General features: G+C 29.3%; 15 protein-coding genes, 2 long non-coding RNA genes and 4 other non-coding genes across 37 annotated transcripts in view; 9 read left to right on the forward strand and 12 right to left on the reverse strand.

Moving 5' to 3' along the window:
• Nucleotides 1-3,379: 3,379 nt before the first annotated feature.
• On the reverse strand, nucleotides 3,380-6,306 carry LOC103568494 (zinc finger protein 184). 2 transcript variants are annotated; one of them, XM_014441079.2, is made up of 4 exons: nucleotides 6,097-6,306; nucleotides 4,941-5,810; nucleotides 4,745-4,858; nucleotides 3,380-4,244 (listed from the first exon to the last, which is right to left on the reverse strand). In XM_014441079.2, the coding sequence occupies exons 1-4, from the start codon at nucleotides 6,115-6,117 to the stop codon at nucleotides 3,615-3,617; spliced, it is 1,635 nt and encodes a 544-aa protein (XP_014296565.1). In that variant the 5' UTR covers nucleotides 6,118-6,306; the 3' UTR covers nucleotides 3,380-3,614. The 2 variants fall into 2 exon arrangements, with proteins under 2 accessions (XP_014296565.1, XP_008543616.1); XM_008545394.3 differs by having other exon boundaries at nucleotides 4,941-5,813.
• Nucleotides 6,307-8,098: 1,792 nt separating this feature from the next.
• On the forward strand, nucleotides 8,099-10,891 carry LOC103568493 (kelch domain-containing protein 10 homolog). Of its 3 annotated transcripts, XM_008545392.3 has the most exons (4): nucleotides 8,099-8,400; nucleotides 9,414-10,043; nucleotides 10,114-10,497; nucleotides 10,581-10,891. In XM_008545392.3, exons 2-4 carry the CDS (start codon nucleotides 9,468-9,470, stop codon nucleotides 10,746-10,748), a joined length of 1,128 nt encoding a protein of 375 aa, XP_008543614.1. In that variant the 5' UTR covers nucleotides 8,099-8,400; nucleotides 9,414-9,467; the 3' UTR covers nucleotides 10,749-10,891. The 3 variants fall into 3 exon arrangements, with proteins under 3 accessions (XP_008543614.1, XP_008543613.1, XP_008543615.1); XM_008545391.2 differs by lacking the exon at nucleotides 8,099-8,400 and having other exon boundaries at nucleotides 9,035-10,043; XM_008545393.2 differs by lacking the exon at nucleotides 8,099-8,400 and having other exon boundaries at nucleotides 9,039-10,043; nucleotides 10,568-10,891.
• Nucleotides 10,892-13,201: 2,310 nt separating this feature from the next.
• On the reverse strand, nucleotides 13,202-25,978 carry LOC103568491 (uncharacterized). Its single transcript, XM_053737031.1, has 9 exons — nucleotides 25,690-25,978; nucleotides 24,336-25,214; nucleotides 23,808-24,256; nucleotides 21,074-21,218; nucleotides 19,890-20,560; nucleotides 16,030-16,066; nucleotides 15,814-15,915; nucleotides 14,907-15,725; nucleotides 13,202-14,437 (listed from the first exon to the last, which is right to left on the reverse strand). Exons 1-9 carry the CDS (start codon nucleotides 25,778-25,780, stop codon nucleotides 13,497-13,499), a joined length of 4,134 nt encoding a protein of 1,377 aa, XP_053593006.1. The 5' UTR covers nucleotides 25,781-25,978; the 3' UTR covers nucleotides 13,202-13,496.
• On the reverse strand, nucleotides 18,594-21,382 carry LOC128667314 (zinc finger protein 37 homolog). Its single transcript, XM_053736922.1, has 3 exons — nucleotides 21,074-21,382; nucleotides 19,622-20,560; nucleotides 18,594-19,542 (listed from the first exon to the last, which is right to left on the reverse strand). The coding sequence occupies exons 1-3, from the start codon at nucleotides 21,162-21,164 to the stop codon at nucleotides 18,863-18,865; spliced, it is 1,710 nt and encodes a 569-aa protein (XP_053592897.1). The 5' UTR covers nucleotides 21,165-21,382; the 3' UTR covers nucleotides 18,594-18,862.
• A 2,900-nt stretch (nucleotides 25,979-28,878) lies between the features above and the next one.
• LOC103568487 (ABC transporter H family member 2) lies at nucleotides 28,879-31,212 on the reverse strand. The gene is made up of 3 exons (XM_014441081.2): nucleotides 31,122-31,212; nucleotides 29,806-30,381; nucleotides 28,879-29,729 (listed from the first exon to the last, which is right to left on the reverse strand). The coding sequence occupies exons 1-3, from the start codon at nucleotides 31,210-31,212 to the stop codon at nucleotides 29,635-29,637; spliced, it is 762 nt and encodes a 253-aa protein (XP_014296567.1). The 3' UTR covers nucleotides 28,879-29,634.
• A 716-nt stretch (nucleotides 31,213-31,928) lies between these two features.
• On the reverse strand, nucleotides 31,929-41,557 carry LOC103568512 (uncharacterized). Of its 3 annotated transcripts, none has more exons than XM_053736923.1 (4): nucleotides 41,379-41,557; nucleotides 41,041-41,199; nucleotides 39,840-39,912; nucleotides 31,929-39,656 (listed from the first exon to the last, which is right to left on the reverse strand). In XM_053736923.1, the coding sequence occupies exon 4, from the start codon at nucleotides 39,602-39,604 to the stop codon at nucleotides 32,342-32,344; it is 7,263 nt and encodes a 2,420-aa protein (XP_053592898.1). In that variant the 5' UTR covers nucleotides 39,605-39,656; nucleotides 39,840-39,912; nucleotides 41,041-41,199; nucleotides 41,379-41,557; the 3' UTR covers nucleotides 31,929-32,341. The 3 variants fall into 3 exon arrangements, with proteins under 3 accessions (XP_053592898.1, XP_053592899.1, XP_014296564.2); XM_053736924.1 differs by having other exon boundaries at nucleotides 39,746-39,912; XM_014441078.2 differs by having other exon boundaries at nucleotides 39,742-39,912.
• A 94-nt stretch (nucleotides 41,558-41,651) lies between these two features.
• On the forward strand, nucleotides 41,652-45,876 carry LOC103568486 (threonylcarbamoyl-AMP synthase). 3 transcript variants are annotated; one of them, XM_053736925.1, is made up of 4 exons: nucleotides 41,652-41,724; nucleotides 42,227-42,280; nucleotides 42,348-42,510; nucleotides 44,836-45,873. In XM_053736925.1, exons 3-4 carry the CDS (start codon nucleotides 42,469-42,471, stop codon nucleotides 45,601-45,603), a joined length of 810 nt encoding a protein of 269 aa, XP_053592900.1. In that variant the 5' UTR covers nucleotides 41,652-41,724; nucleotides 42,227-42,280; nucleotides 42,348-42,468; the 3' UTR covers nucleotides 45,604-45,873. The 3 variants fall into 3 exon arrangements, with proteins under 3 accessions (XP_053592900.1, XP_008543596.1, XP_053592901.1); XM_008545374.2 differs by lacking the exon at nucleotides 41,652-41,724 and having other exon boundaries at nucleotides 42,081-42,280; XM_053736926.1 differs by lacking the exons at nucleotides 41,652-41,724; nucleotides 42,227-42,280; nucleotides 42,348-42,510 and adding an exon at nucleotides 44,212-44,762 and having other exon boundaries at nucleotides 44,836-45,876.
• Nucleotides 45,877-46,033: 157 nt separating this feature from the next.
• On the reverse strand, nucleotides 46,034-85,011 carry LOC103568485 (serine/threonine-protein kinase S6KL). Of its 4 annotated transcripts, XM_053742783.1 has the most exons (11): nucleotides 82,808-83,160; nucleotides 82,444-82,505; nucleotides 82,264-82,358; nucleotides 80,587-80,854; nucleotides 80,437-80,521; nucleotides 80,250-80,357; nucleotides 80,021-80,179; nucleotides 77,925-78,013; nucleotides 46,552-46,767; nucleotides 46,413-46,482; nucleotides 46,034-46,292 (listed from the first exon to the last, which is right to left on the reverse strand). In XM_053742783.1, the coding sequence occupies exons 2-11, from the start codon at nucleotides 82,498-82,500 to the stop codon at nucleotides 46,276-46,278; spliced, it is 1,164 nt and encodes a 387-aa protein (XP_053598758.1). In that variant the 5' UTR covers nucleotides 82,501-82,505; nucleotides 82,808-83,160; the 3' UTR covers nucleotides 46,034-46,275. The 4 variants fall into 4 exon arrangements, with proteins under 4 accessions (XP_053598758.1, XP_053598757.1, XP_053598755.1 ...); XM_053742782.1 differs by lacking the exon at nucleotides 82,808-83,160 and adding an exon at nucleotides 84,278-85,011 and having other exon boundaries at nucleotides 46,034-46,482; XM_053742780.1 differs by having other exon boundaries at nucleotides 46,034-46,482.
• LOC128667388 (U6 spliceosomal RNA) lies at nucleotides 47,258-47,364 on the reverse strand. Its single transcript, XR_008403360.1, has one exon. It is a non-coding gene; the product is annotated as a U6 spliceosomal RNA (small nuclear RNA).
• On the reverse strand, nucleotides 49,220-62,918 carry LOC103568484 (uncharacterized). 3 transcript variants are annotated; one of them, XR_548866.1, is made up of 4 exons: nucleotides 62,776-62,918; nucleotides 56,517-56,628; nucleotides 49,933-50,240; nucleotides 49,220-49,551 (listed from the first exon to the last, which is right to left on the reverse strand). It is a non-coding gene; the product is annotated as an uncharacterized LOC103568484 (long non-coding RNA). The 3 variants fall into 3 exon arrangements; XR_548865.1 differs by lacking the exon at nucleotides 62,776-62,918 and having other exon boundaries at nucleotides 56,517-57,007; XR_001345140.2 differs by lacking the exons at nucleotides 56,517-56,628; nucleotides 62,776-62,918 and adding an exon at nucleotides 53,069-54,137.
• Nucleotides 54,503-54,609, reverse strand: LOC128667389 (U6 spliceosomal RNA). Its single transcript, XR_008403361.1, has one exon. It is a non-coding gene; the product is annotated as a U6 spliceosomal RNA (small nuclear RNA).
• On the forward strand, nucleotides 70,915-73,903 carry LOC103577194 (uncharacterized abhydrolase domain-containing protein DDB_G0269086). 2 transcript variants are annotated; one of them, XM_053742779.1, is made up of 4 exons: nucleotides 70,915-71,020; nucleotides 71,123-71,189; nucleotides 72,215-72,724; nucleotides 72,814-73,903. In XM_053742779.1, the coding sequence occupies exons 3-4, from the start codon at nucleotides 72,227-72,229 to the stop codon at nucleotides 73,792-73,794; spliced, it is 1,479 nt and encodes a 492-aa protein (XP_053598754.1). In that variant the 5' UTR covers nucleotides 70,915-71,020; nucleotides 71,123-71,189; nucleotides 72,215-72,226; the 3' UTR covers nucleotides 73,795-73,903. The 2 variants fall into 2 exon arrangements, with proteins under 2 accessions (XP_053598754.1, XP_053598753.1); XM_053742778.1 differs by having other exon boundaries at nucleotides 70,950-71,189.
• Nucleotides 75,569-75,642, forward strand: Trnan-guu (transfer RNA asparagine (anticodon GUU)). Its single transcript has one exon. It is a non-coding gene; the product is annotated as a tRNA-Asn (tRNA).
• Trnaw-cca (transfer RNA tryptophan (anticodon CCA)) lies at nucleotides 77,667-77,738 on the reverse strand. Its single transcript has one exon. It is a non-coding gene; the product is annotated as a tRNA-Trp (tRNA).
• Nucleotides 85,012-90,056: 5,045 nt separating the features above from the next.
• On the forward strand, nucleotides 90,057-94,313 carry LOC103568483 (cytochrome c oxidase subunit 6A1, mitochondrial; the record flags this gene model as incomplete). Its single annotated transcript, XM_014441082.2, has 3 exons — nucleotides 90,057-90,267; nucleotides 90,764-90,918; nucleotides 94,071-94,313. Coding segments are annotated over 3 exons (474 nt in total), but the record flags the coding sequence as incomplete, so codon positions are not given.
• Nucleotides 94,309-117,205, reverse strand: LOC103568482 (protein PF3D7_1417600). Of its 2 annotated transcripts, XM_008545367.3 has the most exons (4): nucleotides 116,981-117,205; nucleotides 116,710-116,837; nucleotides 98,477-103,086; nucleotides 94,309-98,412 (listed from the first exon to the last, which is right to left on the reverse strand). In XM_008545367.3, exons 1-4 carry the CDS (start codon nucleotides 117,077-117,079, stop codon nucleotides 94,901-94,903), a joined length of 8,349 nt encoding a protein of 2,782 aa, XP_008543589.1. In that variant the 5' UTR covers nucleotides 117,080-117,205; the 3' UTR covers nucleotides 94,309-94,900. The 2 variants fall into 2 exon arrangements, with proteins under 2 accessions (XP_008543589.1, XP_008543590.2); XM_008545368.3 differs by lacking the exons at nucleotides 116,710-116,837; nucleotides 116,981-117,205 and adding an exon at nucleotides 112,781-113,722.
• Nucleotides 117,206-118,708: 1,503 nt separating this feature from the next.
• Nucleotides 118,709-125,185, forward strand: LOC103568511 (mitochondrial carnitine/acylcarnitine carrier protein). Its single transcript, XM_053737032.1, has 7 exons — nucleotides 118,709-118,796; nucleotides 118,883-119,048; nucleotides 121,108-121,289; nucleotides 121,365-121,627; nucleotides 121,704-121,851; nucleotides 124,642-124,824; nucleotides 124,898-125,185. The coding sequence occupies exons 4-7, from the start codon at nucleotides 121,365-121,367 to the stop codon at nucleotides 125,183-125,185; spliced, it is 882 nt and encodes a 293-aa protein (XP_053593007.1). The 5' UTR covers nucleotides 118,709-118,796; nucleotides 118,883-119,048; nucleotides 121,108-121,289.
• A 92,854-nt stretch (nucleotides 125,186-218,039) lies between these two features.
• On the forward strand, nucleotides 218,040-221,217 carry LOC128669030 (uncharacterized). Of its 2 annotated transcripts, XR_008404590.1 has the most exons (3): nucleotides 218,060-220,509; nucleotides 220,612-220,848; nucleotides 220,912-221,217. It is a non-coding gene; the product is annotated as an uncharacterized LOC128669030 (long non-coding RNA). The 2 variants fall into 2 exon arrangements; XR_008404589.1 differs by having other exon boundaries at nucleotides 218,040-220,848.
• Nucleotides 221,218-260,513: 39,296 nt separating this feature from the next.
• Nucleotides 260,514-265,638, forward strand: LOC103568476 (SREBP regulating gene protein). Its single transcript, XM_008545359.3, has 4 exons — nucleotides 260,514-260,925; nucleotides 260,993-261,217; nucleotides 262,975-263,187; nucleotides 264,568-265,638. The coding sequence occupies exons 1-4, from the start codon at nucleotides 260,815-260,817 to the stop codon at nucleotides 264,898-264,900; spliced, it is 882 nt and encodes a 293-aa protein (XP_008543581.1). The 5' UTR covers nucleotides 260,514-260,814; the 3' UTR covers nucleotides 264,901-265,638.
• LOC103568478 (phytanoyl-CoA dioxygenase, peroxisomal) overlaps nucleotides 262,424-288,358 on the reverse strand; it is a 42,778-nt gene continuing 16,843 nt past the window's right edge. The window contains exons 2-6 of one of the 2 annotated variants that reach the window (XM_014441104.2): nucleotides 272,038-272,524; nucleotides 268,878-269,079; nucleotides 268,023-268,184; nucleotides 266,113-266,179; nucleotides 262,424-262,828 (exon numbers count right to left, since the gene is read on the reverse strand). In XM_014441104.2, coding sequence (XP_014296590.1) covers nucleotides 262,824-262,828; nucleotides 266,113-266,179; nucleotides 268,023-268,184; nucleotides 268,878-269,079; nucleotides 272,038-272,408 — 807 coding nt within the window. In that variant the 5' untranslated portion in view covers nucleotides 272,409-272,524 and the 3' untranslated portion in view covers nucleotides 262,424-262,823. Of the gene's footprint in view, nucleotides 262,829-266,015; nucleotides 266,180-268,022; nucleotides 268,185-268,877; nucleotides 269,080-272,037; nucleotides 272,525-288,358 lie in introns of those variants that run through there. The other variant, XM_014441103.2, reaches the window with a different exon arrangement.
• Nucleotides 273,744-288,358, forward strand: part of LOC103568477 (uncharacterized) — a 24,514-nt gene continuing 9,899 nt past the window's right edge. The window contains exon 1 of the mRNA XM_008545362.2: nucleotides 273,744-273,813. The gene's annotated coding sequence lies outside the window, so the exon portion shown is untranslated. The remainder of the gene's footprint in view (nucleotides 273,814-288,358) is intronic.

A 288,358-nucleotide genomic window follows, 5' to 3' on the forward strand; every position in this document is an offset into this window, starting at 1 on the left:
CTTTATCAATTTATTCGCCATCGCCAACTAATATATATATTTTTTTTAATAAGTGTGAATGTAGCAGACATCAGACAAATTTAAAAATAATAATAAATAGAGTAAATAATTAATAGAATAATATATATTATTCTATTAATTATTTACTTTATTTATCTATATTTTAAATTTGTCTGATGTCTGCATGACAATAAAGTTAGCAGACATTTAAAAATTTTTGGATTTTAGAAAAAAAAAAATAAATATTAAAAGCATATTTTGAAAAATTGAACGTATAGTTTATGAAATTTTCGACAGGTGCATTTTTTTAGAAATATTTTTTTTTTTCATTATTTATCTGTTAAAAAAATTTTTTTTCATTACAAATGTCTGCTAACTTTACTATCATGATATCTGCTACGTAGCAATGTACATTCACACTCATAATAGCGTGAATAATTAAAAAAATAATATTTATAAAAAAAGACCATTCGGCAGCCGAAATGGAAGGTAGATTTCTCACTTAATCTATCGAATAAGTTAATTTCGTACATGAATATCTTGTCATACATGTAGTGTGTAGTCATGGTATGAAATTTCTCGGCGGACTTCAGATAATTCATTTGACAAGACATTGTATAAATAATATACCAATCTAAACTTTTCGCAAATAAAGTATTGCTATATTGATAGTCTACAATGTTTATTTAATTTTTAGATGGTTATTATCACCTAACGGTATTACTATTAACAAAATATTATCTTCCAGTGCCAACAAATTAAAAGATTATATTATTAGTGACAAGAAAAATTTAACGGAAATAGATTTTAATGTGTAGTGCATAAGTTATTAAGATTTAAGACCATAAAAGATGCATGTTTCTATATTAAAAAAAAATTTTCGATGCTGTGAAAGTATCATAAAACAGTAAAAATGTCAATCATAGAGCGTACAGGTACATTTGAAACATCATTAGTGATAAAAGAGATACTTTTAAAATATAAAATAGCTGTGAAATTAAAAGGATATTTTGTTCGCAACAAAATACAACTGACGAAATCTGATTATAATGGGAAATGCTTGTTATGTAGAATAAAATCCATATTTTCAACATTTTTTGATTCCATAATAAAAATTTTCAAAGCCATCAAATTATTGGAAGAAATGGTCAAAACATAAAGTTTAAGGTCATAAATTAAAGCTTATCAGACAAGCTTTCAGATACTTTTTACGGAAGTTGCCTATGAGTATTAGTTTTAAAATTAAATGAACATGAAAGTGGATAAAAACTAATTTTTTCGAAAAATCGTGGAAATTTCAAACAGCCATAACTTCTAAACTAATTGACCGATTTAGCCCATCTTCGAATTTAACCGTGATAATCGCCCACAGAATAAGTGTGAAAAATTTCATCAACGAATGGTATTTTGAACTCCATTCAACTAATTATAATAGGTTATGACAAAATTCCTTGAAAAATCGACCATGAGAACAAATACAATACCTAGATTTTAAAAAAAATCTACCTAAAAATGCATTTATTAATTTTTGAATTTTTCAAACGCGCATTTTTTTAAATTTGATTTTATTAATTATTTACTCTATTTATTTATCATTTAAAATTTTTTTGATGTTTGCTACATTCACATTCATTTTTTTTTTATCTTTCATCTATTTTAATATTTTCTACTATGATCCTGAAATAGATAATCAACAATTTTCAAATTTTTTGCAACAAATCAATCATATTCTTATTAATATATTCTTTTGAAAAAAAATTCCAAAAATTATTAGACGTCGGCTAACTTCAGAATCATTTTTTATTTTATTTTTAAAATCTCATCGAATTAAATTGAATTATTATATCAAATTGTAAGTGTTTATAAAAAGTATTTTGATTTATCAAAATTTTGTTTTTAAGAATTAAGAAGTATTTCGTATTCAAGTAAACATATTAAGTTACTTTTAAAATACTAAATACTATAGTTTTTCATTTATTTAAGACTGCATTTGTTAGGCTTAAAATCTTATCAACTTTAATAACTCAAAATTTTATTACTCAAAGTAAATTCAATAATTGTATCAATTTATTACAAGATTGGTACTCTCTTATTATGATTGAAATTAATTTTTATACATATTTATTATTTTACACATAAAGTATAACATGTTGATATTTTTTTGCGTACTGTGGCATAATTTTTTATCCTTGAGTATGAAGATTCAATTAATAAAAAATTGACAGATAATGAAATCATGTACAAATTCCTACCAAATAAATACTGCTAATACTTCCATTATTAGTCCCTTGACAAATTTGGCCATTTCTTGGTTGATTGTCCAACAACTTGAGATCTAAGGCTGAAATACTTGAAACCTTATCTAAATGCCTTGTATGCCTTTAAACAGGTCAAATTTATTCTGTTAAATATCCAAGGTACGAGACGCATTTGAGGACATAATGAATTACATGTTGGAACCCTTCAAAAGAAGAGAACCTTAATTTTAATAGTTGCAACTATTCTAATAGTTGTAACTATCTTGTTTGTAATTCAAATTTGCTTTTGTGTCATTTTTTTTGACTATAAGGTAAAAGGCCCAGTACCCGATCACTCCATGTATTCGTATATCTATATTTAGTAAATATAGATATAAAAATACGTGAGTGATCGGGTATTAGTTCCCTGGTCAAGTACTGGGTCTCTTACCTTATTGTATAAATGCTCTTATCAACTCATTTCATGATGAAAAATAAAAAAGATTTAATGTATTTGAGTTCCGAAAACTTAGTGTTTCCTTAAATACTCTGTTTTGCACCTCCCGCCCTATACAGGCCTAAATAATGTTATAAAGATAGTAATAAAAATATAAGTGAATATTCAAGTAGAGCAATGGTTTCTCCATTGTAGTCTTAACTAAAAGTACACACTTTCTTACCCAGTTCCCAAAACTCGAGGATTTAAATTACTTGGGTAGAAGACCAGGTATTAATGATAATGAGTGTACACAGACGAAGGATTTTATGTATACAGGAATTTTAAAGAAAATAATTTAATGCAGCAACCATAAACCCAAATTTAATGTTAACTTTTAAATTTATTTTTATTAAATAACTGCAGATCAACAATATTATGAAGCAATAATTTTTATTGGTTATTATTTCTTAAAAAGCATTAAAAAATGATTATCAAAAAAGTTGAATACGTAAAATATTTATATTCATTATATAAAATCGATGTTTTCAATACAAAGTATATTGAAAGTTTGCTTTATAATTTTTATTCATTAATTTTAAGATTAATCTTATTACTTTCATTAAATGTTTATTTTTAATGAATTATTATTATTATTATTATTATTATTATTATTATTATTATTATCAAATCATGTATTGTAACTTTAAATGTAAAGTTTTTTTTTAATTATCTCAATACTATTGAAATATCGATGATTTATATTAAAAATTAATATAAGTGATTCCGAGTTCTTAATCTTAGTGAAATGAATGAATCCACCGGCAATTCGGCATAACTAGTTTAAATCTTTCTTGACCATCAATGATTATTATCTGCTCAATTAAACTATTTATTGCATTTAATTATAACGCAAAGTTTAAAAACCATCAACTATAGTCTTATGACTGATTAATTGAACATAAATCAGTAAAATTTTTTGATAATGGAACACGAGTAGATTTTCTTCTGAATTGTAAATTGTGAAATTGAACCAAGTGCTTTCTCAACGATTTCTTATGTTTCAATGATCTACCGCATTCATTGCAAACATAAACATCACGTTTTTTGTGTATTTTAATGTGGTTTTTAAATGAAACTGACCACTTTGTCGTAAAAAGACAAATCGAACATTTATAAAACTTCCCTATTTTGTGCTCCTTTCTGTGAACTCTCAAGTATTCTCCATCTGGAAAAGTTTTTTGACAAACAGGACACTGGAGTATTTCATCAGATGTTGACAAGCTCTTTTCGTGACGAAGTTTGTGTTCTTTCAGAGTGAAGGCTTGACTGTACTTCATCGGACAAATATCACACTCATATAGTTTCTCATTCGTGTGAGTGCGTATGTGTATCATTAAATTATACTTAGAGTAATTAACTAATGAACAATGAGGGCAACTGAAGCGACGTTCACGCATATGAATTTTGACATGACTTTTAAATATTGATAAATATACAGTTGAATAATTGCATTCTTTGCATACGTAAAGCCCTTTACTTTCGTTGAGAAATTCAAGATATTTTTTTACCTATAAAATTAAAATATTTTTAATTTTTAATTAGTGAACGTCTAGGTGAATTTTAATAATTATTAATTAAATTTAATTTAAAATCATGTCCAAATCAACTTAATCAAATGATAAATTCATAGGGAGGTGGACAGTTGAGTTACACTTTAGAATTTAATTTTGACCATAAATTGGACATCTCGTCCCTTTATTGGGACTTCTTCACCAATTTAATCATACAAACGCTATCGTAATAAATGTTTAAGAGAGATACGTCATAATGTTTAGTAATATAATTATTAACATTTTATATTTTTAATTACAATAAATAAATAACAACTTAATAGAATAAAAACAAACTAAAATTCATGTAACACTCAATACATTATACTCTCAACTGTATAATAATTCAAGAAATTCCAATAGAGGGACGAAACGTCCAATTTATGGTCAAAATTAAATTCTAAAGTTTAACTTTACTGCCCACCTCCCTCGGAATTTATCATTTTATTATTATTTACCTTTCGTGTTTTATTTTTTTTTGACTTCTTTGTCGAGGAAGAATGAGATATAGGAAAATCAGAATATGTTTCAGGAACAGTCTTGTCTTCGACCGGTAATAAATTTTGCTCTGTCTGTAATTACAATAGAATTAGAACGAATTTCAAATTTTGTATAGAATCATTTTTAAGAAATAGTGAGTTTATTTGAACTTACTTGTTTAGTGTCAAGTGTCGGTGTTGTCTTCAGTTTTATTTTCAAGTCTAATGGTTGCATATCTATAGTTAAATCTATCGGTTGCGTATCATAAGTTTCATAATAAGGAGAAATTTCATAAGTAAAATTCTTTTCTGTTTTTGGTTTTATTGTTAAATCTAGTGGCGTATCATCAGAAACAGTTTCAAAAGTAACACTGGTTTTTGTTGCTAGTTCTGGATTAATATCATCATCTTTAGAATTTTTAGCATGAGTCGAATCTATTCCATCAATTTTATTTTTTATTTCTAATAAGTTAACATCATTATTGTTTTCTTTACTCTGTAGAATTCGATCTGAAGTAACAGTTGCATTATTACTGCCATTTAATCCAGTTACGAAACCATAATAAGGAATTAATTTAGAATCATTAGTCAGAAAATAAAGAGTTGGTTTTAAATTAGGAATCATTGGATTGGAAGGCACAATATTTTGTCCAAATGGATTCATAGGTATCACGAAACCTTCAGCTAGTTGATTTTGAAATGGATTGTTATTGTTGAGAGATAAAACTGGGACCTCATTTGGCGGTAAAATATAATTAACTTGTTGCGCTGGATCTACTGTCATGTTTAATAATACCCTGTGTTGATCGTCATTTAATAAATTGTGAATAATCTTACTTTTATCTCTTAAAAAATCATTATTATTATTATTATTATTATTATTATTATTGTTGATTTTATTGTCGCACATCTGGATTGAGTTATTAATATTTGGTTTTTTAATTCCATTGTAATTATATTCAATAATTTTTCCATCAACACTCCTTCCCTTGTAGAAATTATTACTTGTTGAATAAATATTCATTATACATTCACTTATTCCATTCTTCTAGAACCAAATTTCAAAATTAGGTCATTATTAGGATTAAGATACTGAAGTTAGCGGACGTCTAAAAATTTTTGAATTTTTTTAAAAATGATAAATTATAAAAAAAAAAAAACATTTCACAAATTTCATCAGTAGCTTTTTTAATTTTTTACATGCAGATACTTTTATTTTTTAATAATTGATTTGTTGAAAAAAAATCCGACAATTGTTAATTGTCTGCTAACTTGAGGATCCTGTCATGCTTCCATTTTTTTTTTTTTTTTTACGGACATAACCTTCTTACCTGAGCATGTATTTCATTCATTTTAATCAACAGAAATACAGAGTGTCCGTAAATAGAAATTATATAACTCTTTAAACTTTTGAATATTTACCGGGTAATCGGATAAATTATAATTATTAACTTTTATTACATTTTATTATAATAAAACAAGCCTTATTAGAGTGCTAACTTCTATTATATTGTTGTTTTGAATGAACGAAATGGCGGAGAAGACGGCCACCACTAACGCCAATTTTAGTTCATCATTTTGTTTGATTTTTTATTTAAAATTTTTATCGCTTGGTGATGAAACAAAAAACCGAAGAATCGTCAACGAGAATTTGTAAATTTATTACCAATACTAAAATAATAATCTATTAGTATTTGTACTAATTTCATGAGATCAATTGATGTAATTAACATTTTTTTTAAATTTAGATCTGAGGTATTGAAGGCTGGGCCATGACTCGTACTAACCGAACTTTTTAATTTTACTTTTCTTTTAACTTATTAATCAATTGTTATTACAGAAATTTTGATAGCTTCTGAGAAAATTTTCAAACTATTTCGAAAAAATTTCATCATTCGAGTGACTTGATTATTCAGGACATAATTAGAAAAGTATAGAGTTCGAAAATTACTGCCCGACCTTAAAATAAAATAAAATTTGGACCGTAAGAAAAAAGAACTTTTCAAATTACTATAGCGAAATTTAAAAATAATTTTAAATCCAGTGTTCTTAGTATAAATGATCATATATAGTAGAGTAATTAAAACAAATCATTATTAAAAAGATCTAAAAAACGGTGGGCCAGGGTCAAAACTTCCCGGTTTAAGAGCTCAGAAAGCTTGAAAACGTCATCATTGGTAAACTTTTGAGTCGAAAAAGGATTGGACCGAAAAAACATAAATTTCGTTGAAAAAAAAATAAATTCTTGTCCGATGATATTTTTGGAAGAAATCGACCAATTTGCGCGTGATCTGCGGCAATCAAAAAAAATTGTTGAGACTTAGATTTGATCAAACTTAGGAACAAATCGGTTGAGCGATTTACGAGTTATATCACAAAAACTTTTAAAAAATAATTTTTTTATTTTTATTCTTGGTAGAACTTTTAAGCTTCTTGATTGACCAACTCCAATATTCAATCAGTTCTAAGCCTTGGTAAACTCTTTCGATTGACGCAAAGAACGTTCAAAGCGGTTGATTCGTTTCAAAGATATCGTCGGAATAAAAAAGTTTACACACACAAACACGGGTGGATGTCCATCCGAAAATAGTCAGAATAGCTTCATATAGGACTTCAAAACTTTGAGATCACCACCAGACTAGTTGGTGACCTATGGGTGCCCTATTATTCTATGTTTTGACCCTTGGATCTACTTCAATCAACGTACGATGGACGGTGGGACTCAATGGGTATAATTTAATTGAACAGAGCTTTTAGATAGCTCAACTAGAAGAGAATTTTACTTGTAACCAACATGATCTAGGTTCGATTCCCAGTTCGGACTATCCATGATTTTCCCAATTTAATTATAAGCTTTTCATTTAGAAATTTCCTTTCTTATCCTGCCCAATCCCCTCATATTGTAATTCTCCTTCCAACAAACGTGTCGCGATTTGGTGTGTCAATTGACAGACAACATTCCCCTTCCAATGATTGATTTTCGAAATTAAATTTACTAACAAATTGAAGATGGAAAATTGATGCAATGACCCTGATAGTAAGACTTTTCCTTTTCAAGCTGGTGTTAAGTTGTTATCAAGTTGATATATATAAATATGTAAATTATCGTTTTCAATAGTTTATTTTTTTAGCTTATCGGCGGATTTACAGTAAAATCTCTATAAAGTTCCGCTGTGAATAGTTCCGTTCTCCTCAATGTTTTCCCCTTCTTTTTAATATTTCTCCTTCGTTCGCACGGCATTAGGTGGAGCATATTTATATGTGTAAAGCAAATGTGTGAGGTCGATAAGATAGTTATTTTGTAAGCCAGCTTAGTCTTATCATCATAAAAATATAAACATAACCTCTGCTGCATCATTATAAGCTATAATTGAAATGAAGAACGATTATCGCTGAGAATTCAAATTTTCAAATTTTTTAGGTTTAAATTTATTCAATACATATTGCTCAACTTCTAATTGATAACAACTGCAATAAATTTTTTCACCAGATCTGTATCTGAAAGTTTAAATTTCTTTCTCTGTTTGTCGGAAAAATGGCGCATGCGCCAATTTTTATAATTTATGGTATCTTAGAAGAGAAAAGAACGATCATCTTCCCTCCAAACAAAGCAGTAATTTACACTTCCGGTGTTGGTAAAGTAAAAAATGAATTAAAAATTTTAATAATTAATTTTCTAGTGTAACGGCGGATTTATTTTTTGGAGGTCGCTGTGTCGAGATATCCATGTGCGTTTTCGTATTAAAGAGGTTCGACCGAATCTAATGTAAAAAGGATTTTCCAACTTTAAGATTTGAAACTTAGTATACATGTAAAAAAGTACTTTATCTATGTATTCTCTAAATTTGAATATGATCCACCGTCTAGTTTTTTAGAAAAAAAGGTTTAAAAATGACGTTTTTAAAGTTCTTATACCCAGACTCTTATGGCGGACAAGCTCCTGTCATGACTTGTTCGATTATTTTCATTGTTAACCTCCCAAGTTTAAGAAATAAAAAATCACATGCATTAAACTTGAATATTTTTAGAATATGATAAGATTTTAACAATATAGTGTTACCGTTGTAATTATTTAAATAATTCAAGTTGAACTTTATTATTTAATCTCGTTCATCGACAGAGATACATATTATTGAGGGTTTGGCAACGTCGCGGAAGCAGCTGAGAGAAAAAACAAAGATAGAAATACATTAATGAGAGAGACAAGATTAAAAATAAATTTTTCCCGCTTAAATTTGAATATTGATGTGTAAGAAGTTAGAACGCGCTGTTGCCAAATCTTTTTATCAAATCATATGAGTCAAAAATAACCAAGTCATTTCATTATCTTCTTTAATTAAATAAGTAATAAATATTAATTTATGAATTCGTTGTGTTATTATAAATTAAAATAATGAATTTTCATAACTATTAGGAGAATTTAGCAAACAAAAAAATTCAAACACTACTTTGACTCACTAGTGTCGGTCGAACCTTCTTAATACAACAAGTTGACATTTAAAGTATTATACACTAGTAAATAAAATAAATTATTTCGAAAAAGATAATAAGTTATCAACAAAAACTGCGTGAAGATTTTTATTTTATTTATTATTTTGAAAATTAATAAAGAAGTTTTATTATCATGATTAAAATGTACACATTCCAGCCGCATGTTTTTATTAAACATTCTTCGAATAGTATCATAAAACCTGAAGAAACAATGCACTCCAAAAATATAAGTTGTGATGGTAAAAATGTATATATTTACCAACGCGAGTATGTAAGTGATCTCGAATTTAATAATATCTGGGTGTACAATTTAGCTGGAAAACAATGGAAATTAATAAGGAATGCAAGTAATTCTCTGGATAATACTTATCCAATTGGTACTATTTTTGAATCAAATTATTTAATTATTTGCACAATACGAGTACCTTTTAATGACAACCTGTCAAGCCGCAAATGTCGATTGTATATTTATGATTCAAAAATCGGAGGTGGACTTGTCCGAGAGACAAGTGGACAGATTCCAAGTCCATCATTTCCACTTAACTTAATTCGTCATGGAAAATATTTGTATACTGTAGGTGCCACAAATGATCTTGAAGCATTTTCCGATGTATACAGATTAAATATAGAAAATGGTGTATGGGAAATTGTTTATATCTGTAAAGGACATGATGAAAATGAACCGCTTGGTAGATCAGATCATACTTTAGTTTATGATAACAATATGATTTATATATTCGGTGGTGATTGTCATGATCCTGAACAGGATGATGCATTTACATTTGTCGTAAGCACTTTTATTACGCTGATAAATTTTTTTATGAAAATAAATATTTATGTAAAATATTTTGTTTCAGAAAATTTCCGCGTTCGATTTAGAAAAGTACTGCTGGAAAATAGTAGACACTCGTGGTGATGAAAATAATATACCGCAGTATCCAGTTGAAAGAGAAGGACTCAGTGCAACGAGTTACACTGACCCAGATTCTGGTGAAATTAATGTAATAATATCTGGAGGAAGAGTTTATTCTGATGATACCTTCAGTGATGTAATGAATGATGGTTTCTATGAGAACTTAAATGATGTCTGGAGTTTGAATCTCACAAGTTTGAAATGGACGTGTCTCAAGAGATTTGGTACTGTTTTACCTCATTACGTTGAAAATCATTCAATGGCTATTTCTCCTGCTGGAAAACTGTTTACTTTTGGTGGAAATATTTTCAGTACTAACGTGGAAGAAGTATTTATTAATAAATTTATTTACGATTGTTAATTGTTGATGCTATCAATGTTTGAGTAATTAAAACTAGTAATTTATTTTAGCGAATTCGTTTTTCTTCTTTACACTCAGCTTGGCTCAGGATTCCCAAACTCACAGACATTTGTTGGGAAGCTGTTTTCCATTACTATCCAAACTTGAAATCAATGACTGACAAAGAATTATGTTCTCTCGGTATTCCATTGCTTTTACTCAAGTCTCGTATTAATTAATATAATATCTATAAATAAATTTATTGTATTCATTTTTATACATAACACACTAGCACAAAAAATTGTAAATGTCCCAAATTTATTTGAAACTAAATGTATTATTCTCCAGTTGATCAATTGCCGATAAATGTTTTAAGACTGAAGTACAAATTTTTTTACATTCAAAAATTTTTTCTATAAATATTTAAAATAAATGATCTAATAGCTAAATTATTGTTAAAGTTTAATGTTATTTTTTTATAATAAAAAATGTACTGAAAATATTCATTTAATTGTTTTTATTCTTTTATTATTGTTAGTAGGTAGACAGTTGATTTTCAATTTATATAAAAAATTATCTTTTTTTTTCTTTAATTATTATTTTTCTTACAAATACGAAAACGGCCCATTCTACTCCAATAATGAACGTCTGTAGACATCGAGGTAAACGGAGTGTTCATAATAACAATCCTGTCCGCAAACCTGTCTCAATGACAGAAGCCTATGGGTTTCCTAGTACTTATGAATTGAAGATGTAAAATTAAATCATTGGCATTAATGGATAATTTATCGATTTTATGGCCATCTTCAGACAGTGCCGTAACTTTTTAAAAATTTTCAATGACTTTCAATTGTCATAAGCGTATCAAAATTTTCACAATTAATGATAAAAAAATTTTGAAAATCCAAAAGTGCACGACTCATAATGCTCATTTATTATGAAATAATAAAAGAATAATAAAAAAATGGCAGGAAGCACGAATAAATTAAAAATATATAGAATTTTCTTAGAAATTAAAAATTCGAATTTCAATCATTTTTGATATTTTCAAAATTTGTGAGCGACCTTTTGAAAATTTTTTATCGAGCTAATTTTTGGAGAGGCTTCTTAAAACATCGTAAACCAACAAATTTTCATGCGAGATCGAAAAAAAAAAAATAGTCGGTTTTTTTTTGCCACCTTAATGTATATTATTAGAACTTTGAAAGCTACAATAATCGTGAGCAACAGTAAACTTTTGTAACATGAAGTTTGAATCACAATAGTTCAAATAGATTATTGAAATTTAAGTAATAATTTGTATAACTGGAGTAGATAATTAACAGTTACATCCAGATAAATTAACAAAAAGAAATTTTTTTGAAAATTTCAAACATGCGCTACTTCTAAACTTATTGGCCAAATTGGCTCATTTTTGAACTCGTTCAAGGTAATCGCCCAAAAAATTAGCATGCGATTTAATAGCGATCAGTTTAGAACTTAGGCTAACATCTGAGTGACAATATCCCATATGTATATAAGCTTTTGAACGAATGGTATTTTTGGAACCTACTCGACGAATTATGATGGGCTGTAATAAAATTTTTTGAAAAATCCACCATAAGGACCAATATATTTACTTTGTATACAAAAGTTAAATTTCTATGAAATATGAAATCTACTAAAAGAAGGCTCGCTCTTTCAAAATATTAGATTACTCCCGGGAAAAAATGATCAGACATGAACAGGCATGAGTCTTCAGGCTTGATCAGACATGAAAAATGACCATGCCTGGCCAGGCCTGATCAGGCATTTTCAGGTCTGATCAGGTATGTTTATGTCTGTTCGTGCCCATCCGGGAAAAAAAATTATATATAAAAAATGACCCTATATAATTATATATAATTATGTATATCTATATTATATTATATATAATTATTGCTATAAAAATTAAAAACAAATAAAAAATTCGGGCGTGTGCAGGGTTTGAACCGAGGACCTTGCGCTCGAAAGTTCAAAACGCTACCCGCTGACCTAAGCGATTTAGTTGAAAAGTACAATTCGTATGAATTTTAAGTAATAAAAATCTTATATGTGATAGATTCTTGGTCAACAAAATTTTATATCTATGAGCAGACATGAACAGCCATGAACATACATGAACAGCCATGAACAGACATGATCAGGTCTGATCATTTTTTCCCGGGACTACAATAAATTTATGTAGATACAAATTATTTGTAACTTATTTCTTTTTAAAACTGTATCCATTTTTTTGGTAAACTTTGAATTTACAATTATTGTATTATAAACCCACCGTGACAATTTAAAATTTTACTATGGCCATCATAATTTTTGAAATATATCTTTTAAAATTTTCATTATAGGCAATCGACATAGTCTGGCGTCACAATGATACCATAGTAATTCAAATTAGAATAATTTATCGCCATATAGAAAATTCGTCACTCCCTAAAATAGATTACCGACATTTCATTCAGCATAAGATATTAAAACATAAATTTAATAATAATTAAATTTACAATAAAAATAACAGTAAATAAATAAATTCATAATGTTTGGTAGATTTTTATTTTGTGGTATTGCTAATTTTGAATTCCGAAATAGTTATCGGGTCTGTTATCATAACTATAAATAATGATGTGTTTAATTAATCAGTAAAATGTATTCAATAATAATAATAATACTATTATTGTACTTCAAAAAGTTATACTTGTATTTATCAAAAATTAATCCACAAAATTAAGTATAAAATATAATAAAAAATTTTTAAGTTTAAAGATCTAGAAATGAAAAAAACATAAAATCAAAATTCTGTAGTACTCTTCTACAGTATTTACGTCAAGACATAATTGTTGATCTATGAGTTAGTTCTCTGGCTGACGTTTTTAATTGTATATTTCAACTATTGTTGATATATATGTCTATAAATTATTATCACAGATGTACACATTTTTGTATTATCGTTTAAATAAAGTAAATAAATCTTAATTTATTTTTGGTCGTTTTCTTTTTGATGCCTGCTTCTTTTCAATGTGATTCTGAATCATGTGTTGTCTTAAAAACTTTTTCTTTTCAAATGAATGCCCACATTGGTAACAGATACATAATTTGTTATTCGTATGGTCGTTGGCATGTTCTATTAATGCAAGTGAATCTGTTGTTTTGTAACAGCATACGGTGCATTTATAAATTTTTCCTTGTTTGTGAGTTTTAGTATGGTTTCGTAAACTAAATTGGTCGTTGTAACTTTCATGGCAAAATTGACACTTTAATACTTCGCCGGGAGGACAAGGCTTGTGAAGTTCAATGTGTTGGTTTAAAAAATACAAATGAAGGAAATTCCGGTTACAAATTTCACATTTATATTGTTTTTCTGAGTGAACTTTTAAGTGCATATTAAGATAATAAATACGCGTGAATTCCCTTGAACAAATTTTACATTGATGCTTTTCTGTATGCTTTTCTGTATGCGTAACTATGTGCGTTCCCAGATGAGATGTCAGGTCATATGCTCTCTTAAATTTAAAGTGACAAATATTACACTCATACGGTCTTTCGTCAGAATGACAAATCATATGTCGTTTCAAATAAGACAACTTTCTAAACGTTTTTTTACAAATATCGCACGTGATTGGATCTTTTTCAGTATGAATGCGCATACTTTTCTTCAGATGATTTGCTGTTGTGAGCTTGGAATCACGGGGCTTACAAGCAACTATTTGATCTGGATGATATCGACGCATGTGAGGTGTCAGACTAGATTTATAAGAAGTTCTAAATGGACATTCTGGGCACTGTATAGGTTTCTCATCACTATGTTTTCGCATATGAAGATTCAAGTAAGATTTACTGAGGGCTAAGTAACCACATTCCTTACAAGGTAGTTTACCAATACGACGACGCGGTTTATTATTTTTTAATAGCTCTGTAATGCAAAATCACAATTATTGTACGGAATATTTTTAAAACCCTGGCGGATTTGAATTACGGTAATTACCGTAATTTGCGGTATTATGAAGAGTTACAGTATTTTTTGCGGTAAACGTACGGTATTTTACGGCGAAAATTCGGTATTGTTTACCGTAAATTTGTAGAAGAGAACGGTAATTTACTGTGAAATTGCAACAAGCCCCGGTATTTTTTTGCAAAATAAGGTTATTGCACTGTAAAAACTGTAAAAATAAAAAAAACGAACGGTGCTTACGGTAAAAATGCCGGGAAGTACGGTGAGTTGCCAAATTTTATTTAATTCCCTGTAAAATATCGTCTATTACGGTAAATAGCCACAAATTATCGGAAATTACGGTAAAGTTTCCATGGCGATATCTATTCTGCGATAAATTCCCGTAATTCATACCCGCCAGGGAATAATGTAAAAATTAATAAATGCGTACTCTCTGAATCAACTGGTTTATTAGTTTCACTTTCAAATGATACTTCTGTTAATTTTGTTTCATTAGTCTTCGCAACTGATTTTGAAGTTCCAATAACTTTTCCAGGCACTTCAATTCTTTCAAGCAGAACAGAAGGAAGAAAAGACTTTGGAATATTTGATATGTGATGAGAATTATCAAAAGAATTTGTATTATCTTCAGCTTTAATTTGTCTCTGATTACTTATAAGAGTTTCTATTAACGAAATTTGATTATTTTTAAAATTATCATTATTTAAAACTGAAGTTTTATTTGCAAGTGAAGTATTTTTAACTGGCGTCGATGATGCAGCCATGTCAATACATTTTTTAAACTGATTTTGCTCGTCAATGGTTTTATTACTTCCATCAGCTTTGTCATTATAATCAAAATTCTCTTTTTTAATATCGTATATTATATTCTGTTCTTCATCATTATTTTCATCTATAGTTTCTGTCCATAAACCATTTCTTCCACTTAATGATTCAACTTTTGTAATTTTGATGTAACTCAACAAATCATTACTTTTGTCTTGGTGTTCATTTTCATTAGAAATAAAGAAATCATCAGTTAGCAAACTTGCCTGATCAGAATTTACGGAAGACAAAGAATTGTTTCGACTTATCCAAGTTTTATTGCTTGGATTTAAATCACTCTCGTATAAATTAATTACTGAATAATAATTAAAATTATTATCAACTTGTGAGTTTAAATTATTTTCAAAAAATTTCATTGTATCTTTAACAATTGGCTCATTAATTATTGTTTCATCTAAATCTTCCATATTTTCCTTATCAACAACTGAAACAAGTTATATAATAATTAATAAAACTTTATCGACACTACAAACATTTTAATAATTATTCATTCGGTTTTAATAATGACATACCTCTTGTTTCGTGATATTCAGGGTCTAAAATTGTTGAATTTTCATTAAATTCAATTTTGACAGTATCAGTATCATTATTTATATTCATTTTTATACTACAATCTATAATATTTTAAATTATGAAGTAATATATCCAATTATTGATACTTTATTTACTTTAAATAATTACTTAATGTCCTTTAAATATTTAAAAAATCAAATATTTTAATTTCATACTTTTTACGATGTCAATAATTGTGACTTTTACATGACCCTGAAGTTAGCAGACAATTAACAATTTTTCAATTTTCTTTTCACCAAATCATTTACAAAACAAAACAAACAAAAAAAATATATGCACATGTAGAAAATTAAAAAAAAACTATGGGTGCACTTTTTGAGTGTGAATGTAATTGACAAGCGGGAGTTTTTTAAATTTTTTCAATAAATGAATGAAATGTGAGTAGAATAAAAATAATAAAATATGGATTTACCCAAGTGGCACATAAAAAAAATTGTTGAATTAAATAATTGTTAACAATTAGTTACATTATAACCAATCGTTACCTTAGTTAACAAAAATTTTTTTTTTGCCGCTCAGGTAAATCAACGGAAAATCCTTACGCGCTTTTTTTTTAATTTCATTATTTAAACTAATTAAACTTTTTCATTTAAAATTAAAAAATTGTCTCACGTCTGCTACATTCACACTCATTTTCCTTGTTTACATTTTAACATTCATAACCCTGACAAGCCTATACTCAAAAAAAAAAAATCCAGATTATTCTTTCAATAATTTAATAAAAATGTTTATTTATTTAAACTAATGTTTAGTCCCGTCAATATTTGATACTAATTTATTTAATTAAATCAATTATTTATAACTTTTTGAATTTTTAAAAACTCTGTACCGCACACATTGTCTTCTGTCAACACAAAAATGGAGTAATAAAACTTCTTACAGCGCCACTTTTAAATTTATAAAAATAACTAAAATCAATTATAAATAATTATACAGTTAAATAAAAAAAAATGTAAACAATGAAATGAAAGCACAAATATAAGAGTGTTATAAGTTATTGATTAAACATTAAAAATTTTTGATGCTTGATAAAATGATTTAATTGAAGCAATAAAAAAAATTAATAGACTTTACAATAAAGTTGGACTTCGGTTTCCATAAACTAATCAACAACTTAATAAACTATGCAGACATTGGATTTAATAACAATTGCCCAGTTATTTATAAGCAAATGTTACATAGAAAAATAGGGTCCCTTGGTGTAAGAAATATTTTGCATAATAAATTGAAGACAATTCCTTAGCAAAGATTATATTAAAATCAACAGAAACTGAGATTCCTGGTTAAAAATACTGATTGAAATGAATTGAGAAGCGGTCACTCCATGCAAACTGTATCTCTACATATACAAACAAAAAATTTGAAATTATTTAAAGGAATTCGAATTTCATCATTTTTAATTCTTTTCAATCAATATTTTTAAACAGGGGGATTGCTAATAAATATTGTTTATAAATATTCAGACAATATAAACAATATTGGAGACTTCATCAGCTACCAATATATTTACAGAGCTATTGATTATACTACCGTGTAAGAAAAATATTCCATAAAAGTTCGAAATGTGGAACTTCTAAACTTTTGAGATAGATTAGAACTTCAAGTGGAACTTGTAATTTTAATAGTATAAAGAAAATTTATTTAGGATTTTATATGAGTGAAGTTTGACTGAAAAAAAAAAAAAAAACGTGTTTCAAACTTTTTCTTAAAAACACATTTACTACTATTTACCCTGGTTCCCAGGTAGCACACTTGCCTTTGTGGCATCTATAAGATATCAGTTTTTAGGCTACTTTTTGACTTGCCAATAAGGCATCAATATGTTGACAAAACGATCAAAAATTTATGTCACCGAAAAAATACCTACTTAAAAGACTTAAAACAAGTGACGACAAAAAGTAAATTACAAATAGTGGTAAAAAAGTCATCTAAACGACTTTTTAATTGACATGAGACAGTAAAAACAACACAAATTTTTTCTGTTTCCGGAACCAACATTTGGATGTCGTATTCATATCAAAAAAGAAGACTTTGAGACAAAGAAAAATTTGTCTTGTCCTTTTAAAAGACATTTTTAAGATGTCTTAAAGCTGACTCGGTGCTACTTGAGAATTCCGAAACAGTTCAAAAACCTGAAAATTTGGAACATTTTTTGATTCTTATCGGGCTATTGGTTTTCAATAGAAACTTTTTCGGAACGAGTTTTAAATGTAGTTAAAATAAGTTCTGAGAAATATGTTTTAAAAACGTTCTTTGTTGACTCAAAATTCGCTTGCATAAAGCCCTAGATAATTTTTTTTTACTATCAAAATTACAAAAATTAAAAAAAAAGTTCGACTTGAATTTCTAGTCCGACTTAAGCTTAAGAGTTCCATATGAATTTTTTTTTTAATCTTTTTGGAATGAATTTTTTTAGCATGAGCTGTTCCTTTGTTGACTTTCAAATTGTTTAATTAGTAAACTATCAGTAAAAAATAATCTTGTATATTGTCGTATATTTTAAATATATTAATTAATATCTTTTAAACATATAATAAATGGCTTTAGCTTTAAAAAGTACATGTCGGATGTTTGAATAAATTTCTCTATTATGTGGAGGATATTAAAAATAATAAATATATAATAAGTTGATTAATTAGTCATGGTTATTATATTAGACAAAGAAATTGGTAGGTTAGTTGTTATTATATTTTAATTTATAAAATTCACAGATCTTTAAATTATAATACATAAGTGATTACCAAAAATAAACTTTTTTGATGAAAAAATAAAATATCAAATATTTAATTGTAAATAACAAAGCAATAAACTCCAATGATTATTAAACTTTTTCTACTTTCATTTTTTACTTTTAATCATTAACATTAAATTTTTTTCAGTTTTCTTTAGATAGTAACGTTTAGGAGCACAAATATCAAAACTGATAATATTTATAAACTTAAATCAACCAGTAATCTCTATAATAATTTTCAGTTAAATTTTAAGCATCTAAATTTTATCTTGCTCTAGATATTCAATTCCATGGATATTGATAATGTGACGAATAAAATGATCATATCGTACATAAGTAATACGATTATGGCAATGAGTACACTTGTAAACTCTTGATTTTTTAAAAAAATTATGCATTCGATACCAATGTCGTTTAAATTTATTTTTATTTGCAATCGACCTACCGCAATCATCACAAATAATTTTATTGCTTATGTGATTTTTTACATGTGCCTCTAAGTTTTGTGAGGATGTTGCTTTATAACAACAAGTATTACATTTGAATAAACTTCCAATTTTATGGGTTTCAATATGAATCTTCAAACTATATCGATCTGGTAATAATTCTTGACAAACTTTACATTGCCGCGTCCTAACAGATGGAGAAATCGAATGATAATAAATTATGTGGTTTATTAGTAAATTTGCTTTTTCGAATTTCTCATGACAAATGTCACATGATAAATTTTTATCAATATGAGTAAACAAATGTGACTTCAAAGCGTTTTTGTACATAAAAGTAAACGAACAACAAAAACATTGATATGGACCTTCGCTAGTATGCGTTGTTTTGTGACGTATAAAATGCGATTTTTCATTGCTTGCATAATCACATTTTTCACACTTGTAACACTTCCTTCCATTGTGACGATATCGTTTATGATATACAAATTTTTCTGAAACATTAATTCATAAATAATCACTAAAAATAACTTGTTTTTTCTTTAATTAATTTAAAAAGTTATAAATATTTACTTGTTGAAGCAAAAAAGCGGTTACATTCTCTGCAATAATTATCATTTTCTGCGTTACTTGAAGAAATTACAGTGTTTTCTACGTTACTTGAAGAAATTATAACATTTTCTGTGTTACGTAAAGAAATTATATTGCTTTCTTTGTTACTTACAGAAATAATATCGTTTTCTGCGTTGTTTAAAGAAAGTATGTTGTTTTCTACGTTACTTGAAAAAATTGTGTTTTTTGCGTTACTTGAAGAAATTATAATGTTTTCTTCGTTATTTACGAAAATAATATCATTTTCTGCGTTGCTTAAAGAAATTATGTTGTTCTCAGATACTGAGATTCTGTCAAGTTCAACCATTGGAAGACATTTATTAAATTTTTTCAATGAAGATTTAGAAATCTTTTCAGTTTGGTGTTTACTATTTGAAATTTCTTTCAAATCTTTCCGTTTAAATAATGGAAATTCATTATCAATTGGAGTTTCAATCACAGTAGACGATTCTCGATGACAAATATCATTTGTTGTCTCTTCAATATTTTTTAAGTTTAATTGATTCGTATTCCCATTACTCGAATTTTGTCTGTTACTGTCAGGAATTACTTCCTGTACATCGTTATCATCATAACTGTCTATAATATCCGCAGTCAAATTTTCTTGTACATTCAATGATTCGATTTTCACAATCTTTATACGACTGAGGGAATCCATAATATTATTTTCATACCGTGTAGCATACAATTTTAAATATTCATCGTTACCCTGTGAAATGGAATCATTAGTGAAAGATAATAATTGGTTTTGTTCCATGAGACTGTTAATAATCTTCGCATTACTATTTATTAGTTTATTTATCAAATATTGACTGTCAATAATTTCTGGATTATTAGCGTCTTTATATTGTGGCTGAGTCTTTGTTATTCTTCTATCACTGTATTGTTGCACATCAATATCTAAAGCAGATTTAAATATATAAATAAATGTCACGCAATATTATTTACATTATTTCAGTAATTAAATCACCATGATGCTGATAGTAACTGACATCTGACAATTCGAATGTTTTCATGAATAAGTCACTTATCATTAGACTACATTATTACAAAGGTGAAAAAAAAATTACTAAAAATTCTTTGCATGTATCTTTAATAATTTTTTCTTATCAGAAACTAATTTTTTTTTTATTTCAGTGAAAACAAATTTTTAAATGTCTGTTACTTTCAGCACAATTAAATGATCCTCAAGTTATTAGACAGTTAAAAATTTTTGGAGTTTTCTTTAACAAATCAATTTAAAAAAACTAAAAATATGCACATGTAGAAATTAAAAAAAAACTATTGATGCAATTATTTTAAATATTTATTTTTTTATAATTTATCGTTTCGAAAAAAATTGCAAAAACTATTAGACATCGGCTAACTTTAGTATCATTAATAAATCATCAGTTATCAAGTATTATGGCATACCATCAGTTTTTCCAAGTGGCATATTCATTATTGTAGAAGCGCCATCATCATCTTCTCCACTACTTATTTCGATAATTTCTATTACACTCATTGTTTGATTACATGAGATATTATTACATTTATTATGATCAATAATCTCAATATCCTACGAAAACACTAAATTTTATAACAGATATAAAATTTTTTCAAAGAGTAAGTTGACGTTCATTTTTATCCCACACTTCGGAAATTAGTCTAACCTCACGTCGTGACGTCGTTAGATTACAAAAACTCAGAAATTTCCGACTATTTTCGATGGCGAAGGTAAGAGACCCGGTACCCGATCACTCATGTATTTGTATATCTATATTTACTAAATTTTACTAAAGACATGGCACAGACCAAATTTTTTTTTTCTTATTTTTTCTTAATTATATATTTTATAGTTATATATATTTAGTCATATTTAGTGTCAGAATAATTAAAATATTATTGAATTTGAAGAAAATAAATAATGAGTGTGAATGTAGCAGACGTGAGACAATTTATAAATTGTAAATAAACAAATAAATGAATTGTAATAATAAAATTTGAAAAAATGCGCGCACTGATTTTTCAATTACCTAAATACGTATTTTTAAATTTTTATTTTGCATTTTTTTCGTTCATTCACAAATTTCCAATTGTCTGCTACATTTACTCATAAATAAATACGATCGTCTTTTTTTTCTCCGTAATTTAAATGTAATTCGAATGTTATAGATAAGTTGATTTATCTCGAAACGGCAATAAAAAAAGAGTTTAAACCATAAAAAAGGCACGAATTCATCTCGATACCGTTTAAGCAATACCAAGTTTAATTATACATGAACTTATTCTATCATATAGATGTCCGGAACAAAATTTTCCTATGACCCTGAAGTTAGCCGACACTCACCATTTTAAAAATAAAAAATCTTATAACTTGAGAAAAAAAATAATTTTCAAATTTAAAAAAATGCTCGTGTAGATTTTTCAATTTTCTAGACGAGTATTTTTTTCAAAAGATCAAAAAATGAAAACATCGGTATAATTTAAAATTAAATTTTAAGATAACTTAGTTTTTTATTTAAAAATTTTTACTAACATTACTTTTTGATTTTTATATACAATTTTTCGAAATCTAGACAATTTTTTTTTATTTTTACTTTTCGAATTTTTAATCCGAAAATTAATCACTACTCGCTATTTTTAAATGAAATATCTTGTAATTTAAAAAAAAAACAACACAAATTTTAGATTTTGAAAAATACTCTTGTAGATTTTTTAATTTTCTAAATGTTTATTTTTTTTGAAAGATCAAAAATACTCGAATTGTTATTTTAAATAAAAATTTATAAATTTATAATTAATTAAAAGCTAATTCGTTTTTAAAATTTATACTCGGAGGCGATGACAATCATAGTTTTTATTTACTTCAGTTCAAGTATTTACTATTCGCTAACTAATTATTTTTTATAAATGGTACTTCGATGTGTTTTACATTTTAGAATGTTTTCTTCAATAATATTTCGTTTCGTATATTTTTACTGTTACAAACTTGGAGTTTTACCCTTTTAGTTTATTCAACGAGATTTCTTTTTCGATAAGATTGTCTACTCAACAACTTGTCGCATATCGAATATTTTGCATCGAACGAATTTCTTTTGGACAGTGACTTTGTCCCCCACTTGTAGTCATAAATACAAGAGCCTCCGACTATAAATTTTCTAACGAATTAGCTTTTAATTAGTTATAAATTTATAAATGTTTATTTAAAATAACAATTCGAGTAATCTGTCAAAAAAATACACGTTTAGATAATTAAGAAATATATACGAGTATTTTTTCAAAATTAAAAAACTTTTTTTTTTTCGAAAAGTGAAAAATAAAAAAAATACTCGTCTCGATTTCGAAAAATTGTATATAAAAGTCAAAAAGTAATGAGGTTTGTAAAAATTTTTAAATAAAAACTAAGTAATCTTAAAATTTAATTTAAAATTTTACCTTTTAGCACACGTGACATTAATTACAATCATTCAAATACATAATAATAAATGACTTTAGTCTTAAAAAAATACATGTCGGTTGTTTAAATAAGTTTCTCTATTATGTGGAAGGTATTAAAAATAATAAATACATAATAAGTTGATTAATTGGTCATGGGTATTATATTAGACAAAGAAGTTGGTAGTTTAGTTGTAATTATATTTAATTCATAAAATTCACAGATCTTTAAATTATAATATATAAGTAATTAACAAAAATAAACTTTTTTAGTAAAAAATAAAATAGAAAATATTTAATTGTAAATAACAAAGCAATAAACTCCAATGATTATTAAACTTTTCCTTTTTTCATTTTTTACTTTTAAATATCAACATTAAATTTTTTTTTAGTTTTCTTTAGATAGTAACGTTTAGGTGTACAAATATCAAAACTGATAATATTTATAAACTTAAATCAACCAGTAATCTCTATAATAATTTTCAGTTAAATTTTAAGCATCTAAATTTTATCTTGCTCTAGATATTCAATTCCATGGATATTGATAATGTGACGAATAAAATGATCATATCGTACATAAGTAATACGATTATGACAATGAGTACACTTGTAAACTCTTGATTTTTTAAAAAAATTATGCATTCGATACCAATGTCGTTTAAATTTATTTTTATTTGCAATCGACCTACCGCAATCATCACAAATAATTTTATTTTTTGTGTTTTCTTGCATGTACCAATAAGTTTTGTGAGGATTTTGTTGCATAACATGAAATATTACATTTAAAGAAACTTCCATATTTATGGGTTTCAGTGTGAATCTTTAAACTATATCGATCTGGTAATAATTCTTGACAAACTTTACATTGCCGCGCCCTAACAGATGGAGAAAACGAATGATAATAAATTATGTGGTTTATTAGTAAATTTACTTTTTTGAATTTCTCATGACAAATGTCACATGATAAATTTTTATCAATATGAGTTAACAGATGTAATTGGAAACTCCATCTCTGTTTATAAGTAAACGAACAATAAACACACTGATATGGACGTTCTCCAGTATGCCTTCTTTTGTGACATATTAAATGCGATTTATCATTACTTGCATAATCACATTCTCTACAGTTGTAACGCTTGCTTCCATTGTGACGATACCGTTTATGATATACAGATTTTTCTGAAACATTAAATCATAAATAATCAATAAAACTAACTTTTTTTTTCTTTAATTAATTTAAAAAGTTATAAATATTTACTTGCTGAAGCAAAAAAGCAGTTACATTCTTTGCAATAATTATTTTCTACGTTACTTGAAGAAGTTGTATCGTTTTCTGCGTTACTCGTAGGAATTACGTTGTTTTCTGCGTTACGTGAAGAAAATATATTGCTTTCTTCGTTACTTACAGAAATAATATCGTTGCCTGCGTTACTCAAAGGATTTATATTGTTTACTGCGTTACTTGAAGAATTTGTGTTGTTTTTTGCATTGCTTGAAGAAATAATATTGGTTTCAGGTATTGTGATCCTATCAAGTCGAACCAATGGAAGATATTTTTTTAATATATTTAATGTATAATTAGAAATTATTTTAGTTTGGAGTTTACTATTTGAAATTTCTTTCAAATCTTTCCGTTTAAATAATGGAAATTCATTATCAATTGGAGTTTCAATCACAGTAGATGATTCTTGATGACAAATATCATTTGTTGTCTCTTCAATATTTTTTAAGTTTAATTGATTCGTATTCCCATTACTCGAATTTTGTCTGTTACTGTCAGGAATTACTTCCTGTACATCGTTATCATTATAACTGTCTATAATATCCGCAGTCAAATTTTCTTGTACATTCAATGATTCGATTTTCACAATCTTTATACGACTGAGGGAATCCATAATATTATTTTCATACCGTGTAGCATACAATTTTAAATATTCATCGTTACCCTGTGAAATGGAATCATTAGTGAAAGATAATAATTGGTTTTGTTCCATGAGACTGTTAATAATCTTCGCATTACTATTTATTAGTTTATTTATCAAATATTGACTGTCAATAATTTCTGGATTATTAGCGTCTTTATATTGTGGCTGAGTCTTTGTTATTCTTCTATCACTGTATTGTTGCACATCAATATCTAAAGCAGATTTAAATATATAAATAAATGTCACGCAATATTATTTACATTATTTCAGTAATTAAATCACCATAATGCTGATAGTAACTGACATCTGACAATTCGAATGTTTTCATGAATAAGTCACTTATCATTAGACTACATTATTACAAAGGTGAAAAAAAAATTACTAAAAATTCTTTGGATGTATCTTTAATAATTTTTTCTTACCAGTAACTAATTTTTTTTTATTTTAGTGAAAACAAATTTTTAAATGTCTGTTGCTTTCAGCATAATAAAATGATCCTCAACTTAGTAGACAATTAAAAATTTTTAGAGTTTGTATGTAGAAATTTAAAAAAGGTATTGGTGCAATTATTTAAAATGTTTTTTTTTTTTATAATTTATGATTTAGAAAAAAATTCAAAAAATATTAGACGTGGGCTAAATTCAATATCATATAATAAATCATCAGTTATCAAGTGTTATGACATACCATCAGTTTTTTCAAGCGAAACATCAACTAATGTAGAAGCGTCATCATCATCTTGGTCACTACTTATTTCGATGATTTCGATTACACTCATTGTTTTATTGCATCAGAAATTATCAAAATTATTACGATTAATAACTTGAAAATCCCACAAAAATATTAAAGTTGATAAAATATATTAAATTTCTTCAAAGAGATAGTAGTCCAACCCTAACGAGAAAGTTGTCCGAAAATGGACAGTGAGTTATAGCAAAATCATGCTAAGCAAAAGTATTAGTAGTGGGACGGCGCCTTTTTGGTTGGATCGACTATCAGTTGACGTTAATTTTCATCCCCACTCTTTGAAAATCAGTCTAGTCTCACGCCGTTGGATTACAAGCCGAAAGTTTCCTACTATTACCGACGACGACTTACGTAACTCTTTGAGAAGAATTTATTATAAATAAACTTGGGATTTTTGTTTCTACAAAAAAACTTATTTCTTACCTAAGAATAATTTATACATTTTTTTTTGAGATAGTTTAATTGTTTTAACTCTTGCTATGTAATGTTTAATGTGTCAGTAATCAATAGTAATTTAAACAAGTACATTATAAAATAACGATTGTGTTAAAAGAAAAATATAAGTAAATTTCATTTAGTTATTCAGTTACATATTACATTTTTATAAATAAACAGATAAGGTAAGAGATCCCGTATCTGATCAAGAATCTAGTACCTGATTATACTTATATAATTATAAATATATATAGTTATACAAATACATGGAGTACTAGGTATTTTACATTACAGATAAATGATACTGGAATCTTGTGTACTGCATGCGCCGCACGTTTTCTGTTTTAAATTTTACAAGTATTTTCATAGCTATTAAAAATTCACCATCACTAATTTTCCGGACTATCTGGTAAGTTCGGAATCTGTATGGGGTTTTATCTCCTAATGAGGCAGAGAAATTCTTTTATCCTTTTTAGTTCATTTTAAAAGCGTGGTATGTTAAAAAATTTTTTTTATTTCAATATTCTTATTCTCGGCTTCGCCTCGGCCAACAATTAGGCCTCCATGTGATCTGAGACATTTCTTACTTTACTTCCCTAGGTGTGTAATATACTATTTACCTATATTGTTCGTTGATTACTGCACAGAACAGTAACCAGTACTATCTAGTTTTTTCCGTGTGGACTAAAAATGAAAATGTTTTGTTGCTTGATAAAATGGTTTAATTGATACAATAAAAAAAATCGGTCTGTTATTGACCCTGCGGGCCAGCCCCAAAACTTTCCGCTGCTTTCAAGCTCCTTAAGCTCGAAATAATTGTTGTAGATACATTTTCGTGCTCGAAAATACTTTTGTATGCCTTTGTTTTCGAAAAATAACGTTTTTTACCGTTTTTTCTACAACGATATCTCTCGAAAGAATTCACCGATTGAGACGGTTGAGGTGGCAATCGACGCGTTTTATTGAGTTCTAGAGTTGACCAAATTTTAAAATCAGGAGACACGGTAGTATCTCGCGCCAAGTACACGTTCAAATGAAACATATGTACATGTGTAAAGTGTCATGGCGCGAGCCTACCGTGTCTCTATACCGTAACCGAACGGTATTTAGCTCCAATTTAAAAAAAAAAAGAATTCTAGAAAATTCCTTTTTCAGTCGAAAGATAATTGATTGATTTATCAAGACGTTTTTGAGAAATTTTAGAAAAACTGAAAAAATTTTTTTTATTAATGTTTTCGTTAACGGTTTCTCTGGAACGAATGAACCGATTTTGATGGTTGAAGTAGCATTCGACGCGGCTTACAAAGTTTAAAAGCTGTTTAGATTTTGGAATCAATCCCTTTAGCGAATAAAAAGTTATTCAAAAACAACATTTTTGAAAAATTTTATTTTTGAAATATCTCCGAAAGTACCCTACCGATTAAGCTCAAATGTTCAGTGCTTATAGTAAATAACAAGCCACGCCGAGTGACACCTCGACGATCAAAATCGGTTTATCCGTTCAAGAGTTACAGAATATTTACATACGTACGTACGTACGTACATACATACATACATACACTCCGACATCATCTTGAATTTAGTCAGAATAGCTTCCTAGAACCTCAAAACGTCGACATCTGTTGGAATTTCGATTTTCGCAAATCGGGGTGAAAACAATAACTTCCCGAAATTTTTGAAAATCATCGATTTTCTTAGCGGGAAGTTAAAAATTAATAGACTTTATAATAAAGTTTGGCTACTGTTTCCAATAAATTAATTAAAAACTTAATAAACTATTCAGACATTGGATTTAAAAACAATCACTCAGAAATTCCTAAGCAAGGATTACATTAAAATCAACAGAAACTGAAATAACTCATCAATACTGTTCATAAATATTCTGACAATATAAACAATATTGAAGACTTCATCAGCTACTAATATATTTACAAAACTACTGATTGTACTCCAGTGTGAGAAAAATTCGCTCCAAAAATATTCCACAGAAGTTCGAAATGTGGAACTTCTCAACTTGAGACGTCTTTTGTGCGTCTTTTTGAGATTCTTATCAGGCTATTGGTTTTTAATGGGAACTTTTTCGGAACGAGAGTAAATGTAGTTAAAATAAGTTCTGGGAAACATAATGTTTTAAGAACGTTCTTTATTAACTCAAAATTCGTGAATGTAAAGCTCTAGATCATTTTTTTTTACTATCAAAATTACAAAAGTTTGGCTCAAAGTTCCGATCTGTCGCAAGTTTAGAACTTGTACATGTCTAACTTTTTTTAATTCTTTTAGGAACGCATTTTTTTAACACGTGCTGTTCCTTTATCACTTTCGATTTGTTTAATTAGTAAACTATTTATAAAAAATATTCTCATGAATTTCTTTATTTTTTAAATACATTAATTACAATCTTTTAAATATATAATAAATGTCTTTAGTTTTAAAAAAATTCATGTCGCTTGTTGAAACAAATATCTCCATTATGTGAGAAGTATTAAAAAAAAAAAAACATATAGCAAGTTGATTATTTATGTTTATTTCATCAGACAAAAAACTGGTAGTTTAATTATAATTATCATTATATTTGATTTATAAAATTCACATCTTTGATATTACAATATATAAGTAATTACCAAAAATAAACTTTTTTAGTAAAAAATAAAATATAAAATATTTAATTGTAAATAATAAAACAATAAACTCCGATAATTGTTAACTTTTCCTATTGTCATTTTTACTTTTAATTATCAACATTAAATTTTTTTCAGTTTTTTTTTAAATTGCAACTTTTTAAAGTAAAAAAGTTAAAAGTGATGTTATTTATAAACTGAAATCGACCATTCATATCTATAATAATTTTCGGTTTTTGGGCATCTAAATTATATAATGCACTAAATATTCTACACCACGAACATTGATAATGTGGCGAATAAAATGGTTATATCGTACAAAAGTAATATTATTATAGCAATGAGTACATTCATAATATTCTCTTAATTAATTGGTAAAATTATGACGTAAATACCAATGTTTTTTAAAATTATTTTTATTTGCAAACGACCTACCGCAATCATCACAAATAATTTTATTGCTTACGTGTTTGTCTATGTGTGCCCATATACTTTGTGAAAATCTTGTTGCATAACAACAAATATTACATTTGAATAAACTTCCATTTTTATGAGTTTCAATGTGAATCTTTAAACTATATCGATCTGGTAATAATTCCCGACAAACTTTACATTGCCGCGCCCTAACAGATGGAGAAAACGAATGATAATAAATTATGTGGTTTATTAGTAAATTTGCTTTTTTGAATTTCTCATGACAAATGTCACATGATAAATTTTTATCAATATGAGTTAACAGATGTAATTGCAAAGTCTTTCTGTCCTTACAGGTAAACAAACAATAAACTCATTGATATGGACGTTTGCTAGTATGCGTTCTTTTGTGACGTATTCAATGCGATTTATTATTACTTGCATAATCACATTGTTCACACTTGTAACGCTTTCTTCCATTTTGACGATCCTGTTTATGAGATTCAAACTTTTCTGAAACATTAATTTATAAGTAATCAATAGAAATAACTTTTTTTTTTTTAATTAATTTAGAGTTATAAATATTTACTTGCTGAAGCAAAAAAGCAGTTACATTCTTTGCAATGATGATTATTTTTTGCGTTACTTGAAGAAATTATATTATTTCCTGCGTTACTTGAAGGAATTGTGTTGTTTTCTGTGTTACTTGAAGAAATTATATTATTTTCTGTGTTACTTGGAGAAATTATATTATTTGCTGCGTTGCTTGAAAAAATTATGTTGTTTTCAGATACAGAGTTCCTGGCAAGTCTAATCATTGGAGGATATTTTTTTAATTTGTTCAATGAAGATTTAGAAATCATTTCAGTTTGGTGTCTACTTTTTGAAATTTCTGTAAAATCTTCATATTTAAATAATGAAAATTCATTTTTAATTGAATTTTCAATCACATTAGATGAGTCTTGATGACAAATATCATTTCTTGTCTCTTCAATATCTTTAAAGTTTAATTGATTTATGTTCCCATTGCTCAAATTTTGTCTGTTACTGTCAGGAATTATTTCCTGGACATCGTTATCATCATGACTGTCTATAATATCCGCAGTCAAATTTTCTTGTGCATTCAATGATTCAATTTTTACAATCTTTATATGACTGACCGAATCTACAACATTATTTTCATACCGATTAGCATACAAATCTAAATTGTCATCATCAGCCTATAAAATTAAACCATTGGTGGAAGATAAAAATTTGTTTTGTTCAATGAGACTGTTAATAACTTTTGTATTGCTATTTAAAAGTTTATTTATCAAATAAACTGTCAATAATTTCTGTATTATTAACGTCTTTATATAGTGATTGAGTCTTTGTTATTCTTTCATCACTGTATTGTTGTACATCAATATCTAAAACTCATTTAAATATATAAATAAATGCCCCGCAAATTTATTTGCGTGTTATTCCAGTATTTATATCACCATAATGCTGATAGTAGCAGACATTTGACAATTCAATTGTTTCATGAATAAGTCACTTGTTGATAGACTAAATTATTTTAAATGTAAAAAAAAAAAAAAAAAAAAAAAAAATTATTAAAAATTCTTCTGATGCATCTTTAATAATTTTATCTCATCAGTAACTAATTTTCTTTTATTTTAGTGAAAACAAATTTTTTAATGTCTGTTACTTTCAGCAGAATGAAATGATCCTCAACTTAGTAGACAATTAAAAATTTTTAGAGTTTGTATGTAGAAATTTAAAAAAGCTATTGGTGTAATTATTTAAAATGTTTTTTTTTTTTTTTTATAATTTATGATTTAGAAAAAAATTCAATAAATATTAGACGTGGGCTAAATTCAATATCATATAATAAATCATCAGTTATCAAGTGTTATGACATACCATCAGTTTTTTCAAGCGAAACATCAACTAATGTAGAAGCGTCATCATCATCTTGGTCACTACTTATTTCGATGATTTCGATTACACTCATTGTTTCATTGTTTTAGATATTATTAAAATCATTATGATCAATAATTTCAATATCCCACAAAAATATAAAATTTTATAAAAAATATAAAATTTTTCCAGAGTTAGTAGTCCAACCTCGACGAGAAAGTTGTCCGAAAATGGACAGTGAGTTATAGCAAAATCATGCTAAGCAAAAGTATTAGTAGTGGGACGGCGCCTTTTTGGTTGGAACGACTTTAAGTTGACGTTCATTGTATCCCCACTCTTTGAAAATCAGTCTAATCTCACCCCGTTGGATTACAAGCCGAAAGTTTATGATCCTGAAGTTAGCAGACAATTAGTAATTTTCTGACTTTTTTTCTCAACAAATCAATTACAAAAAAACAAAAACCAAAAATATACACACGGAGAATATTTAAAAAACTACAAGTCCAATTTTTTCAAATATTTTTTATTTATAATTTATGGTTTGAGAAAAAATTCGAAAATTATTAGACGTCGGCTAACCAGTATCATGAAAATTTTCGACTATTACCGACGACGACTTATTCTTTGGGAAAACTCCATTATAAGAAATCGTTGAAATGTTTATTTTGATAAAAAAAACCTTCTGATTTGTTTCCTGCGAATAATTTATGCATTTTTGTTTGAGGTAATTTCACTTTTGCAATTTTTAATGTGTCGGTAATCAATAATAATTTAAACAAGTACATTATAAAATAACGGTTGTGTTAAAAGAAAAATATATGTCAATTTTATTTAGTTATACAGTTGCATACATCATTTATATAATAAACAGACAAGGTAAGAGACCCCGTGCCTAATCAGGAAACTAGTACCTGATTACTCATATATTTATAAATATAGTTATACAAATACATGCAGTGATCGAGTACTAGCAATTCTTTTACCTTACAGATAAATGATACCGGAAGTTGCTGACATCTGACAATTTTGAAGTTTATAATTACCAAGTTAATTGTCGTCGTAAAATTTTTTTAAAAATATACACAATAAAATTCTTCATAGGCAGTTTTAAAAATTTTTACTTGGCAGTATTTATTTTGTTTATTGAAAGTGATAAAATTTTTTGATGTCTGCCACTTTCAGCATCGTTGTAGATAATTATAAAACGTACGGTTATATAAAATTTATTTTTTAAGAGTTTCTAATAACTTACGAGCTAACATTTTGTGTTTCTGAGAAAGTGCCACATTTATTAATGTTTCGCTATTAGTATTACGGGCATTGAGAATTGCTGTATATTTTCCAACATCAAGTCTTCGTAATTTAATAACAAGTAAGTCATTTCCATTTTTAGCATCCTTAAAAAAGTCGTTAATTAATTTTAATAATATTCTTGTACTATCATTATTACAAAGATCGTATGGAGTTTTGTTGTCAGTGAAATTTTTTACATCATAAATCGCTCCGTATTTTAATAAAATTATCACAATATCTTCAAAGCCTTTTTGTGCTGCAACATGCATACACGTCATACCACCGTTTTTAGTTTTACTGTTAATAAACTCATGTAATTCACTATTTTTCATTATTTTTTTAGCATGTTCCAGTAACACGCTGACTATATTTTTGTTATTTTTTATCACTGCAAAATGTAATGCAGTATTACCCTTACTAGAAATTGAACGGCAATCTGCGTTATTTTTTAATAAAAATTTGACAATACTTTCATCTTCATTATTTACCGCATAATGCAGTAAAGTTAGACCACTACTATCTTGAGCATTTATATTGAAACCACTCTTCAATAAAGTATCAACAGACTCTTTGCACTTGACGACTTCACTAATTTCTGTATTATTTTTACAATAATTCAAGAAACGAGCATCACCAGATGATTGATAAGTCATTTGAATTCCTTCAATTTTTCCTTTCAATGCTATCAAGTCAGGGTGATTTGATCCTAGAATAGAGGTAATTGGTTCTTGAATGCTTGTATAAGTTTCGAAAGCATTAAAAAATTTGCTTTGATGAAAATAAATGTCACCGATTTTTAATTTAGTCATCAAAGTGTCAATATGATTTGGTCCTAATGCCTTATTTTGCGAAGTCAAAAGTTTTTCAAGAGCTGCTAATGCATCATTATATTTTTCTTGAGCTGTTAGTACTTGAATTTTATTAAACATCGCTCTTAAAGTGTCGGAATGATTTGGTCCTAAAAGTTTTTTTCTTAATTCATAAACATTTTGATACATTTCCAGTGCTTCATCATATTTATTTTGCCGGTTGTAAACCAATGCAATATTATTTTGAATTACGAGAATATTATATACATCGGTATTACGAATTTTTTTAAGTGCATTTTTGTAACAAAGTAATGCTTGATCATATTTTTGTAAATTCATTAGAACTAGACCCATTTGAATTTGAGTTTTAATTAACTCGTCATCATTCGGGCTTAATATATTTTTTTGTTTCTCGTACGTTTCTTCAAATAAAATTAAAGCTTCAGGATTTCTTCCAAGTCTATGCAACGCCATAGCCATCATGCAATTCGTTCTCAAACTATGGCTATCGCCTGGGCCTAAAATTTTTTTCTGTTTCTCGTATATTTCAGTACACATGTCAAGAGCTTTTTGATAATTTTGTTGTTTGTAAATAATTGAAGCGATATTATATTTAATATCTAAAATACCTGGATCGTCAGAACCTAAAATTTTTTTTCTTCTTTCCAAAACACTATTACATAAATTCAGAGCCTCTTGATACTTTTCGTGAACCATCATCTCATTAAATTTACTTACCCAATCGATACTATCACCTAGAGAAATTTCTTTCAAATCATCAGTTCCAATAAATTTTTTATTAATAGCCGTAACTATCAGTGTTTTACCCTCACTATTTTGGGTATTCATAATTGATTTTAATGTATCCAAACTATCAACATTTTTTAATTCATCAATAACTTTAATACTTCCATTTTCAACGCTGATGAATGATCGATTAATTAATTTTAACAACTTAATTATTTCTGGATGTGTCGCTAATTCTAATGGAGTATTACCTTTTTTTGTTTTCACATTATAAATAGCTCCATTTTTTAGTAAAATTTTAACGATTTCCGCGTGTCCAAATTTCGCGGCATAGTGTAATGGCGTACTGCCATTTTTATTGACAATATTAGGATTAGCTTCATTATTTAACAATATTTCAGCTATTTTTGTGTAGCCTTTCCAAGCAGAATAGTGCAAAACAGTTACTCGATCACTATTAATTGTATTAATTACAGCTTTTTGTTTAACACAAAATTTTGTCTCTGCAACATCATTTTGTTTAACTGCTTTGAATAATTTATCAATACAATTAAACAAATTAACTATACTTGTACTTCCAGCTATTTCTGATGGCTTCTTTTTAAATATATCAAGAGAATCGTAACTAGCACCATTTCTTAATAAAATTTCAACAATTTCTTTGGAGCCGTATTGCGATGCAATGTGCAATGGCGTTTGACATCTAAGATCAATGAGATTAACATCGAAATTTTTATCAAATAAATAATTAATAACTTCTTTTCCTTTCCCGAAAGAAGCATAGTGCAATAACGTCCAACCAGCTGCACCACGATCATATAAGTCGATGTTTTTATTTATATAATATTCGACGAGATGTTTATGTCCTTCACGGGCTGCAATGTGAATGGGTTTTGAAAAGTGTTTGTTTTGTAAATTTATATCAGCTCCTTTTTCAATTAAATATTCTGTTATCGGTAAACTACCTTCCTGACCAGCGAGGTGTAGCAACGTCCATTCTTCATTATTGTTACACCTGTAGTTTACATCTATTTTTTTATGTTCAAATAATATTTTAAAACTTTCAATATAATCATGTGAATTTTTCAAAGCCATCTCTATAGCGGTACGGTTTTTATCATCTTTTATACTGGAATCTGCATTGTTATCCAATAATAGTTTTATCATTTCGTACTGACCTTTCGATGCCGCTAGATGTAGTGATGTTCCATCAGGACAGGCAGCATTTACATCAGCTCCTTTTTCTAACAAAAGCTCAGCAATATTTTTATTATCATTAATAACGGCAAGTTGTAACAATGACATATTTCCCTCTAATTTTTCATTTATATTTACATTCCCATGAGTAATCAAAGTGTACACGGCATTTTTATGCCCAGAAAAAACTGCTAAAGCTATAACGTTACTATTACTGATTTTTACTGGAGCCCCAAGTTTTAGCAATAATTTAATGATATCAATTTGATTATTTTTTGCCGCGGTACAAAGCAGAGAATGACCTTGTTCATTTCTAAAATTTATTGATGTATTTTTTTCGATAATCATTTTAGCTATCGCTTGATAATTATAATTTAGAGCGATTTCAAGTGATTCGTAATTTAATTGTTTATAATTAATATCTAATTCGTTATTAATAAAGTATTCAACAATGTCTGTGTGACCTTGTAAAATAGCCAATTTTAAAGGCGAACAACCACGGAAATCTAGCAAATTAATATTTGCGCCAGCTTTGATTAATATTTCAATGATTTGAAGTTCTCCAGCAAACGATGCATCATATAATGCTGTCAGCCCTAGAGAATCTCTTTCATTAATATTTGCACCTCTGGTTATTAATAATTCTGTCGTATCGAGATGTCCTCTCTGTGAACTTAAATGCAGTGCCGTTTTTCCGCAATCTGTTCTAGCGCGAATATCAGCTTTCCAGTTTAGCAATGCTTCAACACACTTCTTATGTCCTTGGAGTGCTGCAATATGTAATGATGTTAAATTTTGAAAATTTCGAATTTCAGTTGAAGCGCCGTTTTTTAATAGAAATTCAACTACATGATCGTGACCTTGAGCTGAAGCAAAGCATAAAGGAGTACTACCATCTTTACTTTGAAAATCAATTGAAATTTTATTCTTTATTAAAATATCAATAATATCTACATGGCCATTGAATGCTGCAATATGTAATAGTGTTCTTCCATCAGAAGTCGATATATTTATTTCTGCATTATATTTAATTAATAATTTCAGCATATTTGAGTACCCCTTTTCAGCGGTATAATTTATGGCTGCGAAATTATCAACTGGGCCACGTGCATTAACATTAGCGCCGCGTTGCAATAAAAGTTCAACTATTTCTTCACGATTCGTTTCAACAGCATTGTGCAACGCTGTCAATTCATTAACAGTAACAGCATAAATATCAGCACCATGAGAAATTAATACTTTAACAACATCCAAATGACCATTAAGCGCTGCTCCATGTAAAGGTGTAGCATTTTGATGCGTTTTTTTATTAACATTTGCATTACACTTAACTAAATATTTAACTATTTCAGTATGTCCTAATTCGGCAGCTACATGCAACATAGTAAAACCCCCAGCAACTTCATTTAAATCTACATGACGTTCTCTCTTCAATAAAATTTCAACGACACTTTTATGATTATTCAAAACCGCACAGTGTAATGGTGATTGGCCGTAACTATTTTGAATACTGGTGCTGGCATTATTTTTTATCAAAATTTTAACTATTTCTTCGTGACCATTTTCAGCGGCTTTGTGCAATGGTGATTGCCTCTCAACGTCCAAAGCATTGACATCACACTTATTTTTTATAAGCAATTCGACAGTCAATTTTCGTCCGAACTCAGCAGCTACATGCAATACGCTTTGATTTAAACCGTTTGTCGTTTGTGGATTTACATTTTTATTAAAAACAAATTTTACAACTTCAATGTTGGGTCCTTTAGCTGCATAGTGTAAAGCATTCCATGAATTACAACTTTTACCATTTATATCAGCTCCTCTTTCCAGTGTCTGTTTTAGTTTCTCTAAATCACCTTGTTCTAATGCTCGAAACATATCTTTTTGATTGTCGATAATACTGATTTCTAGTTCATATTTTTTTCTTAAGTTTTCTAAATTATTCGGCATGACTTTGCCAATTTTCCGCTTGCTCTCTATGATATTACTTGCAATAAATTTTTTAGCATTCACAAAAATAGCTATTGTCGGATCAAACTGCATTATCTTGACAATATCATTACCGTGAGCTAAATGATTGCGTAAATTTTTCCCAATCAATATTGGTGAGTTATTATCTAAAAATAGTCTATTTTCTGTTAAAATATTAATATTCGGTTCATTCAAAATAGACAAAATATCCAATGAAAGCATTTCAACAGTGACTTGTAATTTTTTATTATTTTTGAAACCAGAAAAATTATTTAATTGATTATCATTAAAAACACTTTGCAGTATAGAAATTTTATCAATATAATCTTCATTTAATTTATTAATTTTATTTTGTTTTTTGTTCCCGTAATTAAATTCCTCATTTTTATTATTTAAATTATCATATGTTTTTCCAAGTTTATCACGAAATTCTTCAATCCACTGCATACCCTTTGTATCAGATCCTAATCTATACATAATCTTATTCATTATTCCATACGCTGTAAAAAAATCAGCAGAAGACGATGTCAATTGAATTATTCCAAAAAGCATTAAACACAACGTTTTTATTTTATCTCTACTTTTATTGCTCGTATTTGAAGATATACTTAATAACATTTCTTTCGATCTGAATTTAAATCCTCTCAGAGCATTAGCATCAATATGTTTTCTACTCAACATACTACGTATATTATGTATCAGCGCCATTTTAGCCAAAAAATCAAATTTATTTATTTTACTTGTAAATTCCGTAGAAATTATTATTTTTATATCATCCAATAACTTTTTTCCTACTTTATTATCTTCACGAATAAGACAGTTCAATTCTTCAATCCATTCCATTATTTGCTGACTTTCATCCTCTTTATTATAAGTAAGCCATTTTTCCAAATCAAAATTTAATATTTCAAGTACACGTCGAGCTTCATCAGCATCCTGACAATCGATAATTTTTTTTAATATTGCGGCAATATGTTGGAATCGTGTTTGGTAAAGTACACTAACTACAATGCTATTCATCACTTTAATGTCTTGTTGAAGATTCGTAAAAAAATAATTATCGGCATTTTTTTCCAATTTCAATCGTTGTGATGGTGCTGAAATGCGATGTGATAATGAATTGCGTAAATCATTCATTAACTTGCGGGTATTTGTTGGTAATGATGACAGCAGCATGTCACTGATAATTAGTGACATGTTCGGTGACTCTAGCGTATTTTTTAAATGTTCTCCCATTATTTGAAGAGCCCTGATGATTATCAATTGTCCTTCACGTTCTTTAGGATTTGCTGATAATGCCAAATCTAAGTATTCATTTATCACTTGAAGAGAATGTGTATCTCTAACAAGCTGATACTCATCATACAGCTCTTTAAACTCTGGATGCTTTTCAATAATAAAAGTAACAATATTTTTGCGCTGGACATTTGGAAGAATAGCCAATTCTTTAACGCTTAATTTATCAATATTATTTTTTTCGTTCTCTAGTGCAACTCCAAATTTGTATAAATAATCCAGTAGTTTTTCTTTGGTCAAAAAATAATTATAAATAACTATACTTTGTGTTTCATATTTTTTTTCGTTACTAATAAAAGCAATCATACAAAATTCTATTTCTTCCCAAGGTAATTTATTGTACATTGACTTCAATTGACGTTTTAGAATATGAATATTTTGTGAAATAAATCTTGTAATGTAATAAAATTTTTCATTTATATTTACATCCGAATATTCACGTACTAGTAATTTAATATTGTCAAGGATCAAATCAATTCTTTGCTTAATATCTCCATGAGAAATTTTCACAATTTCACTTTTATTTTTGGAACTATCAAAATAAAAACGATAATCAATTAAGAAACTTTCAACGTAAATTTTTACATCATCGGATAAAGTGATAAATTTTAATTTTAACTCCTCGTATGATTGAGCTAGCAAGTAACAACAGTTTTCTGCTTCTAATGGACAATAGTGGTGAGGCCATTTATTAATAAGTGTTTCGATAAGTTTGCAATTTCCGGAACGGATCGCATAATAAAACGCATTATGACATTCTTCATCAATATCATCGGGTTTTAAAAAATTTTTATCATCATTTTTAAACAAATTAATAACTTTTGGGTTGTCAAACAAATATTCTAAGACACTCACTTGATTATATTTGCAGGCTAAAATAATAAAATTTGAATTTTTCATAGGCTCATATATACTGCTATGAAAATGATCTTGCGCTAAATAATCTCCACTATTTTTTATATACTCAATTAATTTAATTAATTTTTCAAAGTCTTTAAGATTTGCAGTTGAGATTGATCTGACAAGATCTATTGAAATTGCGTAGTAAAGCTTCTCGACGCTGGATTTATCATACTTTTTAAACTCTTCTTTAAATTTTTTTCGGGACGTTGACATCAGTGATAGAAGTTTTGATGCTTCAAAACCAGATGATTCTATTATTTCTGCCATCATGATTTTCAGAACTCGAAATTAATTACTTCTCTTATTTAAACTCATTGGCACACTGAAAATAATTAAAAATAATATAATAATAAAAATGAAAACAATCATACTTTGCACACTTAGAGAGAAAAGTATGACTTTTTTACCCACGAGTTAGATTGCCTACTCGAGCCACAGGAAGACTACCAAAGACACGGGTTAAGATGCCCTATCAGTCTCTCTAAGGATACAAACGATTTCTCACCTTGTTTGTGATGAAAAATTTGAATTTTTGTCGTTAGTTAGAGCCCACAACCCTTGATTGACGATTGCTCCAACTGTATTCCAATTAAAAAATACCAATGGAGTAAAAATAATAATAACAATATTAATAATAATAACGAGCAACCTACAGTCATTGCATGACTGTCTGAGTATAACTGCCAAATTCATAAAATATGATTTAAATTTAACTGTTTATTAACATCTCTACTGTAAAATCAACTCTAGAATCTTTTGTTTATTTCTATTATCATTGAAATTTAATGAGACAAATCTCATCATTAACTCGGAAACTTATTAATTTCGATGATTGTTTAATCATGGGATTCTTGAAAAAAAAAATCTACACACGACCACATTTTTTATATTAGCCGTCTATTATATCTTTTTTCGGTAACATCAAATTAAATTTTTAAAATTTTTATTATCATTGAAGACATTGCATACACGGAAAAAACAATTTAGTAGTGGCAACTCTCTGGGATAGTACTGAGTACTTTCTGTAAAAAAAAAATTTCAGAAAGCACTGTATGCTATTTAAACCGTATTCATTACTCTCTGGAAAGTCCCCTGATTGAGAAGCGATTCGAAACGATCTGAAATATTAAATGTTCATAAGAAGGGCGATTCAAATGTATTCAAAGTGTTCTAAAGCACTAAAAAGTATTTAAAATTTTTTTTTCTAATCGTTTCTTTTAATAAGGGGTACTAAGCACTATCCCGGACATTAGTGGATACAGTTTAGATAGCATACAGTACTTTCTGAAATTTTTATTTTACAGAGAGTACTATCCCAGAGAGTTGTCGCTACTTTAGTATTTATTCCTTGATAGACTAGATTTTTTTTTATTTTCTCTTAATTATATATAATAGTCATATATATTCAGTGACAGAATAATTGAAATATTAATGTATTTGAAGGAAATAAATATGATCGTCTTTTTTCCTCGCGTAATTTAAATGTAATTTGAATTATGTAAACTTGAATTATTTATCTCGAAATTTTACAATAAAAAAAAGAGTTCAAACCATGAAAAGACACAAATTCAAAAGTTAAGACCTTTCTAACAATACCCAATTTAATAATAATATTAACTGATTCTATCATATAGATAAGGAGAACAAAATTTTTCTTATTCTCTTAATAATATAAATAATAATAATAATTAATTTTTGAAACTTACAATGAAATTTTCATCTAAAATGTTTATGCAATCATTCCAAGAATTTTAAAAGCATATTTACACTCAACAATGAATATTAAGTTACCGTTTCAGATATCTCTTGCATTAAAATAAAAGGTTTATAAAATAATATTTTAGTATCAGTATTTTGTATTAAATCTGTAATTTAAAAATATATATTATTTTCTTATACTATAATAATTAAATTTTGCTTATCAATGTGTATCAAATAATTGCGTATTAACATAAGAAGGGACTTCTGGGAATCCCAACAAAGTTTTCATAACAAATGAATATAACTGTACTGATAATAAATTATTTGTCATCACAATTATTACCTGTTGGTTTGAATATTTGTATTGTATTCGGAAAATTTTATATCTTAATTTCGTTACATTTTTTAAATTTTATAAATGTAAAAAAATCTAGAATAGTTATTGCGACGTCTTATCTGTAACTACTCACTGCGTGATAAACGGAATATAAACTGAAAGGACATTTGAACCTGTCGTTTAGATGTGTCAGTTACTTGTGTATATATATTTACGGGAGCATTTTCATGTAAATTCTACATAAAAATATAAAAGTACCTTTATTCATTAAATAATAATGATAAATTTTCAATGAGTGTCAACGTAGTTGACAACCGGCAATTTTTAAAATTTTCGAATAAATAAATAAAATGTGAGTATCATAAAAATTCATAAATGCGTATTTAAATTATTCAAAAATCAGTGCGCGCATTTTAAAATTTAAAAATTGTTTCATGTTTGCTACACTCACACTCATACATTTTCAGCATATAAATATAATATTGAAAATAGTAAACATCTGTCAATTTTTTTATATTTATAAACAAATTATTAATCATTAAAAAAAATTATTTCAAAATTTTTGCGAACAGTTTTTTGTCCTAAGTATCAAGAATATAGAAATTGTTCATTTAAATTTAAAAACCTGTTGTTTTCATTGTCATGAAAACAGTCTTGATATTAAATTCCAGTTTTCATGACTCTAACCTAGACCGAAAAATAAAAAATAACAAGTTTCCAAGTGAAACCACGTGCATGTTGACATTTTCGACATTACTTATTAAACAATTATAAAATTATCATTAATTAATTTTAAACTGTCATTTAAATAATTGTTTTATCAGAAAATACTGTATAATTTTTTATATATTTAGGTCGTAATTGAAGTGAAATAATTTAATGAAAAAAAATAAACAATTATTTATGAGGTAATACTTACTGAATATTGCAATTGCATAGCACAACATAATGATTATTTACTTTTTTTTATTATAGATTTGTACCGACGAATAAACTAAAAATGATTGGACTAAATGATAGTCCCCAGTAATTTATCATTTATGTATATTTAATTAAACAGCAATTAACTTTATTACTTCATCATAAGTTTATCCAAATGTTGCAGTTTGTTATACGCCGTCAATTAATTAACATCAAGGTATAATTTATTTTTATTCTAATAATAATAAAATAAAGTTCTAGTTGAGATAACAACAAATATATCTCAATTTTTTTTTTTTGCAAGACAAGGAATTACTTGATAATTATCAGGATTTATTATTGATGACTTTTAATTTTATAATTTTCTTTAGATTAATTTTATAAATTCAATTATTAAGCTAATGGGAGAATTTTATAATTTTTTTACTAATTTATTTTAATTATTTTTTTTTTATCACAAAAAAAAAAAAAAATATAAATATATATATATATATATATATAAAAAGATTAATTTTATATATATATATATATATATATATATATATATATATATATATATATATATATATATAAAAAGATTAATTTTTTTAAATTCATTGATTTTAAAGTATAATGAAAAAAAAAAATATTGATTGATCTACGAGTTCTACCAATTTAATTAATTAAAATAAGCAATTTACAGTCACTACGTGCCCGAGTATTGCTGGCAAATTTATTAAATATGATTTGAATTTAATTATTTATTAAAATTTCTACTCTTGAATATTTTGTTTATTTTTATTATCAATTCAATTTAATAAGACAAATCTCATTATTAACTCGCAAATTTATTGATTTCGGATCATGGGATTCTCGAAAAAAATCTACACAGTTAAATTCTTTTTATTGGTTTAATATACTTTTTTTTACTGATACCAAATTAAATTTGTTTAATTTTTGTTATCATAGAAAACATGGCATGGACTAAATTTTTCTTATCTATTCTATATTATCAAGAGCATAAGGAAAATTTTGTTCTCGGCATGTCTATATGATAGAATTGGTAAATGTTATTAAATTTGGTATCGTTAGAAAGGTCTTGACTTGAATTTGTACCTTTTCATAGTTTAAATTCTTTCTTATTGCCAAGCGTTGAGATAAATCGATTTATCTGTATCATTAGTATTACATTCAAATTACGCGGTAAAAAAAACGATCGTATTTATTTTCTTTAAAAAAATTAATATTTTAATTATTCTGTTACTAAATATGACTGAATGTCACTGAATATATAGCTATATTATTCATATCGCGTTACTAATTCCAAAACGACATATTTTTATACTCCCTTTTGGTTTTAGGGAGTTTCTTAAGCCAAAAGAGGACACACAGAAAAAAAGGATTCATTGACGCAAAAAATCTTTACTCGCCTAAAGAAAATTTTTGTATTCAATCCATAATGCATAAAATTTCGTCGTGCAAGTTAAATTTTTTTCAACAAAAAATCCTTTTTTTCTGTGTATTCCATAAATTTAGTTGTGATATTTTGGCAGTCATGCAGTGATTACAGTTTGCTCGTTCTCTATTAATTACACAGAAAAAAAGACTTCTTGGTGCAGGAAATATTTTGTATTATAAATTGAAGAAAAAATTTTTTTTCTTGACGCAAAAAATTTTTTCCTGACCCAAGAAAATTTTTATTTTCAATTTATATTGAAAAAAATTTCTTGAGACAAGTAAAAAATTTTTTTGAAGTGAATAAAAATTTCTTTCGATAAAAAATCCTTTTTTTCCGGGTTTATATATAATAGTTATATATATTCAGTCATAATCACCCAAGTATCACACAGACAACTTTAAGATATCTTTTAAAAGGATAAGACAAATTTTCTTTTGTCTCAAAGTCACTTTTTTGATATAAATAAGACATGCGGACGTTAGTCCTAGGAGAGTAGGAAATTTGTGTTGTTTTTCCTGTCTTAAAAAAGGCATGTCAATTAAAAAACCGTTTAACTGACTTATTTTACTAATATTTGTCATTAACTTTTTTTCGTCACTTGTATCAAGTCTTTTAAGTAGATATTTTTTCGATGACATGAATTTCTGATCGTTTTGTCAACATGTTGGTACCTTAACGATATGTCAAAAAACAGCCTAAAAACTGATATCTTATAGATGTCACAAAGCCAAGTGTGCTACTTGGGCAGTGACAGGATAATTAAAATATTAATTCATATAAAGAAAATAAATACGACTGTCCTTTTTCCCGCGTAATTTACATATAATTCGAATGATATAGATAAATCTATTTATCTCGATACTTGTCAATTAAAAAGAGTTTAAACTATGAAAAGGCACAAATTCAACTCAAGACCTTTTCAATGATACCCATTTTAATAATTAATTCTATCATATAGATATGGCTGGAACAAAATTTTCTTAATCTTTTAATAATAATAATTATTTGAGGAGGATTTTAGAATTTTACTAGTAATTTTTCTGATCAATATAAATTTATTTACCATACAAATTAATTACATACTAATAATATTTTTTATTACAGTCTCAGTGGAGTTTCGAAAGTTTAAGGTCAATAGCAGAAGTTAAATATTTACCGCCAATAAAAGTAACAGTTAATCAAGTAACTAATATAATGGAATACTTGTCTCCACGGGCAAAACATTGGTTCATTGGTGGTGATAGAACTCTAGCTGTGGGAATTAAACTACTGAGAGATAAAAAAGTAATAGCTGTACCTACAGACACGATATATGGTCTAGCAGCATTGGCACAAGACACTGAGTGTGTTGAAAAATTATATGAAATAAAAGGACGGGATAAAAGCAAGCCATTTGCTATCGCGCTCAACAGTATCAGTGATATCAAATATTGGGGTGAAATAGAACATATACCAATGAATCTTTTGATGGCATTATTACCAGGACAAGTCACTATTGTTATAAAACGTAAGCCTACATTGAATCCAAAACTTAATCCCGGTATAGATACTATTGGAGTCCGTGTTACGGACAATAAATTTGTACGTAGTCTCGCTAAAATATTGAATGCACCTTTGGCGTTAACGAGCGCTAATCGTAGTAATGAGAAAAGCAGTCTTACTGCTGAAGAATTTTCTGAGTTATGGCCATCAATTGATGGAATTTTTTATACGATACCGAATAAGCGTAAACTTGATGAAAAGTATCGGGCTGGTTCAACAATTGTTGATTTAACTGTCCCGTATAAATATAAAATTATACGTCCTGGTATTGCTCATCAACGGACTCTTAGATTTTTACATCTCTATGGATATACTCCAATGGAATCTTAATTTTTGTTTTTTTATTTATTTATTCAAATCGTGATACTAAATACTAATTTTTTTTGCTAATTGTACTTTTTATCTTGAAGTATAAAAATAAATTTTGAAGTTTTTTTTACGCCCTTATGATTCCAGTGATGGAATTTAAATTTATGTACATAGAACCAGTGTAAATTAACAGTTATTGGATCTTGTTAATTATAATCTAATATTATGAATTAATTAATAACAATAAAAATTAAATTTAAAAAATATTTAAAATAATTTTATTCATCAATTATTAATAATTTAAGTTATTTTTCACTTTATTAAAAAATTTTGTTTTAAATTCCATAAATAATTCTAGGAACTTACAAGTAAACTTATAATTTTACAATAAAATATTGTATATATTTAAAGATAATAAATTTAGCTAAATATTAAATTAATATGTCGACGTACTTAAAATAAGAATGTTCATAAATTAAACAAATATTTATCTTAAGTTACATTTGTATAAATTGAAATAAATATTCGATATTTATTCCTGAGATTCATAAGCACATTTATCATTTGTAATTGACTTTATAATATTATATAGAAAGTTGAAATTACATGTAAGAAATAATTCAATTACATAATATGACTATAATATTAAATAATATTATTGTACTGGTAATTGGCAACATTGATCGTAAGTTATTATTTTAAATTGGCGCCTAAAAAAATTATTAAAAGAACATTAATGACCATTTTAGTTAATTAGTTGGTTTAATTAATTAATTGATTGGTTTTATGATGGACATTGCCATTGGAAGATTGTAAGTCATTTAAAATACCATTGCATTCAGTCTCATGTAATTGTACGCTGTGGCCTATTTTTCTGCCGAGTAATTTAAAAGGTGAAATCTGTAAATATTAATTTATAAATATTAATAATTTAATAATTATTTAAATGGTTAAATGTGAACTACAAACTTTTTTCGACATAAAACTTTGGATATCATGTCCCATAAAAAAAGCAATTCGTTGTAATGCGAATAGCGATCGTAACCGAGCTCTAGGATCTGGTTGAAGTAATTTTTTTAGAAGATCTTCAGCTCCTTTTGAAATTTCTATGCCTTCTGGTAATGCTCCTGGAGTTATTGATCTACCGTTATCTTCTATACTCTTTTCAGTTAATGTGATTGGAAACTGGAAAAAAAGATAAATTCATTATTAAACGTATGAAAAAATTATTGCTGTTGGATGATTGATGTATAATTAAATAATTGACTAAGTTGATGAATAATAAATTAATATTATTTTTTATTAAGCAAGATAATTTAATTATGCGTCATTACTATTATCTGATAAGCAACTGATAAATATTCATTGTCATTATTCAATTTATTAATTTTTGTTAGTAAGACAATTATTAATAATTATTATTTATTATCTTGTGGTAATTATTTTTTTTTCTTTCATAAATAATATTATTTAAATTAAAAAATATTATTCATAACTGTAAGAAAATGTTTTTAATTTTATGATGTTTTAATAAAATTTTATTGATTTAAATTTCTTGATATAATTATTGAAAAAAATAAAATAGAAAATGATGCATAAAAAGTATAAATTAAATAGAAAGTTTATTAAAAATAAATAAAAATAAAAAAATGTTTTTTAAATACTAGAATTTATAAAAAATGTGGAACGCTTCACGATTTTGCGTGTCATCCTTGCGCAGGGGCCATGCTAATCTTCTCTGTATCGTTCCAATTTTAGTATATGTACTGCCGAAGCAAGTACGTTCGACTTACGTTTAAAACTTTTATATATACAAAACATAGTGTATGACGAGTCCTTGCGAGAAAGCATTAAATAGAGTCATCTAGCGGCAAGTGTCAAAGCACTACCCCCACTTCTTGAAAATTCTTATCAATTTCTAAAGACTATTTATAAACATTTATATAATATATAATTGATTATCAACTAATTCAAATAATATCACACCGGGAACTCGGTCGCTCGAGAATTTTTTTTAAACTCCGATCTACTATAGATTGAAATAAAAAATTCACATAATTGAAATATGCTAATAAAATTTCAATAACTCAAATTATTACTAATATTTTACTAACAAATTTTACGGAAATAATTATTTCAATAAATAATGATTTTCTTTGCGCAAATAATAATTATTTTTTGATAATATTAGAATTTGTATTTAATACATTCCACATTGTCATTAATTTTTAAATTATTAATAATCAACAATTATTCATTTTAGCACTAATTCGACGGATTTAGCGTGAAACCAGTTATTTTTAATCCACTAATTTATTATTTTCATTGAAAAACAGAGTGGGTTAAATACTGATATTTTACAGCAAGTCAACTTATTCAAATTTTTTTATTTTTATTATAGTACTTTATGAATAATTTTCAACATGAAAACAAAGCTTAATTATTCTCGAATCTGTAAACAAAATTTTTAACATTCTTGTAGTATATAAATATGTAAAGAATTTTTTAGAAGACAAGTTTTAAGGGGGGCTAGAGACGAACTTGTTTACTTAACACATTAAAATTTACTTTTGACTAAATTTTATTTATTTTTTTCAAATATTTTGTTAAAAATTAATTTATTTCATTTAATTATTTCAATTACAAAGCAAACCTGTCGCAAGACAAGACTTTTTTTTTAAATCAAAATTTTTTATTTACAGCGTTTTTGGTAAGGTGGGGCAAATTTGACCACTCTAGTTAGTTCGACCACTAAAATTGTTTTGCACTCCTCAAATGCAAGACATTTAGGTGGGCTTATACTGTCGAATAGCCATCGTTTCGCAAAATGCTCACATAACTCAAAAAATTAGTTAATTGTGTATTTATCAATGATTTTTGGAAACTTTAAAGTTTAATTAACGCGATGGGCGGTTTTTTTTTTTTAATGTAATTTTTCATAAACAAGAAAAATTCAGTTAAAAAATGTATTATAGTGACGTCCTTTAGGATGTAAGTCTGTGCACGTAGAAAAAAATTAAGTAATTTTTACTAAATTTGAAAAACAAATTACAATCTAAGAACTAATCGCGAAACGTTAAAAAAAATCAAAACTTGTAAAAAACTCAAAGTAAAAATTACAACATAATATTTAGAACAATAATTTCTGTTGATTACAAAAATTACTGCATTCAAAATAAAATTTACTAGCGACAAATAAAAATTATAATGTACCAATAATTTTGACTATTGTACTTAGTAAATATTAGTTAACGCGCTTTGTGAAAGATGTATTCTGGCGAGTAATTTTTACAATCTCAAATAATAATTTTATCTCCAGGAGTAGCAGTTTGTCTTACCGACATTCTAAAAGGTACAGTTCCTACGTAGAATTACATTGGAGATGTAATATTTATCAACTACGAAACAAAAATTGCGACTAATGTACTAACTTTTAATAATTCTAATAACAATTTCTACTATTTGTAAGATTGAATTATTTTTATATGAATAAGTAAATATTGATTTTTTCCAAGAGAAAATTTAACGAAGCTGTAACGAAATTATTATAAGTGAAAATTAAAATCTAGATAGTAATAATTGAAATAAAAAATTAATTTTCTACAAATCATCGTATTTTTTTTTATGGATTGTAATTTTTTATTTGAGATAACTAATTTTTCATTGTGTCTCATATATACAGATTTGCTCGGATATATCCGGATATAAATTTTTTTCGTATGGGCGAACAATGAATCACCTAATTCTTGTTGTAGAAGTTGTCATTCATCCTTGAGATGAACCCTATTGAATATCAACAACCAATTCTTTCCCATTTAAAAGATATCAGTAAATTTCGATGAATTTTTTCTTAAAATTTATGGTCCATGTCCTTCTGTCTTTTCTTTTGAGGTGAGCACTTTTGGACCACCCAAACATTTTCTTTTTATTTCAGATCATTTTGCTCCAGTTTCGTTTCGCATAAATTTCCTGTAATTTAAGTAAATAACTAAAAAAAATATTTTTCTTGTCACTAAAAATATCGGCCGCATTATCCTTGAGGCCAATTTACCCCATTTTCTCTTAGATTGTCAATAAATATTTTTTATTATATTTTTTTTTTTGCCCCGGGTTTTATTGTAAAATATTTAACAATATAAATATAAAATAAATAAATCTTAACAATATTTTTCTGCAATAAAATATATATATTTAATGATATGTTAGTAAGAATAATATCGTAGGTATATCTTTATAAATGAAATATTGAACCGAATTCTCAATTCCGTTCCATCAACGAAAAACATATTAACATAATAAATATACTGAGTATAATTAAATGCAAAACAGGTGTCTAGTCTGGACACTGACCTTGACCGAGACTCGTAACGGTATAAGTAGAAAGGATTAAATATTACGCGATGAAAGATTAAATGTGTTTCATCCCCACTTAACTCAAAGAGATCGCTTCTTATCCGTTGTCAAGCTTCATATTAAAGACTCTCTTTAACTTAAATATCACTTGAAGTAACTCAGTCTCTCTTACTAGCAAAGTAAAGCTAAAGCTAAACCTCTTCTCTCTTACTTCTGCAAAACTTGGATTGGATTGTATCTCTCAAGTCCGCAAACACTCGATAAAAAAATGAAAAACTCAATGATCCATAAACTCAAGCCGTCTCCTTGAAATATTAAAAACACTTAAATAAAATAAAATACTCAAATAAATTTTATTATTTTTAAACCAAATAAAATTGTCAAACGACGCCGTCGTATAAACATTTGTACATTTAAATATAAAAATAAAAGTTATCTCAGTACATGTCTTCTATAATAGTTTAAGCTTCAAAGTTGGTATTGTTAAATAAACACATGAGATTTCTTACACGATAAATGTAAGTACAATCTCTTTGTAAAATTATTAGCAAAGAAGGGTGAAGTTCCCAACAACCTGAGGATCACTCATGAATAAGTTTAAAAAAAGTACAAGGGCAAAGTCATGGTCTCGTGAATATTCCACAAGCGCTTTTAATTATTCTTTAAACAGATAATAATTTTTTCACATGGTTACTCTTGTTTATCAACAAAAAAAATTACACACATACAGTAAAAAATTTTTTGCAAAAATTAACACAAATCATGAATTAAAAAATTTTTTAATTGTGTTATTTAAATATAATCCTTTTATGTTAATAATAGCATAAAATTTTTTTTAATTTAACGATAAATTGTTCCACATTGTAAATGCCAACTGTGACACAAGTGTTAATTTTATTTTTTTGTTATTTTGACACAAAAAAAAATTTTAAATCATGTATATTAAAATCATCATAAATTAATGTTTGAAATTAAGATATAAAGAAGAGGTAAATTAATCTATTAAATTCAAAATAATATAATACATTGAAAAAAAATACTTTTTGTAAAAGCAATTTTTTTTTTGATTTTATAAGTTTAATTTGAGAGAAGAGCTTGGACAAAAATTACTGTAAACCCTCCTTAAACAAAGCATCTAAATGCAAAATTAAGAACGAGACTCAATGCAATATTCTATCTAGCAATTGCTATATTCTCTTGAAAAAAAAAAAATTGTTGAGAAAAGCTTAAAAGAGTGTTGACTATTCTAAACTTCAAAGCGTTAAAAAAAGCCATGAACTTTTTTTTAAACTTTTTCTAAATTTTTGAAAATTAAAAAACAATAATCAATGATTGACTTATTACCACTAAAATATGGTAAAAAAAAAAAAATTTAGAAATAGTTGAAAATTAGCTTTTTCTGCGGCCATATTTATATTGAAAAAAAAAAAAAGTCTAAAAGCTTTAATTTATAGTATTGAGTCAATAGTTTTTTTCTTTGTATTTTCAAAAGTTAAAAACCGTTTAAAAAAAGTTCGTCGTTATGTCACGTTTTTAAAAGTTTTAAACTATAATCAACGCTTTTCCAACTTTTTTTGACGATTTTTTTTACACAGAAATCTACGTTTTCATTTTTAAAAAATTTTCATTTGTTTAAACAAAGAAAAAAACGTGGATAAAGTTTACATTTACTGCGGGTAAGTGCAACAAGAAACCAATAAAAATTATTGCATTTATTAATTTCATATCAAAGTTCGGAAAAAATTTTCTCAACAGAAGGGAATCGAAATTTGTTTGTACTATCCAAAAAAAAAAGATTAGCATATCTCGAGCTAAATTTGTAATTCCTTTTATCGAGTAAAAATTTTATGCTGTTGTTATAGTGTAAAAAATTTGCAGAGTAAACGCGGATTAAATCCGGGGTGAATGCGGAGCTGTCACTGAGTATTTATTCAATCCCCTTGGACTGAAATTCACTCCGAAGAGAAATTTGTTATAACATCAAAACTCTGAATCTGAGTGAATACAAATTTAAGTAAAATCCAGATCACTTCGAAATCACTCCGTTGAAAAAACAAACTCCCCATTTACTCCGTATGCGGAGTGATTTTTTTCTCAAACTCCAGGATTCTGAGTGACAGAGTAATTTCGGATTTAAATAAAATCCGTAATCACTCAGAATTTACTCTCAATTTTTTACAGCGTATCTTTCCAATAAAGTATAAAACTTTAATTATGTTCAAAAATTTTATTTAAATAAAACACAGATTTTTTTCTGTAATGATAACCAGAATTAATGAATACAACCGACATCATTAAAATATTATAAATATATATACATGTACAGTATTGTAGTTATCGCACAAAGAAAGAAAAAAATATTGTTTCTACGTGACAAGTGTTAATTAAACACTTTTCACATATTAACTCTAACGAATTAACATAAGTTTTATGTTGATCTGGAATTAACATTTAGAAAATTTTAATTTTGTATTAAATAAAATTTTTTTGGTTTAAAAAAACAAACTTATTAAAAACAGTTTATTAACTCTGAACTGGAGTTTCAATATCGAAATAAATTCCCCTTCGGACTAAATTTCACTCCAAGGGGATTAAATAAATAAACAGTCATCTACTCCACATTCACTCCGGATTTAATTTGCGTTCACTCTGCAAATTTTTTACAGTGCACATAAGTGTTAAATGTTAAATAAAAAATTTTTAAAACAATCTATCATTAACACAAATGCAAAAATTTTTTTATTGCATAATTTATTGAAATAAAATTTTGTTTAAATAAATTATTGGCAAAATTGAGAAATAGCTAAGATGCGTCAAGCGGATGTCACGGAATAAAGAGGAAGCAGACAAGATAGACGTCGTAAGTTGTCTTGTATGCTATATACAATCTTTATTTCTCTATGCCCTTTGGCTTTATCTCATGAATATTCAACGTATACAATAAATATATATATATTTATGTGTGTATGTGTATGTAATCATCAGTGAAAAATCTTTATGGCTTTGTAATTAATCGTAACATTTGTACGTGGATTAAATAAACCAGCTAATAACAATAATATTAAATGATAAAAATAATATTTAATATAGGTGTTGATGGTATCGTAATATAATCAGACTTGTTCTCGTCTACCTTGCTGTATTGAGTACATTGACATTATGTCGTTGGCTGAGTTGATGTTAACTTGGATTTTCTATTCCTGGCGCCGGTATCAGGTTGTTTATCATGCCCGACTCTTCTTCCTCTGCTAACTTGATCTATCATAAGCTTGTTCATTGATCCTCTGATTTTCTGGTTATATTTTATAGCTGTACAGTGTATTTAAATATATATGTATATACAAAGAGCTTGGTGTGAGAGTCCTTGCTAAGAATCCACAAAACCATCTTGATGCAATCTTTCGTCACCATTTTTTATCACGATTTTTTCCCACTCAAAGAAAGACGATTATCTAAAATTCTGTGATAATAATAACAAAGGCAACTATATCGGTAGCCACTAGTAACTTTTCTTGACATTATCGCCTATTAATTTTATTCTGATATTTAGTAGACGTCCATTAAATAGTAGAACGTTAAATGTTCATAGATGTAGAATGCGGAAATATCAGAGTGGCAGATATATTAAATAGCTAGAAAATTCAGACGCCGAAAGGTAGAAAAATAGTTGGAGACTAAGAAGAAAATAAAGAAGGTAAGGTAGCGATGAAGGTAGCGGTGATGATTATGATGATGGCGATGATGATGATGATGGTGATGGTGGCAGTGGTGGTAAAGAAACGTGGTCGTTTGTGGTGAGTATGTATTAACGAACGTTATATTAGCCAAGTTGGTTATTAGAGAGTAAGAATAATAAGGACTATGGCGAATCCTCCTTCAGGCGCCAGGAATAATCTTACGGTCGAGCATTAGATGCACGTATAATCTTCTCTCACGGCTTCAAGGCTATTTATAAACCAGCAATACGAGATTGCGTGCTGTATAGACTGGTCCGGTTGGTATACTTACAATAAGTCCTATGGATTTTAAAAGAGTTTAAAAAAAACTGATTGCTTCCGTTTCCTTAGAATTTTATTTTTGTCGTTGAAAACTGTTTATGCAGTTTATAAAAATATTTATTTTTAAAAATAAGAGGTGATTGATGTATAATTAAATAATTGATTAAGTTGATGAATAATAAATTAATATTATTTTTTATTAAGCAAGAGAAGTTAATTATGCGTCAATACTATTATCTGATAAGCGACTGATAAATATTCATTGTCATTATTCAATTTATTAATTTTTGTTACTAAGACAATTATTAATAATTATTATTTATTATCTTGTGGTAATCAATTTTTTTTCTTTCATTAATAATATTATTTAAATTAAAAAATATTATTCATAACCGTAAGAAAATGTTTTTAATTTTCCGATTTTTTAATAAAATTTTATTATAAATTTCTTGATATAATTATTGAAAGAAATAAAATAGAAAATAATGTATGAAAAGTATAAATTAAAAAGACATTTTATTAAAAATAAATAAAAATAAAAAAATATTTTTTAAATACTAGAATTTATAAAAAATGTGGAACGCTTCACGATTTTGCGTGTCATCCTTGCGCAGGGGCCATGCTAATCTTCTCTGTATCGTTCCAATTTTAGTATATGTACTGCCGAAGCAAGTACGTTCGACTTACGTTTAAAACTTTTATATATACAAAACATAGTGTATGACGAGTCCTTGCGAGAAAGCATTAAATAGAGTCATCTAGCGGCAAGTGTCAAAGCACTACCCCCACTTCTTGAAAATTCTTATCAATTTCTAAAGACTATTTATAAACATTTATATAATATATAATTGATTATCAACTAATTCAAATAATATCACACCGGGAACTCGGTCGCTCGAGAATTTTTTTTAAACTCCGATCTACTATAGATTGAAATAAAAAATTCACATAATTGAAATATGCTAATAAAATTTCAATAACTCAAATTATTACTAATATTTTACTAACAAATTTTACGGAAATAATTATTTCAATAAATAATGATTTTCTTTGCGCAAATAATAATTATTTTTTGATAATATTAGAATTTGTATTTAATACATTCCACATTGTCATTAATTTTTAAATTATTAATAATCAACAATTATTCATTTTAGCACTAATTCGACGGATTTAGCGTGAAACCAGTTATTTTTAATCCACTAATTTATTATTTTCATTGAAAAACAGAGTGGGTTAAATACTGATATTTTACAGCAAGTCAACTTATTCAAATTTTTTTATTTTTAATATAATACTGTTAAACTTTTTTTTGTTAAATCATAATTCACTGACACTGCAGTTTCTCATGAGAGAAAAATTGAGCAAATATTAATAAAATTTATCAATATTTAGTAAACGGTTTACTTAGATTGTTTCCAAGTAAACCATTATCAAATATTAATAAATGGTTTGTTAAATATTAGTAAATGTGTTTATGAAATATTGATAAACAGTTTATCAAATATTAGTAAATATGCACACTACTATCAAAATTGGAAATAATTTTTATAAATCCCATTTTTTTAGTAATTCTCCTATAGCACGTTATTTTTTATCTCTAACTATTATTTAAACAAGCATGAAAACAATTTATTAACTGTAACACGTCCATCAGGCAGTATGTTAAGTTAGAAGATACTTCGTCTGAATACTGTATACAAATTTCATATATCAATAATCAATCAAATATTAATAAACTTATTCTAAATTATTTGACAATTGTAATGACCATTATTACAGTATATATACATATATATATATAGAATTAATGTAGTATATATATAAATATATATAGAAAAAATATTTTTAATTCCAAGTTAGGTCAAAAGCCATACGTATTAAATTCAACAATATGAATAGAATAAAATATTTGTATTTTTTCGAGAATATTTCGTCTCTTTGAAAGTAGACAAGGGTAGAAGTACCGTTTTTGGCATTGAAAAATACGCAATGATATAATTAGTTTTTGTAATTCATTCAAAGACAACTTTTTTACTATATTAGAATGGAATTTTTTTTTTTATACTTTTTTATTAATTAAAATAAAATATTAAATGTCCGGAAAAAGAGCAGTGGCCACAAATGGTATTTCTACCCTACACCTACTATTCTTATTGAACAGTCACTAACACCTTCAGCAAGTCATTAAATAAGAATAGTAAATGTAAACTATTTTCAAAAAAACGAAATATTCTTGAAAAAATATAAATATGTTATTCTACTTATATTGTTGAATTAAATGCAAATTACTTTTGACCAAACTTATCATTAAATATTTTTTTTCTTATGCTTAATATTGATCAGCGGCCTATCAAATGTTAATATGAATTTAGTAATATTCAGTCGATGTAAAAGATAAATATTTAATTTATGTAGACTAACATTTAATAAATATAGTTGAATATTTAATACATATAATTTATGAAATGTTAGTAAATTTTTTTCTCAGTGGGTTATACGCATGTTGAGTACAACAATGTAAGTTTAAAATAAATGAAAATAATAACGTAAAATAATGAATGTAAAAACAAGGAATCGCACCTGCAGGATTACTCCGAGTTATTCCTCGGTGTTTCGCATCGTTCGTGAGGAAGGCAGGTAGGTAAGTTGGTTGGTTGGTTGGTACTCACACACCGTAGATAATAGCCAGGATCTATAAATAGAAAGACTCGGTGAGCCCCAGGAGAGCTCGCGAATACCGCGAGTAAATAAGAAGAGTGAGAAAGTTGCACACGCGAGCAGCTAAGTATCCATCAACCTTTTTTATATTATTTTATTCAGCTTTAACTGGCTTTTGCTAAGCTTTAGCCTATAGTTTGACGAGTACCTGATCTTTTTACTGTAAAAACGACTTATACAATACAAATAAGAACAACACGGATTAAATAATTCTAGAGAACTTGATGATACTAAGTTTTATTTTACTGTCATGTTTTCACTTATTTGTTATTTCTTTATATTTCTCTGAATTATCGATAAATAAAGTGCGTTCATCAATTGACCTTGTCACTTATATATTATTAAATATATGTTTTTTTTTTTTTTTTTTTTTATACATATAATTATAAAATAATTTATTGTATTTGAAATTATACATGACGTAATAAAAAATAATTTTATACGTCATCGATTTGCTGTCTGCCCTGACCTGGGTCAGAAATAATTCAACATATAAAATATATTCCAAGAAAATACTTATGTACTTTAAGGACTACTTGCTGTGGCGGATGAAAACAAGCCGGCAACTTGTTCATTTAATATTTTCTCATGTTGTAAAGTAAACATTAAAATAGTAATACGCGTGTAAGTAAACTTATACAGGAAATTCTTGCTGGTTTATTTTTAAACTTGAGAGTCCAACGACTCGGTTAAGAGTTAAGTATTATATATATATATATACATCTTTTTCTCTGTCCTGAGTATATCCTTGGGCAAGTTGGTCGTATATATATATTCGAGCTCCTGTAGACTAGGTATAAGGTACAAAGGTAGAGCAATTCAACTCAGCCATCATTACAAAGTTGTCTTCTTACTGCAGCATCCCCCGGTGGGTGATTGGTAGCACAGGTCTATTTATATCTCGAACCAACCATCGACAAGTATAGTAAACTATATGTTACTATATATGTTACTAACTAGGAGTTAAACTGTTTTCCTTCGGCCGGGTCCGAGTTCGCAGCGGAAAATAACAACAAAAAATTAAAATTATTTATTATAAATTTTAACAATAGATCCTTGTCTGAATTAATCGATATAATTTCTTTAGGAATTGTCTTTTTATTTTATTTACTTTTGTTGTTGAAATGAATAATTTTTCGACTTTAAGCATGTGGGCTGTATATCACAACAATCCGTATGAAATATTACAGGTTTTGGTTTCGGATCCATACCCTCAGCTTTTAAGTCCCTGAGGTATTAAAACTCGTTAGTTTCTAGCCTGTAGGAGGTTTTTAAATTGTCATTGGACCGGTATCATTTTTATACATTTTTCTCTACTTTACAATCCAATTAATTATTATGGATTTTTTTTATAAAATTTTATTGTTTGTGATAGACTTTGAAAAAAAAAAAAAAAATAACGTCAGTTTAAGAATGTTTACTTTCTGTACATGAGTCACTTGAAGGCACATATTGAAAAAAATAAAATTTTAGTAACTAAAATATTTATTGACGACGTTTACAAATATTTTATTGTCAATACTTATTTATTTTTCAGAGATTATCTTATCAAAAAAAATAAATATGCATAGGTATATAAACTATTGTAAATAACAGCGTAAAAGATAAATATGTTACACGATGTAATTTCAACGATATTTTTGGTATATTTCTTTGTCCAAGTTACGGTAATCTGTATTTTTTATATGAATTTAAAAAGTTTTATAAATATTAATTTTAATTTTATTAACTCAATCTGATACTTTTCTTTAAACGAAGACCAAAAACAAAATCTCAACTTGTTTTTAGCTTGAAACTAATCGTAAGTCGAGTCATTAAAAAATAATTTTTACGATAGTTTTCGTCTAGATATTCCAGCCGTTAAGTTTTAACACAAGAGCCCTACCATAAATCACAACAGAATTCTCATAAAAATATAGACATATGTTCACTATCCTGCCTTAGTTAGTTATCTAAATGCTGCAGTTAAAAAAATGTGACAGCCGACTAATCCGATGGGTCTAAAAACTTTCTGTTGCATGGAAGCTAAAAATTATTTTCTTTTTAAGGATCTTATAAAAATATATGTTATATATTATTACACTTTTCTTTGACATTTTATAAATTACTGAGTAAACTTGATCGAGATTCAACCTTAATTAGATTATCAAATTAATCGGTATAAAAATTCGTTGAGCTATTTTTGATTCCACTTGAATGCCGCAAGAAAAATGTCAAAAGTAAAAATATTTCAAGTTTTCTGAACTCTTCTCACGCGCCATTCAGAAACATTGTAAAAATAATAAAAGGGGAGTTTTAAACTCGTTGTTTTCGTTAGTAGCTATGGTATACCTTAGACTTAACTTTTCTTTACTCTTCTTAACTTCTTCACCATCCACAATATTAAATACGTACATATATATCTATACTACGTATCTACCGTATAGGGACTCGCGTGTACGATGCGTTCACTCATCGAAGCTCTCGCAAAAAGCTAAACCTGCTTCTCAGCTTGTTCGTTCAATCCCTTTTGCTTGTTTTTATGTTTTTTATTTTTGTTTTTCATAATATAATGTCCTCGTCTTCTTTGATTCTCTCCTTTGGGATTTAGAGATGCTTTACTTGGAGAAATATACACACATACATATCTATATATGTATAATAAGATTAGTACTGACGATGTTCATCCGATGCATAACCGTATAGTACGAGAGAAGTATTCGTCGACTTCAAATATATAGTAAGAATCGAAGGTCGAGGGTGTAAAGATAGAACATTGAGAATCCTTGGGATTTATGAGGGAAGTGACCATGAGTTGCCTATTAATAATCTAATAAATAAAACCACAGGGAGCATTAACTTTCGTTACAATATGACTTACATATATGTACAAAAACTTAGAGGCAATTTGACGGTGTTTCGATTTTGTTTCATTTTTCCTTAAGGGGTTATAAATACTGAATTTAATTTTTCTAAAATAAAAATTTTTAAACTCTTTTGAAAGCATAAGTATGAAAAGAAAGAATAAATATATTATCTTTTCAAAAATTATGATTTTCTGTGAGAAAAATTGGATTTAAATTTTCTTTTATTGTGTGAGTGCAATTCACTGAGAGAACAATTTATTTGAACCAGATAAATAGATTTATTTGATTAAACAAAATAATTTATTACATTCAAATATATATTTGTTTATAGTTAACAAATCTTGGTTGAAAAAAAAATTCAAATAAAAATTTGTTAACTATAAACAAATCAGTATTTCATTCAAATAAATCATATCTTTGTCTCAAATAAATATTAATTGGGTCCATTCAAATATGGGATTTATTTGCCTGAAACAAATTTTATTTGGCTCAAATAAATTGTTCTCTCAGTATAAAAATATTAGGTTACGTTCAGTCTTATTTGAGAAAAATAACAAATAAAAATGTGTACTTTAAAAAAAAAATTGTTTTCAAGAAAACCCCAATTTAATACTCCGATTAACACCGATAGGAAAATTCTAATGGGATGTAAACAGAAATTAATGATTGACTCGATTTCCCGATCAAATCTGATTAAAAATTTTCAATTCGGATTCAATCAGAAAATAATTGAAAAAAAAAATAAATAAATTGTTATTTTGCGATAAAATCTAACTCAAATATTTTTATCGGATTCAATCGAACAATCAATTTATTATTTTCTGGTTGAATTTGATAGAAATTCAATTAAGTTTCAATCGGATGTAATCGGAGTTTTTAATCAGCGAAATTTTGACCACATTGCCCGAGTGATTAACTTGTCTCATATACATTTTACAAATAATGTAAAAATTAAAACAAATCTCTGGATCGTATCTAATACTAAATCATAAACTAATAACTGATAATTATCAATATAATTACGCGTAGTATTTAAAAAAAAAATAATAATTTTACAATAAACTTGTATTTATTAATTAAAATTCAAATTTGTTACGGCGAATTCATTAATGTGGGCGCCATCGTGATTAACGTTATTGCATTGTCAAGGCAAAGAGATATATTGCATGAAATAATTATAAAGATGAAGAGAACGTTTAAGCATATCTTTATGACTGGATGGCAAACCGCGTGATTGCAATACAAATTAATTTTAATGTCTACTAGAAATAGTGTCGTCATTAAATATTATAACAAAATTATATTTTTTTTTCTTTTTCTTGACTCTTTACTGATGGTTATATATTAAATATTGCGTCAGATTTTAGATGCGAGTCATTGTAACCTTTTTTTTTTTAAGTATAATATTATTAACAATATCACGGGTTATTTAAAATGATTGGCTTATTAATGATTTAAATGATAATTGCCATCTAATTCAATCGAATGATTCCATGGTCTTGTTAAAATTATTAATTTAAAATCGGGTTTGTATATTAAGTTTTAAATTATATAAAACGATTAATGTTGAGATATTTTAATGATAATTAAATGACGATAAATGAATTAGTTCGGTTTGAGATAACAGTTGTTTCAAATATAATCCGGGTGTGAATAACAATAATAAGGCGTAAAAACCGCGACACAGCAATAATCACCTCGGATGATATGATGGGTAATGATTGGGCGGCATCAGCCTTTCGCGTCCCCTTTCTGTCCTCAGGTCATTATTCAATTGAATTCAATGCTAAGCCAGTCCACAGCCATTAGGAAATTGCCTTCGAGAACTTTCTTTCGAGACGTGTCATCGTTGTCATGATACTTTACAGACAAGCAATCACACTCTAAGCTATCAAACATAGGAGTAGGACTTCAATATGCAATACATACACAGAAAAAAAGGATTTATTGGCGTAAGAAATATTTTGCATTATAAAATCAAAACAAACATTTTCTTAGGAGTAGAAATTTTTTCTTGCCTCAGAAAAATTTTTGTTTTCAATTCATAATGCAAATAATTTTCTTGGGGAGAGAAATTTCTTTTGCCGAGAAATTTTTTTTTCTGTGTACGTCCATTTGAATATTTAATTTAAATAATAGACTTTATTACTAAATTAGGTTTATTACTGCCTATAGTTAAAAGTAACTTTTATTTTTATTTTCTGGAGTATAATAGTTGATGAATTAGAGGGGACTGAGACACGATGGATAGCTAGGCAAGTAATTAATTGTTTTAAATAAATCCGTCAAAATTTTTAAATAATTTTAACAAAAAATAAAAAAATTCTAGGGCATGACAGAATGATTCAAAAAAAATTTTTTTTTAATAATTTTTTTTACTGGTGGTAATTACTGTACATACTTTCATTTTACTTACATTGAATAAATCTGCAATAATTTATTAATATTTTTACAAAAAAAAAAAAAAAATTTTTATTTTTAGCTGCTTTTTTGTACTCTTGGTACTTCGGATTACTCTGAAAGTTGTATATGTAAATTTTATGAAATTGGAGTAAAAAAAAAAGTTGTGGATCATCATGCCCCAGTTCTCTCTAAATATATAATTTTGATAAATTTTAATAGAGTAATTTATTTATTAAATGTGATTAAAAAAATTTGTAAAATAAAATGCTTAAAAAAAAATAATAAAAATAAGAATATAATTTTTTTTTGACTCAAAATAAATATATAATAAAACATAAAAATATAAGTGTGTAATATTATATAAATTAGAGTGTAAGTTAAAAGTCCTTACGACAATGTAATTCTTTCGAGGTGTCGAGAATTGAATTAGATAACTAAGTATTGAATAATTGCCTGATGGAATTCGGCCGGAAATTAAATATGAATGAATATGAATGCGGGACCAGCATCGTCGTTGAAGTACAACAGTAAAAAAAAATTTAATAATAAAAAATAAAGAATTAGTATATAAATATATAAATAAATAAATAAATAAATAAATAAATAATTAATTAAATTCTGATTATCTACGTTGTGTGAGGTTTCTCACGTTATTCTAGAGTCCATGATACCATTCGAGACGACATTGTTAAGATAGCAAAGAAAAGGTATCGCGTCTGAGTTGACGCCTTGCATAAAATACTGAGACTACTAATCCTGTTTTCTTAGGCGGTGTTAGTTTTTCTATTCCGTCAATCTTTTATTCGGTCCTCGATTATTTACCGCCTTAACATTATTGTAGATTTCATCTTAGTTCTCCTTTTAAATCTTACTTTTATTTGTGCACATGATAGTATGTTTAAAATCCTATGACCTCCTCACATCCCCAGTAACGTCACGATTTATCTCAAACATAATCAGAACCGGAAAAAAAAAAAACAAAATAAAAAAAAACGTGTGACTCAACAAGAGTTACACCAATAATGAATTTAAATCACGTGTTCTTCAACTTCTTGTTACTTTTCCTCATTCGTATACATCGAAACTTATTTTAATGCGTAGTTCAAAGCCTCGTGACTATTGATAATTTTTTTTTTTTTAATTATTTTATTCATAAATAAATAGTGTAATAAATCACATGTAAAGTAATCTATGATATATACATATATATATATATATATATATATATATATATATATATATATATATATATATATATATATATATATATATATATATATATATATTAATTACTTTTACTATGTTTTGTAAGAGTTTAAAGCTATAGAACATCAAAACTGATAGACATATTTTTTTCGTAAATAATGATTAATCAAATATGATTAGCAAGTTGTTATTATTTTGAATCGAATTGAATTTAAATTTAATACCTTGGAAAAATATACGTGATAAACCTTGTTTACTGACCTCGATAGCCAAATTTAGACAATAACACCCGGATATAAAATATACATTTTGTTATAGGACTTGAATAACAATGGAGATAAAAAATTTATAAATAAAATTTTTATAAAATATGTTTTTTGAAATAGTTTAATGTGCGATTTCTATTCTTGCGTCATGCCTGATTGCCTTGACACCTGTATCGCGATATATTTTGTGATAAGTGTAATTATTTATTAATATATGACGCTTATTATAATAATAATGATACAAGTAATGGTAATGTATGTAGTAAATAATACTTGATACTCGGCCGGACGTCAGATGGAAGTGAGAACTATGAATGGAAGATCGTGGATCTCCTTGTCTCGCGCGTGATGTGCATAATTTTTTCTCAAAAGTAATGTTAAATGCGTACATTAAATATGTATGTACGAGACATGGAAACGTTTGACCCTCTTGGCGCCTCTTGATAAATGTCATTCTACTACTGACAAATATAGGTCTTCATTTGTCAAGTTCATCACTTTTCAAGTGTCCACAATTTTTTTTTCTAATGTCCTTGTGGATTAAATTTACTGACGTTACATACAATACATTTTAACTTTGGTATTATTTTTATAATGAATAATTATTTTTAATTTTCATGTTATTGAGAAACATGGAGTTTTGGCAAACAGTATAAAAGTCTACAAGTAGAATTATAAAAATACTTTTTTTCAATCGCTTTATTGGCTTTTTATTTTTGACTCGAGAAAGTTTAAAAAGTATGCATTACTTCTAGACTTTTTAAATACTCTCTTTTCGGTCAGAAAAAATTTTTATAATAAATAATGTCAATTTTTTTATATTTACAAACATCAAAGCTACTTCTGCTAAAATATTTGAGTCAGAACTTAGACAAAATTAAAAAAATTAATTTTTATATTTTAAAACTTAAAATATTGAGAATGTTAAATTCTACTTCAAGAATAATTCTATTATATAAACTTTTTTTTTTTTCATCAATTCATTTCTTGCTTACAATATTACACTATTGATCAAATGTTAAGTACCGATCAGGTATTGACTCTTGTATTATTATCAGAGATAAATGATATTTATGAAATAATATTGAAAGCATCTATGGCAAAGAAAAAATTTTTAACAGAAAAAAGACAAAAAAGATAATACAGACATGTTTTTCTCGAGGTCGCACGTACGTCCGTATAATACTCGTAATACATGTAATACAGATAATACCTGTAATACCTGTGTAACGCATTATACACCTGTACACCTGCACACACTCACCGACAAAATCTTAAAACCTTACTGACAGCTACTTCTCCAACTTATATTCCATATATATACATATATCATGTATATGTATACAAAACTTTCGATCGTACATCGACCGCGCTAGTGCGTCCTTGCCCGCGGAGTTTCTTGTAATTTAACTTCAAAGGAGCATGCATAGCTTCATCGTCCAGTCGTTGCACTCTCTGGTTGTTTGTTTCAATTCATCAAGTTCAAGTTTTAAATTTATTATTTATATATTTTAAAAATTTATATTTTTGTCGATTGTTTGAGTGCTGTATCCAAAATTATATATCATTTGATGTAAGGGAGTGATTTGCTTCACTTTGTTTAAGTCAGTGACTTTAATTTAAGTTGAGAAAAGACAAGTTTCATGACTTTGAAAACCAAATAATAAGAATATGAAGAAGAAGAAGAAGAAGAGTTGCATCCTATCCACGAAGAGATAGTGGTAGAGCGATGGTATATATGGCGTACCATAGTATATAAGAGTAGGGACGGAACGAGCCGGAACGAGTTGCTGTTCAGGTTTTGCTGCAAGGGATCGTTAAGATAATCGTTGCTATCCTCATCCTAACTTAGTCTTAGTAGCCGGACGCTGTTTCTCTTAAAAACCCTTTCCCCGCATACTCTTTATCATCATCTTCGCCGTTGAGTTTAGTGCTGCTGGTAATGTTGGGCGCCTCCAATGATATTCATTCGTTTTTCACATCACTATGGTCATTTGTCAAAATTTATAATTTTCATCATTTTTTATTTAAGATGATAAACACAGCAATATTAATATCCAATGGAATTTATTAAACCCAGTGACAATATTTATTAATTATTTATCTTACAACGTGTCGATGACCTAATAGAATTGAATAATCCATTATAGGAAATAGTGAGGTCTCAATTAGTATGTTTCTGTTGTTATTTTGTTGGCCATTTTTAGCATAACATTTACGGTCTAATCAGAAAGTGAGAAAGATCCGCATCTGCAATGTACTTCGTGCCAGCAATATTATGGCATTTTAACGCAAATGTTCGTCTAACGTTGTCATTATACACCACAAGGAGCCCAAGGTCCTTCTCTTTTATTTTTCCTCTTCTTCTTCACCTCGGAATCTCAATCCTCTACGTATAGGTGCCATATAATTCTCTTTATCCACACCATACCATATTAAAGTCTTTCTATAGGACTAGCGTCCTTCGTAACGAAATTTTTATTTTATTTTAAATAAAATATTTTTACACATTTTTTTTTTTATCAAAATTTAAACTCATTATCAAGTGAAAATATTTTTTTTAAATATACAAACAAATAGTGATATGATTTTTGTTTTTTTTTGTCTAATAATAGATATCATTTTTTTACTTAACGTACAACTTCTCGTATTTCAGTTAGACATGATAAGATCACTTTTTTTTCTTTTCATCTGGAAAATTTATTTTTCAGGGATTTTTTGAAATGGATTTGAAAATCTGTTTTATGTTAAACATAATAGCTACCCATAAATATACATATACTAAAAATAGACTTGGAAAAAAAAACCTGATATAAAAAATATCGTGTGACCGAACTTTGAAGGGTGCGTTCTAACACAAACTCACTGAACGATACAAGGAAAACCGGATTGTGTCTTGAGATTAATTTAAACTTAAGAGGATCATTATATAAATTTAAAATTATTCTTAAAATAGTTTAGATCATTAAAATATATATATAAATATGAATAAAACTAAAAATAAAGTAATGTAATTGCATGAGAGATATAATGTTTATTTTCTACAAATGTAGAAAAATAATAATGCGACGAAGCAAAAAAAAATTTAATAACCACAGAAGGAAATGTTGAATCTACAAACCTAAAGGTTTTATATTATTCAGGTGTAATAATTTTATTTCTCCGTTTAAATATTAATTACATTAACATATACCCATGTATTACATACTAATGTATGTATGTATATGTATATAGACGTATGTAATTGTGTGTGAAAATATTGTATGAGTATTAAAAATACATAAACATAAATATGTACGTTCAATGTACTGCAGAAGAAGCACGAGCCAATGCAAGGGAATGCATTAGAAGAGAGCGCGAGAGCTAAGTGTGACCTTGTATTGGTCACTCGACTGTAAAAGATCATAAGGCTAACAGCCATCTAAGTGTAATCAATTTCAAATATTTTTCTGCAGCATAATGTTTATTTTTAAACAATATTTGTATAGTAGTTATTTTTATGTATATACCTAGAGATGATTTTTTGGTCAAATTTACCCTACATTTTAGGGTAAACCTGGGCCAAAAACAAAAGAAATAAGGAAAAAAATAAAAACTAGTACCCTTTGTTTTATTTTTTACTCTTTTTCAGTTAAAAGTTACTCGAAATTGAGTATTTGTTACTTTATAATTGACCGCTATTTGGAAGAGTAATTATTTATCTTGGCCCCGTTTTACTTACGATTAACGAGTAAAATTTATTAGATAATGTTCGCCGTGCAGGCTTAACTTAATTTTTTTAAATTTAAGGTTATATTCATAAATTCAGTCACATATGTCATTGAGGCATTATTAGAGCTCGTATCTTAAAAAATAAATTGCAGAGAATGTATGTTTAAAAAAATTGATTTACTGAAAGGGGTGGGAAGGATACGATAGCTATGGTTTTGTACATATTTAAGTAAAAAATAATACATTTGAATATTTTTAGGTAGACTATATAGAAGCCAAATATGAATTTCTTCTCATGAAGATTCCAAAAATATCGTTAGTTCAAAAATATTTACATTTAAATAGTCATCTGAATTATGTACTTTGATAAAGACCAAAGACGAACAAAACCAGCAGTTTACTTACAAAATTGGGTATTTAAAATTTAAAAAGTACTGACAAATTTAACTTTCATAGCTTTTTTTTACAGTACACAAAAATAAAGCTCCATTTGTATCCTATTTTCAATCTATAACTAAGTAAAAAATTGAAATTGTTAGATAATTTTATTTTTCTTCACTTGATTATTTGATTTTAATTAAAAAAATTATTGCAAAATCACAATTTTCGTTAAAATAATAAATTTTTGTTATTAATCAATTTGTCGAGTTTATTTGAATCATTTAGCTACTTAAAAAATAAAGTCTCTAATGCCTCAACAAAACTTTTTTCAGGCCAAAAATATACAGAGCTTCATTTTTGCATATTTACCAGTTTTCACGGTTATAATTTTTGAATTTTTTTGTTTTTTGCGAAATTTTTTCTTACATCAATTTCCATAAATTAATAATACCTGGTATTACTTTTTTTTTTTTTTTGCACAAGACAAAGTCTTGCAAACAAAACCCATTATTGTTATTATTATTACCGATATATATTTAAATATAACACTTCTAATAAATTATCCTCAAAAATTTGTTTTCTTATTGTTTAGCACTCGCATTCTTATCTAAATACTTTGAAAAATATATTTCTTATAAGTATATTTAATGGAGTACTTTTAATGAATTATTTAAAATATTTTCCAAAAACATATTATACACACAGAAATTTTTTTAGCGAAAATTACCCAAAAAATTTAATATTTTCAGGACATGTAGTAAATACCTAAATTTTTCCTACGTACATTGTAAAATATAGTACTCGACAGCATGCAGTGGATAGGGTAGGCGGGCAAACCGAGGTATCTCCAAAATTTTACAAAAAAATAATTTTTTTGCTAAAAGTTTTTCAAACATTCCAAAATCATTTTTGTAAACATAATTAAACGTTATTAAAATTTTTTTTTGTTAAACTTTTTCAAAAATCGAGTGTCAGTCGAAAAATAATAATGACTTTCGTTTTATGAAATAAATCGTTAAAATTTTTTTTTTCTTCTTTATATCCAATAATTATGTAAGATATAATTTTTATTTTTTAATGTAAATTAACTATAAAAAAATTTATATTTCATTAAATTTATTTGATATTCCGAAAATTTTTTTTTATCTTTTTAGGGGGTACTCCACTTTGCCCGCAAAAATGAAATTTTTGTTTTTAACAGTAACTGAAAATTTATTCTATTTCCAATTTACTGTTTTTTATTATTAAAAAAAAAGATTTAGCATATTTGAGTCCTCGAACACTTAGTATTTCTTTAAGTATCCTGCCCCCCCCCTTCCCTCGTCCCTTTATGAAGTGCCATTTCTACTAACAAAATAGTAAAAATTTAGTTACTGGCTAGATGTTTTCACAGTACCAAATTTTATGGGTAATTTTTACTAAAAAATTCTCTGCATATAATAAAATATTTGAAAATAGTATTTTACTTATTAATTATTATATTTATAAAAGTATTTGTATTTTTATATAAATACTTTTAAACGATGTTTTTTTACAATGCAGCGACTAACTATATTATCCATTTGTATTATTGTTATTTAGAAAAAATAAAAAGCTGTAACTAATTTATATTAGTATGCTTATTATTTAATAACAGCCTTGATTAACTTTAAAATTTTTTAAATAAAATTAATGCTACGTCTCAAAAATAAAAAGTATTAAGTCTTTTTATCCTTGTCCGCCTCTATATTGCAATCTTACTAACGGGACGTAACGGTTAGCAATCACTGGTTATACGAAACTATTAACTTAGAATAATAAAAAAAAATATAAAAAATAAATAAATAAATCACCTATTAAACAAATATACTCATATTTAAATATTACGGAAGTTATAATATTTTAAAAAGTCTATTAATATAAGTAGCTCTATAAATACATTTAAAAAAATTGTTTTTTTATTTGTTGTTTAAATTTTATTTATCATTGTCTTGTGATATTTAATGACGTATGAAATAAGATGCTAAGTAATCGGAAACCGTTTGTGTTAAATAAAATTAGTGATAATTTATAACGTACCAAGTATCTATAACAAATATATCATTCAATCAATGAAAAAAAATTAACTTTTGTAAAAACAATATTTTTTTATAAGTAGCAAATCAATAAAAATTTTTACATCATTAATTCCATATTTAAGTTGAATAATTTTTTTGAAAGAAGAAAATCAAAATTTCTTTACAGTACTCCAAAAAAAAAAAAAAGATCAGAATATCTCGAGATTTATTCGATTAAGAAAATAATTTTGAATAAAATTTTCAAATTTTCCACTAAAAAAATATTAGATTGAAAATTCCGAATAACATAATTTTTTTAAATAAAAAAATAAAATATTTTTTACAATGTATTCAAGTATTTTAACGTAAAAAAAAAAAAAAAAAAAAAAAAAAACTAGTTAACTTTAATTTTACAAACTGTTAAAATAAATTAATAAATTTAAAGGAAACAACACCTACGTATGTCAATTAAATATAATTATATATAATAATTTTGTTGTTGTTTTTTTTTTTACTAGCGTCTATAATCTATGATCATGAGAACTTTAAGTAGGTCACTATTAGTAAGCATTTTATTATTTACGCGTATTTTTTTTTTTATTTAAAATAATCTTGTAAATAAAATTTATGCCATAAATTAATAGTGAAAAAATTCAAGCAAGCGCCGTTGATTTATCCGACAGCGTCCATTCGTCTAGTATTTTATTCTAAACCGTTAGTAATACGAGAAGACTAGATTTAAAATAAGAATAAAAAAAAGTTTAGCCAACTTTTGTTATTTTTTTCTTATTATCTGTACGATTCAACGGCTACGGAAAAAACTACGACGTAGATGTTTTTTAAAATAAATAATTTTTTCCATTACTTAAACGGTCAATTGGCTGATGTAATATATCTATATGGGGAGTAAAAGAATAAACAAATAATTTTAGGTGATGGAAAGATTTGTATTACCAAGACAAGAGAATCATCTAAAAGCAGAAGCATCAAATAGAGCTTTTACATATAATTAATCAAAGCTGAAGATTTGATGATATTGTTGTTCACTTGGTCCTACAATGACCCAGCATATCTGATGCCGATATAGGCAGCGCGAATTTCATATGGATGAAACGAGGATTGAAGATTGAGGACTAGAGACCAAGAACTAAAGACTCGAGATTAAAAAGAAATGTAAAAAAAATACAAAAAAAGCAAGCAATGAGAGAAAGAAGATGGAATATAGGTAAGAAAGACGTTGTTGAAGAGACGCTATAAAGAGACGAGTAAAAGAGGGAGAAGTTTCTGTTGCTGTTGGTTCTGCTGATGTTCCTGTTGGCTGGTACTGTTGCTGGTCCCCTGAAGTAGATGTAGGAGTAAAGGGAGGAGAAGCGGGAGGAAGCTTCGGGGTCCCTCGGTACGACCCGAAGAGTTGTTGGGTAGCTACAGACTGGGGTATATAAACCGCGGATCGTCGATTCTGACTCGACACACGACCCAATCTTCCTCACGATCGCCTGCTACGGTCCCTCAATCAGGTTCCTATTCAATTATATTGTAAACGCGTACGCGTATATTCATTTTTAAAAATACTATTATTAAACTTGAATTTGTTTTATATATTTTCATCGCTTAATTAGTTTGGAGGAGTTTCTTTCGTGAAAAATCAAGGATCAAGTTTTTTATTTCCTCCAACAGGATTTAAAAGTGAGTATTTATTATTTATTACTAATCAACATTCATTTAAAAAAAAAAAGAAAAATAGAAAAAAAAAATGTTTTTTTTTTTTTTTTATATTAAATTTAAATACTTTGTGTAAATAATTATAATAAATTGCAAGTGAATTTAAGTAACTCCTTATAAAGAGATTAAAAAAGGGTTTCGTAATATGGGTCTTGTGAATTTAGCAATAACTTAACCTGCTACTGCCACTGTACTGTTTCCTATTCTCTTGTCATCATACAATAATGCAACAACTTTTTTAAATAATAATTATTATTATTATAATATCTCGTGAAAATTAATCAGTCGTTTTAAATAAACATTTTTGTCCACTAATTTAATTTTACCGCGATGTTACAAAATACTCACGAAAACTATATTTTTCATTTATAACAAAAAAAATAATAATAACAATAATAATAAGTTAAAATTACAATTACAGTTACAATAGTATGAATAATTTGAATACTAAAGAAAGATATAAGCAAGAGACACGTTGATTTTTTTTTTAACTCTTGTTCGTTCTTATTACAACTTTGATACAGTTGATGAAGTAATAGAGGGATCTCTTAACATAATCAATGTAATTTCCTTTTATAACGTCCTGTGCACGTTATAAAATCACTTATTGCTCCCTTTTTTTTTGTTTAAAAAATAAATACAATTTAAAAATTTTTTATTTTTTAATAAAGAAGAAACGAATTTTAATTTTGATAACGATTTGACCGATACGAAGAGTGTTAAAATGAATGTCGCATCCTGTCATTAACTCGATATAATACTCTCAACATGTTAAAAGCATTCAGTTCAATGTCACTTATCCTCGTCAACGACCTCCCCTTATTTCAGATATTGAATCAAACTCTCTCTAACACATTGTCCCTTGTCTCGTGCCCAACGTCCGTTTAGTAACATCAATCATCTGTTAATATAAATCTTTATATTTTATAACTTTAAATTTCAAGTAGTTGGATTAATAATAGTAATAAATTTTTTTATTCTTTGTTTAGATATAAAACAAAATGAAGGTTATTTTAGCAGCATTTGTATGTGCCCTGGCGGTAAAAACTGTTATGGTGATGCCAGTCGCTGAGCCTGGTTCATCAGACCCACTACCAGTGGTACCATTGGAAAAGAGTTCGGTACAACACGTGTTAAGGCGAGAGACTGTTGAAACAGCACCAGTTGTTACTGAACACAAAGAAAATGAAACTCCTGAAGCACACAAAGCTCATGAGGCTCATGAAGCTCATGATGCTTCTCACCAACACCAGCAAGCGAGACTCGCTGACAAGCCTGAAGCATTGCCGGAAAAATTAGAGAAGAAAGAAGAAAAGAAAGAAGAAGCTAAACCAACTGAAGAGAAAATAATCACTGAAGAGAAGAAAGCAGAATTGCCGGAAAAGAAGGAAGAACAATTGAAAACATTGGCTACAGAGGCTGTTGCTGAAAGCATTGCACCTGTTGAAGCACCAGCTCCAATATCGGCCTCAGTACCAGCAGCTCCAGTTGAAAGCAAGGTAAATTATAATTTTTATTTAAATATTTAGGATGCTTATAAAATTTTAATTTAATAAAATAAATTAATTGAATTATTTTTGTTTTACAGCCAGAGGCAATCGCACCAATTGGTAAAAGTGCACCACAGGAAGAAACTGTTGAACCAAAGACCGAGGAAAAATCAGCAGATATTTCAAAACCAGTTGCTAGTGAAGTTGCATCTGAACTAGCTGTAAAATCAGTAGCTGCTGTTCCAGAAGCATTAGCGCCTGCTCAACCTGAAGCTGTTAAAGAATCAAAAATAGAGCCAGCACTTGTTGAAGAGAAAAAAGAAGAGGAAAAGAAAGAAGAAATTAAGAAAGAAGCTAAAGCTGATGACAAGACTGAACGAGTAACTCGTGGTACTGAAGATGGATCTCCAGCTGCTGCTGCCGCAGCACCAGCTGCAGCACCTGCTCCAGTGCCCGCTGCACCTGCATCCGGTCTTGAAGTTGTTGCTGCCTCTGATGAGCCAGAAAAAAAATTAGAAGACAAAAAAGAAGAACCAGCTCCACTTGCAGCTGAAGCTCAAGTTGAAGCAGTTGAAGCAGCCAAAGAAGAGAAGAAACCTGAAGAAATTAAAGATGAACCCAGTGTCAAGGCATTAGAGCCAGCCGTTCCAGCTGATGCTGCTGCTGCTGCTGCTGCTGCACCCATAACTATTGAGGCTGAGAAAGAAAAAGAAAAATCCAGTGAAATTAAAGCCGTAGAACCAGTCGCTCAAGTTAAAAGTGCACCAATTGCTAGTGAACAAGCTGCCGCAGAACAACCACAAGCATCTGAACCAGTTGCTGTAGCTGAAACGTCACAACCTAAAGCAGTACCTGTTGCTGAAACGATAATTGCTAAATCTGGTGCAGCTGATGCTGTAAAAGAAACAATTGAACCTGTCAAGGCTGAAGACTCTTCAAGTTCTGAAGAGAAATCCAGTGAGGAAGATAAATCTGATGAGAAGAAAGAAAAATTAGTGGAACCCAAGGCTGCTGAAACTAAAAAAATCGATCCAAAACCCGAGGAATTGCCAAAACCTCAAGAATTGAAGGAAAATTGAGGAGTATATCAAGTTTAAAAGTTCGACGATGATCAGACGCATTCTGGTCTACATTCATTGACCCATCTCTTTTAATAAAATACAAAAAAAAAAAAAAAAAAAAAAAAAACGAACAAAATAAAAGAAGAGAGCAAGAGAGAAAACGCGAATGAGCGAAAGAGAAAAAAAGAATGGGCTAGAATAATCGAATTAGTATGCTTGAACGATGTTGAATGTATGTTTAAATGACTGAATGTAATGATGATATAAGAATAATCGAGATAACGCCGGCTGTTGGAATAAGGAGAGAGATGGTGAGGGGCCAAAATACGATGGATTTAAATGTAATAATCGAAGAGTCATCACGTTCCCTAGCGCGCTGCGACCTCGAAGAGTCATAATACATTTTTTTTTTTTTTATTAAATAATTATATTATTATTATTAAAAAAAAAAAAAAAAAAAACATGTTTCTCTTAATTCAAGCTCGAACCACTCGGGACGCCGTGATTTAAATTTCGTCGCGCTGAACAATTATCGATTGCTGTTCATCGCGACGATAAGCTCTCCTTACATTATTTTTATTTTATTTTTTTTTTATCATCTCACCTTTTATCGTTAACTTACTTGTTCACTCACTCACTCACCAATTTATTAATTACATTAATAACTCTCTCCATTTATATTTGACATTACTACACGTTCCTTACCCCCCCCCCTCTCCCTTTTCTTTCATAGTGTCCTTTATCCTTATGAAATTTCGAACCCATGTTTGTATATCCCAATCCTTCATTTTATTTTTCTCAATTCCCACGATGCACTCATGTAGGATTTAATTTTTTCTTACGTTTCTCTAGCTTACGTGTCATTATTTTTATTATTATTATTATTATTTTTATTATTATTATTAATATTATTATTTTTATTATTAATTATTGATATGATGATTTTTATTATTAATACGTTTAGTGACGGTACCAATAATATTATTTAATTTTATAATTATTATTGATTTGTATTATTGCTATCAACATCGTTACTATAATAATAATGATTTCTAATTATTATTTTAAAAAATTAATTTAATATTTTTATTTAACCTTTCCTATTAAAATCCTATCCTGAATTCCGTTATTTTTATAAAACTTTAAAATATTTAATTATATATTTTTAGTTGAAGAAAAAATAAATATATGAAAAAGGATATGATCATTTTTTAAATTATACATGAGTTTTAAGTATAAATATAAAAAAAAAAAAATTAGCTTTATCAAGTAGTTAATAATCAAATACTTCCCGTCGACTTACTATTATATAGTATCACATATATAATCATCATACAATGTAATGTAAGAGAGAACATACAAGGAAAGTAATAAGAGAATGTAATGGACGATACGCACATATTAAAGACATTATTCTTCGTTACATCAATAAATATGGGATGCGTATGTGGAAAAAAAAATAGTTTTTTTTGTTCATTTAAAAGTAAGCACTCAGGTCGTTTGTGGAATAAGTACATGGTATGTTTATACAAAGTAAGTACATACTGCATAAACGTACCGAAAAATTTCTCAACAGTTTCTGAATAATACTTATTGCAAGTTTAATTCATGGGATACTTGCAATCGCTTCGATTAATCAGGTAACAACCAGAAAGGCAACTAGTTTCATGGGGCCAAAGGCGAGTTGGTAAAATGTCACGATTACATTTAGCAATAATATTCGAATACTTTAAATAGCTGTTCTTAATTAACAATAAAATGTTATTGAAAAGAAACCTCTCAGTCGACAGATGCTTCCGTGGCGCAATTGGCTAGCGCGTTCGGCTGTTAACCGAAAGGTTGGTGGTTCGAGCCCACCCGGGAGCGTTTCTTTTTTTTTTTTTTTTTTTATTTGAATTTTTAAACTTTATCCATCTACTCGATCAATTTTAATAATTATTGTTTATAGTCATTATCAGACAGTGCTCCCTACTTTTTTAAAATATTTAATGACTTTCAATTGTAATGACCGTATTAAAATTTCGATAGTTACTTAAAAAAAAAAAAAAAAATTTAAACGTTAATTGAAAAAAGGACAACGCAGTTAAATTTAACCAAAATATAGTTGATAATAATTATTTGTTTATGGGCTCATTTTTTTATTGTTGTATTATCATTTGTTATTTAAAAAATGATAAAAGTTTTGAAATATTAATTAACTTTTGTAAAAAACGATATACAAAATTTCCTAAAGGTTAATGTTAAATTATGATTAATATAAACAAGTTTACGTTAATTAATTTTTTAATTGAAATACATTTAATGAACTTTATTGCAAGATGGTTGATTGAGTTTAATGGGTTATAAAAACGATTTACTAATAATTGACCTGGAGGAGACTCAATAAAGATGACGAAGCAACCCAGTAATAAGTAATTAAGATCTACCTTTTTTAAAGTAAATAAGTTGTGCTCCATACTGGTATAGAAATAAATAATAATGCTCAAAACTGGGCTACTAAAATAATTTTTTGTAAAAAAATACAAAAATTGTAATGATAGCAGATACCTAAATGCTTTTATGTACATAGTTTAAGTGTACTTTTGTAGTAAATTTAAATGATTATTTCTAATTTTTAAGTGAACACTATAAATTTAAATGCTGAATTCAATGTATAATTTTAGAATCTATCTATATATTAGGTACTGAACTAACTGTAATATTTAGTACTTAATACATTATAATTTTAGAATATTATTGTAATTTTATAATTCAGCCTCATCAATAAAATCCAGCTTGGATTCTCACATGGCGTTTTCGGATGGATTCAATATGGTTTCCTACAGGAATCCAGCCTAGATTTCTGTATAGATTTTTACCTGGATATCCATGGGAATCTAAATCATGCAGAAATACATATGGGACTCTACTTTAAATTCCTATGTGGGCATACCTAGTTCATCATGTATATAAAATTTCAGATATTCAGGTTTCTATATGTATTTTTTTTATGGGAATCCAGGTATCCATAATTTCCTACATGGATTCCTATATATATCCGTACTTTTATATGCTGATTCCCATAGATTCTTATACAAATCTACAGTTTCCTGTATGGATTTCTATGGAATTTTTTTTATGGGGAATTTCAGTAAATAACAATACCGATAAATAATTTAAAAAATCATACATTCTAATTTTCGAATGTTTTCTAATGTTACAATTCATGTATTTTCAATGGTATTTACAACCCCAGTCGAAAAATTTGATCTGTTTTGAGTTAGTGTACGAATATTAAGTAATATTAATTAAATAGAATTTGTTATTTATTATAGTTTGTTAATAAAATTTATTCAATATGTGGGTTATTATGTGGCTGACTGTGTTAGACAATGTGTACCTTAATTTATATTCTAATATTTTGTTTAATATAAGGGGCAGCATGCAAAAAAAACTTTTTCTTTTTCTTGCGCTCAAATAATTTAAATTTTGTTAATCTACAACTCGAACATCACTGCTTGTCAAATACTATCGATCACACGTATTGTCTACTTTTTTTCTGCATGTATTAGTATTTTCCCTTTCATACAAAGTACCTAAATTCAGCTATTCATTATAGATCGCTAGCAATATTTATTCGAATTTTATTCGTACTAGTTCCGATTTGTTTTTTGTAGTAATATTTAGACTGTTTTAAGTTACTTTTATGCCAAAACTGACTTTCTCCTCATGAAACAGTAATAATAATAATAACCAAAACATTAATTTCATTTAATGTTTTGAGATAAATGCATGATTAAAATATTTATCAATATCTATTTTTTTCTCTGATTAATAGATATTTAAATTTACTATTTATTGCGAGAAAAGATAATTATTGATAACAAAATAAAAAAAATTAAAAAAATATTTGACCCCGACGTGATTTGAACACGCAACCTTCTGATCTGGAGTCAGACGCGCTACCGTTGCGCCACGGAGTCATATGATTGGTAGGATTTATTTTATTATACTGGTGAGACAGTTGAAGCGTAAATTTACCGCCAAATATTTAAATTTAAAAACTAATAATTAAATATTTATAAATTATCAACTAAACAGATTCAAAAGTTTTATTTCATAACCTGTTATAATTAATAATGAATAATTTTTAATAATAATTTACAAACCTTATTAGTAAGAAGAACACATGTAAGAACTCCTAAAGACCACCAGTCAACTTCATGACCATAATACTCTCTACGGACTATTTCAGGAGCTTTAAATTTAAAAAATAATAAATTTATTTATTTATTAGTTTAATATTGAGCATGTCGCCTTTATATCTTTACCATAAACAGGTCTAACCAAATTACAACCCTACCAAATAAAGTTACTATCCCATCACGGTACTAGGAAATAATATCTTAAACTCTTTTGTGTTACCAAAAAATTATTATTATTCACTATAATTATTAGTGTGAGCCTCTAAAAATTTTTTATTTTTTACTATAATTCCTAATTTAGACAAATAATATTCATTACAATTAATCAGTCATTTTTAAGTATATAATATTTTTTAATGTGTACCATAAATATTTTTCGCAAGTCAACGTCCTGTTTCAAGTTTGATCGACAGCATAATAAAAATTCGTAGATTTCTCAAGCCCGTTTTTCTCTTTGTACCTGTTCGTGACTCTAGAACCTATCCAGTGTTTTATCCTATAATTGCCCGCTCAAACATTTTACAGTCATCTCCCTGATTTAGACTTGTCACAATTAGTAATAATATTTGGCAAAATGATAGCCAGCTATTACCAACTAGTGGCCTAGCCTTCATACTAGTTTTACTCCGTAATGATAATTATGTATAATTGTAATTATTGATCGAAAGATATTCGTTTGATCTCATCAGATTAATTAAAAATAATTAGTTCCCAATTTAATTATGGGTCTATTGTCTGGTCTCTGTATACTGAGTAACATATCAATAGTATTAAAAAGGTTCAACGTAAATTTTGTACATGTTTACGATAATTTATGCAGTTAGAAAATGCAAACAGCGACATTTACCACTAATTAAGATCAGTAGCTAAAAGAGTCGCAGACAAATGGCTGACCTGTCTTTCTTTTTTTTAAAGTGATTAACGGGCTGGTGAATGCGCCTAAAATTCTGGCCGATTTTGGGTTCATTTTGCTCAAGGACTGATCTAAGAATATACTCTAAAATTAACTCTATAATCTCTTGTTTATTTCTATTACCATTGAAATTTAATGAGACAAATCTCATCATTAACTTGTAAATTTATTGATTTCGATGATTTTATAATCATGGGATTATTAAAAAAAAATCTACCCACGGTCAAATTTTTTTTATTGGTCGTCTAATATATATATATTTTTTTTTTACTGATACCAAATTAAATTTTTATTATCATTGAAGACATGGCATAGACTAGTTTTTTTTTATTTTCTCTTAATTATATATATAATAGTCATATATATATTCAGTGACAGAATAATTAAAATCCCAAGTAGCACACTTGCCTTTGTGAAATCTATAAGATATCAGTTTTCAGGCTACTTTTTGACTTGTCAATAAGGTATCAATATGTTGACAAAACGATCAAAAATTTATGTCACCGAAAAAATACCTACTTAAAAGACTTAAAACAAGTGACGACAAAAAGTAAATTACAAATAGTAATAAAAAAGTCATCTAAACGACTTTTTAATTGACATGAGACAGGAAAAACAACACAAACTTTTTCTGTCTCCGGAACCAACATTTCCATGTCGTATTAATGTCAAAAAAGATGACTTTGAGATAAAAAAAAATTTGTCTTGTCCTTTTAAAAGACATCTTTAAGACATCTTAAAGTTGACTCTGTGCTACTTGGGATATTAATTTATTTAAAGATAATAAATACGATCGTTTTTTTTTTGCCGCATAATTTAAATGTAATTCGAATGATGTAGATAAATTTATTTATTTCGATACTTGGCAATAAAAGAGAGTTTAAACTATCAAAAGGCACAAACTCAAGTCAAGATCTTTTTAAAGATACCAAATTTAACAACATTAACTTATTCTATCGTATAGATATGGCTAGAACAACACGTTTCTTATTCTCTTCTTAATAATATGGATTATAAATTACATTACATTATTTGGTAGAGCTGTAATTTGATTATATTAATTGTAATTTAAGTAGACCAATTTATGCTAAAGATATGAATGCGTTTGTTTATATAGTAATGGAATAAAATAAATTTGATTAATTACCCATATATTCTTGTGTACCACAAAATGTATTAGTACGATGTAATGGACGCAACCATTTAGCTAAACCAAAATCAATTAGTACCGCGTGTCCTTCATTATCTAATAATACATTTGTAGATTTTAAATCTCTATGTACAATGCCAGCATTGTGAAGAAAATCTACGTAATTAAATTTTATATTAACTTAAAAGTATTTTATATTAAATTAATACAATATATTAAATATTACCTATAGCTAAAGCCAATTCAGCAACATAAATTCTAACAACTTCTTCTGGTAATTTTTCATACTCGCGAATTAGATAATAAAGTTCACCACAATTCACATATTCTGTTACTGTAATAATAATAATAATAATTAATTATAATTATACATCGGAAATAAACAATTAAACACATAAAATGTAAATAATTACACATATATAAAGTTTTTCTGCCTTGCCAATGATGACAGGAGTGAACAATAAATGGATGATGACTGACTGCTTTTTGAATAGCCACCTGAAATATATGAATAATTTAGAAATATATTAAAAAATATAACAAATTGTTAAAATAATTTTTACTTCTTGTTTGACTTGTTCAACTGCATTTTCTTCAATTATTCTTGATTTGCAAATAACTTTCAAAGCATAAATGTTTCCAGTAACTTTATCTTTGACTTTAAATACACGGCCGTAAGCTCCTTTGGCGATGAATTTAATAAAATTGTAATCATTATTAATTGGACGTTCTCGGACTTTGAATTCTGGTAAAAATATCGCTTCAAATTTTGGTACAGGCCATACTGTTTTTGATGAACTCAATGGATCATTCAATGTTCCTTCAGTCCATCTATTTATAAATAATTTATATGTTAATAAATATTAATACCAAGTTTAATAATTTATAATTATAATCATTATTTAATTATTTGAGGTGCAGCACACAATTAGAGACTTTTTTTTTTGATACTGTGCACAAAAAAATATCAAAATTTTCCAGTTAAATTTAAATTTGCCTAAAATGTGATCGGAACAAGTTTATAGAACTAATTAGTTATATTTTTTAAATAAAATTCTATTAATTTTATTAATGACATTAATTTATTTACTAAGATTTTAAAAAAATTTGATTTTTGCGTCTACAAATATATACTTAGCTAATTTTTCATTGAATTAATTTTTTTTTATGATTCTTAAAATGAGTCTACTAAAGTGGATATTTGAAATTTTTTTTTTTTACAAAAGATAATTATTAATACTAATTAGTTATTAATAGGGCCAGGATTTTTGCTTCGATTTAAAAAAATAATAATTTATAATTGATGGTATCGAATTTTAAATACTGCGGCTGAAATATTGGTCGTATAAAAAAATTTTTTAAATAAAAGTTGCTCAAATTTTAATTTTTTAAAAATAATGTCTTTTGTGAGTTTTCCTTAGGGCTAATAAAAAAGCTGTAGTTTTAAAATTAACATTTTCATAATCAACAAAAATTTGAATCATTCATTATGAACCTTAATTTTGGTATTACAGTGAAAATATTGGCCAGATAAACAAAATTTCTAAACAAAAGTTGTAGGTAATTTAATTAATCTAGAAAAAGTGTCTTGTATGATTTTTTTAAACGACTAATATTTTCCCCGTAATTTCAAAATTAATAAAAATTTGAATCATTCATTATGAATCTCAATTTTGGAATTACGGTGAAAGTATTGGCAGTATAAAAAAATCATAAGAGACTTTTTTTTTTATAAAATTAAATTTCATACAACTTAGTTTTATAAATTTTTTTTCAAGACCAATAATTTCGCTGTAATATTAAACATTTGAACCATTAATTTCGAAATTAAGACAAAAATCTTGTCCCTAGTTATTAATAAAGAAAAATATTGACGACATTTTGGTTTTTAAATTTAAATAACAGTAAATTTCAAACATTTGTTTATAAAAAATAGTTAACGTGATAAAAAATAAAAGAAAAAAAAAAACACTGTTATAAATTTAAAATCCTATGTTAGGATGAAAACAATAAGCTATTTTAATATAAGCTTTAATAATAAAATATAAGAACTGACTATGTAAGCAATGGGATTACAAAATATCGCTACAAAAAAAAATATTAAAGGGATTGGATGTTGCCAGTTAATTTAAAACCAAGAAGAAAAGATACTAATTGAATAAAAATCAACATCAGGAAACCATACTATTAAATTAACTAATTAATTAATTAATTTATTAAATATTTTAAAAAATACAAACGCTCGTCGTGAAATACGTGACAATGGTCTGTATTCTTCATAAATAGATTCTGTCGTTCCCGTACAACCTCCGCTGATAATACTACTGAGACTACACTAAAAAAAAAAAGAAAACAAATATATGAATAACATAATTAACTAAATATATAAAGCAAATGTATGTAAACTTTTTGGATCTTACCTGACTGCTATATTGACGTCGCGAGTATTTATTTATTTTATTGTTAGTGTTTCCCATTCAATCTTTTATAAAAAAAAAGTAATCATTAGCAATCATAAAAAATAATGAGTGTAAATGTAGCAGACATGAGACAATTTATATATTTTTAATAAATTAGAATAATGAAATTGAAAAAATGCGCGTACTGGTTTTTCAATTATCTAAGATCGGATTGTTAAATTTTCATTCTTCTTACATTTTATTTATTTATTCAAAATTTTAAAAAATTCCCAATTGTCGGCCAAATTAACGTTTATAAAAAATAAGCAAATGTAAACATAAATAATAAACAATAACAATCAACAGGTGAGACTACAAAACTAACCTGTTATAATTTCGAACTTAGTAAGTAAACTTGATTTATTATCAATTTTATAATATTTAATACTTTTAATACAGACGTTTATTAATTGATTAATAATTATCATGTTACTTATTGATAAACTTTACTACAAAATAATTTGTTGTTGCATGTTCAGAAGTAAGTATTATGACACAAGACAAATGACAACATTCCATTACAGTTATGACATAACAATTATGACTTGTTATTACTTTTAAATTAAAAAATGATTTTAGTTAATAATAATTAGTTAATAAATAATTAGCGTGTTAAAGGTACAAAGTAAGATTGTAAATAAATACTGTAGGTAAAAATAAAGTAATGTATTAATGTATGTATATGTATATAACATATGAGATGAAATGTACGTAAGAGACGTAAATAAAGTAAATGATAATTTAGTATTTATTGGTTATATAGTTTTTTAGTTTATCGATGGCTCAAATTAAATTTTAAATATATTAATTATAGACTGCAAATACTTTTTTTTTTAATTTATTTAATTTTTTTTAATTAAAAAATTAAAAAGTAGTTTAATCATCAATTGGGTGAATGTAGGGACAACCCTGATTAAAAACAACGATTCGAAACGATTTTCAATGTTAAATGTCCTTGAGAAGGGGGATTCAAAAGTATTCAAAATATTCAAAAGTATTAATAAGTATTTAAAATTTTTTTTTCTAATCGTGTTAAATCGTTTCTTTTAATAAGAAAACTGGTTAATGTTATTACTCAGTCTCCAGTTCAAAATAATATAAATGTCGTTACTTTTGAATTCTTTAAAAATTTTGAAATTACAGCTTTTAAATTCAGCGCTGCACCAAATTGGCCGCAAAAATTGGCTAGTCTATAAGTTGATGATAGTCCATAACTTTCTGAGAAATTAGGTGGCAAAAGTTTGCATTAACTGATGGAAAATTGTCTTCAATTTTTTCAGAAAGTTGGCGTCAGGTTGCAGCAGTAGAAGGGATAGTTGGTAACAACTTGTAGTTAATATACCCTGATTAAGAATTCCGATTGGGATACGATTGAGTTTAATCGGAATAAATCGGTTCCATTCGGAAAATGATATATTTTTCAGAAATTTCCGATTCCCTGGCAAAAGCTGGCATTAACTGACGGAAAATTGCCTTCAATTTTCTCAGAAAGTTGCCCCGATAGCCACCCTAACCATAAGTTAACTGTTACAAACTACTGCCGTATTTTGAAGTTAACTTAAGGCTCGGCCGTACCTAACGAAATCTCAAATTTAAGAATTCTAATTACTTTTTGAATATTTATGGGACTCGGATCATGAAAATCTTCCGAGGAAGTTCGTCTTCTGTTTTTAGTCGGAATCTAAAAAAATTGCTGTTATGATAATTATTTAATAAATAAGTAGAATTCTTAAATTCGGGATTTCGTTAGGTGCGGCCCAACCTTAAAGGAAAGTGTTGGAGAGCAAGCAGATACCTTTAAGTTGACAGTTAATTGTCTGCAACTTTCTATTCAATTTGACTACAAGTACTAACGTCAGACGACGACGTTAAGTTGATTGAAAGTTTCACTTCAAATTGACGGCAAGTTACATTCAAGCTACTGCCGTAATCTGAAGCTAAGATTTGCCAGAAACTTTCTCATTGAGTTATATTAGCCGTAAATGTTTCACTGCAACACTTGTAGAGCAATATCTGGCTATCAGGGTATCTTTTGGCAATTTACTTGTTTACTAGTCTTGGGTAGTTCGCGAACGACCTAGGTCGGAAGAGCGCTCCTTTAGGTGAACTATGCGAACTAGTTCATCGATGATCTCGCTCTTAGTTGTTTTTAAATTATTTTTAGCGTCGGTTTTACTAGACACTGGCACTATGTGACCAACCGAGTTATTTACTTTTTCTGTGCGCGCCTTGATATTTCGAGAGACTATTTATATATTAGATCATTACTCAACGAAACTAGCTGTTGACTAATGATTAATATAAATTATTTAATTTTTTCATTTTTACTTAAGTAAAAGATTTGATGTGCTATAAAAAAATGTCAACTTTAATTGTAATAATTAGCATTTTTTAAATATTGTAATATAATTACGCATTATACTAGAAACGAGACTAGCTGTTGACTAATTATTAATATAAATTCTTTTATTTTCTCACTCTTATTTAAATAAAAAATGTTATGTTCCATAAATGAACAGAACCTGCAATAATCATAAATATATTTTTTTCTCTATTTATTGTTTTTATCAAATTATTTAAAAAAAAGAACTAATGAACTAAAAGAGCGAACTAGTTCGCCATTGGATTATGAACTAAATTGAGCGCTCTCAGTGGTGACTGATTAGGCCCAAGACTATTGTTTACTTGTAGAGAAAAACTAAAACTATATTACCATCCCATAGAAAAGGACAAGTTGAAAACCTGAACCATAGATGGCCAGTGGATATCATTTACGAGGCTAGCCTACAAAGGCACAACCGAAAAAAAAAAAAAGTTACACGGAGAGAAAAATATTGTCATAATGACCATCCAGTGTATCTTCAGACGACGTATCATCAGAATAATGATTTGGTTACCTTTTTAAGAATATTTACATCTTTATTTAATAGTCTATAGTATCATTAAAATAATGATATGTATTTGGTTTAGAACAAGTATTCATTTATTTAATTTAAAAATACGTTAAATAGCCTTGTAAACATATGTAGCTACTAGTTGCATTGATGTACTATAAGTAACTATTTTGCCAGCGTGAGAATCCGTATAGCTATAAATTAGTTATTTAGGTGGTTATTTGTATTATCTGTAGGATAATCGGGTCAGAGATTCATACAACACCTGAAATAAGGATACGATCAACATTTTGATGATCCACTGTGAGAAAACTCTGTATAGCTGAATTAGCTAGACGACATAAGATGAGTATACAGCAAATAGCCAGAATAGCGAAACGTATATACTCTGATAGTCAAACTGGCGACAATCTACTGCTGCTGAAAATTGAAGGCGACTTTACGTCAACTAATGGAATGCCAACTTTTGCTACCGACCTTCCCAGAAAGTTAGCGACCAGTTGCAATCAACTTATGGAAATGCCAATTTTTATGGCCAATTTGGTGACAAGTTGCTGCAGTAGATTGTAGCTAGCTTGCTGCCAGCTTGGCTATCAAGGTGCGCAAGATATATATAACATAAATAGACTAAATCAAACTTAGCTGAAGGCTTTAAATAAAATAATAAATTCTTAATTTTGAGTGAAGAAGTTTATATACTTTTAATCAAGTCTACAACTTGCGCCTTGTCAATTCGATTTACAAGATTCTACTGCCTTAGTATAACTTGAAATTACAGCAAGTTCGCGCGGATAGTTTTGAGTGGGGGATTGGGCCCATCCCAGGGGCTGGCCCACCTGACGTTACTTACTCAACTCCCTCCCAGTTTTATTAGGGTCTCTAATCAGCTCAACTATTTTCTAACTTAGGTACTAGAGTTTCCATAACATTATAACAATTGAAGTATTTATAAATATTTTATAATAGTAAAGTTAGCGGTCATCTGACAATTTTTCAAATTTTGAAACAATAAATTAAAATTCTTATATAATAAAAATATAAAAGACAATTCAAAATTCAGTACATGCATTTTTTTAAATTTTATTATTTTAAATCTCTAATTTTTTTTTACGGAATTAAAAAATTGTTGTATGTCAGCCACATTTATAGTCATAAATATTTTAGGTTTACAAAAACAAGAACTTTCATTTCATACAAATTCTATTAATTAAATAAAAAGACAGACTTAGTGAAAATAAGTATCCCGCGGACTGTGTTTTCCCCGAGACCTTACAATTTTTGCGGCTATGAATAATTTTAAAAAATAGTTTTCCCATGTTATACAAATGGGACTACTTTAAGATCAATGATGGACCTTTTAAAATTGGAATTAAGGGCTGAAATTATAACTGAAGTTTTTTTTTGGGCAGAATAATGAATTTTTCATGTGAGAATTAAAAACAATAAATTATCGACTTTTTTTGGAACATCCTAATATATATATAAAATAATTTTGAAATGATTTGCTTGAAATAACTTTTTTTTTTATTTTAATAAAATTTTTATTATTGATTTAGATTTTATTGATTTAATGTATTTTTTTTTTTTTTTTTTTTTTTTTTTTTTTTTTTAGATACAAAAAGATGAATTGCCGAAACCGAAATCAGTAAATAAAAAAAATTTTGCTTTATTTACTTTAATTAATAGTAATAATACAGCTGATATGCCATACAAAACAAATAATAATAATAATAATAATAATCAAATTCAAGATAATAATACAATTTTATATAGTTATTATTTAAATGATAATTGCAATTTTGATTCGTCTAATATAAAAATAGAACAAATAAATAGTGCAAATCATTTTTTTGTAGAGACAGAATCTCTTAACAAATAATAAAATAATTAATCATAATTTAACGAAACATAATTTTGATAATAATGACACATAAAAGATTAAATATTTTTACAGATACAATGTGTGTACAAGATAAAAATAAGCTGGACCAATTGGTACTGTCTACTGATGCTTTAATGATACCCGTTCGGCATGAATGTCAGAAAGATATCTTTTTGATATCAGGAAGATGACATAATTTTTTAGATAACTTTATGATATACCAATAAGATGTCTTTCCGACACTCAGGCCAAGCGGGTAAGTTCAATCAAATCAAATACTCCACCATTATATTTAGACCAAAAATAATACGTAATTGTATACAAAATACTATTAAACAATGAACAGAAGTATCAGAAACACAGGTTAATGTTTTTAATAGTTTAAAAAAAAAATAATAATAATAATATAATGTGATGATATTGATACTAAAAAATCTTCTCATTTTTTCTTTATGACAATCTTCAAGCCCTTAATTCTCCAACGAGTGAAACCAATTTATCACTTATAATTACTGATAATGGATATCAATCAGAGAAAGTTGAATTAAAAATTGAGTCTAAAAAAGAGATTTCATCGCCTTAGATTCATCTTATGGCATTAGTAGCAGCACTACCGGCATTAGAAACAGAATATTAGAAACAAGTTCATGCATTTCTACTGCTGTTCGTTTACTTTTTGGTTTAATTGGTCCAGAACCATATTCACTTGGATTAAAAAATCAATTAGAGACTGCGATAACTGTTAATTAAAATGATAACTGAATTTACAGTATCGCCAACGATGAATATTGTTAACAAAAATAATTGTATTAGCGCAAATAGTACCAATAAAATAAATATTACTAATAATAATAATATTTGTAATATATATGAGTAATATTAGGTATGTAAATAATTAAACAAAATTTTTATAAAGTTGTTTTCACTCGTTAACTATCAGTCGAATCATTTTTTATTTTTTTGGCAAAATTCAAACCATTCTCAGTTATTTAAATTTCAGTCTCCATTGTATTATTATCTCACTAAAAAAAAAAAAAAAAAATCAGAACAAAAGCAGTCTTTAAAATTTTGTGGAAATGGAACTCAGCAGAAACAAAGAAATTTTATAAATTAATATTTTATCCAAGATCCGTTATTATTTATGACGTCTAATATTCGTTTTTTCATTGAATGAACAATATTTTGACAATAATCTGGTCGCTCTGCTAATTGATCCCGGACTATTGTAGCGCAATCGCGCAAATTATCTTTGTTGTTGAGCTTTTCTGTTGGGTTGCAGTTTTTCTTCACCAATTCTAAAATAATCAGCATCAATAAAAAGATAAATATTTATCATCAGTTAAAAAAATAATAATGTTAATTACAATCTAACATGAAATTTTTGTTTGTTTAAAATTTTTTAAATTTCACCATAACTTCTGATTATATTTACCCCAAACATTTTCAAGAGGATTCAAATCTGGTGAAGACAGTGGATGTAGATAAAGCTCAATATCTGGGTGCTCTTCAAACCATTCATTAACAATTCTAGCTGTTTGTAAGGATTTGAAATTTCCTACGATTCTCACTTTTTTTTTATCTTCACAGAAAAAAAAATTAAGAAATTTTTACTAAATTTGAAAAAACAATTACAATCCGAGAAGTAATCTCAAAACGTTAAAAAAAAAAAATCAAAACTTGTACAAAACTGAAAGTAAAAATTACAACATAATATTTAGAATAATAATTTCTGTTGATTACAAAAATTACTGCATTCAAAATAAAATTTACTAGGGACAAATAAAATTTATAATGTATCGATAATTTTTACTATTGTACTTAGTAAATATTAGTTAACGTGCTTTGTGAAAGATGTATTCTGGCGAGTAATTTTACAATCCAGATAGTCATTTTTACAATTTCAAATAGTAATTCTATCTCCTGGAGTAGGAATTGGTCTTACTGACATTCTAAAGTGTACAGTACCTACGTAGAATTACATTGGAGATGTAATATTTATCAATTACGAAACAAAAATTGCGACTAATGTACTAACTTTTAATAATTCTAATAACAATTTCTACTTTTTGTAAGATTGAACTATTTTTATATGAAGAAGTAAATATTGATTTTTTCCAAGCAAAAATTTAATGAAGCTTTACTGTAATTATTATGATAAGTGAAAATTACAATCTAGATAGCAATAATTGAAATAAAATATTAATTATCTACAGAGCATCGTAATTTTTTTCATGGATTGTAATTTTTTATTTGAGATAGCAAATTTTTCATTGTGATAGTAATTATTATTTAATTTTGACCTGCATTTTTCTCCGTGTTGGATCGATAATAAGATACAATACATATAAAAGTCAAATATTTTAAAAATTATCATAAGTTTGACGAATATTTAACGGAAGTAGAGGTTGCGGGTATATCTATGAGTGTGAATGCAGCAGACATCAGTAAAATTCAAAATTATAAATAAACAGAGTAAATAATTTAAAAAATAATATTTTACAAAAAATGCGCTTATGAATTTCGAAATTTGTTAAATGCGCATTTTTTAAAACTTTTATTTGATTAATTATTTACTCTATTCATTAATAATTTTAAATTTGCCTGATGTCTTCTGCATTCACTCATATATATATATTTAAATAATCTCGCAAAATTATGTCGATCTCATACTCTACGCGGTGTCGCTTTAATCGCTCAAACGAACCGTGATAAGATACAGCTATTACATACAGCGCACTCTGGATTCTGCCTCGTTTTAATATCGACTAATCGATATACTCAGAATATGTATCGAATGATTCGATACATTCTCGCAAATTCCACGCCTACGTTCATTGATTCATTTTACGTATTTTTCCCATTACGATACGCAGTTCAGAGTGTTCCTGGTCTGGAGCTCAGTTGAAAAAATGGCGTCGAAACTTGCATTTGCGGGCCGTGTTATAGCTCGCAATTATGTTACTGATATGTCATTTGTGCCTGGTTATCACCGACCTAAAAATCTCGACAGTAAATAATTTATCTAAATTTTTATACTATATATTTATCACTTTATTTTAATTTTATCTTTTATTTTATTTTTTTAGGACACATTAATACATGGTCCAGTTTTGTTATATTTTTAAAATAAATTTTAACATTTAATTATTAACAAAAATATAAATTTTTTCACAATTTCACTTTCGCATAAATATATTTATATATATATTTCTATATAATTATTATCTTAAAAGCTAACCCAACAATTTTATTTCTAAAACTATTACATAATATCTTGAAATGAAATTGACTGCAGCAAAATCAAAAGTTTTGTAATATTAAAATAAATTGAAAAATAGAAATTACTTTTAAAAAATACATACTTGAGTTAAGAATTTTAATCTGATTCAAAATAATTTGTTTTATTAAGAAGCAGTTAATATTCGTTTGAAAAATTAAAAATTCTGATGGTCACTTGAAAGTTTTTCCAATAATATAATTTAATATATATTTATTTTATTTTCAGAGTCATGGAAATTGTGGAAAAATCTCACATACTTCGTAGCTTTACCATCTGTGGGTTTGGGTATGATTAATTCTTATTTATTAACTAAAGAGGAAGAAGAAACAATACAAAGGCCAGAATATATTCCATATGATTACATGTACATCATGAACAAGGTAAAATAATAAATATACATAAATGTAAACATAATCGAAGTGTTTGTTCAAAGAGATATATTTTTAAATTTAATATTTTATTTCTATGGACTGTCAAGATTAAATAGAATCAGTTTCTGTTTTCAGACTGCACAGTAAAAAAAGGATTCGTCAAAACCTACACATATCGTGTGTAAAATGAATAGTTTACACTTAGTTCTGTGTTATTTTATGATCCTGAAATTAACAGGCAATTAAAAATTTTAGGATTTTTTACTTCCCGCTAAGAAAATTGTAAATTTTCAATAATTCGGGAAGTTATTGTTTTTTAACGAATCAATGATAAAAAAAAAATAATAATATGCACATGTAGTAAATTTCACAATTTACAGGTGAATTTTTTTAAATATTTTTTTTTTTTTTATAATTTATCATTTTGAAAAAAGTCCAAAAACTATAACTTTAGTGTCATGTTATTTTAGCATATGTCGTGAGGGCAAGAAAAAATTACACGTATATATTAAAAGTAAAAATTTTCTAATAATATTTTTGTAATAATCGAGAGTATTTTGAACATATATTTTGTGTTAATTTGAAAGTTACATTTGAGAAGTGTAACTTTCGAATAAAATCAGTTTTTTTTTGTGATACTGAAGTTAGCCTGCATCTAATATTTTTTAGATTTTTTTAAAAACGCTAAATTCTAAAAAAAAAATTGTATCTATATTTTTAAATTTTCTTCATGTGTATACTTTAATTTTTTTTTTGTAATTGATTTGTTGAAAAAAAGGATCATATTTTTTTGTGTTAAAAAATCGATCGATTAAAGGTGCTTAAGCAAAATAATAGCAGAGTGGAATTAACACTCGCTTTTTTATGAACTTTCACGATTCCTATTTACTGTGTGTAGTAGGAATAATCCCTTTTGCACGACTCATGATCCGAAGCATCAGAGTGTGCTTTACGATCGAAAAATTTTATTACCATTACACTATAAATACTTTTTAAATCTATATTTGACCTACACTGAGCGAAAAAAAAATACTTTTAACAAGAAAAATATTGTCGATTAAAGAAGTTATTTGTTTCATAACATTCTGACTAGATGAAAATGTATTTAATTAATTAATTAATTAATTAATTAATTATTGTCCAGATTGTCATCGTTGGAAAGTCGATAAATCTCTTCAATTTCTACTTTCTCGTCGATTTCCACTGTTCAATTTTTATAAATTTTAAATTTTATTTGAAGGGTTTTAAATTGCAATAATACGAAATTAAAATAAACTTAAGAATTTTTCTTCACAAGTGACTAAAAACTAATTATATATCACTAAAAAATGAATTATAATTTTTTTTTTCAATTAGAAATCTGACAGGAACATTACGGTATTTATTCATATTGTGCTCGCCTATTACAGGGCCAACAAAAAAAAAAAAAAGAAAATTAAATACAGTCGACTACCTGTCTTAAGTTTGGTCTAAGGGACGAGGGGAAATTTTTCTCAGGATTTCAGTCTCCCTATTATTGTGCGTTTATTTTTGTTCTAGACTACCCGGCATAGGCTTTCTTCATTTATATAATTTTAAATGTTATATTTACGTTTTGTTACAGAGGCCACTACCTCGGTTTTTTTAGTGCTAAAATAAATCCTTATCTTTTTGTAAACGTTATATTTACGTTTTGTTACAAATGCCACTATCACGATTTTTTTAGTGCTAAAGTAAATACTTATATTTCTACACTAATAATAATAATAACAACATTCTGACCAAATGTTAATTCATATTATTTATTATTTAATTAAATAAGACTTGAATATTTTTCAGGTAGACATCATTGGTAAGTCGATAGACCTCCTGTGATGTCAAAGTTTGACTCTCATAGTATTTAATTTTCTTTGAAGGATTTAAAAATTAAATAATACAAAATTTAAAATGAATTGAAGTATATTTTTAAATAAAACATTAAATTTAAAGTTATTCGGTCATCGGACGGAGGTCCGGGGCCTTAGATGTTCGTCGATTGACTGACTGTTCTGCTTCCGCGGATCCAGTACAAACAAATTACAAAATTATAAATCGTCCAACGTCGCATCTCAGATTACCCTAGAGAACGTCATCGAGGCCCGGGTCTCATGCATCGTCATCTGTTTAGATTATCCGTGAGCTATGGCGATTCTCTTACCGTGAGAGATTTCCGTTACATTGTTGGCATTAAAAAAAAATAATTCCGTCAAAAAAGCAACGAATTATTGGTTTACTTATTTATTAATTTGCCCACCGAGGCGAATAAATAATTCGATACTTGAAAAAAAAAATTCTTAACTTTTTATTTAAATATAATTGAAGTCAGAACTTAACAATTATTATAATGAAAAAAAGCATAATGATAACGGTATTAATTACAGTAACAAAAATAGTAATATTTTTATTGATGAACAATTCACAATCAAACTTTTCAATTGTAGCAGAAACCTCGAGATAGTAAATTTTTATCATTAATTTGCCTATTTTTTGTTTATAATTTTGAATGGTTAAGTAGGGGACGCATTTTGTACTCAATAACTGTCCAGTAAGGGGAAGAGTCCTATGACGGGTAGTCGACTGTAACACACAAAAAAATTAACAAACAATTATTGTTTGAAATTATAATCTGGAACCTAGATATGAATACAAGAGATTTGAAAATTCGAAATAATAAATTTTATAAGTGTCATAAATTTTTTAAATTTAGTTACGATTTTTAAAGTTCAGATATTAATTATTCTTGCATATATAATAAATTTGATACTTATCCCATAATTATTCACGTTTTAATTATAAATAAAAGAATTATGATTTAGAATGATAGTATTTACGAATCACTTTTTCATTATATCGTGTCGTTTCTCAATTTATATAGTTCATGTTTTTCTGTGCAGTAAAAATAAATATTAATTTCCTTTTCGCAATAACTTAAGTTTTTAAAATAAAATATCTAATTAATATAATTGAATCAAGAAAGTACATACTTTTTGTAGTCCTTTTGCTGCTCAGTGTAGTAACAATTTTTCGTTTTTATTTACCTAAAATTTTTTTATATTGGACGTATCTTATTTTGAACAGACATTTCTTAATTATTAATTAAAGTAACAAGTACTAAATAATAAATTTTAATATTAATTAACTAGCGTTTTCCATGGGGCGATGGAAAGCACTCTTTCTTCCACAACCCAGAACGTAATGCAGTCCCTGGAATTGGTTATGAAGCACCACCGCCAAATCATCATAAAAAATAAAATAATTAGTCAACATTAATTCAACTATTCAGTAAATTAATAGAAGGAGTTATTTAATAATCTAATAAAGAACTAATAAAAAGTCATGATCATTAAATGTAAGGTGATTATTAATAAATTAAAAGTTCAATTCGGCCCAATGTTTGATTATTTTATCATATAAAAAAATACATATAGTTTTTTTTATTTAGTACACTCTAACTAAAGTATCAAACTTATAAATTTGAGTAAAAAAATAATAAAAATAATAATTAAAAATAATAAAAATAAAAAAACTAATGTCTTATTATTTAAACTTTGGATTATTACGAGAAAATCAAATCCTCAAGTTAAATATTTAAATAAATGTTAGATTTAATTTAACTACTTAATAATAATAATAAACAAAATAATTTATAATACTTAACTATGTCACAGTCTTTGCTTTAATTAGTTGATAATTTTTTTTTCTTTTAAACATTAAAATAATTTAATAAATAAATATAGAGTAGAGGTATCGTTTTTGGTCACTTTAGGGCCAATTTTAGACACTTGAAAAATTTAAATAAAATTATTTGTAATAAATACAATAACATTAATTTTATAAATATGTTTAAAGATACTCTTATTCCACTATTAAAATGGAAATTTTATTTCACACTTTCATTAATTAAAACAAAGTATGAAGCGTTCAAAAATGGAGCCGTGACCACAAATGGTACCTCTACCCTACTCATGTTTTATCAATCGAGATCAATAGCTATTTGTTGAATATCTTCTTCCATTTTAATAATATCCTCTTCGTTATCCGATAAACAAGCTTTTATTTCCTGATCAGTAACATCAACAATATCCTCCATCATCATTGGTGGCATTGATTTATCAATTGTTTCAAAATCATTTTGAGTAATACTACAAACACCCATTATTAGTGGTGTCTTTGAACGCTCATCGTCTACAGAATCATCATTAGAAATATTAACAACTGATAAAGATTTATTATCAACGACAACATTATTATTATTAACTATTGATGAATTAGTAGCAATTGCAAAACAATCCAATTCTTCATCAATTGACGACTGTGTGTATTTAAACTGTTCTTCTTCAATTTTATCTTGCGTTGAAGGAACACCAAAAGAAAATTCATCAGATTTATTATTATCATCATCGTCTTCATCATTATCTTCTTTTTCTGTTTCAATATCAGCTTCTTTATCAGTCTCCTCATCATCGCTATCAAGTGTTACTAACTCAATCTCCTTTCTCTGATGATTATTCAACTCATCAACAACTTTATCATTAATACTTGTCGAGACATCATTTTCCAATGGTATAAGATCATCAGCTTTTTTACTTGTATTTGAATTTTTATTTCCCTCTGCAGTATCTATTTCAGTGGAACTAGATACTTCATTTTCTAAATTCAGTTGCTCTTCAACACTTATTTTGTTTTCCGATTTATTTAAATTATTTGTGACACTTGAACCATTATCGTCATCATCATCATCTTCATCGATTTCTATTATTTTGTCATTTGTCTGATGATCAGCAACTTTTTCATGAACGTTATCAGAATTATCAATCGTCTCCTCTTGATTCTCCGTATTTTTTTCTTCATTATCCTCAACGTTATCAATTATTTTTTTTTCTCCAGTAATTTCTTCATCCGATTCAGTCAAAAGTACAAGCTCATTTTCTGGAATAATTGTTAATACTTGAGGACGTCTAGTTTCTGCTATTTTTTCTATTGAATTATTTTTATTGTCAGTTTTATCTACTTTTGAAATACTGCTACCGGTATCTTGATTTTCACTTGACGTTTTCAATGATTCTGATAACTCATTTAAAGTAGTAGCGAGATCATTTTTTTCAGCTAATACTGGAGTTGTAGCTTGAATATCACTAATTGGAGTAACGTTACCGGTTTCTAATCGAAGCATTGTTTTTTTAGGTGGTGAACATTGATGTGAAATATAATCGTGACTTAAACGTTTCTTCAATGGCAATCTATCATTAGCTATCTCTCGACTATTTGTTGGTACTCCAGATGATTCATTACTTGAAAGTATTTTCTTTATTGTAATATCTTGAGAATTATTCTGTAAAGTTGATGGTTTAGTAATAGTTGTTAATGATTGTAATTGATTATCATCAATACTCATTTCAATATCTTCACTTGATTTAGATAAGTTTTCAATACTAGAATTCGGCGTTAAAGTTTGAGTTTCAATTGTTGAATTTTGAGCTTGAGCTGGTGGATTTTTATTTTCAACAATTGAACTTTTAACTTGAGCTATTGAATTAATGTTTTGAGCCGTTGAATTTATAACTCCAATACTTCGATTTACAACAGGTCGTGTTTGCACTATATATCCTGGAGGAATGATAAAAAGAATATTTGGAAACAATTGTTCTTTAATACCACCCGGTTTAATATGAGCAACTTCTGTTTCCTTATTTGATATAATTTCATTACTACTATTTTGAACTGAAGACTCATTATCAATAGTAGATTTACTTTTAACCATCAATGCTTGAGTTTCAACAAGAGACTGTGATGTAATGTCAGGTTGACTATCAATCATTGAAACTTGATCTTGATTACCAATAACTGAAGATGGAACATTATTACTAATAACTGGAACATGATTATCATTAATTGGAAATTTATTACTGACAGCAGAAGTATGTGTACTAATAGTTGTTTGATTATCAATCTTCATTCTTTGACTATCAATAACAGCTTGTGATTGAACCACTGAAACTTGGCTACTACCAAATGTTGTTGCTTCAGTTCTGATAACTGTAGCTTGTCTATCAACTTTTGTATTTTTACTAACTGGTATTGAAATTTTATTTTCAATTGTAACATTTTGCACACTAACGACTTTAACTTTATTACCGTTATTTTTAGATAAATTATTAGCATCGCCAACTGGAGTATTACTGATATTATTTTGTGTAAACAGATTAATACTTTCATCATGAGTATTGTTAACTCTTGATGATGTTACTGCTGGTGCTGTTACTGCGTTAGCTTGAGTTACACCAGTTTCCATTGTCGCTGTTATACTCTGACTGACAATAGTAGCAGACGGTTGACTCACTTGATATTGATTAACATTTGAATAGACAGTTTGTGCGTTTTGCGGTAAATCATGTGCACCTGTCATTTGTTGTCGGTATAAACTCATATTTTGTGTATTTAAAATATTGTAATCTTGTGTCTGTTGAATGTAAATGCTATGCTGATCACTAGATAAATATGGATAATTATTTTTTGGGTAAAACTGATTATTTATGTCAGTTTGAGTTTGATTATAATATGAGCTATTGATTGGCTGATGATTAATTGTCTGATTTGATAAAGGTGCTGAAGTTTGAGCTTGAGATGAATTTTGTACTTGGGCGGAATTGGGAGAGTGCATTGGAGCTTGCGCTCGAAGTGAGGCCAAAGATTGAGTTGGAGCTTGCATTTGTAGAGGACCTTGAGCTCGAAATGAAGTTTGATTTTGTACTGGAGCTTGTAGTTGCATTTGTTGTTGAGCTTGTACTTGAACTAGAGCTTGATTTTGTACCGGAGCTTGTAGTTGCATTTGCTGCTGAGTTTGTGCTTGAACTAGAGCTTGATTTTGTACTTGAGCTTGCATTTGTGAGGGAGCATGAACTCGAAATAAAATTTGATTTTGTACTGGAGTTTGCATTTGTAATTGAGCTTGAACTGAAGCTGGAGTTTGAATTAGAGGTCGCACTTGATTAGGAGATTGTACCCGAAGGAAAGCTGCATTTTGAACTGGAGATGAAGCTTGAATTTGAGATAAAGCTTGCCCAGACGCTGGTGATCTTACTGAAACAGGGGATTTAGATGCTGATCTAATTAGATTAACTGGAGAACATCTAGGTCCATTAATTGGCATAGATGGTTGATAGTGAGAGATTGAAGACATTGGTGACGGATATCGTTGAGCATTTATAGATATTAAAGATTGATATGCCGGATGGTTATTTGTCGTAACACCAACAGCTGTATTACCAGACACTGTTCTTGTTTGATTACTCAGTAGATTTATGTCCATTGGGTAATTTATTGAAGTGTTAGTTCCTGAACATTCAAATGTATTTGTTATTGGATATACTGATGTATTTCCAATATTTGCTATTGGATATTCTGATACATTTCCAGTCAATGATGTTGAATATTCCGATGAATTTTCAGCTGTAGGAGAGTAAACTGTAGAGTTATTAAGCGATCCTAAAAAAAAAAAATATAAGAATTAGTCGGTGTTAAAAAACTCGAGGTTAAACAAAATATTCACCTTGTAGAGTTGACTGTCGTCGTCGGTGTTGTTGTTGTTGTTGCGACTGAGTTTGATATTGTTGTGCTTGTTGTTGTTGTTGTTGCGATAGGGTTTGATTTTGTTGCATTTGTTGTTGTGACTGAATTTGGTATTGTTGCGCTTGTTGATGTTGCGACTGGGTTTGACTTTGTTGCGCTTGTTGTGGTTGAGTTTGATGCTGTTGTGACGACAAATTTTTAGATTTTTTAGTTCGTCGTCGCTGTTGTTGTTGTTGTTGTTGCTGTTGTTGAAATGACTGATTTTGATATTGTTGGGCAAATTGTTGTTGAAATGACTGATTCTGATATTGTTGGGCAGATTGTTGTTGAAATGACTGATTTTGATATTGTTGGGTGATTTGATGTTGTGGTTGAAATTGTTGGTGCAATGGCTGATTCACATATTGCCGCATCTGTTGTTGTTGTAACGGCTGATTTACGAATTGTTGTATTTGTTGGTGTGGCTGTTGTGATCGTAAAATGTTATATATATGTGTCGGTTGCTGTTGTATTTGACATTGTTGTTCTTGTTGTTGCAGTTGCGGATTTTGATATTGTTGCGTTTGTTGATTTCTATATTGTTGAAATTGTTGCTGCTGTGGTATTTGATATTGCTGTGTTTGTTGCTGTGGTTGCTGTCTTGGATATTGTTGTGTTTGTATTTGTTTTTGCAACAATCGTGGTTGCTGTTGTTGAAGTATTTGCTGTTGTTGTTTTTGCGATTGATATTTTAGTTGTTGTATCGGATGTATTGGACATTGCTGTACTAACTGCGGCCGTTGTCGTTGATACAATTGCTGTAAATTCGGTAATATTTGATTATTTCTTGTATTTGTTTGCGTAACAGTTGATCTTGGTGCATTAGAGTATTCGACTGATTGGTCATACGAAGGTGGTGGTGGTTGATTTACATTCGGAACAGATGGTAGAACGCAGAATGTATATAAATTGTAGATGAACGCTATTTGTTTAGAGCTTAATCGTTTATTTACTCTTGCACTATACTCAGCAACTACATCAATAATTGAACACTTATCAGATAAATGCATTTCAAAACTCAAGTGATTTAAAAGTTGGACAACTTCCGTAACATGTTTCATCATGTCTCTCTTTACTTGTTGTGCATTTATATTTACTGGTAATGGTTGATTTTTTATCCAATATAAAATTTTATAATTATGTAAAACTAACATAGCATGTTGGATAATCGTATTTAATGTTACCGCTGAATTACTTGATATTTGGATTGTTTGTAATATTGAATTATTTATGGATGTTGATGTTGTTGCTGATACTGTTGTTATTGTTGCTGTCGCTGCTACTACTGAATTTGTTGATGCCGAAGTTGTTGCTGTTGTTTTTGTTGTTATTGCTGCTGTTGATGATGTTGTTGCTAATGTTGATGTTGATGATGATGATGAAGGTAATTGATTTATCTCATTTGAATTGTAAACCGTATTAGGGTATGATAATTCCGAGGAAATAGGAAAATTGTCATTATTAATATTACTGGGTTGGTTACTTTTATTTTTTCTTCTATTGACGCGGGTTTGTCGTGTAAATGGCACTTGAGGTGGAAGATAACTTCCAGCTGGATACTGAGATCGTTGAGATTCTGTCATCGGCAAATTCTGTTGATCTATTGGTATATTTTGTTGAGGTACTGGTATATTTTGTTGAGGTACTGATATATTTTGTTGATTTATAGGTATTACTGATGGCGCTGGAGTAAAACAATCTGATCTAGCACCAAGTTCTGTAGGTCTAAATGCACGGATCCATGGTACTAAAGATGTTGAAGAAGTTTCTGTCAGCTGACCAGCAACTGAGTCGATTAAATTATTTATCAGTTGATTTTGTTCCGTTGGGTTTTCTTCAGCTGCTACTATATTATCTTCTTTTGATGTGTTCTCGACATCTGTACTGGCTACAGCTTCAGGTGATAGTATTTCTTGTTTTATATCAATTGAATCATTATCAAACGCTAAGTCAATTAAATTTGATTCAGTTTCCACGTTAGGTTTACTGTTACTTTTATTATTAAATGACTGCAATTTGAATAATGATTCTGACTGTACCGATGATGCTGATGATTGTACTTGTTCTAATACATCTAGTTGTTTAGATGAACCTGATGATTTTACTGGTTGCATGCTGTTGGTTGTTAATAAATCTTGCTGTTGTTGACTCAATGAATTATAAGATTCAATAGATTCTTTACAGGTCGATTCGAATTCTTCTAAATCAACATCAATTATCTTAAGTATTTCGAGCAGATTGTTTTGATTTTCTACGTTACATTGATTTTCAGATGTTATATTGTCAGACACTTGTGCTGAAGTAGAAGAATTATCACAAGTAGGCAAAGAGTCTTGATTGTCGTTATTAAGATTGGTAATCTCACTCACAATGTTGGTAATAATATTAATTACAGGCAAATTCAGCGTATCATTACCTAGCTTACAAGACTCGTCTGCTTTATTACTTATAATATCAACATTTTTATCTTTATTTCCATCATATGGAAGCGGTGATAAAGACGGTAAACCTGGACTAGATACTACACGAATATTTTCCGGTTGATTTGTTACAGTGACATTTGATTTATGACTTGAGTCAATTTCACACGATTTTCTAGATATTTTAACAGGACTACACTCATCGTTAGACGTAGAGCAAATTGCTGAGCTGCTACTGTCATGCCTTTGGCGTAAACTTTTACGTTTACGCATAGTAATTTGAAGGCTCTTGAAATAATTAGCCTCATCACGAGCTATTACTTCTAATTGTTTGAAAATACGACAAAATTTATTTGCATCAGCATCTGAATTATCACTTACTAAAAGATCATCTTTTGATTTCGATCTTCTGTTTTTAGTGTGTTGTCTAGAACTCGGTCTTCTTTCTTCCGATTGGCTTCTTTGACATCTTGTTCTTTTTTCCTTCGAATAGTCTCTTTTAGACCTCGACCCTCGTTCCTCTGAAAAACTTCTATGAGATCTCAAAATTCTCTCTCTCGAACGCTCTCGATTGGATCTAGTACTTCTATCTCTCGGATGATCTCTATTGAATCTACTATCCCTGTCACTGTAAGCTTGTAAAAATTTTTCTCTTATTTGCTCAGTATTGGTATTTTTAGGTTTTTCATTAATTCCATATTTATTATATTTTCCAATACGTTTCAATAAATCATTTGTTCTTCTTTCCAATTGTCCACTTTTAGATCTCGACGAATGTCGATCACTCGAACTACCCCGTCTCGATCTTGACCTTCTCTCCACAGACTTTTCTCTACGTGACCTCATATCTGTGTTTTCGTCGTCACAGATCGGCAAATCGGCTGGCGATGTATCACGTATTGAAATACCTGAATCAACAGAACGACGTGAATTTCTCACACGTGCTGCTTGCTCTGATTCAGCAATGAGTTTAACGTTTTCTTCTCGCTCATTATCATCAATTGGTTCACCAAAACTAGCCTCAAGTTTACCACTTGCACGCACAAATTTTCTTTTTACCCAGTATGAAACATCAGATAGGTTACTTGTATAATATTCCTTTCGATCATAACTCGTTGGTGTTTCTATTATCAATCTCTTTTCAGTATCTATTATTTTATCATTATTATTGTTATTATTAATAATATTTAGTTGCGACTTTTTAATATATGTAGTTGGTTTATTTTGTTTAAATGTTGCAGAATACTTTTTGTGATTATCAACTTTAACTTTTTTTCTCAATCGTTTAAGTTTATCTTGAATTTCTTTATTTTTATTTTTAACTATTGAATTATTAACTCGTGATATACGTCGCTTACCAATTACTTCTGGACTTGATGAATTTTTCTCAGGTGACATAGTTTTTTCTGACGATTCGGCATTAGTTAAATTGTTGTCGATTTTATCAGTTTGATTCAAATCTGATATATTATTATCACTGTTTTCATCGTTATCATTATTATTATTATTATTATTATTATTATTATTATTATTATTATTATTAATATAATTATTATTATTATTATTATTATTATTATTAATTACAAAATATTGTGACTCATTTGTCGTTTTATCATGTGTTATTTTTACTTTTATTTTAAACTTAGAATTCAATGATTTTTTCAATGATACTGAGTTTTTTTCTCTGTCAGGTACATTTTTTACTGATGAATCATCAACGCTAGATTTTTCATTGTGAGAGCCACCAGATCGTTTAGTTTTTAATTTAAATAGAGACTTTTTAGTTTTACAAGGCACATTTGGTGCTAATCCTACAGCTTCATCTAATAATTCTGGGCAATCAGTAATTGATTTATCATTTACATTTTTCTCTATAGGTTTGGTAACATCTATAGATTCAGTAAGATCTTTGGTAGTTTTAGTTAAAACTTCTGTCGTATCAATTAAATTTTCGGTAGATTCAACTGAATTCTTCGATTCAGTAATATCTTCAGAATTATCAAATACATTACTTGAGCTTTCAGATATGTCTTCATCTAAAGATACTTCCGTTCGTTTAGATTCATCTTCGATATCTTCAGAAGTTTCACTATTTGCCTCACTAATATTTTCATTTTTACTGCTAGTCGATCTGTAAAAATAAAAAAAAACTGCATGTTATTGAATATTTATTAGTATATATTGCTTGAATGATTTATTATTGGACATATAAATATACATTTTTTTCAATAAAATATTTATTGTCATGTACTGCTATTTTTTTCTATCTGTGCATGTGGATAGGGACTATTGTTTCGAAGAATATTTAATGAAAAAGTTTATTTTATTACTATATTCAACGTTTATGAAAAAAAAAAAACTTATTCTGAAAATTAAATTAGTTGTTAACTGTTTAAAAATGCATTAAGTTACTTGATCAATAATCAGCGAACTTATAAGTTAATGCAGTAACTTTTTGCGAAAAAAAAGTTGAATTAATTTTATTTTTGTGTTCTAGGATAAATTAATTTGTTAACTTTTTTTAATTGTTTGTGTACAGGAAATAAAATAGATTAACTAATTAAGAGCTTTAATGGTATAGTTAATCACTTAATAGCACAATAATTTATTACTAATTAGTCTAATTATTGATGGACATAAAATGTACCTGGAGATCGGAACGTTTTTCGCGGAAGGAAAATAGAAAAACAAAATAAAAAGTAAGAAATCTATTGGATCTAGATTTTTGAAATGTTTTGCATTGGTACTAGTATGCCAGTCGAAAATTGCATCCCCAATCATCCCTTAAGTCACCTTTAAACAGTCAAATTATATCATTTTTTTTCATTTTCGTTTCGTGAAAAATTTTCTGATTACCAAGTATATGACATAAATGAGTTGAAGTAAATAGTAAAATGTGTATCATAAATTAGGCACGTCAAAATATTGTCTTATTGATTTTGTAGACAAAATACAAAAAAACGTTTGAATACATTTTCACATAATAAATAAAATTATTATTTCCATGTCAAAATAGTATATTGTGTAACAAGAGATGGAACAAGACTATTTCAAGAGGGTAAGGTTGATTGTTCGAATCATGGTGAGGACCGACATTACACTAATGGTGAAATCATATTTTATCCTACGCCGTGCATTGTACTTTTCATATTACCTGCATTGAAACTTGGAGTAGGAATGCCTGGAGCGAATCCAAACCAGATAATTTATGACCAATAGCAAGTGTATGAATTCAACTTTCAATTTAGTTGGTTAGTTTTGAGGTTTACAATAAACGAATTTGAGTGTCGCAGAGCAAAAATTCAGTCCGGAACAAATTAGGTGGGTAGAAATTTCTATAGACATTTGTTGCCCAAAGAAAGAAATCGACGATTTTTAACCTGCTAAATTGCATTGGTCTGACATTGGCTTGTTTCGACTTTCGACTGTGCCAACAGGCATTGAACTCTTAACTTTAATACAGGTGATATATTAATATATTTAAACAAAAATAATTATTACAATTATCATTGAGAAATCAACTACAGGTATAAACAATAAATAATAGTTTATGTACGAATATCAATATCTCGCATGAAATTACAAGTAGATTAAATCCACTTAGATGTTTGTATGTTTCCGAACTAAAATTTAATGGAGATTCAGTTTTTCTTTTGCTTTTGAAATTTCCCTCATACTGTCATTATAATTTTTTCTCTTTATTAAAATTTCTAATTAACGATTACTTAAATTTTATAAATTTTTTTTATATTTGGAAAACAATTATAATAAATTGAGAATTGAATTAAATTATAGCAAAAGTACTCAATATAATTAATAAATGATATATTTTTTTAACCTTTCGTCTGTCGCGTATCTTTTGTCGAGCATCATTAGTTGAACGGTGAGAGAATCGCCGCAATTTCACGATTTATTTGCATTAACATATATTTACAAAAAAAAAAAATAAAGCAACTAAAATTATACACTGATAGAATGATTTTTTAATATTTAATAAGCCTTATTAACTGTTAATAAATGATTTTTTAACATGAGATGGTTTAATAAATATTTGTTAACAGTTAATAAATATTTATTAATAGTTAACAAATACTTATTAATAGTTGATAAATCATTTATTAAAGACAATTTATTAACTATTAATAAATATTCGTTAATTGTTAATAAATCATTTATTAAGACAGTTGAATAAAAAGTGAGCATGAAAGCTTTACTTTGACTCTTTTTGTAATCTCAGAACTTCAATAAATAATAGCATTTAATTAGATGAGATAGATTTATAGTTTTCTTACAGAAAAAATAAAGAAAATGAAATGAATCATAAAAAAATAGTTGTAATGAATTACGGTTTTTTTTTTTTTTTTTTTTTTTGCGGTGAAAATTATTAGGGTAATATAAATCGAAAGAATTTAAAATGTAAATTAATAATGTTTATAATTAATATTCGTTTTATTAAAATTTTTTTATTTTTTTTTCAACAACAAATATGCAAAAATTATAACATGTATGATGGTAAATTAATATTTATATAAATATATCTTAAATTAAGTCACATGAACTCTGCTTGGTGTAACATGAATTTCATTTCATTTCTACTATTTTCTATGATTCTTTCGGAGTATCTAAATCAGTTATATCATGCTCTACAGAAAAATAAGAAAAACTATTTAACTAAAATGATAATTATTTTTATATTAATAAGTTTAAAGGTTTCCGATATGTATGAAGACTTTAATCTTATTCGTTTGATTGTACTGACTCATCAACATTGGATATAGTTCACCGAGACCCCATGAATTTACCAACACATCCATTTCAATCAATTTTTAAAAAACTTGATGGGCCACTTTAAACTTTTTTTATTTAAACCAACAATAATTTATCAACTGTTAATAAATGTACTTTTATTCCAAAAAAATATTTATTAAATATTAACAAATATTTATTTCTATTTAATAAATGAAATGATTACATCCAAACAAATGAATTTATTAATATTCTATAAATTCTTCTATCAGTGTAGAAATTTTTATATCGATTAGTAAGACATTAATACACGAATTGCTGAATCGGTTTAGGAAATTAATGATTCATTTTTTTAAAATTATCATTGAAAAAAAAAAAGCGGGGATTCCCTCATAGCGCGACGGACGGCAGGTTAATAAGCATAAAGAAAATTGTTTTTTGATGTAACAGCAGATGAAATAGAGCTTAAAATATATACACACATATATATATATATATATATATATATATATATATATATATATATATATATATATATATATATATCTATATACATATAAGCGAAATAGCACTGACTCATCACCAGATCTCCGAAACTATTTGACCGATTCATTTAAAATTTGGCAAAGGTACTCCTTTTTCACTGTAGATGAGAGATAAGAAGGGATTTTGCGCAATTCCTAGCCAAAATGGATTTTTCGATAACCATCACGTATGCTACCCCCTCCCCCCAACGTTGCCATGGTAACCGTTGCCATGGTTACCGTTGCCATGGTTACCGTTGCCATGGTTACTGTTACTATGGTTATCAAGGTGGTTACCATGGTAACCGTTGTTATAATAACTGTCAAAATGAATAAATTGTAATAACAAATTCAGTTGTCAATTAAATTCAGAGGAATCATTAGAATAAAAGTAGAAAGATATTAAATACTAATATTCTATAAATCATCTACAGTATTATTTTATATAATGTTAGGCAAATATATTTTGATTTCAAATTTTCTACTAGGTCGATTCAGTCTAAACTATTGGTTAGTTAATCATTTTTCTTCTGAAAGTTATAGGTCAAAATTAACCCATAATTGTAAGATTCTAAAATGGTTTAAGAAAGTAATATTATAAAAAAAAAAAAATATAAAAACGGTTGGCCTTAAAGGTCATCCCTGGAACTTCCCGTTAATGTTATATTTAAGTGCTCAAAATTGTACTTCGAGCTCAAAAATCTGGTAAAATTTTAATATAACATTATTTCTTAAATTCTAAAACCAAAATACTTTTGAATGAATTAACCGATTTTTACGCGATTGGTGGCATTCGACGCAGTTTTTCAGGCCTCATAAAGAGTCTTTGAGTTTTAATCGATCGAAGTATGAATTTCGATATAATTCAGAAAAAACATTTTTTTCTGTTTTTTTTTTTTCGACAACGATAACTCATAAAAGAATGAATCGATTGTGACCGGGCTAGCGGCGATCGACGTGGTTTCTTGATGTTGAGAGCTGATTAGTTTTTGGAATTGATCAGTAGTCGTTTAAAAGTAATTCTATAAAAACCACATTTAAAAAATTTTTTTTTTTGTAGTATTTTTGAGATTTCTCAAAATATACCGGTTCGAATCGGTATAAATTGTATTTAAAATCTAAGTTTGGTCGAGCCCTTTCGGATGGCACCAACCGAGATCAAATCGGTCGAGCCGTTCAAAAGTTATAAGAGGTTTACTAAAAATTTTAAAAATTCACTTCATTTATCGATAAGAAAATATACATTTTGTATTTAATATAAGAAATAAAGATTAAAATTAATAGTGTGCCCAGCGAAGCAGGCGGGTGGCTGCTAGTATATATATATATAGAAGCCGACCCGGCAGACTTCGTACTGCCTCAATCGATTGTAGAGCAAAATAAAAAAATCAACTCTGATTAAGTTCCCACTATATAAAATTGATGTATTACCGTACGATGGATGGTGTGGCTCAATAAGTTATAGATCAAATTGAATGGAATATAGTATAGTGCCGGATAGCTCAACTGGTAGAGCACTCGGTCCGATACCGACATGGTCTGAGTTCGATTTCCAGTTCGGGCTATCTATATTTTTCTCAATTTATCTATAAATTGTCTTATTGAGAAGGTTTGCATGATTTAGGTTTCCACTATATATTAAATTGGTGTAAGACCGTACGATGGACGGTGTAGCTCAATAAATTATTTTGAACCTCTGATTTTTTTATCTTTCAGCATAGGTTGAAAGAGGCCTTCACGATTTTTTTCAAATTTTTTCCTCCAACCGTTTTCGAAATATCGAATTTTAAAAAATGAAGAGATTTTTCTATCAAATGCCTGTAACTTCGTGAAAAAAGGGTTAAACAAAATTTTTAAAGAGTCAAAAAATGATTGTTTTTAGATTTCTTTTCGATAAAAAATATCAAAAAAAATTTTGAATCACGCTTCTGTTGAAATTTTAATTTTTAAGTATAAATTATCGATTTACAAAAAACACGTACTAATCGATTTCCCTCATAATTTTTTCACAGCAAACTGTCACCTATTCTACAACTTTTCCAGCTATGCTCATAATGGGACAACGATGGGATTTATTTTTTTATAGATTTTTTAAATTTCATATTCCACTTTATTTTTAAGAAAAATGTCTTAAAGTAATAGCATGCTCGGAATTTACTGTTAATAATTATCTGACACACAACTATCATCAAAATTTTCTTCCACAGTAAAATTATTACTAATTAATTAATAAATAATAATTTTATTAATAATTATTTTTTTTGTCGCCTGCCGAAAGTAAAACAAAAGAAATAATATCGCGAAGCCGACCAAGTTGTTATTATTATATTTTGTGACTATTCAATTTGGTCGGGTTCGCGATCACTTTTTTTTAGTTTCGGAACGCGACATTAAATCCTCCAACGACGTATTCTGTGCTCCAACGTACACACGCACACTATTTTGATAGACATGATTGAATTTGAACTTTGTATAGCGGTAAGAAAGTGTAAATTTACTTTTTGACGTTAGGAACACATCTACATTTCTTAGATAACAGTGAGTGCTTGTAATTTAATATGAACTTTATATAATAGCAATAAAGCTCAAATTGATTCTACGTTTTAGTTAGAAAACGTTTGTATGTGAAAAAGAAAAGGGCTGTTTTTAGGGTTTTCCCGACAATTATTCGATTTTTTCTCGCCGTAAGAACCATCCTTGGACTTCAACGAACATTTTAAAAAAAGAATTGGCCAAATTGGTCCAGGCGTTGTTGAGTTATGCGCTTACCAACACATTTTGCGATTCATTTTTATATTATAGATATATATATATATATATATTCTGTTTTACGCTTTCGACCGGTGCTATACTTCGATGGCTTTTTTGAACACCTTTTTTTTATTTTTTTCTATTTAGTGGAATCACCCATATATACAAAAAAAATATCGAGTCCCGGCTTTGCGTTTGAGGCATACAATTTGAGGAGAGCAAAATGAAGCTTGCAAACATAACCATCAGAGGTAGCGCAAGTGAAAAAAAAATACAGTAGGTTATGTAGAAAAATTGACTCTCAGTCAGTAATTTTAATTAATTATAAAGCAAAGAAAAGAAAGATAAGGGTTACGATAGTGAAAATTAAAAGAGATCAACTAGACAAAACTCTGAAAATCATAAAAAAAAAAAAAATAAAACAAGTTCATCCAGTGAATAGTTCGCGAGATATCGTGTTAATATTCAAACATTCCAATAAACAGACCAACTGACGACTAAATAACATTTTTTTTCGATCAACTTTTTTTTTTAATAACATATTCAACAAGACAACTTCAAATTATATTGAAATTGTTTATCGGAATGTTATATAAAATTAATGGAGATAATTTAAGTTGATGACAACCCGGCTTCTAAGTTTGGCGACAAGAACACTACCTCTCGGCTTCGCGTTTAAGGTGTGCAATATTGAATAGGGTTATCTGCCAGAATCTTTGTGGATATCGCTAAGCAGTATGGGCCTGACACTCATACTGACATTGACTTATCCACCACACGGAGAAAAAAATATAACTCTTACAAGTATACTGTATAGTTATAGTAACAATACGCATTACTTATCTACTAGATTGTTATTGCAACGATCTACGGTATCTTTTTAACAATAATACGTTAGATAGCTCTGAAACCTGTACGGTATCGTTCTGAGCCCTATCTGACGTCACGCACATTGCAAATTATATGAGATATTTAAAAACCTTATTATTCATAAATAAATGACAAACAAATAACTTTGAATAAATAAAATAATTTATAAAACTGATTTATTAGTTAGTTATAGTCTAAATAAATTTTAAATTAAATAATAGTTTAGTTCTCATTTTTTTTATTAACTATTTTTTTTTTAATTTACGTATCAAATTTAAATTATGAAACATCGACGACATATAATATTTAGATTTTCGATTATGAATGTATATTTGATTACAAAAAACATAAAAAAAACACTTATCAATAAATGTATGAACATTATTATGGAGATTCTACTCTGATAATTTATTAATTACCCGTGGGTCCATATTTCAACATCACAATTATTTTGTACAATTTTTTTTATTAAACGTTTGCTAGCAACAACTATACAACATTCAACACAGTTGGCGCGAAAATGGATGTTTAGTTCGGTTAGACGGTGCAATGTTAGGCGATGACTACAGAAAGTCGTATGGGGCTCACAGCTATCTAATAGATAGTTACAGGAGCGATATGATATTGTTACTATAAATATACGTATCGTTGTGGTAACGATCTACGAGTTGCTATACTTTAGATCGTTCGAGGAGCTATACTTTTTTTCCGTACATGACTATCGTGAATCTTACCATTTCCGGAATGGTCAAATTATCTATACATACAATTTTTAAATGAATAAAAAAAATCTTTGCTACCATATAGTACGGTCGTAACACCCATACAACATAGTAATATACGTGAAAAATTTCTTTCCGTGTACAATCCTTTCTGATTGGTCAAAAGTGTGATTTAATATATATTAAATTATTATTTCTTATATTAAAATATAAAATGTTTACTCAGTGATCGAAGTTAATTACGAATCTATTATCTACCTCTTTTATGAATTTAGCTATCTTATCAACATAACCAAAATCTCTAGATTGCACATTCGCATCTAATTATTCACTAGAGTAAAATACTGATTCCACCAGATGTATAAAATACTTTCTTTTTTTTTTATCACTTAATTAACTCAGAAAATTGAATAATATAAGAAAGAAGTGCACAAATTCTTAATTTTCAAGTACGTCTTCGATTTGAAAGCTACAATAGCACTTCAATTTTTCTCTATTGGTTCCGTGCGCGACAGCAACGCCAAGTTATAAATGAACTAAAAGAAGATATTGAGGTACATTCGATACATAATTTAATAGGAGTTCGCGTTAAAAATTATAATTTTTAATCTTAAAAGAATTTTATGAATATAAAAAGCTTGCGAAAAGTTCTATAAATTCTTACTATTTATTGTTATCAACTCAGCAAACAAGAAATAAGTATGATCAATAGAAAATGCAAACCCTAGCGAATTCAATCATACCGAAATTTTGAGTATATTTTGAGTGAGTTTTGGACATAGTATACATTTGATAACATTTGGATACGTTTTACAAATAATGCCCTAATCATACCGAAATTAACGTAAATGTTGGGTATGTTTGTGAACTTTTCATACCCAAACTATACTGAAAAAAATCGCTATTTGTGAAATATAGTATAGATGACGTTTATAAATGAAATGACATTTTACTGTTCAGCTTGAATACTGTTGTACCAACTATACATATACAATATTATGTATTTCTCTAAAGACAGCTCATACACTCACATTTTTGAGAGTGGAAAGATTTAATTACATTTAATAAAAACTTTATATTCTAAATTGTTTTACTGGCGCTGTTAGTGTAAGTTATAAATAATTGTGTCAACTAATAAAAAATAATGGAAGTGAATAGGCTCTACAAAGAACAAGATTTTTGAAGCATATGAAGAAACATAACCCTAAACATAACCCTTCTTACTCTAGGTATCTATTTTTTTTTTCTTTAATTTTAGTTCTAAGAAGCAACCGAAAATTTATAAAATTTAGGTTTTAATTAAAAAAAAAAAGAATTTTAATTAATACGCGTATTTAATACACCAAAAGAATTAAATATCCTCCTTAGTTGCCGAAATTATCCATAGCTCACGCTGGCGTCAATATAATTTCCCCTACCATGACTTTGCATAGAGCGAATTCAATTGTCCATTAGTAGCACGAAATCATCAAATTCACCTTATTTATTTACGCATTCGTGTTAATTTTTGAATAATTCAATCCAAATAAGCGATTTAAAAGAAAATTCTTCGAGAAAAATCACGAAAAATTTTTTTACAAAAATAACCTAAATGTCCAAATGATTTGAAATGAAATACTTTTCAAAGTTGATCTTAGAGAAGAAAACGTACTTTTGGTTATTGTAGATTTCTTATTTATATGATAAACCAGTGACATGAGTAGTAAAAGTTTTGTATAGTACAATAATAAAATAATTTTCATTTAATCCTATAAAAAAAACACACATTTTCTATTGATCCATATTCAATTTTTATGTTAATGAAAAATTTCACATAAATAAAAAGATTCAAAATGTTTTAATTTTGAACAGGGTATACTAAGAAAAAAAAAAACTACCGTCCCATCACCGATATATTTATATATTATTGCAATTGTAAATTTTTTAATTCTTTAAGCAAAGAAAAAAAATTTTTTTTTATTATCGGAGACCTCATCATAAAATTTTCATACAATCCTCTCTAAATACCTAAAGATAATATTTTTTTAAGGTAAAACTAAATACATAGGATTATATTGCTCTGTAACCTAGGAAATTTTCATTATTTTCGAAAGTTAAAAAAAATCCCAAATTACCACAGCTTGATAACAAAAATAACCGTATCACTCGAAATTACGAAGACACTTCAAATTCAATTATAATAATAAAATATGAAATTAAAATTACGATCTACCTTTTTGATCTTTCAAGATTTAAAATACTTTTGTCATTAAAATTTTTAAAATTGTCTGCTAAAATTTTTTCTTTCGCTGCAATATTTATTTCAATTATTTTAGTTCTTTTTTCGCTCACAACAATTTTTTCTTTAGCACTTGTTTCAAATAATGTAATTTTAATTTGAGTTCGTGATTTCAAAAACGAATAATAATTATCATAATTAACAGTATCATCATATTTAGGTACTATTTTTAACAATAATTCAAGGCACTCTCTCATACACTGACGTATTTTTCTTGGATCCGATGACCACGGCATGTCTTTAAAACTTGTACATTTAATTGGCAATAATGTTATTTTTTTAAATTTTTTTTTATATTCGATATCACTACGAAATTCAATAACTTTTAACTTAAAATCTTTACTGTCAATTGAGGGTTTTATGTCAATTGTTTCAGTTTTTATTTTTTCATCATCAATTTTTAAAAAATTTTTATTATCATCATCGTCATCATTATCTATTTTATTGTTATTAATTATAATATTGTCACTATTGTTTTTATTTTTACTATCACTATTTTCATTTTTAAAATCATCTAAAATACCAGTATAGAATACTGCGTCATGATTATTTTGATAAAACATTTTTATTAAATAAATTATAATTGCCCACTTAAAATTTTATTTATTACAATTAAATTAAATGAATAACATTAGATATTTTTTTTAATTTTAATTTATTAATAATTAATATTAATGAGTTCACTAGATCACAATTTATTGCAATAGATAATGAATCAACTCATAGTGATATAATACTTTAGGTAGCTGTAGTTAACATCTCCGGCACTAAATGCCAACTGAGTATTTCAAATACTTCGTAGGTTTAAGAATATGAGGAATGTAGGAGAGAGAGGCTTAAATGTCTTGGAGGGGGTTGTAGATTCTTAAACCGTGATCTAGACCCTACGATACTTAGGTATAGACTTTAATGCTTTGTGTATATAATATATATTCGTCCGTCGCTTAGAAACACGTGTTTGTTGTTGAGTGGTGGGGAATTCCAACAAACGAAGCTTTATGTCCACGGAACATAATAATAATTATAAATATAACAACAATAACAATAGTAATAATAATAATAATAAAAATAACATTAATAATCATAATAAATAAGATGAAAACTAAAGACTCGGATACAAAACAAAAGACTTTTGTTTATTCCCCCTCCAAGAGTTACATGCGCAGCACAGAAACCTTTTGGTTGGTCTCTGATACTTCTTTTTTTTTCCCTACACTTTTTTTTACCTGGTTCTGTTGTTTTACTAGGTATTGAAACAACCCCTACTACGACGATCTTAAGAAACCTACGCGTACTAGTATTGTGTATAGTAGGGATTGCTTCCAAGGATTAATATGCCCCTACATTTTTAAATATTATGACATTGAATTCAAAAAATGCCGAAAGGTAAAATTCTAAGAAAATAAATGCGATCCTGTTATTCGATACGAGGTCATAAAATTCTCGGGATAAATTTTATTTATAGACGTATTGGTTAGGTTTTTTTTTTTTCCAAGTTATGAGTTGGCTTTTTTTCTTCCTCTTTTTTCGAGACTTTTTTTTTTTTCTTTTATTTTACTTTTTTTTTTAAGTACTTAATTTACAATCGTAGAGAAAATACTGTGAGGATTTTTTTTTTAATTATATTTATATACTTTATTTTTTGAATTTCATGTCATGAAAATTAAAAAAATTTTGTGATTTCAACCCTGTTTGAAAATATTGATTGAAAAGAATTAAAAATGATGAAATTCGAATTCTTTTCAATAATTTCAATTCTTTTGTTTGTATATATAGATATACAGTTTACATGAAGTGACCACTTCTCAATTCTTTTCAATCAGTATTTTTAACCAAGAAAAGCACTATCTAATGATTCGCATTAAGAGTCATGTAATAAAGCGACATGATCAATTTCAGGTTAATTTTTGACAATCGAATTCGCGATGTAAGAACTGAGCTTTCATAAAAATTTTAAATCGATTGGTTAAAAAAAAAAATAAATTGAAACTTAATTTTAAAAACTCAAAAAATGTCATTAAATGGTAAAAGATTTGCATAAATCGATTAATTCACTTGAGAAGTTTCTTCTTCAAAATTTTAAAAGTAATAATAACAATTCCCCCTCTATAATTTCTATTTTTAAGGTGTAATTACATAATGAACAAAATTACATTACGTCCTTGTCTTGTTAAACATTTTTGTTTACCAGAATGATTATTTCATCCGGTCAATCGGTTTAAAATATATCGTTAACAATAAATTTAACGGACAGTTTTTTTTTTCTTTTAATCACAATCGAGTAACGTGAAGTCGCGCGCATACTGTGATACTTTTTATACATTTAACGCGTAGTATGAAGAAGAGTTACTTGAGGAAGTTCGGGCAGAACTAACAAGTCGAAGTAGTGTGAAATTTTTTTTTAGTTTTTTAATTAATAAAGTGACTATTCAAATTTATAATTTAATTTATAAAAATATAACAAGGTTATAAATTAATAATTAATTTCTATATAATTAGAAAAACTTATGATATCTTGATAAAAAAATGTGGCAGCTATGCAATTTTTGTATTTTACATACAATTCAATTGAATACTTAGTTGGCACGTATTATATTTATCGTAAGTATTTCCGGTCAACCGGTTGAGCTCATTTTGAAGTAAAATAATATACATATATATAAATGTATATATGTACTGTTTTATGTCAAAGTGAGCTCAAGTGATAATTTGGGCTTTATCTTTTTTTTTTTTTTCTTTCTATCGACTGCCTATGCAATATTTCCAGCATTTTCCGTCACGTGTGTCGCACTTTAATTAACGAATTTTTTTATTTTTTATTAAAAAAAACTTTAAACAAGTTTATCTCAAAACTACGGTTTCGCCGGCACCAATCACGATTTCTCCAGAATCAGTGGGCTTATCCTTCTGAAATTTTAACCACATATTCTACACATAAGTCTTTACCAGAGACTTAAATCATATTGAAATTTTGCTTTTGAATAATTTTTTTTTTTATAAATAATTGCGAAAAAAAACTCTTTTTTTCAATTTTTTTTATTTTCGTTAGTTGAAATGGTTCGAAATCAATATCGCTAGTCTATCTCGTAGGCGCTGTCATACTGAATCTATAACACTTCGTTTTTTTTGTTTCAAATAAGCCGTTGCTGAGATATCGGGATTAAGCCGACCAGCCTTTAAATTATGGCGCTCCGATAGAGTACATCTTTTGTATGAACACACTTATAAAAATGAATAAAAAATGTTTTTTTCATAATTCAAGACTTCATTTATCATCCCCAACAGTGTTTGTATATTTACCTTTCATAGCAAGTTCGCAAGAAATTCCCAAAAATAGACTATGTTTTTAGCCCACGAACTAGACTACATCCTTAAATAATTAATATATCTAAGACGATAATTTGCGAAAATGTTAAATGATTTGTCTTAGAGTTTTTTCTTCCCAATTATTTTTTCTTTCAAGTTCTAATTTAGCAACTGCCTGTCTTTAAGTAGATTTTTGCTGGTTTCGAACATTATGAGTTAATTTTAATCAAAGATTTGTTTAATAAGCACAATTCAACATGCTTTCAATTTTTTATACCAAGTAAGCTATGTCTGAATATTAAAATTCAATAATTCGATTGTAATTAGTAATATTTTTATTACTTCAAGAGTTTAGTATTTTTTAATTCTCAAATTACAGTTTCTAAACTAACTTGATATAAAGAAATGTAATGTCATTGTTGTCATGGTTATATACTTAATAAATATAAAAAAATATAACCTGGTTTATTTTCTAAATACGATTTTTTTTTTTCATGGGTTAGTAAGTTATTAAAATTTTTTTATTAGTCATAGAAGAACTTTGAGTGTAAACTAACCGTTGAAAATAGCGAGAACCATGAAATTTTATTTTTTTGGCAACCACAATTGGTTGAGACTCGAGTTGATCCAAACAACGATTTATTCTTCTACGAGATATTCCGATACGCTCAAGTTTTTTTTTTGCCTGAAACATTTAAGGATAAATGAAATGTATGGATTTATTTATTACATAAACATTAATGATCGCATTTTGATGAATGAGTTTGTAGTCAAAAATTAATTTCATTAAATTTAAAAAGATATATACATATAAAAATATAAACCCACTTGACGCATATATCGATCGAGGGATACTTTTTTTTTAATAAAGTCAATAGTACGGTGCCAATAGTTCAATGAGATGTTAGGCATTTTCTTGCGATACATGATTAATTGTTATTTAACGATGACTAATTGCAGATAATGAGTTAATTTAATTTATGGAGATTCTGATTAGTAATTGCGTGACAAGTTGTCTCGGGAGCGGGAGCGATCCATCCTTTACGACTTCATAACGTGTACTGCAGTGTACTGAGTCATCACTCGATTTCTCACGGCGTCTTACAAATCGAAAAAAAAAAAAAAAACATAATAAACAACTGTTAGTAGTGTCACCTATCTACTTATGACATAATTAAATGTTTTCGATTACTTTTTATAGTATTTATTTTTTTGTGCAACGAATCAAATTTTTTAAGACTCAATTAAGCTAAAAATTTTTCTCGTGTTTCAATAAATTTTAATGAACTAAATTTTTATGAAATCAAAAAAATTGTGAAACTGAAGTTAGCCAACGTCTAATAATTTTGAATTTCTTTAAAAATGATAAATTGTAAGGAACAAAATATTTAAAAAATTGCATCTGCCCTACTTACAAAATCCGATAGGTTCTTATAGCTGTATGTATAAGGCCCTATACTTAACTATAGCACTTCTCATAGAACTCATTCATTCTTATAAAATCTCTATAGGAATTTATGAGAATCTATTAGATTCTATGAGATTTTTTAAACAGGGTGTAGCTTTTTTTATTTTCTACATGTGCACATTTTTTTTTTGCAATTGATTTGTTGAGAAAAAAAATTAAAAAATTGTTAATTGTTTGCTATTTTCAGGATCATAAAAAATTGACGAGTGTGAATGTAGCAGACATCAGACAATAAATGTAAAATTATAAATAAACAGAGTAAATACTTCATAAAATAATATTTATAAAAAATACACTTATTAATTTCAAAATTTTTTAAAGGTGCATTTTTTAAAATTTAATTTTGTTAATTATTTACTCTATTAAATAATAATTTCAAATTGGTCTGATGTCTGCTACATTCACACTCATAAAAATTGATGAGATATTTTTAATAATCAGGTAATGTTATTAGAAAAATGTCCCGTAAGCTTGAGATTTATTTTGTTCACAATTTTACTATCACAAATAAAAAAATAAAAAAATAAAGGTTGAAAATTCTAAAAGTGCACACCCGAAACGTCCATGTCATAATTATTGAAAAATAAAAAGTAATTTATTGAAACATAAAAAAAGAATGATACTGAAGTTAGCTTACGTCTATTAAATTTTGAATTTTTTAAAAAACGATAAGTCAACACAAAAAAATATTTTTAAAAATTGCACTTGTAGTTCATTTATTTTTCTACATGCGTAGTTTTTTAGTTTTTTTTTTTTTTTAATTAAATCATTGAAAACAAAATTTGTAAATTTTTAATTGTCTGCTAACTTCAAGATCATAAAAAAAGAACGCAAAAATTTACATTTTTTATTTAATAATTTATCATTCAATAAATCACGTTAAATTATTCAAACAATATGTTAAAAAAAATATTTTTATTTTATTAACGAAACAAATCTACTAAAACTTTTTAAATATATATTATTGATTCACTTTAATACCAACATTAAAATATGTAGATTTCTAATATTTATCGTCAAAGTAAATTTCTTTTTAAATAGACCGGCTTTTGTTATATTCCGCCATATTTTTTCTACTACTGTGACGCCAATACTAGTGCCACTACTTGGTAGAAAGCAACAATTAGCTAATGAAAAAATGGCTGCAGAGTTTATGTGAAGTCATTAAATAAAGTAGTAAGTAATATATTTATTTAATAAAACTTAATGGATTGCACAAGTGATATATACTCAAAAAGCTTCAATCCTTCATGAATTTAAAGCGTATAAAAAAACTCAGGTCAATTGATCAAGACTTTGTGACTGCGGTTTATACACAGACAGATCAACGGGCATCCGAGAAAAATGCTGTTACTGGACTTTTCGTAATAGTCCGTTTAGATCAACTTAAAAAAAAATGAGATGTGTTAATTAGAGAGTCTTTTTGAGGTAAGTCTACTTTTTATAGCATCTGAGTGCGATATATAATTGATGGAGATCATTTAAGATGAGTGTGTCGTATAACCTTAGAATTAGAAGAATGAGAATAGAGTCAATGATCCTTAGATCAGAGAATAAACAATTTCCAACAAAACAATTACAAAAAAAAAAAGTAAGAAAAAAAAAAACTAAGAATATGCACATGTAAAAAATTACAAAAAGTAATGAAATTCAAAAGTGCATACCTCAAACGCTCATGCAATATTTTGAGCAGTCAATTGATGTACTTTTATTAGTTGCTAAACTACGTATTTCTATTTAATCTAAAAAAAAATTTCATCTGTTTAATTAACACAAAATATTTTTTGACTGTATGATACTGGCAATTTTTGTTTACCTACTGAGAAATATTGAGTAACTAATAGCAAAAATAAAAAAAAAAAAAAACAAAAAAAACAAATTTGAATTACCCGCGTTTTTTCCATAAAAATTTCCATGGTAAATATACAGTAAAATAACAGTCAATAAAAAAAAAGTAAGAGAAGCAAAGAAACACATTCCCATTCAAAATGGCTGCCGTGTGTGTTTATTTACATGTAAAAATGTTGATTTTAACAAAAATGATTCGTTATAAAAAAACGAGAATGACTAGAGTAGTGATTTTTGAAAAAAAAAAACCTTCTTTGCATAATTCTGAAGATAGAAAAAAAAAATTAAGTTATTTCCTCGAGTCGTTTTCGAAATATCCGTGCCACAAACTTTTTTTGAATATCATACGCTAACTAAAGTCTATGATAAATTTTTTTTATTGAACTTTTTTTTATAATAATACGTATCGGGCAATTTCATAGAAGTCTAAGGTTTATTCGTTAGTGTTTCCACTTTATATTAATGTGTTTTTTTAAAACTTGTAAGTGTGATATGAAAAAAATATATTCAGTTTAATGTAAGAAAATCGCGTGACCTTGACAAGTCCGTTATAAAGCACAACCTCCGCTTCGCGTTTGAGGCGGCAAAACTATAAGTACAATTTCTTCATATATTTTTTTTTTATAATTTATCGTTTTGAAAAAAATCAAAAAATTATTAGACCTCAGTTAACTTTAGTGTCATAGAGAGCCAACCCAATAAAATAGAATAAGTAGTGTTATATATATGTTATTTAATTCTATGGTGTTTTTTTTTGTATGAATGAATCGTAAACACTTTTTTAAAGATGTAATTTGATCTTTTTCTTATTTCTCACGAAATATGATACTTAAGAGTAAATTTATTTACATTTACAAAAGCAATTAACGAGAAAAATATTAATGTTTATAACTATATGTTAAACTAACTTAAATTATGCGTTTATAGAGCAAAGTTTTTTTATTTTAATATAAAAAACAGAAAACTTTTTAAGAAAATAAAATTATAATTTGAATAAATATGGAGGAATCCAAAGAAAAAAAGACTATTGTATTAGTAACAAAATTGGAAGTTTTATCGTTTTTAGGGAATATTGCAAATATTTAATGTTTGAATTTGAATATGAAATAATTTATTTGTTTAATAGTCAGGTTGACAATATTTTAAATTAATTTTTATGACATTTTTAAAATCATGGAGTATATTCGTAATCTGTATTTTTTAATTTATACTATAATATAGAGATATCAAATACACCTGTCGATAATTAAAATTTAAATAGATAAAAGTATATGTATATTTTAGTACAACTTGAATTTATCCACATTAAGTAATAAAAATCTGAGTATCAAAATAAAATAATATATAGGAAATATTATTTTTGATATTGATTCGTGAAATATAATACGTCTGTGAAAATGATTATTAAGCTTTTTTTTAAATTGCTTATTTTAATACAATGAAGCTCAGACTACTGACGTATCAAAATTCAAGTATAAAGTAATATGACCTAAGGAAAAAGTAATCTAAGTCACTTTTTTTTTTAAATTCCATTCTTATCACTTACTTTTTTTTTTTTTTTTAATTATATTTATTCTGAAATTAATTTTATTCAGTATACTTTGGAGTGAATTAAAAAAGCTATTTACTTCTATTTTAGATTAAAAGGTATACATTTTTAAAAAGCCATATGATAAATTAAAACTAAATGTAAATAAATGAATGCTTAAAATCAACTTACAAGTTTCAAATAAAACATGACGATAAATACAAAAAATTTAACTGTCGAGCAAGAGGGGAAAAAAATATTGCAAGATCGTCCACCTGGAAAATATTTCATCGGTTAGTAGAAAGATAGAACAAGTTTATATTTTATAAATTTTATTACGTCGTTGCATATCGATGAAGTAATTACAGATGAATCATATCCTAGCGGGTGGTTTTGGTGGTTTATGTACGACTTTATTCGGGCATCCGTTGGATACAATAAAAGTTAGAATGCAATCAAAACCAAATGAGTATAGAAATACGTGGGATGCAGTTTTTAAGATAATTAGTCGAGAAGGACCTTCAGGATTATACAAAGTAAATATAATTTTTCGAGTTAACAAACTCATATTTTGGGATAGAGGTAATAGAATAACATTAATCATTAATGAATGCCCTTTTTTTATTGAATAAAATTAATGTATAGGGAATGATGGCACCATTAGTAGGAATTGTCCCAATATTTGGTATTAGTTTTTTCAGTTTTAGTTTAGGAAAACAGTTGGTAGCAAAACCTAACCAACGTAATGAAGATTTGGCAGCAACTCAATTATTTCTGGCGGGAATGTTTAGTGGGTTTACCACTATTCCTTTGAGTGTACCGGGAGAACGTATAAAGTGTTTATTACAAATGCAAGTAAGAACATAAAATTTAAATCTGTTAACATTTTAAATGGTAATAATATGCTAATTTTGAGTTCAATTATGCAACTAATATTTATTAAGTGGTCATAAAAATAATAATACCGTCGGTAAATAGAAAATTTTTGTAATTGTTTTTAAAAGGCTACATGTTTTCTATGATTTAAACCTATATATAAACGATCTCAATATGTTGAGTAAAGATATTACAAATAATAAGGCATTTAAAACTTGTTGAAAATGCATCCCGAGATGTACTTAACTTTGTTTGGCTTAAATGATCAGAGTAACTACACAGTTGACAATTTTGTGTTCTTGTGTATAAAAATTCAATAGTTAAATATTTTGTGTTACTCTATTCAACACTAAACCTGTGGTAGTGTTTGACACACGTATAATGTGTTACATTAACACAAAAAACTGAGTGGCCCGTTTGGGACTTGTGATTTGTGTTAAATCTAACATAAATTTTTCAACTGTGTAAAAACTCGGAAAGTAGAAAATCATCAAGGATTAAACAAGTCGATAATAGCTTGTTCGCAACTTGGATGATTACAAATGGAGGGGACTTTTTTAATGGTATTGAAGTGAGGGATCATCTCGCCATTTTACCCCACAGTAACCTGATCACCCGCACAGGGAACTGGTACCATGAGGAGCCTTTTCAAGCCCACTTCGACCAGAGTCTTTATTTCTTGAGATGGTAGTAGTGTTTGGTTCAACAGAGGTATGGAGTCGTGGTGGCTGTGGGTAAATACCACGCGCGATGAGGATTTTTGATCATATGTAGGGATGTATGCAACGCATGTACACCTGAATAGGTGAGGAAATGGTTTCCTGTAAAAAGGAGGCAGACTTCGATCTCGTTAGATCAGTCAATCGTTGAAAATGCAAAAAGTGGGTTGAGTGATAGCAATAATGTAGGGGAAATCAATCAGATTTTTATGATAAAATTACATAGTAAGTTTATAAATACTGTAACTAAAAAACAAAAGTACAAACAAGTAAAGAATTTCGATAATTTAACATCAAAGGGAATTTGAGCTATACACATAGTAAAAAAACGAAACGTCAAAGTGTAAAAATAAGCGTGTCTTAAAATTCTGAGTTTTGAATTTTTAACACTTTTGGGTGTCAATTTAACACACAGTATTTACCTTGCTTAAACTGTCACAATCGATCGATTTTTTAACACACAAGAATGTCATTTTATACGAAAGTAACACTTTTTATATGTTACTGTCAAATCCACGTACAAAATATGTTAAAAATAATCTTGGTCACCACAAACGAATTCTTAAAAAATTTGTTACTTTTAACATATACTCGTGTCACTTTTTCAACACTTACGACATGTTAAAATAACATAAATAAGTGTAAAACGTTCGTTTTACACCCGATATGCGTTGATTTTGACGAATCCTTTTTTACTGTGCACATACTTTATCGTTTGGTGAATATAATAAATTTAACCAAAAATTATGCAGAAGCAAATTAAATTGAATTTTTTCCATGAATAAAATATGCAAATTAGACTGATCACTTGATTTATATGATAATAATAGAATACACTTCCTAATTAAATGATGGGCTAAACACAACTAAAGATCATTCAAGGACGTATTCTATTAAACGTGCTTACACTGACATGCGCAACATAATTATTACAGGTAATCGTTACAATTTGTAAAAAGTAACTTACATGTTCAAATTAATTCTAATAACTTTGCTTAACTGGAATCTAAAATTTATTAATTTCTTTTTATTCGAATATTAGGATATCTTAATAAATTAAATCCTTTTTTAAAATATTTTCGGATTTTCTGCACTTTTGGATATCTTGTAGATTACGGACAAGCATGGACTGTTTTAAAGTTTAGTTTCAACTTAATACCGCGAAAAAAAATTGTTCGGATTTACATAGATGATCGAAAATCACTGTAGGTCTACATAGATGTCTGTGGGTCCAGGTTTACCAAACTATTTGTATTAAACTTAAGGTCAGTTTTCAATTCAAGATTTAGTTAAGTGTTATTGGTTAACTTCATAATTAGTGATTTCTGATTGGTTGAACATATTTACATTTCCTCCGATCTTTTTTGCCATTCTAAAATTTAGAGAATTGATGTTTTGACCTTTAGGTTTCGTTGTTCCGGCTTAGAAAATTTTGTAAAAGCCGATAAATTCTTATAACGATTTTATGAGTATGAATGAATTCTATGAGAAGTACTATTGCCACTGTGCACTTTATACATACATATAAGAAAATCTATCGATTTTTTAAAAACAGCGCGTGGATGCATATTTTACTTTACTTTACTTTATGAACGGTACTATGAGTGTCACTTCATTAAATTACTATTGTAACTATCTTGTAAATCGTAAATAAATTTCTATTTTTCGTTAAAAGTAGAATATTTTTTTCTATGTACGCGTAATAAAAATCATTTTATGTCTGTTTTTTTTTTTTTTACATTACTTAAGGTAGTTATATCAGGTCATATAAACAAACAAAGGCCTATTATATATGGTTGAATTAATGAACTTCGCTTTTTACCTTATCAATTCTTTCAACAGTACTTGAACGACTGGGAGTGCCCTTCAGTGAACTTGTGAATCATATTTACTTACGATTAATGAAATATTTTTCAGAGGCATCGAATAGTGATTGATAAAAAGTTGTCATAAAAATTTTCCATTTGCATTTAGAAACTAAATTATTATATCAAAAGTACTATTAAAAACAATTTAATGGAAAAAGCTTTTTATTTTATTGGTCTACTAGACTGGAAGAAAGAAAGCTTTCACTGGATTTATAGATTGCGCTATAAAACTTTTTCATGGCGGGGGCATAAAAAATCTTTATGTAGGTACTTGTGCAACAATATTGCGTGATCTACCTGCTAGTGGTGTGTATTTCAGTGTTTATGATATCATAATGAGATTGTTCACTTATCATTTCAAAGAAGTAATTTATATAATTGAATATAAAATATTCATATCATTATGATTATCACAAATCAAGTTAAATTTAATTATAGACTGTCATGTGGCACTCAATATTTGCTGGAGGATTCGCTGGAATGATTAATTGGGTTGTTGCTATGCCTGCAGATGTATTAAAATCCCGCTTACAAATATCATCAATAGATAAATATCCTCGTGGCATGAGATCTTTACTTCCGGAAATTTTACGTGAAGAAGGCCCTTGGGTACTTTATCGAGGAGTAATGCCCATTATGATACGAGCTATTCCTGCTAACGCTACATGTTTTTTTGGTATTGAAATAGCAATGAAAATTCTCGATGCTCATTTTCCTTTACTTTAATCAGAACCATTAAATTTAATAGTCAATAATAACGTTTTTATTTTTTATTATTGATTAAATTTTTTATTTTTTACGATTTAAAACTTAAAAATGTGTTATGTCCAATTAATTTTTTAAAATTTTTTTAGTTTATTTTATTTCATAAATAAGTTTACGAAACTCCTCTTTACAAAAGCACACGAAAACGCAGCATCAGTTTTACAACCATTTATGCGTATCAAAGTAGCGCGACGATTTTTGCAATAACGATTGACGAATAAATAAAAACTTGTCATTTTCTACCAATGACAACAATTTAATTACTTCCATCAAGTATCAATCAAAATTTTTAAGTAGCCTGAGCACTAATCTTTATAAAAATCAACTAATCTTACTGCAGGAATCCGCGTTTGCGTTGAAAAGTCAATAACTAAATCTAAACTATTTATTATAAATTCTCAAACATCGATTAAAAATTCGGTTTGATTTAATAGTGATACAAAATAAAAATAATTTGTAATCTGATCTCGAGCCGATCTAGTTTCGCGCATACAAGCCTTCGAGCCCAACAAAGATACAAATTGTGAAAAGTTATAGTGTGTAAGTGAAGTTTAATTAAAAAATATTGTAATCGAAACGTTTAATAAAAGGACTAGAGATCATAACCTCAACTCTGGGTTTTCAAGTTAATACTTAAATTTTAATAATTTATTTAAACTATCCAGATAGCAAAATGACGTCTTAATGAGTTCTGAATGAGTTCCTATTTATGATTTGGACGTCTCATCAACATCTTAAAGAAGTCTTTAAGAAGTTCTCAAGATGTCGAATGAGCCACCTAGTGAACTCAGTAAGACGTCTTTAAAAAGAGTTCTCAAAGAGTTCTTTTTTCTGACTTCACAAATAAGACTTCAGTATGAATTTACCCTGACGTCTTTAAGGAGCTCCTTATTTTGACGTCATAAAGAAGTTTAAAAAAGAATACATTTAGACGTCACAAATATGAGTCTTATTTATGGAGTCTTCAAAAACTCTTAATTAAGAGTTCGTAAAAATGACACCTTCAAGAAGTCACTTCTTATAGGACTTCTTGAAGACGCCTTCAAAAAGACGTCGCAAAGCAGTTATTACGACTTGAATGCTGTCTGGGTATACTCACGATAATTCCAAATGATAATAAAAAAAAGCTACGCTGAGAATAAAAAAACTTGTAATTCGATGCTATTAAAATTATTAATGTATGTAAAGTTTTTTTGATATTTTATAATTATTATCTTATCATTATTAATTACTTCATGTAAACACTCAATAAATATAAGATTTTATTGATTTAAGGTTAGAGTAAACAAACAGGACTTTTGAATAGCGCGTATAGGCAATATATTTTTAAATATTGTAATATGCAAAAGACAAAGATATCTTAAGGAGCTCATACATCTAATTTCTAAATGAAATCAGAAAAATAAATACCTGAAGATGTTACAAAATTGATATTGCATCCATGAGGTCTTAAGGAGCTTCTAACTTTGATTTAATTAAGAAGTTAGACATATACATTTAGACGTCACAGAACTGACGTTTTATTTATGAAGTTTTCAAGAACTCTTAATTGAGAGTTTTTGAAAATGACATTTTTAAGGAATCATTATAAGACTTCTTGAGGACGCCTTCGAAAAGAAGTCATTCCGACTTAAATGCTGTTTGGTTATTGTGATTTAAACTTCTTGTTATGAATTTTGAATGTTGCTTATAATCATTAGACCTTTTAACGATTCAATAATAAATATAACATGAAAAGTCTCTTTCATTGTGACCAGCGAATGGCCTTGTTTAATATTCATTTTTTTTTTCCGTAATGCAGAGTTTAACGGAAATCATAAAATTATTTACAAATACCGATATTGGTTAGATCATTGTGACTAATTCAAATAAGCGTATACTAACTGTTCACAAAAGAGTGTGTACGTTATTAGTAATATTTATTTTTATCATTTATACTTTTATGAATCATCGAATCAAGTTTTAGAAAGCAAAAAATAATGAACTTTCTTACATTAAAATTCCAAAAGAAAAGATAACATTTCACTAATTACATTATTAGTTCATAATTAATTTTTTTTAATTGTTTGCCCTTGAATTTCGTAAATAACTGTAATAAAGTAGAAAAATTATAGATGTGTAATTGAAATAACTAATATATGACAAAAGAATATGAGAAAGGAGGGGAATTGAAGATAACGCCCCGATAAGAATAGGCATAAAATTTACTGTTGACCGTATATCCCTAGGAAACTTTGTAATAGACGTTTCCTTGTAAGACAAAACTATAGTAATACGCGCATTAACTTGGTAGTAAGTTGTAACAAATTTCAATCAGATAAGGTTATGATCCAAAGTTATTGTTCCAAGCGTAACAATGAAATAATCGGTAAAATTTATGTAAGTATGGACATTATTTTTGATATGTGTTATGATGTTTTCATGATTTGATTATAATATTCCAGTGTGATAAACCAGGAAAAGAATAAACAATACAAAGTGACGGGTTTAATCATTTTAAATAAATTTAGGTGGAAATTTCAAGTGGCTAAAATGAAAATGGACAGAGATATGCATTGTTTTATCTTTTAGTTTATTGTACTTATTCTTTACTACGTGGCACTCTCAGATTTAACATTATTTGATTCAGTTTAGTGCCGCGGCGTAGCACTCACTATGTAAGTTACGAAGGTCATGAAAATTGTGAGTGTTATAAATGGTTAAATCTTCAGAGCTAGTTAATTAAGGTCAATTGTCGCGTACTGTTATTACGACGATTGTTTAAGGGATTATTTAATTCTATATTTTTTAAAATAATCAGTCTAAAAGTATGTATTTTTAATCGTGTCAATCACATAGTACTGAATATTAAGGATCGTTAAAATGAATAACATCCTTATAGGTTTCTGTGAATTATGAGATTGGCTTGACTTTCAAGTTGTTATATACATGAAGACAATAAATTCCTCAAATATTATAATATTTAATATATTTTAGTAAGAAATACTAATGCAAACCAAAAAGCATTGCTTTTTACTATTTATTATTAGTATAGTAAATTAAATGTATATTAAAAATCACAAAATACTAATCATTATTATATGTTTATCTAAAAAATTGCTATATTATTACTTTTATACTAATTTATCCTTATTCTTTTATAGAACAGCAATTTTTATATACTTTTAACTTCTCGCTAAGAAAAATGAAAATTTTAAAAAATTCGGGAAGTTATTGTTTCGGTCCGATTTTCGAAAACCGAATTTCTATCAGATTTTGACGTTTTGAGGTTCTAGAAAGCTATTCTAACTAATTTTACGATGTATGTGTGTATGTACGTTGTTACCGTTCCGTTGCTCAATTAGAACTCACTCTCTATTCCCAATATTCTTGAGTTCTCAAGTCCAGAAAACTATCCAGGTAATTGTACAAGGCCCGTACGAACAACGTCATTATTTTAAAAGCCTCCTTATGCAGAAAACATTGATATCCCTCAATCGTGGTTACGTTGGACGCCCAGATGTGCTCCTTCGACCTAAGTTTACCGTCATAAACGTAAATATGAAAACTTACAAAAATCTTAAGTGGATTAAGTTATAAAATATTTTCACTGTTTTACTGTCTTATAGCAAACTCGATATAGTTGAGACTTTCCCAAGTCCCAGAAAAAACCCAAATATTCTTTTATCTCCGACATATATATATATATATATATATATATATATATATATATGGCGCCGACTACTAAACACACGTGCGGAGTTTGCTCCGAAATCATAAAAGAAAATGTATCGAGTATTTTGTGCAGTGAGTGTAATCGGTGGATCCATTTAAAATGTACCGGAATGGATAATAAAGAATTTAAAAAAGTTGCCATCGAGATAAAGAAAAACGGATCACTTTGGACTTGTGATACTTGTAAAAGTGAGGTTAGCGTGATTGTCTCCGATGATATTCGTGATTGTAATGATGATGATTTAACCGTGGGAAAGATTGAACTCCTCTTTAATAAATACTTTACACCTTTCAAAGCCAACATCGAAAAGAGCCTCAATGGTATTAAATCGGAACTGGCGACGATCGCCCAGCAAAATGCTAAGGTGTCAAAGCACTGCTCTCAACTTGATAAAAGAGTTGGTGAGGTTGAAGCCAAGTTAGCAAATTTTGAGACTGATTTACCTAACAGTGATGGTACAAAAATCGAAGATTTTATTGCGGAAACAACGGAGAGGAAAAAACGTGAAAAAAACGTGATTGCTTACAATGTACCGGAGTCAACAAAACAGGCTGGCACGGACCGTCTACGTGATGATCGGGAGCTGATAGTTAATGTGTTGCCACCTGAATCAGTTGATAATCTATCTAATATTAAGCTACGTAGAATTGGTCGTCAGGTCAATGGAAAAGTTCGCCCGCTGCTAATTAATACGCCGTCAGTTGCTGATGCAAGGAGCCTTCTCAATATCAAAGCTGTGGAAATGGATGATAATAATAAGATCGTATTCAAACCGGACTTAACCAAGGCTCAGCAATTACACCTTAAAAATCTACGTGCAGAGTTGGATACATTAAATAAAAATGGTGGCTGCAACAAAACTATTAAATACGTAAATGGTATACCAAGAATTGTTAATACATTTCGTCACCCCAAGAAGAAGAAGAACAAGGATGAAGCGGGATCTTCTGGTGTACTACCAGAACGCCAGAGGGCTTCGAACTAAGTTAAAAAATTTTTTAGTCTCATCAGCGTGTTGTCACTGTGACGTATTATGTGTTACGGAATCGTGGCTACAATCATCAATTCGAGATGGTGAGGTAGTTAATAACAACTATATTATTTTTAGGAAAGATAGAGATAGTGGTACTAGCATTCATGAGCGTGGAGGTGGCGTATTTATTGCTGTTAAACGTAATATAATGGTCGAATCAGTGGATGTAATAGACGTCGGTTTGGAGCAAGTATTTGTCAAGGTCAAGGGGTTTGGTAATGATATTATTATAGGCTGTATATACATACCACCGCAGTCACGGACTGACACTTATTTTAGACACTTATCTACTATACATAATATTAAAAACAAATATCCAAATATTAAAATGCTGATCTTGGGTGACTACAATATCTATAGTAGCTGGCCGCAGACGGATTGTGAGTCGTTGATAAATGAGGAATTTCTTCTTGCTGGCTGTCTCCAACTTAATGCTGTCTGCAATGACAGTGGTCGAATTCTAGACCTATGTTACAGCGATATGGATGTTATTGTTGAAAGAACGCCGTCAATTGTTGTAGAAGATAAATACCACCCTGCAATATCTATACAGTTTAAATACTGCTCCAATCTTAAGCATAATGATACTCCCTCATATGCATTTGTAAGTGCTGATTATATTGCCTTGAATCAGTTTTTTCTAAGAACTAATTGGGTTGACCTTTATAAGATAGATAATATTGACAATAAGGTTAAATGGTTCTACGACACTATCAATGACGGAATTGCAGAGTTTGTTCCATTGCATAAGAAAAAGAACAGGGATTTCCCTCTTTGGTTTTCCAAGGTTCTTATATCTTTAATCAAGCAAAAAAAAGCAGCGCATAGAAATTTAAAAAAAAAGAAAAATCGGAGTAACTATTTAATTTTCAACAAGCTAAGGTCTGAGTGTAAAAAACTGAGTGAGGAGTGCTATCAAAGTTATGTTGACAAGGTTGAAAACAGTTTGAAGAACGACACGAACAAATTTTGGAGCTACCTGAAGAATAGGCGACGGAATGATGTCGAGATCCCGTCAACTATGGTATGGGATGAAATTTCTGCGAGCAATGGTGATGTCAGTAATCTGTTTGCCTCCTTTTTCAAAAGTATTTACAAAACGCCCATTGACCAACAACCTGTCATTGCAATTGATCCTGTAGAGGCGTGTATACATAATGGTTCTCCGGACGCAAATATCACCCAGTTTGAGGTTCGGTATGATGATGTATATCGACTACTGTCTTCGCTCAATATCAATAAAGGTGCCGGACCGGACAAAGTGCCAAATATTTTCTTAAGAAATTGTGCTGCGGGTCTCTGTGAGCCCATTACACATATCTTTAATAAATCATTAGCAATAGGATATTTTCCCACTGCCTGGAAATTATCCTACATCAGTCCTATCCATAAAACTGGGGATAAATCAAACGTGGCCAATTACAGGCCAATTTGTATCCAGTCTTCGATAGCTAAACTATTTGAAAAAATTGTCCTGCCTCAACTAACCTTCGCTTTCAAGAACATCATAGTAACTAGACAACACGGATTCTTTGGTGGTAGGTCCACTACTACAAACCTATACGGGTATGTCAATTGTATTCTGAAATCACTGGGTAGAGGGAAGGAGGTTCACGCTCTGTACACCGACTTCAGTAAGGCCTTTGACATGGTGGACCACAGTATACTGTTACGAAAACTGAGTCGTTATGGTGTCAGATCTAAGGCGCTGGGATGGCTACGATCTTACCTTACCAATAGGCAATTGCGCGTTCGAGTCAATGTTTTTTTATCAAATGAATTTGATGTTATATCCGGTGTTCCACAAGGATCCCACCTGGGACCTGTTCTCTTTAGTATCTTTATATATGACATTGGTGTTAATCTGAAATCGGATTATCAACTGTACGCAGATGATATGAAGATATATAGGGAGGTTTGCAGTGAGCGAGATCAGTGTGTCATACAACAAGATATTGATGAACTTGGGAGTTGGTGCAAGAGGAATAAACTGTCTCTGAACTTAAAGAAATGTGCTATTATCTGCTTCTCTCGGTCACATAACCAGCTACCCGCAATTTATCTTCTTGATGGACAAGTTATCCAGTTGGTTAAAGCTATCAAGGACCTCGGTGTGATCATTGATGACAAACTAACTTTCTCGGAACACATTAACAGCATTACGCTTCGAGCATACAGAAGTCTTGGTTTCATATGCAGAGCAAGTAAAGAGTTTAAGAAGGTTAGCACACTTATACATCTCTTCTCGGCGTTTGTTAAACCCATATTGGAATATGGGTCTATTGTCTGGTCACCATATACTGAGCAACATATTAATCGTGTTGAAAAAGTTCAACGTAAATTTTGTAAAAATATACGCTATTTTTTGCGACTTGAGAATATGAATAGTATCAGTAACATTTATCGCCAATTCAAGATTTGTAGTCTAAAGAGTCGTAGACAATTAGCTGACCTGTCCTTCTTTTTTAAAGTAATTAATGGGCTGGTAGATGCCCCTGAAATTCTGGCTGATTTTGACTTTATTTGTTCAAGAACAGACTTGAGAACAAGGAGGATACTATCGGCTGATAGGTCTGGCAAAAATTATGTATATCATGGGCCAAGAAACAGAATCGCTAGATTGGTTAACCAACACTCAACTGATATCAATTTTTTTGGTGGATCTTTTTCCTCATTCTCATCGGCGGTGAAAAAGATTTTATGTACTACTGATTCTATTTAGTTTGTCTGTAATATTACTTATACAGTCAAATTGGTGCAATATGTTTATCTTTTTTAAATTAATTTAAAATGATTATATTTTTTATGTATAATGCCGATTGGCGTAAACTAAATAAATAAATAAATAAATAAATAAATAAATATAATTATATTCAAAAAATGGCCTTGTACAATACCATATATAATTATATATAATTATACAGAGCTACATATAATTATATAGAATTAAACACTTTTTGCAACACCTGCTTTGAAAGTTCAATTTCTGAGCGCTGTAAGTTGTGTCGGAAGTGCCAATGATATTCAGCCTTGCTTAACATGCACTTAAACATTTTGCTTAACCGCACTTGTGCGCTAAATAGTCTATAACTTAACAGTTTGAACTTTTACAATGTTAACGTAGTAATAAGATGTCACGAACAGTGACTTTGTTTAATTTTGCTCTTTATAACAATCGAGGTAATTGTACTTGAAGCGAGTGAAACGCCACCACACGTTACGACAATGCATTAGTTTTCGTCGCTCATGTGATATGGATCGTATACAATAAACTACTTGATATCATTGAAAATTTTTATTTAAAATAAAATTATGATTGTTTACTTCACGAAAATTGAACTTTCATAGCAGGGTTTGCTAAAAATAGTGTATCCTACAGGTGGACTAAGGAGCGAATAATTTGACAGTCCTGATCACACCATTCGCTTTAAGGTTATGACCCATTGACATGAGGACTCGTGCGGCTGTCGCTTACTTATTCTCATAATTTACTACTCAACTCAGTGTTCAGACAAACTCAAAATAATTATCTCAATTCATTTTAATTGAATACTCGAGGTCACTGACTCAATTTCTATTCAAATTATCTACGTATTTGCCACGAACAGAGGGTTGTGACGTTAATTATGTTTACTTAAATCAATAACTTTAATTCTTTTATCACACAAAGCTACTAAGATGCCTCTAAAATTCAAAATTCTTGGTAGAGATCAGCAGAGCTTACTTGCTCGAAACAGACTGACAAAAGTTGCCATTTTTCCGGGGCTTATATATTCTTACAAGGTTTGGTTGTCCTTCTTCAATAAGCATTGATGTGTTGATACCTCCTTAGCTTGGTTAACTCATTTTTCCTCGAAAAGTACTTTGAGTGGCTTAATTAGGCTGTCACATCGTCAAGTTTCATTTTAATTTTGTCATAAGAATTTAACTTTTATTATCTGAACTTTAATTAAGTTAATATTATTTAATTCAATCAATTCGAGTCATAATTTATGTGTACCGTTCATTACATATTCATGAGTTCAAACAATTATCAATATTAAATCAACTTTTTTAATTATGTAACCCAGTGATGTTTTGTGATGAATAAAAATATTTTTATATTTTTAAATATGCGCATGTTTCCAACATCCCGATCATAAACCAGTTCTGGCATGTATTTATTAAAGTAATTATTAAACAAAATGTGTCACGATTGAAGATCGTGATGGGCATTGGTACGAATTTCGTATAAAAGTTAAATAAAAGGGTACTTACATTGATCAAGGATCGATCCTATGACCTGGGCTCACGTAACCGAATGCTCGGTTAATACTATTTTATATTTAATTCGCGCCTGATTTAATTTCACAATCAAACGTTGAGCGGTAAACGTAAGATTGTGTACCTCCTACTGTGAACTATCTGTCTGAGCGGCTGAACAGGTAAAAAAATAAAAGATGAAAGGAAGGTGGGTTGCTGAAAAGCCCCGTGAAGTTAGTATTTTATTCCTAAGTAAATTGTTCAAGAAATAATGTTTTCAAGTTTTATGTTTACGAGTAATTATTTATTAAGGAGCAAACATATTTAGAATACAAAAATAGGGTTACAAATAACAATATTCAAAATAGTAAATGTAAAAGAAAATCTTTCAATTCATGTACATGGTTTATAATTAACTTTAAGGTTAATGGAAAATACAAGATAATAGTTTAAAACTGTTTAAAAACTTACCCTTAATAGCTTTAGGTAAGGTGTCAGGTCTTACAGCAGTAACACAGTATACTTATTAACGACGCGTTTTTGTGGTTGAAGTATTTGATATTTTAGTTAATTTATTTATTTAATGATATTTGCTTTAAATCTAGAATGTAAAAGGCTTCATTGCATCAATGTAATTATTTATGTGTTTCAAAATTTTCGCAGTTTGAATAAATTATAATTTGGTCATAACATCTTCGCGTGTTTCGCGGTAAAATAATTTCAAAATATTTAAATTTTGTTTACGACTTACAACGATCAAGGATCGATCCAACGACTTGGGCTTACGTGACCAATTGTTCAATCGGGATATCAATCCTCTAGCCACAAACACTGACTAGTGTTTCGAGTTCAGTATGGTTCAGAGTTTGATGCCCAAAAGAACTGATGAGCTAAAGTCCACGGCCTTTTTATATGGTCTCGATATGAGAAAAAACTTGTGGTGGTGGTACAACTATTCCCATACGAAAAGACGTGGACCAGCCTGAAAGTTCTAGGTCTATGTACACGTTTGTCCATTGGGAAAATAGCTAGGAGTGTTGAAAAGACTGGTGGCCTTGGCGCCACTTTGTCGCCGAGCGGTGCTCGTGCAGGAAGCCATAAATTTAATACTTTACATTAGCTTTGCTCTGAATTCCAGGAAAATGTGCAGGTGTACCTGGGTTGGGTGGTCTATAGTTTTTTTTAAGGTTAAAAATCAAAGAAAAAATCATAGCGCTTATCTCTAGATTTTAAAAGGGACGGATACATAAATTTTCATGTACAGCTATGTGTTTAATTGGTGATAGAAATATTTGTTGAATAGAATGAAACTCGCGAAGCTAACGGCATTATTTAGTTTATTTAAAATTATTTTAGTGTTCGATACTGGACTAATCTTTTGAGATTATTCGGGAAAAAAAAATTTTTTGAATGAGCAGCGGGGACAACTATTACGTTCAAGGATTATTTTTACGTAGCACAATTTATGTTTTATGTTTAAAAATTATTTTTACGTGACGCAAATTACGCTTATGTTTAAAAATGATTTTCACATAGCACAAATTATGCTTACGTTTGAAAGATTATTTCCACATAGCACAATTTATGTTTACGTTTAAAGATTATTCTTATGTAACAAAAATGATGTTTACATTTAGAAGAAATTTTTATGTATTATTAATTTCTGCGGCCTCTCCGTGTAAGCCATAGTACTTAAAATATTTGCCTGGCGACGGAGACCCCGTCTTGTTTTGATGGTCAAAGAGGTTTTTAAATAAATTAACGATTACATACGGTCTATTATTTGATCGTTTCTTTAATTACTGAATAGACTGTTTACTGAGAGGATGACTCAAGCTGACCTTACAGATGTTAGCTAGTGTTTGGAGGTGTTTTTAGTAAATCTTATTTGTTTTATCAATTATGAGTCTTTTATCAGTCCACATTGATAGTCAACACTATACTCGAAATTATCAGTGTCACCGCCGTTTGAGAATCGGTAATTATGGTTCGATTTATTTACTTAGTTCGATTTTGTTTTATCAAGTTCTGTTAGGATCACTCCCGTATAAAAATCGCGAATTATATTTGCAAAGCTCTTTCAAGTTCGGTTTATTAATTTTGGTTCAATTCATTTATCAATATTTTTACTCTGTTCTTTTTTCAATGTCGTTTTTACTCGATGTCGAACTCTCGAAATCGATCAGAACCACTTTTTTAAGAGCTTAAAATTAAAACGAAAATAAGTAGAAAAAAATTCGGAATTTGAAAAAAATTGACTAATAGTAATTTGTTGCGAATAAAATTGTCAATAACAAAGACTTTATAACATTTTGTGATAAATCTGATAGTTTCACCTAGAATTTTCTTTCTTGCGCGAAAATTTTTGTTTTGTGTTGAACTATGATTTTTTCCACATGTACTTACAAAAAAATGTTGTTCCGAAATGACGCATCCTAATGTATATACATGTGTATATATATATATATATATATATGTCGAAGAGAAAAGAATAAAATGGGGTTTTCCAACGGGACGGGAAATGCTCAGTCGAGACTAGTTTTTATAGTAGTCATTAAACAATAAAATTTAAGTTTTAGTTGTTTAAAACTCAAGCAGATTATGTTTATTGCGGAAGGCTTAGGCTCGCTGTGACATCTGTTCACCAATCGTAGCCACGGTCACAGGATGGGTATAGTGAGACACAGAGGACAAGATAGTAAGATAATAGAAGAGGGTTGTCTCTTTTTGAATATTTTTGACCAAAAAGTTTTTAACACAAAGTACAGAGTTTGGTACTTGTTGAGCAGTTAGTTTTGATCGAGCGTTCATTGTGAACGAATAATATTACGGTAACGATTACTATAATGTTATAGTAATGATTACTATTACATGTTTGGGTTTCAAAAAATCTGGTTGTAATGCGTTATGGAACCATTCTCATAATATATTGTAATTTTTACCATAAATTTCTCGCCATGTAATTAATAGAAAAATTCGAGCCCTATTTTTACATCACGAAATAAACGATGCGTAGAGTACATAATTCACTTCGTTTATTTGTTTCATCGACTATTACGTCTTATCAACATGATGTTAGAGAGGAGTTAGCAATATACAAATCAATGAAATAACTACACATGGCGATTGCTTCTGGTCACTTGACATTGGTTGTAATAATATCTCTCGACGTATAATTTTGTTCGCAATTTAATCGTAATTGGTCAAAAACATCCAATTACCCATTAATTGGGTATAACAGTAGCTTTAAAGAATCACAAAAGATTCAACCAGATCTGAAACTTTTTAACGTAGTAGATACTTTTGATAAATGCTTTGCGATTCTTACTTATATTGTTGAATACTTCTACACTATTACAAGCATTTAATAGACAATTGATTGAAAAAATAAGATTCAAAATCTTAGTGATCAGAAAAGCCATCTTAAATTTAGTAACTAATAATGATACTCATTTATTTCAATTTGACTAATAATTCTACATACATGAAAGAAAAACTTTAGTAAAAATGGTACATCGTAAATTTAACTGGGATTTCTTTTCCGCGTACTCAACTAATCGAACTGATATATATTACATTAGGGGGATGATGAGCTAATTGAATCATATCAATCACTCTAATGTAACACAATTTCGTGATCTCTTTTTATGGTCATAATGCTTGGATTTTTTACCAGGGAAACGAAAGCTCACTGTGCTTCGCTGATGATTCTTTTATTAACTATTATGACACCTGTTATGGGATTTATAGGTTATATAATTGATTTGTTGCTTTGCTATGTTGTTATTGGTTTTATGTTTCGTTATAACCTTTCAATTGATTATTTGTGATCATAAGAACTCATATTTTTATTTGTTTATTCTATTTTGAAGCCTCAATTAATAATCATTAAGTCGTAAGTTATGATAATTTAGATGATAAAGTGTTTGAATAACGTTACTGTTAGTAGCATTTCTCTATTGTTTGGACAAGTAAAGTAAAAAAATTCGATTAACTATTCCCTTGCCAATCATATACGACAACGTAAAATGTGTGGCAAAGGCTAAATAATCGAACATTTTTTGCACGCCACACAGCGTTTGAATATTGAACTTTCAAAACAGACGTCACAGCAAAAAATATTGTTAGTCATTTTGATAAAAAGTGAATTTATTAGCAATTCGTAGACAAAAGTAATGCCCCTGACGGTTTTGAATCAGCCTGGAAACACTCTGGGAGTGGAAACACGGTAAAATCATGGTGGATACAGGGTGGTTACAGGGTGGGTTTGTGCCATTTTATCACCGTGTATACACGGTGTTTCCACACTGGTTACACGGTGTACTCACCGTGATTCCACGGTGTATTCACCAAGATTCCAGGGTGTATCCACGGTGATTACGTGGTGTACGTGGAATCACGGTGGGTACACCGTGTAACCACCGTGGAATCATGGTGATAACATGGTAAAAAACCCACCGTGTAACCGCCGCGGATCCACTGTGATTTCACCGTGTTTCCAGGGTGATTCAAAACCGCGTGGGGCGTATATTCATCGTAAATGAAACAGTCATGCTTACCTAAAATGTTATACTGCATAGTTGCCTATAAGTTTTTATTCAAAGAACACAAATCATTTAAACTTCTGGGATAAAATAATTTTTAATAATCCGATAGACTATATGATTTAATGTCATAAAATTCATTGGAAATTGTAACAAACTAAGCTGTTTCCTAATGTTATTCTATAACTGTTCGAAATGTTCTTTGCTCCATTTTGAGTATTACGTAGATAAATTATTCATTCAGATAATATAATTTAATTATCACTAGTCGTTTGGTGAAATATGTACATGAGTTAGTACTAGAAAAGTAAAAATAACAATAATAAATCATACTCACAAGTTTTTGGATATTTATTCGATAAGAGTTGGATTTATTTTGAAGTTTTATGCATGAAATAGATCATTTTATTGTAGTGATTTTCTAGTTTAATCAGAAAATATTAACTTGCACGAAATTTTCTATAAAAAATAAAAAGTAAATTTTGGTTAAAATGAATCCATTTTAATTTATATAATTTTTTTTTTTTTTTTTTTTTTTGATAAAACTATAAATAAAAGTACGCTAAATGTTTCGTGGGATCATATTTTTGGTTTTTACAAACAATAATTAAATAAGAGTAATTGCGGTCAATTGATTAAATTGATCAAGCTATAATGTAGTGAAAAACTAATACAGTTAATCTAATTACAATGAGTTGTTAGGAATAAAGAAAGATTTTGATGAACATAAGCTACTCTTTCCTGAATACCGAGCCTTTTATTCGGCTGGCATCTTGAGACCTGTAGCCTCTGACGTCAGGAGCTACCCCCAGCCCGTGACAAGGTTTACCCCCACTAGAGAAGGGCGAGTTCGACATCGAGACGCACGAAGACGAGGCATTCTAACGGGGCCCTCCGAGAGGACCCAACGTGACGTCATCTAACCATTCTTACCCTTACCCTTATTATATTACTTACTATCAACTGTCCATATTATACGATTAATTGTCGGGTTTAATAATGTTTGATTGTTAAATAAATATTTGGTTTTATCTACTAGCAAGTGAAATATATTGAAGTGTCCTTCTTGCATGAATTATAATTGCTTACCACTGATAAGTTTGATGGTGGGCATTAGTAAATTTAATAGTCTTATAGTATTGTTAAGCAATCATATTAGTTCGAAATATCTAAATATTATTTGATTAATTGAAACTGTAATTGAAACTGTAATTGAAACTCCGATTATATCCGTGACGGAATAGAACGCAGTAGTAAATAAAACGACGTAGTTGTTCCTAAGTTCCGAAGTCAAACTGAACTACGTAGAGAATAAGAGTTTTTATATATGTAGGCGTCATAGGGGACGTAGTGAGGGTAAGATTTTTCTCAAAGAGAAGACTGTATATTTCTATGTTTCATATGACTTGATAAAAAAGTGGCTGAAATTGAGTTTCTTTGGTTACAATACAGAAATCACAAGTCATCAGTCTGTGTAGTTAATCTGATCGTTAGAAACTGCTCTGAAGGAAGAATCGATCCTAGGCGGTAACCTTTACAATGGAAACAATTTTTTTATGCTACAGCCTAATGAAGTAATGATCTTTTGTGTGTTTTTAACAGAAAATGGGTAATTTATGAGACACTCCGCCCTGGTGCTCCAAGAATTCAGGTTTATAATGACCAGCTTAGAGAAATAAAAAAGGTACATTTTTTAAATCACAACTTCTTTAACCATTTATAATCGTTTAAGAAACACTCTCAAAAAATAGGTTCTTTAGGGGGTATGTGTCGATGAGGTGTAAAAAAAATTATTATTAGAGAAAGGTTGCCATGGGTTTTTCTGAGATATTTTGATTTCTGAGCTGCTTTCTTGCTGGAATTCTAGTTTATACATTTTTGTACACGTGTTGAAAGGGTAGTTAATGGCGTAAGTTTGGTGTTTTGCTCTTTCTAGAAAAGGAGTGGGATTGTTTAAACATTTTTTATTGTCTGTATCATTCTTTAAAAATAAGAGAATTTATTCATTCCAATAAATTATTGGTCCTACTGGATCGGCCACGGAAGGGAATAAGCATACTGCTTTCTAATATAAACAGTGTTCGATAAGCTTATGTTAGATCTTTATGATTCTTAAGGTAAAATGGACGTTTCCACTTTGTTTAGAAGTTGCGAATTCCGCTTGTTGATGCCTGTTGAATGCGGTGTAAGTTTTTATGGGGGATTTTATGGTTAAGGTCACAATCAAACATGAGGGGTATTTTTTTTCTTATTCTCGAGCTAAAAATCGTCCCCTCAATCAATTGCATAAATTTCTATGGTCACCCGTGTTTATACGGCTTGCTAAATATGAAACAGATATTATAAATTTTTAGTTATAATATCTGCTGGACGGACCTTCAAAACTCTTATTTTCTATTTTTGGAAAAAATTAAGGATCACGACGCGATTAGTATAAAGTAAATAGTGTAGAGTAGACCTGTAGTTATAGTCGGATTAGTAAAGAGGTCCGTCCTTGATGATGATCAAAGATTAAGAGAGTGAGTCTATTGTCTGTTTAGACCTTTTTGTCTATCACTTTCACCGTATAGCCAAATATCTACAATTTGAGAATCCTCCCCAGTAACAATATAAGTAATTAGAATTGGTATTGATGTTTAGTGATTCAGGAAGGAACTCATGGTTTAGTGCGCCTTCACTTATACGCTTAGATTCTCACTCTCTCTCTCTCTCTTTCCCTCTCTTTTCTGTCTTTTACAGCTATTACGAGTAGGAAAAGCACGAAAAGTATTGCATACTTATAAAAAGATTTGGCTTTAATTACCATTAAAACTAACATAGAATTCAATAAAAATGTGTACCATCAGTAAAATATTCTACCCATACAATTTATTTATAATATTATTAGTGATTCTATACACAATTTTGATGATTATGATGCCATGCTATCTAATTACATTATTTTATTACAAAAAGTATAATGAAGTCTCCGTTTCCAGATGAATAAATTGAGAACTATGATTCAAAACATGTGACCGTATATCTATATATCTTATTGTAAAAATATTGATGAAACTGGACGTAACATTATCTTTATCAAATAAGCTGTCACGCTATTTCTTCCACAGATAGAAAGATAAAATTTCCATTAAAGAAATGACATACAATAACTAAATAATTACAAAAAATGAAATATATTGATTCAAATTCTATGGGAAATAATTCGAAATTGATGTTTTGAAATTGAAAACTTCAAAGGGTGGTGTCTAAGTAATTAATAAACTTTTAGCTACTATTCAACTGCTATCCATTTCTTTTAATGATTAATTGGTAATTAACCAATTTAAGCAAGTAAAATGAGAGTTAATATTATCACCAATAGTCAATTGCAAGGTTATAACACAGCGTAAATATTCCATAAAAGAAACTTATTGGCTGGACTAGTGTTCTACATTAAGTTACAATAGACTCTCGATTTTTTTTCGGTCCTTAAGAGTATTCGGAAAAAAATCGAGAGAAGGTTAAAAGGCGTGGTAATTGATGGTGAGTATCCGTTTGTATGAATGTTACGTGTATTTATGTAAGAATGAAGGGTCTTCAGGAAACATATCGTAATATCTTAATATCTAATATTTAATATTTCATTCATGATATCAATATAAGAAATATAATTATAATTATTACGAAATGATTCGGATTGTTATTAACAGTTTTGAATGAATACATTTACGAGTATTCATTTCATTATAAACAAGTAAACAATGCATCCGTTATAGAATTACTAATATTATTTAAATTATCGTTACAAGCATTAATTGACAAGGTACTTATACTGTTGTTTTTATCTAAAGTTCCATCAAAATTGTTATTAACTATTCTTTCTCTACAAATTCTTAAAAAACTTTCTTTAAGAATGTTAGTAGCTGTTTTATTAGATCTTCAAGTTTACCAAATAAAGTGGAAATAGTAAGAGCACCTAAGAGATATAAATTGACGCTAAGTCGAGAGCGCAAGCGAGATGCTCGATTCGTTTTTGCTACTTTAATTTGTTTTTTTAAATATATCTATTGTTACATTCTGGCTTATCTATTAATTAGACAGAATAATTTTAAATTGACCAGGTTGACGTCGTTAGGGTGTCAATAGACCCCAGGTGCGTCAGCTGTTGACCTTCCTTTATTTTATGCGAAAATGTTTTGATGACTTACCATGGTGGAGATTATGGACCCCATAAGTCGGCCCAAATAATCCCTTTCTTACGTAGTTTCTTCTCCTCCGCCGGTGCGTACTCGTCCTTGCCGGTGGCCTTGAAATAGGCCTCAGAATAATACCCGTAACGAGGGTCGTGGAAAGGGATGCTCCCACTAGGCGGACGGACGGATGGAACGTCCACTAGAATCAACTGCCAACCCTCACTGATACCAGTCCAGAAGACTGTGTTCTCCCTTGATGCTTCCTCTGGACAAGACGAGCCTGGAGGGCCCGGTTCCTCCTTAAGGGCGAGTGACTCCAGCTGCTGAATAATACCACCAGAACCCGACGGGTCACGAACTTCACTCGACGCGATACCAGAACTTGGTAACTTATTAACCGGTTTTGGAATGACCAACGTTACCGGATCGAGGAGGACTTCCTCGGCAACGATCTCTAGGCGGGAACGTTGGTGAATTGAACAACCGAGATCCTCGTGGATCGTTCGAATGATCCGGCGGAACTGGGCCTTTTTGCCTGACCTTCGGCTTCTCGGCATGAATTTTTGGGATGCGGAAGGGAAGTGCTTAGGCTGCCGGTATCAGCGCCCAAAACAGATGAGAGTATTAGGCTGCCGGTAGCAGCGCCCAATATGAGGTATGAGATTATTAGGCTGCCGATGACAGCGCCCAAAGTTTAAAATAAGGAGTGCGTATTTGGTAAAGTACGGATATATATTTTTGCCTTAAAGTTCGAGTGACAGGATCAAGCCAGCAGTTTTATGTAGAGTTCTTAGCTCTACTAGATCTTGTGATCGACTGCCTTGATTCTGTCCCTCCTTGGTATTATACATTATCAAAAGTGTTAACGTTGCATCTCAGGTTTCCTATGAGAGAATCGTCGTGGCCCGGGTCTCATGCGTCGTCATCTGTTTAGACTATCCGCGAGCCACGGCGACTCTCTTATCGCAAGAGATTTCCGTTACATTGTTGGTGATAAATAAAATAATATCGCCAACAAAGTAACGATTTATTAATTTATTATTTAATTATAATTCTAAGAAGTGTCGAACCGTTTATTCGCCCACCGTGGCGAATAAATAATTGGAGACTTCAAAAAAAAAAATTTCCAAAAAAAATTTTATTTAAATTTAATTAGAGCCAGAACGTAACACTATAAATTACTGGAATACGGAAAAATGAGAAATAAAAAAATTGTCCGTTGTAAAATAAGTAACATTTTTAATAGCAAAAATCAGTCTGTTAAAATTATAGTTTGTCAAATATTATTATTTTTATAAAAATTAATTTTTGAGTACATGGTTTACTAAAAAAAAGTCCTGCAGGTGAAGCTATAAACCAGTTAAAGTTAAAAATGACATGAAAAAGGGTCAAGCAGAAGAACATTAAAGCAGATGAAAATCGAGAGTAATAACTTCGGCGGTTGATGTGTGGTCCGCACGTATTCTATTGTAACAAATAGAGTTCGAAATATGCGATATAATTGTTATCATTATTTTCATTATCATCTTTAGTATGAACTATGCTTTGTAACTATTAATTCAATTAGGATTATTTTAATGCTAGAATGGAGGTAGAACGAAGATTATGTGTAGTGAATTATACAAAGGAGCCGAATAGTCTGCGCTTGCGAGTATCACCACAATAATGCTTACATATCGCTAGCATGAATGATGTAGTCTATTAGCTGCGATAGTAAAATAACTAATGAAGAGTGTTTATCTTTAAATAAATAACAAGTACTGAATCCTATAATTATCGTGGCTGAATCCTATAAACAACAACCTGAATCCTGTAATTAATTTCAATGATCCTTATCAAAAGCATGACTCTTCCATTTTTTTAAGGATAGAGTAAATATACTATTGCATAATTTGTTGTTCATTAGACAAAATAACCGTTAGCAATGATGTACTGATCTTTATATCTTTTTATACGGAACAGCAAGCAAAATATCGCGTTACTAATTCCAAAATGACTTATTTTCGTACGCCTTTTTGGTTTTAGAAAACTCTCTTGTTACGTCTGACATATCAGAAGAAAAACAAACCTCATGCACAGTCTCTTATTTTGAGTCAAGACACTTAAGTCCTTTACTTGAGCGACAGAGACCTCGTCGTTGCGTTAACGAGGAGGAAATAATAATCAGTATGAAGGATTATAGAAATAATTCTTAAGAAAACTTGAAAACTTACAGTTGATTGTAATTTCTATTCAGTCCTTGTTGTACAATTGATTTTTTGTTAATTGGAATAGCGTTCAGCTACGGCAAATCGTGTGATGATCAAGGCAGAGTTTCTGTTACGTCCAGGATGACGAACTCAAGTTATTTAGTACCTTAATTTTGAGTCAAAGCACTTAAGCCATTTATTCGGGTAGCGGGGACCTCGCTATTTAGTGTCGAGTATGTCAATATACGAAAATAGGATGTACGACCCGGGAAAAACGAATTATGTATGGCCATATATATAAATGCGACATATATGACCATAGATGGAAATTAGCGATATATTACGATATACAATTTTATACGGCTATATATAGCTTGATATGACCATGTATAACTTGACTTGACTATGTATAGAAATTGACAATATATGGGCATATATAATTTTATATGACTATATATAGCTTGATATGGCCATATAAGATTTGATATGATTTATCTATGTATAGAAATTTGAACTAAAATTAAAAAATTTTTGTTTTTTAATTATTTTGACAATGCAGAGACTATCAGATCTGTGAATAATTGAATTCCTAATCAAATTGGAAATTCTTAATTCAGAGAAAAAACACTAGACTTATTAATGACCACACCCGCTTCAGTAGGATTTGAACCCGGGACCTTCCGTACCAGAGACTGACAGTTACAACGAAGTTTAGTTGTGCTACTTAAGATTGAAAGAGTATAATCACTTTCAGAAAAGCAAAATATAATGATATTGGTTGATTGATTATTGTTATTACAGTAAAAATTGGTTGATTGATTATTGTTATTACAGTAAAAATTAGTTGATTGATATTCGATGTGCATGATATCGAGATGTATGAAATTTTTATGTTCACTTTTATGTATGACTATGTATTATTATATATACCTATGTACAGTTATATATATCCATATATAGAAACGATCGAAAATGATATATTTCCATGCATTGTTATATATGTCCTATATATGGATATATATGATCTATATATGACCATTTATAATTCGTTTTTCCCGGGGAGGTGAATGGATGTGTCTTATTACTAGATAAGTGAACAATTAATTAAACTTACAACTGGTTTATTCAATATAATAAATTGTCAGAACACAAGATTTGGCTGAGCTGGAGACCAGATTGTTGATTGAGTTTCGATTCGTATTAAATTGTTGTTGGTTGAAATTCGTTTCGAAATAAATTGTCAGGTGGCTTGATAGTTGGTTATGGTTCTTGAATGTTGAGAATTCTTGATGTAAATGAGCAAAGGGGTTTACTTATACTGGGTAGTTGACAATCTGTTTCAATGTATACTTTTATAATGACGAAGTTTATTTAAATATGAATAACAGTATTTAAAACAGTAATAATATTCAACAGAAATAATTCAATTAATTAAATTATTTGTAATATAAAATAAAAGAATTAAAAATCGAAATTATTTTGATTTAGAATAATTCAATTTAAATTGTATAAATTCTGAATTGAACCATTAACGATTCGAACAAAGAAATTTAATTTTAATATTTTAAAATAATAAGATTATACGCAATTAAGAGCTTGATAATTAATGGGCGCAGAGGACTAATTTGCGGCGGTTTTTATACACGGAAAAAAATTCAACGAAAAATTCCAATATTACTATCGTAATCCTGGACTATACTTTTATTATCTGTAACTTTCAAATAAATGATACGAAAATTTACAGTTTTTAAAAGATTTTTTACTATTCACTATCGTAATTTCATTGAGAGTTTGTTGTATAAAATTCAATAAGAAATATTACAATCTTACTATCGTAAATAGTAAAAGAATAAAAAATATGAATTAATTATAATATTTATTCTTTTATTCTTCCTCTTAATTAACAGTGCTGCCTCTATGTTTTTACAATACAAGCCACAAAAATTAAAATAGTTGGATTGTAAATTTTCTGAAGTATAGTATATGCCACCTGAAGCGTTTACGTATGAAAGACAAATGTTGTCACAATACCATGATGTGATGCTTGTTACGAGAGTATACATGTATATACAAATCATAACATCTATTTTGTTCGTATTATTTGTGGTTCAACTATACATATTTATAAATCAGTGCATCTTTATCTACACTGTAGTGCAGAAATAGAGGTTATTTTTACAAACCTATTTAAATTAAGTATTTAAATTACTATTACAAACCTACATAAATTAAGTAATATAATAATTTTGTGGTGTAAGTATAATTATTACTATTCAATTTTTATTAAACTAAATATTCTGTGGGTATATCGTTCGTTTTAAAATTATTTATCTGGACATGAAGTTTATTTTCATAAACAAGTAGTATTATTGTCATAGGATGAATGATTCTAAATAAATGATTTTTTTTTTTTTTTTAATAAATTCAATTCTCCCGATTTTGATACAGAGTATTATTCATTTATCGACAATGAATAATTTTATCCGACTTGGCGATGAGGTATACATTTCAATAACCTCGAATTATGGACATTTAATGTTTTTTTTTATTAAGTTAGCCGACGCCTAATAATTTTTGAATTTTTTTAAAAATGCTAAATTATGAAAAAAAAATTTTTCGAAAAATTTGCACCTATGATTTTTTGAATTACCTACATGTGCATATTTTGGATATAAAAGAATGAGTTCCTGGAAAAATGATCAGACCTGATCATGCCTGTTCATGTATGATCAGGCATGATCAGGTCTGTCTATGCCTGTTCATGTCTGAAGCGTTAAATACGCTCAGGCCTGATCATACCTGTTCATGGCTGTTCATCGATATAAAATTTTGTTGACCAAGAATCTATCACATATAAGATTTTTATTACTTAAACTTCATACGAAACTTACTTTTCAACTAAATTTCTTAAGTCAGTGGGTAGCGTGTTAAACTTTCGAGCGCAAGTTCCACGGTTCAAATCCTGCACACGCCCGAATTTTTTATTTTTTTAAAATTTTTATAGCAATAATTATATATAATATAATATAGTTACACATAATTATATATAATTATATAGGGCCATTTTTTATATATAATTTTTTTATGTATAACATACATGATCAGTGTTACGTCTAACATGCAATAATAACAAATATTATATACAGTCTCTTATTTCGAGTCAAGACACTTAAGTCCTTTACTGGGGCGACGGAGACCTCGTCGTTACGGTAATGAGTATGAGGAATAAGATCAATATGGAGAATTATTCTAGAGAAATAATAGTAAAAACGACTGGATAACTTACAATTGTCAATTATAAAATTTATTCAGTTTCCGTTGTACAAATGATGGTTGTTGTTGGTTGGAAGATCGTTGATTTTTTTTGTAAATTGTATAATATACTGGCTAGGACCCCGTATTCAACGTCTGCTTAGTCAGTACCCCTTGGTAGATGTGATTTGATAGTATGCTGAGGGTTGAGAACCGTGCGGAATAATTTCTTTGATGCGCGGTACAACGAATATTACGACGGAGTTTTAGCTTAACTGAGATGCGAAGACTGGACAATTAGACCAAAAAACTGCGGGTTTATATAGTCCGAAATCGAGGGGAACCGAGCCGTGACCCTTGATCTTGTACACCAGAAGAGGATATGCTTGCTGTACCAGCGTCTATTTTTATGTGCTTCTCCTCCTGTGACTTATTCTGCACGTGCGGTACCCGAGGTCAAGTTAAGAGAGAAGAAAAATAATTAAATCATTTCTTTAATTATTTGATGTTTGAATTGAGGGTTTCCTTTTAAATAAATTTTCAATTCGGATGCTGGTTAGAAGATTCTGGAAGCGTAAACGTGGACTTGTTCTTGGTGGCACGCGTCATCCCGGCTTGGCCTCCAAATTGACGAATGGAGGGGTGCCATCTAAGAGGTATCGGCGAACACCAGAGCGGCTACTGAGTGTCTCCTGTTACTGGGTAATAAAAATGAGAGCTCTGGGGGGGGGGGGGCAGTTAGAATCGTCGGTGGACAAGCATAATGTCAGGGCCGAGGTCCTATGTCTCATAAATCACGCGACTGCGGTCTTGATTAAAAATAGAGGGATCCGAGAACTAACGTGAGTGTGTCTTAGTTCTGCTCGTGAAATTAGGGGTCCTCTCTTGCTCTTCCCTTCTCAGCATTAAAAAGAGGCACACTGAATTCGAGAGTGAGAGTACCTAGTATGTGTGTTGAGTATCATAAGTTATTACTCTGTACACATGCAGGCTACGTCAGCTATGTTTTCTGTTTCTATGTTCTCCTAATTCAGATAATCGTGAGGATGTGTTTGAATGTATTAGTACCCTGGTAATAATGAAATCGCTATGTTACTTTAATAATAACATTTTAACTCGGTTACGAGAGGACACACACAGTGCTCACCGCTCTAGTTCCCACTACCACTCGTATTCTCCGCTCCGACTTGGAGAAGAGCTTCTATAGTGAGAATACCTCTTCTTATGTTTAGAGATTTTTGTCTTACTAGGGTACGGTAGGATTTCAATGTACAGATTTTTTTCTTTTAATTTTTGTGTTCTCTACCCTGGTCGTAACAATCAGACCTGAATATGCCTGGTCAGGCATGGTCATTTTTCATGTCTGATCAGGCTTGAAGACTCATGCCTGTTCATGTCTGATCAGGTCTGATCATTTTTTCCCGAGTTATTTTTATTCAAAAAGAAACAAGCATAATACTTTTTGAACCTGATGTGATATTATAACTTATAAGTTAAATTAATGAATAATTAATAAATTTTATATACCAAAAAAATATATTTAAAAAAGTATTGAATAAATGTTTTATTATTATTACTTCAACATGTTTTATTTTTATTTCGACATTGTATTTATCTTCTCAATGTAATTATTAAAAAAAAAAAATACAAAATGATAAATTTTCTTTTTCTTTTATTATAAGTTCTACTTTTTTAAGAAAATAAATTTTACTCGGTTGACTGCTAATTATACTTTTGTATCTAAAAAAATTTTACATTACCGAATTATTCATTTTACGATAGTTGTATTGTAATTTATATTAACACAACTTGTATAATTGACTCTGTAATATCTGATTTTTTCTTTCTTGTAGTAGTATTAATTATAAAACAAAGTTTGTGATAGTCTATTGTAAAAGCTATGATTTAAATTTTATAGTCCAGTGTTACAATACTATATAATAAAAATTACGATAGTTAAATCATAAAAAATTCGGGAATTTTTTTTCCGTGTAGGCGCTATCATAGGCGAGGGGTAACGCCCGTGACCTTGATTTGATTTTGTTACCGAAACCTAATGTTATTAAGAAGAGTTGAATACTTGCGGGGCGTGGTGTGGAAAATGGCGTACGTGACCATCTTGGATAGAAGCTTCGAGAACAATAATTCACACTAAGAGAAAATAGCCGATTCCCATGTAAGTAGATAGAGATTATTTTAGTCTGTTAATTACTTGTTGTTAATTAGATTTATGATGTAAGTGCTTATTGATTATTAATCCTCTGGTTATTATCTTTCGATTGATTATAATTATTTTCTTTTACCGTTATTGGTTCAAATGTTATATTTATTTTTAATTTTTATGGGCTGATTGTTAAATAATCTAAAATTGTTATTGATTCGGTTAAATAAGAGGGACAATAGGATTACAATGGTGTTTTTAATTTATCATTATTTTCATTATTCATCGAGTTATTCAAAATAGAAATTATCGTTATTTTCATATGTGTTAGTGAGATATACGGCAGCACGCGTCAAAAGAAGCGACCGTGAAAACCCAAGCGATAATAATAACAAAAGAGATGGGTCGTGAAGCACGCGTTCGAAGATATTTATAGATCTAGATCAAGGTTATTGGAGAAGTTTTCATTTTAAATAATTAATTATAGATCATCCGTTACGATTAAGAATCGAGTGTTTCACAATTAATAATCCATTTTTTCTACCTATCGATAGGTTATGGTTAATGATTCTTGTTGTTAGTATTTAGAAGTTGTGACCGTTTTTGATTTTAAATATACAATAATTTGCAATTATTATTAATCTCATTAGTAAGGAGGTACTGGTGAAAATCTTGGCTAATCATTATTTTAGTTATTATTTGAGTTATTAAAGGTAAAAATCATTATCGTACGTATGTATTAGAGAGGGGTAGTAGGTAAGCGAAATGGTAGATTTCTTGACCGACCTCTGATGTTTAGTTAGTTAGAATAGGAGTTTTTATCTAATCTCTAATTCTATTTTTCTTTACCCATTGGTTTATTATAATTCTCTCGTGTTGTTATAGATAGGTGGCTATGAATCTAGTTATTATCTGGAGGATGTTAGAAATTTATTATTATGATTGTGTGCTCTGCTGCGATATGTTATTGTTGCCCGATGATACGTAGTTAGTTAATTGTTATCTTATTTATTTCCTCATCCGTACGTTGGAATATTGCGTCTCAGATTATTAAAATTGTGTTTTATTATTACGTTTCTGGGGATATAGTGTTTCCTGCTTACATCAACAACTTTGACAGTTTATTTGACTTTAGATATATTTAATTTTTTAGGTAGATTTTTTTAAAAATCTAACTATTGTCCTCATGGTCGATTTTTCAAGGAATTTCGTCAAAAAACAATTAAGGCTAATCTACAGAAACGTACGTAAAATATTTAGAAGGAATGTTAATAGCGAGTCATTTTTTAATAAATAGAATAAACGAAGTACATAATCTTATATGCTATTACATTTGTAAGTGCACTTTTGTAGATAATATTTCGGTGTCCACGTAAACGTAAAATAGATACCCAAAGAAATGATTTTAATGACACGTCCAGAATATTAAAAAGAATAATGTTAAATGAAATTAATTTTAAATAAAAGACTTTTTAGCGAAAATATTCACATAAATAATACGAAAATAAATTTTACCTAAAGGAAATTCAAATAAATCATTTTTAAATGAAGAAATTTAACTAAGAAGAGTATCTAAATAAATAATATTAAAATAAATAATTTCTATTAATGAAACAAATAAACTAATAATATTACATTAGTAAATTTATAAGAATGAGTACATTAATCGGCGGGACGCCAATCAATGATGAAATTTATTAAATGAATAAGTAATTTTGGCAATAAACAAAATCAGTACAAATAAATTAATTAAATTTAAATAAATAAAATTCATGTGATTAGATATAAAATTTTATATAAATGAAATAAGTAAAATTTATACAACTCAAATAATAATCACGTACTAAAATTAATAATTTTGAAATAGTAAATATTATATTAGTAATTTTTCCATATTATAAATAAATTAAAAATTATTGTTATAAATGAAATATTGTGCATGTGGGTGTATGTGTGGTTGCGCACGCACATAGGCCCGCAATCAGGCGTGTCCTTACCACTTTCCCGAAGAAAATTCATAGAGAAAGGGAAAGGACCCAAAGGAACTGTACTCCGATTGGACACAGTTTTCCCCCAAACAATAGACAAAATAGGACAAAGTAAAACACATAAAAAGGGCCGCAAAATCTAAAATAGTGATTTTTTTTTGAGTAGCAGTTTCTCAGTCACAGAGTTTCAATCTCAGTTCTCAGTCCTGGGTCAGTGAGGATGAGAAAATTTAAGTACAAGTGTTCTCACACTTTACACTAGTTCCGTACTAGTTTTTCATTTACAAGTGTTCTCACACTTCTACATTAGTTCCGTACTGGTTTTTGTTTTTGTATACAAGTGTCTTCACACTTTATATTATCAATCATATTACTAGTGTTTAGTAAATATTGTGTCAGTCAGTTTAAAAATATCAAGTTAACGCCGAAATCAATTGTAATAGCGAATAATACAGTAAACTCAGTGTAAACCAGAAATATACTCAAATCTCCACCACTTCAGATACTGTAATCTTTAAGTTTATGTATGCCAAAATATAGAAACACTTCCAACACACGGAAAGATTATAAAAGAATGTATTGTATTCAAAATTCTGTAGTCCTCTCTAGTATTTAAAATGAATTTCATCGTAACTATTTTATTGTAAATTAGAGTCGGCTGACTAGCCACCTAATATTTTTGATATCAAGTTATTGTATTCACATCATCAAAATTTTTAATTGTATAATATATAGTAGTTAAATTCGTATATTCAACATCTTTCATTTCATAACAAACCTTCCAGATAATTACTCAGTGTGATCCCGGTCTATTGGTCGAAAGACTAAGGCCGAAAATAATAATAATAACTTGTCCAACATCACAGTACAAGCTACTAGTTGGACATAACAATCTCTAATTTATGGCCTTAAGCTTTATGTTTTGACTATTTCTTCCAATAATTTGCTAGCCTTGAAAATTTTAATGGAATCAAAAAATGATGAAAATGTGTAAAAAATATATTTTTAATAGCTAACTTTTAGCCGATTTTTGTACATGTTTTAAATATATTGTTATGTTTTGAGAATAACCCTAAATTGATTAAAAATAAAACTAATTTTTAATTATTAAATTTTAATCCAGGTTTGGCCTCGTTAGAGTGTCTATAGACCCCTGGTGGGCCGTGGTCGTCGATTATTTTATTAATTATTAATTTTAATTGTTTCTCGCGATTTTAAGTATTTTCGATGCCGATTCCAACTCAATATTTTTATATTTATAGTAGCAGTTGAATGGTAGGAAAGTCGGTAGGAAATTTGAGGGAAACCCGAACTGCTATTGAGCGCCAATGGCACCCCACAATAAGGTTGAATTAATTCAGGATTAATTATAATTTATTAATTATGCCTGGAGAGCAGAGGTTTGAGCTTCATGAGCTCTCTCGTAAGACTGATTATTTAGTCGTTATAAAAAATATAATAGAGCCAACAGAGTTGACGCTGCATCTCAGGTCCCCTGTGAGAGAATCGTCGTGGCCCGGGTCTCATGCATCGTCATCTGTTTTGACTACCCGTGAGCCACGGCAATTCTCTTCTCGTAACCAATTTCCGTTACATTGCATAAAATTATTTTATTACAAATAATTAATTTAATTAAATCAATAAATTTTACGAGAACGTATCAATATTAAAAATATATCTTAGAATATATAAGAAATACATGTTTGAAAATATGAAAAAATTATGTTAACAATATACTTCAATTATATAAAAAAAATATAATTATGAAAATATAAAAAATATATTGTTAATTTAACCAACAAAATAAGAAAAACAATACAATAAAATTATACATTTTTTATCCATCTGAAATATATATTTTTTAACTTCCCGCCAAGAAAATTGCAAATTTTCAAAAATTCGGGAAGTTATTGGTTTTAGTCCGATTTTCGAAAATCGCATTTTTTTAGAGATCTTGACATTTTGAGGTTCTAGGAAGCTATTCTGACTAATTTCAAGATAATGTCCGAGTATACGTACTTACGTATGTAAATATCTATAACTTTTAAACGGATGAACCGTTTGTAATCGTCAAGATGTCATTCGACGCGGTTTGTCAATAACTAAAAGCTGAAAAAAGTTGAGCTTGATCGGTAGGCCTCGTTCAGAGATATTTCAAAAATAAAATTTTTTCTAAAATATTTTTTTTTGGATAACTTTTTACGGGATCAATGGATTGATTCCAAAATCGACTGAGATCCGAAGCTTTATAAGCCGCGTCGAATGCCACCTTAACCATCAAAATCGGTTAATTCTTTCAAGAGAAACCATTGTCGAAAGAATTGAAAAAAAATTTTTTTTTTAGTATTTTCGAAATTTCTCAAAAACGACTTGATAAATCAATGTCAAAATCTGATTAGAACCTCAATAAAACAGGTCGATTGCCACCTTAACCGTCTCAATCGGTTTATTCGTTTGAGAGATATCGTTTGAGAAAAAATGGTAAAAAACGTTTTTTTTTCTCGAAAGCAATGGCATACAATAGTATTTTCAAGCTCGAAGAGCTCGAAAATGTATCCACAACAATTTTTCGAGCTCAAGGAGCTCGAAAACGGCGAGAAGTTTTTAGGCTGGCCCGCAGGGTCAACTGACAGACCGACTTTTTTTCATGTTATTATTTCTTTGCGTTCTCTACCTTGGTCATAACACTCTAAAGCCAAAAGGGAGTGAAACTTTTTTCCATTACCTATCTTTTTGCGGACTTATTTTATAGTTAAAAATGGATAATTCAATTTCAAAAGCCAAAAGCCTTTTTTGACTTTCAAAATTTGTTTTCCGATTTTCAACTTTAGAATAATTCTACAATATGATTAGCAATAAAAAAAATACTATACGCCCTTTTGGTTTTAAACTTAGTGACTAAATCCAAAAGAGTGTATAAAAATTTAAGCCTTTTTGGAATTAGTGACGCGATATAGTAAAGAAATTGATAATTAATTCGTAGAATTCAAAGTTTAGAGCTCAGGTATTTAAAAATAAATACTACCATACTAAGAAAAAAATAATACTACTTAAAATATAAAGTAAATAATTAAGTTCATTGTTGATGGACTCTCTATGCAAAATTCAATCTTTAGTCTAATATGTATATTGTTTTATTAAATATTTTTTCACGAAATATTCTGTTCGAAATATTATTCCGAAGAACGGAAAGAATGTGATGTTTTTAAGTTGCAGTATGTATTATATGTAAAGTTCAAAATATACATTTACTAAAAGAAAATTAAACAACGATAGATCAAATTTTATGACATAAGGTACGAAGGTTGACGATGGGTTGAGGCCCGTTCTAAGTGACTGCAAGGTAATCTGCCAAAGAGTCTGAAGGACCGTAGCGTGGCTAGTATTACACTGAGAAAAAAAAGTACTATTTTCGAAACAAGAATTTCTTGGTTCAAGAAATCCGTTCAAAATATTTATTTTATAATTATTAATTATCAATTTTTTGAGAAAATAGCATCAAATTTATTTTTGTTATTATATGAATTTGATATTATATTATAAGTAAACAAAAGAATAGCTTTACTTGAATTGAATAAAAATTATTTCCTTCGATTCTACGAATTCTTGAGACAAAATTATATATTCTTGAAAATTATCAAGAATATATGTTCTTGTATCAAGTAAATGTTCTTAACAAAAGTATTTTTTTTTCTCAGTGTAGAATGTAAAGATATTATTTACTAAAAAGACTATCAGCGAGGTCTATTCGTACCGAGTGGAAGTACAGCAGACCGCCCCGTTCGTTAACCTGCGTAGCTTTAGGACAGGTCCAGGATTTTTAAAGCGAAAAAGGATGTGCGGGTGGTGAATATGGGTCTTCAAGAAGCCCCTGTTCTTTGGCATCTGGTTATATTAATTATAGAAAGAGATTTTAGAAAGAAAAAAAGATGTTTGTACATATTTCTATGTTTAAGTTACAAAGATCTTAGTACAAGTGTACTTCAACTAGCTTAAATACAAATTAACTTGCCATCGGATTTGAAGTGGTTTATAATCGATGATCGCACTCTCTCACAATTTACAAGAATTTGTCGATTGAAATTATTAATTATTTTATAAATGTTTAGTTTTATTCGTCCTGGCCCACTGCACTGCGGCTCGAGATTTGTTATTGATTATGTTAATTCATGAATTAACACGTCATAAAAGAATCGGATTTTGTTTATTGATCTAGAAGCTTAATTGCCTAAGCGCTGTCCGTCACAATAACGAATTTTAGAATGTAAATCAGTCACTCTAACTACATAGAGATTTTAACGCGAGTTAAAACTTGAAGGCTGCGATTGAACCGGCAAGAATTTCTCATTCGAAGATACTGACTTGAACTAGCAAAGACTACTCGTCAGAAAGTTATGACTGAATTTGATTATTTTCCCTGAGTTTATATAAGTTTTTAAGGAAAAGTGGAGCTGAAAATACCAGATGCGTGGGAACAAAAAAAAATGGATTGAGCATGTTGCTACGTCACAGAAAGGATGAAAAGTATTCCACGAGTAGAAGAATATTATTTCCTGTTAAATAAAATTTAGACTCTTCACAAGAAGCTCTCAGTTAGTAAGTCCCGTTTATCTCGCGAGAGCTTACAATAGACGGTTGATAAAAGAATATCTAATTGAGACACACGTGTACAACTGCATGAGCCGATCGTCTGTTTTTCCGAGAATTGTAATAAAAATCAAACTATGACAGTACCTGGAGTCACTCACCTGCGTGTCTTTACCCGCAGTGAGCCAACAAACTGCTAACCCATGTTTGCCGTGGCACACTTGTATCCGGTCCTTGTAAAATTTAAACTCAATGCGTATCCTAATGTTTTTCTAAGAACAAAACGCTTTGTTCTACCTTTAGATAACAGCTACTTCAGGTTGCCATGGCAAGATATGTAAATTGTGATATTGCTTCGAGACCGATTCTCCGAATTAGAGAAGTTGAGTCACTCATCAAGATGAGGTGGTAATGTACGCACAGGACAGTGGTACATTTCGAGGTGATTGGGAATAAGCTTCCCTTTTACATTAGCTCGCGACGTTAACTGTTCTAGATATCTTCTCTCTTTCGTGATGTGATCATAAACTGATGTTTATGATACGCTTCAAACTTGCCATTGCCAGCTACCTACGGTCCCTCTTGCTTTCTCTTATTTTTATTTATCGCTTTATTTTATTTTACAACTAATTCTTTTAGTCATAACAACTAGAAACATTGCAATTTCGATTATTAAAGAAAAGGGGAAAAGAGAGGCTTGCAGGGGACCTCGGAATTCGTTCGCGGCAGATGTGTCAAACTTAAGTCCACTAAGGTCATCGTGTCAGATATCAAGTTTAATCAGACCATAGAAATATTTTTAGGTTCACTTATTTATAATGTTCTAAGTGTAACAAGATGTGTGACCCAATAGATTCCCAGGGAGACTGGTGGGTGTCAGGTTCATGAGCGCTAGATACGAGACCGACAGCAGTGCACCTGTACGTAGGAACCGAAAGAGAGGTGGAAAAATTTCTATTCATCCATTTCTTTTTACCGCTTTCTCACTGTTATCATCCATGCTAGAATACTCTCATTCAGGAGTTCAGGGGAAATCCAACGTAGTTTTCTGCAACTTGTTAGATGTGCTCTTAATTACGCAAGTCGTTACTCTGAATACATAATAAAATTAATTAATCCATTGCTAAGTGATGACTCCTGTATACGATTGTCACACAAGCAACTTCCCCTGTCGCGCTTCTCGTTACGTCTTTGAAGCTTTCCCACTCTTTCGATCGCTCAAATATGTTTTGACTTTCGTTATGGGCATCACTGATATGTTGTTAAAAATAATTTTTAAAAATAGTAAATGTCTGCAAATGCATTTTAGAATTTCAATTGAATAGCATTTGGATGTAATTATCTTTGATTTGTTTAGAATTCATCACTGATTATTTTAATTTTTAACGAAATTTCAGTTGCTGCATATAGCGAGCGACTTGCAACAACTTACATACATAAGGTACACTAATAAAATGCGCGCTGAGAACTAAGATAGAGAGGGAGCTCAAATTTCGGATTATCTCAAAATTATATATTTTGAACATACACATCTATATTTCAGAAAAAAAGGAAAAATTGTTACATTTCACTGATAAAAAAATATTTAAAGAATAAGTTAGTCTACGTCAAATCTCTCTAGAGTAAAGACACATCCTTGAGAGTACATTTCTAATAAAGATAATTTTTAGTTTGTTTTATAAGTTGATTTGTTGTAATTCACGATTACTATGCATGAATTTCCAACAATTATCATAATAAATATTTTTATGTATAATCAGGGCTTGAATGTTGTTTAATGATCTTAATGATTATCAACATCAAATATGAGATAAAATTTAATTATAAAATTATGTAATTGTAGTTGAGTATAATATATAGATTTATACATTGTACTTACATTTTTTATTTTCCAGTTTAATGTAAAAGATAAAGCAGTATTGTTCTTATTTTTTAGATTTTTATATTAGTAATTGAGAGGCGTGGTAAGTGTGTGTGTGTGGTGGGGATCAAATATACGTGATTTATAAAATGATAGAAAGAGAAGGGGATTATAAGGCGGTCCGAATATTTCTTCTCATCAACTATAGGTTACAACAGCAAATACATTTTTACGTCTAAAGTATTTGTATTTGAAAATGAAATAATTTTATCTATTTATAGATTTTATAATAACACTAATTACATTTTGAATGATAATCATATGTAGAAATTTAAGAGGAAAAAAAAATACTCACGGTGAATTTAAGCTCGGCAAAGACTGCTTTCTTATAGAGAATTTATATCTTGAAGTGAACATTTTTGCTCACTAATGTTTGATAGAACAGCGAAAAGTTTTTAATATTTTTCTACTTTACAATTGTTATTTCACGGAGAGAAAAAAATAGCTCTGATTCCTATGCTAGCATAGTAACCATTACTATGTTACATAGAAACGAAGATTTTTGTGGAAATCCTGAATGAATTTGCTGGGAAAAATCTTTAGAATTGTGGCAAAAATATAAATGATAGCTCATTCGATGCGGAATGAAATTTTAAGCAAGATGTGTTTTTTTATTTTTTTTTTGTTTATCAAAATTTCAATTTTTTATTAACAAAAAACATAAATAAAATACAGCATCTTAGCTTTTGGTTAATAACTCAATAACTATAAGCGATATCGGAAATCTAAAAAAAGATCCTTAAAGAGGAGAAAATTTCTGAAAAAAAATCTTGACTCCCTGAATTCTGGCTCCATAAATAATAATTTTTATTTAATGTTGAAAATGGGGATCCGCGCGGCTGCTGTCACATGGCGTGTCGAGGTTAGAGTAAGACAGCAGCCGCGCGGATCCCCATTTTCAACATTAAATAAAAATTATTATTTATGGAGCCAGAATTCAGGGAGTCAAGATTTTTTTTCAGAAACATTCTCCTCTTTAAGGATCTTTTTTTAGATTTCCGATATCGCTTATAGTTATTGAGTTATTAACCAAAAGCTAAGATGCTGTATTTTGTTTATGTTTTTTGTTAATAAAAAATTGAATTTTATAAATAAAAAAAATAAAAAACACATCTTGCTCAAAATTTCATTCCGCATCAAATGAGCTATCATTTATATTTTTGTCACAATTCTAAAGATTTTTCCCAGCATATTCATTCAGGATTTTCACAAAAATCTTCGTTTCTATGTAACATAGTAATGGTCACTATGCTAGCATAGGAATCAGAGCTATTCTTTTCTCTCCGTGTATATTTGAATTTATGAGAAAAACACTTAATTACACTTTTAAATTCTAAAGTAAATTTCTTTTAAACAAAGTCACGTTGGTTTTAAATTTTTTAAAAAATAACTTCAGAGTCTTCACAGTGTATTTAAATATTGTTTGCAACTAAAAGTGTATTAATTAAATTGTAATTACACGAGAGTTTATTGTTTTTTTTCGTATTCTTAAAAGAGCACTATTAACATCTCTTGTTAAAAACGTTATACGTGTAAAAAATAATCATATATTAATAATTAGAAGCTCAGTAATTGACATATCCGGTAAAGGTTCGGACCAATAATACACAATAGAAAATACTAAAACAATCAATTGAAACTATCGTTGTAAATAAGATTTTACCACGAAATATAACATGCACCAGAAAGATTACTTTTACTCTCGGGTGTTATTTTTGAATTATATGTATATCTATATATATATATATATATATATATATATATATATAGAACAATATATCAGAAGTTGTATTTAAATAATAAATTAGCCCAATTTTCGATAATATCAAAGATTTATTTAAAGCCAACTTTGGTCTGTTAAAAAATGAAGCAAAACTTTGCTCGGTATGATAAACTAAAAGTGATGTGGAATCTGCTCGAAGTTTCATACCAGACTATATTAAAAAAAACCCTGCGTCCTTTTTTTATTATTACTCAGAGTAGTGGCATGCGTGCTTGCTGTGACGTGGCTTTTCATGAAGTTCGTGTTTTATGACCGAGTTGCAATTACCAGCAAACACAATTGAGCACCCTTTGTTGACTAATGTGTATAGGAAAGTGCAGTAGCCATCGCGGCTTTAGAAAATAATAATTTTCTTAAAAGTAATAGACAAGGGTTGACAGTTGTTTCAGCAATTGTATTATAAAATATATTTTTTTTATACAAATATTATATAAAGACGGCAATTAACAAAAGGGGAAGAATAATAGGAATTAAATTATCCTCTATCATATCCGGAGGGCAATTATTGTAATTTCGTTTTGTCGTCAAAATATTTATATTTAATCAAAACATTTAGTGGGGACAAAGACAACGTTTTCTTTTGATAACTCTTTATAAAATAACTATTTTATCAACAGGATTATTAGATACGTCCGATCGACAGGTTATTTAGATGTAATTGGTATTGACATGAATTCAGGAATGACGGTCTAGAGATATAATAAAAAAATAAGATCTCAGACCTCGCAGCTGTTAATTATAGTTTTATTTATTCAGATTGATGATATGAATGGCTACTGATAATTGCTGCCGCGATTACTACTGATTGCCAGATAGAATTGAACGGCCAGGTTATTGAGTGGTATCTGTTACTGTTTTAATGTAGGTCTTCACAATTATCAGCGTGGATCGATGTTCAAATTAAATTGATGAAACACGAACTTGACTCACTCTAAAACTAAGTCTATGTAGTCGCAATCAACATACTTATCAAATAACATTGAAACGCTATAAGCAATCTATAAATAGTTGGCTCATCACAAAATATGTTTGAAGTGACTACAAAAAACTATAGTTTTACTCGTGGCCCTTAAACACGGAACACATTGAATGTGAGCAAAAATAATACACTTGTAACACTTGGTTGTAGTGCAATAGGTTAACTATGAAAATGTTTCACGATTTGTGAAATCAAAATGAAATTGCAAAATTGATGAGTTGAATTAACAATCTGTTCAAAGATATTATCGTTTATTTCTTCGTGCAGACTCGGCTGAGGAGCACACTCATGGACTAGATCTTATAGTAGAAGAATTTTCCATTGAATAGTTAGTGGCTAAAAATAACTATTAAGCGTTAAATGGACTCAATTTAACTCTGCGCGGTGTTAAAATTGAACAATACCAGTATAGGCGGCGTAATTTGGCAGTGTTAAACCGGTGTAAAGGCGGAGTAATACCGGTATAATAGCGATGTAAACTGGACCCATCTTATTACAGCTGCAAGATCAGTCCTATTGCAGCCACAGATATAGTGTTGAATTCGTAATTAGTATAATGATGTGAATTATTGGAAAGTCAACGCCGTTAAAAAAATATTTTTTTACTTCACACTCACCCACGCACAGATATACATACGCTTACACACGCGCACACGCGCAAATACATGCACACACACAAGCGTATATGCACTCACTCGAACACGCACACTATTTAACTGTAGTGATCGAGTAAGTAAAAATGTTCACAAAGTAAAATATTTTATCAGCTGGAAATTTTTTTAACACTAGTGAAAAATATTGTTATACCTCACTGCTAAATAATATCTAAAGATTAAGTTAGACCAATCTACATTTTTTAAGAGCGAATACACATCCTAGAGCGCGTATTTTTAATAAAAAAAAAATAGGTTTTCATTTGTCTAATAAATTGATTTGTTTTTCATCCACACGGAGCGAAAATAATGGAAATTTTTTCAATTTTGATTAGAGGAAATTCCTTTGTTGACGTTGTTTTATTATCCCATTAAGTTTTACTATCCCAGCATATGAATTATAATTATGTTACATAGAAAATTTTGCTTTGTTACATACGAATTACTTCTATGTCGACAATGTAGATTTTTCTATATCAACATTGAAAAAATACCCGGGAAAAAATTGGCATGTATGATCATGCATAATTTATATCTGTTCAGTGATCATGCATAATCCATGCCTGCCCATAGATGATTCATGAACGATCATACGATGTACGATTCATATACGATCATACAATGTACGATTCATGTACGATCCTCAATACCAACTTTCATGTGTGCTATTGTCTGATCATGCATGATCATGAATGATTAGTTATGATAATTAGTTATACTCATATATGAGAATTTTCAATCACAAAAATTACTGAAATATGTTTAACCCTGATCACGTATGGTCATATCTTATCATGCTTAATCATACATAGTTACTTATATTCTATGCCTGAACGTTCATGACTGATATAAGAGTATCTGCATTTTTTATACACGGTCATGCATGATCATGAATGGTAATGCATACTTGATCATGTACGGTCTTGCATGGATGTATTTCGCTATTCACATGAGTATTTATTTTATTGACTTCTGTGAAAAATTAATAATTAAATCATATACTAGATATAAGTATTATAATTATGGTGTTATTTTTAACAATAATAATAGAAAAATTTCAAAATAAAAAAAATTAAAGTACAGAACAATAATATCTCTACATTGTACTCAGCGCCATGTCAGATGTTGCTCACTACTATCCTGAATATTACACTCTTACATGTTGCCCAGTTCTATGTATATAGCAGCCAGTCGTATTTCAGATAGTAAAGGTTACTTTAAACATATTACCCATTGCTTTCTGTAGCACCTGCTCCTATGTTTAAATATTGCTGGTTACTGTATACCGTAGTAGAGTGTTCTATGTAAGATAATAATGAATACTATCTGAGATATTTTTTTCCTTAGTGAACAACATCTGACATGTCGCTGAGTACAATATCGAAAGTAGCCAGTACTACGTAGATAGGACCCACTGCTATCTCTATTTTTTTTTTTTTTAAAGATGGCACTGACTACTACCTGACATAGTAGCCAGTTTTATTTATTTTTGTCCGTGTAGGTACTACAAATAGTATGTTACACAAAATTTTTTTGAAAGCTTTGAAACTCTATTTTCGTATACCTTAAAACCTTCACACATCTTTATTGTATCGCTTTAAGGCCTAAATAATAATAATGACAGAAACATTTGGTATTTTTTTGATTTTAGTTTCTTGTGGATTTTTCTGATGTAACATTTTCTACGTTGCATAGCAATTTTTCCTACGTTGACAAAAATTCTTCCTATGTCAACATAGTTTTTTTTATTACGTCAAAGTAGGAACATTTCTTATGTTAACACAGGAATTTTTTCTTTGCCAACCTAGGAAATATTCCCATGTCAATATAGAAGGAATTACTTTGGTAACATCCCTGGTGGAAATTTTTCGAAATTTTCTCTGAAAAAGTCTTTAGACTACATAGGACAAATTTCTGTGCTGACATAGTAAAAATACCCACGTCAATAAAGAAATTTCAGCAATGGTCACAGAGGAATTTTTCTATGCCTACATGGATATTTTTCTAATGGTAATATAGAAGATATCCCCATAATATATAGATGAAATTTCTATAAAATGTCGTTATATTCTCATTTTTTTTTCTAATAAAATTTCCTATGTTGATAGAGAAAAACTTGCTATGTCAGCTAAGGAACTTTCTCTAAGTAAAATTTGAAAAATTCCCATTTTTTTCTTTCCGTGCACACAGTAAAAAATATTGTGTATCTGTGTTAAAAAAGGTCCGTGTTAAATTTTTTGTGTTGATTATTTTGTGTCAAATAAACACAATTTTCTGTGTTATTTTAAAATTTTTAATCGATTTACTATTCAACACTTTAAAAGTGTTACCTTGTATAAAAATCGTTATTATCAGCATTTATTAAGTGTTACTTTACAATCAATACAAAAAAAGAATTGAAGCGACAGTTGAATTGTGTTAAAAAAAAATGTCATCCTTCTATTCACGCGGGAAGCGCCATTAAGCATTAGTTCTGTTTGGTTAGTTATTATTTTCGTGAAATCGATTTTGTTGATTTTTAGTTGGACATAAAAAAATTAAGTTGACAAAATTCATGATTGATATAGCTTAAAAAATATATATTTAAAAAACTGCATCTGTTACTTTTTTACTTTTCTACAAGCGCATATTTTTTTTTTTTTTTATTTTCGTAATTGATTTGTTGACAAAAAAATTCGAAAATTGTTAACTGTCTGCTAACTTTAGGATCATGTTTACTATCACATAATAGTTCAATGTTAAATAATAATTGTTGACACTTTCGATAACCTAAAAATAATTCATGGTACAATAATAAATAATGTACAAGTTATTATTTTTTTGTGTCACCATGAAAATTTAAAAAGTGTTGAAGTTACTTCTCATATTATTTGTCACTATCGGAGAGAGTGAAGGCGACGTGCGAAGGGTTTTTGTTAATTAATTATTTAGTAGAAAATTACCTAAAAATATTTATTCTATAACTCAACCAAGAAGCCTAGTAGGACCGTCACGTGACTAGTGTGAGAATGTCAATTATTCGGTAATATTCTTGGATACTAAACAAGTCTATTTCGTATCAAGCGGAAGCACGATAGACTATCCCGCTTGCTGACCTGCGTGGCTTTAGGATAGGTCCGGGATATTAAAGCGAAAGGAAAGCAGGTAGGTGAATATGGGCTCTCGAGAAGTCCCAGTTCTTGACGTCTGTCTTTCTGTACCTGCTAACTTATGAATGTTAGAGTAAGAGGTATAAATAAGAAAAAGATGTTTTTTAAGAAAAGAAAAGAATTGTATATTCTTATATGAAATAATAATATTGCTTTACAATGGTGTATTATAGTTTTGTGGGGGTCATTCCTTCCACCCACTCCTGGTAGTTTAACATATTTTACTTATTTTTATTATTATGATTGAATCAATGAATTATTGTTAGAATTTACATTCATTTACTTAGCGATTTAAGTAACATTAGGATTAATTATTATAATTGGTAGCATTTATTACTTAAAACTTCTTATTTTTGTACTTTAGCCTAACTGTGAAGCAACACCATAAGTTATACGAGATTATAATTTCAGCGGTGACGCTGAACAACGTGGGAATATTTTTGTCCGCTGCAGAATATTTTGGGAAATTTTAGTTTATTGTAATATTCCGACAATATAATAAAATTCGCATCCGCAGCCGGCAAGAATATCATAAACTTAAGTGTGCAATTGTTATTAGATTAAGATAAAATTTTGTAAGTGTTGTCGGCTAAGACTTATGGGTTTTTCCCAAATCTTCTTTTCACTTCCTCAATATTTATGACCTATTTTTTACTGAGAGCAATTAAAGGATTAGGGCCCGTCGTCGGCTGGCCAGCGACCCGGACCCAGTATCTCAATAAAATTGTTCCTCTCCTTCCTTTTTCTCTATCTCTAACTCTCTTGGTACTCAGCTTGCATCCCTATACCTGCACCTACGTAAGCCCCTACTACTACGACCACTACCTATGTGCAGGCAACTAGATGCACATACTATTTTCTATTTTCTCTATTTTTTGCTACGAAGACTATCCCTCGGTACCCCCCTCTCTAAAAGAGTGAAGGACCCGAGGGATGATATTCGAAAAAGACAGTTCCTCTCGACCTATCGACCCATAAGCCTCGCCGGTCAATTCCTCGTCTATTTTCTTAGTTCACGCGTGTAACTTTAATATTAAATAAATCATTGTTAAACTTGATCAACGTTCATTTACGTACAGTAACCCCCTACTTCCCAAAGTTTTAATAATATATAATTAGACTTACCACTCAGCTTGAAGTGGTTTACAATTTTCGCTGATCACACTCTCTCACAGTTCACCAAATTGAATTTACGATCACGGATTGTTCAATTATAATTTTTAATTTTTAATTACGCTGGGACACGGTACTGTGGCTTCATGATTTTATTTCAGCAGAATTAAATATGCTATTCAGACTCGGAGCTACTAGGGTGTCAAGCGGATGCACTTCCCTATCTATCGAGTACGAACGCGAATATTTTATTTTAAGTTAGGATGTCGATCTAGGAGTCTGGATTCCTAGGCTGTAGACCGTCACGAGACCTATGATCCTGGTTTGGGGTGAGTCAAATCGACCGAGATTTTAGCGAGTTTTAAAATTTAAGTGTTTGACTAAGGAGCCCTATTGCCTAGGCGGTGGCCGTCACGCGGACAACGATAAAAATTTGAGACTCTAATTCGCGGTACTAATCGGGCTTAGCCGGTTGGATCTAATCGTATTTTTAACTAGTAAAATTTTCAGACCGAGAACCAGCAGAGATTACAACAGATTAGCGATTGAATGCCTTCATGAAATTTTCGGCAGTTTATATACCCAAGAATTGGTTAGGGGAATCGTATGGTTCCTATTGATTTCCTGGTTTGGCTCATTGATGTGATGATCTAATAGGGTGTCAAAAACAAATGAGAAATCCACGTTGTAGCAATAGTTTCTGGGTTTAGGGAATCAAAATACGTCTCAAAATGGTCAAAAACAAAAATGATGCGTAAGTGTTCCGGGTTTGGAGGTCATCTTGTGTGAAAAACAAATGAGTAATCTACGCTGTAGGTCTAACATTGATAAAAGGGAGTCGATATTTGTCAAGAATATGATGCGCATATATTCTGAATTCGGAGGTCATTCTATGTGACAAATAAGTAAATAAACATATTGAGCAATCCGTGTTATTAGTAAATATTTCAGAGATTTGGAAATCAAAATATAACTCGAGATATTGAATTTAGGTTATAAGTAAGGTAAATCATTTAGCTCGTAAAATTTTGTTTACCACAGAATCGTTAAAGGCCCAGTGCACGCGTGCACGCGTCCCTGATAACAGACGATGAATTCATCATTCTTTCGGTCATCTATTGGGTACTATGCTCACACACACACACACACACACACACTTGTAAGTATATTGTCACAAGAAATACGCAGGGAGGTGTGGATGCAAGATGAGTATACTCTTAGGTATCATAGTTGGTTTGAGAAAAGATGGCAGAGAGAGAAAGACAGGTATATACAGTACAAGTATATACAATATTGTCCCATCTGTCGATCTCTGCCTGTTCATGGTCATCGTGCATGCACTTATATAGATACCTGAGAAAGGTAAATTTGTCACCGCAAAGTTGGGCGTAGTTGAGTACTTCTTGTTTACAAAAATAAAAACATGTATAATAGAAAGTTTTGATTTGGTTGATTTAATCGCAATTTATATATGTCGATTGTTATATATTCCAATTTTGTGTTGAAATTTTCACACAAATAGTCTGTGTTGAAAAATAACACAAATATTGTGTGTACCGTTGCCAACACACAGATTGTGTTGATTTTAATTCAATATTGTTTACTGTGCACGATTACCATACCTAAATTTCCAACTTTAAATGATCGACTTATGGTATCGCATAAAAAATAACTACTCCATTTATATTCAAATTATTAGACAAAAAAAGCCGCTGTCATTTAATATTCCAATTAAATTCAGGAGAATATACAGCGAAGATGAAAAAAAAAATAAGTGTACATAAGCACTTGTTGTAATATTTTTTGTTGAAATACAGGGTAAAGAATCTAATAATAATTAGGTGATCTATATGTTTCTAGAGCTAAAGATTTGCGGCAAAATAGATAAAAAGCAGGAAGAGGGGGCATTGCTCTGATTTTCATGAAGAGTGTTATAGATGTACACCTTAGAGTGTACGAATTTTCTTAAACCTCTAAGAAAAACGAAGAAATACAATTTATTTGGAACAACGAATTTTCATTGAAATATAAATACTCGTCAGCTTCTGGATACGCAATAAGATAAATATTAGAGCATATATATAAAAAGAGTAAGTGCGCACGACTTGATAGGTAAGCATTAAGCTAGTCCCGATGAATCACGGAAAAAAAAATAATGAAAGCATATATTTGCATAACAACTACATCTATTATTCGATACGTGAGCACGGGCCGTAGTATTTTATGAGCTAAAAATAGAAGTAACGTGGATTACGCGGGGATTTTAATGCCCAGCTAGTGATAACAATAACCCGTATATAAAATGGCTGACAAAGAATAAATATATACAACGATTTGTTGTGAATAAAATAACGCATTCTTTATAAATATGAATAAATTCATATGAAAAAATAAATATCCGTGAATATATATTGGCAAAATAACGCATTCTTTATAAATATGAATAAATTCATATGAAAAAATAAATATCTGTGAATATATATTGGCAAAATAACACACATACAGCCACACTAAACATATAAGCCACATATTTACTATTTTCCCAGATGTATTTTTGGTAGCACGACTTTGTAATCCGCGGATAAAATATCCGAAGACATTTTATCCGATAGACAAAAAATCCGTCACAAAATATCCTGTCGATAAATTTTATGCAGAAAAATATATTTTAAGTGAAAAAATAATTAATGATGTTCGATAAACGGGTATACTGTACCATTCCAAACATATGTGTTGACCTACTTCCAAAATAATACCCACCCCAAAATCCGTGCGAAAAGAGCACAGTACGATTTCAAGCATATGTGTTGATCTATTTTTAATATCACACACTCGAATTTTATGTGCAAGTATATTAAGATATTTTTTCGGGGAGATTTTATTTATCGAGTATTTAGTCCGGGGATATTTTGTCTATCGGATAAAATGTCTTTGGATATTTTGTCGCGGATATTTTTTCTTCGGATAATAAGTGACGGTATCGTATTCTTTCGTACGGAAATGAGTATAACATCCTTAAAATGAACGAATCATCTTGAATTGATTCAAATTTTGAAGTTTTATATCTAATGTTATAACGGTCTATATTACACACGAAAAAAAAAATATTGTTCCTCGAACGATCTAAAACGATCTTTTTATTTATACGTGCACACGTAACTAAAAAATAAACTAAAACAAAGAAACTGTTTTGTAGTGATTAATATATTTTAAAAAATTGATGTTACTAAATTTTTTTTAAGTATAATTGATAAACAAATCAAAAAATTTCAAACTGGATTAAAAAATGGAACATAAGTAACTTATGGATCAAACACATTATGTATTTATGCCTTTGTAAAATTTTATATTTTTTAGTAAAAAAATAATTTTTTTTTTTTTAATTAATTAAAATTCTCTCAACCAAACTTCAAATGCAGTCGTTATAAAAATATCAGTAAATCTGTTGACCTTATGGGCCAGCCCCAAAGCTTTCCGCAGTTTTCGATCTCTTTGAGCTATTGATAGCTAGTAATTTTCAATATTGTTAACCTGGCAATACCTTCGATTACATTGGTGATTTCAAACTTGAAGAACTGTATACGTTTTGCATCGAACTCGAAAATTTTAAGACATCGAAAATACACAATAATCAAGCGTTCTTAAAATTCGTATTCTCGATTATGTCTAAAAATCAATGTAATCAGGTAGAAATCAATGTCAGTAATTGAAATAAGGAACTCAATGACTTTCCACTAATTCGGAGCGGTAATATATCAAATGTCCGAGAAAAATGTTAAAAAAGGGGTTTTGTAATTTCTTTTTAAATTTTGATTATCGGAAATTAGGGTGAAAACAACAATGTCCCGAATTTTTAGAAAATCGTCGATTTTCGTAGCGTGAAGTAAAAAATTGTCTGAGACGTATAATCAAAACGAGAAATCTGGTATACTTGCTTCGCTTGTGCGAGAAAGATGTATGTACTCGCTCTCGTTGAGACTACGTTGTAATTCAAAACTTGTATCGCCAATACAAGTACACCGCAAACCCTCGGTTTAATCCTATGTATCGAAAATTGTTATTTTTCAGTGCAACCATAAACTTTATTTTTTACTTGATTCAATATACTAGTGTCTATTGCCTAAATTTCTAATAGTGGCCCCAATAAGTACAGCTTTTAACCTTGTAAATAAGCAGGTTAGGCGGAGTCTGTATCAATAGAAGAAATCTATCCCATGGTGTTTATGTACCGCTATGCATTGACCTTTTCATAAATCGTAAAAATTTTATGACTTAGAGTAAGCCTGTCTTTTCTTTTAGTCCATTATTATCTATGGATGTATGGAAGAGAAAAGTTTTAATATTCTTCTCCCTTTTGAACCTGTGATCTCGGCAAATGATATATGATACTATCAAATACTTTTTGGTTGAGGTTAAGAATTCAAATAAATAACTACATATTACAAAAATGTTAATAACAAAATATTTTTTATTAAAAACACAGATAATAAAAAGCTATCCTGCCCGTTTTTACTAACGTATATGAGAATACATTGAAGAGTTTAATGGTATTGACGGTAAAATAAACTGTGTGTACAGTAGACTTCAAGGTAAACAGTAAAGTTAATAAATCCATGTATTCATTTACAATAAAAAATATAAACTTTTTGTAGCATGAACAAAAATTATATGAACGCAATAACATTACTCTAAAATAAATATTGTCTATGTTATGCTTATTACTTGAATAATAAGTATTTAAAAATTTTTTTTTTAAAATACACTCTATTTTTTGACCGGCTTTTAAGTTTATTTTTAAATTTTACTCAAAAACTTGTTTATGAACAATTCGAAAATTAGTTATTCCGGTAAGAAGATTTGAATGTAAATTGTCAACTTCTTTAATAAAATTTTTATTTGATTTTCTAAACTCGTCAAAATTAATTTATTTTAATGAGTCGGTAAAAAAAAAAAAAAAAGAGTTGTCTAACCCGGCTTTTTAGAAGTTTTAATCAGCCAATGTTAATAACATTTATGCTTACATAGTAAAATTGTATAACAAACAGAGAAATCTAATTCGTTAATCCTTAAATGTGCCTCTTGCAAGGGAAAAAAATTTGTATTTTATCACGCATATTTTTTTTATTAAAATGCATCTTTTTCTTAGTTTAAGATCAACGACTATCGATATTTGCTCATTTTTTTTTATTTTAACAAAAAGCTTATTTATTTATGATTTGTGCATTACGCACATAATAATTATAATTTCTGTTGAAAACAACAGTAATTAAATTGAATAAAAAATAAATATGTTTTCTAACCTTTATCAAAATAAATTTTTGGTATTTCCAACAATCTTGATTGTAAAAAGACATGAATGTATCAATTATGTATCACTTGTCTGTTGACAAAATTGAGTCTATTGAAAACGATTTTTCTCGAAGAAATGGAGGTAATTAATACGAAAAAAAAAAAATATTTAAATTTTCACTATCAAAATCAAATGCGGGTATCCACTAAAATGAAACTTAAGTAGCAATAAAACGTTCTACTTCACAGGATTACATCTATCAGACTAACCCTCACCAACCAAGAATCCTCTATTTATTTCCACGGCGAGCTTGTGTAGTGAACCTTATTCCCACCCCTACACATGCAATAGCGTATGACGACCCCCTTACTTTATTAAACTTTTAAAGTGAGAGTTTTTTTAGGAGTATAGGCAGTACCGAGTATAATCATACATAAGTGGAAAAAATTTACAAATATAAGCCACGACATAACTTAATAGTTAACGAATTTTTTATGCACGCATTATAAAAAACTTATAATTGTTATTGTAAACTTGTAATTGGATACAAAAGTTTACGGAGAAAAAATTTACAATATATATTATTGTAAATGAAACAAAATTGAAAATCTAATTTGAACAAAAAAATAACATCTGCATTGTTACCAGATATTACGTGAAAGTTTAAAAAAAGTAAAAGTGCTACTTGCTATATCGATTTTGACAGATGTTTTATGACACCATATATTATATTTAACTGTTCGAAAGCTAAAGACTTTTCTTTGCGAATATTTTATTATTTTAATTTGTATCGTAGTGACGCAAACATGCAAACAAAGTACGCATGCGATGTTACATCATTTAATCATTTTGTAACTTTTTTTACAGTCAAAATTGTCTGATTTGATATTCTGTTAAATTAATCGCCCACAATATCAATAAGACGGAATATAAAATAAGTTCAATGGTTTTAATAAAAGTATTAATAAAAATAACATAAATAGAAAGATCTAAGTGGCAATAAATGAAGATGGAATTTTTATCACAAGTTTATAATTTATATCGATAAAAACCTTACAACCAAGTGGAGATAAATTTTTGTTAATTAAAACGCATCACCCTTACCACGTGCATCGAGAAAAGAACGATAATGTTGTGCTGCCAACTAACTCTAGTGAAACTTTTCTGCATTAACTTTTATTGTCAGTGTATACAGAGTCCAGTGGTGTAAATGGTAAAGGATTATTTAAACTTGGTTATTTAGCGTAGGATTTACGCTGAAAACATGTGAGAAAACTATCCTCTGCAGAGTTGGCATATAGCGGAGGATTCAGTAGAATAAACTCAATTTTTACCCTTCATACACACACACACACACACACACACACTTTAATTAGCATTAAATCAACATACAATGTGAAATCGAGTTCCTTAATATTTCAAATTGCAACTAATTATCCAAATCAAATAAAATGCTCATATTATTTCGACCAAAACATTTTAATATTTATAGAGAAGCTCGTATCTTTATTATATAATTGGTCGAATATTTGTACAGTAAATAGATCATACGAGATACAGTTGATAATCACATAAAAACTTTATTGCTTTGTAATACTACACAGAAACCAGTGAAGTAAATAATAATTTTTTTATTTTCACGTTGGATTTTCCCACTTAGGTCCCTCACAGAACCTAATGAGAAAAAATGGCTATTATTTTTCATTTTCACGGTGGGTTTTCCCATTTAATTTCTTTTCGATTAGGATTTTCCAGTTGGGTTTTTATTGGGTCCGCATATCAATTTCCCTATTGGGCATGCCTTATCGGAACCCAATGAGGTCCACATGTATGCTCTGGGCGATCCCACAGTACTTTCTAGTCGGTATGTTAAAATCAAACTTGCAATTGATTAAATTATATATACATAGATATGCATGATCAAAAATTGTAATTGTTGTTTATAACCATCAACATTTTATTTAATTTTTTATTCAAATACTTAACTTCATTTTGGACTGTTAAATCCAATAAGGCTTTAGTCTGATGAGAGAAACGTTATCCCTGTTGTTTATTTCTACTTTTCCGAACTTTTTTACTGACATTTCGAACTAAGCGCGAAAATTGGTACGTTTTTTGTTCGAGTAGATTTATAAACCCGCTTATATTAAAATTGAATTTTTCTCTCTACACTGTTAAAAATTTTTGGTGAAAATAGTCCTCGCAGACTTTATATGGACTGTTCGGTGTAAATAGACGGTATAAAATTTTTTTGGTGTGAAATATCAAGTGGTGTACTTTTAACACGTTATGAGTATTTTTTTTCACACTCGGTGTTATTAGCTCAAATATTACCCGATAATATAATCTGTAGTTAAAAATTATCAAATAATATAAAGGTTACATCACTAGTATATCATTATTGTTATTGATGTTGATTACTTTAAAATAAAAATTAAATAACTAGTGTGAAAGTTATCGAGAGTTTTAAATAAATAACTTGTATATTTACACCATTGGTAGTATGAGCGTTCTAATTCACATGGTTCAAAATTCAACACCGTGCACCGTGTAACTTTTACACCGGCAGTGTTGAAAATTTTAACACCAAATCATTCCCACCACGCCGTGGACTAAAAATTTTTCACAGTGTACAGTACAACCTGGTTATAAGTTACTCGGGTATAAATGACCTCCCCTCTATTCTTTTTCGCTCGTCTTGAGATGATATCCCCACTCCAGTTCCACTAACGAAGTTTTTCGATTGTCGTGAAGAAGATTGTTTCTGCAGTCCTTTTATAAGTTAATAAAGTATGTAATTAATTAATGTAACGGGACCCAATTCCACCTCCGCATCACTGGAAACCGTTACCGCGCCTTTTAGAGCATACACTCGCTGCGGAGTCATCCTCACCATTCGACCCAGACGACACTCTTAGCCGAAAAATATAATCAAATGACGACCAAGGTGGACGTGAACTGGAGGTATAATCAAAAATCCTCGTTGCGCGTGGTATCTAACCATAGCCACCACGAATCCTACCTCTTTTGGGCCAAATACTACTACCACATCAGGAAATAAAGAGACTATGGCCGCAGTGGGCTTGGAAAGTGGCCCTCCGTGGTGCCAGACTCCCAGTGCTAGTCAACATGGTTGCTTATGGAAGTGGTGGGACGCAACTTCTCCCCATACCCTATGTAAAAGGCTTCCTCCACTTGTTCTTTTTCGGGTCCCAACAAGCTATTATCCGTTAGTTCATTCCCTGATAGATTTTCTACTGTCCGAGCTGTTGACGCTCCGATTACTTCAGCCAAATGGAAGATGGAGGACAGCTCGAGGAATAAAGTATGTACGTAGATAAATAAAAAACGTCAACTAACTTATAAAAGAACTGTGGGCACAAACACGACGCACACACATGCATATAACCGAGCGATCCCCAAGTAAAAAGTAGTAGTAGAGGAAAGCCATTTCCAAGAAATTTTTCGCCTGTAGCCTCTAACAGTAACTCATAATTAGATTGTACTGTGTAAGATTCTTAATATCTACTACTATAGAAAAGGGGAAAATGGGAATTTGGGAGGGATTGTGGTACTCATCGATGGCAGATGCTTTTGAACTAAGTGCTCCAGTTATAAAATTTTGTCTAAGCAGAATATGGAGAAATAAGTCTTGATTTTAGGTTGCACAGCCGCAAAGGAGATATTTAAAAGGAAGTTCGCGGTTGACATCCGAAAAATGTAATCGCTGTGGTATCTTTCGTAAGGAACCGGCCATCATGGTACAGATGTGCACGGGAAGAGAGAGAGAGAGACGTACCATTTTCTGTCTGTCTATCTTTATTTCTATTGCACTCCCTATTCTTACCGTATCGTAGTAATTTAATTCATGCCAGCATACCTTTGGATAATTTAGAGTAAGCTGATTACCCTAGTAAGGGTTTTTATGTAAGCACATGGTTAACATTTACTCTCTAAGATAGAATATCGATTACTGTGTTTTGTCTTGGGTATAAACTTTTTATGTACATAAAGTCATTTTTTCAATAACTGTTGCATTACAATTCTAGCCGTAACCACTGTTAACCAGCTATAAGTATATATACCACTGGTTGAATCAGTGGCTTACTTATAATATCTGCTACTTTGCAGTAAGTTTTACTAATTGATTATTAAAGAGTGCTATAAGATACTTTAAATAAATGTCGTTTTTCATCTGGAAATCAATGTACATTAAGCAATCAGTATTATTCATACTCGGAACCTTGAGATTTCCCCAATAAAAAATAACCTAGGCCGAAGATAAAATGGCACATTAAACTGACTATTATAACAACAAGCATGAATAAAAATGAACATTTATAGCTAGTTATAATAAAAAGCAGTTTGTCTTATACCAATGTATGTATAGTTCAATTTCTTAAAACACCTCTTTTAATGAAATCAATAAAATTTTATGGTCAGGTACTAATATATATTTAATAATATTAATCCATATTACATTAATACATAAATAAACTGGCTTCGCGGCTACATTTTTTTGTCGTAATCTGTATCTCCCAAATGTAATATAGCGTCGTAAAAACTTATTCGTCATACGTAGTGAGAAAATCATAAAGTTTCAAAGGTAATTTTTATAGTTATATAATCTTGAAACATAAAAAAAATATATTAGTTTGCTTATTTAGGTCAAATTTGATTAAAAGAGATTACTATTATATTATATGGAAAAAAGAACATGTATATTTTTTTAACTCTCTGCTAAGAAAATTGAATTGTCACTAGATAAATGAACAAATAATTAAACTTACAGTTGATTTATTTAAATATAATAGATGTCAGGATTCAAGATTTTTGGCTGATCAGGAGACCAGGTTGTTGGTTGATAATTTACTTCAAACAAGTTGTGGTCAGGTGGGTTGATTGTTGCCTATGATTCTTAAATTTTGACAATTGTTGATTTTAATGAGCAAGGGATTTTTATTTATATTGGGTAATTGATAATCTGTCTGAATATACTTCTCGAAATTTCTTTTAATATGAGTAATTAAGTTAGAACTTGATTATTTCAAACCGAACTAATTTAGTTGTCAATTTATTGTAATAATAAATGAGAGAACAACCGGAATTACCTTGTTTAAAGAAACTCTATCAACATTGTCTTACTTCTGACGATTCGAATAAAAGATTAAATATTTTTAAAGAACAAGAATGTACCAGTTCAAGAGCTTGGTAACAATGGGCACTGGGGACGAATTTGCACCGATTTTCATATGCTTGCATTATGGAGGGGATACTTGTGTGACCTGAATTGTATCTTTTACTGGGGACTAAAAATTAAGGCAGAAATGCAACTTCTAGCAGCGAGAAAGAATTAGAAGATAGAAACTCCAAGAAGGCTCATACGGGGGGCACTAACGAGGAGCTGCGTAAAGCAAGAAACTCCACTCGTTGATGGTAGAAGCTTCTGGAGTAACGATTAAAGCAAAAAGTCACGTAGCTGCAATTATCATGAGGAACAAAGAGATTTGATTCGATATTTTTATTTAAAATATTAGCTAATTTCTGAATATGATTAATTATTGATTTATTAATTGTTATTATTATTATTATTCCTTTTACCCCTCTATTGATAATTATTGCCATTAATTTTCTTAATAATTTATTGATTCAAGCGTTCTTATTTATTTATTTGATTTATCTATTTTCTCATAAATTTTTAGTAATTTACATTTATTAATTATCTATTTGATAATAGTTAAAACAGGAGTTTCTATAGGTTATTAGCCGATTTATTTACTGGGTACATTACAGTACGTACTGAGTCATAATTCCTTTAGGAGAAAAAGAGAGTAGATAGCCGGAACGTGGTAGAGCAAAGAAGAACAAAAGTTAACTTCTTTAATTAATTGTGAGTTGTTAATTGATCGTAGGATGAAACAATTTACATATTACTAATTAGTTTTTTATTGTCTATTGATAGAGTATGACCGATCCTTGCTGTCATTATTAGTTTGATTTTTATTTTCCTTCATAGTCAGAGTTCTTAACAAAGAGAAAGAAGTAGATAGTGCAAACGTGGTGGTGTAAGAAAGAAAACAATTTGACTTGGTTTATTAATTATGAGTTATGGATTAAGATTAGGGTTATTATTTTTGTATTATTATTTAATTATTATTCCTTGCGACAAATTGATTTTATTATTTCTTGAAAGATTTTTCGAATGATGATGGGTCAGTGTAATATGAGTGAGCATCAGTAGTTATTTTTAGCTGAGTTACTTGTCTTAAAAAGGTTTAGTATGAAATAAAGAGAGAAATAGTGAGTGGAAGAGACTAGTTCAAGCGCACGCCTCTTGCTTATTATGTATATAGCCTTACGTATTTACATATATATATATATATTGGTTGCCTATATTACTTTTCTTATCTTATTCCTAATTAAACATTATGACGATCAGATTCTTTTATGGGTGTTAGAGGTCACATGGGGAGGGGGTCCGTGGTTATAAAAGTGAGAGTAGAAGCACGAGCGATTACAGGGTGGCCACAAACCGGAAATATCAGGAATTATCAGTGAATATAATGCAATCGGGAAATATCATGGAAATGTCAGGGAATTTCGAAAAGTATCCAGGAATTAAATTGCGACAGTTCAAAATTAAAAAGGTTTCAATAATACACTAGTTACAAAAATTGAGGGCTATTAAAAAAATTGCAAATTTTTGAGTGATTTTCAACAAGTAGAAAAATGGTTGACGACAAAAACAAAAAAAGCAAATTGTAGCTTCAAGTGTCTAGTTTTCTGATCTGGTCTTGAGAATTTGTTATCATGTGCGGTTCCGGAGTAATCCTGGGAAAACTATCGAAAAAGAAATTTACCTAATTTTTGCTCAACTTAAAAACGGTTTTCGAGCTTTGATAATTTCTTTCGATAATTATGATTGATTTCTAATTGCTACGGAATGCATAATAAAAAAACTTCAAAACCAGATCAGAAAACTAGATACTTGAAGCTACAATTCGCCTCTTTTGTTTCTGTCGTTCGACCATTTTCCTTCGAATTACGACCTGTTGAAAATTAATAAAAAATTTGTAATTTTTTTTAGTATCGCTCAATTTTTGTAACCAGTGTATTTTGAATTTATTTAAATCATAAAATTTTTTTAAAAATATTTTAACTTACATCGGCTTGCATCGCATACGAGTTTTATGCTTATACATAGAAATTGACAATATATGGTCTTGTATGACTGTACTGATCATATAATTTTGTTTAAAAGGCGGCTGAAGCAGCCGTTCGGCACACGTGTGGCTCGGGCGATCACCAAAGTTAAGTAGTATCGAGCACGATTATTACTTGACTGGGTGACCGCTTAGTCACGCGTAGGGTTCGAACGGAGATCTCTGACCGTTAAGCGTGGAATGAAGATCCAGTGATCGGTAAAATGGGAATTTTTTCGATCATTGGAGCTTCACTCAAATCGAAAACTGTACTGGCTAGGTTTTTTCGGTGGTTTTCCTATGCCATTGTACCTTCATTGCACAAGGGTGGTAGTAGGGTATCACTGTAATGATGTGGTACAGTACAAACACAAGTCGCGCCACAGCCGCACAAAAAAAAACCGGGTACAGGAAAAATTGAGCCGAGTAAATATTTTATACCATGTGACAGGCGACGCCTACATACATGGTGGATTTGCGAATAATGATGATGATGATGATGATAATAATAATAATAATAATAATAATAATAATAATAATAATAATAATAACAATAATATAATTTTGTTTAACTAAATTAAAAAAAAAAACTATTTTTTTATCGTTTAAAATTGTTTTTGCAAAGGACCGATATTGTGGAATTCGAACCCGGGACCCTGCGTATAGTAGACCGACGCTTTAACTACTACGCTATACTACCGATTGTGGCTCCTAAGTTTATTCATGCTATTTAAATATTATTCGGTACCAGCCAGGAATTCCAAAGATATACTTAACTTTGGCAAGTCTTTGGTCATCCTCATTGCATTTTAGTCAGGAATTCTAAAGATACGCTGAACTTACGCCCAATCGAAAACTCCTAATAACAACCAAGTTTGCAAAAGTGATAGTATATCAAGTGTCGATTTTCCTCATAAGCACCGAACAAGGTTCAAATTGGGCTTGCCGTATTTAAGAAGGCCTCATTCGTCCCGAATCGGTATTTCGGCATGCCACACTAGAATTCTAGTCGGAATATATACAGTATAATTACCATTGCTACCTAATAGTCAAGATTTCCAATGTTAGGCCTGAAGTGCGGCCTTGCCACAGACTTTGCCAGTTTCATCTGACTTTGGCATACTTTAAGTTACCATAGCTACCTACTAGTCAGGAATTTCAATAGTCTGCCGTACTTTGGCAATGCCACAGAGTTTTGTGATCACAATCGGATCTGAAATTGCCCGGAATGTCAATGTTCGTTTTTCCTCATAAAGATCTAATAAGATACGAATTAAGCAAGCCTAGTTCGGGCCAAACTGATTTGTAACGGGGTAAATTGAGTTTTATTATCAACTGAAATCGTGATTTTTCACGGTTGATCAATTACCCTACCTGCAACCCCAAAGAAGCATTCAATTGTTTTACGACTTGTCGCCGGTCGCGTTAATTGAAAATGCTAATACGCGAGGCCCAATCATAATTAGGCAGAGGTGAAGTTTTCCAATCATGGCCGAAAATTATCGAGTGAAATTAATAAAAGTGCAAGACGGTAGCGGAGACAGAGTAGAGTCGGCAGGACCGGGTAACCACCCAGACGGACACGGAGACCGAGCCAATAGGACTGGGCAACCATCGAGACCTTACTTGCTACCGAAACAATCGAACCAGATGGACCTAGAAGAGAAGCCAACAACATAGACGCCATTATCAGACGCTGTTAATTATATCCGGTAAATTATTTAATTGGGACTTGGTTTTTATATTGTGGAACCAAGCGGTAAAAGAAAATCCAATTGTTATAAGATACCAGGCAGGTAGCCGGTATCTTTTATTATTGAGAACTGATTGCGTCTGAATAGCAGGTTGGAGGAGAGCTCGAGTAATTTGGAAAACGGGAATTCGGTACGAGGACGAGTAAATTTGGAGGAGGTTACACGAGACACACACGGTCTACAACAACTACCCGAACAAGAGAGAACCTAATACACGGATGTCACGATCGGAGAGAGTGAAGACGACGGGCGAAGGGTTATTATTAATTAATTATTTAGTAAAACTACCCGCAATATTTATTCTATTACTCAACCAAGGAGCCCAATAGGACCGTCACGTGGCTAGTGTGAGAATGTTTAATATTTGGCAAGTTTTAAATCCTAAATAAGTCTATTTCGTACCGAGCGGAAGTACGATAGACAATCCCGATCGTTGACCTGCGTGGCTTTAGGGTAGGTCAGGGATTTCAAAGCGAGAGGAGAGCAGGTAAGTGAGTATGGTCCCTCGAGAAGTCCCTGTTCTTTTACGTTTGCCTCTTTTTGTACCCGTTGACTTGGGAATGTTAGAGTAAGAGGTATAAATAAGAGAAAGATGATTTTAAAAAAGAAAAGAATCTGTATATTCTTATAAAATTATAATGTTGTTTTACATGTGTGTACTAAAATTAAACAAATATAATTAACTTACCACTCAGCTTGAGGTGGTTTACAATCTCGCTGATCACACTCTCTCACGATTCACTACTTTGAATTTATGATCGCGGAATTGTTTTTGTTTGATTCGCTGGGACCCTGCCCGTGGCTTAGGGATTTTACTCAGCAGAATTTGATGCACTTTTCGGACTCGGAGCTACTGGGGTGCCAAGCGGATACACTCCCCTATCTGTCGAGTACGAGTGTGAAGATTTGATTTTATTTAGGATTTCGATCTAGGAGTCTGGATTTCTAGGCTATAGACCGTCACGAGACCGATGATCCTGGTGAGTCGAATCGGCCGCGATTTTTGCAAGATTAAAATCTAGGTATTTGGCCAAGGAGCCCGATTGCTTAGGCGGTGGACCGTCACGTGGACAACGATTAAGATTTTATATCTGATTCGCGGTACTAGTCGGAATTGGGCCGATAGAACTAATCGGAGATTTTGAACTTATAGAACTTCGGAGCGAGAACCGGCAGAGATTACCTGGCGAGTGACTCGAGATCCGACAGAGGTTAGTTCTGATTAGCGATTGACTGCCTTCGTTAGATTTTCGGCAGTTTATATACTCTAATTTTGATGGGAAAGTCATATGTTTTCTTATGCAACCAACCGGTCCATCTCATCATTTCGGACGACAACATGATGAGTAAGTACATGGATCCGGTTTCGGTACCTTTCTAAAAATTAGAAAAGTCCATATATGGAAATTGAATCATATTATTTTTGTGTAAACAACAACGGATGAGTAAGTGCTCTATTGGAAGTACATAGATCCGGGTATGACTTTCGAAATGTCATAGGTGACTCGGAATATGGAAATGAGATGGTCATAGAATCTTTATATATATTTGAATTTTAATTAGAAGTCCGGTGCACACGTGCAGGTGTCCCGCTGAGTCGCAGCTAAACTTGTTTTTGGGTACTACGCCCGTAAACACACACATACACACTCTCTTATAACTGTATTGTAAATAGATGTACGCAGATAAGTGTGGATGCAAGATGAGTATACGGCTAAAAGACGTAGTTGGGTTTGAGCATAGACTCTGTCCCTTTTGATGGAGAGAGAGAGAGAGACAGGTATATTATCATATCTGTCGATCTTCGTCTATTCTTACTCATCGTGCACGCACTTATATAGGTACCTACGAAAGGTGAAATGATCTCAACGAGAAGAGCTGTGGTGTAGTTTGGTAAACCCTTCTTGAAAGAAAAATAAAAATGGTTAAATCGCGATACGTATATATCGATTGTTACACGGACAAGAGAGAACGAGACACGGACGAAGACAGCTAATACAGAACAAGTGACAGAAAAGAATCAACGTAAATCGTATATAGGTATTCTGTAGAATATTCCAGGCGGGGAGCCGGAATATTTGTTAATTAAAACACATAATGTAACGTCGTGTTCGCGAAGTATTGTCGTGTCAATTTAACGTGTAATAAAATAATTGTAAAGCCGGACTCAACAAGTATTAGCTTTGATATTTCCAGGCAGGTTGTTAAATCACTCGCCGGAAAATTCTTCTGGAATTTTCCAGGCAGGTCGTGTAGAGCATTCGCCGGAAAATCAATTGCGTTCTAGTCAAAGTTATCTAGTCATTAATATTAAGATAAAATTAATTATAAGTAAATTAAATTAATAAATCATATAAAATCAATTAATAAAATTATAAACGTTAATTGTGTCGTAAAGTAAAACTTGGAGAATTAAAGTTCGAGTTTTCAGTATTGTGATATCGAGGTCGTGATAAATTGTTAATGTTCACATTAAAATATCTCATAAAACCGGCTTCACAAAATTGACGATAAGAAAAGGCTAACGTTTATAAGAAATTAGTTGTTGGAGAATTATTAGTGATTTTAAAAAGGCAACTTCTCTGGAAAGTAAATTTAATTAAAAAATAGTTTTAATGGAATTTTATATTAGTAAAAGTGTGAGTCAGTGAAAATCGTAATTATGGAAATCGTGATAATTAAATGGTTGTAAATAAATGTCATAAATTAGTGAGTTGTGTAAAAATCACGTAGAGGGTCAAGGTGACTGCGTGAATTGGTTGTAAAGTCGCGTAGAGAGTCCTGGGGACCGTGTGAGTATTACAATTAAGGTTTGAGCAACATAGAAGGTTTAGTCGACCGTGTGAAGTATAGTTTAAGTTAAGTGTGTGTGTAAAATATCCCAAGGGATTCAGTGTAAATATGTGTGTGATATAGCCCAAGGTAGCTGACATTAGATAATAAGGTTTATAAGTTAAAAGGGTTTATAAAGGTTGAATAAGGACATACTGTTTATAAGGTCAAAATGTTATTAAATAAATAAAGGTTGAATTGTTTAAAGTGAAATAAATAAATTAATTATAAATTATCCTTCCTCATCCTTCTCTTACAAATTAATTTTACAACGACCCTGATGATCTAAGATCCGGCTTTGGAAGACCGTTATTACTTCCAGTGGCCCCCTTGAAAAAAGGACGACCAAAGTAGCAGCATAGACCTGTTATAGATTGTTCGGCAAGTCTCACCAAAATTTCTAGTCGAGTAAATGATTCGAAAAAAAGTTCTAAATCAGGGAAAAATGTAAAAAACTTTGCTGGAAAACCGGGAAATATCAGGGGATTTTGAAATCATTTCTTTGTAGCCACCCTAGATTAAGAAATTTAATAATTATCTTTGTGATTGCTGAGATTGTATTTAGGTATTTCTACTATTGTTTTTAACTAATTATTGTCTAGCAGTTATTCCTCTGTTTTCGGTTAGTTTTTAGTTATTATTTATTCTTAATTGTTGGGCTTGAAAAAATTGTCATGACTATAAGTTCATTCAGTCATTCCTTAAAAGACTTATAAAAAGTAATCTCTTATCTTAGCATGGTTCGTATGTCATTTTTAAGTGACCGGAATAGGGGATCGCGGGGAGTATTCATGATTCGTAAAATCTAACATACGGAGGCTATTGCCCGGACCGTCGTAATCCAAGAAGGAGGAACATCGCGCGGCATCATATGGAGGCAGTGCTCTAAGACAACAGAGTGGCTATTACATTCCTCATAGAACATATAAAAGTTGCAGTTCAACATTAGTAGGTTTGTCCAGTAGCTAGCGTTCAGACCTAGCAATCAGAAGGACGGCAGTTCGCGCTCAGAGCCCAGCAGAATTTTTACCGAGTTTTTTTCACGTCATTCACCTCATTTAAATAGTTTAAACGTTAATTACCACAAACTCCATTAGGATAATAATAATAAAATTTCTTTTAAATTGAATTTATTTGTTTTGTCGATACATAGGCCTAGTCTAGCAATCAAGCATGGGCCAGGTCTAGCAAGCAAGTATGGGTCAGGGCTGGCAACCAATCTTGGCACGATGTTATCATTCCAGGCTTCCATCAAGGCTGGAAAAAAGCTGGCTTACAAGTTTGGCCCAGAGTTCTGCATAGTTGAACCACGCCTAGGTCAAGCCTGGGCCCGTCATACTTTCCTGTCTGGGTTAGTAATTTAAGTTATAGTTAAGTAAGAGTAAAACAGAGGAGGAACAAAGCTTTCTCGAGGACCCATATTCACTGACCCAACGTTCCTTTCGCTCAGAAATTCGGGACCTACCCTAACACCACCTAGGTCATTGAATGGGACGATCAATAGTACATGCGTCCGGTACGAATAGACAAATAAATCGGTTATCAGTATAAAATTACAACATTCTTATATCAGCCACGTAAAGTCACACTCCTTGGTTGGATGACATAGTGAAATAATTTTATACCGTAATTTATTTATTGATTATCGGTGGCCAATTTGTCATATGTTCTCACACTAGCCATGTGACGTTCAATCGAACTCCATGGCTGAGTTATAGAACGGGATAATTTGGCATTTCTATAATAAACAATAAATTTCGATAACCCTTTCGCCCTCGCCTTCACTTACTCCGATCGTGACATGAAATTGCTGTGACGGTGCTAGTCCTGAGTAGAATAAATGTTGCAGCAAGAAAAGGAATGCAGAAGCGATTTTCAAAAAAAACCGCAACTTTGCAAATTTTTGAAGATAGTGAAAATAAAATCGGTTGTTTCGTCAAGCTGTTTTCGAAATATCTTATTTATAGACAATTTTTCAACCACAGACTAAAAAACAGTGACGATAAAATTTTTTTATTGAACTTTTATTTACAATAATTCGCATCGTACAACTTAAGGAAAGTAAACCATTTGTTGATTGAAGTTTCCTCTTTATATTGATATGTTTTTCATAATGTGTTAGTCCGTTAAAAAAATAATAAACATAATTTAACGTGAGTGAATCGCGTGACTTCAGCATGTTAATAGTAGAGTCCAACCTCTCCGCTTCGCGATCGAATTGTGCAATAGAGTTAAGGTGAGGTAAAAGGCGCAATGCTCCGTCGTCGAATAAAAATTGAAAATATCAAATAATATTTAATCCAAAATGTGATTTTTCACCCCCATGTAAAAATTTTTATTTTTGTTCATTTCGAAATTATATGATTTCAATATACATATCAAAATCATTACAAATTAATGAGCCAAAAATTTGTTTCTAATAGAAAGAAAATGCTTTTTGTTTAATATTTCCAGAAAAACTTCGATAGCAATATTTTACTAATAGATTATTTTACTTTCATAAGTAGAATCGCGTGTTTTTTTATAGATAAGGTACTAAACTGTGTTACTTGGAGACTAAATTATAATGCATAAAAAAACATCCCTTCAAGAGTTGTCACGTGCAAACTACACTGCAATTTAAGCCACACTGTTTATTTGTAAATTAGGAGTAAAGTCCCTTCAATATAGCTAGTGAAAGTAGATGTCACGCTACTTTTGCCAAACACAGGAAGGGTGCGTGACTCAACACAAGCTTCCTATCAATCTACAATCTTATCCTTGAATATCTACAACATATATTTAACAAAAAACATAGTATTTTTATACGAAAATATCAATAAAGTATTTCAATATTAAGCATCATATATCCGAGAATATTTAGCTACATACAATTGTCACATTTAAAGAAAGGGCTACAATACTAAAATAAAGATTGTATTGCATGGTTTCTATAGGATACGATAATTTTAAATATTAATAACTAGTAGATAGAAAAAATAACAAAATTATAAATAAATTACTATTTTTTTATATGATTTGTCCAATGTACTGGATTATGAATTCAAGCAATAGCATGGGGTAGTTTGTAGTAAAACTATATGCGACTGTTTTGAGGTAGCCTATGCATTGTAAATGTACTGTCTTGGAGGAATTAATATATTAAGAAAAATAAATGCATTATCTGTTGGTAGTTTAAATCATGAAATGGCAGTAAATATTATATTATGACTATTATGACGGTTAATTTGACGAGGCGAATATGAATATGTATGTAAATCTTAAAAAAATAGAAAACTTCATTTCCATACTCTAGATAAAATTTTTATAAAAAAAAAAAAAAAAAATGCAAAAATGCACACTTCAATCGCTCATAATAATTATGAATATTTCATTTTTTTATGATTACTTTAATTATTTTATTATTTTGTTATTTTTTTATTTTCATTGTTCCAGTGTATAGCCACATGTACGGCCTTTATACTGCTTCCTATTTTTCCACCTTCATTGTACGGCTGTGGTCCAAATTGTGCTTATACTGTACTTGTACCATTACGGTGATATCGCACCTTGGCTGTAGGAGTATAGGGGCAAGGGAAACCACAATGACAACCATTGCCAGTACAGTTCGATTTGGATGAGGCTTCAGTGATCGACGAAATTCCCATTTTACTGATCATTAGATCTTCGTCCCACGCCTAACGCTCAGAGACCTCCGATCAGGTCAACGCGTGGCTAAACGGTCATCCAGCCAAGCAGCGATCATGCTCGATGCTGCTTAACTCGGGTGATCACCCGAGCCACACGAGAACTGCTCGGCTGCCTCTGCCGCTTTATTATTTTGTTATTTTAAACCTTTTTTTTAACTTATAGACGTCGACGTATTGAGGTCCTAAAAAGCTATTCTGACTATTTTAAAAATGATGTCCGAGAGTCTGTATATATGTGTGTTCGTGTGTGTTCGTGTGTGTAGATCTCAACGCTCTATAACGTTTACACTAATCAACCGATTTGGATGATTCTTGCTACAATCGAAAGAGATTGTTAGCCACCAACTTTTCTGTGAATTTTAGATCATCCGATCATATATACTCTTCAGTAATTAAGAAATACGAAAAAAAAAAAATTTTTTTTTGGTTTTTTTGAAATTTCTCAAAAACCACTAGATCTATCGATTCTTAAATCTAAGCAGCTCTATAATTCCATAAAACGCATGGACTGCCAAAAGAATCATCTCAATTGGTTTATTCGTTAGAGATATCGTTGAAGAAAGAAATGGAAGAAACCCGTTTTTTTTTTTAAATATCTTCGAAAAAATTGAATTGATCGATTTCAAATTCTAATCAGCTTGAAAACTAAATGAAACGCGTTGAAGGTTGCCTTCACCATCATAATCGGATCATTACTTCAAGATATATCGTTGTCGAAGAATTTCGAAAGTGTTTTTTTTTCTTTTTTTTTTTTTTTTTTTTTTTTTTTTAATAACTTCAAAATTGCTGAACCGATTGATACCAAATATTTTTTAGCATTAAAAACTGAAAAATTGCGTCAAATTTTCTCTCAAATTTCAATATTTGTTGATTAGTTCGTAAGATGTTAGCGAAAAAAAATTAAAAAAATAACAATTTAGTTCATTATCTCCGGATATCGCATTATGTGATTCATCATATGTTCTAAAACTTATACCAGCCTTTTGCCTCCATAGTGTTTGATGATCGCTAGATAAATTATTGCAATCGGTTCGTTAGTTTAAATAATATCATCATCAAAAATTTTTAAAAACCACTGATTCTGACAATCTCCCATATGAATAGTTTATTTGAGATACCCCATAAGTAAGTGTTTTTTCGAAATTAGGTTTTTTGCATTTTTGGATTCTCTGAATGACCCCCCATAGAAATTAATGAAAATATCCATCAAATCAGTGTTTAAATAAACAATTAACGGGGTGACAAAAATTTAATTTTATTGAGAAACCCCATAAGTCAAGACTTATGGGGTTTTTCAAATAAACGTATGCAAGTTTAGTTGGATAGAAATAATTTTTTCTTTATTTAAAATTCGCGCTTTTTTTGGAAAAAAAAATAATATGACTAATTAAAATACTTAAATTAATTTTTTTTTTTTGTAATTTCGGAGTTTCAAAGTTTATATACATATTGTATAATTCATTTTATCAGTCTAATAAATTATTTGAGTGGAATAAATAAAAAAAAACAATGATTTAATAACTTTTCCTTCCGTTTGGTTGAGAAACCCCATAAGTCAACCAACTTTAAGTAATTTTTCTAAGTCGTTTCAATTAAAAAAATTGGATTTTTCTTGTTTGAATATTTGTCAGAGACGCTAACATTATTTTCTTCAGTTATTTATTTATTATTTCAATGGCAAGTTTTTCCAGAAAAATGTTTTTTGTGTATCGTGAAAAATTTTGTTTTCTTGAATTATGGAGTTTCTCAAATAAACGATTCATATATTTGATGTATTAAATTGCTGATTCAATTTGAGGGAGTTCCCCCGTGTGATAGGTTCAAAAAATCGATTTTTATTATTTTGCATAAAATTATTCCTTAACATGTGTAGAATATGTTGGTTAAATGATTATTTAAAATTCAAAGTCGCTATAAAGATTCAGCAGTTAGAAGAAGCAAATTGAAGCAAGAGTATAGTAATTCACTGTCACGATTGGAGATCGTGATGGGCGTAGGTACGATATTCGTATAAAGTATAGTGAATAAAAAAGGTACTTACATTGATCAAGGACCGATCCTATGACCTGGGCTCACGTGACCAAATGCTCAGTTTATTCTATTTTATATTTAATTCGCGCCCACACAATATTGTTGAAGACAATATTGATAAAACCCAAAACGATTTCCAATTTATTATGTGACTGATCTAATTTCACAATCAAACGTCGAGCGGTAAACGTAAGATTGTGTACCCCCTACTGTGAACTATCGGTCTGAGCGGCTAGACAGGTAGTAAAATAAGGGATAAAGGAAGGTGGGTTGCCGAAAAGCCTCGTGAAGCTATTATCTCGTTGTTAAAGTAAAATTGTCTGATAAATAATGTTTTTCAAATGTTTTATGTTAACGAGTATTTATTTATTAAATGACTCAATATTCTCAAAATACAAAAGGGGTTACAAATGGCAATATTAAGAATAGTAAATATAAAAGCAAATGTTTCATGCATATGGGTTACAATTATTTCAGAGTATATAAAAATAAAAATACCAAACAATGGTTACAATATTCAAAAACTTACCCTAAACAGGTTTTGGTGAGGTGTCAAGACTGTCAGCAGTTACATAGGACACTTATTCACGACGCGTTCTCGCGGTCAATTAATGTGATTTTAAATTTATCGAATTATTTATTTATTTAGTCTACCTTGTTGTATAAGCTTCAATGATTATGCGTTTTTAAATCTCTGTAGGTTAAATTAAAATGAAGGTCTTCGCGCTTTTCGCGGTAAAATAATTTCAATGTATTCAAATTCTTCGCGTCTTCGCGGTAATATAAATTTATAAAATCTTCGCGTATTTTTCGCGGAAAAAAAATATTTCTAAATATTATTCAAATTCTTCGCCTTTTCGCGGTAAAATATTCTTTAAAATCTTCGCCATTATCGCGGTAAAATATTCTTTGATTCTCCACGTTTCTCGTGGTATATTTCAATATAAAAATAATAAAATGAATGAAATTAAATGGATTATAATAAGATGAAGATAATCAATGCTCTACCGGTGCTAAACGGTTGATATTAGTTCACGACTTACAACGATCAAGGACCAATCGTACGATCTGGGCTCACGTGATCGGATGCTATACGCTAATATCGCGTTGATTATGCTTCTGAAGCTAGTAGAAAATAATATACCGATTATACGAGTGCTTACGACAATCAAGGACCGATCCAATGATCTGGGCTCACGTGACCGAATACTCAATCGGGATATCAATCCTCTAGCCACGAACACCGTCAAGTGTCCGGAGTTCGGTAAGGTTCAGAGTTTGATTCCCAAAAGAACTGATGAGCTAAAGTCCATGGTCTTTTTATATGATCCTCGCATATGAAAAGTGGTGGTAACCAGTTTCCCATACGAGAGGACTCGGACTCGCCCGAAAGTTCTAGGCCCATGCACACGTGTGATCCCTGGGAAACAGATTTTGACTATTAAAGTAGGCTGATGACCTGGCGCCACTCTGTCGCTGAGCATGCTCGTGTAGGAAACCATAAATTTGGAGATTTCCATTAGCTTTCTCTAATTTCCAAGAATCACATGCAGGTGCGCATGAGTTGGGTGGTTTATAGGTTTAAGATGAAAAATCAAAGAAGACTACCGCTTCTATGCTTAGATTAGTTAAATGGGAACGGATACATAAATTTTAAAAGTACGTTAAGTAAAAATGATGAAATTTCCAGAAAGAGAAATATATAATACGCGTGGTCCATTAGTACAATACGACTTAATTGTAAAGCGTTGACAACGCTCAGGTAGGTATATTTGTCCGGTACGACTTCTGGCGTCAGTAAGTTGGTGTTATACATAAAAAGCTTTACGTACAGGAGGTTTTAGTGTGTACTTATCTTGGAAGAGAGAGGAAAAAAAAAAATTAAAAATTTTTGAATGTAGCAGCCGTGACATCACTTTGAAAAACTTTCAAAAAGAAGAAGAAGGAGTACTCTATTTGCAACTGATTCTAGATCACTTGACGTATTTAGAATTACAGATTAAAACGCGATTTTTTTAAAATTGTTTCAGTAAGCCGATAAGCCGAAATCGTACACGATTTCCTCCATGGAGGAAGTGAGCGTACTATTTTTCGAGGTATCTTCAAAGCGGTACAATTTGTGGTACATTGTAATGAAGATTTTTATTTGAAATTTCCTACACATACTCGTGAAATATTAAAAATTAAATGATAGAAAACGAAGTTCTATATTTTTATTGGTCGTCGAAAATAAATTCCCAAAAAACGCTTGAATACAGAACCTCACACGGGGGATCACCTTGCAGTTCATGCAAGACTCTAACTGGATTATTTTTATCAATTTCTTTCCAAAAAAATTGAATTAATTAAGCGTTATCGTGAGCGAAACTCAAACGAACGAGCATTATGGATAATTTTCGATTTCTCAAATTCTTAGATATTAATACGAAACTTAATTTTTTTCGAGCTCGAAAAGTTCAAAAATACCAATGCATTTAATGGTAATGTCGAGCTCAAAGAACTCAAACATGTAATGACAACAACCTCTTCTATGTAAGTTTCTCATTTTTTTCTAAAGTAAAAATAGTAAAATCTTTATCAGTCAATGGATAATATTTTCAATAGTAACTTATTTGTTGATGGATTTCTTATCTCTATAGTTGAGCAGATTTATGTACGAAATACTGTTAGGTTATTTGTGAATGTACTTATCCTCATACATATTCACCATAAAGCGAGGAAATAACTCGTAATCTTTTAGATAGGTCGGGAATGTGTTGTAAATACATATTTTTTTAATTTTCCATGAATTTATTATTATGCTCAGAAGAAATTTCAACTGATGTCCATGCAATAGGAAAAAAATGCCAAACAAAAGATTGACATTCATTTAAAAGTTGAAAAGCATCAATAATTAAAATTATTCGTTATAAAAAAAAAAAGAAATACTATAATTTTACGGGTACTTAGTTTGCTATTTTAATACTTAACGCCTATAATTGTCTTGATAAAATTTTTTTCTACATGAAATTCGTATTTTCTTACAAATAATGTGTTTCAGATATTATAAATAATCTCTATTTAAATATTTATTGAATAAAACAGTTAAAATCTATGTATTGAAAGAAAAGGAAAGAGTATATGTCAAAGTGTTATAGTATGATAAAGATGTATGATATACTGACTGATAAAATTGGATTATATTATAATTAACTAGATGAAGAGTAAGAGTAATGAGCCAATGAGAAACATTTATGATACTTCAATAGAGAGAGAGAGAGAGAGGAAGGTATGGAAACGACAGATTTTAGTTAATTAAATTCTATAATATATTGCATATACAAGGTGGCAAAGCAAGACAAACCAAAAGTTACTAACTTTGTTACAACAAAATATATGTATGTATATAAAATTACAACGTGCATAAGTTGTTGGAATGTTATAATTAGTGATAGATTTAGACAATATAAAATATTATAATCATTATTTGAAAACATTATATTTTCATGAATAACTCTCGTTAGTTAAGTTTATTGGTGCGATGTATATTATATTCTAGATAGTAATTTGCAGGATAAAGTGTATACACTGTGTAGATTATATAGCCTCTTAAGGTAACAATAGCCCGAGTCGAAATTTAAAAGCTTCATTCATCCCTCTAGCCCAAAATAGAACCGTTTTACAGCACTGTAAGCGGCCTTAGCTCCTACATTGAATCTCAGGATCCAAAGTCGACTCTAATTTTTATTACTTTCAAGCCCGAATTTGGACACCAAAGTGGTAAAAATGAAAATTTGTAACACTTTGGAGTCCAAAGTCAGACCTAATTTAAAATGGAAATAGAATCTACTTTAATCCCTCAAGTCCGAAATAAGAACTACCTTATGAGGCTCAATGTCGGCTTTAAATTTCGACTCGGGAAAATATTACAGCTTCAAAGGCTGATGAAGATCTAAGAAAACTACCTTGGGTGTTCCTGCTTCTTATTTTTCGCCAAGACGATGTTCGTATACTGAACAAGTTTCAAATTCTCCAGAAGGAAAAAATATTAATTTTTTCAGTCTAGATTTCTCTTTGTTCGTAAAATTATCAGGCTTATGATTAGGTTATCGGTGAATCACGTGATACGTGACTTCGACTTATACTTATTTAGTGCTGTGTCGGATAAATTTTATGACTTGAGTATTGTTTTTCTTTCTGTTATCATTGTTGGAAAACGGCATGGTCTCTATCTTTGTCGTTAAGGTTATCATAAACACAAATATTTTTCGTTAAATGACGCTTATATGAGAGGTGGTCACCACACTAAAGGGGATTTTTCTGCATGAGTTCAATTGTTTTGACAATACCGTTTTTAGCACCTTCAGAAAAAATAGTACTCTCTTTTACTCAACCGTACATACTAGCATCTTCTTTTTTATTGTATTTGTCACGTAGCGATTCAAACGTGAATGGCTGCGCGCGCTTTTCCATCTCGCCGTGAATTTGACAACACCTCCTAGCTCAAATCAAGCACATTTATTTATTATAATTTATTATTATTTAAATATTTATATTATTTTGATTTTAGTATGATTTAATTATGAATATATTGATATTATTATTTATTATGTTTATATATGTGTTTTGATAATTATTTTGAATTTATGTACTTAATCGATATTTTCATTTCAGTCAGTAGCACGTGTGTGTGTAGAGCATACATAAAAATATCGACCGAAGGGAGAGTAAGTCGATGTAGTGGGGATGAAAATCAATATTTTTCTCCAGCCACATGGTGCACTGAAATAATTATTATTCTATCGTTTAAAGGGTTAATAACTATTATGTTTATGTTGATAAATAGGAAATATTGTTTAATTTATTATTATAAAATAACTCAGGTCGTTAAATGATTTTAAATATTGTATTTTAATTGAAAATTTCGGGTCCGAGGTCATGAGAGGGGATAGCACGTGAGTGATACCGATTCCTCGGAAAAACCGACGCGGAAATATAGTCAGAGAGGACCGGGATTTTGTAAAGATAGAACGTGTTGTTGTCCGTAGTTATTTTTGAGTAAATTGTTCTGGCCCAGTTGCTGTAATAACATGATTAAATAGTTAGAGTTTATTTAATTTGGATAATAAAAATATAGTTCATGTATTGTTTATTATTGAAAGTTCCAGAAGTAAATTTTTGTCAACGCCGGTAAGTCAAGTGTATTATCATTTGTTGCATCGGCTATCGCTGGACCCTCGTTAAAGTTGATCGCAATAAATAATAAATAATTGAAATTGAGTTTTTTTGTAATAATAAGTTGAATTTGTTCGGCGTACGTCCCATAAGTTTTGTGCATATGTACGTAGACGCGTCGAACAAATTCCTTAGAGGATTAGACAAGGATAGCAAGTGTGGCTCCTTGTCTTACGCTAGTATTTCACGTATTATTTTAATATTATATTTCAGTATTTAAAGTATTATTTCTCTGGGTAAAATTTATTTTATAAATTAATGGTATGCAACCTAGTGTTGCCAAATATATATTGAGTACTCGCGTCTTTCTCTCCCCAGAGTAAATAATATAAAATAAAGAAAAAGATTAGTATTATTTTATTTGTTTACAATCTATATTAATTACATTGGGTAAAACTTTGTAGTTTGTAATTTGGTTTCCCCAGTGGATAATTTAATAATATTATTTAAATTGAATTGATTATTATTATTATTTGGCTTCTATGAGCATATTATTATTTAATAAAATCTTATTATAAAGAATTAATTATATTAATTATTTGGGTATTGTAATCATTTGTTGAGTTTATTTAAATATATTTTGAATCAAATAATTTCGTAAAAGGAACCCAGTGATAGCCAATATTTATTTATTTGTTTCCTGGATATATTTAGTAGCAATTATTCCTTATTATTATTTTAATTCATTATATATTTGTTTGGTTGTCATTCTGCTTGGTGCATACATTCTCGCTCGAGATTTTATTCCGTGATCTCTCTCCTGATTGTTATTGGTTTTGTCCGTTTTGTAAAAACGGGCTGGCGCCCTCGTGCACTAACCCAGCTTGAGGAGCTGGTCCAGGCACATCTTTAATTTATTTATAATTATTTATTATTTTTAGTTCTAATTATTATCGTTATTTATAATTTTTTTAATATACTTGGGTGACCACAGACGACTCCGGGTTTGTTTCTCTGTCGTGAAAATAAAAACGGTTTAAGTTATATATTAACCAAATTAATATAATATCTCTAGTAAAATTGAAAATGATACACTGAGAAAAAAATTTTCTTCTGACAACTAAATTTTAGTTATGACAACAAGATAATTTGATTGTCCATTGCTAATCATACATTTGCTTGTTTCAACTAAATATTTTATAATTCACCAACAGAACAAATTATAAGCGACTACAAAATATTTAGTAAATATAATTAAGCGTTAAATAGCAAGCATAAAATCAAATTGATTACCTGTAGAGCTTATAAAGTAGGCATAATGAAATAAATTAGTGAGCCTTGGAGAATGAGTTATTAATAATAATTAAATATTATTTTAAAATAGTAGAATATTTATTTAACAATTAAATAAATGCATATTTAAAGGCGGCTGAGGCAACCTTTCGGCAAGCGCGTGACTCGGGTGATCACCGAAGTTAAGTAGCATCGAGCATGATCACTACTTGGCTGGGTGACCGTTTAGTTACACGTCGGGTTTGAACGAAGGTCTCTGATCGCTAGACGCGGGATGAAGATCCAGTGACCGGTAAAATAAGAATTTTATCGATCACTGGAGCTTCACCCAAACAGAACTGTACTGGCTAGGTTCTCTTTGTGGTTTCCCTAGTCACTGCGCCTCCATTGCACAAGGGAGGTTGCAGGGCATCACCGTAATGATGCAGTACAGTATAAGCACAAGTCGGGCCACAGCCGCACAATGGAAGGCAGAGGAGGAGAAGTAAAGCAGTTTGCGTTATAAAAGGCAAAAAGTGTAGAAGGCCGTAATTGCAGCTATACACTAGAAAACAATTAAAATTAAAAATTAAATGCATATTTAGAAAAATAATTTATTTCCTTGACAAGTATTTTTTTATGTACTGTGACAAAAATTGTTCAGGAAAACATTAATGTTATAGTGTAATACAGGATACCCCTATATTACTATCAAAAAGGGTTAACATTACTCTGCTAATTAACAGCGGAGAACCCGTCTTATAAATGCTTCAAGTTTTGAATATAATAACTCTGAAATAAGTTTCTTACCAGGGATACTGCAAAAGGTGGGTGCGATTAAGTGACGAGCACCGAACTACTCCCGCTACTGCTGCCTAGCATTATAACTTCTTAAATCAATAATCATTAGGTTTTAATATATACTTATTAACATCAAACAAATATATATATTTATTATAAATGAATGTATTTTTTGTGTCTAAGTAAAATTTATTAGAGCTAATATAATGACATTTTGCTTTAATATTTGAGTTTGTTGGCACTACAAAATAATTCAGTTGCCTATCAAATAAATATTTTCTTAACTTTACCAAATGATTTGGTTGTCTTAGAGAGAAAAATATTGATGTCAACCAAACAGAGTCTATTAAATCATTTGTTAAAATTGACAAAATAGATTTTGTTGTCGTAATAAAATTGAGTTGTCCCAATTAAATATTAATTTAACAAAATTTAACAAAACCAATTTAATTGTTCGAAGAGAAATTTTTTCTCAGTGTACGAAAAGCAAAAATTAGTGGACTCATATAGCTTCTAAAAGTACTTTGAATAAAAGGCACCATCAAAATACCGTCACTTCGTTCCAGATATAAATTATCGTTTTAAAAGTTACAAGCTCTGTTATTTACAAAAAATGATATCATCCCGATTTATTTAAAGAAGTGAGAATCTAAGAAAGAACAATATTGATGCATCATTATAATCAGTTCTAATTTATTTTATCAACTATTGAATGTAAACTTAGTTATGACGTATAATTCAGAAATTGACAGACAAATAATTGTCTTTGCACTGATAATCTGAAATATGGAATAAAATTAGAATAATGAAGCTAACGTGGCTAATCAACAAAATTGGGGGGAAAGGAAAGTGGTAAATAATAAGTTCTGCAGAAAATATCTCAGCATTATTTTGACATGAATAAGATTTTTAGCGCCGAATAATATTATTCCATTGAAACAATAGGTGGTTCTGCAAATGACATCACTGTGGGAATCTATTTGAAAATTTTCTTATGATTCCGCAAAAACCGTGGCTTAGAAAATTATTTGGCTGAAAGATCGTTAAACCAGAGATTTCAAGCTTCAATTTGCTTTTTTTGTATTTTTCGATACAATCATTTTTTACGAAAATACAGACTTCTAAAAATCGCTAAAAATTTTATAAAATTTTCTTGTTTCTTTAATTTTTTTGATAAGTGTATAATTATGAGATTAATAGGTACCGCGAGAAAAAAATTGATTTCAACATTCGATTTATCGACATAATATATAGCCTATCTTACGCGTATTCGCATGCTATTTCGATTTTTGCAAGTTTCATTGTAATCAGTCAAGTCGTCCTCGAGTTATTAGAAGACATACATACATACATACATACAGACAGACAGACAGACAGACAGACAGACAAAAATTGTGAAATTGGTAGAATTGAAATAAGGGGGTCATAAAATGAATATTTAACACAAATTTTGGTAAATTAATTAAATTTACAAACCGAGTTTACAGATTTGTATAGTAGTATAGATAATACACATTACTCTTTAAAATAAATTTGTTTTCCCTGAATAAGGTTTAGTTGTGATATACTAAAGTTTTTGATAAGTCACTAATACTTCTGAATATGTCTACCTATTTGCATGACATTGTTAATTATACAACGATCGAGAAATCAAGCTCAATATTCAGATACTGATTAAAAATGATATTTAAGGAAACTTAAAAAATTATAGTGAAAACATATAGAGAAAGCTCGGGTGCGACGGCCCGCTTAGGGCACAACGGCTTGACCTAAAAATTTGGTTAAAAAAAAATATTCGTTAAAATCAACTTATATTACTCAGATTTCCAGAACTAAAAAATGATAATTATTTCTATAAAATATATTTTACACTTCCAATAATATCATTTTCGTTATATGTTTACAGCCCTTTTTTATCTCCCCCTCCTCCCCCTTGAATAAAAGTAAATCATCACGCATGTGACTACAGACATCGATTTTTTCTTTTTTTCACAGAAAACTTTCCTTTTGTTTTGAAATTTTTTTTTATTATCCACACTATTTTTTATAAGTAATGCAAGTTCGATTTCGTGTATAAATAGCTATCCAACCATCAATTGAAAAAACTCGCCAAACATAATGTAAAATAAATGGGTAGAATGATATTTAAGTTAGTGGTAATATAGAAAAAATAAGTAAAAAAGAAAGGTAGCTATCAAGTAGAAAATTCGATAGGGAAGGTAAAAACTATATAAAACAAATTTAAAAAACGAATACGCCAATTCTATATCACGAGATGCACTTTGAGTATTAGTTATTTAATGTTCGAAAGTGAAAACGCAGTATTTTATTTCTGGGCATATATTTAAATAGAAAAACATAAGTTTTTATTATTATGTGCGTGTAGATAAAATAGTAATAAAAAAATTTTTTTTTAATAATTCAAATAGAAGATTTTTGAGACGGAAAAGATTTTTATTAGCAGCCAACTGATTAGGATGTAAACTTATCAAGAGATATAGTAAAGACAATAGTTAAACTTAACTTGCGACAACAAAGCGCTGAGAATACATAAGAATGCCTTTCAGCACGTGACCATTTATTGTAAGAGAATTCTTTTATTTGAATCTGATCGGCTAACATCAATATTTTTTACTATTTCATCCCGTATAATTAACAAAATTACAATCTTTCGCTCTTTTGATACATTTTTAGGTAAGTTTCTTTAGAAATCGGCCTATTGCAATGGGTCTCATGATCAAATTATCACAAAATTTTGCCACCATATATCTTATTTTATCTCGTAGAGTCAAAAAGTACCATCCACTCAAAAGTCTATATATGTATGTATATGGGTCATTCCACCAAATAAAGTTATTTTTACGGGGCGACCCTCGTCGATTTGATTTAAACTTTGTGGAGTCTTTCTATATATTTAAAAAAAAATTCTCTGAAAATATAAGCCTTTAATATGCAGCAGTTTCAAAGTTATGATTTTTTGAATTTTTTAAAAATGTTTGTTTTCAACTTTTTCATTAATTTTTTTGAAGGAAAAAATATTTTTAAAAAAATGAGCACATAACAGTTTTTCGTAGGAAAAATTCTCAGCTTTCTAACAATAATATCCATTTTTTATTTTAAGTTACAGAAGGCCCTTTAAAATTCGTTTAAAATAGAAAAAACGAATTTTATGACCGTGCGGCGCTTGATATATCTAATTTGATAAAATTTTTTCTGAAAGCTGAGCCTTTTTCCCACAAAATATGTAATTTTCACGATGTGCATATTTTTTGCTTGAACAAAATCAATAATTATTTAAATACAAATCATTGATTTTATAGTTTTATCCAACTGTAATAGTTTATTGTGTGGCAAGAGATGAAATAAAAAGATATCAGACGAGAATGAAGTAGGCTGCCCAAGCCGTAGGCAAAAGCTGGCAATAACTGCAATCTGAAGTCGTGTTTCATCTCGTGTTACACACTATTTTTTCATGATTACCTGCATTGAAAATTAGTTTGTGACAGCAGCAAGTTAGAATTAAGTTAGTTTAAGATCGATGGTGTGATCAACCATAAGTCTACGCGTAGCTTATGATTAGTAATTTATAATTAAACAGAAACCATAAATACTATTTATTATTTACACATATTTTTATAAAACTCGATGACAAAGTTAGAACTGTCATTAAGACAGATAACATCAATAGCCTGAAATCATTTTTGAACAAAACGCAAGAATCAAAGTTCAAATCACTAATTCCTAAACTTGAAGCTTTGATGCTGGTATCATGGAAAATAGTTTTATAATTTTTGTTGTCAGAGCTTTACTGCAGATACATACTAGAAAACATCCTCACACCGCAAGGGTTATGCATCCGGGCTATTCAAAATTTTACCAGCGATGATTTCACTTTTATAACCAACCCTTCTTAAAAGAAACGATTCAAAACGATGGGAAAAAAAATTTGTAATACTTTTTAATGCTTTTGAATACTCTGAATACTTTTTAATCACCCTTTTTATTGGCATTTAACATTACAAATCGTTTCGAATCGTTTCTTTTAATTAAGGAATAATGACTCTTTATAGAAAATGAATGTTTTAGACGTATAATACTTAGAGTCCAATACGGTGAAAGAAACATAAGCAGTACATCCTCTCTCACCTATTGTTGATAGCCTAGGATATACTTGTGTTAAAAATGTATCAAGATCCTCAAAAAAGTTAAGAATTAAAGTTTTTTAATTACAGAGAGTTTATATTTCATTTAATTTTGTTCAAGCAAAAAATATGCACATCTTGAAAATTACATATTTTGTGGGAAAAAGGCTCAGCTTTCAGAAAAAATTTTATCAAATTAGATATATCAAGCGCCGCACGGTCATAAAATTCGTTTTTTCTATTTTAAACGAATTTTAAAGGGCCTTCTGTAACTTAAAATAAAAAATGGATATTATTGTTAGAAAGCTGAGAATTTTTCCTACGAAAAACTATTATGTGATCATTTTTTTTTTAAATTGTTTCCTTCAAAAAAAGTAATGAAAAAGTTGAAAACAAAAATTTTTAAAAAATTCAAAAAATCATAACTTTGAAACTGCTGCATATTAAAGGCTTAAATTTTCAGAGAATTTTTTTTTAAATATATAGAAAGACTCCACAAAGTTTAAATCAAATCGACGAGGGTCGCCCCGTAAAAATAACTTTATTTGGTGGAATGACCCATATATATATTAGGGTGTTTCAAAATAAACATTTCTTTTTTTTTTTTAAAGTCTTATGGTCTTAAAAGTTAGTCTTAGGTATTAGAAAAATCCTCCCAAAAGAGTAGCTTGAAAGCTCAATTCTGCTAAAAGCTCAACCAATATTAATTTTCTCATTTAAATTACGTGTAAAAAAAATTTTTTGTTGTTTTTTGTATATAAAAGTATTTAAAAAATTTTTTTTCGAAAATCAAAGTACGTGGTCTTGTAGCAAATTAAATTTTCTACAATGAGCCCTCAAGTGCTTTCATCGTAGAACTAACAGAAAAAAAGTTATAAAGCTTGAAACAATAGTGAGTTGAAAACTCAACGTAAAGATAATTTCCGGATTGTATTCCGTTTACATATTTATATGGTGAATCTATATGCTAGGTATAATCAGTAAGGTGTTTTAAAAAGATTTCTGAAATCATACTTAATTTCCGTATTAATTTCGAAAGAAAAATATTTTTTTTAAGAATTAAAATTTTTTTTCTTTCTGTATTTTTAAATTAAAAAGAAAGTTCTGTTTTGAAAGTAAGGAAAATTTTTCCCATGTGTTCAAAATAAAATTGACAGATAACATTAGTTCAGCTGAAAAACCTAAATTTCTATTAAAAAACTGTTTAATATAATGGAAACATGAAGTTATACTGTTTAATATAGTTTAAAGCTTCATAACTTTTTTTCTGTTAGTTCTCCGGAGAAACAATCGGGAGCTTTTTTGTAGAGAATTTAATTTCCTACAAAACTGTGTACTTCGATTTTCGAAAAAAAAATTTTTTAATACTTTTATTTTTAAAAAATAAAAAAAAAAGTTTTTTACATGCAATTATAATGGGAAAATAAGTATTCGTTGACCTCTTAGTAGAACTAAGATTTCGAGCTGCTCTCTTGAGAGGATTTGTTTTATACCTAAGACTAACTTTTGAGACCATAAGAAAAAAAATTTTTTTTTTTTTTGAAACACCCTATTATATATATATATATATATATACATATATATATAACGTACCTTGTCATCACGATAGCGCCTGCAATTCTCAACGGATCTTAATGAAATTTTATACACTTATTTATTGGACGATTACCTTGATCAAGTTCAAAGATGAGCCCAATCAGTCGATTAGTTTGAAAGTTGTGGGTGTTTGAAATTTTTTTGTATCTAAATGAGAAATCTACCTTTCCATTCCGGGTAAGGCCGGATGCCTCTTTTTAATATTCAAATTGAGATTTCAAAGTCAGTTTTCCATTTTCAACCGCAAAGTATGATATTACACCATTAACACCTCAATCATTAGAGAAGCGTTCATAATCCCTCTACCTGACGTTATCACCCAACTATTGTAAGATGAGACTTAAAAGCGATAAAAGGAAACATTTAGAATGAAGGCGAGAACAAAGAAAAGTAGCCGTAATTTCTATAGGTGGAAGAGAATCTAACTCAATTTTATTAGATAGGATTTGATTAAATTTGTTAATTACGGTTTAATAAATAATTTTAAGGCATAACTGTTTATTGATTATTCATCCCTGTTTTATTAGCTATCTATCGGTAATGGTTGATTCATTTTATCTCTCTTGGTTGAATCGAAATTTCACTATCCATGAAGTATAAAGTAAATTTAGGTTATTATTCATTCAATTTAGTAAGGTATGGTACGTAGTTTGTATGACGTTGTTAGTTAATCATTATTTTATTTATTTACTGAATTATTTGGATTTGGAATCTGACTTAAGTTTGTTAATTACAAATTATTAAATACTTCTAAGGTGAAATTATTTTTATATTTTTATATTTATTTATCTATTATTAACTCTTTTTTCATCCTCTATCGACTGGGTATTATTATTCCTCCCTGTCATTATTAGTATAAATGTTATTATTTCATTTATTTATTATTTAGTCGCTATAAAACAATCTGTACTTATTATTCATTCGACATAGAAATGCAGTAACTTGTTAAGATGGTTTAATTGGTTAATAGTATATTGTACAACTAGTACGGTAAGTTGACGGATGCCCACGAAAGCAAAGTTGAGCGCACGAACAAAGTGAGTGCGCTCATTTGCTCGTGTGGGTATCGACAACACCGCACGAATTGAACATACTTTTTTTATTATTAATGCGATATAAGTACTATTTTAGTGCTCGCTGTTTTGCTCCCCAAGTAACCTCTTCGAGCTTAAATACCTGTTAGGTTGGTACAACATAGAGGGAAAAAAATAAATAGAACTGGCTACTATGTCAGACAGTAGTCAGGGCCATCTGTAGAAAAAAAAATTGGTCTATCGGTTAACCCTGCGGGCCAGCACAAGAACTTCCTGCTGTCTCCGAGGTCCTTAAGCTCGAAAAAATTTTTGTGAGCACATTACCGAGCTCTTCGAGCTCGAAAATACTTTGGTATGCCTTTGTTTAAAAAAAAAAAAAAACGTTCTTTACCATTTTTTCTCCAACGATATCTCTCAAGCGAATTGACCAATTGAGATGTTTGAGATAGCAATCGACGAGTTGTATTGAGTTCTAAAGCCGATCTGATTTTGAAAATGATTTATCTAGTCGTTTTTGAGAAATTTTAAAAATACTAAAAAATATATTTTTTTTTAATTCTTTCGACAACGGTTACTCGTGAATGAATGATGGTTGAGGTGGCAATCGATGCGGCTCATAAAGTTTTAGAGCTGATTAGATTTTGGAATCAATCCATAAAGTACATTACAAGTTATCCAAAAAAAAAAAAAAAAACGTTTTTGAAAAAACTTTATTTTTTGAATATCTTCGAACGTATCTCACCGATCAAGTCCAATTTTTTACAGCTTTTAGATATTGACAAACCACGTCGAATGACACCTTAACGGTCAAAATCGGTTTTTCCGTTCAAAAGTTACAGATATTTACATACGTACGTACATACACCCATACACCATCTTGAAATTAGTCAGAAAAGCTTTCTAGAATCTCAAAACGTTAAGATCTTACAGAAATTCGGTCTTCGAAAATCGAATTTTCTCAGCGGGAAGTTAAAAAAATTTAGAGCGATCATAAAGCACCCTCAGCGCTTTCGCGCTTGAGGTATGCAATTGAGATAGCAGTGGATCCTATCTACGTAGTAGTGCTGGCTACTCTCTACATTGGGCTTAGCACCATGTTAGATGTTGCTCACTATATCCTACATATTACACTCCTACATGTTGCTCAGTTCTATGTACATATCAGCTAGTCGTAGGCCAGATAGCAAAGGTTACTTTAAACATATTACCCACTCCTCTCTGTAGATAGCGCCTGCATCTATGTTTACATATTACTGATTACTATGTACCGTAGTAGAGAGTTTTATGTAAGATAGTAATGAGTCTTATCTGAGATATTTTTTTCCGTAACGACTTGAATAATTTTTTTAGGAATAGCGCAAGTATTTATTATTGACAACGAACAAATAAAATTATTATGATAACCTAATTAATTATAAATGATTCGACTACGTTTACGTATTTAAATATATAATTATATTTAAATATGATCAAATATATAAATATATATGATATAATTATATAATTAAATACGTAAACTTAGTTGAATGTAAATATCTGTAACTTTTGAACGAATGAACCGATTTTGATCGTCAAGATGTCATTTGACGCAGCTTGTTAGTATCTAAAAGCTGTAAAAATTGAGCTTGATCAATAGGTTGCGTTCACCAAGACTTGAAACTGATCACATTTCCAGGTAAATCAGACAAGTGGTTTATAAGTTATACGCAAAAAACCTAAAAAAAAAAAAAATTTCATTTTTTATTTTTTCTATAACTTGTAAACTACATGACCGATCGACTCCAAAATCTAGGAAATTTTAAGCCTTGGCGAACCCTTTTGATTGCTACCAAGAACGTTCAAATCGGTTGATTCCTTCTAAAGATATCGTGAGACAAAAAAAGTTTACACACACACCCGCGCGCGCACACACCCACACACATAAACACGAACGCCCATCCGGAAATAGTCAGAATAGCTTCCTAGGACCTCAAAACTTCGACATCTTATGAAAACTCGATTTTCGAAAATCGGGCCGAAACCAATAATTTCCTTTTTTCGAAAATTTGCAATTTTTATAGCGGGAAGTTTAAAATGATTCATAATTTTTTCACATCAACAAGATTTGACAACTCATCCCTTAGGGATCATTTCGTTACACAAAAGGCGACAATTCTGACTTTCAATGTGTAATTTACGTATTCACGTTTTGTTTTTTATCATTTGATTATATATAATGTTTTTGCATTTTGGTATGTTACGCCATTACACGCCGTCCCCAGGTAAATAATGTAAGTATTATGACTTTACAAAGAGAAACCGCAAATTTTGTATTACTATTGCCACAGATGTGACAGTGATTTCAAAGTGATGTGGATTTTATTTCTTTGGAATTAATTTCACTCAGCACGGAGAAAATAATATTGTGATTGGAACGATCTAATGGATAGTGATGTGTGAATCGTAAAAGGAGAGATCTGTATAGATACCGTTGCGATCCATTTTTGTCTGATTCACCATTCGAATCGCTGTCAGTACAATTGTATCGCTGTTAGTCGCATTAACCTCCAAATATCTAAACGATCATCGTGACGGTCACAATATTGTATCGTGTTAGTCACGATATTTTTTTCTCTTTGTAGAGAGATTAAATAAATTAAAAAGTAATTCATATAATTCCGCATTCTATCCGGATTTGATCTGCGATCACTAGTCAAATTTATCACAGAGAATATTGACTATAGATATGAGCCAATATTTGAAAATTTCCGAAAAACGGCCCAAATCCAATAGCTTCCTTTTTTAAAAAAATTTCTAATTTCTGTAGCAGGAAATTTAAAAACTATATTCTGTTCAAAATATTCTTTCTTCATCGTTATATTGAAAAAAATTAAATAATTTTTTAATTTATAAATTAAAATTATGCTTACTTTTTAGAAGACCAAACTCGAATGAAAGACATTTTTGTCACACCTGGTAAATGATTTGAATTTTGATAAGTTTTTATTTTAAACTCCGCAGGTATTTCTTCTGCCATTATTAATAACACTAATTTTTAAGTAATCATTCATTTAATTAGTTTTGAGAAATAAGTCAATCAAAAAATAGTAAACTTCACATTTTAATTAAAAATCAACATTTATCACGTTCATCAAATTACCAATTATTATAAAGATCCCGAAACTGAAAAATTCTAATTAAATAATTTTAATGATTCCGATATCTAAAAAATAATTGAAGAAACTAAAATTATCTGTGAGTTCAAAATTAAACGCGACAGTTTGAATCACCTGTTGTCTATACTACTGAATTTACCCGCGCAATTCAGGAGTTATCTGCGGTACTGAATCCAAGGTGGTACGCGCGCGCCCTTTTATGTGATGATCAATAGCATTCAACCCTTTGGAGGGGGGAAAATATATGTGCATTGCAATATTCTTATTCTAAAAAGATTTGGATTTACAGGTCATGACAAACTTTATTATGAAGTATTTCCAAACTTGAACATTTTATCCTAACAACATGTGAAGGTTTATAAATGTGACTCCATCTTTTATTTTTATCATCATGGGAAAATATTTATCGCTAGATGTTCCAAGATTTTTTTTTTGCACTTCAAACATAAAATTTCCCGAAGATAAGGGCTACATACGCTTTACATACGGACTAAACAAGCCTTGAAAATCTATTCATATTTCATACGTTTTCATATATTATACGGAAGTATAATACACTAATTTCAATCATCGAATGCATCACTTTTATTATTTATTACTGAATGTATAGTATAAAAAGGAGGTGAAAAAAAATTTTCGATCGTAAAGCACTCTCTAATGCTTCGCATTATGAGTCGTGCAATACAAAATGTTCATAAGGATATTTGAATCTTCATAGCTTCGAAAACTGGGCGCATTAAGATCATAAATTTGTAAAAATTTACTATGTCCTTGAATTTTAATTAAAAATTTTTTATATCGAAAACATGAGTTTTGGAAATTTGTCATAAATTTATAAATTAATATTAATAACAAAAAGATATTAAATAGAGCATAAATTATTGGAAAATATTGAACTGAAAATTAAAATCATGCAATGAGAATACTTACGAATTTCTTTTATGCAAGCTTTAGTAAATATCTTTCGAAGTAAAAGAGTACGTTGAAAATTATTAATTTAAATTACCGGTGGCTTCTCTATAATACAAATACACTTTACAAAGATGTGCACGGTAGCAATAAATTTTCAATACTGCTACTGTTGAAAAATGACAAAGCTCTTTTATAGAAAATTTCTTATCTATAACTGTGGAAAGTTTAAATACTCATCGAGTATCATTAATGTGTGAGTAGATTTCCAGTTATTTTTATATTTTATCTTCATTAATTCAATCGAGGCTAAAGTTCCAAGTGATAAATAACACAAGTCCCTTAGTTAAGATAATGTGCGTATAGATTTGGTGAGTCACATTTTATGTGAAAGGTTGCATAGAACTGAAGTTTATCTTGCGAAGTTTTTTTCTTTTTTTTATAAACGCCACATTAAATGAAAACTAGTTATCTCTCGCAATCAGATGTTTTTATTTCTTATACACAACAATTATTACACAATTTTTTTGCAGCACGTGTAGAAATTTTTTACAAACTCTTATCGTTATTTCTCGATTATTATATTCAACTATGAAATACAAGAAAAACAATAAGAAAAATACAAATCAATTTTTATCTTCCAATTCATATAGTTGTTAAATTTAAATCAAAGAAATTAAAATTTTGTTTCGACAAATTTAAATGATACTTTTTTTGAAATTTAATATCTTGCTTTTTTATTAATTTTTTTTCATAATTACGAATTAATACCCATTTTTTTTTTTTTTCTAAGCAAAAATATCATATTGTAACGTACAGACTAAAAGCACCAATCACAAAGAAACTACAAAAAAAAAAAAAAATAATAAATAAAAAAACAATAGAAAGTTAATATACATAACAAGTTAATTATAATATTTTGTTACACCATTTTATTGTAATATTTTGTAGCAGCTGGTTTTTAAGTTAAAAATATGAAATTGATTACCATTACCTAAGAAACTATAATTCAGATTTATTGCGATCTAAATACGGAATTATTATTATTATTATATTAATTAATAATATTAATAATATTATAATAATATATTGTTACGTTTTGGGAAATTACCCAAAATTAATTAAAAATCAAAATAATTTTTAGTTATTTAATTTTATCCAGGTTTGGCCTCGTTAGAGTGTCTATAGACCCCTGGTGGGCCGTGGTCGTCGATTATTTTATTAATTATTAATTTAATTTGATTTTCGCGATTTTAAAATATGTTTGCGATCTGGTCTCCATATTATTTATGAGGATGCAGGATTTGAGGAATTCTGGACAGCCGGTGGCAGTGTCCAGGACTGGATAAATTATTGGGCAGCCGGTATCAGCGCCCAATATTTAATTGATGATTTTTGGATTATTGGGCTGCCGGTAGCAGCGCCCAAAATAACCATGGAGTCGTAGGGTATTGGGCTGCCTAATGGCAGCCCAAAATAAGGTTGGTTTAATTTAGGATTAATTGTAATTTATTAAGGCTAGAGAGCAGAGGTTCGAGCTCCATGAGCTCTCTCGAAGGACTGACTATTTCGTCATTATAAAAATATAATAAAGCCAACAGAGTTGACAAAATGTTGACGCTGCATCTCAGGTTCCCTGTGAGAGAATCGTCGTAGCCCGGGTCTCATGCATCGTCATCTGTTTTGCCTACCCGCGAGCCACGGCGACTCTCTTATCATAACCGATTTCCGTTTCATTGTACAAAATTATTTAATTAAAAATAACTAATTTAATTTAATCAATAAAATATTACGGGAACGTAACAATATTAATAATATATTATTAATTAATATGAATAATATTAATAATATTAATTAATAATTATTCAAGTTGATTGTTCATTATTTAGGTTGATTTAATCGGATTTCCTTAGATCTGAATTATTTTTCCTAGGAAACTTGTAGACTATAACTTCTTCTTGACTTTAAATGCAGGAACTAATAAATGAAAATATTCTGGAGAGTTATCTGACTAACATGTAGAAAATTATATATTATATTCATCACATGACTAAAATTACTCCTTCCTTTACCTTGTTTTGACCTCATTGTTTGTTATTATTTTTTTATAAAGCGAGAATTTAATAGCCTGGGGGAGTTGAAATGACAATCTCCACAATGTTAACAAAAACATATCTGCGACTACCCAGTGCGATTTATCGTTATAATATACTTAATAATTATAAGATCATTCAATGTAGTTATTTGTTGAATGAATTTGATAATAATAAGGCGGGATGTAAATTATTATCCGTCATACTAGTAGTCTATTATAAAATTTTTACGTCGTTTTATATATGTATATATTATTTCGTGCTGTTTCTATAATTTGACACATTTTTTGATGTAATTAATTGTTATTCCGAATGGTAAAATCTATTGAAGGAAAAATTCACTTTAGTAAGTTAAAATTAAATAAATGTTACTTTAACTAAAAATTTAGTGCACGATAATTAATAATATAAACCAAAGATAAAAGACATGAAATTTCTGAGGACTTCACCATACCCGTTATTCTTTCAATCGTTGACCTATATCCTTCAATCTTAGTTCTATTAATGCATTTGGAATTTAAGAATTCATAAAGTTTATAAGCTGTTCCACGTCTTTACCCCAAGAACTCTTGTTTCATATCATTGAAATGTCATCAGTGGGATCAACAGTCAATGGATAACAAATCGAAGCAATAACAATATTTATTGGTGATCTCAAATAATAATTTACGATTTATTGGTCGTAATCTATTCCTAATCAATTTATAAACATTTCTTCATCCAATTGTTTCATAACTAAAACTACAACTGCAATAGAATTCCTTTCAAATCTTCAAGATATAAGGAAAATTTTCTAGCGACAGTAAAATTGAGGAAAAATTTTCTTTGATGTATTCCCGGGAAAAACGAATCATATATGACTATATATGGCCATATATTTCCAATTTACATATATGGCCATAAATAGTTATATATGGCTATATATGACCATATATAGTGCTGCATTTTCAAAAAATAATGAAAAAAAAAATGCTTGACAATTAGATTTCTCATGTATTATAATAGTCTCTGAAGTAGATCACTATTTGTTTTCTTCGATAAAAAGTTGCGGCGTTGGCTGGGTTTGATCTTGGGTCCTTTAGATTCAAAATCTGGCACGCTAACCAGAGCGCTAAGGGATGAACATGAAATACAAAGTCTTTTTTATTTATTTAAATTTACTTCTAATCGCATGCAGATTATCGTATAACCCACAAAAATGTCGCGGCAACAGTTGAATCAACAAAAAGCTTCTTGGGGAATAAAACAGCGAGCACTAAATTAGCACTCATATCACATTAGCAATAAAAAAAAAGTATGTTTAATTCGCTTGGTGTTGTCGATTACCCACTTGAGCAAATAAGCGCACTCACTTCGCTCGTGCGCTCAACTTTGCTCTCGTGGGCAATCGACAACTTACCGCACTAGTTGTACAATATACTATTTCCTTCGCGGGAAAAATAGAACCCACGTGTTTTCCAATAATAAACTTACAGTACATTTATTCAATAAACGATATTATATAAAAATAAAACTGAATTATTTCATCAAAATAGAAAATATTTCATAACAACTAGGATTGACAAATTTTTTTTTTTATTCACTAGAGTATCGAAAACATATCTTTATTTCGTGCATTGACAACACAAACAAATTGATTAAAAAAAAAAAAAAAAAAAATATGTCGAGCATCGATTGCGATCACATGGGATAACTGATTGTCCCATGCTGACAAAACCAATACTCAAAGCGTCACCACGCGTTATTTCGGTTTCTTATGCAATAGAGTCACATCTTACTCTTGTCTACTACCGGCATATTTCGTTATTTGTATGATTTTCAAATGATTTAGACCTCTAATATTACTTTTTCTAAGCCTGGGGCAAGAAACAAGAAAATACTCAAAAGAATGATAATTTAATAAGGGCACCGGATACGAGCATGGGTGGAATGATTTTTGGAGGACCAATGAGCATTAGACGTACCACAACTTGGGTGGAAGATCCGAACCCCTTATAAGGCAGATTGCCGTATAAGTCTGGTGAAACTGAAAGACCATAAATTGTGAAGAGTAAGATGGGTCAAAAATGCATGCTTGCTAATATTTCTTAGAAAAAGTGGGTAGATGATGTACTAAGATATGGAGTGAAACGAGGAGGTTGTTGGGCGAAGGGATTGACATGTGAGGTTTTTCTATATCTTGGCCCTAAGCGAAATAGTTAAAATGGATGAGTCCTTCGGACAAAAAACCTGAGCGGCAGTTAATTAATTAATGTAACGGGGCCAAAGTTCACCTTCGTTTTACGGAAGACCGTTTCTGCGCCCTTTTGGACATGCACGCGATTGTAACATCTCTATCACCCATCATAATATAATGATAGCGAAATATTTAGCATAATCTGATATTATTTTATCCTAGGATCGATGATCAGATCAGAAATTTTTTTGCATGTGGGTGTCGAACTAAGCCACCACGAGTCCATGAATACCTCTCTTGAGCTGAACACTACTGCCATCTAAAGAAATAAAGAGACTCTGGTCGAAGTGGGTCTGGAAAAGCCTCCCATATTACCAGTTCTCTGAACTGGTGGTCAGATTTTTTCGAGATGAATGGTGAAACGCGATTTCTCCTCAATATCCTAAAAAGGGATTCCCTCATTTATAATCATAAAGATTTCAGACATGCTATTGTCACAAACTTGCCCTCATCCATCACTAAATAATTGTTTAATTTTCGAGCTTTTTGTGCACCATGATTTTATAAAGCAAATCTAGGTGGGGTTTGGTCCACTCGTGGAATTCGAGGGATAATGTAACGGGACCGAAGTCCACTTCTGTTTTACCGCGCCCTTTTGGGCATACGCGCGCTGCGAGGTCATCTCTATCTTCCAACCCAGACCACACTCTTATTCAAAAAATATAATCGAGTGACGACTAAGGTGGACATTAACCGGAGGTATAATCAAAAATCCTCATCAGAAAATAGAGAGAGACTCTGGCCGCAGTGGGCTTGGAATGGCCACCCGTGGTACCAGACTCCCAGCGCTGGTTAACATGGTTGCCTAGGATTAATGGTGGATGCAACTTCTCCCCATACCCTATGTAAAGGGCTTCCTCCAATTGTTACTTTTCGGGTTCCTAACCGGCAATTATTCGCTTGTTGATTCCCTGATAGATTTTCTACTTTCCGAATCTTTAGACGCTCTGATTATTCAAGCCAAATCAAAGTTTAGAGTTGCTTGGGAAAATCCGAAAAATAATTAATTAATTAATGTAACGAGACCAAAGTCCACCTCCGTTTGACTGGAGGCCGATGCCTCGCCTACTTTTGGCATGCTCGCGCTGCGTAACATCCCTATCCTCTACCATAATATTATAAAAGCGAAATATGAGCATAAGCTCACTTTAGCTTACCCTCGGATCAATGATCAGATCAGAGATCCTCATGCAATGCATGGAGGTGTCTCACCACCAGCCACCACGAGTCCTACCTCACTTGGACCTACCATCTCAGGAAAAAAAGAGACTCTGGTCGAAGTGGGGTTTGAAAGGGGGCCCCTTGTGGTACTAATTTCCTGTATTGGTCTACAGGTTGCAGATTAGTGGTGAGACGAAACTCCTCCTCAATACCCTCAAGAGGGTTTCTTTCAGATACGCCATTATACACTTGCCCCCATCCATCACTCAGTGATATCTTATCTACGAGTTTTTTCAGGCGCAATGATCTTTTAAGAGAGATCACGGCGGGGTAAGGTCCACTCGGGAAATCCGAGAGATAAGAGATGTAACTAGGCCGAAGGAGTAAGAGGGCTGGTTTTATCAGTTTTCGGTTGTTTCGTTATCACTATGAAGACAGCAAGTCTTATTTATACGTAACGTTAATTATGGTTACGTTCAAAGATTGTTTTGACATAACATAAATTACTGCGGCCTCTCTTTGTAGATCAGAGTACTTGAACTATATAGCAATCAATCAAATTGGTTTTTTAATTAATATTCCAATACCTGTGAAAAATAGATTAGATTCACGTAGATTTACGAAGATCCAATCTAATTCATTTTAGGTATCTACGTAAGTCTACATTGGTCTACAGAATTTTTCCACAGGTAATTACCCCAAAAGCTATTAAAAGTCGATTATATAATAAATTATTTTCTTATTTTATAAATATGTACATTAACATTTGATGACTAATTTACTATTACACGCAAGAAAAGTTAAAGATGTAAAGAGTTGATGTTCGAATAAATTATGAATACGAAGCAAAATAATCATGGCCAATTAGTGTAAAACTGAGTCTTTTAAAAACTATTAATTGCTTGAGTTATTCATCGTGAACACAACTTTTCATAAATATTTTATTATCGTGATAATTATTTCTGTGCCGTTGGCATTATAGTTAACACCGTGTTGTACTACAGATACTAGCCACTTTAGCGGCTGTTCTACCAGATGCTACTTGAATTTTCTCATTAGCAAAATCTCGAACCAATATACATAAACCAAGCGTTTTTAAGTTATTATTTCCTCTTTATTTACTAAACAAAGTATTTATGAAGTGAAAGGTGTTTCGGGAAAAACGTATAGTGACATACGTCAATTAAATTGTAATCTCTGAAAAAATTTGCGGATGTTCCTTAACTTCAATTCCCTCATTAAAAGAAACGATTTGAAACGATTAAAAAAACAAAATTTTAAATACTTTTTAATGCTTTTGAATATTTTGAATACATTTGAATCACCCTTCTTATGGGCATTTAACATTGCCAATCGATTCTTTTAATCAGAGTTACTCCACTTTCAAAGTTTGCGATACAAACTGATAATCAATAGATTTAACACCTTGCTTCTTTAGTAAAAAAAAACTTATGTTCCAAACTTTTATGCTTCAAAATTTTAATATGATATCGGTTGCATATTAAAGGTGGGGATCGAAAAGTGATCTTAATTGACTTCCGTAATTTGAGTACAGCTTTTTATTCGTGTACTTCAAGTAGAGATTTGTTAAGTCAATACCGCATAGTTACAAAAACAAATTTTTAACTTTCCGCTAAGATAATTAAAAATTTTCAAAATAAAGGGAAGTTATTGGTTTCAATCCGATTTTTGAAAATTAAGTTTTGAACAGATCTCAATGTTTTTGGGTCCAAGGAAATTTATTTCATTATTTTCAAGATGGTGGCTGAGTGTGTGTATGTACGTACATACGTGTGTATGTAAATATTCTATAACTCTTGAACGAATTAATCGATTTAGATCTTTCAGGCGGTATTCAAAGCGACTTATTAATTCCTAGATTCTATAATAATTTAAGCCTAATAAAGTATTTTTTGACTTACTCCCATAATAAAATTTTTAAAAACATTTTCAACTTCCTGCTAAGAAAATTGAAAGTTTTCAAAAATTCGGGAAGTTATTGGTTTCAGTCCGATTTTCGAAAACCGAATTTCTATCAGATTTTGACATTTTGAGGTTCTAGGAAGCTATCCTGACAAATTTCACGATGATGTCTGAATGTACGTACGTAAATATCTATAACTGTTAAACGGATGAACCGATTCTGATCGTCAAGGTATCATTCAACGCAGCTTGTTAATATCTAAAAGCCGTAGAAAATTGGGCTTGATCGGTCAAGTGCGTTTGAAGATATTCCGAAAATAAAATTTTTTTTAAAAATCTTTTTTTTAGATAACTTTTAATGTTCTTAATTGATTGATTCCAAAATCTAATCAACTCTAAAACTTTATAAGCCACGTCGAATGCCACCTCACCCATCAAAATCAGTTCATTCGTTTAAGAGAGACCGTTGTCGAAAGAATTAAAAAAAATTTTTTTTTTTGTATTTTTGAAATTTCTCAAAAACGACTACATAAATCAATTTTTAAATTTGATCAGCTCTAGAACAATAAAACACGTCAATTGCCACCTTAACCGTCTCAATCGGTCGACTCGTTCGAGAGATACCGTCGGAGAAAAAATGGTAAAAAACGTTATTTTTCGAAAACAAAGGCATACAAAAGTATTTCGAGCTCGACGAGTTCGAAAATGTATACACAACAATGTTTTAGAGCTCAAGGAGCTCAAAAACAGCGGGAAGTTTTGGGGCTGGCCTGCAGGGTCAACTGTGAGACTGATTTTTTTTCGGATAACTTTTATCATACTTTACGGATTGATTTAAGAATCTAATCAGATCTAACATTGTAAAATTCGCATCAGATGTATACATCACTTTTTTTGAGCTCGAATATGCATTTACAATACTATTTTTGAGGTCAAGAAGCTCGACACCAGTGAGGTTATGGGACTGGCCCGCAGAGTCAACGGTTTTCTAAGACTTTTAGTGTTGACTTTAAAACAGTAAGAATCATATCCTTCAACCTGAAACGTCGATATTTAATGAAAATTCGAATTCCGAAACTCGGGTGAAAATAAATAACTCTTTTGTTTCGGTGTTTCCAACAATTCCTAACGAATAGATTAAAAAGTAGATTTTGTTAGCTACATATCATGTAAATACCAACCAAATTTCATGAGTTAAAACCTATCGAATACGTTTTTTTTGAATGCTTTTGAATATATGAATAATTACAATCGTATGCTTACTTAAAAATTAGTATACAAAATATTAATAACCTTACTGATATTTCAAACAGCAGGTGTTGATAATTATAATATTATTGTTCTCCTTGAACACACAAGTGATTTACTCGAAATTAACAACTGCACAAAATATTAATTGTGTTTTCTTAGTTACAATATATCACAATAAAATTTTTTATGCACACAATTTTTTACTGATCAGATACTTGAGTTCACAACTGGATTGATAATTATTTGTTCAATTTGATATTTAACTTAAAGCAAATTATTATTATATAATAGTATAAAATATCACTTGAATTATCAATGCTTCACTAATGATTATAAACTATAAAACTATAAAAATTTACCGAGTGAATGCGAAATTTTTGCCGTCACATGATTTTATTTTAGTATGATTGTGATTAATTCTTGGTTGGCCAGAGTTTAACCTCGAAAAGCAATTAGATGGCTGACTAAATTCAACTCGCGATAAGTTGATAAGAATTTTGTTGGCCATGTGACCAAATTTCAATACCCTATCATTTATTGACTCGTTCATTCGATTTTACAGATGAGCAAATTTTTGTCAAATTTATTGGGTTGGATATTTGAGCAAAAAAAAAAAGGTGAGAATCTAAGCTACTCATCCAGTGTAATAAAGTAAAATTTATTAGTATTTCTCAGCAAGTATCTATTCTGGGAAGCAGTAACCTTCTAATCCTGATTTAATCGCTCGAGAGGTCAGGAAAGGGAATAGGCAGAATCCTCCGTAAAAAAAAGTTCAGTGTGAAGGCCTTGTAGGGCAAAATACACTTGGTTTTTCTGATGGTCTAATAGTATTAAAAATTTTACGATCATAGAATACGATTGTTTTCGGGTTCCGTGAAACTATGCAGGAGTGTCGGGAATGAGATGGTTACAAGTTTTATTCGTCCCGTCTCTCTTTATCTCTCGATCAATGTACTTTCTGATTCGAAATCTTTCATCTTAATTCATATGCACTGATCGTTCACACTTACGTTTATTTTATCATTGAGTAATTCGATAATTTGCAAATCATTACACCACTTCAACAATTGAATAACTAAAAAACACTTGTTTCTATAAACAAACGATATTGTTTCAATTTCAGAACATAATTTTCTGTGAATACATTTTAATTTTTAAATTTCAATCGAATATGTATTAGTTCAGAGGAATAATTTGTTAAAAATAAATAATTTTCATTTATAACGTAAACCGTTTTTATTTTCACGACAGAGATGTGAAACAAACCCAGAGTCGTATGTGGTCACCCAAGTGTATAAAAAAAATTATAAATAACGATAATAATTATAACTGAAAATAATAAATAACTATAAATAAATTAAAGGTGTGCCTGGACCAGCTCCTCAGGCTGGGTTAGTGCACGAGGGCGCCAGCCCGTTTTTACAAAACGGACAAAACCAATAACAATCAGCAGAGAGATCACGGAACAAAATCTCGAGTGAGAATGTATGCACCAAGCAGAATGACAACCAAACAAATACATAATGAATAAAAATAACAATAATTACTACTAAATATATCCAGGAAACAAACAAATAAATATTGGCTATCACTGGGTTCCTTTTACGAAATTATTTAATTCAAAATATATTTAAATAAACTCAACAAATGGTTACAATAATAATCAATTCAATTTAAATAATATTATTAAATTATTCACTGGGGAAAACCAAATTACACACTACAAAGTTTTACCCACTATGATTAATATAGATTGTGAACAAATAAAATAATACTAATCTTTTTCTTTATTTTATATTATTTACTCTGGGGAGAGAAAGACGCGGGTACTCAATACATATTTGGCAACACTGGGTTGCATACCATTAAATTATAAAATAAATTTTACCGAGAGAAATAATATTTTAAGTACTGTTGTAAGACAAGGAGCTACATACGCTATCCTTGTCTAATCTCCTAAGGAATTTACTCGACGCGTCTTAGTACATATGCACCCAAATGCCGTGACGGGCGCCGAATATATTCAACTTATTATAACAATCACTCAGGTTCAATTATTTATCAATTATTTATCGCGATCTACTCTATTGAAGGACCAGCGATAGCCGATGCAACAAATGACGATACAATTGACTTACCGGCGTTGATAACAATTTACTTCTGGAACTTTTGGTTAATAAATATCACATGAACTTTATTTTTACTTTAGTATAAAAAAATTCTAATTATCCAAATTAAATGAACTTTAACTATTTAATAACTTTATTACGGCAACTGGGCCAGAACAATTTACTCAAAAATGATCACGGACAACAATACGTCTTATCTTTACAAAATCCCGGTCTTCTCTCCTTATTTTTCGTTGATTTTTCCGAGGGAGGGGTATCACTCCCGTGTTATCCCCTCTCATGACCTTGGACCCGAAATTTTCAATTAAAATAAAATATTTAAAATCATTAAACGACCTGAGTTATGTTATAATAATAAATTAAATAATATTTCCTATTTATCAACATAAACATAATAATTATTAACCCTTTAAACGATAGAATAATAATTATTTCAGTGCACCACGTGGCTGGAGAAAAATATTGATTTTTATCCCCACTACATCGACTTACTCTCCCTTCGGTCGATATTTATATGTATGCTCTACACACACGCGTGCTACTGACTGGAATGAAAATATCGATTAAGTACATAAATTCAAAATAATTATCAAAACATATATATAAACATAATAAACAATAATATCAATAAATTCATAATTAAATCACATTAAAATAATCTATCAAAATAATATAAATATTTAAATAATAATAAATTATAATAAATAAATAGGCTTGATTTGAGCTAGGAGGTGTTGTTAAATTCACGGCGAGATGGACAAGCGCGTGCAGCGATTCACGTTTGAATCGCTACGTGACACACTAAAGAAAAAAAGATATGGCCGTTCGGTGGCCCTGCGGGCCAGCCCCAAAACTTCCCGCTGTCTTCGAGTTCGAGTAGCTCGAAAACATTACTGTGAATATAGTTTTGAGCTCTTCGAGCTCGAAAATAATATTGCATGCAATTGTTTCCCGCATGAAAAAAGTATATAGGTGAAAAGTATATCTCAAATTCTGCCCTGTTATGACAAATGTTACGTCTAACATGCAATAAAGACAAATATCATGAACAGTCTCTTATTTCGAGTCAAGACAGTTAAGTCCTTTACTCTTGTGACGGAGACCTCGTCGTTACGGTAATGAGTATGAGGAATAAGATCAATATGGAGAATTATTCTAGAGAAATAATAATAAAAACGACTGGATAACTTACAATTGTTATTTATAAAATTTATTCAGCTTCCGTTGTACAAATTGATGGTTGTTGTTGTTTGGAAGATCTTTGATTTTCTTTGTAAATTGTATAGTGTACCGGGCAAGGAACCCATATTCAACGTCTGCTCAGTCAGTACCCCTGGGTGGATGTGGTTTGGCAGTATACTGAGAGTTGAGAACCGTGCGGAATAATTTCTTTAACGCGACGCGTGGTACAACAAATATTACGACGGAGTTTTTAGCTTAGCTGAGATTAAAAGACTGGACAATTAGACCGAAAAACTGCGGGTTTATATAGTCCGAAATCGAGGGGAACCGAGCCGTGCCCCTGGATCTTGTACACCAGAAAAAGAGATGCTTGCTGTACCAGCGTTTATTTTTATGTGCTTCTCCTCCTGCGCTGTATTCTGCACGTACGGTACCCGAGGTTAAGTCAAGAGAGAAGAAAAATAATTAAATCATTTCTTTAATTATTCGATATTCAAGTTGAGGGTTTCTTTCTAAATAAATTTTCAATTCGGATATTGGTTATCCCAAAAAAATTCAGCGTCTCCTTAAAAGAGTGAGAATTAATGCATGTTTAGTTTAGGAAGATTCTGGAAGCGTAAACATGGACTTGTTCTTAGTGGCACGCATCATCCCGGCTTGGCCTCCAAGTTAACGAATGGAGGGGTGCCATCTAAGAGGTATCGTCCAACACCAGAGCGGCTACTGGGTGGTTCCTGTTACTGGGTAATTAAAACGAGAGCTCTTGGGGGACAGCTAGAATCATCGGTTGACAAGCATGATGTCAGGGCCGAGGTCTTATGGCTCATAAATCACGCGACTGCGGTCTTGAGTAGAAAAAAAGGAATTAGAGAACTAACGCGAGTGTGTCTTAGTTTTACTCGTGAAATTAGGAGTCCTCTCTTGCTCTTTCCTTCTCAACATTAAAAAGAGGCACACTGAATTCGAGAGTGAGTGTACCTAGTATGTGTGTTGAGTAATATAAGTTATTACTCTGTACACATGCAGGCTACGTCAGCTATGTTTTCTGTTTTTATGTTCTCCTATTTCAGGTGACCGTGTGTATGAGCCCCCTTACGTGGATGTGTACGCGCTCCGGCACTTTTTCCTTTATTATGCTATGTATACGCATTACATATGTAATCTTGCTAAGAGTTTTAAAACATAAGTGGCATTAGCTATTGGAATTACAGTTTAGTTAAAATCACGGTTTAGTTTTTGTACAAGTGATGAATGTGTTTACGGGAGATCAATTTTTTGTGAGACATGTTCAATGGTTACCTCATCAGGTAAGTGTATTTAATGAAATTCTCTTTTAAATAACACCCGGCGTAATCGATCTTGGTTTTAAGGTAATTCGTATGGTGGCGGAGATTCTAAGCAAGCTGACGAACGTTTCCAGCTATCGGCTCCTGGAAGTGGTAGACATGCTTGACGAAATTACGACTGTTACCGCCCTCCGATTACCCTGTGTTTTAGAGAATTTTTACAATACTACGGAAAGGATGAATGCCGTCTGACTAATTCGCCACGTCAATGCCCGAATTTCTTTCGAGGATTATAATGCCCCATATTCATACACGGGGGATGTAGAGGGTATTCGAGAGATGGCTAGTGTATTAACTCGGTTTCTTGATTGAATAAAGAAATACAAGTTATTTTTTTGTGTTTTAATGTGTTTGAATGTTTTATTACCCTAATAATAATAAAATCGCTATGTTTACTTTAATAATAAAATTTTAACTCGGTTACGAGGGGACACGCACAGTTCTCACCGCTCTAGTTCCCACCACTTCGCGTATTCCCCGCTCCGACTTGGAGGAGAGCTTCTATAGCGAGAATACCTCTTCTTATGTTTAGAGATTTGTGTCTTACCAGGGTACGGTAGGATTTCAATATATAAATTTTTTTCTTTTAATTTTTGTGTTCTCTACCCTGGTCGTAACAACAAAACGACGTATCTCGAGATACGCTGTTTTGTCGTAACAGAGCTAAAAAGGTTTATTTAGTGTCACTTAATAATAGGGTATCATCAAAATTTTGCTAATTTAATTAATTATGCCAGTAATATTGATCAAATGTGCCTATAAAAGAAATGAAAAAAACATATCTTTTTTACTGTTTCGTCACGTCAGAATTTAATTCTTCGAGTTATAGCGTTTTGTCATTACAATTTTATCTATTTATCAAAATAAGCATTAGTTTCTTACGATACAAAAAACGTATCTCGAGTTATAACGTTTTGTCATAACAGAAATTAATTTTTCTGTTAAATTGTACTCAAATTCTGTTTAAACTTTAAACGCTATTTTCTCGAAACTATAATTTTTGAGATACGTCGTTTTTTCATGACAGGGCAGAATTATAATTGTATATATAAAATTATACTTCAATATATAATTCTTAATATATTTTTATGCTACTATTTTTTGCCGTTTTGATATACTTGATTATACTTTATCAGTATAAGTAAGATTTATAGTTTAATATACTCTGAGTTATATAAATTTTGTATAAGCTCAAATAGACCCGAATTACATAATAAAAATTATATACAGTGAGTAAACTCTAATTATATCGGAATTCTCAGGAGAAAATTCTCGGGAAGACCTAAGTTGTTTTAGAGTAAAAAGAAATCATTTTGAGAGATAAATTTTCTTAAGATAATTTTTTTTTTTTTGACCGATATAATTTTCGTTTTCTTAAGCTATGCTAATAAGTATACTTTTTTTATACTTCTTTTATATATTTGAGATATACTCGTTGATAGATTTGCAATGTAGTTTCACTTATAAATTTCGTATATATTAAAAAGTATACATTAGGGTATAGTTTTACATATATGTAATACTATACAATTAATTATATCTTAAATTTATAATAACAAAGTATCACATGTTATAACTCATTTATGAGATATTTTGCGGCATTTTTAGAAAGTATGCGCATGGCTATATTTTGTAGTATACTTTAAAATTATACATTATTTGGATCCGGGATTTTTATGAGCTTTTCAAGCTCTAACAGCTTACGTTTTATGCTAAAGTTTGAAAATTTAAGAATTGAAAATCATTAATGAAGAAGCAGTTTTTAAATTTTTATTCCCGATTATGTTCAATGAAATAAATGTATTAAAGCCGACATCAATGTCAGTGATCAAAATCAAAATTTGAATAAGTTTTGACTTACGTTAGAGCGATAATATACGAAATATCCGAGAAAAATAGTAAAAACTGTGTTTTCTCAATTTTTTGCTGATAACAAGATTTAAACTAAAGAAGAAGTTAGATAGCATTGCATGATGATTGAAAGAGACCATAAAGAGAAAGAGTTGGTATGATTTTAGACACATTTTAGTATAGGAAGGGGAACAGGCAAAATGGGCCCATACAATTTTTAGTATCCCGAATGATTCGGGGTCAAAAATATTCGGTTGTTAGTTAATCAACCATTGTATCTATGAATCCTCTATTTTTATTCTCACGCTCTCGATATTCTCAGCCCCACTTTCTTCAAAAATTTTTCTATATAAACTCAAAGAAAATAATTAAAGTCAGTCGTTAGCGCCATAACCAAAATCTTTGTCGGATCTATTTAAATCCGTGAGTAAAACTCACTGAGTCGAATCCAACATTCGGCCTCGTGACGCTACACTCCGAGGCAATCGGAGTCCTAAATTGATAATGGAAATTCGATTCTTTTATTTCAAATTTAAATATTTAAAAGTTATTTTCTATGGAAAAGAAATTATATTCGTCAGCTCCGCGACTTGAAATTTCATTCTTGATACCTTTGAATACCTGTGAATCCTAATTAACTAAGACTATTTTAAGCATTGTAATATATTTGTGCGTGGAAATTCAGATTGGTAAATTTGGAGTGAGTGTGTACAAGTGTATCAACCCTTCTTGGTAAGTCCATCATTTTAATATTTCTTGTAAATTTAAGCAAACAATATACTGCATATGTTTTTTTTAAATAAATTCGTCTCTTTATTTGCTGTCCTTTTTCTCCGGCATTCAAGTGCTAGTTATTTAGGTCATACACGGAGAGAAAATTATAGTAATAGTTACAATATATTATGGGAATGGTTCCCATACTGCATGGTAACCGGTTTTTTTGAATTGTTGATTATAGGAACACCACCCATATATATTATAGTAACCATTCCTATAATTACGGGTATAATTCCCATATGGTATCGGAATAGTTCCTATGGAATTATGGTAATCGTTACTATGTACCTATGGTAATGGTTACGATAATATTATGGTAATCGTTACTATGTACCTATGGTAATGGTTACTATGTACCTATGGTAATGGTTACGATAATATTATGGAAATAGTTACCATAATATTATGGGGATGGTTACTATAATATTATGGGAATAGTTACCATAATATTATGGGAATGGTTACCATAATATTATGGGAATGGTTACCATAATATTATGGGAATGGTTACCATAATATTATGGGAATGGTTACCATAATATTATGGGAATGGTTACCATAATATTTAGAAATTATAATAATTTTTTTTTTCTATAGAATTTTGCAGTGTAAATTATTGTGAAGTTATTTATTATTATTATTATTACTATTATTATTTACAAATTAATTTTTATCTGACCAAAAATAATATTTTATTGTAATATAGTTTCACAAAAAAATTAAGTATACAAAAAAAAACGCTTATTACAAAAAAAAATTATTATAATTTCTAAATATTATGGTAACCATTACCATATACGCTTAGGAACCGTTACAATGTGGTTATAGGATTGGTTCCTATTTGCTTATGGAAACTATTCCTATGAGTATGGTAATCATTATCATGATTTTTTCACATGCGATATGGGAACTATTACCATAATGATAGGAATTGTTACCATATTTATGGAAACCTTCCCAGAAAGTATGGGTCTTCTCGAGAGCACATCTTCACCGACCCAACATCGCTCTCGCTCAAAAATCCTGGACCTATCCTAACGCTGCACAGGTCATTGAACGGGACGGTCTATAGTACTTCCGCTTAGTACGAGAAAACAAACGATACAAAATTATAATATTCTATAAAATCAGCCACATGACGTCAAATTCCTTGGCTGGATGACAGAATAAAAATAATTTTATACTATAATTTATAGATTAATAATCGGTACCCAATCGCTCATACGTTCTTACACCAACCACGTAACGTTTAATCGAACTTCTGAGCTGAGTTATAGAATAAGGTCATTTAGTATTCCGATATTAAATAATAAATTAAAAATAACCCTTTCGCCTGTCGCCTTCACTCACTCCGATCGTGACAATACATACAGTTCAACCGCGTTATAAGACTAAGTCAGGATGATAGGAAAAACAATTCTTAGAATAATTCAGGTTCTCCCATTATCATGCTAAAAAGAGTTTTGCGTCTAAGCTTCGCTAGAAGACTATCGATGTTTTGTTTTGTAAAAGATAGATTTGCTGTATTTTGTACATTGTGTATGTTAGTCTCATAACGAGGATGGGGCGCAGAACATCATTAAGGTGATCGGAGGTGAACCGTTACAGACAATTTTTAACAATCAAGAAAGAGAGTTTTATAACGAGATAGGTATCTATTTAATTATTTACAATTGTCTTAAATTTTCAATTTGAAATATGATATGAATTTTTAGTCGTTATACCTCGTCTCGAGAGCCCTAGCTTTAATATTTTTGCCAATGCTTTGTTGAGATGTTCAGAAAACCTGGCATGTTCCAAGAATAAAGAAGGATCGTTTTTTCTATCGTTTATTTAGCAATATCTCCCGCAAGTTGAGTCACTGAAAGGGGGGGGGGTGTTATCAGGATAGTTACCTTCATTTTTTTTCAGGGGTTATGTTACTTACGAAGGTTACTTCTTTTGACCGAGTAGATCTGAGATGTCTAAATCAATTTACAAATTTTTTTCACTAAAGCTTTTATTTCAGCATCTATGCTAAAACTTTTCTGCTGGCCACAATTTAAACTTCTCTCTCTGCAATAAAAGTATTGATTTCTCAATTATCATTGTAACTTTTTTTTTGTACGTATTCAAAGTATAAAATATAGGGTACATTTTCTATCATATCACAAAGAACCGTTCAGCCACCGGAAATTTTTTTCTACTGCTCATTTCATTTCCATATATAGATACACACTAAAGATACATAAATCAACGACTTTTTTTAGACCGTATTATGACTTTATATATATATATATATACATATATATATATATATATATATATATATATATATATATAAATATTGGTAGCCTTGAGTCATATGCTTAGATAAATCATATTACGATATCTTTTATCACGGAAAGCTTAAGCTAACGGTAGATGAAATTGTGAGGATCGAGAGGAATCATTCGCGAGTGAACACGGGTTTCACTCACGGACCGAAGATTCGGCACCGCCTGGATGCGCAGGCTTATGTCTGTCCATTAGTGCCGACGTTTTAGTGATTATAGATTTATGTGGCTGTTTTTATGATGAAATAAAAATAATTGTCGCCCTTTTTTTCAGCTGAATATATTTTTTTTTAATTGTTTTCTAGTGTATAGCCGCAATTACGGCCTCTTACACTTTTTCCTTTATATCGCAAACTGCTTTACTTCTCCTCCTCTGCCTTTCGTTGTGCGGCTGTGGCCCGACTTGTGCTTATACTGTACTGCATCATTACGGTGATGCCCTGCAACCTCCCTTGTGCAATGGAGGTGCAGTGGCTAGGGAAACTACAGAGAAAACCTAGCCAGTACAGTTCGGTTTGGGTGAAGCTCCACTGATCGATAAAATTCCCATTTTACCGATCACTGGATCTTCATCCCGCGCCTAGCGATCAGAGACCTTCGTTCGAACGTGTGGCTAAACGATCACTCAGCTAAGTAGTGATCATCCTCGATGCTACTTAACTTCGGTGATCGCCCGAGCCACGCGCGTGCGGAACGGCTGCCTCAGCCGCCTTTTAGCTGAATATATTTAGTTGTTCTTCGTAAATAATATTTTTTTTTTCTTTAAGATGAAGAGTGTTGTGGATGTAAGACTGTCTCATTATTTAAAGTAAACATTTAATAAAAAATTTTTTATATTTATAAAAAATAATCTGGATCTACAAAAAGTAAATAAAATTTATGTTTCGTTGAAAAACAAAGTATTCATATTTTTTTTTTTTTTTTTATCGTACGAAAAAATCTCCGTACAACCAAGTAATTAACTTTGGATTTTTTTCTTTTATTCATATTTTTATTATTCAACCCAGTATTAATCGTATTAGCATATATACACATCAATATTTTTTATCCAAAAATATCAACATTTTACTCCATGTCAAATATTTGAAGACTTTAATTTACAATTGCTCTTATGTAGATATAACAAAAAATTAATTCAAAGCACATGCAGTCCTCACAATTTCAATTTGGACGTTTGTTTTAACCTTCATAACATATTTTCACATTCGAGAACTTGCTCGTAAAGCTTTTGAGTTAATTTAGTTATTGTTTGTTACGAAATTTCAGGTGTTAGTAGTAGATAAAGAGACTAAAATTCATTTAGACATTGGTTTTCGAAAAAATAAATACAACCCTAGAAAGGGTATTTTTTGCGAGAGATGAATGCGTTACTTAATATATTGCCGAATATTATAATAAAATGGTAAATAAAAATACTGTGAAAAAGCAAACCAATAGAGATGTAGTCCGCTTAACTTGCTACCGGACGGATGTGATAACATATATACGTGTGTACATATACATATTTACTATTCACCGCCAAATGTCTATAGAGAGCGGAAAATCTCGCAACAGTATATAAGGGTTTTCGACGCATGCTTGAAAAAGTAGAAGTAAAAATGATGCACATATATACTCTTCCAACAAATATTTCTCTTAAGTATTTTACATTAAAAATAAAAAAAAATAAAAAAAAAATGACAAAATGTCGATACCACCAATCGCCAGCATTTTTTCCGAAGTGAATTTCTATCGTTGAATTGACTCACAATTGTTTTATTGTAAGTATTAAAATTACGCACAATATTTACTAAATACTGTACCAAAAAAAAAACGGTAAAATCAGATTACAATTAAATTCAAGGTTTATTGAAGAAAATACATTTAGCTTCTTGCACAAGTTCAAGAGCGAGACTGCCTGTTAGTTACATGTTTTAAAATTATTACAACTTAGTAGGAGGGCAAATGCCTTACAAGTTTTAGGTAGAAGGAGAAATTAAACAAAGGAAAATTGCAGAGTAGGAAAAACTAAGGAAACCTATTTGCCACCTTAAAGATAGGGAGGAGTAATTAGGCGGGCTCAAATTAAAGATATGACGCATGCGCAGGACCTAGGTGAAAGGACAGGCAGGGTGGAAGGTAAAGCCTTGAACAATGGTTCTTTGCTTAAAAACATATACTATAAATAACAATTACTTAAACTAGACAGTATTTACCGAAGCACTTAAGAGATTTCATAAATATTGAAAATATGCTGTCTACTTAAAATATTAACCATTATTCTGATGGAAAAACATTAAAAAATGGACTTTATTGCTATAAGCAGATAAAGAACGACCAGACTTAAAGATTGCTTTTAATAGTTGGAAACTCCAAGGATTATTTTAAATGTTGGGAAAATCCAACACTACAAGATTTAGAATAATTTATAATATAAGGATCTAGTTTAAATAAAAAGAATAAAAACAATTATTATTTATCTGAGACGGAACAATCGTATCGTCCAAAGACCATTTTTTTGTTTTTGTTAACTATAAAAGTTATAAACAAATGGATTTTTTCAAAGTCCGGATTGGATTGAAAAATCGAAAAAATGTTAATACCACCAATCGACAGGATTTTTTCTGAATCGAATTGCTGTCGTATCGTACCGAGAACTTTTTTTTTTGTTAACTAACGTTATAAACAAATACATTTTTGCAGTCCTATTTGGTTTAAAAAAATCAAAGAAATGACGATATCATCGATCAACAGCATTTTTCTCGATTGAATTTTTATCGTATTGTCCAAAGACCTTCTTTTTTTGTTAGCTAATGTTATAAAAAAAATGGGTTTTTTTCAAATTACAGTACCAAAGAGAAAAGTCGACAAAAAGACGATACTACTGATCGACAGCATTTTTTCTGGAACGAATTTTTATCGTATCGATTTATTTATAACATTAGTTAACAAAAAAAAAGTATCTGGACGATAAATAGGACTGAAAAAATCCATTTGTTTATAACTTTTATAGTTGACAAAAACAAAAAAATAGTCTTTGGACGATACGATAGAAATTCACTTCGGAAAAAATGCTGGCGATTGGTGGTATCGACATTTTGTCATTTTTTTTTTCTTCGATTTTTAATGTAAAAGACTTAAGAGAAATATTTGTTGGGAGAATATATATGTGGAAGCGGAGAAAGTCATCGGTGCTAGGCAGCAGCGGAAGTAGTTTAGTGCTCGCCACTAGATGACACTCAACTTCTTGTGTTGCTCCTGGTTAGATAGATATTTTGGGGTTTTTATATTCCATACTTGAAAACAATTTCGGCACGAATACTCTGTTATTTGACAGAGTGACAAGTGCTCGTTTTGGTGGTCATACAGTAGATCCTTAACTACATAATGACATTAATAATTCCTTGAATTATTTCTCGATATTAAAAAATAAAAAACGTTGTTAAATCAAAAAGTGACTGATTCTATTAACTTGTAGTGAAGTAAATAATAGAAATATTATTCTCAGTACTGCACTAGCTTGTTACAAGAACTTTTTTTTTTTTTCGATAGTTATATCAACTATTGGAAATCTACTATGTAGGCGTAGTTACTGATACTATTTTAATTTATTCAAATAAACTATGAGTAAATTATTGTAATTGCTGCGAAGGATTACGTTACGAGAAATAATTTTTCATAGTTATATCAACTAGATTAAAACGATTACTAATACTATTTTAATTTATTACAGCAAACTATTCAAACACTATTTTTCTCCACTGATAAAATTCAAGTTTTGATAACTTAATTATTATAGTTATATCTTTTAATTCATTCCCGCTGGGCTGAAAAAGTTACTAACACTACTTTAATTTATTGAAGCCAACTACAAAATTATTATTGTCAGTACTGCCCAAGCTTCAGTTGCAATAACTTTTTTTTTCAAGTTACGTCAACTACTCAACATTAACTAAGCCGAAGTAGTTACTGATACTATTTTAATTGGTTGACGCAAACTATAAATCGTAGTTATTATAACTAGTAAATCTTAAGTTTCAAAGACTATTTCTTTATAATCATTATAACCAGGTAAAAATTGTTTATAAAGAATAGTTAGTGTTACTATTTTGCATAGTTTTGTGGGCTACCGTGTAGTACCAGTGACTACGAAAACTAGTTCACAGAACTAACATTTAATATCTGAGTTGTCGTAGTTCAGGCTACTATGCATTTTTCTCTCAGTGTAAACGACCTTTAGCTTTTTGGATCCATCCTTACCCTTACTTCGAGGAATCATCTCTTTTTCTTTCATCTTCTTAATATAATATTTCCGTCATCGCCGATAATTCTTTAGCTTTCCTTCTCGCCGTTTTCTCCACATACTTCATTAAATTTAAGCATATACATGCGATATACATCTAGCAACACATTTGTCATTGCTCTATCTGTTTTACTTTTTCTTAGTTGGATATTCTCTTGTCTTTAAGCTCAATGTTTATTTACATTCCCTTACGGACATACCATGCATCTCCTGCGCCTTCATACTAGTTTTGCCACGCATTTTTTTATCTAAAAATTTAATAAAATATCGCGCATCTCCCTCGCCTCCATATAATTTTTACTACTCACTCTCTTGTCTTCAAACCAATAACTGTTACCTAATATAATCTTAACGATAATTCACTTTAACTATTCTCCTTCGTCTTTTTAGCTAGAACGTGCGAGTGTTATCACTGCAAAACTATCGCACGCGCGAGTCTTATTATCATCTGTATAATCATTATTTTTTTTTTCCCTTAGTGACCAACTGTTATTGTTTATTTGGTAAATCTAGAAGTTTCGATTTCTCGATCCATCACTATTACGTCCAAAGATTATTTTTACGCAGCATTTAATTATACTTATGTTCAAAGATTGTTTTTACGTAACATGAATTACTGCAGTCTCTCTTTGTAGGTCATAATACTAAAACTATTAACCTAGAGATGGAAACCTCGTCTTGTTTTGATAGTTGAAATAATTTTAGAGAACTCGATGGCCGTTAAAACTAGTAGAGTCGAGATTTTTAAATAAATTAACGATTATTACAGTTCATTTTTGACTGTTTTCTTCATTCAGTGCATATAATATAAATTGAGATGTTGACCCAAGCTGATCTGACAGTTGTAAATATTTTTTGAACTAGGGAGGTGTTTTTTGGTGAATCTTGATCTGTAATATTACTTACGACCCTTTATATTTCCATTGATAATTAATACCACACTTGTATTGATTACTAAGATAACCCAGTAAGAAATCGGGAATTATATTTGTAAAATTCTTTTAAGCTCGATTATTATGGATTTTAATTCGACTTATTTTGTTTATTATATTCTTTTCGCTTGGAGTTATGTTTTCAATTTCGTTTGTTAGGTTTATTAACTTTGTTCAATTTTATTTGTTATATTCTTTTCGTTCAAAGTTATGTTTAAAATTGAAGATATTGTTAAGTAAGAATCATGAGTTTCTCAAGAGTAATTATTGAAATATAATTTTGAATATGGGAGATTTCAATAAATTTAGCTTGACAGGATAATATACCCGAATAGAAATTTGGACTGAACTAGAGAGGAAAGTATGATGGGCTCAGGCTTGGCCCAAGTATGTAGAACCTTGGCCCAAGCTTGTTAGCCAGCCTTGGTAGGACTCTGGAATGATATGTAACACGGAGCCAGACTTGGTTGCTAAACTTGGCCCATGGTTGGTTGCCAGACCTGGACTGAATATCCAATCTTGAGCCAAGCATGGGCCAATATGGGTGTGCCAAAACTAGGTTTCCCAGTGCTGGGCCAAGTAGGGCCCCGGCTTTCAACTCTGGCAGCTCCTGCATAGGGTTGTGAACTTGGAAAAAGTCACTCGGAATCTGCCGCTGCTCCCGTACCGGAGTCCCGGTTTATATACTATCTTTTCGCTTGTTGTCAAGGGTATTTTGTGACGTTGGTTTCGCGTTTAACCTTCATTGAAGGCGATAGAAGTTTATATGATAATTGGGGGTCGTAAAAGCCTTATTTAGAGCTACCAGCTTGGTAGAGTAGGTATTTAGAGATGGAACGAAATATCGTTTTAAAATTTGTGGGTATAATTGTACGCAAAGGAAAGTGGTACGATTCGGGGTGTTTGAGATTCAGCCTACTAGCTCTCATTATCGACTGCTCCGGATTTCTACCCTCTTTCGTGATATGGTTATAAACTCTGATGTTTATGATACGCGTTAAATTTGACATTGTCAGATACCGACAATCCCTTTTGCTTTCTCTTATCTTTATTGATCTCCTTATTTTATTTTATAACTCAATATTTAGTCGTAACAATCACCTACCTAGTTAAAAGTACAATAGAGTAATTAATTAGAAAACTTAGAAAACACATATCACACCACAATAGTAGTCAGTATAGTTGTTGATTAGATTAGAAATCACATCTCTCAGCACACAATTGATAGTCTGTTCGTTACTCAGAATTTTAAACACAGTAGTCGAACAGTCGGCATTAAAAGTCTTAACTACCACAACAGTTAGCACAGCCAGCTCATTTAATTAGCCCAATTTATTCAGAAGAAATTAAATTAATTAATTAAAGATTTGAGTAACAGAAAATTTAACTTCATGATTTAGGATAAAATTCCCGTTTGTCGGATTTAAAAAAAATACAATTCTATCGACCATAATTCAGTATCTTAGTTGTCTCGTCGTAGACACCAATCGGCGTATCATACACAGCCTATCTACGAACACTTGTATCTAGATTTATCACCAAATAAATCAACAACTGTATTCTATTCTGTTTGTTATTATTACCCAGAGAGGAAAGTACGACGGGCCCGGGCATGACCCAGACATAACCCAAGTATGTAGAACCTTGGTTCAAGCTTGTAAGCCAGCCTTGGCCCAGCCTTGGTAGGACTCTGGAATGATAACACAAGTCCCGACTTGGTCGCTAGACTTGGCCCATGCTTCGTTGCCAGTCCTGGCCCAGACTTTGTTGCCAGACCTTGCCCATGCATCGAGGAAACGAATAAATTTAATTAAAAAAAAATTTTATAATTATTAACCTCGTAGAATTTATGACCATTAATGTTTAAATTATCTAAAGGAGGTAAACGATGTGAAAAAAACTCGGTGAAAATTCTGCTGGGTTTCGGGCGCGAAATGCCGACCTTCCGATTTCTGGGTCTGAACGATAGCTACTGGACGAACCTACTAATGTTGAACTTATACATTAATATGATCTACTTATTAAACCATAGGTATAACCAAACTTGGGTAATCCTACCTTGGCCCAAGTCTTGCTTACAATTGGATGGCCAAGGCTAGGTTACCCAGTCGTGACCCAAGCCCGGGTAATAATTGTAACGGCCAGGACTGAGTACCCAATCTTGAACCAAACATGGGCCAATATAGGTGTGCCAAAACTAAGTTCCCCAGTGTTGGGCCAAGTAGGTCCCCGTTGTTCAACTCTGGCAGCTCCTGCGTGGGTTTCTATGGATTAAGCCACTCCTAACCACATTTTTTCACACATATGGACATTTCCTGCATCGAATAACAAATTCTCCGTTACCCAAGTAAATGGCTTCAGTGCTTCAACTTAAGATAAAGGGCTGCATTATGATTGTGTCTCCTAGGATGTAACAGCTGACATCACCCGTGCCTTTATTCATGTTTCAGCCTGTGTTCCTCATTTTAATTTTCATAAAATCTGCTCGAAACTAAGTTCCAATTTATTTATTTATAAAATCAAAATTGCTTTTGCCCTTAGGGATGAAAATAGCTGCTTTGATCTCGCTTAATTATTGAATTCGCGACTGCAGCATACATCAGTTTGATACGGCATTAGCCTGAAATTCGCTTGTTTCGACTGGCTAAACAAGTATTGGAATTTGAATTTTCAGATCAGATAATATGAAAAAAAAAAAATAACATATTTTACAAAAACTTTTCCAAAAATATTTTATTTACTTACAGTTTAGTATTTGTTTATTCGAAATAAAAAAATATTATCAAACCGTAATCAGAATTTAATCAATAATTGATTCTATCCCGGAGCGAATTGTATATAACTTGTGACTCGACACGCTTCTGTGTATCAATAAGAACTCCAGTACTGTAATCTTCCAACTGCATTTTGACTATGTCAATACTGTAATTACATTGCCGAGGATCTTATGTAGATAATATCCGCTGATCCTCTGAAACTCAGTTTAATACAACTCAGATAGCCGGATGTTTGTTTTAACAATAGATCAAAGAATATCGGTAGGGGATCGCTGTCCTGGTCTTTAATCAATTTTTAATTAAAATGGGTGATATTATTCAAATATTCGATTTTATACATAAACAGTATTTTTAACTACAGTGATATGAAATAATAATTTCCCTTTTTTTTTTATTTTCAGTTTTCACAGCAGAAAGAAGTTAGCTAAGGATGAGGTAAATAAACTTAATTGAATTATGTCTAAATTGTCGCGTCAACACATTTTTCGGAATTTAACGTTTAGGATAACATGATTACATAATTATAAAACGGTATTTGGGAGTGGCCTGGGGCACCAACGATAATAAATTATTGTATGATTGAATTACTTATAGACCTGCAGGATGAAGAGTATCAATATTACACACATAAAATGAAACTTCAACATGCACGTAACAATCAAGCTTACGAGTGGGCTTCATCGTCAGTAAGTGTCTACAAAAACTGTGAGGAATTTTTTTTTTTTAATTGTAGCTTTTCAACCACTCGTGTAGTCGTAATTAAATTCCAATTTGATTCAATTAGCTTTTGCGCTATGTAGAAAAATAAAAATATTTTATTCGTATTTGATAAATTGATTTTTAATTAATATTTTATATATTGACAGTATTTATTAATTTGAAATAAAGAAATATTCAATTATATCAAACGAATACCTTTTTTGAGATTAAACGCACTGAATTTTCCTCGCATAGTTTGAAAATATCACGTGTGTATTTAATTGAATATGAATTCCATAAATTTTTTCATGAATACATTTTTTTTACAACTTTCTAATGACCAAAAGAGAAGTAAGTTTTATACCGGATATGCTTCATTGATATTTGAATTCTGATGTAATTCATTTATGAGGAAATTTGATTATTCGTAGGAACACCTTCGATTCAATTTTATAATCAATGACTAATAGAGTTTCATTGAAGTACATTCAGAATTATAACCAGAACGATGCCAAGCGAGCTGCTACATGATGATATAAATTCAATAAGATTAATCTTGACATGTTGATGGGCAGTAAATAAGAGAGGATATTATTCACATTCTTTTAACCCAATATAGCCGGTCATTTATTATTTTGAAATAGAAAATGGAGCTTATTGAAAAATAATTTAAATTATTCCAGATAATAATTGCTTATCTCTGCTAAATTTTCTAACTCGATAGAAAATAATTTTGTATAATTATATATGATTCTATATATAATCAGATCTAAAAATTGACCAGATCTGACCATATATAATCATGCATGAACGAATGTAGTCATTCATGTCATTCAAATCTTATTTAATATGTCTGTGAATTTTCAATTAAGTAATTAAATTAGAATTTATGAATATAAATGTCAGTGATATTTGAATTAGAAAAAAAAAATACTAATTATCGGTTATCTGCTATTTTACTAAGGGATTACCCATTCAACGAATTTCTCATGCCGATGCTGCTCAATTTTCGTTATCGCTGTGTTACGTCCAGACAGACATAACATATATCAGTCCCTTAATTTTGAGTCAAGACACTGAAGTTCTTTGTTCGGATAATGTGGACCACTTTATTTGGTGCCGAACATGAGTATAGAGAAACTCAAATTTAAAAGCTGTGTTTATAAGTTTTCATAACGTACAAATAAATAACCTTATAAGTTAAAGAGAAACCCTTTATAGCGAAACAATCAGACAAGATGTTTGAATCGAAGCAGTTTTACAATTTTCATATTATAAAATAATTCCAGTTATTCTTATTAATCCTACATATATTTTTAAATTATCTGCTGTTTTCGAGAATTATAAATACACAGAAAAAAACAGATAATTTGAATCCAGAAATTTTTTTTAATCGATTCGGGAAATCAAAATTTTCTTGCCCTAAATAAATAATAATCTTAAAAATTTAGAGCGATCATAAAGCACCCTCAGCGCTTTCGCGCTTGAGGTGTGCAATTTTTATTTTTAATTCAAATATTTTTTCTTAAGTTAACATATTCTTATGCTTAAAGCGAAGAATTTTTACTTGTTACAAAATTTTTTATTTCTTAATATTAGATATTTTTTTGAAGCAAGATATATGAGTTTTTGTAACAATCTGCACTTTTTTTTTTTTGAAGAATATAAAATTTATCGCAATGAGTACTATTATTTAACGCAAGAATTTTTTATGCTCCAACCAAAACAAAAAAGTTGCTTAAACTAAGAGATAAAAGTCACCAGAACAAAGCAACAGCAGCGGGAGTAGTTTGGTGCTCGCCACTAGATCGCGCCCACCTTTTGGATAGTGTCCCTGGTAAGAAACTTATTTCAGAAGTATTATATTCCAAGCTTGAGAACAATTCTGGTACAAGTACTTCTCTGTTATTCGACAGAGTGACAAGTATCATTTTCGATTGTAATATAGTACGTTCTAAATTACATTAAGACATTAATGTTTCCTAAAATAATTTTTGTTATAATAAAAAAATATCAAGTACATTTAATGTAATAAAAAAAAAAATTTCTAAATTTATCACGTAAATATTGGCTAGTGAAGAAAAAAGAATTCATTAACAATCAACCAAAATCTGTAGTACAGATCGCTAAATAATTTTGTTTCTTGCAATACTAAATCATGGAAATGGTAGCTATGAATGTTCAATTACTATAAGTCAAATCAGTACATTCTCAGAAAGTTCGATTTCTAGTGTGTACATCTAGACACAAATACTTATTCCTACAATTATAAATGATCTGAAGAACTAAGTGTACATTATTAACATCACAGTAATCTTATTGCTCATTAGACTAAGAATAAATTATTTACTACAGTATAAATTATAGTTATGTTAACTTTAACTTAGTATATGTAACTATAAATAGTAAGAATGGCTATGTAGTCGTATATCACTTTACTATGTTGTATTAGTTACTGAAACTGATTTAGTTTAGCTGCGTCATCTGTGAACTACGATTTCTTAGTTCAGAAAACCGATTTTTTCTCTCAGTGCACTTTAAACCAAGAAAAAAAAATACTTGGGTCGAGAATCAAATTACTTTAAAACAAGAGAAAAAAATACTTGAGTCGAAAACTAAATTATTTTAAGCCAAGAAAAAAAATACTCGAGTCAAAAACTAAATTATTTTAAGCCAAGAAAAAAATACTGGAATCAAAAATCGAAATACTTTAAACCAAAAAAAAAAAAAAATAATTGATATAAGTCTGAAATGTTTCTGAATAAATACAAAAGTTTCTCAAGCTGAATAATTTTATTCTTGAATCGAGACAGTTATTTATTCAATAAAAAAATTAGCTTCTAAATCCAAATTTTTTTGTTGTTTTAATCAAAAACAAAATGTAAGCTTGATTCAAGAAAAAATTTGGGAAAAACGTAAATTCCTTAATTCAAGTAATGCTTTTTTTCTGTGAAGCATTATAACGATAGACCTGGCTGGGCTCGCTCTTGTCCTGGCCACGGTTACTTAATTAATTTATTTATTTTTTATTAACTTAATTAATTTATTTTGTGAGCTGGGGGGGGGGGACTCACCTCGTTTCCCTTGAATCGGCGCTTATAAATTTTAAAAGGAAAAGAATGCCTGGTGGTTTATTCGGTAAACATTTGATTTTATTTTATTTTCTTGGAATGTATTTTACTTTATCAAATTTTCCTCGATTTATTATAGATGAAAATTTCCTAATTTTATTTTGTTAAATTAATATTAAATGAATGAATTAGTATAAATAAAATTTTGTATATTAGTTTTAATATTTTAATTTACACGGAAGGAGATCAAGTATGATTTTAATTTAGGGAAGACAGAATCCCACTTACGCTGTATCTTATTTCATGCTCCATCCTTGTAAGAGTAGGTGAAAATGACCCTCAGCAAACGTGGCAGCAACGATGTAGGTCCAATCTTCGGTGGTAGAAAATTGCAGGAAATGAACAGCAATGGTGCGGTAACACTCATAAATTTTATCGGCCCAACTCAATTTTAACTTTAACTTTATTAAATGACCGCGTGTAGAAATTTGACAAGAAACATATTCATGTGGCTAATTCAGCGTTTTTCAAATAAATATTTTATAATAATTACTGCGGCTATTATATTCGTACCGAACGACCAAACTCAAAGATATAAAATAAATTAAATAAAACTGATCACTGAACTCGATGACTAGATATGACTAGACTTATCGTTAGGCCAGCTCATATAAATTGTATTGAGCTCTGGGTGTAGAGTAGGAACCTCTCTAAATGTCATCAGTCCACTACCCTAATGATCCACTCTGGGTGGTAGCCAGCGCCTAAGTCCTCGAGTAACTGCTTGCTGGCCCTTTTAAAGGAAAATTCTAGAGGCGTGAAACTACCCCACTATTGTCTCAATAGAGTTCGATTTAAGAGGCCTCTGACATGGCCCCGGGTGACTGATGAGTGTTAATTAACGTAAAATTGTTCTAGTAGATAGCCGTAAGGTAAATTGGACTTTCGCGCTTGATTTTCAAGTCGAAAATCAAAAACGTACTGTTACAGCATAGGTCAGGCCTATCAACCAGGGCTGGCCCAGTGTTATCATTCCAGACTTCTACTAAGACTGGCTTACAAACTTACTCAAAGGTTCTACATACTTGGGCCAAGTCTGGGCCAGTTGTACTTTTCTGAATAAAGCACAACCTCTCCGCCTCGCGTTCGAGGCGTACAAAAGAGGAAGCAATAGCACACACTATAGGTCGCGAGTGAACTACCTCAATCTAAACTGAGATAACGACTGATGATCTTATAATTTCTTTTACTTAAATAAAAATGCGTAATGTGGAAAGATTAGTATTCACATAACTATAGTTTTTAATTTTCATTGAGTCCCTTAATAAAGCGATTTATGTAGTATCTTTAAGGTACTAAATACAATGTGAGAACCTATTTACAGGCTAGTTAGTCCATCATTATTTTAACCTTTCTAGAAAACAACTGTTTTAATAGTGGCTCGTCCCTATATATAGCTATCACTCTGATTATGGTCAGTCTACCCTTAGAACTTTAATAATTTGATAAATATAAATATAGAATAGTATAAAGTTACCGGCTGGCTGTTTATCGCTACTATCTCATTTTAGTTGTTCATTATCAATGCAAAAATAAATTATACACTTAGCTCTGCTATACATGTAAGTCTATACCTAGTTAACAATAAGACTACCTTAAACTCGATACAATAGAAATTATAATTAACGGCAAGAAATAGCAATTAGTAATAAAGCTATTTTATTATTATAAGCTTATTTTCAAATAAAAATTTCTGATATATATTATTAATTTAATCAAATATAAGACAGATGAATGCTACTAAAAATATGATGTTACCATTACATTATAACTGATAGGGTTTGAGTATATTTCAATAGAAGAACCTAAAAAAATTGAATCGAAATTAATAGAAAAGGTAGGACAGTTAGTTTATCAAATTAAACAAAAATCATATGTACTTACCTCTAATAATCACAATTATAGATATAGAAATAGCAGCGAAGTTGACAGCTTGGTCGAAAATATGATAGGGGACAGGGTAGGGGGGAGGGCAAAAAGGGCCCTTAAAAAAAGAGCTCATGTCCTCAGTGGTTCTCACTTGTTTTACTTTTTTCTAGCCTCTTACCATATTTTTGATCTCAACATGTCCTGCCTGTTGTAAGTTTAAAATTTTGTCTCTGTTTTGTGGGAAGAATGACGCATGCACTATCATTCATCATTTGTTCTGCCGTAAAAGAATAGAACGACTTTCTTCCCTTTAAACAGGGTAAGAATTCAAACTTTCAGTGTAGGTATGGTAAAAACGCTAATTAATAAATTTTTCTAAAATATTGATTTTTCGCGCTTAATTATTTTAATGTTTTGTATATTGTTACATTTAACGCATCATGGTATAAGCTTGGATATCTCGACTGAAAGAGATTCGGCGCATCGTTGACATGATCTCGGTTCAACTTCCAGATTATTTTGAAGCCTTGATAAAAAAAAAATTAATTTTCATATTCAAGTTCAGAAAATTTTTCTATTTAGACGTATTAAAAGTAAACCACAATCTCAAACACTTTGCAAGGGTTTCTTATTCATAAATCATTTAAACTGAACAAAAATTTTGAGGGACCTATTTTGACCCCCCTCCCCTTCCTTTATATGTGTTTGAAACTTAATAAACTGGCACACGATTGAGAATGGCAAAACAAAGATCTAAATTCGAGTAAATTTAGTAAAAACTTCCCAAAAAGTTATATACTGTGAAATCATGTGGTAAATATCGAAATTTTCTCCGTGGACGTTGTAAAATATACTACTCGATAACATGTAAATAAAGTGTAATTTCTACTAACGACATAGTAAAAATTTAGTTACTGACCAGATGTCCTTATAGTACCAAACTTTATGGATAATTCTGACCTAAAGATTATCTGCGTGTACCAGTATAAAATATGTTGCGTTATATATTCAACAATTTTAATTTAAACACGAAAAAAATGGACTATATAAATTGAAAAACGACAGGTAACATAATGATAAAGTAATCAGTAAATACTATCATTCTAAATAGTCATTCCTTAATTTATAAATTAAAACGTAAATATGTATAGGATAAACATTAAAATTTATTGTCTATGCAGGAAAAATGGATATTTAAACTCTAAAAATCGTAACTTAAGTATTAAAAATTTATGGTACGTATTATAAAATTTCTTGTTTGGAATATTAATATTCCCTATATTGATATCCAGGTTTCAGGTTATAATTTCAAATACTAATTTTTAAAGTTTCTTTTGTTCTGCTTACGCGGAAATTTATTCTAGAATGACAAACATCGTGGTGGCTATTTAAATAAAACTGATTTACAAGACAAGTATAATTATTTTATGACCAAACTTGTAGTTTCTTGAAATAATTAAATTAATATGTATTCGAAGAAATTATGGCAACCAACACCAGAACAAAGTTCAACCATTCAAACCCAGCTCCAGTTTCTCAGGTCAAGCCACCTATTTTGTTCAATAAATTATTCGAGTGAATAGCACTATTCTAAGCTCGAGAATATTTACGATGGCGTAATGCGGCACAGTAAACTTGTTCGTAAACGAAAGCGGACGAAGTGTTTAAATACATTTTAATATACTAATTTAAAACTATATACATCTGACTCAATATTTTTTAAAATTATTTTAAATATTATAATTAATTTAATTTACTTGTATCACTTATCGTGTTTTACAAGACTCTACTACATTCAAATTATTTTTCCTTTTCTCGCCTCTTTTCAATTTTTACGGCTATGGCCCGACTTGTGCTTATGACTGTACTGCATCATTACGGAGATGCCCTGCTACCTCCCTTGTGCAATGGAGGTGCAGTGGCGTAGGAAAACCACAGAGAAAACCTAGCCAGTACAGTTTTCGGTTTGGGTGGAGCTCCAGTGGTCGATAAAATTCCCATTTTACTGATCACTGGATCTTCATCCCGCGCCTAACACGATCAGAGACCTTCGTTGGAACCCGACGCGTGGCTAAACGGTCACCCAGCCAAGTAGTGATTCTGCTCAATGCTACTTCGGTGATCGCCCGAGTCACGCGCGTGCCGAACGGCTGTCTCAGCCGCTTTTATTTTAAATATTAATTACCACTTATAAAATTATTACTGGTAATTATATGTAAGTATGGCTGCAGTCATTTTTCAGTGTAAAAAATGGTCACATTCAGATATCATTTATTTTTTTTTTATTATTCTATTATTCGGTAGAGCAGTACTTATACTTTTTACGATTTTATTTTTATGCAATATGAAGAACAAAGATTTACTTTCATAATATGTTAGTTATAATTTTTTGTGTTTATACTGGATAATATTTCCTGGTAAATTTTAAGAGTATAATTAAATAAAACATCTGCATATCACATTAATAAGATAAAATTTAAAGTTCACTTAAAATGCTTCAAAATCTTTTTAAATTTTAAGACACTATTGTATTTTAAATTATATCTATACATTCATTCAAGAATACCTGCATAGCTCATTACGAAAATAAAAACTCAAACACAAAGATGATATAACTTCAGTAAGGTAACACAACACGTGCAAAATAAAGGGTAAGTTAACCACCTGCTGTTTGCTTGATTTATATGAAAAGCTACAAAAGGCGTTATTTTAACCTCAACACAGTGACCGTGCCTTGAACAATTCTATACTTCTTTTGAAAAAAGTTACAGTGAGACTTGTCCCTCTTCGTTCCTTATACTGATGTTACAATTACTATTTCACTGGAAATTATAATTTTGGCACCTTCTTTATTGAAATAATTTTCTCTTTTTCACCTCTCGATCTCATATATTCTCATAAAAATATACGAGCTCTCTTCAGTACATTGATGATTTAATTTTCACCTTCTATTTATCATTTCCATACAAAAAAGAATTGTCACAACTCTATCCAGGTACACAAATTAAAAAATTACACAGAAGTACACATTCAAACTGAACATGAGTAATACATATATGGTATTTACTCTACAAAAATGTTTAAAATCACTAAATAATGTCAAGGTAAGATACAACATATTGCAAAAAAATAATTGATAGATCGGTTAAATTAATACAAAATAAAAAGTACTTAATACGAAAAGAAAATTAGTAAAAAAGACTGAAATCATAAAAATATCAAGTATTCTGTTACGGCGTAACATGTCAAAATACAAAAATGACGTATAATTAAATAATAAAAAACTAAAAATATTGAAGGTCAGATGAATTATCAGAACATTTTGATATAGAAAGAAAACACCATAACTTTTTTTTTTATTACTCTATGAAGAAATAACAAATCAACTACCGAACTAAACCTCTACCCTAATAAGGTCGCATAAGCGAAAACCACCTAATACTTCCAGGTCTAAACAGTATCGCGTTCAAATAATTCTGCCTTCTGTTCGTTTTTTTTTATTGGTTTGCTCAAGTGTTGCCACCCTGATCACCTCTAGATCTACGCATCGCTTACTTTACAATAAATTATTAAAGTCCCTCAGTACTCCCGCATTCCCTCCCAGCATCAACTAATCTAACTGATATTGAAATTCATCTAATAATTAAAATAACAACTATAAAATGAACTGATAATTATTAATAAAAACAAGGTAATAAAAAACTATGATTGACACAAAAGGCAGTAAATAAAATCATAAATAATGATTAGAATATATATATATATATATATATATATATATATATATATGTATGTATATGTATATGCAGGTGTACTGTCCATATACTACTTATGACGCATTTTGAGTTTACTCTGAATTTCCACAGAAAAAGTATATAAGTATGAATGGCCAAGGCACAAGAGTGAGAGAGACAAGAATAGGAACAAACAACTAGAAAAATAGTATGTCTCTTTCCCTCTATGCACAGCTGCGCCGTTACGGCTGGTCCTTTACGAAAATCCCACTGGTTCAATGTTTTCCAGATGTCCTACGCGAGGATTTCTTCGAGTCTTTCGCGGCCGCGAGTACTTCGTCATTATAAATGTCCTTGTAAGTGACTTAGTATATTTATTAAAGCATTTCCTTGTTTTAGTTCGACTTAAATTTTTACGACTTTTCTAGCTAAGACATCTGTTGCCGATAGGTCTCACGGTTTCAATGTATCCTTTCTATTTCTTTTCTCTCGTAGAATTTTTGTTAAATATTATTTTTACTTTTATTTTAATTGCATTTTTCAGAAATGCCTAAAATATTAACAATAAACGTCATCGCATATTTTATAGAGATGTTGTTTTTGAAGACTCCCACGGTTCCTCGCGGATCCTCATTTCCTCTTTTCTATCATAAAAGAACTTTTCACTCAAAATTTTAATTACATTTCGTAGAACCACTTAAAATATTTCTAATAAACGTCACTGTAACAGGGTAATTTTCAACCTTGCCAAGTTTGGCCCCTTTATTAATTGTTGTTAATAAGGGCGCCACTGGAAGATAAGACTCGGCCTTCCAGAACCGGAGATGTTATATTAAATTAATTTCAGGGTCGTTGAATTTTATGAGAGTAAGATAGGATGAGGAATTAAAATTATTGCACAATATTTTGTTAATATAATTTACAAATTTTATTTATCTCAAAATAATTTTACCCACCGGGGTTTATTTCACTTATATGTATTTTATTACAATACTTAGTCCCCTGGACTTTATAAATTAAATTATAAAATTGGCCCCTGGCCTGATCCCCTGGATCTAATTAACTTTAGTCCCCTGGACTTTATATAAAATTGGCCCCTGGCCTGATCCCCTGGATCTAATTAAACTTTAGTCCCCTGGACTTTATATAAAAATTGGCCCCTGGCCTGATCCCCTGGATCTAATTAAATTTAGTCCCCTGGACTTATTATACTAACTTTGGCCACCGGCCTGATCCCCTGGATCTTAATTAAATCTTGTCCCCTGGACTTTATATTAAACAACTAGGCAACTTGCCAGATCCCCTGGATCTAATTATTGCCCAAAATATTTAATTAAAAATTCCCCTGGAATTATTTCATTTCACACACACACACACGTTGAGCTTATCTTTCTCTTGTTTCTGTCCACTGGACTTAATTCTCACACACACAGAATTTAATTTATTTCTTTTCTCACTAACATTTTAGGTTACTTAATTTAATTACTTTTTATTTTTCTCTTATATATAATCATTTAATTAATTTTTAATAATTTCCCGTAAATTTTCTAACTCGAGTAACTGACGCTACCTCTCTCTATTTCGCGTCTTTTCTTTGCGTTAAACTTTAGATTTTTCATTACAAAATTTTACTGATTTTACTGACACCAATTTATTCTCTTCAACTTTTGTTTATTTAAATTCTCAATATTTTCTCACTACTTTTCACAGCACTTGATTATTGAATTTTCTTAGTCTCACTAATTCTTATGTATATATTTTCTTATTAATTATTATTAATTAAACTATAATAAATTTTGGCTTATAACCAATTTAATTTCTGGCTCCACGCCGAGAAATTTTTCCAATCTTAATTATTAGTAATTATAAAATTATTAATTTTGGGCTGTTATTAGTTAATTGTAATTAATTAATTTATCCCGTCGTTTTTAATTATTAAATAATAATAAGTATTTTAAATAATAAAAATAATTCAAAATTCTGGCCTCTCTGCCGAGAATTTGCTCTATTCAAGACACAAAGTTGTTAATACTTCTAATAATTTTACTCTCAATGTAAATTAATTTAATAATTCTGGCTTACCTGCCGAGAATTAATATATGCACAGCCCTTCGATATTAACATTAAACTTAACACTTATTCACCGGATGATACTGTTGGCGTCTCTCTAGCTTCCCTTGGTCTTTCCTTGGTTTCCGGTCTTCTGGAGAAGGCTCACGGCAGATGGACGTCCGTTAGGCTTGTCGGCTCGACCGACTCTCTCTCGATTTTGCGGCTGTCCTGTTGTTATATATTTTCAGCTCGGCCATTTTCGGAAACTTCCGGAAAATGGCCTCCCCACTTAATTAATTTTGGGACAGAAGTCCGAGCTTCTTTAATTAGCGCACCCGGCGACAAGTCGAAAAACTCTAACGGGTACTTATTTGGGGTTTCGGCTCGGGTAACTAACCAGCCGTGGGAAACCACGATTTTCCTTGATGATAAATTAAATTTTACCCCGTTACATCACCATATATTTTATGGAGACTTTATTTTTGAGCAGTCCACCCCAGACTTATTTTTTTATCCACATTCGGCTACTACAAAATTCCAAAAACTCCCGTACTAAACATGTCATTCTCAGCTGCCCAAAAATAAAACCCTTCTATATTATTTTTTCTCTTTGTCTTTAACCCATTCTCTGTTTCATACGCATCTTCGGCCCCACTTTTCTTTCAAACCTTTCATATAGAAACCCAGGAAAAATAATCGAAATCAGTCATTACCGCCATAACTGAAACCCTTGTCAGATCTATCCGCGAGTAAAACGCACCGAGTCGATTTCATCGATAAAAAGATTTCGATTCTTTTATTTGAAATTAAATATTTAAAAGGGTTATTTTCTACCGAAAAGAAATTATATTCATCAGATCCGCGACTAAAATTCTATTCTTGAAACCCTTCCTTGTGAAGTCCTACGCCTAGGCATCCGGACTCCCAGATTAAAATCTTTTAAGTTCGCGCTGAAATTAACTAGACTGTTTCACGTGACATCCACCTTCTAGGCACTCGGAGCCCTTGTTCGGGAATAGTTGATTATTTTAATAAATTTTAATATTTTTATAAAATCACTCGAAAACAAAGCTGGCTCATCTGTGCAGCATTCAGTGCGTTCGCGTGACGAGATTCAACCTGTAAATCTCAATAAACCAAATAAAAATATTGTAAGATTCCTGTGTATACAAATTCAAACTGGTGAATTAGAAGTAAGTGTGTGTGCAGGTATATCAACCCTCAAGGGTAAGTCCATCATTATAATATCTCTTGTAAAATTTAAGCAAACAATATACCACACATGTTTTTTTTATATATTTGTCTTGTTATTTGCTGTCCCTTTTCTCCGGCATTCAAGTGCTAGTAATTTAAGTCATAGTAAAATATAAGTAAGACAGAGAAAGAATACGGTCTTCTCGAGGGCCCATATTCACCGACCCAACATCCCTCTCGCTCAGAAATCCCGGACCTACCCTAAAGCCACGCAGGTCATTGAACGGGGCGGTCTATAATACTTTCGCTTAGTACGAATAAACAAACGATACAAAATTATAATATTCTAAAATCAGCCACGTGACGTCAAATACCTTGGTTGGATGACAGAATAAAAATAATTTCATACTACAATTTATAGAATAATAATAGGTACCCAATCGCTCATATGTTCTCACGCTAACCACGTGACATTTAATCGAACTCCGTGGCTGAGTTATAGAACGAGGTAATTCGGCATTCCAATATTAAGTAATAAATTAAAAATAACCCTTTCGCCTGTCGCCTTCACTCACTCTGATCGTGGCGCATACTTATTATAGCTGGAGAAATAGTGACTATCCACTGATTCGCAGAAAATTTCACTACAATTCATTTTTAGAGAGTAAGTAAAGTGGGGTAAAAAGATAATGGGAGGATAATCTGCTTTCCAGGCCAATAGACTGAAACAGAGAATATCAACAAAAAAAAAATATGACCTACATATGATGTCCATTTACAACCATGTGCTCATTGAGACTATAGATGTAAACCATTACGACGCATTTTGCTCCATATACTGTCAGCGTTGAAGTACTACTAGCGCCCCGTGGTGGCAAGAATTAACAACCCCTAATACCATTGTATGACTATACATATAATACATACGTTTCTACTAATGCCTCGCCACCCATTACTCACTGTATGTTCAAACAAGGGGTGGCAAGGAGGTACTAATGACAACGAGTATATTATTAGGATTAGATAGAAAGCCATAAAGGGATGTATATTATTAATCCATTACATGGGTACTGCAAGAGCTGTTAGCTGAAAGAAAAAAATTAATAAATCAGTAACAATTGGATCTCTGTCAAGATCCTGGGAATATTTAAAAATTGAGACAAGGTTAAAAAAACTAGTAGAAAAAAGCGTGGGAGCAAAATAAACGTAAGGGTTGAACGTAGTAGTATATATATATATATATATATATATATATATATATATATATATATATATATATATATATATATATATATATCGCTCTTCTGGATCAAACATGTAGATCACAGTGACTATCACGCCGAGAATTGAAACATCTACATATGCTACTACAAACAAAATTTGATTAAACTTTTTCCGGTTGACCTTGAGTCCTTACTCTTAATTTGAATCGTACATCTTCGTCTTAAAGTGAGAGAGCGCTAGCCTGTTTAGTAGAGAAGGGGCTGAAAAAATAGTAGAATAGGGTGCATGCATGCACTACTACGATTGAACCGTTACTCACACAGCCTTACTAAGAACTGTGATTGGTTTTACTCCCAAAAGCAGCTCACACCGATACTCCTCGAGAAGAATTGTCGGAGAAGGGTTCAATTTGAATTAAATATATTATTTTTCTTAAATTACGTGCGTAATTTAGTTGGGCTGTCACGATCGAAGTGAGTGAAGGCGACGGGCGAAAGGGTAATTTTGAACCTATTATTTAATATCAGAATGCCGATTTTCCCCTTTCTATAACTCAGCCAAGGAGTTCGATTGAACCTCACGTGGTTAGTGTGAGAATATAGGGATTTAAGCACCGATTATTAATTAATAGATTAATGTATGAAATTATTTTTATTCTGTCATCCAACCAAGGAATAAAAATCACGTGGCTGATATAAGAATGTTATAATTTCGTGTTACTTTACAACTTATTTGTCTATTTGTACCGAGCGGATGTACTATAGACGGTCCCGTTCAATGACCTGCGTGGCGTTAGGGTAGGTCAGGGATTTTCTAAGCAAGAGGGATATTGGGTCGATGAATATGGGCCCTCGAGAAGACCGTGTTCTTTCTCTGTCTTACTTTAAAGTTACTATGACTTAAATTACCAGCACTCGAATGCCAGAGAAAAGGACAGTAAAGAAAAAGACAAATGTATACAAAAAAACATGTGTAGTATATTGACAGATTTAATTTTACAAAATATTATAATAATGAACTTACCCCAATGGGTTGATATACCTGCACACACACTCACTTCAGATTCACCAATTTGAATCTTGTGTACACAGGAGTTTACAATGTTTTTATGGTTTCATCGAAATTTACAGATTAAATCTTTCCACGAGAATGCTATGCACGCTGAACCGATAGGCCGGTTTTGCTTTCTAGTGAATTTACGATGATATATATATTCTTTAAATGATTTTTATAAGAAGTATTAACTATTCCCGAACAAGGACTCCGATTGCTTAAGCGGTGGACGTCACGTGAAAGAGTTTAGTTAATTTTATCGCGAACTCAAATGATTTTACTCTAGGTATCCAACCCAGGAGTCCAGATGCCTAGGCGTAGGACCTCACGAGGAAAGGTTTTAAGAATAAAATTCAAGTCGCGTAATTTATATTTTAAATAAAAGAATCGAGTTGCGATTATCGATCTAGGACCCCCGATTGCCTAAGCGTGGAGCGTCACGAGAACGAATTTTGGATGCGGATAGATCCGACAAGGTTTTTAGTTGCGGCGGTAATGACTGACTTTGATTATTTTTCCGGGGTTTTTATATGGAAAAGTTTAAAAGAAAAGTGGGGCCGAAGATGCCTCTTGCATAGGTTAAAGACGAAGAAGACAATAATATAGAAGGGTTTGATTTCTTTTAGACAGCTGAGAATGACATTTTATTACGGGAGTTCTTGGAATTTTGTAGTAAAGAGGATGTAAATAGAAAAATAAGTCCGTGGTGTACTGCTTTAAAATAAAGTAATGAATATATGATAACATTTATGATCGATATATTACATACTCTAGGAAAATATAATTTTAAAAATAATACAAAATTGAGATGAAAAATCTTTAGTGATAGGTGAAGGAACGGAGAGGTTCTGTGGGGGACCATATAAATTTTTAGAGACTGCGTGTCTATGATGACATTTATTATCAATATTTTAGGTGATTCCGAAAAATGTAATTAAAATTTAAAATAGAAGAGCTTCCTATGGTGGAAAAGGAAAAAGTAAGAATCGGCGGGAGACCGTGAGATTCTGTAAAAACGATGTTTCTCCAAAATATATAGTGACATTTATTACCGATATTTTGGACACTTCTGAGAAATGCAATTAAAAATTAAAAATAAAATAAAATTAGAGATAGATTTCTACATTGGAAAAGAAAAAGTAAGGATCCGCGGGAGACGTGAGGCCCATTGGTAACAGATGTATTTTCGAGCTCGAAGAGCTTGAAAATGTATCGAAATCAATTTTTCGAGCTCCAGGAGCTCGAAATAGGCAGGAAGTTTTGGGGCTGGCCCGCAGGGTCAACCGACAGACCGATTTTTTTTATAGACTACAGGAACGACACAGCATCGAGTTACTTTTTGATCTGGCTCTGGTACTTTTCAAATGAGCAAAAAAAGTCATTGACAACTAATAAGAAACAAGCGCAATGTGTTTCACACATTTCAAACACAAAAAAACTCTGTTTAAGTTTTCCAGAAAATAAAACTTTCAAAGGCCAACAAGGTATTTATGTGGATTTTGACCTGTCATCTATTACAAACCACATTCTAATTTTATTTGCCAGTTTTAGTCACAATTGTAAACAAATTTTTATTATTACAAACTAAATTTAACAATAAATCTTATTACTTAATAGTAAAATATTTTTTTAATTCAATATTATTTTTTAAATAAAAAAAAAAAAGTTTATTGCAAATATAAAAACTTTACAAATTTTTCAATCGCCTCAGCTGTAATAAATGAAAAGAAAAAACGTTTTGTATGAACATTTTTTGAGAGTTAAAACTCGGAAAGATATCTCACGATCGGCACAAATGTTTTAAACGTGTTAACCACATGTTAAGAACTTTTTTCCCTCAAGTTCAAAATATTGTACTAGGGTAATAAAAAGAATAAAAAATTTAAGTAAAAACAAAAGTGAATTACAATTTAAATACATCAATAACTTCACTCTATCGTAAAACTTTTTTTATTTTATTCAATATTTTGTAAATTTTGTATTCATTATCAACGTTGAAATTTAATCTTACTGCCACATAATTTTTTTTTTTAACAACAAAAAAATATGTCTCTACACCCAAGAATTATTTAATAGTATATGTAAATTTTTTGTATTATTACGAATTCTAATCCTAACGGAAACATTTTTCTTAAGACAAAAATAAATATTTATCAGTAAAATATATCAAGCATTATTTTATAACAATAGCATTATTTAAACGTAGTACATATTTTATTCATGAACCATAAGAAAAACGATAAGCGAATAATAGCGAAAACTATTCTTGTCAAAATAAATTAACTATAGAAAGAGAAAGTTTTTTTTTTTTTTTTTTTTTTTTTTACTGAAAAAAATATTTTTCTCTTTATGTATGTATATGTATATGATTTTTTTATTTATATTGTGAAGTGGTTACAATATTGCATCGTTGACTATATTCAAAGGACTTGTAGTATCGACTTCCAGCAGCGAGAACAGAGAAAAAGTTCTTCGGTTGTGAAACTACAAATTTTAAAATATGAATTTTTTTTTTGTGTGAAAACAGAACTAATAAATTATTATATACAAGGTGACGAATCCAATAGCGGGACAACTAAGGGAATTTCGAAATTTTCAATTGTAAAAGATGAAAAGAAAAATATTGAAGTATAATGAATATTGAACTATTCAAAGATTTTAATAAATTTTACATAAATACAAGTACATCAAAAAGACGTTCTTGCGTGAGACTTATTACTAGATAAAATTTCAAATTTTATATTTTTGGCAAGAATGAACCAATAATTGCTCTTGAAAATTTCAAAGTATGTTATCGATCATTTAAAAAAGTTATTGACGATTGAAAATCAAAGTTTTAACACAGAATCTTATAGAAAACTATAACTTTTTATGTTGTAACTTTATAAAAAAAAAAAATATTAATTTTCCCGATGAAAAAAGATTTTATATAACTGTATACAGTTATATATGAATTATATACAATTGGATAGAGGTGATGCATAATTATATAAAATTTTTATATAATTATATAGAATTATATACAATCGTATATAATTCTATATAAAAATGCAAAAAAGAACAATAAAATTATATACAAATGTATATGTTTGTATACAATTATATAGAATTGTATATAATTACAGTATAACCTAGTTATAAGTTATTTAGGGGCTCTAGGAGAAAAATTTTTTGGAAATGTCTTTCCCCAACTCTTATCATTTACTCGGTGATTGCTCAGTTTTCTGCATATGTATGCATTGTGTTCGTGTTTGTATCCGCAGTCCTTTTATAAGTTAGTTGACGTTTGTCATTTATCTATACGCACATACTTTATTAACTTATAAAAGGACTGCAGAAGCAAACTTTTCACGACAACCGAAAAACTGCGTTAGTGGAACTGGAGTGGGGGTCGTATTTCGAAACAAGCGAAAACAAATAGAGGGGAAATAACTTATAATCGAGTAACTCATAACGAGGTTGTACTGTATATATAATCTATACGAATACAGTATGTGATTATAAGCAAATCTATATATTTGTATACAATTATATAGAATTTTATATAATCTATACGAATACAGTATATGATACGATACAAATGATATACGAATAAGAGATAATTATGTACGATTGTATACAAATGGATCGGGCCATTTTTTCTATCCAATTATATAAAATCTTTCTTCATCGGATTATTGGAATAGACACGGGGACAAATAATATTTAAAAATATTCTATAATATATGCTAATGATATAATTGTTGTAAAAAATAGTGTTATCGATGCTTTGAATTATTTATTAATAATTATAGTTAGTAAAACTGAAATCATGACGTCACGTTATTTGTCATTTTAAAAACCAGCAACAGCGCACGATAAAAAAAATATACGTTTGTATATAAACATTGACAAAGGAGGTCATAAAATAGTCTAGTCTAGTCAGTGCTTGGATTTTCTCGTGCTACAGAATCCAAATGCTTTTTAAAAAATTGAAAAAAATTTTTTTTACCATATTGATGCAGGTTGCTGTTTTTATCATTTTTTTATGTTCTAGAAAAAAATTACAATGAAAAAAAAAATTGTTTATAGCAAATTGTTTAATAAATAAATGAATAAATTGTTGACAAAAAAAAAAATTTTTTTTTTGCCATTATATTTAGAAATGCAAATTACGATTTTTAAGAAAAAAACGATTATAAACAATAAGATATTGTTTTTAAGAAAATTTTTTTTTTTTTAAATCATTATTTTGATACGCAAACAATATGGTGAAAAAAAATTTTTCAAAAATATTTAATTAATCTATTTGTTTATAAAACATTTATAAACAAATGGCTTAAAAAAATTTAAAAAGTAATCATACAATGCTTAACAAGGATATGAAATCAGTAATAGCTTAAGATTCAAAGAAAAAAATTATTTAACATACATTATTTAAATTTTTAATTTTTTTGTTACTTCAAAAATTAATAACTAATGAAATAAAAATATTTTATGAACTCTTTTCACGTCATCTTGTTGAGTATATTTATAAAGAGGGCTCCAAGAAACAACAAATTTTTAGAATAATTATGCAAACTTTTACACCGCCTATTATGACAACACATACCTGTAAAAAAAAAGGTTAATTAACAATCGAATAACTTTTTGAAAAATGGTGATACAACTTTTAATACTGCGGAATCGTATTCTTTGCAGTGTCTAGATGACACCAGAATTTTTTCAAATTGTTTAATTAATATTTAATTGCATAAAAAAATTATTTAACAACTACGCTCACTAGAGCAGCGGCGCGCGCATGCCTCAACTGCCACGCAAAAGCCAATTTTCAACGTTAAATAAAAATTATGAATATTGGAGCTACAATTCGGGGAGTCGAGAACTTTTTTACTCAAATTTTCTGCTCTTTCAAAAACTTTTTTTAAATTTGAGCTATCACTTATACTTTTTGAGATTTTGTCAAAAAGCTGGACGGCTAATTTTTTTAACGGTTTTTTGTTAATAACAATTGTAATTTTTTTTTGCTAAAAAAATCCAAAAAAAAAACTTTTTTCTGGGCGCCATTCCGGATCGTTTAAGCCATCAACCATATTTTTAGGAGACTTGTAACTATTTTTCGCAGGTTTTCATCTTCTCGACTATAGACTAAAATTATTAGGGGTTATTTTGAAACTGTCAAAATATTTATGTAATTTGTTCTATCCCAAGTAATTAAGCAAGTTTCCTTTTAAAATATCTATCATCATTTCTCACATTATAATAATTATTCTTATTATCATTATTATTCATAATGTGTTTGAATCATATATTGACATATATGTATATATGTTGAGATTTAAAAATTGTGATATTGCTGGTTTTGTTATGACGAAAAAAATCTGAGTCAAAGTCTTGTCTAATTAAAAAACTAAAATATTTTACAATAACTGTTACTTAAATATTTTCGATAGTTCAAAAAAATTGATAAATTATTTAAAAATTATTAAGATATTATCAAAAATTTAATAGCCTCGGAATTAAATTTGAAACAATTAGTGCTCATTTGACTCACGAGTCGCACAAGAACGTCCTCAATTGTGCAAAAAATAAATTGCAATTATGTATAATTATACTTATGATTATTTTTTTTCATTTAATTATAATTTTAAGAATGAGTAAATTTTACAATATATATTATAAACTAATTAGACAAATATAATTTAAAAAATTGGCTACAAAAAATTTATTTTTATGCGATTAAAAATAACTTTTTTTTTAAAAATACAATAATTATTATAATTACCTTCTATACATTAATATATAAAATTTAACAGTTACGAATCATTATCATTAATTCTCATTAATTTTTTTTCTGGTGGAACTAACCAGAAACTCTGATCTCTAGGATTTTCTAATTCCATTTTTCGTGGTATATTTGTTTGAGATGAAGTTTCTGTTGTAGTAGGAGACTCGACGGAAGTAGAATTTATTTTCACATTTTCATTTTTACTTGTAAGATTACTTACAACATCTTTTGTTTCTTGAAAAATTTTATGTTTTTTATATTTGATCACTGGCATGTTGTCTGTTTTAATCAAGTGAGGTATTGGTGGATGAGTATCACCAGAGAGTTTCCAATTTTGTTCTCGAATATTATTAGTTAAATTTTCCAAATTTGCTAAAATATTTTCGTCCCAAAACACTACGGTTCTTTTTGTTGTACTTGTAGTTTTAGTGGTTAAAGTTTTTTTTTCAGGTTTATGATAAGGCGGCAATATAATTTCAGGTAATCGTGGATATGAGTAGTTTGATTGTATCAAAAATTTTTCTTTCTTAAATTTAGGTTCACACTTAAGTGATGCTTTCACTTGTATATCAGATGGATCGCTTAATCGCTCCATATTACTTTTTGTTTCGAATGAAGGCATCACAAAACATATTACTGCAAATATTGATAAAAATGCGAGAAAAAGCATCCCGCAAATAATCCAACCTAACACTTTCATTCCCATTTTTCTTTAATAGTTTATAATTATAACTATTTTTTGATAATGTATTATGTATATGTACTTATATTATTTATTATATTAATTTGTTTTTATATTTTTTTTCTACTAAATTTACACGTCAGTTTAGTCAAATAATGTTGAATAACACGACAGTCGTTTTTTAATTAAAATATTTAAATAAATTCAATAAAACATCGGCATATTCACGGATATCATATTATTGATTCTAAAAAAAAGTAACAAAATCACTTTAAAATTTTTAACTTGCATTGTTTTTAATTTTAAAACATAACAATTCATTTCGAAAAATAGAAACAAACATCGTAATTTAAAGTGTTATTATACTTATTATCCCAGAACTTCAACTGCGGATCCAGAATGTCTCCTGCTATATATATATATATATATATATATATATATATATATATATATATATATATATATATATACAATAGAGTAATAAAATTTGTAGTTATATTTTTTAAATATAAGATTTATATGGTGGCCTTGTCATGTATGTAGTGCGTTTTAACTTTAAAATGAGTCAGACGGTACTAAATTACATACTTGAATAGAAAAAAAGTAGAAATTAAATTTTTAATTACCGCTAAAAAAATTTCAAATTAAAAAAAAATGATTGAGAAGATATTGAGTGACACGCTTTAATAACCGCGAATAAAATAACCGTGAGAAAATCCGTGGCAAAATAACGATAATATAAATTTAATTATACTTAGCATATAAAATTTTTTGAAAAATTGCTGTAAAAAAAAGCTTAATACTATTTCAAGTATTTTCTATTTTATTTAACTATTACACACATAAATTTGTATTTCTTAACAATTATTTAATATTCTTTTTTCATTTGTTCGCAAGCCAAATATTGCGGAATCAGATATTGATTTCCATTCGATTTTTGAAAGTCAAGTTTCCAAAAGATGTTGAAGTTTTAAAGTCCTATGATGCTATTTTGACCATGTAATTTTCAGATAATGTTTCGGGTAAAAATATTTCAAGCGAAAATAAAAATAAAATTTTTTCTCAGCCGAAAAAAGACCCAGGTAGTGAACACAAGGCTGCAACCCGATCGGGATTTGAGTTCTGTACTTGTGCATGTGTATTAGGCCGTTTCAAAAAAACAAATAATTTTTTTTTTATGGTTTACAAAGATTGAAAGTATAACTCAAAATGAAGATTTTGGCATCAATCCGGGCTCTTAATAATGATATTAAGGTTTGCCTCAATCCATTTTTCTAATTTCCATTTAAATAACAGGAGAAAAAAAATTTGTTTTTTTTTTTGTTTTTTAGAATTTTCTAGCTCCCAAACTAATCAACGAATTTCTATGCACAATACATTTTTTTTTGTAGGAAATTGAACGCTCTACAAAAAAGACTCTTATCATTTTTTGATAAATCCCACTGTTCAAAAGTTATTTAAGCCTTAAGTCAAATTTTTAGTAAATTTTAAGACTTTTTTACTTTTCCGGCGAAACTATCAGTCTTTAAAAAAAATTTCATTAGAACTTTTTGTAGACAATTTTATTCCTCACAAAATATTCTGAATAAAGTTTTTCGAAATTCCACATTGTTCACAAGTTATTTGCATTTCAATGTCAAGCTCTTGAAATCAATCAGAAATCTATTTTTTTAAGAGCTTAACATTGAAATGAGAATAACTTGTGAGCAATGTGGAATTTCGAAAAACTTTATTCATAATAATTTGTAAGGAATAAAATTATCTACAAAAAGTTTCAATGACATTTTTTTAAAAGACTGATAGTTTCGCCGGAAAAGTAAAAGTCTTAAAATTTACTATAAATTTGACTTAATGCTTAAATAACTTTTGAACAATGGGATTTATCAAAAAATGATAAGAGTCTTTTTTGTAGAGCGTTCAATTTCCTACAAATAATGTATTGTGCATAAAAATCCGTTGATTAGTTTGGGAACTGGAAAATTCTAAAAAAAAAAATTTTTTTTCCTGTGTTATCTAAATGGAAAATAGAAAAATGGATTGAGGCAAACCTTAATATCATTATTAAGAGCCCGGATTGGTGCCAAAATTTTTATTTTTAGTTGTACATTCAATTTTTGTACACCATAAAAAAAAGTTGTTTGTTTTTTTGAAACACCCTAATGTGTATGTATGATTGATCGGATCAGATCTTCAATGCAGCATTCAAAAGACATCAAAACTGGGATTCCATGAAAATTTAATGTTAATCGATATTGTAGATTTTGATTACTTAGTTTTTAATTATTTTCGGTTTCTTAAAATTTCTTAGATAAATATAGAGAGAACTTTTTTCGAGTTCAAAGAAAATTAAATGAAAAATAACTGCAAAATGAAATATAAAAAGAATTTGAAAAAAAAAAATAATGTAATTTAAGATTTCTTTTTTAAAAATTTCTAATCGTAGTTACCTGTCCATATTTTAACAAAACTTTTTCCAACTTTTTTAGTTGTAACATAAAAGACTTTAATATTCAAGGAATGACACATGGTTTTGGTCACACTAGACCTGTAATTTAATTTTATGACATAGTATTACAAAGCTTTGTATTTTGTCAAGTATCACTACAACTCGAAAATAATTATATTAAATCATTTGCTTTACTCTCTTCAAACTTCAATCGTAAATTTTAATTAATTACCGACCCGTCAAGCCCTGATTAAGAAAAATTATTTTAAATGATTCGAAACAATTTGAAATGATTTAAAACAATTTGGATCGACTAATGTATGGATATACACTTAGCATGGATTAAATCATTTTTTTTAATCAGGGAGAATACTTTTTAAATTCTAATTTTAACTTCCGAAGTTTAATTAAATAAATTTAAATAATAATTTTTTTATAATTTGATTAAGATTACCGACGCTAAACACTTGAATATTTCAAAATATCTGTAAAAATTAAAATACAGTCAATCCCTGATCAAAGAAAATGATTTACTCAATGATGTATGCATGCCTATATAGTATTAAAATTGAATTGTTTTGAATCATGTCTAATTGTTTTGAATCGTTTTTTAATCAGGGGTCTGAGACACCACCCAATCATGATAAGTTGATAATAATAGTAACACAAATTCTGCTGTTTTTTTGTAAAAATATCGTAGTGTTTACCTGGGGACAGAAACCTCGTCTCGAAACGAATCTCTGACCCACTTATTCGAAAAAAATTTCAACTAAATTATTTGAATTAAAATTTTCGAGGCTGGTTATAATTAAGAAATTTTTTGTTATCAAAAAGTTATTTTGTCCCTCGTAGTTTTAATTTATGAATAATTATATGGAACGTTTTACCACTTTTCTTGTATATTTATTTACAATTTATTAAGGGGGATAGCCACTATGAAATTTAAAAAAAAAATTTTTTTTTTTTATTAAATCAAAGTTTATATATTTATAAATATGTATCTAGAGTATTGCATGGAAATTTTGAATATTTTTCGAGTTATAATCATTTTTGTGACAGCGCGTCAACTGATCTTTGCATTAACTAAAAATTTTAAACGCATTTTTCTCGAAACTACTTTTTTTGGTCTCATCTGGAGTTTGCATAAATATGAACCGATTCGCAACTTTTTTTTCCCGTATTTGTCTATTTAGTAGCTAAAGTTGCACATAGGGGATTTTTAAGATTTTTTAAGGCTATTTGAATCCAAAAAAATAAGAAAAAAAAACGACAAAATTTGTAATATGTCGCCATTTTTTTTCAAATCCAAATTTTCAAAATCCCTTACGTGGAACGATAACCACATGCATACAGATTATAACGCGGTTTGATTTTTTTGTTTCTGATAATCCATTTTTGAGTTAGAGATGAGACCATAGTGGGGGAAATTTTTTTGGTGCTCCACAATAAATGCTTATAACTTTATAAGAACACAATATTTTTTAATAAAAATTTAGGAGACTTATCTTCAATGTATACTTCATAGAAAAAAAAAACCCGATCTCCGAATTCTTTTATTATCCCAGTCAAAAAAATTCCCGAAAATCAGCTATTTTTTCGATCCTCACAGTGGCTATCCCCCTTAATTAATACTAATTAAGCAATAATAATAATAATAATATAAAAGAAAAATTGTATGTTTTGTAATCAAATCGATTTCGACGCGCCATCGTACGGAGAGAAGATAAAATATTTTAAAAACATCAAAATCTACTTTTGGTAAATATTAAAAAGTTGCTCTCTAAAACCTTCATCAATTGTATTCACCATATTATAATTGAGTTTATTAAATATGATCTCTGAAAGCCACCTTAACCGTAAGTTAACTACAAGCTACTGCCGTATTCTAAAGGTAACTTATAGGAAAGTGTTGGAGAGCAAGCAGTTACCTTTAAGTTTACAGTAAATTGTCTGCAAACTTGAATTCAATTTGACTACAAGTGTTACTGTCAAACAATGACGTTAAGTTAATTGAAAGTTTCACTTCAAATTGACGGCAAGTTTTCTGTCAAAGTACATTCCGATGATGGCACTAGATTTGCATCAATTTGCACGCAAGTATTATCCAGCCAAGGCTTGCCAGAATCTTATCGTTCAGTTAGCCGTGTTTCACTGCAGAATTTGCTAAGCAATTGTATTTCGAATGCGGCTATCAGGGATATTGCAGTTTTAAAAAAAATAAGATACTGAAGTCAGCTGGCGTCGTATAATTTTTGAATTTTCTTAAAAACGATAAATTATAAATAAAAAAATATTCAACAAATTGCACCTATAGCTTTTTCCATTTTCTCCATCCGCATATTTTTATATTGTTTTCTTTTTGCAATTGATTAAGTGAAAAAAAAATATGAAAATTTTTAATTGTTTGCTAGCCTCAGGTCATAAAAAAATTACTGGACAATAATGATTTTCTTAGCTGGTTTTGCTAATTTGTTATGACAGGTGACCTGGATACAGAAGTCCTTAATATTGAAAATACAAGAGAATAGCGTAATTTTCATTGGTTCTCAGCTCCTACAGATATATTGACGTCATAACCAATCATAAGTTGTTTTTTTTTGCATCAAAATTAATTTATTTTTCATAATTAACTTATAAAAAAATGAAAATTTTGAGTTCAAATAAAAAAATGATTAAAATTAATTCTTAAAAAATTGTTCTTTTATATATAAATAAATTTGTGATAAAAAAAATCATGCGACTTCTCTATTAATTTTTCAAATTTAAATTATAATTTTATTCGCGCTCTTATTTTCATTGGCGATTACATCAACCAATAAAAAATAATCAATAAAAATAAAACTTAACCTCAAATAAAAATTGTCACTGATTCTGTCATACTCAAATTAAAAATAAATGATTAATTATCTAAATGTTATCATCAAAGAATATAAAAAGTACAATTGAAGTTAATAATAAATATTTTTTAAGTACAAACAATAGTCGTAATAAAAAAACAATAAAAATGAGTGCACACACTTCTCGTGATGCATTTTTTAAATTTGCATTTATTTAATAATTATAATTTATTTCTTTTTACACATTTATATATATAAATTTTTTGTTTTAAACAATAAAAAAAATAATTGACATTAATGTAAGTATGCTAATAACTTGTGGAAGTATAGTACGTCTTCTTCGTCGTAGGATAGTACTTGCTTTAATTTTTGGTCTTTCATTAACTTACTGTGCAATATCATTATTATCTCATGATGTAAGTTTTATTGTAATTAACCAATACTTTATTTATTAAAATATATTTACAATAAACATTTTATTAGAAAATGGGAGTATCAAAAGTACAATTTGATGATGATGATAATATGATTGTTGACAATGATGATGTTCCACTTGATGATGATTTAGATGATGATACATCAGGTAAAAATATTCCATGGCCACTTATTGTTGCTTCTGATGACGGTATTATTGATTCTAATAATCAACCACTCGTTAATACCAATGATACTGATAATGTTACAAAAAATTGCCGTAATTCTGTTCAGGTAAAACTTAAATTTATAATAAAAAATTTTTGTTTATTTATTTACGTTGTCTGCATTTCACAATTTTTACAAATTGTGTGTGTGTGTTTGTGTACTCTCTTGATAATTTTTTTACTAATGAATTTCGCGGGAGAAAAAAATGGTGAAAACGGTTTCTTGCAAATATCTTTTAAACAACTGAACTAAACAGGGACAAACTCTAATCGGATTTAAAATTAATTAAAACGCGTCGATTGCCGCCTCAACCATCAAAATCGGTTCATTTGTTCGTGAGATATCGTAAGAGAAAGAAATGCTAAAAAACGTTTTTTTTTTTTTTTTTTTTTGAAAATAATGGCATACAGAAGTATTTTCGAGCTCCAAAATGTATTCACAACAATGTTTTAGAGCTCCTTGAGCGGCAAGTTTTAGGGCTGGCCCACAGGGTCAACCGATAGACAGATTTTTTTTTTGTCGGTCAAATATATTAAATTATAAACTAAAAGTGAATTCCCTGAGATTTTACATAATTAAATAATAAAATAAAAATATCTATAACTTTAAAACATGATGAAGTCAAGTAAATATTTAAGTTTAATCTAATGTAAATAATTGAGTCTTTTATCTTGTATCAATATTTAATAATCAATACAAACGTTAATTTCGTAATTTGAATTATTCGAATATTACAAATTTTAATCATCAAAAAAAATAATGTAATAGATATGTTATTGTAAAAAATAAAGGTATATTTATTGTAATACTATACAAATTTTAAAAATAAAATTAAAAAAAAAAGTAGAACACAACCTTTCGCTATCGCGTCCGAGGCGTGCAAAACTAATCCATTGTTTTTTACACTTAATAAGATAGAATTATTATTCTAATCTAGTATATTATATATAAACACATTTTTTAGAGTATTGAATGCTCCAAAGCATTTATATTTAAATAAAAACTTTCATAACTTTTAAAGATATCAAATAAAGTCAAATTAATAATTAAATTCAATGAAATGCCAGTAATTGAGACTTGAATCTTATATCAATATTTGAATACAAATATTAATTTCAAAATTTAAATTATTCTAATATTTCAAACTTTAATTTTTTTATAATGTATGAATCTAATTAAAAAAATTTTTATATTGAATGTACAAAATTATTTAACTAGAATAATATGTATCAGTCCCCAAGAAATTATTTTTATCTTATTGATATTACATATAAAGTCAGTACATAAAATCATACTTTAGCCAGTATATCAATATTTTATTTCTAATACTTTAAAAAATATATTTACCTAGTTGATTTATTTTTGTATAAATGTATACAATATTATAACTTATTTCCGAAAATTTCGGATACTGATTTTTGTAAATAAGCCGTTTGAACATTTATTTGATATTTTTTATTATTTAGAACTGAATACTTATGTATGCATTCTGAATTATATAAACTTGATAGTCTTCTCTCATTGACGAGCGAAACAAGAATATAAACATCCCGTTGCTGGTGACGATGTCTTGGCCTCACGGTCGCCTTAGTCATTTGTATTGTTTATTTAACAATTGGGGTGGCCCATCTCGATAGACCTTGCAGCCGGGATATCACAATCGCTCTTTGTTTCAGTCTTGAGTGTTATGTCATACGTTCCATGAAAAGAAATTAAAAAAAAATTATTTATTTTATCTCTATCTAATAAAATAATTTTTATTAATATTAAAAATAAACAAAGTTATTTAAACATACAATTATAATTATTATCATTTTCAATAGGGTAAATCATTGATAGTCGATGAACGTGGGTTTGTTTGTAAACGACAAGAACTTTTATCAACAGGCTGTTGTAAAAATGATCAAGAAAAAATATCCGACAATGGTAATAAATCATTAATTAAACGTGAACGTTACAGCTGTGAAACTTGTAATCCTCAAGGATGCTGCGCTGTTTATGAATATTGTGTTTCATGTTGTTTACATCCAGCAAAAGTAAATATATATATTATTTTATTATTAGTTATTGTAAGGTAAAAGACCCATTATATTACCCGCTCACTTTTCATTGAAGTGAGATTAAATCACTCAATATAAACTGTTGAATGAAATAAACAATTATTTTTTTTTTCTAGATATTTTTTGTAGTTTTAAATATTAAAATTAAATTTAAATTTTAAGAATAGCTTTGGTAATTAATTATTATTAATTTTTTTAAATAAAGACGTTGAGTGGACCCATATTCGCTTACTGAAAGTTGTGATGTACCATTACTTGATCAACACATTGCCCTATACTCGCTCAAAAACAATATCACCTACACAATTTTAGCACCTCATTTCCAGAATTTCGCAACGAAAATAATCTAAATCGATAAGTCTCCGTTAGGTCCATTAAGGTCCACTAATTTTTTCGTTAGGTATATTTATACACGCTGAAAAAAAAATGCTAACTAAGACCATCTTGTAATAAGGAATGATTACCATCTGTGTGTCATAATCATTATCATGCTTTTATGTTAACCATTCATTTCTCGTGTAGTAATAATTAATATTGCCGATAGTAATAGTTACCATCTAGATAGTAATATTTCTTATGCCTGAAAAATTTTCAATTTTGCCTTCTAAGATAGTAATGATTATCATCACGAATAAGAATGGTTACCATCTACCATAGTAATAGCTACCATCTAGATAAGAATGCTTACCATCTCTGATAGGAAAAGTTAATATGAAAGAATGAGAATCATTAAATTTTAGGATGGGAATAGTTACTTCGTTAAGAGGGAAGTATTACCACTTTTTTTCAGCGTGTATCACCCAACCATATTATTATTATTATTTCTATTATTATTGCCATTATTATTACCATATTATCTCTACTATCACCATTATTATTACTACAATTTTTTTTAAATATACAGGGGAGGGGTGGGGGCAAAATGGGCTACTAAGCATTTGAGGACCCATTTCGTCCCCAAATCATTCAAGGTATTCAAAACTTTTGGGGGCCCATTTTACCCACCCTTCCCCTATATATATAGAAAAATATAATTATAATAATTATTGAAGAATCGAATCTAACGAATGAATGTTAAAGTAAAAAATGGCTGGCTGAGCGCAATTTTAAAAACAGTCACGTAATTTGAAATAATAATAAATTATAAAATACTTTGATATGTCATATTCTAATATATTTAGATCCAAAAATGTTTCTTTATCAATGATAGTTTTTTTACTTGAAAATTTTTCTTATAAAAACGCATCAATCAGTTATAGTGAGTGCTTAATGGTAATGATCGAGTTTAAGGTCTTTTACCTCTCATAAATAAATGTATATAAGAGAAAAATATTTATGATAATTTAAATGTTACAGAGAAGAACAAAAAAAGATTATCATGGTTTATCTGGGCGTCATGATGTGCAGAAGACACGTAAAATAGAGGACGTTGTTAAATTACGTTTACGAAATCTTGATCGTTTTCAAATATGTTTAGCTGTATGTCGTACATCAAGTGCTAGTGTAAGACACGAAAACACATACAAAGATCCAGATTCAAAACATTGTTATATAACAATATTACCAAGCAATAGTGTTAATAATCAAAATAATGAACGTCATTTGATATCAATTACTCATAATAACAATAATAACGACGACAAGGACGTCATTACATCTTTTTCTACACTTTCATTATTTATCCTATAATTATCTTTATCCTCTTGATGATTACAGTGTTCCCTCTCTATAATTCCCCTCGCTATGTTTCTATTTACCCTCATTTTGAGGGGAATGTGTTCCCCTACTCTCACTAAATTATATATAAGATATATTTGTGTACGTTCAGAATGACTGCGCGCGCATTTCTCTGTTTAGTACTCTTAAGAAAAAGTGGGGTCCCTCTTTAAGAAGGAATTCTTAGAATTTTAGCCCCGAGTTGGGAATTATAGAGAGGGAGCACTGTACCCACCATTTAACATAAATAATCCTTGATGATGCAAGTAGCAGACATTAAAAATTTTATTTTTTTTTAAACGAAAAAATTTAGGTAGTTCACTCGCAAATTGGCTTTTGACGAGAATTTTATGTAATTGAAGTATGATATCAAAGTAGATGTCCTGCATGTAATTTTACCTACCTTAAATACTGATAGAAAAAAGTTATTAAAAATGTATCCGAAGAACTTTTTGTAATGTTTTTTTTTTTTTTTATAAATTTATTATAATTACAAATGACTCGTTCATGAAAGTTTTAAAATTATTGAATGTTTGCTACTTTCAGCATCATAACAATCCCTAATGAATATTTTAAATCGTCTTAAGTTGGCCGAATTTGAGTTAAGGAATAAAATTTTAATTTACTTAAATTAACAAGTTTTAAACTCAAATAAGAGCTTATAAATGTGTGAAGAAATCTAAAATAAAACTATTGTCGAATCAGTTTGATTTCAGTTTACAAAAGTGAAAATAAACTGATTTTAAATTATTAAATCAAGAGCTTTAAAACAAAAGTTACATCCGAGGTTAATTCGGATTTAAATCAAACTCGAACTAACTTTAATTTTAAAGCTTAATTTCATGAGCTAAAACTGATTACGTTTTAAAGTTTAATTTTGGTTTGAAATTGAATTTAATTGAAAATAAAAATAAAAATTTTTTCGCACATTTAGACTATTTAATTGGGGTTTATTTCATGATTTTCCGAGTCCGTTAGAAAATATAAATTTTTATTTTACACTATTTTTTTTAATGTCAATAATTATGATAAACAAATACTTTCAATCGTTTGCTTCGTTTTTTTTTTTTTTTTTTTTTTTTTTTTTTTTTTTTTTTTTTTTTATATTTCTTTAGAGGGAAGAGCGAATTCCACGAACTATCGAAGATTTGATGCGCCAAATTTCATCGTAGTCAATGTTCGCACCTGGATATCGTTTTCGTACCAACTCTATCACTTCATTACGAATGGGTTCTTGAACAGTCCCTCGTACCTACAAACAAAAAAATTGATAAATCTATTTAAATGGGTCAAAAAATAGAGACTGCTCTATTTTATTTTTTAAAGAATAAATATAATGTTGAAGGTTGTCTTGTAAGTAATATTTTTATAAAGCTTTTATTTGTAAAACAATATTGTATTTGTATACTTATAAAAGCTTACAAAATAGACATGATAAAGTTACGGTAAGTGAATGACAGTAACGACAAAAATTTATTATAGAATGCAGTTTGTCAAGCTTTGTATTAAATGATCACAGAAGAAGAACTAAACACTAACAATATTTATGAGTGTAAATATAGCAGACATAAGACAATTTTTAAATTACATATAAAAAAATTAAACAATCAAATTGATAAAATAAAAAAAACTGCATTATTGACTTTAAAATTTTCTAAAAGTCCATTTTTTAATTTTTTTGCTAAAAAAATTTTATTTTATTATTTTTAAATTTTAGAAATAGTCAGATGTCCGCCAACTTTACTATCATATAATATTTTATATTATTCATAAAAAAAATTTTCATAAGGTTTTTAATACTGAAGTAAGTGGTATATATTAGACTGATTAAAAAAAATTGACTTTTTTTTTTTTATTATACGGAAAATATTGTTTGACATGACGAAAAAAAAATACTGTCAAAGTTTGAGCTCTCAATATTAAAATTAACAACCGCCTCATCGCAACTTTCGATTTCCATTTAAATAAACATGGGAAAAATTTGTTTTAAAGTTTGTAATTTTATGGCTCACCAGAGAATCAGTGTATCGAAAAAAGTAAATGAATCATTTTTGTGAAAATTGAGCGCTCTACACGAAAGTCTCTTATTATTGTTCGATAAATTTAATTTTTCAAAAGTTATTCGAGGCCAAAGTTGAATTCGTAGTAAATTTTAGTGTTATTTGACTTTTTCGGTGAAACTATCAGACTTGTCTTAAAATGTTATAGGGCCTTTTTTGTAGATTACTTCACTTTCTACAACTTATTTTCTACAAAGTTTTCTAAATTCTTGAAAGCCCTTTAGTTATTTGCATTTAAATGTCAATTCGTTCCAAGAAATCGTATTCTAGTCGATTTTATTTACTTACTTTTAAACGCAAATAACGAAAAAACTTTTAAAAATTTCGGAAACTCGATAAGAGATAATTTGTAGGAAATGAAATGACCTACAAAAAAAATCCTATAACATTTTGATATATTTACTTATTGATCTATTTTGTAAAGTATAAAATATCTTTAAAAATTACAATAAAAGTTTTAATTTCTATAATCAATAGCTTAACTTTAACATATATTTTAAAATAATTTTTTACGTACCTAAATAAATTTAAAAGCCAATAACTTTTGAACCATTGATAACAAAATGAAATATTATAAAATGATTTTATAGAGCATAAAACATCTTTTAAAATTGACCTCAAGTTTTTTTTTTTTTTTTTACAAGCGATGGCTTAGTTTCTAAACGTAATTAAACCCTAATTTTCGTACGGAACAAACTTTAGGACTCTACGTAACAAAATAATAAACTAACAAACTCTGGTCAGTAAAATTTTTTGTAGATAATTTATTAATTTAAATGAATTATTGACCAATAAATTAGAATAAAATTTTACTTTGTTAATAAGGAAACTTATAATTGATTGATAGACCGCTAAACGTTAAAGTAAAAGACTGAAATTTTTACTAAAATTATTTATCGGCATAAGTAAAATTTTCAGAGAGGGTTCGAAAAAAAACTATCGAAATTATTTTATATTATTTAATTATTTTAAATTAATATTTTTACTTATGTCTTTAATTTCATTTTAAATCTATTTTCAATTAATGTTACTTACGTCAATATATTGACATTCAGCAGATGCGTAATGACAGGATATAGCTTTTCGCGTGCGATTTGATTTATTAACACCTGAACCATGAATTAATAACGGATGAAAAAATACGGTATCACCGGGTTCCATTTCCAAATCAATCCATCTTGTAGATTCTGGTAAATCCTGTCATTCAAAAATATTAACCCTATTTGAAGTAAAAATAAATACATATGTATGGGTCATTCCACCAAAGTTATTTTTACGGTGCGACCCTCGTCGATTTGGTTCAAAATCTGTGGAACCGGTCTATATATTAAAAAAAAAATTTCTGAAAATTTAAGCCCTTAATATGAAGCTGTTTCGAAGCTATGATTTTTTGAATATTTACAAAATTTTTGTTTTCAACTTTTTCATTAATTTTTTTTAAGCAGAAAAATTTTTTTAAAAAATGAACACATAACAGTTATTGGTAGAAAAAAATTCTCAGCTTTTTAATAAAAATATCCATTTTTTATTTTAAGTTACAAACGACCCTTTAAAATTCGATTAAAATAGAAAAAACGATTTTTATGACTGTGCGGCGCTTGAAACATCGAATTTGATATTTTTTTCTAAAAACTGAGACTTTTTCCTACAAGATATGTAATTTACACGATGTGCATATTTTTTGTTTGAACAAAATTATAAAACGTAGACTCTCTATGATCAAGAAACTTTAATTTTTAACTTTTTTGAGGATGTTGATACATTTTTAACACACATATATTCCAGGCTATCAATAATAGGTGAGAAAGTGTGTAAAATCAAAATAACTTTATTTGGTGGAATGATCCGTATATTTAATAATTTAAAGCAATTAATTTGATCAACTCTTACATAAATACCATGATAAAATTTGTTAATTGCATTATTATTTTTTGGGTAAGTATGTGGATACAGTTTTCGAGGAATATGGGATCCAGGTGCTACAAAAAGACAACCATTTGAAGTATCACAAGGTTCTATAGCCGTCCATGCAGCGACTATTGAGTCTGCTGGTCGAAATGGAAAATAATATAAATCTTGATGAGGTGGATGTCTAAAAAAAATTAATTTTTAACGAAATTCATTGAATATTTTTAAAAAATTAAACTCATTTATTTAATAACAGGCAGAACATAAATAATAGGGTGGTTTGGAATGACTATTTTTTTTTGTCACTCCCACATCAAAATGTTGTTGTAGCATTGAAACAAAAATTCCCTGGAAATTTCAACCCTTAATTTTAATTTGAAGTATTTTACATTTGATTTTATAACAGGGCTATGCTGTTACTCTGGTCGATCTTAATTTACCTTTTTAAGGGCGCCACTGGAATGATTAAACGGTCTTCCAGAACCGGTTCTTAATACTCAGGATCGGTGTAAATTTTAATTGTAAGAGGAGGAAGGATAATTTTATAAATAACTTAGATTTATTTATTATCACAATATTCACTTTTATTTATTTTATAAATCTTGTAGACCTTTGACCTTTATACCTTATAACTTTTATACCTTATAACTTTTATACCTTATAACTTTATACCTTATAACTTTTATACCTTATAACTATTAGACCTTATAATTTTTCTACCTTTTGACCATATAACCTTTAGACCTTATAACTTTTGACCATATAAAATTCTACCAATTACCTTTGGCGACTTAAAACTAATTAGCCACTACCTTGGCATCGCACACACACTCGCTCGATTAAAATCATTGCCAACTACCTTTGGACTTACAAATTAAAATTATCGGTTACCTCCCGAATTATTTATTAATTATACTATTAATTTTAAAATCATTTTCTACACACACACGCGCACTCGAGTCCCCTGGACTTTTATTCACACACACTGATTTTAAAATGGCCGTTCCCGCCACGCACTTAATAAATAAATTAATTAATTTTTGAAGGAGAATTATTATTATTATTATTAATTAATTAATTTTAATTTAACTCCTTTCCGGCGACTAATATTAATTCTTTAATATAATACTGATCCGACTTCACGAGACACAATATTTTAAGTTTTAGTCAGTAAAATCTCATCTCCGTTTTCTTTACTCGACATTCGCCTCACTCGAGTTCTTGTTTTACAATTTTAATTTTTCTCTGAGTATATTTTTTATTTTGTTCTCGAAATTTTTAACTAATTTTAATTATAAATTATTAATTTTGTTAATTTAATTATTTTATTTATTACTTAATTTATCACAACGCGGACTAGAACATGAAAATTTCTGGCTTGGGTCATTCACAATCGGCCTAGAAATTTCTACAACGTATATAATTCAGGCAACGGCCTGGAATCATAAAGCGACGCACTGGACCCGGCAATTGGGCCTGGATCCGGTTAGACAACCGTCTGGATTAATTTTTATTAATAGACTATATAACTAATTATTAAATACGGGCCTAGACGCAGATTGCCCCGACGAACGACTACGTATTTATTATATTAAATTAATATTCTGGCTTCGGCCTAAAATAATTAATTTAATTAATACCTGATTCTTTTCTCGGTGTGTTTTCCTCCTTGTTTCACCGTTTCCTCAGGTTCTTTGGTTGTCGTCACGTTCGTCGCGTCCGGTTTTCCTTGTCTCGTCTTATGCTCTCTCTTCTCGTATCCTCTAGTTTTACTCGTATCTCTCGTTCACCTGTCTTGGCTGAGCGTCTTAACCTTCGGGTGTCTCGTCCGGTTGTGTGTCTCGGCTCGGCCTGCGTTCTCTCTTTACTTATCATTGTGCACCCACTCGACCGAATTCGGTAACTTCCGGAAACTTTGACACACCTACTTATCACTAAGTGGGACTGACAGACAAGCCCCTACGATTTCCGCTCGGGACGACAGTCGCACTCTACCCCAGATAACCCTGGGGCAGCAATAGATTATATCGACCGTGCGCATGATAGAAAATCATAGTAACTGAGCGCGGAAAATTTAAAATTCCCTGTTACAATTTTGAAGATTTCCCGTTTAAAATACATAAAAAAGTTAGGATTACTTTTTTTCCATTCTTTATATTGCTCAGCCGCATTTTAAGTTATCGGATCACCGTTCGCGGCATTTTGTAAGCAATTTAATACTATTCAAAAGTCTCCATAGTAATTTTACTGAGACTCTAATTGTTTTTTCTGTACTTGTTCCGAAAATAATTTTTTTAATGATAATTTGGGTTCTTAGCTGATATTGATTAAGTAACCAAATTTACGGTAAAAATTCAGATAACGATTTTTTCGGAAATTTGATTCCTTACAAAAAAAGGTCCTTTTATTTGTGGCTCAAATTCTTCACTCGAGTGATGTAGGGATTTTATTAATTCTATAATTATAATATTTTTTAAAAAATTCGACCGAATGCCTTTTAGTTTAAATTTCAAATCAGTAAATAATTTTTTTTTATTAATTTAACCCATTAATGGAAATACGAAGGATTAAATTTTATAAACTTTGGAAAAAGTTTTGACAAATATTTTATTTACAACATCAATAAAATCCCTGTATCACGTTAACAACGAACTTGAGCAGCTTAACTTGAAGGATCTTTTTTGTAGAGAATCAAATTTCCTAAAAAACGTTATCTATATTTTTACTGTAAATTTTGTTATTTAGTTAATATCAACTAAAAATCCAAATTATCATTAAAAAAATTATTTTCAGAACCAATAAAGACAAAGCAATTAGATTCTCAGCAAAATTAATATAGAGACTTTTGAAGAGTATTAAGTTGCCTCCAAAATGCCGCAAACTACGACCCGATAACTTGAAATATGACTGGGGTATAGAGAATTTACAAAAAAAATCCTAACTTTCCTATGTACTTTAAATGGAAAAACTTCAAAACCAAATGTAAAGTACTTAAAATTAAAATTAAGGGTTGAAACTTGCAGGGAATATTTTATTCAATGCTTACAACATTATGAAGTGGGAGTGAAAAAAATAGTCGTTCCAAATGAACCACCCTAGTAAATAATCATAATTATTTTCTGAAAATAAATTTAAAAAAAACCTGCTGCTATCAAGTCCAGAATCAGGAGGTTTTGCAATTAGCATACTGTGCATTGCAATAATATTAGGGCCAGTAAATATTTCAACGGTATCTAAAAGTTTTTTATTCTCAATATAAGAACGAAATATCGAATCATGATTAATATCTTGAATTTTATTGACTGATTTTCGATCAATTACATCACGCATTACTGTCATCATACCACGATCGACTTTTCCATCCACAATGTCATCAAATCTTTGTGTACATTTTTCCAATACATCATGTGATATCAATTGCGGTATTACCAAATAACCATTTGTTTCATAAAATATACGTTGATCTACCGTCAAACGATGAGTTTCTTTTGTTAAAATTAAGTTTTTCATCATATCACCCTTCCTTTAAATAATAAGAATTCAAATAAATATTCAAAGTGATTATCAAAAATTTTCAGCTGCCGTTAACTAAACACTTTTCATTTTTTGCGGACAAAATGGAGTACACCCTAAAACAGACAAAAAATAAAAATTTCTAGAAATTAAATAAATTTGATTAAATTTAATTTTCTTATAAGTAATTTACCTAACGAAAAATTCCATTTCACAAAAATATTGGATGCAAAGGAAGAAAAACAATTTTCTATATAATAGTTTCAATTATAAAACATAAGTCATTAACATTTTTCGACTAAGACTTTGATTTTTGGAAAACTTTTAACTACCTGCTTTAAGTTGTTAACTTTTATTTGTTAATCACTATTTATTATTAACTTCAAAGTAAAAGATTTAAGTCAGTTTTAATTATAAATATTTTCAAGTTGATTATTGAAACACATCTTAGGTAATTTGCTTGATAGTTCTTTTCTTGTAAATTGAGATGAAAAAAAAATCAAATTGATTTCATACGATTTTGTTTACAAAAACAAAATGTTTTGAGAACAGAAAGAACAAAATTTAAAATAATACTCGGTTATATTTACAGAAGTGATTTCGAAATGTTTGAAAAACATTGTAAAAAACTAATTTTTTTAATAAAATTTTTGTGGTATCCTATTCCCCCGTCTACCCATTTTGCCTCTGCCTAACCTTTACAAAATTTTTTAATTTTTAATAAATATTTTATGTAATTATATATCATATTTCAGGATGAAGAAATAAAAGTAAATTCAGGATAAAAATGCATAACAGAATGAAAAAAAAAATGTACAGACGTCAAAGGGATTGAATTGAAGTGTAGGATTTGTTGGAATGCACAATACAAGCAGTTGCTACATCGTATCACTACTAGCACACTTTACTTCAAAAGTAAAATAAAAAAAATATATAATACAGGTAGCTGATATGTGAGTACATTAAAAAGATATAAAAAATATTTTCTTCTCATACGTCGCTCAAATTGCGCGCGACGCTTCAACATCGTTCCGACGCGTCGGCGTCGTTTTCGATTTGACATCAGCACGTGGTATCAAAGGGGCTATTCAACGTTCACCGGTGGTCTTCTTCGTCAAACCTCGACAAACTACACTCGTCGCTTGGTGTTTATCTATCATTAAAATTTTTTAACTTACACTTTCAACCCTCTTTCAACATTTTTTTTTTTAACATATAAAACTAATATACTTTTATAAAAAATATTTTTTACTGTGATTTTTTTTTAGTGTTTTTAAAAACAAAAAAATTTTACAAACAACAAAAAAAATTAAAATAAAATTGATAAATAATTAACAATGATTATGCTAAAAAGTTCAAAAAAAAAATTAAAATGTTTGAAACAAATCGATGGAATCACTACAAAGTGAGTACTTGTATAATATTTATAATTAAAAATTTTTTTTGATATTTTTATTACATTCATTCAAATTCGAATAATAACAATGCGGATATGGATATATAGTGAAGAAATGAGTTTACGAAGCCAAGCAGACACAATCGATGTACGACGCGTTAATAATTAAGTAGTAAGGTCTACAACCTTTTCTTTTAGACGATCTAGTGAAAATGAGTTTTATTTATATGCAAAAAAAAATGTTAATCCGATTTACCTAATTACGGATTTTTTTTTTTATTATTATTTTTAAAATTCGTTTTTTTTTTTTTTTGTAAAAAAATTTTATTTATTTGATTGATATTGATTAAAATTATTATTTTTACAGTAAATGAAATAATAAAATAGTCTATAAACGCATTTCGCGCTTTTTAGTTCAATGAATCCCATTTCCTGATCATGTTACTGACGTTATCGTGATGACACAATTTATTTAAATTTCCAGCAATGTTTTTTTTTCTTTTTTTATTTCTCTTTATTGACTGGTATGACTAGAATAAATAAACTATAAGAGATAAAAAAAAATATATAGTTTTATAAATTTATTGAGAGCCTCATAAACTTAAAATGAAAAAATTCAAATCATTTATTACGATAGAGTATTGCTTATAGTATAGTTTTGCAGATAAAATAAATATGACATGGTTATATTGATAGCTAGAAAGTATAGAGTAGAGTGTTTTTATAGCCAAGGGTTAAAGTTTGTACTGGGTGAAAGAACGGTAAAATGAAACAAAACTTAATTTTTGGAATGGGGTATTATACTTTGGCACATATATAAAAGAAACTGCATCTCTTGGCCAGACATCAGGGCGTCTCAGTCTGGCGACTGGGATCAGATAGACATTGTGCTGTGCCAAGAAATATTTTATACATCTATATATATATATACATATATATATTTTTTACAAATTTTTGTTCTAAAGTTTTATTATCGCATCGGAGTATCAACTTATACGATAGTAGGGTCAGCTACCAAAAAATATAGTATTTTATTTTGTTTTATTATTTTAAATTTTTGAAACTCGACAAAAAAATAATTTAGAATTAATGAGATCTGGTTACACTGCCAATATTTTTAAATTAATTCGAAGTGAAAAAAAAAATGCCTGCGTATGGTCTAGAGTTTTTGTCAGGCGATTTCGGAGTGAATGTGAATTTTATTTGAATATGTATCCACTGTAATTACGGAGTTTTTATGTTGAAATAGATAAATTATATAAGTATTAATCATTTTTACTCCTCGTATTGTGAAATCTCTTTGTGTAATTTTTTTATGAATAATTAAATAAAACTTTCTTTCGGAATAAATTTTCCTCTGAGGGGATTAAATAAATGAGAAATTATCAGCTCTGTCTTTATTCCGCTTTCAATCAGCGTTTACTTCAACAATTTTTGACAATGTAGATCAAAATGTTAATATAATTTTATCAAATCATTCTAAACATTAATTTCTCTTGATCTATTCAAATTCATGTAGATTTTAAGTATGTTTTTTTTTTTAACTTCCAGACCTCTTTAAAATCAAAATTTGAATTTTTTAGTTTTATAATTTGCTCTTTCTACTATCAGTGGGAGCAGATTCGCATAGAACTAAATAATTAAAAAAGCAGATCATATCTCATTGAAATTATTGTTGCGATCAGAGATATATTATTAGAATTAAATTAATTATTTCCTGTATTATATGCGTAGTTGATTGTAAATCATGTAACTGCAAATGAAATTATATAAATAAATAAATCTTAGATTGCGAAATTTTGATCTCTATAGATTTCAATTATTTTGCGCCGAGAATAAATACGAATAATTTAAAAAATTAACTTGTACTTGGGTAAATGCTTGTAATTAGTTCATTATTTTTTACTTAAATAAATATATAAACAGTAAAAAAACATATGATACTGAACTTAGCCGACGTCTAATAATTTCTTAATTTCTTTCAAAAAGATAAATTATTAAAAAAAACTACTTGAAAAATTACAACTATAGCTTTTTTCATTTTTTACACCCGCATGCTTTTTTTTGCAATCGATTTGTTGGAAAAAAAATCTAAAAATTGTTAATTGTCTGCTAACTTCAGAATCATTAAAAGTAGTGTGTATCTGTGTTAAAACGGTCCGTGTTAAATTTTTTGTATTGATTATTTTGTGTTAAATCCACACATTGTATTACTTTAAAATTAACACAAAATTTATGTTGAAAACTCATTCAATAGTCAGAGAAGAATTATTGAAAAAATAAAAGTTAAATCGACATTTATAAATGTCAGTTTAACATGAAAATTCTTATTAATATATTAAATATACCATTTACTAAAAACTGGAATGTTTATCATACTAAAATCAAACGGATTCAAGTATAGTTATGAATTATTTCATAGAGGATAGAAGCACCATTTGTGGCTACTGCTCTCTTTTTGGACACATAAAACTTTATTTTAATTAATGAAAAAGTATTAAAAATAAATTCCATTGTTATAGAGTGATAAAAGTGTTTTTTTACATATTTGAGGAATTAATTATGTCATTGTGTCTTTTACAAATTATTTCATTTAAATTTTTCGAGTATTCAAAACTGGCCCTAAGATGACTAAAAATGGTACCTCTACCCTAATTTTAAAAATTATTTTTTTGTTCACTAAAAATGTGTTTTTGTTTTTTTAAAAGAAATTAATTGATTTACTATTTATGACTTCTATGAAATATTACGTGATTTTATTTAAATCTTGACTCTTATAAACAAATTACTAACTGTCAAAAATTAGTTGAATGTTAAGCAATAATTTTTATCACTTTTCACAACCTCAAAATGATATAAAAATTAAAAGTTAACATTTTTTTTATGCCGCTACTGATATTTAAAGTGTTTAATTAACTTCTTGTATTGTGTGGACCATTTCTAACACACAGATTATGTTGATTTAAACACAATATTTTTTCATTATATACTTACTAAGATGCCATTTTTGAAATTTTTTTATTTTATGATAAAAGAAATATTTTATTCCTTCATATTAAAATTTATCACATTTTTATAAAAATGTTTTATATTTTTTCTATCACAAAACTAAACTTTCATCAATAAAATTCATAAAAATTCATGAGAAATTATTGGAATTCACGAGAATAAATTCTTATGTAAATTTTTTATAAAAAATACAGGTACTAAATCTCGTTATAGTTTAAAATAATAATAATAATAACAACAATAATTCACGGTAAATTTATAAAACGTACAATAACATAAACTTGCTATGTAAAAATGCAAATTAACAAAACTAAAATATATTGTAATACGAAAGTTTGTTTAAAATTTCCTTTTTTCCCGTTCTGAATATTGTAATTAAAGTATAAAAAAGTTTTTAATGAAAATCTGTCGGTTTCAACCAATTTTTTTTCTTTATTAACTTCCCGCTCAGAAAATTGAAAATTTTCAAAAATTCGGGAAGTTATTGGTTTCGGCCCGATTTTCGAAAATCGAATTTCTATCAGATCTTAACGTTTTGAGGTTTTAGGAAGCCATTCAGACTAATTTCAAGATGATGTCCGAGTGTACGTATGTATGTATGTGTGTATGTACGTACGTACGTATGTAAATATCTGTAATTTTTGAACAGATGAACCGGAGATATTCGGAGATATTACAAAAATAAATTTCTTTCAAAAATATTCTTTTTGAATAACTATTAATATGCTCAATGGATTGATTTCAAAATCGAATTCCTTCTAGAGACATCTTTAGAGAAAAAAATGGTAAAAAACGTTTTTTTTTTTTAATCTTCCAAAAAATTGAATAGATCGATTTTTAGTTGTAATCAGCTCTAGAACTCAATAAATCACGCTGATTGCTAGTGAACATCAAAATCCGTCAATTAGTTTAAATGATATCGACGACGAAGAGCTGAAAAAATAACATTTTATGTCATTTTCCCCGGATAAATCATGATCTAATGTAACATATTCGTGTGTGTATTCGAAAAGCTCATAAGAAAACAATGGCATCCAAAAGTATTTTCGAGTTCAAGGAGCTCGAAAACAGTCAGAAGTTTTAGGGCTGGCCCGCAGGGTCAACCGATATATATAGTTTTTATTTACCATTTTCATCATCGTTTTTGTTTCTTAATTCCAATTGTACGTTTAATAAAAATTTAAAGTCAAAAAAATTAAATATTATCAAGTATTTTTCGAATTTGCGAATAATTTTTTAATAATCAGAAATTGGTAAAGTAAATTATTTTTACCCTAAATTAATATAAATTCATTCACTTTTACTGTTTATTGTTGTAATCATTTTTTTTTTTCAACACAGTACTCTTATATATTAGTAATATTTATCTAAAATAAATGTTTATGAATGCAATAAATATAAAGTATATTTCACTTTACCATATTATCGATCATTTTCCACGGCTATATTATAATAATTTTTTTTTTTTTTTTTTTTTTTTTTTTTTAATAATAAAGAATAATTTTTCATAGAAATTGTATTTTACATCTACACCCCTCAGGATTCATAAACTTTTTTCTATTTTATTACAAGAGAAAATCAGATGGATTAAATTTGAAAAGCGAAAGTTCACCTGAATATTTTTTTTAAAGTTTTAAATAAAAAATTAAAAACAGAGTTTATTTTGAAGTAAAGACCAGCTTTAAACAATTTATAGTTTAAATAAAATTAGTAAACATTAAAAATATTTAAATTTAATAAATGTATCTGAACATTATCCTGCAGTTGAAATCTTATTAGACTACTCAGTAAATTATTAAAATTGTAAATGACAAGGATAAAATAAAAATTACGTAACAGTTGACTATAAAAATTATTTACAGTAAATAAACCAGATATTATATCGTTAAATAAAGTTTCATATAAATAAATAGATGAAAGAAAAAAAAAATACAGTTAAATCAATTAAAGCCTGTATAGAACTTTTGGTACCGATTATGGTAATTTACGAGCACCAAGGGAAAGTTTATTGGATATAAAATTTTCTATAACGGTCCTGTGATCTATATTCACCCACACATTGTTATAGAGTTTATATTGCCACTATTTGTTCGGCAATGAGACACAAATTCATCGCGTGTGAGCTTCGAGCGATCTAATGAAATTTCATGAACACGCACAAATACCAAGTGAGGGTGAAAGAGAAAAGCGAATAAAAGAGCTGACAAAATAATACAGAGACAAAGTAATCGATAAAATCTAAACTATTAGTTTGCTTTGAAAACTCTCGTTATACTTTTCATCGATACACTTAACTTTTCATTTTGTTAAATTTAATTTAAGCCGACAAAATTATTAAATTTTTTTATTTTAAATTCAAAATATTTATTTTTTTTAATGATGACAAACATCTTGTAACAGGTAAAAAATATATTTAAGACTAAAAAAAAAAAATGGCCAGTCATTATCCGTTTGAAATAATCGATAAAAGTAACGATATTGAAAACTCATAGGGAGACTTTACTTGAGGTCTTGTTGAATTATCATGTCAAGGACATGAAATAATAATAAATTACAAATAGTAGACAGTAATACATTTTTAATATATTATTTTATTTATTTTTTTTCTTTGTAAGTTATTGAAATCGATATAAATGAAATTGGATTGTTCAGGTAATAAAAGTAAAAGAAAAGTTAAAGAAATAATAAAAAAATAAAATTCTTTTCTCCGAGTAAAAAATTTACATGGGTAAAAACAAAAAGGAAAATTTAATTTTAAAATATAGTGTGAAACGTCAAAGTTAACTTGAGTGTAAATACTCCCCTTCGATTTATTAAAATTCTATGATGGCCTATAAATTACTTGTCGAAAAATGGGGAAAGTTGTTCCCCTTCTTTATTTTATTTTTTTTTTCTTTAAACACGATGGGTTTTAATAATTTAGTAGTAATAAAAAATTTAGTAAACTGTAATTATGAATAAAAAATTAGTTTACATAAAATGAAAATCAATAATAATTATTAAAATAAAAAAATTCATCTGGCAAATAAATTATCTCGATAAAAAAATAAATTTACCTTTAATAGAAAAAGAAAATTTTTTTTTATTTCCTGGCTTTTAATTTCCTGCAAAGTACTCAAGTACTTTCTTCACAAGATCTGTAAGTTTGTTCTGGCATAAAGGATTTAGTCTTGCGTTCAAATATACCTGTGGAAGTATTGCATAAGAGGAATACGATACGATACGGGAACATGTTAAGACTAGACTAGACTAACTATATACTTCCGTACACTTACATTAGACTTTTAAGGAATAAGACAAAAATAAAAAAGCCGGACATGATTTAAGAAAATAAAAAAATTTAAAAAACAATCAGTATATACGATCCTAAGGTTTTGACTTGAAAAAAACTAGGACATGACCGTTAAAATCGATATTTTAGTCGTCCAGTTTCAATTCGGCACGAGATCAATAAAGTTCCTGAGTCACGGTCTATGAAAATAAACAATACATATTTACATCTAAAAAAAAACAATAAAAAAAAAATGATTTTTATCACCCCTATAAATTATCATATTTATTTTATAATGTCAGGCTTTTAGATCCTGAGTAAGCTCTTTCTCCCTCAAAGCAGCTTTTCCTTTCTCGACAAAATTATTTTAATTCATTAACTTTTTTTTTTTTTTTTTTTTTAATTAAAATATTCACTTGTCATAAAATATTTTATTCATTCCATTATAATATTTGATATGTTGACATTTAATAGTTGTCCAGGAAAGTAGAGAACTCTGATAGGTAATAGAATAATTGATGTACGTAAAACAAATTAAGGGGAAAAATGAGTACTCGTGTTTATTATCTGACTCCTGTTCCTTCACGTCACTCTATCATTAATTGTGACAAGACTAACTCATCTCTTACACAATAATAAAAATAGATAAATAAACAAATAAATAAATAAATAAAAATTACAATAACAACATAAAAAAAATAACAATTTAATTAAGAAAAGGTAGTTATAATTACTTCCGAATCTTAATTAATTTCTATACTATTATAATTAAGAAAGGTATTTTATAATTACATACAAAAAAAATTTTCTTTTACCTATACCACGAGTTAAATGTATGTAAAATAAATATTTTAATAAAAAAAATTGAGCAACGTCAGGATTTTTAATTGTCTGCACATTTAGCATAATATTTTTTTTTTACTATAAAATAATTTAATGAGGTATTAAAAATAATTTTTAATGAAGAGTAGTTCATTTAAATCAAAAGGTAATTAATATAAATTATCTTAAAATATCATATAATAATTTAAGCATAATATAATTACTTGCGTGTTTTGAATCAATTTATTTTCTGAAGTAAAACTCATGTCATTTATAATTTAAAACAAAATTTATTTGAAAACGAACTAGACGATAATCTATACGAAATATATAAGTCGATAGGTCAGATATATGAACCGTGAGTCAAAATAATTATGAGAAATACCACGAATAATTGGGTCACAATAAATTATGCATCAATTTATATTTATAACTTCTATTATGGGATTATTCGATAAAATCACATAATTGATAAAGAAAAAAAAACTAAATGAACCTGGTTTTAATTAATGATTTGACCTTCAATTTAACGAAGCACGATAAATAATTAGTATTATTACCGAAATTCGATAAAATATATATAGTACAAAAACATTTAAGATATTTTTTTTTGCACAACTGAATTGCGAAGCAATGCGATGTGTTCTACTAACGCTTACTTGGTCCCAACTGAATCAATCACGTAAAAAACAATCACACTCGTTTAAATATCCTCAACTAGAACGAAACTCATATAATATGAATAATAATATATTAATGAATAAAACGAACACAATTTTGGGTATTTTTTCAATAATAATGATTGAAAGAAAAAAAAAGTTGTGAAAAAAATCTGTCCGTTAATATATACGGACGTTAGTAAACTCAAAAACTACAAAAATATGCAACCAATTGACCTTTTTTTTTACACTTGAAATCTTTAATAGAAGAACCCTTTGAAACCAACTATCCAAATTCTTCATAAAAAAATTGGCAATTTATGAAAAAAATTTAACTGCCATTTTTTGTCATCATTATTATTATAATAATTTTTTTTTATATAGGAGCACCATCTATTGATGACTTTTTTATACTTCAATTTTTTTGTTCGCACGCCGCAATGCGAAGCATTTGAGTGAGCTTTACTGTCGAATAACCATCGTTTCGCAAAATGCTCGCATGAAATAATTTCAATAACTCAAAGGATTAGTTGATTGTGTACTTGTTAATGATTTTTCGAAACTTTAAAGTCTGATCAATGCGATGATCGATTTTTTTATTAAATGTAATTGTTTATAATTAAAGAAAAATTCTGTTAAGAAATTCATTTTAATGACGTCCATTAAGATGTCTGTGAGAAGTCTGGATGTAAGCCGTCACGAACACTAAATCAACCTAAGTCTTGTTGTTGAAGTTGTCATTCATCCTTTGGATGCATCCTTTTGAATGTCAGCAACCAACTCTATTCTATTTAAAAGATCTCAGTAAAAATCGATCAATTTTCTGAGACTTTTTCTTAAAATTTATCATCCACACGTCTTTCTGTCTATGTTATTCTTGTATGTACTATATAGCCCCCTTTAAAAAAAATTAACCAACTGTTAGTTTATTTATTTATTTAAATTTATTTTGTTTTAAAGGTTAGTTTCTATATTACAACATGAGCATTTGAAACGTGAACTTTTGAACTTTCCAAACATTTTTTTTTTTTTTTTTTTTTTTTTTTTTTTTTTTTTTTTTTTTTTTCATTATTATTAACGAATATACGAAAGTTTTTTTATTTTTATTATACGTGTGTATTATTATTATTTTTTTTATTTTTAAATGGGCGAATGAGTTGTGCTCGTTTGGATTTTTCAATTTTTTTTTTTATTATTAAAAACATTTTTTTAAAAGAGATAACAAAAATAACCAATAGCAATAACGACAGTTATAATTATGAGAAAAATAATAAATCCACATACATAAACAAGACAATCATACATAACTTTTTGAATATATAATAAATCTTCATTATTATCTTCTCTTTCGTCGACTACTAATCTTACGTTACCATTATCGTCATGTTTTATGTATACGTCTTGTTTTTTTTTATTTATGTTTTTCTCTTCATCACGGCTTTTAATATCTGTTTCACTGTCATGATCGTCATCTACACCAGTTTCAACTTCCTTTGTACCAAGATTTATGCGCACTCTTCCGCCTACTCTTGTCGTAGCGATACTACTTCGCATTGAAAATCACTCTTATCAACTTTTAAACCCGGTATTCACACTAGAGATCACGAAAGTATATCTTTTATAAAAAAGTTGAAAGCAAATTTAAAAAAAAAAAAAATTAATACCTAAAATTAACTATTAAAATATAAAAATATAAAATTTATATAATAATAGGAGATTACAAATTACTAAATTTACAAAAATAATAAAAAGCCATAGAATTTTCAAAATTAAATTAAATGCCACTGAACAATTTAATTTACCTTTATTAGTTTCCAAATATAGTTATTTTTTTCAACCAAATTTTAATATCACTGATCATTTATTTATAAGTATTGATTAAAAATATTTAATATGAATTATTGATTAAATTTATATAATCGTATAAAATTATTTCAATTTTTTATGACCTCTAGAGAAAAACGTTTTATAAATAAGCTGGTATAATAAGTAGGCCAATTTTTAGTTATGGATGCATTATCAAGATTAGTTAGATAGTTACGAATTGAAAGCTATCGTTATGAAACTGTTTTTCTTTTTTTTTTTAAGGGTAACAGTCAATTAAATTATAGTATTTATATTTGTATATAAATTAAAAAATAAATCAGATAAAATGAACATTCAATTTTTTAAAATTAACCTGCAATTTTTTTCGTACTAAATATGCAGAATGAAGCACATTTATGGCCGTAAAAAAAGTTTTTGCAGCTTTAGTTTAATTTTTTTTAACGGTACACTTGACTCAGCGGATTAAATAATCACCCAAATAGTAAAATGACGTTTTAATTTAATGAGTTTTAAATTTATGAGTTTTAAATTTATTGAGTTCCTATTTATGATTTGGACGTCTCACCAACATCTTAAAGAAGTCTTTAAGAAGTTCTCAAGATGTCGAATGAGCCACCTAGTGAACTCAATAAGACGTCTTTAAAAAGAGTTCTTTTTTCTGACTTCACAAATAAGGCTTCAGTATGAATTTACCCTGACGTCTTTAAGGAGCTCCTAATTTTGACTTCATAAAGAAGTTTAAAAAAGAATACATTTAGACGTCACAAAACTGAGTCTTATTTATGGAGTCTTCAAGAACTCTTAATTAAGAGTTCTTAAAAATGACACCTTTAAGAAGTCACTTCTTATAGGACTTCTTGAAAACGCCTTCAAAAAGACGTCGCAAAGCAGTCATTTCGACTTGAATGCTGTCTGGGTATACATTGTAAAACAACAAAGTGTAAGTCCATGCTATCCTGATGTCAAAAGAAAAACATCAGAGTTATAATAAAAATAATTATGATATTGTTCCAAATACTTAATTTGGTAAGTGATGAAAAATGTATGCAATTTGTTCTGTTTAATAAAAGTGACATTTTTTATTTTGCATAGGTAATAAATTTTTTTTTATCTCCATTAACGATTATTTCATAATTCTATCGAAATGTTATTATTATTTTTTTTATAGCTCTCAAAATACTTATATTCACATCCTTACACTAAAAAATCCGGAGTGAATTCGGATTTTAATTAAATCCGAATTCACTCCACCACTTGGAGTTCCGGAGTTTAAAAAAAAATCACGTCGCATGCGGAGTGAATTGGGAGTCTTGTTTAAGCGGAGTGATTGCGGAGTGACGCAGATTTTATTTCACTCCCAATTCACTCCGGTCCAGAGTTTTAACATTTAAATGAATTTATACTAAACTTTTAAACAGTCTGTGTGCGCAAGTGCGTGTGTGGGCGAGTTCGCGTGCGTGTGCGTATGTGCGAGTGTGTGTGTGCGAGAGCATGTTTGTGTGAATGTGTGCGGGTGTGTGTGTGTAAGTACGTATGTAAGAGTGTGCGATTACGTGTGTGTGTGCGTATCAGCTGATCAGTAATGTAATACACGAGTTTTTACTTCGATTTTATTTAGTGGAGTTATTTTTTATTTATAATATTTTCAAAACTCCTCTCCAGAATGAATTTCACTGGAATTTCAATGGAAAAAATAACGGAATTAATGCAAAATTGATATTTTTAAAAGTTGTATCTACTTATTTAATAAAGTAAGAATACGACGATTTACATAATATAGTGTTGACGCTGAAATATAAAACCAAATTAAATTATTACATTATTATACCTTTTATATTTAAATTTTAAATATCCGTTATTTTTTCTTTATCAGTTTTTTCACTTTATTTATGAATAAAACAAGAGCAAATTGAAACAAAGAATATAACAACATTAATTCGTAAATTTTTTATTTTCAAATAAAATTAGAACGACCCTAAAATACCTTCCATTGATCATAATAAAGCTTTTTCTTTTTGAGTTCGTCCTATTTTTTTTAAATTTATGAATAAAAATATTTTGTCTCAAAAAAATATTTCGCAGCAACTTTCCAAAATAACAAAAATAATTTAATTATTTATATAAGTCCTAAAAACTAATAATACTACCAGATAATTCATTTTTGTTTTCAAAATATTTATTTTTTTATTTATTCAACGAAAAAAACAAATTGAAAAAAAAAATCATTTTTCAATTGTTTTCATATATAAAAATCTATAGCAAAAAATGAGTAAAACTGTACTTCAATAATTATCAAAAAAAAAAGAAAAAAATTTCAATTTTTTAATTAATTACAAAAGTTTTAAACATGAAACAAAATAGAGTCACCCTTCTGCATGTTTACCGGAAATTTAAAAATATTAAAATCTAAAATACAATTTTGTTAAAAAAAGTGGAGCATTTTAATCACATAATTATTATTCTTTGTATTGTACTTATTAGATTGAAATATTAAAAATAATGTTAATTAATAAATACAGATTATTGCGCCAAGATATTTTTTTTTCTGTGTGATATTAACTCAACTTTTGATTTTTTTTTTGAATTTTCAAAAATTTAAAAAACGTTCTAAAAAAATTTCTTCATTCCCTAATAGAAATGAAATCGAGTTTTTGTCTGGTAACTGGCCAGTTTTACTAGACTTAAACCAAAAACTGGCCAGTGGGATATCGAGTTTTTGTCAAGTAACTGGAACTGGCCAGTTTTACTAGAGATCCAAGAGAAACATGGCGGCTTTGAAAAAACTGTCACTTTAAGATTTTAAGTTTTGAGGTCATTAAAATTATCAGTTCCTCGGAAAAATAAAATGATTTTCTAAAAAATACCCAGACAAATTAAAAATTAATTCAAATTAATGTATCTTTCTCCAAATTATTCCAAAAAATTATGTGCGATAGATAAATCTAACCTAAAGCATAGATATATATAGATCAATAAATAAATACTGACCCGCATTGACAGATATTAAATTCATCATTGATTCCATTTTTTAATGTGTATATTATTAATTATTTATCATAAAATTATTTACATATTAACGTAAACATTAAAAAATGGAGGTTAAACAGAAAATAAATAAACACACACATACACACTAGTACAGAAAATATATTAGTGTGACCAATGTGTACGCCTTAGTTGTAGGTGACGAGATTCCTAGTTTTTAGCCGAGATCGCTGGCCAGTTACTGGTCTGAAATCGAGTAAAGTCTAGATTATTTCTACTAGGGTTGTGTCACGTTTTGAAGTTTAGGATAGTCAACGCTTTATCAAGAATTTTTTAACTTCCCGCTAAGAAAATTGAAAGTTTTCAAAAATTCGGGAAGTTATTGGTTTCGGTCCGATTTTCGAAGAACGAATTCCTACCAGATCTTGACGTTTTGAGATTCTAGGAAACTATTCTGACTAATTTCAAGATGATGTCAGAGTGTATTTACGTTCGTACGTACGTACGTATGTAAATACCTGTATCTTTTAAACGGGTCAACCGATTTTGATCTTTAAGGTGTCATTCGACGCGACTTGTTAATATCTAGAAGCTGTGAAAAATTGAGCTTGATCGATCAAGTGCGATCGAAGATATTCCAAAAATAAATTTTTTTCAAAAATATTTTTTTCAGATAACTTTTAATGTGCTCAATGGGTCGATTCTAAAATCTAATCAGCTCTAAAACTTACAAGCCTCGTCGAATGCCACCCCAACCATTAAAATCGATTCATTCGTTCAAGAAAACCCGAAAACGAAAGAATTCAAAAAAAACTTTTTTTTTTTTTTGTCAAAAAAAAATGGTAAAAAACATTTCTTTCGAAGACAACGACATACAAAAGTATTTTGTATTCACGTATTCACAACAATATTTTCGAGCTTAAGGAGCTCGAAAATAGCAGGAAGATTTGGGGCTGGCCCGCAGGGTTAAACGACAGACCGATTTTTTTACACGGGATAAATATATAATAAATTTTCCATATCTAAAAAGAAATTGAATTAATAGTTGGTTTTAATTAAGAGCTGATAACAGATTTGATGAAGATTAAATTTACTTTTTAGCATATAACAATTAATCATAACAAGACCTTCGAAAAATGAGTTGAGAGCGAGAATATTATACCGCAAATTAATTAAAATCTCCTAACGAGCACGACTATGCTGATATTGGTATAAATTTATTATTAACTTTACTTTCATGAAAGATTTTCATAGTCATTATGTAATATAATCTTCTATTAAATTTAATTAATATCATAATCGATAACTGTATCTATTTGCGCGAATATTTATTTAATTATCTATTAGAACATAAAAATATTTTTTTCTGTGCATATAAAAAGTTTCGGTGACTAAAATAAAATGAAAACTTTTTTGTGGTCAACAAAATCTCAAAGGAAATTGCTTGTTATGAATTTCTAATGTCTGGAAACGCATTTGTGAAAAAGAAAAAAAAATCAAGTAACTTTTGATGACATAGTAAAAAAATATTAAATTTAAACTACTTGTTTTTTTTTTGTAATGAAAAATAAAATTTAGTTAAAATACAAGTAAACTTTAGCAATTCAATAAATTTAACAATAAATACTTATTTTATCGCACAATTAATAAATTTATTTAGTCGACAATATATTTTTTTTATTCTATTGGGAAACAAAAAACAATTTTTAAGATGCTGATAAAATTTTATGTAGTAAATCGAAACTATTAATGGCACTGAACAAGCTTTCAAGCCATTCAGGGCGATCGATTTTGCTACAACCCCATCAGTCGTGTTCCGATAGAGAAATGATTCAGCTACTAGATCACATTCGTGCGAATTCCATACAATATGATTGTTTAGAAAGTTATTAATGATACAGTATTATAATATTAAGTATATTTCAATGAAGAGAATATTAACTTACTATACGATTTAACAATTTTTATTCTGTAGAAATAT

Source organism: Microplitis demolitor, chromosome 2, assembly GCF_026212275.2.
Source record: "Microplitis demolitor isolate Queensland-Clemson2020A chromosome 2, iyMicDemo2.1a, whole genome shotgun sequence".
Classification (NCBI taxonomy): domain Eukaryota; kingdom Metazoa; phylum Arthropoda; class Insecta; order Hymenoptera; family Braconidae; genus Microplitis; species Microplitis demolitor.

Bases quoted from the DNA above. Each gene is read 5' to 3' on its own strand.
- LOC103568494 (XM_008545394.3), bottom strand. From the start codon at position 6,117: ATGAATGAAATACATGCTCAG. The intron at 5,814-6,096 runs GTAAGAAGGTTA...ATTTGGTTCTAG, and splicing joins TGAATGAAATACATGCTCAG to AAGAATGGAATAAGTGAATG. The intron at 4,859-4,940 runs GTAAGTTCAAAT...TTGTAATTACAG, and splicing joins CGACACTTGACACTAAACAA to ACAGAGCAAAATTTATTACC.
- LOC103568493 (XM_008545391.2), top strand. From the start codon at position 9,390: ATGATTAAAATGTACACATTCCAGCCGCATGTTTTTATTAAACATTCT. The intron at 10,044-10,113 runs GTAAGCACTTTT...ATTTTGTTTCAG, and splicing joins ATGATGCATTTACATTTGTC to AAAATTTCCGCGTTCGATTT. The intron at 10,498-10,580 runs GTATTTATTAAT...AATTTATTTTAG, and splicing joins TCAGTACTAACGTGGAAGAA to CGAATTCGTTTTTCTTCTTT.
- LOC128667314 (XM_053736922.1), bottom strand. From the start codon at position 21,164: ATGAGTGTAATAGAAATTATCGAAATAAGTAGTGGAGAAGATGATGAT. The intron at 20,561-21,073 runs GTATGCCATAAT...AATCTGCTTTAG, and splicing joins GCCACTTGGAAAAACTGATG to ATATTGATGTGCAACAATAC. The intron at 19,543-19,621 runs GTAAATATTTAT...TTAATGTTTCAG, and splicing joins CCGCTTTTTTGCTTCAACAA to AAAAATTTGTATATCATAAA.
- LOC103568491 (XM_053737031.1), bottom strand. From the start codon at position 25,780: ATGAGTGTAATCGAAATCATCGAAATAAGTAGTGACCAAGATGATGAT. The intron at 25,215-25,689 runs GTATGTCATAAC...AATCTGCTTTAG, and splicing joins TTCGCTTGAAAAAACTGATG to ATATTGATGTGCAACAATAC. The intron at 24,257-24,335 runs GTAAATATTTAT...TTAATGTTTCAG, and splicing joins CTGCTTTTTTGCTTCAGCAA to AAAAATCTGTATATCATAAA.
- LOC103568487 (XM_014441081.2), bottom strand. From the start codon at position 31,212: ATGAGTGTAATCGAAATCATCGAAATAAGTAGTGACCAAGATGATGAT. The intron at 30,382-31,121 runs GTATGTCATAAC...ATAATGTTGTAG, and splicing joins TTCGCTTGAAAAAACTGATG to ATTCGGTCAGTCATATAAAG. The intron at 29,730-29,805 runs GTAAATATTTAT...TTAATGTTTCAG, and splicing joins CTGCTTTTTTGCTTCAGCAA to AAAAGTTTGAATCTCATAAA.
- LOC103568512 (XM_053736923.1), bottom strand. From the start codon at position 39,604: ATGATGGCAGAAATAATAGAATCATCTGGTTTTGAAGCATCAAAACTT.
- LOC103568486 (XM_053736925.1), top strand. From the start codon at position 42,469: ATGTTGCAGTTTGTTATACGCCGTCAATTAATTAACATCAAG. The intron at 42,511-44,835 runs GTATAATTTATT...TTTTTATTACAG, and splicing joins GTCAATTAATTAACATCAAG to TCTCAGTGGAGTTTCGAAAG.
- LOC103577194 (XM_053742779.1), top strand. From the start codon at position 72,227: ATGAAGGTTATTTTAGCAGCATTTGTATGTGCCCTGGCGGTAAAAACT. The intron at 72,725-72,813 runs GTAAATTATAAT...TTTGTTTTACAG, and splicing joins CAGCTCCAGTTGAAAGCAAG to CCAGAGGCAATCGCACCAAT.
- LOC103568485 (XM_053742782.1), bottom strand. From the start codon at position 82,500: ATGGGAAACACTAACAATAAAATAAATAAATACTCGCGACGTCAATAT. The intron at 80,522-80,586 runs GTAAAAATTATT...CATATATTTCAG, and splicing joins TTGAACAAGTCAAACAAGAA to GTGGCTATTCAAAAAGCAGT. The intron at 80,358-80,436 runs GTAATTATTTAC...TTATTATTACAG, and splicing joins CAGAAAAACTTTATATATGT to TAACAGAATATGTGAATTGT.
- LOC103568482 (XM_008545368.3), bottom strand. From the start codon at position 113,409: ATGTTTTATCAAAATAATCATGACGCAGTATTCTATACTGGTATTTTA. The intron at 103,087-112,780 runs GTAGATCGTAAT...TTATTTTTACAG, and splicing joins AATCTTGAAAGATCAAAAAG to ATCGACTAGCAGTAAAAATG. The intron at 98,413-98,476 runs GTGAATATTTTG...TTTTTTTTTTAG, and splicing joins ACGACAGTCAACTCTACAAG to GATCGCTTAATAACTCTACA.
- LOC103568511 (XM_053737032.1), top strand. From the start codon at position 121,365: ATGAATCATATCCTAGCGGGTGGTTTTGGTGGTTTATGTACGACTTTA. The intron at 121,852-124,641 runs GTAAGAACATAA...TTGGTCTACTAG, and splicing joins AGTGTTTATTACAAATGCAA to ACTGGAAGAAAGAAAGCTTT. The intron at 124,825-124,897 runs GTAATTTATATA...ATTTAATTATAG, and splicing joins TCACTTATCATTTCAAAGAA to ACTGTCATGTGGCACTCAAT.
- LOC103568476 (XM_008545359.3), top strand. From the start codon at position 260,815: ATGCTAATAACTTGTGGAAGTATAGTACGTCTTCTTCGTCGTAGGATA. The intron at 260,926-260,992 runs GTAAGTTTTATT...ACATTTTATTAG, and splicing joins TATCATTATTATCTCATGAT to AAAATGGGAGTATCAAAAGT. The intron at 263,188-264,567 runs GTAAATATATAT...TAAATGTTACAG, and splicing joins GTTGTTTACATCCAGCAAAA to AGAAGAACAAAAAAAGATTA.